The following is a 243,793-nucleotide window of genomic DNA, read 5'->3' on the forward strand; positions in this document are numbered from 1 at the left end:
AGTCCTGACAATACTGATGTGTTTTCACCCTGACACTGGTATACTGGTCACTTTTGGCCCAAACTGCTCACACTGATCATATCTGACTCTATAATTCTAAGCTTGTCAACATTAACAGGTTTGTACAGTATAAAATCATCATCTCTGCTTCCATCTAGTGGGGGCCTACGATGCAGCAGCAGCAGTGACACATGCACTTCATAACAGAGGGAGATCACCACGATACTCCAGTTTATTCACTCATTCATTCATCTTCTACCGCTTAGTCCAATTAAGGGTCGCGGGGGGCAGGAGCGTATCCCAGCAGCCATAGAGCGCAAGGCGGGGTACACCCAGGACAGGACGCTAGTCTGTCGCAGGGCCACAAACAGACACCCACACACACACACCTACGGACAATTTAAAGATTCCAATCCACCTAACCCGCATGTCTTTAGATGTGGGAGGAAACCGGAGCACCCGAAGGAAACCCACGCAAACACGGGGAGAAAATGCAAACTCCACACAGAAAGGCCATGGGAATTGAACCCACAACCTTCTCACTGTGAGACAACAGTGCTAACCACTAATCCACCGTGCTGCCTACTCCAGTTTAATCAGGTGAAAAGTGAAGATGGCAACAAGCCCAAACAGAATTATTTACTGGCCAAAAGAGGAAGTGAGCTACAATAAACTGATCTGAGAGCAGCCTTTTCGTTTTTAACGGCCTCTGTGGGCAGCTCTGATAAAGATCTTGGTCCCGGGGCTCACAGATCTAACTGTACGTGAGGCCTGAGGCAGGTGCCCATTTGTCTTAACTCCCAAAACAATAAATCTCACCTGTACTGCCCAGCAGACGGAGGCTGAACTCGGCTGAAATACGAGAACATCACCATTAACTTCAACACATCGACCGCTGGGCTCATTTTGCCAACAGCCCTCGAGGAAAGTTGGAATCAAAAGTTTTTGGTTCACAAATTCATGAAGATGTTTTGTACAAAGCAAAATAAATTGACAGTAGTAATATTTACATCCAAATATGTATATTTTGACAAATGCTGATTTTCCTGATGGGCATCTCTTCATTTCAAAATCTTTTCTGTTTTTTCCTGCTGAGATCAGACCGACTACACGCTCCCATTCATCACAAGTCAAGGAAAACCCAAGAAATTAAGCTTACTATGTGGGATTCAATTTTGAAAATTTAAATTATTTGAATCTAGACTGTGCAGCAGATAATGAAAAGTGGAGTTGCATGCTGTTTTGTTTTGTTTTGTTCTTTGATTGAAAGTGCAGGCTACTGGAAGTTAGCATGTGAGCTAGCCAGCATGTAATCTGTTTTATTAACTACACACACACAGAATTTTCAGGATTCAAAGTGTTGATTGTCACATACAGCAAATAGAGTCTGATGGCAGAGGAGAAGGAAGAGTTTTTAGTCTTGGTGTTCTGCATTTCACACTTCTGTACCTCCGGCCTGATGGTAGAAGTGTGAACACTCCGTGTTGTGGGTGGGTGGGGTCTTTAAGCATGGAGGCAGCTCTCCTGTGGACTCTGCGGTGGTAGATGTTCTGCAGAGAGGGCAGTGGAGTCCTGGTGATCCTCTCAGCAGTCTTAACCTCTCTCTGCAGGCGACTGCAGTCCGTAGCAGTAGTGCTGCTGCAGCACCACGCTGTGATGTAGTTGGTGAAGATGCTCTCAACAAGGCAGCTGTAGAAGTTTCTGAGGATCTTGGGTGACATGCCAAACTTCCTCAGCCTCCTCAGGAAATACAGCCATCAGTGTCCAGGTGAGGTCCTCACTGATGTGGACACCCAGGCATTTAAAGCTGCTCACCCTCTCCACTTCAAACTCCTGGATAAACAGTAGTTAATGAGGTCTCCTCTCCTTCCTCATGTCCACTATCATCTTCTTTGTCTGATCTGTGTTGAGGGTGAGGTTGTTGTCCTCACACCGTGACACTAGACCGGACACCTCCCTCCTGTACGCTGCTTCGTCACCTCCAGTGATGTGATCGATCACTGCAGTGTCATCAACAAACTTCAGGATGATGTTGTCCTTGTGGGAGGTGATGCAGTCATGGGTGAGCAGCATGTAGAGGATGGGGCTGAGGACACATCCCTGAGGGGTGCCAGTGTTGGTGATGATGGTGGCTGAAGCCCAATTACCAATCCTGACAGACTGGGGCCTGCCAGTCAAAAAGCCTTTGAGCCATTCACAGAGGGTGGAGTTCAGGCCAAGTGTCAGACGTTTGGGGGTGAGTTTGTGGAAGATGACCGTATTAAAGGCCGAGTTGTACTTAACAAAGAATACCCTGATGTAGGAGTCTTTGTTTTCCAGGTGAGAGAGGGAATAGTGGAGTGCAGCAGTATAACACAAATCAGTTGCACATAATTTCCAGCCAGAGGTAAAACAGGATTGGTACAAATGTGTTACATTCATTTAATTTAGCTTGTGAAAGAATTATTGAGCCCGAATGCAGAAAGCTAGGTAACTAGCCAGGCATTATTTGGTATTACAACACTATTCAGTTTATGAAGCCTTAAATCCACAGTTAGGTCTGTCAGATATAAAATACTGCCTTTTAATGATTTCTTGGGCTCAGCAGCTTTCAGCAGTGTATCTGTTGGTTGTGAAAGTCTAGAACATGTTGAGGGATTCACGTCTTTGGGTCTGTGGCCTTTAAGACAGAGATGCCTAGGAAGAGTTTACGAAGCAGAAACTACGTAGTATTAAAAGCCACGGGAACACCACATTTCACCTGACAATGGCAGATTTGGCTGCTTTGCAGAGGTGGGTGTGGACTGGGTATCAGGAACCAGAGTAGTTCCTTAATGTGGTGGGTGTGGCGTAGCTTGATACCAGTGTTTGTTCCCAGACTGTCATGCGTTTATTAGTAATTGGACAATGACGTCGACTTTATCACTTTGGCTCCATGAGCTAGCACAATGGATCTGAAAACAAAATAGGGTGCTGGCACATCAGACACACAATTTCATAGCCAATTAGTTCTTAAAATATTTTCATAGCCAATTAGTTCTTAAAATATACCCAATTCAGTAAAAACACCCACACTATCCAGAAATCCATTTTAAAAATCAAGTCTTATACAATATTGGAGGACATGAAGCATATTTAGCCTGAAATGTGCTCAGCTCATCACCCACGAGTGCTACTCCAGTTGACATTACTTCACTACATCAAACTATAACACCCAACATAATATGAAAGACAGCCATAAAATCACTGAACATTTTCATGAGTGACAGGACACAAGAAAGTTTATTGATAGTCTTTTCAAAAGCGTCTTTTTTATTATTATTATTATTTAAAGTAGCCTGTAGGGGTGTTGGTCAAGTGGTTAGTGCGCTTGGTTTCAGTGCAGAAGGTTTCTGGTTCAAATCTCACCCCTGCCATATTTCTCCATCTAATGTGGAGTTGCGTCAGGAAGGGCATCCGGCATAAAACTTGTGCCAATTAAACAAGCAGATCCACCTCGGATTTGCTGTGGGGACCCTGAGTGCAAAACAAGGGAGCAGCCGAAGGGACTAACTTACTTACTGTTATTTAAAGTAGCCCAACTTTTTAAAAATGTCCAGTTCATATTATCCCTGTGCCCCCATAACCCAGTGAAACTGGGCTAGTTCAAGTAAACAATGTTAGTAATAGGGGCTAAAACAATTTGGACAATATTAAATATCATAAATTGGACTGGCATTTTTTAACATTTTAACACCTCAAGTTTGGACCTGCAATGATTAATTGATGATTAGTCAATTATTTCCTGTTTTGGTAATCAATATATCATTTTGAGTCTTGTTTTAAAAGTATATAAATTCTTTGACTTCAGATGTGAATATCTTCTGGTTTTAATACTCCTCTCTGACAGTACAATAAATATCTGTGGGTTGTGGATTAAAAAATGACTTTTGAGGATACCATCTTGGACTTTCAGAAACACTGATTAATATTTTTCACCATTTTCTCACATTTTATGTAGTAAATAACTAATGGGTATCCAGAAAATAATAATAATATTACACACACACACACACACACACACACACACACACACACACACACACACACACACACACACACACACACACACACACACACACACACACACACACACACACACACACACACATATATATGTATGTATCCATGACTGCCTTTTTTTAGTTTGGCAATGCATATCCTTTATATTTTTGGGATATGCAAAGCAGAAAAAAAAATTCATGAAAAAAATATTGAAAAAAAAGTTGAACATTATGTGAAGAATTTATGGTTATGATTTACTGGTACAATAACCACAAACTAATCAACAAATCTGAATATAATCAACACACTAATTTAAAAAATGATTAATTGATTATTCAAAGAAAGTAGATAGATAAATTACAAAAATAAGTGTTAGTTTCAGCACCATTCAAGCAGGGCCAAGCACGTTTTCTGTACCACGTAAGGGAAGTAAATAACACTTACAATCCAGCCTCAGTATATCATGGCCTTCAGAAAAAATGTGTGGTGGCCATCCCAGGCTGGTAGCTATTGAGAGGTAGGGGTCGATGAAGGGTTACACAGGGGTCAACATTTAAAAATGCTCCAATCAATTTAGTTATGTTTATGCTTTGCTGTTTTTACAAACAGCAAAAATAGTGACAAAGGTCAATTTCAATTTGTACAGGGATAAAAGTTAAGAGTTACTCCAATTTTGATAAAAAGCGATAGCTCTGTAATAAGATTAATAAATGGAATAGTGGACCATGTTGAATGTTTGATCTTCAAAGTAATAACCAAACAACGTCAACATCCATGTGACACGTAACATATGTTACTCAGTAACAGGATAACTAAACATGTTAGATGGTGCAAACAATTCCTTTTTCAAACCTCATCAGTGCAACCAATAATTTGCATCACTGTTGACCCAAGTTGGAGCAACACTAACCTTTGATGGCTTTTATAAATTCAGATTGACTTTAGTCACCATGTTTGCTATTTTTGTACCCCATAACATTCAGTCATAGGTCGTCCAGACTATAGATTTTTGGAATCTTAATCATCAGACATATAATGTGGTATATTTTTCAATATGATTAGCACATTTTAAATGTTGACCCCTAATCTTCAGTGACCCCAACCGAGCAATCACTACCACTATGGGATGGCCACTGTAGATTTTTGTAGGCTGTGGTATACAAAGGCTGAATTATAAGTGTTGTTTAGGTCCCTTATGTGGTCCTGGAAACCTGCTTGACCCATGGACTAGTGAGTGTTAGTGTTCCTCGCTTTATGTCTGAAGATGAAAGCTATCAGCTAAAAAAAAAAAAAAAAAAATCGTAAATATATTTTTTATTTTTATTCATGGCCCCCAGTCTAACATGGAGGACACAGAGGTAACGCTGTGCACTGAAATCATCACATAATGTTTTTGAATGGAGTCCAATGATTATTTTCTTTAACAGACAAACAAACGTTAAGCTACTGTTAAATTTTATTTGACCTTGTCAAACCTTTTGAAGATATTTTTGTGTTTTGTATTTTTTTACTGCTCAAACTCTCGTCATTTCAGCAAAATGTTGCATTTCATTTGTATCTGGGCTAAAAGATGTTTCACACTTGTAAATGAACTGTTTAATAATAATACGAATTTTCATGAATGAGAGATAGTAATAATTTATAAATATAAATCAATTCCTAAGCATTTGGCCCTAATTATAATTAAACTAAAATAAGAAGCACTACCACAACAGAAGTCTTTAAACCTTTTTTAAATTATTTATTTATTTATTTTTAATTATCATTTATTCATTCAAATGATTCTTTTTTATTTTATTTACTTAATACGTTTATTCAAAGTATATCGTGAGTACATTTGTTGGGGATGCTGATGTGATTTTTTCTTTCTAAACAGGTTTTTATGTTTCTTAAAGTGGTGCCTGTGTCAAAAACCGTACAGCATATAGATCAGTTTCCTGGTGGTTTGCAGATTAGAGAAGTAGGCTTGTGACCAGAACATCCTCTGTTCACTTCCCAAATAAGGCAGGAAAATCTCTAAAGGGCCTGTGAGCAAAGTGCCTGTCCCCAAATGGCTCCCAGTGTGCAGTTACAGATGACACTGCGGTTGGTTTGTTTCATGTTGTGAGTAAAACACAACCATAAGTAATTCAGCGAATACTTTGAATACTTTGTCCTATTTTGCACTCAGAATACACATCAGTAAAGCCAAGTTGGACACGACCCAAATGCACTTAAACGACACACCATAAATCTTGAAGATAGGGCCCTTGATTGTACAGTACCTAAGATAATGTTGAAGTACTCTTGCAGACACATACCTGAAAAGTTCCAAGAAATCTGGATCCTCTGAAGTGCTGCTCAGCACAGACAGAAGAGCATTCCTTATTTAATCCTTATTTGTCACATAGAGCTCATCCCCAGCTCTGACAATATTTTGTGGTAAAATACATGAATTAAAAAACTTTTTAACATCTGTAAATTTAACTGACAAATAAAATATCAAGTATTGAAAAGTCTTGCGATTAACTTTTCTTTTCCCTTCAGTTTCACTATAGTTTGATGTGCCAGTGCACATCCATGTGTGCAAGTCAGTACTGGGAGCATGCACTGGTGCCACACATCACCACACCCACCACACTACGAATCTGTCCTGGGTCCTGGATGGCAACCATCCAAGCAAATTTCCACACCTCTGGAAAATTATCATCTATCTGCTGCAGCCAGGGGACAGTGGGCGTCCCCTTGGCCTTGTCCAGCTGCTGGACTCCTCAACACTAAGGCACTTACATGCCAGATCATACACAGAGAAATATGCCACCTGTCCAAAATATCATAGCTGGTGTTCCCTGACAACGTAAGTGGTACCTGCTCACCCAAGTCTAGCTACGAAACTGTTTGTTTAACACTAAGCCATCCGAGAGGTACACAAGGATTCTCCAGAGACCTCATGTAGAAGCAAACACATCCAGTCATCATTTGAGGTCACCAACTGGCAGCCAGGTTTCTCAGCCAGATAGTAAGACAGGAAGCACCAGGACCCTAAAGGAGTGGTTCTCAAACCGCTCCTCAAGTAACATCTAACCTATACATTTCCCATGTCTCCCTGTTTTGCCACAAGCTGATTAGCTCATTCAGCCTGTAAGTAATTGATTTTCTACATGGAAAATGTGTAGTTTTGGTGATACTTGAGGACCAGGTTGGGAACCAGTGTCCTCAAGACATGAACCTTCATTCTCATGCAGAGATATCGGCATCAACAAACAAATGTTCTTCACAGACGTTTCCTGATCTCAAAGGCAAAGCACCCAGAAATAAGAATGTCACTGCAGAGTTCAACACTTTTGCCACAAACAGATATAGTTCTGATGACCAGTCCAAGGACTCATTGAAAGTCTGGATCTTAATCTTGATCCAGGACAATCTCAAAACAAGGCTTGCCGATTCCTCACTCAACTTCTCAAGTGCTGCTATCAGGACATTCACTGATTCTGCAAAGATAACAGCATCATCTGCAAAGCCAAGGTCAGTACAACCTTTCCTCACTACCAAAGGTACCTAAACCCACCCTTTTTTCACAACCCCATCCAACACCCAGTTCCTGTAAGCACTGAGCAGTGCAGGAGCCAGAACACGTGCCTGACGCTGTGCATCGCAAGCGCTGCGATTGGTTACTTTTCAGGTTTCACTCCTTCCTCTCCTGTCCTATTCTAAAAGTTCATGCAGTGTGCATGGCAATTACATTTCGATCATGGATCAAATACAGGAATTTTTGGCAGAAAAGTCCACAAATAAGACCAACTTTACAATACAGAGTCAAAAAACTACAAAGATGCTCAAATGACTCACAGTTCATGCACGTAACATTGGTATGGAGGTTGATGATTGTATAAAGAAGTGGAGCTTGCTCAGGGACAAATTGGTCCAGGAAAAAAAAAAAAAGAGGGGGGGGGGATGACTAGGAACCATATACTGTATGTGTGTGTGTGTGTGTGTATATATATATATATATATATATATATATATATATATATATATATATATAAAAAGACAGTCCTGCCTTGTTCTCTGTGTTGCACCCCCTACTATTCTGGTGGTAAATTGCATTACAATACCCACAAATGTGACGGAGAACTTGGAAAGGGTCGCACCAACGTCGACGTCACCGTGTGGCCACGGAGCATAAATCAGGCCGAGCGCTTATTTAAGGCAGGCGTTTTGATCTGGCCATTAATTCAGGTAAGCCCCTATTCAAGGCCAGGTGTTTAATCCAGGAAATACGGTATAAGGATTTTGAGCTTGACTCACTTTTTAAACACACTGCTATTATTTTGAACACAACTGTAAATGGCAGGAAAAAAATCTCCGCTTCAGCAGGTTTTGGGTGATCTATGGTGCAACTGCTTTCTGCTTCCTCACAATAGCAATGCACCAGCACTTGCATCTGAACACTACCTCATTTTAAGACTAACACACCCACAGGGACACAGATGACTGTGAGTAGATGTGATATTTAACGGTACAATCAGACTGTGACAGACTGAGTAAACTGATTAGAACACATTTAAACAATTTGTCAGGTGGATAAAGTTGCCTAATCCGGTTGATCTCCGGTGGATTTGGGGCTCTGATGAAATGAGTGGACAACCGCTCAATGCTTATGTGCAGCGTTTCCAGATGTGAACACACAGTAGTGTTCAGAATAATAGTAGTGCTATGTGACTAAAAAGATTAATCCAGGTTTTGAGTATATTTCTTATTGTTACATGGGAAACAAGGTACCAGTAGATTCAGTAGATTCTCACAAATCCAACAAGACCAAGCATTCATGATATGCACACTCTTAAGGCTATGAAATTGGGCTATTAGTAAAAAAAAAGTAGAAAAGGGGGTGTTCACAATAATAGTAGTGTGGCATTCAGTCAGTGAGTTCGTCAATTTTGTGGAACAAACAGGTGTGAATCAGGTGTCCCCTATGAAGCCAGCACCTGTTGAACATGCCTTGCTCTTTGAAAGCCTGAGGAAAATGGGATGTTCAAGACATTGTTCAGAAGAACAGCACAGTTTGATTAAAAAGTTGATTGGAGAGGGGAAAAACTTATATGCAGGTGCAAAAAATTATAGGCTGTTCATCTGCAATGATCTCCAATGCTTTAAAATGGACAAAAAATCAGAGACGCGTGGAAGAAAACGGAAAACAACCATCAAAATGGATAGAAGAATAACCAGAATGGCAAAGGCTCACCCACTGATCAGCTCCAGGATGATCAAAGACAGTCTGGAGTTACTTGTAAGTGCTGTGACAGTTAGAAGACGCCTGTGTGAAGCTAATTTATTTGCAAGAATCCCCCACAAAGTCCCACTGTTAAATAAGAAGAGATTATAATTTGCCAAAGAACACATCAACTGGCCTAAAGAGAAATGGAGGAATATTTTGTGGACTGATGAGAGTAAAATTGTTCTTTTTGGGTCCAAGGGCCGCAGACAGTTTGTGAGACAACCCCCAAACTCTGAATTCAAGCCACAGTTCACAGTGAAGACAGTGAAGCATGGTGGTGCAAGCATCATGATATGGGCATGTTTCTCCTACTATGGTGTTGGGCCTATCACATACCAGGTATCATGGATCAGTTTGGATATGTCAAAATACTTGAAGAGGTCGTGTTGCCTTATGCTGAAGAGGACATGCTCTTGAAATGGGTGTTTCAACAAGACAATGACCCCAAGCACACTAGTAAACGAGCAAAATCTTGGTTCCAAACCAACAAAATTAATGCCTCGCAGATGTGAAGAAATCATGAAAAACTGTGGTTATACAACTAAATACTAGTTTAGTGATTCACAGGATTGCTAAAAAAGCATCAATTACTATTGCTATCAATTACAGTTGTAATTCTTGTTGATTGTTTGTAGGATAGCTGACTACTGGACAACTCTTGGATAAGTACTCACCTTCCTACATTCCTTTATTGTTGTTGACGAGAGGTGGAGGTGGAATCTCCACCCTCCGTGTTGCTGGGTGCAGCCGCACCCACACCTGACTGTTTCTGTTCCTTGCCAGCAGTACCGGATCCGACGAGCGGAGGCAGTGGCCACCTGGGAGTTCGGGACTTGGCGGCTCCAGTATTCCCGGGGTTCGGTGGCAGAGGAAATCGGGTTGGTTCCGGTTCGACTTGGACAGACGTCTCCTATCGTCGAGCCTGCCCACACGACACCATTGTAATTGGACTCAATTTCGATATTGTAATCGGCTGTGTTTGTTGTGCCTGTTTCACAACAGTAAAAACAGTGTTATTTGACTCCTCCATTGTCCGTTCATTTGCGCCCCCTGTTGTGGGTCCGTTTTCCAACACTTTCACAACAGGATATCTCGGCCAGCGTCATGGATCCCGAGGGGCGTCAACCTTCTGTTGAACGGCCAATGGAAGAACAGGGCGCGCAGGCGTCCTCGGGAGGGGTGATCGGTGAGTTGCAGCGGATCCTCACCGCTTTCACGACTCGTTTGGATTTAATGACCGAGCAGAACGTCCTCCTGAACCGCAGGGTGGAGGCTCTCACCGCACAAGTGGAAGCGCGCCCCCCGGGCGCCGCTGCTGTTCTCCCTCCCGTCGACCCTGTGCGTAACATTGATGTTCCACTGGTCGTTCAACGACCCCTCCCACCTTCCCCTGAAGCTTACATAAGCCCTCCAGAGCCGTACGGAGGCTGTGTGGAGACGTGCTCAGATTTTCTTATGCAGTGTTCGCTCGTCTTCGCACAGCGTCCAGTCATGTACGCGACCGATGCTAGCAAGGTAGCTTATGTAATAAACCTGCTTCGCGGCGAGGCACGCGCTTGGGCTACAGCGCTCTGGGAGCAGAATTCACGGCTCCTTCTGACATATGATGGGTTTGTGAGGGAGTTCAGAACCGTGTTCAATCACCCTAATAGAGGAGAAACCGCTTCAACTGTGCTACTGTCGATGAGACAGGGGCGTCGGAGCGCAGCTGCCTATGCAGTCGACTTCCGCATCGCGGCTGCGAGGTCCGGCTGGAATAGCGCTGCCCTCCGCACCGCCTTTGTAAACGGACTGTCATTTGTTCTTAAGGAGCACCTGGTGGCTAAGGACGAACCGCGGGATTTAGATGGGCTCATCGATCTTGTCATACGGTATTCAACCGGTTAGAAGAACGTCGGCGGGAACGAGACGAAGGGCGTGGCCGGGCACGCGCCGTCCCTCTCCCTTCTGGTTCCGACCGCGCTCCGCCTTCCCCACGCTCCACGGCCCCTGCGCTCCGTGGGGCCACAGCTCCCCCTGCTGACGAAGCTATGGACACGAGTAGGGCAACATTTAGGGCACCAGATGCACAGAGGAGGCGGGCCCACGGAGCTTGTTTTGTTTGTGGCTCGATAGAGCACCACGTAAGAGACTGCCCCGAGCGGTTAAACACCAACGCCCGCCCCTAGAGACTGGGCTAGGGGTGGGCCGAGACATTCACGTGGGACACACCCACATTGCTACACGACTCCCAGTTACGATCCTTTATGAGGAATCAACCCTGAAGGCCCCAGCACTGGTGGACACGGGCTCTGAGGGGAATCTGTTGGACAGCAGATGGGCCAGGGAGATAGGGCTCCCTCTGGTGGCGCTTACCTCGCCTGTGCAGGTTCGAGCACTAGATGGCTCCCTACTCCCTCCAATCACGCATAAGACACCACCTGTAACTCTGGTGGTGTCAGGAAATCACCGGGAGGTGATCGAGTTTTTTGTGACTCCGGCCACCTCCCGTGTGATTTTAGGATTTCCCTGGATGTTGAAGCACAATCCCCGGATTGATTGGCCGTCCGGGGTAGTGGTTCAGTGGAGCGAAACCTGCCATCGGGTGTGTCTAGGTTCCTCCCGGCTCCCAGGCTAGGGAGGAGGTCAGAGTCCCGCCCAATCTGGGGACGGTGCCGGTGGAGTACCACGACCTTGTCGACGTGTTCAGCAAGGATCTGGCTCTCACTCTTCCCCCCCACCGCCCGTATGATTGTGCCATTGATTTGGTTCCGGGCAGTGAGTTCCCGTCCAGTAGGCTGTACAACCTCTCACGGCCTGAGCGCGAATCAATGAAGACCTACATCCAGGACTCGTTAGCTGCCGGGTTGATCCGGAATTCCACCTCCCCGATGGGTGCAGGTTTCTTTTTTGTGGGCAAAAAAGACGGCGGACTTCGTCCATGCATTGATTATAGGGGACTGAACGAAATCACGGTTCGCAATCGATACCCGTTGCCCCTGTTGGATTCGGTGTTCACACCCCTGCATGGAGCCCGAATTTTCACCAAGCTCGATCTTAGAAATGCGTATCACCTGGTTCGGATCCGGAAGGGAGACGAGTGGAAGACGGCATTCAACACCCCGTTAGGTCACTTTGAGTACCTGGTCATGCCGTTCGGTCTCACAAACGCTCCCGCGACTTTCCAAGCGTTGGCTAACGATGTCTTGCGGGATTTCCTGCACCGGTTCGTCTTCGTATACCTAGACGATATACTCATCTTTTCTCCGGACCCTGAGACCCATGTCAAGCATGTACGTCAGGTCCTGCAGCGGTTGTTGGAGAACCGGCTGTTTGTGAAGGGCGAGAAGTGTGAGTTCCACCGCACGTCTTTGTCCTTCCTGGGGTTCATCATCTCCTCCAACTCCGTCGCTCCTGATCCGGCCAAGGTTGCGGCGGTGAGAGACTGGCCCCAACCCACAAGCCGTAGGAAGTTGCAACAGTTCCTAGGCTTTGCTAATTTCTACAGGAGGTTCATTAAGGGCTATAGTCAGGTAGTTAGCCCCCTGACAGCCCTGACCTCACCAAAAGTTCCCTTCACCTGGTCGGATCGTTGCGATGCCGCGTTCAAGGAGTTGAAACGGCGCTTCTCGTCTGCACCCGTTCTGGTGCAGCCTGATCCTAGTCGCCAGTTAGTGGTTGAAGTGGACGCCTCGGACTCAGGGATAGGAGCCGTGCTGTCCCAGAGCGGGAAGACCGATAAGGTCCTTCACCCGTGTGCCTATTTTTCCCGCAGGTTGACCCCAGCCGAACGGAACTATGACGTCGGCAATCGAGAGCTCCTTGCGGTGAAAGAGGCTCTTGAGGAGTGGAGACATCTGTTGGAGGGAACGTCCGTGCCATTCACGGTTTTCACTGACCACCGGAACCTGGAGTATATCAGGACCGCCAAGCGGCTGAATCCCAGGCAAGCCCGCTGGTCACTGTTCTTCGGCCGTTTTGACTTCCGGATCACCTACCGTCCCGGGACCAAAAATCAAAGATCGGATGCTTTGTCCCGGGTACATGAAGATGAAGTCAGAACGGAGTCGTCGGATCCCCCGGATCCCATCATCCCGGAGTCCACTATCGTGGCCGCCCTCACCTGGGACGTGGAGAAGACCGTCCGGGAGGCCCTGACACGAGACCCGGACAACGGAACCGGACCGAAGAACAAACTCTACGTCCCACCAGAAGCTAGGGCTGCAGTCCTGGACTTCTGTCACGGTTCTAAGCTCTCCTGTCATCCTGGGGTGCGAAGAACCGTGGCAGTCGTCCGGCAGCGCTTCTGGTGGGCGTCCCTGGAGGCCGACGTCCGGGGTTACATCCAGGCCTGTACCACCTGCGCCAGGGGCAAGGCTGACCACCGCAAGACCTCGGGTTTGCTACAGCCGCTGCCCGTGCCTCATCGCCCCTGGTCTCACATCGGCCTGGATTTTGTCACGGGTCTTCCGCCGTCCCAGGGAAACACCGTCATTCTCACGATAGTGGACCGATTCTCCAAGGCGGCCCACTTCGTGGCCCTCCCGAAGCTACCAACGGCCCAGGAGACAGCGGACCTCCTAGTCCACCACGTCGTCCGTCTGCATGGGATACCATCAGACATCGTCTCCGATCGCGGCCCCCAGTTCTCCTCGCACGTTTGGAGGAGCTTCTGCCGGGAACTGGGGGCCACGGTCAGTCTCTCGTCCGGGTATCACCCCCAGACCAACGGGCAAGCAGAACGGGCCAACCAAGAGATGGAGCAGACCCTACGTTGTGTGACAGCCGCGCACCCGACGGCCTGGAGTACCCACCTGGCCTGGATCGAGTACGCCCACAACAGTCAAGTATCATCAGCCACCGGCCTCTCCCCTTTTGAGGTGTGCTTGGGGTATCAGCCCCCGTTGTTTCCGGTGGTTGAGGGAGAGGTCGGTGTGCCCTCGGTCCAGGCCCACCTACGGAAGTGCCGTCGGGTGTGGCGTGCCACCCGTTCTGCTTTGTTGAAGGCCCGGACGAGAGCGAAGAACCATGCAGACCGGCGGCGGACCCCGGCTCCCACGTATCGTCCTGGGCAGGAAGTGTGGTTGTCCACCAAGGACATTCCCCTACAAGTGGACTCCCCAAAACTACAAGAACGATACATTGGTCCGTACAAGATTCTCAAGGTCATCAATCCCGCCACAGTGAGGCTTCAGCTTCCGGCCTCACTGCGGATTCATCCAGTGTTCCACGTCTCCAGGATCAAAAATCATCACACCTGACCCCTCTGCACTCCGGGTCCGGCACCACCTCCTGCCCGGATCATCGACGACGAGCCGGCTTGGACTGTGCGCCGGCTCCTCGACGTCCGACGGATGGGCCGGGGTTTTCAGTATCTGGTGGACTGGGAGGGGTACGGCCCCGAAGAACGCTCCTGGGTGAAGAGGAGCTTCATCCTGGGCCCGGCCCTCCTGGCCGACTTCTACCGGCACCACCCGGACAAGCCTGGTCGTGCGCCAGGAGGCGCCCGTTGAGGGGGGGGTCCTGTTGTGTGGGCCGCTGAAGAGGAGGTACTGCTGGCCCACCACCACCAGAGGGCGCCCTGCCTGGAGTGCGGGCTCCAGGCACCGGAGGGCGCTGCCGCCTCACAGAAGCAGCCAGGGTGACAGCTGTCACCCATCACCTGAGACAGCTGATTCCAATCAACAGGGAGGTATATCAGCAGGACGGCATCTCCACCTCATTGCCGAGATATCGCCCTATCAAAGAGGTAACAATCTCCGCCCAAACGTGCTATCAATTACAGTTGTAATTCTTGTTGATTGTTTGTAGGATAGCTGACTACTGGACAACTCTTGGATAAGTACTCACCTTCCTACATTCCTTTATTGTTGTTGACGAGAGGTGGAGGTGGAATCTCCACCCTCCGCGTTGCTGGGTGCAGCCGCACCCACACCTGACTGTTTCTGTTCCTTGCCAGCAGTACCGGATCCGACGAGCGGAGGCAGTGGCCACCTGGAAGTTCGGGACTTGGCGGCTCCAGTATTCCCGGGGTTCGGTGGCAGAAGAAATCGGGTTGGTTCCGGTTCGACTTGGACAGACGTCTCCTATCGTCGAGCCTGCCCACACGACACCGTTGTAATTGGACTCAATTTCGATATTGTAATCGGCTGTGTTTGTTGTGCCTGTTTCACAACAGTAAAAACAGTGTTATTTGACTCCTCCATTGTCCGTTCATTTGCGCCACCTGTTGTGGATCCGTGTTCCAACACTTTCACAACAGGATTTGTGAGAATCTACTGGTACCTTGTTTCCCATGTAACAATAAGAAATATACTCAAAATCTGGATTAATCTTTTTAGTCACACAGTACTACTATTATTCTGAACACTACTGTAAGATGAATTGATAACGCACAGATAAGAATGTCTACCGGACATCCACTGGCAAGCTAATGAACTAGTACAGTACAAAACGGTAAGCAAATGTGCAAACGCCAGGAAAGTTTTGAGCATTCAAAAAACTTTATGACGTACTTATCAGGTGACATCAGCTGACAAGGAGTGCATTCAACAAATAACAAACGGATTGGTACACAACAAAAACAGACAAAATTTGATTTCTGTTACTCAAACATTTCCTCGGTCTCAGTGTGATGGCTGCTGAACACGTGTACATCGTGTATGAAAATGACAACTTCAGGTGGAACCTAGCAATGATGCCTCTGCTGTGTGCTAGGTGGATGATAGGGCCCCTCTTCCAAGTGTCCTTCACCAGACATTTTGCTGAATGCTGTCTTCTTATAAACCCTCACGGTTTGAGACACTTGCACTGATCGCATTTAAAAAACTACACTTGTGGCACATATTTCAAATCTGAGGCAGTAACTCACGACAAAGTGATCTCTCATCACTTATCTTCAAAGATTAGCAAAAGGTCAGCATGAATAAAATACTGAATGACGCTCTGGATAAACTGCGAGGGTATCTGAGGAACGTTTGCGTGCAGACACAGATGGAAAAGCACAGGATGAGCTGTGGCATCAGACCAGAGGTCATTTGTCACACATATGCCACCCGTAATATGAACACACACCAGGCTGTTGTCGTGTGTTTGTGTGTTCTGCCAGGTCCGCCGAGCCCCACACCAAACAACTTCACTCAAACATGTTAATGTACCTGTGCTCTGCTCTAATTGGTCCCAGTGATGCTTGCCCCTGCTCCACCTGTGTTCATGGGAAGCCTCTAGCTAGTCCTGCAGTCGGGCCCCCGCCACTGTGCGCGAGCGTGCCGCGCTAATATTATGCAAACAAACACTGCTTTGTTGTTTGGCACTTCTTTCACCGAGCCGCCACTGTGAAAAGAAGCGGAGAATGTAAGGGGAGAAAGGAATAATGGGTGGGTGGGGGGTTAGTGCGTGAATTCATTAGAGTGATTACCTGAGGTGCGTTTCTTTACAGGGGGGTAATCTGCCAGCCTGCTTCATACCCTCCAAACTTCAGCCAGGCTGCTAATGAGCACTTGGAAAAGTTAGTCAAGGTGGAGAGGTGCTTTGAGGAAATGTGCACCCCAGACTAAAGTGTTATTATATATGCTTGAACAAAAAAACAAAGGATATCTGCCCATTTCATTGCAACGAGGGGTGAAGAAAACTGAATCCTATTTTGATTACAAATGCGCATGAACCTCATAAAAAAGAGGCAAGAATTCCCCTTTTTAGAAGACACTGCAGATTTTAGAGCTCAGAGTGTGGCAGTTTGTTACAATGAAAACCACTTTTTTAGCACCTTACACCATTTGAGTCAACATCCCAGATTAGTCATAAAGGACACCAGAAGGTTCAGGTAGTCTTTTCTCAGTCGCTTCTCTCTGTGGTGATGCTGAGGACTGCAGCTTCCCTCCTACGCCGTGGATTAGAGACCAGATCAACCCCTCTCTCACACTTTGTTTTTTTCTCCCCATGAGCTCGAGCCGTGGCTTTAGAGACACAGCTGCCATGAGCAAGGCTTAGGACAGTCCGCAGGGATCAAGAAAGTGTGAGTGTCAAAGAACAATAAAAGTGCAGACAGAGCTCAGAGAATGAAGGAGGGTGAGGAATCCAAAAAAGAAGCCAGAGGATATGTACGTACTATGTATATATAGATCCTGTAACTTTCCCCTTCCTCTCGCCCTGTGCCTCTGCTTTATCACACAGCATCAAAACACATCTTGGGTCCCCCGAGTGACTGGCCTTTTTATCTGCTTCCTAACTTCCCACGGCGGGCTGCATCCACCCATAATCTGCTGCCGTTTCATGTCTGGAGCACTGCAGAAGATAAGGGACTTGTTCAAGTAAAGATCAATAAGATTGTATACATAGCATATGTGCATCAGAAGGCTGTGGGTTTTTTTTTTTAACACAAAATGTGTCATCTGATCTAATGAAAGGAACACAATCCATGGAACTAGCGTAAAACATAGGAGCTCAACTTGCTTTAATACAACCCTGGCAAAAATTATGGAATCACCGGCCTCGGAGGATGTTCATTCAGTTGTTTAATTTTGTAAAAAAAAAAGCAGATCACAGACATGACACAAAACTAAAGTCATTTCAAATGGCAACTTTCTGGCTTTAAGAAACACTATAAGAAATCAAGATGGCTGTCATTACATCATCAACTCTACTGGTGGTTGGCTCTCACTGCGGTATTGTATCACTTCCTGTTCCGGAGCACAGCGGTGTTTTTCTGTATCTGTTAGCTGTTTAATCTGCGCAGTTAGATTGATCTAGTTATCTAGATTACGATTTGTTTCCCAGTGTAATCTTTATGTGCCTTAACTAAAGCACTCCTTCTGCTGAATCACCTCTAAATTATTTACACATTATTCACTTTGCGTGTTTTTAGGAATCTGCTAGCTTAGCGTAGCTACTAGCTCTTAGCCGATTTAGCATGGCGGCTTCTCCTGTCTCTCCCGCACTTTTCTACTCTGGGTGTGAAATGTTTAGTTATTCCTCGGCCTCCTTTAGCAGTAACGGTACTTGTAATAAGTGTAGCTTATTCGTAGCTTCGGAGGCCAGGCTGGGCGAATTGGAGACTCGGCTCCGCACCGTGGAAAATTCTACAGCTAGCCAGGCCCCTGTAGTCGGTGCGGACCAAGGTAGCTTAGCCGCCGTTAGTTCCCCCCTGGCAGATCCCGAGCAGCCGGGAAAGCAGGCTGACTTGGTGACTGTGAGGAGGAAGCGTAGCCCTAAACAGAAGCCCCGTGTACACCGCCAACCCGTTCACATCTCTAACCGTTTTTCCCCACTCGACGACACACCCGCCGAGGATCAAACTCTGGTTATTGGCGACTCTGTTTTGCGAAATGTGAAGTTAGCGACACCAGCAACCATAGTCAATTGTCTTCCGGGGGCCAGAGCAGGCGACATTGAAGGAAATTTGAAACTGCTGGCTAAGGCTAAGCGTAAATTTGGTAAGATTGTAATTCACGTCGGCAGTAATGACACCCGGTTACGCCAATCGGAGGTCACTAAAATTAATATTAAATCGGTGTGTAACTGCAAAAACAATGTCGGACTCTGTAGTTTTCACTGGGCCCCTCCCCAATCAGACCGGGAGTGACATGTTTAGCCGCATGTTCTCCTTGAATTGCTGGCTGTCTGAGTGGTGTCCAAAAAATGAGGTGGGCTTCATAGATAATTGGCAAAGCTTCTGGGAAAACCTGGTCTTGTTAGGAGAGACGGCATCCATCCCACTTTGGATGGAGCAGCTCTCATTTCTAGAAATCTGGCCAATTTTCTTAAATCCTCCAAACCGTGACTATCCAGGGTTGGGACCAGGAAGCAGAGTTGTAGTCTTACACACCTCTCTGCAGCTTCTCTCCCCCTGCCATCCCCTCATTACCCCATCCCCGTAGAGACGGTGCCTGCTCCCAGACCACCAATAACCAGCAAAAATCTATTTAAGCATAAAAATTCAAAAAGAAAAAATAATATAGCACCTTCAACTGCACCACAGACTAAAACAGTTAAATGTGGTCTATTAAACATTAGGTCTCTCTCTTCTAAGTCCCTGTTGGTAAATGATATAATAATTGATCAACATATTGATTTATTCTGCCTTACAGAAACCTGGTTACAGCAGGATGAATATGTTAGTTTAAATGAGTCAACACCCCCGAGTCACACTAACTGTCAGAATGCTCGTAGCACGGGCCGGGGCGGAGGATTAGCAGCAATCTTCCATTCCAGCTTATTAATTAATCAAAAACCCAGACAGAGCTTTAATTCATTTGAAAGCTTGACTCTTAGTCTTGTCCATCCAAATTGGAAGTCCCAAAAACCAGTTTTATTTGTTATTATCTATCGTCCACCTGGTCGTTACTGTGAGTTTCTCTGTGAATTTTCAGACCTTTTGTCTGACTTAGTGCTTAGCTCAGATAAGATAATTATAGTGGGCGATTTTAACATCCACACAGATGCTGAGAATGACAGCCTCAACACTGCATTTAATCTATTATTAGACTCTATTGGCTTTGCTCAAAAAGTAAATGAGTCCACCCACCACTTTAATCATATCTTAGATCTTGTTCTGACTTATGGTATGGAAATAGAAGACTTAACAGTATTCCCTGAAAACTCCCTTCTGTCTGATCATTTCTTAATAACATTTACATTTACTCTGATGGACTACCCAGCAGTGGGGAATAAGTTTCATTACACTAGAAGTCTTTCAGAAAGCACTGTAACTAGGTTTAAGGATATGATTCCTTCTTTATGTTCTCTAATGCCATATACCAACACAGTGCAGAGTAGCTACCTAAACTCTGTAAGTGAGATAGAGTATCTCGTCAATAGTTTTACATCCTCATTGAAGACAACTTTGGATGCTGTAGCTCCTCTAAAAAAGAGAGCTTTAAATCAGAAGTGCCTGACTCTGTGGTATAACTCACAAACTCGTAGCTTAAAGCAGATAACCCGTAAGTTGGAGAGGAAATGGCGTCTCACTAATTTAGAAGATCTTCACTTAGCCTGGAAAAAGAGTCTGTTGCTCTATAAAAAAGCCCTCCGTAAAGCTAGGACATCTTTCTACTCATCACTAATTGAAGAAAATAAGAACAACCCCAGGTTTCTTTTCAGCACTGTAGCCAGGCTGACAAAGAGTCAGAGCTCTATTGAGCTGAGTATTCCATTAACTTTAACTAGTAATGACTTCATGACTTACTTTGCTAACAAAATTTTAACTATTAGAGAAAAAATTACTCATAACCATCCCAAAGATGTATCGTTATCTTTGGCTGCTTTCAGTGATGCCGGTATTTGGTTAGACTCTTTCTCTCCGATTGTTCTGTCTGAGTTATTTTCATTAGTTACTTCATCCAAACCATCAACATGTTTATTAGACCCCATTCCTACCAGGCTGCTCAAGGAAGCCCTACCATTATTTAATGCTTCGATCTTAAATATGATCAATCTATCTTTGTTAGTTGGCTATGTACCACAGGCTTTTAAGGTGGCAGTAATTAAACCATTACTTAAAAAGCCATCACTTGACCCAGCTATCTTAGCTAATTATAGGCCAATCTCCAACCTTCCTTTTCTCTCAAAAATTCTTGAAAGGGTAGTTGTAAAACAGCTAACTGATCATCTGCAGAGGAATGGTCTATTTGAAGAGTTTCAGTCAGGTTTTAGAATTCATCATAGTACAGAAACAGCATTAGTGAAGGTTACAAATGATCTTCTTATGGCCTCGGACAGTGGACTCATCTCTGTGCTTGTTCTGTTAGACCTCAGTGCTGCTTTTGATACTGTTGACCATAAAATTTTATTACAGAGATTAGAGCATGCCATAGGTCTTAAAGGCACTGCGCTGCGGTGGTTTGAATCATATTTGTCTAATAGATTACAATTTGTTCATGTAAATGGGGAATCTTCTTCACAGACTAAAGTTAATTATGGAGTTCCACAAGGTTCTGTGCTAGGACCAATTTTATTCACTTTATACATGCTTCCCTTAGGCAGTATTATTAGACGGTATTGCTTAAATTTTCATTGTTACGCAGATGATACCCAGCTTTATCTATCCATGAAGCCAGAGGACACATACCAATTAGCTAAACTGCAGGATTGTCTTACAGACATAAAGACATGGATGACCTCTAATTTCCTGCTTTTAAACTCAGATAAAACTGAAGTTATTGTACTTGGCCCCACAAATCTTAGAAACATGCTGTCTAACCAGATCCTTACTGTGGATGGCATTACCCTGACCTCTAGTAATACTGTGAGAAATCTTGGAGTCATTTTTGATCAGGATATGTCATTCAAAGCGCATATTAAACAAATATGTAGGACTGCTTTTTTGCATTTACGCAATATCTCTAAAATCAGAAAGGTCTTGTCTCAGAGTGATGCTGAAAAACTAATTCATGCATTTATTTCCTCTAGGCTGGACTATTGTAATTCATTATTATCAGGTTGTCCTAAAAGTTCCCTAAAAAGCCTTCAGTTAATTCAAAATGCTGCAGCTAGAGTACTGACGGGGACTAGAAGGAGAGAGCATATCTCACCCATATTGGCCTCTCTTCATTGGCTTCCTGTTAATTCTAGAATAGAATTTAAAATTCTTCTTCTTACTTATAAGGTTTTGAATAATCAGGTCCCATTTTATCTTAGGAACCTCGTAGTACCATATCACCCCAATAGAGCGCTTCGCTCTCAGACTGCAGGCTTACTTGTAGTTCCTAGGGTTTGTAAGAGTAGAATGGGAGGCAGAGCCTTCAGCTTTCAGGCTCCTCTCCTGTGGAACCAGCTCCCAATTCAGATCAGGGAGACAGACACCCTCTCTACTTTTAAGATTAGGCTTAAAACTTTCCTTTTTGCTAAAGCTTATAGTTAGGGCTGGATCAGGTGACCCTGAACCATCCCTTAGTTATGCTGCTATAGACGTAGACTGCTGGGGGGTTCCCATGATGCACTGTTTCTTTCTCTTTTTGCTCTGTATGCACCACTCTGCATTTAATCATTAGTGATCGATCTCTGCTCCCCTCCACAGCATGTCTTTTTCCTGGTTCTCTCCCTCAGCCCCAACCAGTCCCAGCAGAAGACTGCCCCTCCCTGAGCCTGGTTCTGCTGGAGGTTTCTTCCTGTTAAAAGGGAGTTTTTCCTTCCCACTGTAGCCAAGTGCTTGCTCACAGGGGGTCGTTTTGACCGTTGGGGTTTTACATAATTATTGTATGGCCTTGCCTTACAATATAAAGCGCCTTGGGGCAACTGTTTGTTGTGATTTGGCGCTATATAAAAAAATTGATTGATCAATAAATGCACAAGTTTATGTTGATATTTTGGGCAATTGAAAGGATGTTTGGGGATGATGAAATCATTTTTCAAGATGATAATGCATCTTGCCATAGAGCAAAAACTGCAAAAACATTCCTTGCAAAAAGACACATAGGGTCAATGTCAATGAGCAGATCTGATTTGATGCAGGTGTTAATTTGGGGGATGAAAATTTACAGGGTGATTCCATAATTTTTTCCTCAGAATTGAGTGATTCCATATTTTTTTCCTCTGCTTGGTCTAAAAAAGTAACCATTACTGACTGCCACAATCTTTTTTTCTTGATTTCTTTTAGTGTTTCTTAAAGCCATAAAGTTGCCATTTGAAATGACTTTAGTTTTGTGTCATGTCTGTGATCTGCTTTTTTTCTACAAAATTAAACAACTGAATGAACATCCTCTGAGGCCGGTGATTCCATAATTATTGCCAGGGGTTGTAATTAGCGTGACTGTCTTTTGTCTTTAAAGCTACAGTCTGTAGGATTGAGGGACGAGTATTAGTGGAGGTGGAATGTAACCTTCATAACATCTGTTTATCTAACTGATATGTTTTAGAATGAGCCCTTCATATCGACATGGGAGTGAACCCCCCCATGGAGGCCGCCATGTTGATACAGAAGCCCAAATCAACACTTACTCCATTTTTGCCATTTTGTAGCACAGTCAGAAGACAGAAAGAAAAAAAAAAAAGGGAAATGTAAACAATTGTGATCAGTGACAGCATAATGCAATCTGCAACCACACCACTAGATGACACTAAATCCTACACAGTGTAGCTTTAAATATTGCTCCTTTACCCTGTATGCCCAAATTAGAGGAAATACACAAAGAAAACTACAAACACGATGCATTATACATGTCAAAAACACAGCTGGCTAATTGTCAGAAGTACCTTGTTATTTAAGATGGTGCCAAGTGTCTGTGCGTACAATATCAAAGCAGACTGGTTTACTGGCAGCAAATGACAGGGTGTGAAACTGTGTCAGAGAAGTAAGGGAACCTACCAGAGTCTGTTACGCAGCTGGCTGACGAGATCTGTAAAGACTAATTGTGCATCAGTCGGAGGCTGCAGAAATTCTCACTTTGTGCTTTGACTGTTCACTATACTGTGCGCTCCCACCCACCCACCCACCCACCCACACACCCACACACACACACACACACACACACACACACACACACACACACACACACACACACACACACACACACACACACACACACACACACGTGACCCAGACTCACACCAGACACAGAGAACTCTACAGCACAAAAAGAGACTTTTGGAAATATATGAGCAAGCAACTCATCAATGGACCCTGAGGTCAGCTCATGACCCCGAGCTCTGCCATGCACCCAGAACAAGAATCTCCAGCTGGAATTTAAAAACAAACAAAACAAAAACAAGAATGCACATTCGTGCACTGAGCGTCCCCCATCGATTATTTGGAAAAAGGCGTACAATTGGCTCAGTGCTTACGTGACATGATAAATTAGGAAATACTTACATGTCTACAACTGTTCTGATACTGTATTTGAAAATAAAAACAACCGTGTTGCCGATCTTACTGCGGTGCCACACTGAGATTTTGCTCAATAGCAGTTATGTTTTCAAAATTAAAAGCTGGAAGGTAGATCAAATATAGTTTTTTTTTTTTTGACTGATTGGTCTTAAAGATAAAGACACAAACAAGAATCATTTGATAGTGACCCCCCCCCCCCCCACCAAAAAAAAATCCCTCCTGACAAAACAAAACAAAACAAAAAACTACAGCTGCCAGGGTAAAATAAATTACAACAATCAATACTCTGTTCAGTAAAACAGGGTCTTTGTAAAATCTGACAACTCTGAAATTTGAACTCATTGGAGACACACTCATTTGGGATGTTCATTCAAAATTTGTTGAAAATCTTAATGTTCAAGTTGTCATGGCCAGAAAAAAGTGTGACAGAGGCATGCATGGTTGGACTGTCTTTCTATCTCCACCTTCTAGCCGTATGGCTGGTAGGGCATTATATCTATTTATGGATCAATAAATAGATAACGTCAGGGTGCAGCAATTAACCGATATGAATTAAAAATCAAAGTAACCGATATGGCTACATTGACACACGAACCCCAGGACTGATCTAAATGTACTATTAACCAGTTGATGGATCAATTTTAATGTTATAATTCAGCTGAATTACTCTAGTGTTCCTGCAGCTTCAGCATCTTCAAACTCTTGTCAAAGTTCAAAGGTCAGTGTGATGCTCTCATGATGACAGGAGTATTTAACTTTACGGGGTAAAATCAACACATCCGACAGAGGCACATGGAATAATTTAATTAAATTAATTAATTTTGAATTTATTTAATTTATATAGCGCCAAATCACAACAAATTGCCTCAAGGCGCTTCATACAAGTAAGGTCTAACCTTCTCAACTCCTAGAGTAAGCACACAGGTGACAGTGGTAAGGAAAAACTCCCTCTGATGATTTGAGGAAGAAACCTCAAGCAGACCAGACTCAAAGGGGTGATCCTCTGCTTGGGCCATACTACCAACACAATTAACAATACAAATATCCAAGAAATACATTTGAAATTTTCATTTAATTTGCAATTCATTAATGCACCCATATCTGTTCAGAATTTTAAGTATCTGCTATGGTACTTAGGCTATGCTTATAATGGTTGGCTTCTTCCTCTGGCCTTCGTCTTTGTTGTGTTTTGTGGTACTACTGTGTTTTCTGCCCCCAGTAGTGAACAAAAGGTGACCAGCTGCCACACCAATATGCACAGGAGCAAAAATTCCATGAAGAATCATGCTGGTTCTTCATGGAATTTATATTTGAAGGTAAGCAATGCTGCTTTTGGCTAATTTATCAAGGAAAATTAATATCTACATTAAACAAAGAATCGTATCACATTGCATCATGTCGCATACTTCTTGTATAAGCATCGTATCATCTTAAGGGAGTGAGAGAGAGTGAGAGAGAGAGAGAGAGGAAGATTTAAACATAAGTTACTGTGAGAAACTGCACAAGACAGATGCAAAAAGTGACACACACTTGTACTGGAATGAATAAAAAGAGAAGGAAGAAAAAGTTTGCATTTGGAATTACTGATCAAAGAAATTCCCACAGGAAGCCTCTCTTAATGAGAGCTGTACAAGAAAAGCAAGGAAGACAAGAAGAGAGTGACAGAAAAGAAATAGTATGGCGTGCCATTCCTACACAGTTGAAGATATGGGAGTGAGTAAGTGTGTGTGTGTGTGTGTCAGGGGATTGGTTGTTTGAAGGATGTTTTCAAGATCGTTTTAATGTCTTCACTGAGGGAGTGTCAGTGGCAAGGCCAGGTTAATTAACCCCAAGGGAGTACCAGCTGAGGGGGCCTGCATTTGAATATGTCACAGAAATAGTGCGAGTGTGTCAGCTGAGGCCGGATGGCGGAGCTGAGCCAGCAAACATGTTGACTATGCATTACATACTAAAAGGGTAGCGAGCAAGAGACAGACAGAGCAGGTACCGGAGTAAAATAAATAAAGGAAACGCGAGTGCGCGGGCCCCAGGATCATTTGCGTGGCACTGATGTTTTGCTCTTCTTTACCCACTGCGCCACCGGATTTCTCCGAGTTATTAATGTTTGTCATTAGCTGCATTACGCTGGAGGACAGTGACTGGAAAAAAGTGCAGAAAATTATATGGGACAAATATTGACAATAGTCTGCTCCTGGGTATTGGAGAAGAAGAAAAGATGCAAACTATGTTAATGAATGGTAATTAACCACCAGGGTTTGTCTCTCCTGGATCCCAGCTAAATTGGTCCCCGAGTTACAGCTAGAGACAGTGCTGGCCTAATCCTTTATTATAAAAAGATAAAGGAAAACGACATCATTAGCATATATTTGAGAAAGGAGGGGGATTAAAAAGTGAAATGATTTCTTTTTAATTCCTGAATGGAGGCGGCTTCACACCATTGTTAATTATACATTAAAAAACAAAAACTAGAAGGAAAATAAAAGCTAGAAGGGGTACAGAAAGGAGGAAAAAATGATTTGAAGGGTTGAGGGAAAGTGTGTGTAGTCTCTGGTGTAAGATGTCAACTCAAGGACAGAGGAGACCAGGATTATAATATTCAAACTGAATGAGAGAGGAATTAAAAAAAAAAAGGGGAGGATATGTAGGCATGTCAAGGATAGAATCACACCTTCAAACGCAGCACGGTTCTGTGCTGTGGGTGTCACATGTAGCCCTTCTTAATGATGTCAACAGCAGGGGTCACTTGTTACAGACAGGAACCATGCCAACCGTTGGCTGTCAATCATGAGAGAAGTGCAAGAACCCCGCTGTCCACCAGAGCATCCTTGCTATCAGGCCTTCCAAATGCTGCACTCAACAACATGCAAGAGCACTGAACAGAAACACCATGGAAGGAGTCATCAAAGCAAATAAAGTATACACCAAAACACAATTTCTGTTTTTAATTAACATTTTACAGGGAAAAAAAAAAGATCAGATTTGCCAACTAAAACAAATAATCAACAAAATTAAATCCATAAGTTGATACATTATTAAATTATGTTTTTCTGTTGGATATAAAACACAGTGATTACCTTGATGTGTACTCTGCCAAAAGGCAAGTATATTTGTATATTTTCTTGTCAAAATATGAAATCCACACTTAATGTAAGACAATAATTTAAGTTAAATTTCAGTAAAGTATAAAGACTTGTTTTTAAGATAAACACATCTTAAAAATCTTCAGTGAAAGTGTCTTGGAAACATCTTGATTTGAGAAGAAACATGCTTTTTTTGACTCACCATAAGAGTTTTAAACTGCTTTGTTGTAATCATAGACTGTGTATACAACCCCTGGCAAAAATTATGGAATCACCGGCCTCAGAGGATGTTCATTCAGTTGTTTAATTTTGTAGAAAAAAAGCAGATCACAGACATGACACAAAACTAAAGTCATTTCAAATGGCAACTTTCTGGCTTTAAGAAACACTATAAGAAATCAAGAAAAAAAGATTGTGGCAGTCAGTAACGGTTACTTTTTTAGACCAAGCAGAGGAAAAAAATATGGAATCACTCAATTCTGAGGAAAAAATTATGGAATCACCCTGTAAATTTTCATCCCCCAAATTAACACCTGCATCAAATCAGATCTGCTCATTGACATTGACCCTATGTGTCTATTTGCAAGGAATGTTTTTGCAGTTTTTGCTCTATGGCAAGATGCATTATCATCTTGAAATATGATTTCATCATCCCCAAACATCCTTTCAATAGATGGGATAAGAAAAGAATCCAAAACATCAACGTAAACTTGTGCATTTATTGATGATGTAATGACAGCCATCTCCCCAGTGCCTTTACCTGACATGCAGCCCCATATCATCAATGATTGTGGAAATTTACATGTTCTCTTCAGGCAGTCATCTTTATAAATCTCATTGGAACGGCACCAAACAAAAGTTCCAGCATCATCACCTTGCCCAATGCAGATTCGAGATTCATCACTGAATATGACTTTCATCCAGTCATCCACAGTCGACAATTGCTTTTCCTTAGCCCATTGTAACCTTGTTTTTTTCTGTTTAGGTGTTAATGATGCCTTTCGTTTAGCTTTTCTGTATGTAAATCCCATTTCCTTTAGCCGGTTTCTTACAGTTCGGTCACAGACGTTGACTCCAGTTTCCTCCAGTTTCCTCCCATTCGTTCCTCATTTGTTTTGTTGTACATTTTTCGATTTTTGAGACATATTGCTTTAAGTTTTCTGTCTTGACGCTTTGATGTCTTCCTTGGTCTACCAGTATGTTTGCCTTTAACAACCTTCCCATGTTGTTTGTATTTGGTCCAGAGTTTAGACACAGATGACTGTGAACAACCAACATCTTTTGCAACATTGCGTGATGATTTACTCTCTTTTAAGAGTTTGATAATCCTCTTTGTTTCAATTGACATCTCTCGTGTTGGAGCCATGATTCATGTCAGTCCACTTGGTGCAACAGCTCTCCAAGGTGTGATCACTCCTTTTTAGATGCAGACTAACGAGCAGATCTGATATGATGCAGGTGTTAGTTTTGGGGATGAAAATTTACAGGGTGATTCCATAATTTTTTCCTCAGAATTGAGTGATTCCATATTTTTTTCCTCTGCTTGGTCTAAAAAAGTAACCGTTACTGACTGCCACAATCTTTTTTTCTTGATTTCTTATAGTGTTTCTTAAAGCCAGAAAGTTGCCATTTGAAATGACTTTAGTTTTGTGTCATGTCTGTGATCTGCTTTTTTTCTACAAAATTAAACAACTGAATGAACATCCTCCGAGGCCGGTGATTCCATAATTTTTGCCAGGGGTTGTATATACTGGACAGGTGACATCACCCAGAGCCGATATGACATCCACAATTGGCTGCTTTAGGTGTCGGCATGTTGACAGCGCATACTCTGCCAATTTGGATAAGATGAAGATGTGGAGGTGGGTGACACTGTGCATGACAAATGAAGCCTGAACATACTCCATTTTCAAGTTAAAAACACACTAAACTAACAGGCTAACCTTGGTTAGGTATTTATGAAATCATTTTGGGGACTGCACAGTGCTTCTCATAACATCTACTTTGGTGTGGGCATTAAAAATGATGACCTGCTTAGTTTCTCAGCATCACTGATTAACTGGACTGAACAGATCATGCTACCGATAGCTGCTAAAAGTGCCAACGCCTTTAGCACTTTTAATTAAATTACCCGATAATTTCACTCAGTGGTGTTATTTTCCCCGGCTCTTTCTGTAATACTACCCCTCAAAAAGTACAAACTCAAACTATTCCGCACTTTTAAATTTATTTGAAGTCACAGTGAAAAATCAGGCCTGGGTTCTGGAGAATGTCTCTCACAGACGAGATCCGCTCTTTCAGAACCCCGAGCAATGGACACAAACAGTTTTTATAAAGTACAACCTAGACGTGACAAAGGCGGACCTTATTTCGCAAAATCCTTCCTTTATTGGTCCCCGTGGGCATTTGACGGAGGTCTCACCCCCTGCCCGTGACCTGCGCAATAACGGTACATGTATGATTTATAATGTAATCTGAATCTCTTTGTCCTAAGTGGTAAAACTGGTTAAATCCAGTTCGACATGCACATTCCAGCACAGGCAAATTCCAAAAGAGAAGAGAGAAAAAGAAAATAAAACTAAGGATACAATCCTAAGTAAAATAACTACTTTAATACCAGAACAAATAAAGAAAAAAAGAATTAAACACAACTATATGTAACAATGGAAATTGTGGCACACAGACCTCTCAGATTACCTGTTAGGTGATCTAATCACACAAGCCATATTATAACAGATATTTGCAATGAAATGCTCAAACTGACAGAAACAGTCCCCCCAAAACGTTTAGCACCTGCAGCCAGCGGCCTCTGAGCTGAGAGACCACTAGCTGTCACTCAAAGCAGCCACGCCCCTAATTATGCATAGCTTTATGGCTTAAAAGGTAAGAAGTTAGAAAAAAAAATCATCTCCTGTACAGTTGTCATGGAGGGAAGAACTCGCCATAGTCATCAAAACCTCTTTTTTGGTACCAGGTTGTATACATTTTTTTTCTCCTCTAAACCTCTTCACTTTTGGAGCCTGCCTCAGGCATCCAGTCAAAGAACTAAATTTTTTAGTTCCTGGTGTGCTTCATTTGGGACCATCAAATGTTACAGACTGGTTGTACCACTTCCAAATAATAATAAAGCAAAGGTCAAAAGATTTCTCAGCTTTAAGAAAGTGAATTTTGTCTTGTTCCAGTGGCAGATTTATTTTCTTCATTTATTTATTTTAGATAAAAAAGTGTTTTTAACTTTTAAAAAGAGAAAAAAAACAACAAACAAAAAACAAAACAAAACAGAATCCTAAAAACTACATGAAATTAAATTCTGCTTCAATAACTGCTAACTGAAAAGTTTACTGTGATAAAGCTAAAGTGATATTTTATTGCTCTAAAATAGGCCTAAAGAGCTGAAATTTTAACATGTTGTAGCTTTGTAGTGTACATCATTAGCAGTTCGCTGATTAACTGAACTGTGGCCAGTACTGAAAATCCATCCATCGATTTTCTACATATACCAGCCTACCCCAGCAGTCAAAGGGCATGAGGTGAGGCACACTCTGGACAGGATGCCAGTTTATTGGAGGGGCTTATGTAGACTGACAAACACATTCACTCACACCTACAGCCAATTTAAAGTTTCCAATTCACCTAACCTGCATGTATTTGGAAGTGGGAGGATGCTGGAGCACACAGGGACCACACGCAGACACAGAGAGGACATGCAAACTCCATACAGAAAGGCCGCAGGTGGGAAGCGAACCCACAACCTTCTTGCTATGAAGTAACGGTGCTAACCACTAAGCCACCGCGCTGCCCACCACTGCAAATAACACTGCAAATAATAAATCTTATGGTGAGTCTAAATAAATAAATAAACAAACTTGTTTAATTAGTTATGACTAAAAACAAGATGTTTCCAAGAGTCTTTTCCCGGTTTGACTCACGGGGGCAACAGCTCCAGCAGGGGACCCCAGACTTCTCTTTCCCGTGCCACATTGACCACCTGTGACTGAGGGATCCCGAGGCGTTCCCAGGGCAGTGTGGAGATATAATCTCTCCACCTAGTCCTGGGTCTTCCCCAGGGTCTCCTCCCAGATGGACGTGCCTGGAACACCTCCCTAGGGAGGCGCTCAGGAGACATTCTTACCAGATGCCCGAACCACCTGAGCTGGCTCCTTTCAACGTGAAGGAGCAGTGACTGTACTCCGAGCTCCCCACAGATGACCGAACTTCAGACTAAAAATCCATCATCTAAAAACTAGTCTTTATATCTTGCTGAAATTTTGCTTGTTCAGTGATTGTGTCTCATATTAAGTGGAGACGGGATAGTTTGACTGGAAAGTGGATAAGTATACTTGGTACAATTTTGTATTTTTGCAGTGTGCTGTAATGAATGAAACTGATTGGGCTTCAGTTATTCAAGAGGATGACTGTGAGCAGAAGAGTCGGGCCTGATAAATGGATCTCACTCCTTACAGGGAATATTCTGCTCTATGCTTCGCATTTGACTTTCTCAAAGTGTCGACTTGGCATTGCCAGGTCAAGTTGTTGTACCCTAAGGTCCTTGAGATGCCAAGTAAATTAAGGGAAAAGGCATAAATTAAAAAAAAGTCCAAGACTGGTGTAAGCAATTGCCTTATCACCCGAGTTCTGCCGTGCGAATGGAGAGAGTGGCTGCGCTGTAAATTAGCTCGGCACTAAAGGGCCCTGTCCAACATAGCACGCTGAGCGCTAACACAGATGTCCAGGGCTCATTTACAAAAGCTCGGCTGCTGTGTTGAGCCAGTGGCCTAGAGTGAGTAGACAGCGCTTCTCTCAAAAATATTGGTTCTGCTGCTCCGGCTCAGCTTGGCTCAGCCCAGCTCCCACTGAGTAAGGACCACGGAGAGAAAAGAAGGGAGGGAGAAAAAAGAAGAGGATGACAGTTTTCTCAGCCTCAGCCCAGGGAGTCAGGCGTTTTCGCTGACTGGTGTTGCGATCGTAGCCAGCTCTTCTGTCAGCACTTTCCTCTCCTTCATCTTCACACGCACAGCCTCCATTAGCTGGCTAGCAGAGGGGATCTGCAGGGGAGGGCAGGGAGAGGAAGAGGGTGCAGGGGTGGTGGTGGTGGAGCAAATGAGGAAAACACACAAATGCATCATTATTACAAAAAAAAGGTCATCTTTCTGACACCTGGCAACTTTTTAGAGAGCTTATGTGCTGTTTTGTGAGAATAAAAGACTCTCTGATGAGGGCCTGAGGACTCTGGAAAACGTCTGAAGAACCACCTGCATTCATTGATTTGACAAAGAAATTTACAGCACAGCCTACATAAAACACAATTCTAGGTTTTTCTTTCTTCCAGGCTTGTAACGTATGATTGCTAAGTACTGAGTACAGGTACCTGCTGACACTTCAAGTTCATGGTCATGTTCAAAACACTCGCCACACAATTACACTTGTCGTGCTGTTTCCCCTCACCCCTGTAACACACTGCAACTGTTATGGCCACGTCACGCTGGGTACGCGTATCATATGCAACAGTCACGCATGTGTGCAATTATATCATGCAGCATTTCAGATGCGTTTGTGGCAAGTCACTGCTCACTCTTTCCCAATCATTTGTCTTTGATAATGAATTTGATTTCACCCTCTTGATCTGCTATAATGTTTTAAGCCCCTTTCACGCGCACTCACTTTGGGATTTTCTTGTGTGTGTGTTTTTTTTTTTTTTGGGGGGGGGGGGGGCGCTCAGCAGTACAGCTGTGTACCTGACAGCACCTACCTGAAAGACACAGACACATTATACAATTATAGACTTTTGACGAGGTTTACCCATGATTATGTGAACCCCATCCTGACTACCCTTACCAAAAAATAGTACTGATAAGTATATAAAAAGTAAACTGGAAGTATACTTGAAACACACTTGCATGTACTACTTTTTGGTAAGGGTAGGTCCGCATAATCACGGGTACACCGAAATCAAAAGTCTATAACTGCTTTATTATATAGTAAGCAAGAAAACTGGGAGTTTGTCAAACATACTAAAACTGAAAAATCAATCTCAAGTTTCAACTCTTTATTATTACTGTCATACTGCACCAACTGACATCCCATCGATCGACTGGAGATGCCTGTTAAGTCCATGACGAAGAGTCATCAGGCTTGTTTTCTTATAAAGTTTGCCATTCGCCTGTCTAGCTTCCGTGTAAAATGGACCAAATACTCTGTCAAGCATCCGTTTGTCATAAATTTCAAAGTTGGGCGCATGTCTCTTTTGAGTGACGTACTTGCGAAACAGGTTGGCTGCTGACTGTGTATTTCTGCGGGTGTTCTTTGCATCTTTTTCGTGTAAAATTCGTTTTAAGTCTGCGTCACTAACAGACCCAAACCTGTCTTCTGCCATCTTGTCAACAAACTGACAGCCAAAGTAGGCGTTGTATCGCGTTATTTGATTGGTCCTTATTGATAGAAGGCGTCGCTCAATTAGCTAGCGCTACGCTGCACGCAAGGTGTACTCATTTCGCACGCGCAGTCTACTCGGCTCCACCAGCGGTCAACTCAGCATGTGGTACAGCCGGAAAGTGGCAAATGAGCCAATCAGAAGTTGGCAAAATCCCATATCATATAATAATTTAATATATAAACTTTAAAAAGTGCATGTAGACTCACCACCAACTCCATCCTTTTAGATAAATTTTGCAAACCAGCTGTTGAATCACAGAGTGCCATGTGGGTTAAAGAGCGGTCGGAAGCAGCAGAAAGTGACTTTTTATAACTGAACAACAGTCTTGTGACTTTTTCTGTTACTAAAATGGCTAGAAAATATTTATATTTTTTATGGCTGTGAGTTCATGGCTGTGTGTTTACCAATTTTCAGTTTATTTAGCTAATATGTGGAAAAAATGGGTGACAGGGTCTATTCTCTCAAGGGGACTGGCTCATGTGACACAACACGCTCTTCTGGGACACGTCATGCTGGCTGTCTGTAAGATTTAATCTGCTAACATGGACACTCAACAAAAATCACCACATAACGCAGCTGTAATACAAGTGCGACGTTTGCTGTGAGTTTTAGGCTTTACCTGTCACTAGGTTACCACGCACACACCATCTGGGTGACAGGCTGGAAAGCAACAGATCAGGGCTCTAGTGGTTAAGCATTGGGCTTTAGACCAGAGGATCCTCAGTTCAAACCCCAGCATGACCAGAAAATCACCAAGTTGCTCCCAGTGTGTATTGAGTGCCTTGCATGGCAGTACCTTGACATCGGTGTGTGAGTGTGTTTGTGTGAATGTGAGGCATAATTGTAAAGCACTTTGAGCGTCTGATGGAGATGGAAAAGCGCTATATAAATGCAGTCCATTTACCATTTATTTAGCATTCAGAAACTTCAAATTCATGACAAAATAGACACACTGGTGGTCAGGAATTAGCAGATAATGCACTATGCTAAATGCCACCGAACGACGTGCATACATAGACGTCACATGCCCATGCTGCAGTCACACACTGCGCACATGCTGGCAGTTGTGGTGTGTGTGTGTGGCAAATATAGCACGCAAATGCTTGCCACTAACATGCCACACATACGTCTTCCGTGTGAGAGCGACTTTACATTGTGAGGGAATGTTATGGCCCAGTCACACGACGATTCCTGAATGAAGGGAAAACGGAAAAAAAGTCACAAAAGGTGGACGAAAGAGCTTTATACCCCTGGCAAAAATTATGGAATCACCGGCCTCGGAGGATGTTCATTCAGTTGTTTAATTTTGTAGAAAAAAAGCAGATCACAGACATGACACAAAACTAAAGTAATTTCAAATGGCAACTTTCTGGCTTTAAGAAACACTATAAGAAATCAGGAAAAAAAAATTGTGGCAGTCAATAACGGTTACTTTTTTAGACCAAGCAGAGGGAAAAAAATATGGAATCACTCAATTCTGATGAAAAAATTATGGAATCATGAAAAACAAAAGAACGCTCCAACACATCACTAGTATTTTGTTGCACCACCTCTGGCTTTTATAACAGCTTGCAGTCTCTGAGGCATGGACTTAATGAGTAACAAACAGTACTCTTCATCAATCTGGCTCCAACTTTCTCTGATTGCTGTTGCCAGATCAGCTTTGCAGGTTGGAGCCTTGTCATGGACCATTTTCTTCAACTTCCACCAAAGATTTTCAATTGGATTAAGATCCGGACTGTTTGCAGGCCATGACATTGACCCTATGTGTCTTTTTGCAAGGAATGTTTTCACAGTTTTTGCTCTATAGCAAGATGCATTATCATCTTGAAAAATGATTTCATCATCCCCAAACATCCTTTCAATAGATGGGATAAGAAAAGTATCCAAAACATCAACGTAAACTTGTGCATTTATTGATGATGTAATGACAGCCATCTCCCCAGTGCCTTTACCTGACATGCAGCCCCATATCATCAATGACTGTGGAAATTTACATGTTCTCTTCAGGCAGTCATCTTTATAAATCTCATTGGAACGGCACCAAACAAAAGTTCCAGCATCATCACCTTGCCCAATGCAGATTCGAGATTCATCACTGAATGACTTTCATCCAGTCATCCACAATCCACGATTGCTTTTCCTTAGCCCATTGTAACCTTGTTTTTTTCTGTTTAGGTGTTAATGATGGCTTTCGTTTAGCTTCTCTGTATGTAAATCCCATTTCCTTTAGGCGGTTTCTTACAGTTTGGTCACAGACGTTGACTCCAGTTTCCTCCCATACGTTCCTCATTTGTTTTGTTGTGCATTTTCAATTTTTGAGACATATTGCTTTAAGTTTTCTATCTTGACGCTTTGATGTCTTCCTTGGTCTACCACTATGTTTGCCTTTAATAACTTTCCCATGTTGTTTGTATTTGGTCCAGAGTTTAGACACAGCTGACTGTGAACAACCAACATCTTTTGCAACATTGCGTGATGATTTACCCTCTTTTAAGAGTTTGATAATCCTCTCCTTTGTTTCAATTGACATCTCTCGTGTTGGAGCCATGATTCATGTCAGTCCACTTGGTGCAACAGCTCTCCAAGGTGTGATCACTCCTTTTTAGATGCAGAGTAACGAGCAGATCTGATTTGATACAGGTGTTAGTTTTGGGGATGAAAATTTACAGGGTGATTCCATAATTTATTCCTCAGAATTGAGTGAGTCCATATTTTTTTTCCCTCTGCTTGGTCTAAAAAAGTAACCGTTACTGACTGCCACAATTTTTTTTCTTGATTTCTTATAGTGTTTCTTAAAGCAAGATAGTTGCCATTTGAAATTACTTTAGTTTTGTGTCATGTCTGTGATCTGCTTTTTTTCTACAAAATAAAACAACTGAATGAACATCCTCCGAGGCCGGTGATTCCATAATTTTTGCCAGGGGTTGTCACCGAACAGCCTGCAAAGCAAGAGCGCAAAAGGGATGAAAGAGGAACTTAACAAAACCGAAGCTAATGCTGATCTCGACGCTTTAATATGAAACGCGCCTGGAAGCCACAGCTGGAGTAGTGTGGGTCTGCATCTCTGAGTTACAGGACTCTGCCCTGGGATGGAGCTCATAGCACCTGAGTCCTGGAGAAACTGCAAACAGAAGCTGTGGAGATCTGTGTGCACGTCGGTGGACACACCTGCTCTGGTTCCTCATGCAGAACAAAAGAGGGATCAACTCCTTTGTCATCAGAATCCACACTGTATGATGGCATGCTGTGTGCTCCATCATGCTCCAATAATAATAAAAAAAAAAAACCTCTGGTGTGCCGTGGTCACGGTTCTATCACTGTATTACGTTATTACTAAGCTATATATATATTGATTTATAGCAGAAAACTGTCAAAAGGGGGAAAAATACAAGTGTAAAGATGACTGAATATATTAGAGCAGTAAATTGATCAGTCAGTGTGAACGCGCATTGACTCCCCATGTGAGGTTATTTCCACCAGCTGCAGCTGATCCACAACATGAATTCTGGCTTCCAGAACAGCTCTTTATATAATCTTTTGAATTATCTACCTGTTGTCACATTTACATAAGGGCTGGATTGTCATTCCTACATTCATATTGTTATATTTAATAAAAAATAATAAGCGCACGCAGGAGCTGCTGTTGCCGCTGCGTTCAAGTACCGTCAGAAATTACACAACGTTTTTGTTGTTTCAAATTCAGCAGGTGCTTGTGGCAAAATAATTAATTGTATACACACAAAAGATTAATTGTGGCCTATATAAGCTGCCTGAGCCCAGTGAAGCTGACCCCCCACCCAGATAAAAAAAAAAAAAAAAAAAAATCCAAACAAGCAGGCTGGAGAAGGCAATCCACTCCACACTTAACATAAGACAACGTAAACATTTCATAATATGTAAGATTTTTCATTTTTGCAGATAAATGGTTACTTTCGAGATGTAGGCACTGATTGGCTGCCTGGGTGGTTGGCATCCAAAGGAATTATGCGATGTGGTGGATGCGGTGTTGCACAGCCCCAGCGCATGCTCCCAGTCCTGACAATTGCTTTGGAAAGTGACAAAAGTTAATAATTTGGACAGAGATGTAACATCGTGCTAGTTGAAGGGATTTACATAGATACACCTTGAGGTCTAGAAATTAATGAGCAATTCAATACTAGTCTACTGTACCATTAATTCTGAGAAAGGTAAAAGGATCAAAACAGACATATACTTTATTTTCTCCAATCACAAAGCCTGAGTAGAGAGACCTTGTGACTCGTTTCGAAGGGTCGACGAATTCATAGAGAGGTTAAAACAAAGTGTGACAGACGGCCAGTGTTGCCACAGTTACTTTGAAAAAGTAATCCAATTACTGATTACTGATTACTCCTTGAAAAAGTAACTTAGTTACTTTACTGATTACTCAATTGGAAAAGTAACTAAGTTACATTACTAGTTACTTTTTAGTTACTTTCCCCAGCTGCCGACAACAACCCTCTGCCACCTCAACATGACAATGATACTTGTTTTGCCAAAACTCGCTTTATAGTCATCCTTTCTTGGCTTCAATGAAAATAAATACTTGTTTTATAAAAAGTAAAATAAAGACCTCTTTCTTGACCTCATATTTAACTGTTGACAGCACTGTAACAGTAAAACTTGCAATTTCTAACCTACATTGTTTATAAATGTAACTATTAAATTCATTCTAACATTTTTCTAACAATTAGATTCTCTCTAAACATTTTACTTGTCGAAATTATTATTATTTTAAGTAGTATTAGTAATTGTAGTAAAAAAAGGCTTCAAAACTGGACCTTTAATCTAGGGGTGTTGTGAGGGGGGCACATCCCTGCCCCACGCCCCCATTCAATCTGGATTCGCCCCTGCTTTGGCGTTTGAGCACAAAGAATGGATAACATTTATTCAGAAAACATGACCAGATTTACAGGTAAGAAAGTTTTATTGCGTTTTCACATCATGTGGTCCCCAGAAAGAGAGTTTAGGTGCATTTGAGTGGAAAATAGTGTTAGTTGTTGACGCGTCGCGGAGGATCAGCTGTTTTTAGCAGCAGATACGGAGCGGCTCAGAGAAAAAAAAGCATAAAAATGTCTTTGTAAAGCTCAGTGCAGGTGTGCTGGTGAGGATAAGTCGTAGCTGTTGCAGAAAAACGCGGATGAAAAGCTCACAGCTCGCTTAAAGTGGGCAGTTCAGTCGAACCCGACCCCCTGCCCACAGACCAAGTTTAATGCTGCTGTCGACCCATAATGCAAAAATAATAGTAACGCACAGTGACTTGGAGAAGTAACTTTAATCTGATTACTGATTTAGAAAGATTAACGCGTTAGATTACTCGTTACTAAAAAAAGTGGTCAGATTAGAGTAACGCGTTACTGAGTAACGCGTTACCGGCATCACTGCAGACGGCAGGATGCTCCTCAGAGTTCTGGCTTATTTTGTTTTTTTGTTTTTCTCCAAATCAACATATGATTTTGTGGTCATTAGGGCAGCTGTTCAAAGGCAAGCATGCATAGCGTGCAACCAATAAATATTCACTTCAGCTATGTGCAGCTTTTTACAGTGCCTTTTTCAAGCCAGGGAAGCAAATTCATTCCCTGGACAATTTCTAATGTCACAGCATGAGATGAGAAGTGGACTGGCGATAATGAAAATGACTTAAATATCATTAAAGTTTAATCTTGTAAATCTCTTAAAAGAGAATATTAAAACACACAGTACTGAAGCACACAAGCATAAAATGCTATAATAAACTGCATGTACTGTGATGCTTCGGTGTAATTAACACACACAACACATGTTGTAATTAGGTTTGAAGCCAAGATCTTTTAAAAACAGAAAAACTCTGTTTCATGATTTGAAACCACCATTAAATTAATTTCCAAAAAGTCTAAAGCCCTATTTGGATGGGATTAGATTTAGTTGTAGTTAGTCTGTAATAGTTACAAAAATGCAAGATAAAGGTTCGATTTAACAGGAAGGTCCAGCACTTACCCACCCCAATGGTGACACTCAGACGTGTTTTTCAACACTGCTGATAAGCATGTGAGCCCCAACAACACTTCCTTCATCAATCACAACAACAAATAACTGGAATGAGTTATTTACTGTACATACAACTACATGTTGTATGTACTCAATCCAAGCTTGAATTTATAATAAGTCCCTTTGGCTGCTCCCTTGTTTTCACTTGGGGTCGCCACAGCAAATCCAAGGTGGATCTGCATGTTGAACTGGCACAGGTTTTACGCCGGATGCCCTTCCCGACGCAACTCCACATTACATGGAGAAATGTGGCAGGGGTGGGATTTGAACCCAGAACCTTCCGCACTGAAACCAAGCACATTAACCACTACCCCTGCTAATTATGTCCACCAAGGATGTAATAAAATCATCTGCATTTATTTATTTACTTATTTGTCTGTTTGTTAGCAGGATTACATCATGATTACTGCACAGATTTTGACAAACATTTCACCACAGATAGATATTAGGCCATGGAAGACTCCATTCAATTTTGGAGGTGATCCGGATCTGGATTCTGGATCAAGATTTCTCATTATAGGCTTTGAAGGGTTATGTCAAAACTACTTCATGGATTCTCAGCACATTTGCCCCACAGATAGATATTAGGGCATGGAAGACACCACTGAATTTTGCAGGTGTTCCAGTGTCGCAGACCGAACGATCCCCCCTAAAAATCGGTCTGCCCTGCCTTCACTGCACGTGTCATCAGCCATGGTTCACGGATTATCACCTTGTTTCTGCTTAAAACTGCACACTAGTAATCATCTATCTCAGCGACAGATATCTGAAGCTTTTGTACAATAATCATTTCCAGATAAATTCAACATTATTTCATCATAAAAGACTGAGGAAGCGATCAGAGTGCTGCACCTACAGGAGCTGCTAGCTGCTGCGTTCACCGAGTGTCCATCATTTCAAAGTGTCATAGATTATTGCCTCGTTTCTGCTTAAAACAGCCTTGTTTCTGTGTAACACTGACTTTAGAATGATTTAAGAGGTTTTATCTTGTCATCTGATAGTTAATAATCCCATTAATTCATTTGATCGCTTTGGGCGAAAAGTCTCTGTCTCAGATGAGCTGCTAAGCGCCAAAATGATGCATGTGCAGTGGAGGCAGGGTGGACCAATTTTTAGGGGGGGACTGTTCGGTTTCCAACACCTAGGATATCCCCCCCCTCCCGGGGGAATATACTGTTACACGGGATCCAGATTCTGGATCAAGATTTCACTTTATATAGGATTTGACGGATTACGTCAAAACTACTTCATGGATTTTCAACAAATTTTCAGCACACATTGATGTTAGGCCTTGGAAGACTTGGAAGAAAATTTTGGAGGTGATCTGGATCCAGTTTTGGTCTAAAACTGTTTTGGTCTATAGCTAGTCTTGGTTTTCATGGCAACTATATAGGGAGTGAATTTTTAATTTTTATAAAAAATTTGTAATAACTCATCAGTTTAAGATATTTTAAGCTACAAAGGTATAAATAAATAGGGGCATGGCAGGTAATGTATACTCATGAACTGAGTTCAAAGCCCCACTAGCAGAGACTGCTAGCTGTTGTGGACTGACTGTGTTTGCCCTCGCTGAACATTTTATTCCAAATATCACAAAAAATAAGGCTTACTGTGCAGTTAATTGTACTAACAGAACATCTAAGAGGTCTGTGCTACAGTATTTTCACTGAAATATTTGACCCATGAAATGTGTATGCTGGCACTGTTAGCAGATATCAGTAGCTTTGTGATGGTATCTCCACTGTTACTCCATGGTTACTGAGGCAATAAGCAGATCATGAATTTTAATGTCCTCACCCAAACCATCCATTCTGAAAACTACCACCCAATACACAAAAGTATGCATTAATAAAACACCGAACCAAACTTAGCCTGTTAGCTTTAGCTTCTTTGAGATTGGCCTGTTTTCAGGCTTTCTTCATCCTGCCCAAGGCACGCATGGACTTGTCCATGCTTAATAATTTTACTTAGGCGGAATAAGAATAGCCAAGATGGTGACACTACTTGAGCTTCAAAACTGCTCTTAAGAAAACCTGCATTTGACATCATGGAGAGTTGTGCAGTATATATATATATATATATATACAGTTCATGGTTCATCGACAGTCCATTGATTTCAATGTTGACTGGTTAGTGTGCCTACACTTTACATATACATGTGCAGCTAGTCCAGCTGTTGAGCGGAAAGGCCGTCTACCCTGACAAAGTGAGTCAGGGTGGTGTGTCTTCTGTCATGAGCAGGTTAGCAGTAATGTAGGCACTTGTTCTCAATTTTGGTGATTGACGCTGTGCCATACAGAGCTGGTCTCTGCTTGGTCTTCCCACATACCAGAGCAGATGTTGGTGTTCTTTATGTGCCATTTCAGCATGTTCTTATAGTGGATATTCTGAACACCCTTCTTTTGCCTGCTAGAGAAAGTTCTCCATAAAAGACTGCTTTGGGCAGTCTTTCATCTGGCATCTTTCTGATGTGACCTGACGATCTGAGTTGGGCAGATGTGATGAGTACTTCCAAGCTAACTGTCTTGGCTTGATTTAGCACCTCCACATCGGGTATTCTGTCTTGCCATCTGATGCGCATGATTGCTCATAAGTGACATAATTGGATTCTTGTCAGTTTTTTGATGTGACGTCTGTAGCCTTTGAAGATAGTTTAACCATGAACTGGTTAAACTATCTTCAAAGGCTGTTTCTGTACATCTGACACTTCATCCACAACATGAGAGGAGTGCAGAGATGTTTACATATTGGAAACTGTAAAGTTCATGCAAATGTGATAGCACAGGCATATGCAAGAGGAGATGAGTAGTGCCTGTTCAAGTGCCTCAATACTTGAGGAAAAACAAAACAAAATACAGAATCCTCCTTTTCCAACAGGATATGATGGGATATTTACACATCTGTATGCATTGGAATAGCATAAACTGACCCCATGTGAAATTAATCTTGTCCAAATAGGGAAAGATCAGGGCTACAGAGAACATCAGAAACAGTCACACTGTGACACCTCTCTCTCTCACCTTCATGAAAGGTAATAGGAGGCAGAAACAAAAATGGAAATGTGTTCACGCTCAATGGAGGGATGGGAGTTGGTTCCAACAGCAGTGGATGCATCAAACGCACAGCACTACTCCTCAGAGAGCCACTGCACTGAAATAACTGCTGAGACATCTCCCTCTGCCCCCATCCTCCTGGGAAAATTCTCTCTCTCTCTCTCTCTCTCTCTCTCTCTCTCTCTCTCTCTCTCTCTCTCTCTCTCTCTCTCTCTCTCTCTCACACACACACTTACTTTCTTAATCAGCTAATTGCACTTAGAGCCACTAACTATGCAAACAAATCCACTAAAATAGAGGCACAGCCACAACACGAGGCTCTATGGGACAACAAGTGGGAGACTAGATCATTAGAAGAGTCAATATGGGAGTATGGTTAAACAATGCAAACAAATAAACATGGTCTAAAAAGTACTCATTTCCAAACTTGTTTCATAACTGACATTTACTCATCCATTGGTAATAATAAGTTAATAAAAATGTACAATGCCAGTCATCAACATTTATAAAGTGTTGATTACATTACGACCATCAAATACATTTTGCGTACATGGCTTCAATTTTGGCGTGTAAGTGGCACGTTGCAACAAACTGTCCTGTGATGTGCATCGTAGAGGCACACACCACACGGAAAGGTCAAATTTGTTAAACATGGCGCGTTTATCTTTGCAGACACAGCCAATGGGCACAAGGTAGGACAGTGGTCGTGTTCGCAATGACGGAGCAGGAAAAGACAAAACCATGTTGGAATTCCCAAAACTGAGTAACAAAAAATGAGCTTGCATCAAAACTATGACATTGCTAATCTTAATCAATCAAAAAATAAAAGAAGTGTTGTAGTCCTACCAGCAGTGTTGGTGTGGCACAGGCATGTGCGGACCAATGTGGCGTGCACAGCACAAGATCTTGATATGCCAACAAACCTTAAGTGAGAACTTTGTCATGACATAGATGGTAGCAACAGTGTACGGTATAAACGCCATGAATTTGTCCATAGAAATAGATTTTGACAATGCCGGATGATCGGTAGAGCAGGCTTCAGTGTCATCACCCTGCCCCAGTGAATCATCGGGAAAAATAATGAGAGCTTACTCTGAATTGTTTTGCAATTTAAAAAAAAGGTCAGAAAGCAGTGTGCACGACAAAGAGAAGATTGTCAAAAAGACCAGTGGATTGCCACGGGAAGGGGTCATCCAGCAGTCCTCATGCCATCAGTGGCCGTGTTCCCGCGGCAATGTCCATTCCATATCCATTTTCGATCAACTCAAATCAAAACATGTCGAGTATGAGCAACGCAGAAGAATGTGGCCATTGCAAGCGCCAGATAAATCGTCAAGCAGAGATTTTATTACGTCCTTGGCGGACGTAATTATGCAGTGGTATATATTTTAGGCTGCACCGACCAGCCTTATTTTGTGGTCACATTGTTAATAAAAGATTCTGTTACTTGATGAAATACCTTTGCTTCTGATTTGTGATTCTCAGCTTCTGGCACAAATAAACACAAACACTCAGACATACTCACAAATGGAACAAGGAGGAGTGTCATTCCCTTTCATCTCCCAGCCACATTTGCTGGGACCTGTACCCTGCAGGATGATGTGAGGTAAGCTGAGATGCAGCTGCTCTGCTGCATCCCCTGGGTGGCTGCAGGCAGTGTTAGCAACTGGCACTAATGCTATGCTACAGTTGATTTTGCTTGGCCCCTGTCCCCTTTGGCAAAGCTAGCCAGCGCAACACAACTGCTGTTTTGCAAGAGGCCTTGTCCCCCTTGGCAACACTAAAATAACTACTGCAGCATTAAGCCATGATAACTCACATCCATTACTATTCAACAGGCCCTGCAGAGCAGACGTTTTGTTGAGGTACGATTTCATGAACATGTTTCAGGATTGAACTGACACACAAAGCCACCGACACAGACGAGTGTGTGCGTGTGCCAAGACAAGGACAGGGGCTGCAAGCAAAAAGTGTTTTTATGAGCCAATTAAATGACACTGCTATTCTATAGCCTCAGGCACACCTGAAGGCAAAGACCAGCTCAAAGTTTCAGCACTCCAGTGACCATTGTCTGATAGTGGCATTACACACACCACCTTTTTTTCCCTTAACAGATCGATCATTCAAGCTCTTTTGTCTTCTCCCTCAGAATGGGTTAGCACAATTATTTCCAAGGGCTCAATTGGTGAGTAGTTGTAGAGACTGTCAAGCCGCTGGATATCTAAATGAATAAGAATGAAGAAAGGGCCTAAATGAGATATAGAGGGTATAGTCCAAATTTCAAACGCACAATAAACTCAGACCTGAATGTTTTCTCACCAGTTTACTAGTGTAGCATCATGTGAATATTTGTCTGTACACTACCTGGACTTTCTTTTTCACATATGCAATGTGTAGACAAAATCCAAATATACTGTATGTAACAATGCAAAATATTCAAAAGTGTCAGTCGTGTTATTAACAGACTAAAGCCTGTTTAATACTGCCGGCTCTCTGGCACAAAGTGGCTGAGTGAGCTGCTGTGTGAACAAACCAGGTCACTGTCCAGAAGGTTCCCAACAGTAAGTGAGCAAGTTGATGCTTCTATCATGCCAATGGTGTGGACCCGGAAAAATAACAAATTTGAGGGTGCAGACGAAGGTCCATTTTTATGAACTGCCAACAAAAATGTCCAACTGGATAGGTGACTACATTTGGAAATGTCTGCAGAGATCTGCAAGAGCCATTAAAGAACTTTACATGTCTCAATTATTCGGTGAACAGGACATGTTTTATATACGAGGTCTATTAGAAAAGTATCCGACCTTATTATTTTTTTCAAAAACCATATGGATTTGAATCACGTATGATTGCGTCAGACAAGCTTGAACCTTCGTGCGCATGCGTGAGTTTTTTCACGCCTGTCGGTTGTGTCATTCGCCTGTGAGCAGGCTTTGAGTGAGGAGTGTTCCAGCCCCCTCAACGTTGTTTCATTGCCAGGAAATGGCGGAATGATTTGGGCTTTTTTTCCATCAGAATTTTTTCAGAAACTGTTAGAGACTGGCAGCTGGAAACCATTAGAAAAATTTATCTGGCTTTCGGTGAAAATGTTACGGGCTTGGTAGAGAATAAGGAGTGTTACTGTCGCTTTAAGGACGGCCCCCAGCGGCTGTGGGGCGCGCCGCGCTCTGAAGCCGCCATCGACAGGCTGAACGACCATTTCATTTCTAAACGGATGGCTGTCTGGATCCGTGACCATCGTGTGCCATTTCACATCACAAGAGCTGGACATCAACCATTTTCCAGCAGATTTCACTTTTAACAAGAGATTTTGTCATGGAAAGCCAAGCGGAGGCTTCGCGCATCACGATGGATTCGCTACTGGAGCGAGACAAAACCACCTCCGTTTTGGTCTCACAGGACGGCTTTGAGATGGCATTCAGACAGCTGTCGGTGTTTTTCCATCGAGTGATTATCCGAGAAATTGTGGATGTGCCTGGACATGCCAGAACATGTCCTGTGAGGCTTCATCATGGCGTTGCTGTGCGCCATGCGGCACCGCCGTGACGGGCGGAATTCCTCCGCAAGTCTGTCTCAATGTGCTGAAAAAGTGCTGATGTCCACGTCTTTTCACAATTCCTGTGCTAGTCAGACGACGTCACGGATAAAACACAGCGTCCAGTTTGGAAATGAACGGCACATTCCACTGTTACAGGAGTTTTTGTCATGGAAAGAGGAGCGGAGGCTTTGCGTGTCACGGCGGTGCCGCAATGCGCACAGCAACACCGTGATGAAGCCTCACAGGACATGTTCTGGCATGTCCAGGCACATCCACAATTTCTCGGATAATCACTCGATGGAAAAACCACCGACAGCTGTCTGAACGCCATCTCAAAGCCGTCCTGTGAGACCAAAATGGAGGTGGTTTTGTCTCGCTCCAGTAGCGAATCCATCGTGACGCGCGAAGCCTCTGCTCGGCTTTCCATGACAAAATCTCTTGTTAAAAGTTAAATCTGCTGGAAAATGGTTGATGTCCAGCTCTTGTGATAACCAGAGAAATGGCACACGATGGTCACGGATCCAGACAGCCATCCGTTTAGAAATGAAATGGTCGTTCAGCCTGTCGATGGCGGCTTCGGAGCACGGCGCGGCCCACAGCCGCTGGGGGCCGTCCTTAAAGCGACAGTAACACTCCTTATTCTCTACCAAGCCCGTAACATTTTCACCGAAAGCCAGATAAATTTTTCTAATGGTTTCCAGCTGCCAGTCTCTAACAGTTTCTGAAAAAATTCTGATGGAAAAAAAGCCCAAATCATTCCGCCATTTCCTGGCAATGAAACAACGACGAGGGGGCTGGACCACTCCTCACTCAAAGCCTGCTCACAGGCGAATGACGCAACCGACAGGCGTGAAAAAACTCACGCATGCGCACGAAGGTTCAAGCTTGTCTGATGCAATCACACGTGATTCAAATCCATATGGTTTTTGAAAAAAATAATAAGGTCGGATACTTTTCTAATAGACCTCGTATATGTACATATATATACAGTGAGGCAAATAAGTATTTGATCCACTGTCGATTTTGCCAGTTTTCACATCTACAAAGAATGGAGAGGTCTGTAACGTGTATTGTAGATACACGTCAACTGTGAGAGACAGACTCTAAAAAAAAATAAAAATTGGAGAATCACATTATATGATTTTTAAATAATCAATTTGCATGTTATTACATGAAATAAGTATTTGATATAACAGAAAAAAACTTAATATTTGGAACAGAAACCTTTGTTTGCAATTACAGAGTTCAGATGTTTCCTGTAGTTCTTGACCCAGTTTGCACACAGCAGCAGGGATTTTGGTCTACTCCTCCATACAGATCTTCTCCAGATCTTTCAGGTTTTGAGTTTCAGCTCCCTCCAAAGATTTTTCGTTGTGTGTTACTAATGCAATATCTGTGACTATGGTCCCAGCTCTCATCAGGTCACTGACCACTGTCCTCCCGTGTAGTTCTGAGCTTTCTCAGAATCATCCATACCCCACGAGGTGAGATCTTGCATGGAGCCCCAGACTGAGGAAGCTTGACAGTCATCTTGTGTTTCTTCCACTTTCTAATAAATAATCATAACAGTTGCTGCCTTCTCACCAAGCTGCTTGCCTGTTGTCCTGTCACCCACCCCAGTCTTGTGCAGGTCTACAATTTTGTCCCTGGCATCATTAGACAGCTCTTTGGTCTTGGCCATGGTTGACAGGTTGGAGTGTGATTGATTGAGTGTGTGGACAGGTGTCTTTTATACAGGTAACAAGTTCAAACAGGTGCAATTAATACAGGTAAAGAGTGCAGAATAAGAGGGCTTCTTAAAGACAAACTAACAGGTCTGTAAGAGCCAGAATTCTTGCTGGTTGGGAGGTGATCAAATGCTTATTTCATGCAATAAAATGCAAATTAATTATTTAAAAATCATACAATGTGATTTTTTTTTTAGATTCCGTCTCTCACAGTTGAAGTGTACCTACAATAAAAATTACAGACCTCTCCATCCTTTGTAGGTGGGAAAACAAATACTTTTTTGCCTCACTGTCTATAGAGGGTTTTCATGTGATGTATCGGTCACGTCATTTTGTGCTCCGCGGACATTCTGGATTACGACGCGGTGGTCGCTGTGATTACACTACGTACATTTGGCGAACAATTGCAGAAGCTTCAACGTCAATGTGAAGAAGCCTCACGGCACCGTGGCGCTGTGAGAGATCCGCCGCTAACAGAAATCCACTGCTCCCAGAATTTTATTTTATTTTATTCTGCAATAAAATTATATAACAATACATAAAAATACTGCAGAGGATAACACAAGAACGCTTCCAATACGGATGCTTATTTACATTGTGGTCCTCGAGCACCGAGCTGCTGATCCGCAAGCTGCCCTTCCAGCGCCTGGTGAGAGAAATCGCTCAGAACTTCAAGACGACCTCCGCTTTCAGAGCTCCACTGTGATGCTCTGCAGGAGGCCGGCGAGGCTGACCTGGTTGGCAGCTTCCTAGTTCACAATATCGCAGTGTGACACTGTCGGCCAGTTCGTTACATCACCACTAAATTCACTATCTGGTATAAGATACGGATCCACTGAACCGACTGCTACACATCTATCACGATAAATAGCTTTATCTCGAGGATTTAAAGCATAGTAATAACCGTACATTCTCTCCATTTTTCTATCACGCGCCAGCCTCCTTGTAATCCAGAATGGAGACAGCACCTGTCCTGCAGCAAATTGGTCACATGATTGAAAACCCTCTATATATGCAGTATATGTATATATCAGGGCTGGATCCAAAGTGAAAATCTGAGAGATGCATTTTTGCCCAATGATAAAATAAAAATCATATGCGTTTTATTCGTAATTTTATTTTATTTGTGTATCACATGGCCGTGGAACTTCCCTATAATTTACAAATAATCAAGTTTTTAGAATTTTGCAGAATTAATTTATTTGCTCCAGAAGAAAAGTAGATCTGCAAATTTACAGTGTAGGTTTTGGAATTTTATAGAATTTATTTTTAATATTTATTCATTCCAGAAGAAAAAAAAATAGATTTACAAATTTACAGTGTAGTTTTTGGAATTTTATAGAATTTATTTCTAATAGTATTTATTTGCTCCACAAGAAAAATATAACTACCAATTTACAGTGTATTTAAAATATGAAGAAAGTTCTGTGTGTCAACGATGATTTCATTTTTTTGATTATCGGAAAGTGTCCTATGCCATGTGACCGAATGGGTGCCTTCGTTCGGATACATTTAGTAAATAAATAAATTGTTTTCCGATCTGAAAGTTTGTGTGTGGCATAAATACACTTAAACCAGGCATACTTCCATCATGATTTATGGATAAATGAAATACTTTTACAATCAATGCATGTGGCATGTCCGATATTATCGGCATCAACAATCAACAACTGAGCGAGTGTTTTTTTTCTCCAAGTTTCGGCCATCGATCGACCAACGATTTTAGTCGGAAAACCACCGAAAATGTTATTTCAGTCATCATAGAATGCCTTTCAAACTACACTATTGTCTGAAAACTATTTATAAACCACTCACTGTTTTTTCTTGACATAAGCGCGCAATTTTCCTTGCACAACAACTTTTTTCCTGGATGCCATGATCATCGACTCGACTGGACTGATGCTATGTTTGTTTTGATCCACCTGCGCGGTGCATTGTGGGATCAAATCAAAAGCTGTGTTCACCGCGGGGACACGTTCGGCACTATTCGCGATTATTCAAGTTTTTTTTTTTTTTTTACCAATGACAAACGATGCGTAAAAAAAAATCTGGATCCGGGCCTGAATATATATATATATATATATATATATATATTGAAAACATTATTTTGATGGACCTTCTCCAAGTAATTTTATGCTCTCAGTATTATATTTTGTGTAGTTTTGCAGAGGAGAAAGACCTTTAAAATCTAGTCAATTTTATATGCGGCAGTACAATGGCTTCATGTTTAGCAATGTTGCCTCACAGCAAGAAGGTCATGGGATGGCTTCCCACCTGGTCCTCTCTGTGGGGAATTTGCATGTTCTCCCTGTGTTTGTGTGGGTTCATAAAAGGGCTGGTCTGTCAACTTTTACTTTTGGAACTTTAAAGCATATTTTAATGCAAATATTTATGTACATACATTTAAATACCACTTTCAACACTTTTCTGATATTAAAAGAATACAGTACTCTATCACAGTTACAACACACAGAATGTGTGCATTTGTGCTCAATTCTGATGTAACATGCACTGATATTGGATCACTGCTTGTGTGCACCAATCATAACTGATCAGAATGAACCTAACATCAATTTTTGGATAAATTTGTGTAGAAATGTTCATGATACCAACGGTTTTGAACTGTGGAGTTATTTTTCCCATACATGATTTTGATTTACACTATGCACGGAGAGGCGAAGGAGCACAGTCTAAAATGGAGCAAAAATGGAGGATGAGGAGGAAACCATCTATAGACACCAAAACTGTTTTTGTACCAGGCTGTAAGCATGTTTATTTCTGCTCTAAACCTGAAACATTTTAACATGGATTCCTACAGGAAAGTGTTGTGTTTTGGAGCCAGCCTCAAGCAGCCAGTCAAGGAACAGCAACTTTTTCTTCTTCTGACAGGGCTTCATCTGAAATCATCTACGCTTACCGCTTGGCTACAAGATTGAAAGGGCAATGTGCAGCAAAATTATTGTTCTGAGTGGCATTCTCAGGACGGTGAGAAATTCCTGCTACAAATCAGTGTCCCTGGCTAGTGGGCCATCTCCAATCTAGGCCACTAATCAAGGTGAGGATGAATTAGTTACAGTAGTTTAATCAAAAGGGGAAACAACAATTCCTTGATCTTTGATCTTCTCATTTTTGTTTGAAAATCAATTTTATCAAATGGGGAATAACAACAGCATGCTAAACATAAAAAAGCAGAAGCACAAAGGCACCATATTATAAAGTCTTGCATTTGATTATCTTTAATAATGAATATGTCGCATTTGCAAAGATGGGCTCAGGTGAGAAAATTACTAATGCACCGATAAGCCTATTCTCTCTTGCTCTCATAATTACCTACTCCTGCAGTGGAGTAGATCCCTCTCTTTTCTCCCCTTTAGGCCACCAGAGGCTTATATGAAAGGGAATTGGACACTTGGGGCCACAAATACTGTAATTAAGACCTCTTCTTTTCTTGATATGTTGTTTGGAAACATAATTTCAGTGTGCAACATGCATTTGTTATGGATCTGACCTAAATATACCCTAGATTAAACACAGGAAAGCATAAGGTCTTTGTTTCAGGTTCCTACTCATTAAGTGTGAAAATAAGGTGATTCACACTTGACGAGGGTTTAAATATAGAAAAGTGATATCCATACAAAACACACGCAACACTTCGAAAGAACTGAGCAACAAAGACCACAGCTGTGATTAACAGTGTGGCTCTTTATTTAAGGTGACATACTGGGAGGTGACTGCACCTGCAATGGTGGCTGTGCCTGCAGCAAACCATTACAACCATTTCCCTCACAGAACTGGTTGCATTTAATTAAAACACCCTACCAGCCAACAACAAAGACGTGACATTTCTATACAGGATTTCTGTATTTGTTCCCACTTTTCACATACAGTCCGTATGAAGCAGTGAGAGGTATAAAGCGATGTGAGACTGGTGATGAAAGATTTTTGGGATGATACAAGTCCTATCAGTACATGCAGTACAATCAGAAAATTTGCAGACATTCATGCTGGTTTTAGGGTCACAAATTGAGTCTTACCAGCGATGCGTCAGCGTTACGGATATTTGCGACCGTTATTCCCATTCTAATCCAATTTTAGCGTTTGCACGGTCTATTTTTCTGTAGGTAATTCAGTCGGCGAGGCTTACCGTTAGCAACAGCGTCTTCACCATTGCTCCAGCAGGGATCAGGGCGCGGAGTAATCCATTAAATGTGAAACGGTAATTCTGTATCAGAATCCACATCAATACTGTCGTATGGTAGCTTAAATTCACCCATTTCGGCATCGTTGTCGCTACGCCACATCTCTCGCTCTCAGCTGACCACTCCATTATCGACAACTGGAATACATCAAATGCGCAGCGGTTGAATATTTTGCCACTGTACACTCGATATTATAGTCTGAATTCTCACACAATTAATCAATCAGATTTGTGGAAAAAATGTAATTGGATTAGAATTAATCTTACATTAGTGTTTAAGTTACATTCAAAATTGTCTCCCTATGTTTACTGAACATACACAGTGGCACAATTTTCTGATTATCAACCATTATGTAGGTGTCAATATACCTTGAAAATGAATAGAAAATAAACCTTGAAAATGGAGGGGTTGTGTATAAAAATGGCTGTAACTTCTATATGGGTAATATGAAATTTATGTTAAACCTCTAGAATGAAATCAGTCTACAACACACCCGCGACCCGATCTTGGATAAGCGGTTGAAGATGAGTGAGTGAGTCTACAATACAACCACATCTGGATTACTTTACGTCAGCCTCATTGTGATTTTGAACAGCAACATAATTTTAAAAATTGTGTTACTGTCCAAATATGTATGGTCCCAATTGTATGAGTGAAGAGTTTTTGAACTCTGCTGGGTTGTTCTTTGTTTTTTTGGATCGTCATTTATTTATTTATGCTCATGTTTTGCTAATGCTACATATGTTTGCATGTAAAATGTTGCACCAGTTGTACTGACTGATTACAACCGGTTTTTAGTCAATAATATCTGGTGTAGGGATTAGAAACAGAAAATAAAATTCTGATTGGGCACAAGTCAAACCTGGGAGCATGCGACAGCCATCACACCACAGAAATGCACTGGGTCCTACAGAGCAACCATCTAGTATCTGCCTCATCTAGGTGAAATGTGGGCATGCCCTTGGGCCAGTCGCTGGGGTCCTCGACACTGAGGAACCTGTGTGCTGTATCACACACAGAAACATGATAATGGCTTGTTTGACACAATTATTTCGATAGCACCCAAGGATTGTCTGCAGAGACCTAGTACCAAAGACAACCTGTTCACTGCACATATAACAAAAAAACAAAAACTTGACAAAACTTGGGCTGTTGTGGCCTGAGTCCTGAAAAATGCCTTCCTGCCTTGAAAGCTGTACTCCTTTCAATGCAAACAACTATATGCTCTTGGGAATCCCCCTCCGTGTCCCCACCACTGTTCTGATGGCATATTTACAGTACAAAGGCTCAGCTCGAGTCCCCTCCACACACATACAGAGACAAAAAAGAGTGGCTGATTTAATTACCTCAATCATTAAATGAGGCTTAATTAGTCACTTTCCTTCAGAGAGATGAGTGGAACGCAGAGCTGTTTCTTGTCATTACAGCGGCATAATGAGCCACAGAACAACACTACTCCTCAGCCTGCCAGTGCAGACAACAACAGAAAAGTTTATCTGTACATTAGCACTGTGAGGCAGAAAGCCTTTCAGAGGCTTCATAATGTAGTGCCACATGGAAGTACCAAGGTGGCTAGACGTCTTGACCAGAAGTGACATGAAGAAAGTACTTCTTAAAACTTCAGCTAAACAATGTTGCCATTTAGTCAGGATAATGAGCATCAGCAAACTGTACCAAAGGTCAATCAGGGTTTGAAATCACAAACTATTTCACCCCTTCAGCCCATCCATGAATGCCTTTGATGTTTTCTAACAAGTATAGCCCAGATTGGTTGAGCCCGTTTCCATCGCCGCCGTCATCTGAGGCTCACCTGCTTGTTATAGTTTGGAAGCTGATAAGAAGTGATGCTTGTACGTCTCCCTGGGGTGTGATTGTGGGGTAAATATTAGCGGGCCCTCAGCGCCACCCCATACTAGTAAACCACACCACTGTCCTCTCATAAAGAAATCAACAGAGTCAATGACTTTTTAAATGTTATTATGTTGTCATGAGGCTTGAGATGCCTATGCGTGTGTACAAAATGAGTCTGAAAAATGATCTGGAGGGAGCGTGTGTGTTTGCGTGCACGTGTATACGCATGCGTTCACACAGTCCTCCTGTTCATTATTGGCTGGCAGCAGAAGCCAGTCTTTTCCCCGTCTTCATAAAGACTTGGCCCATTAAATTCTACCTCCAGTCAATAATTAGGACTCCACAAATAAACCAAAGGCAATTAAATCAATGCTTGCCCGTGCTGGTGCCTGGACCCCATGGCCCACATGGACACTCCATCTTCACTGCTGGCCTTATTCATGGTGGGTTGCGGAGGAGCCATACAGCACACCCCCTGGTCTGCTCATGATTATTAGATCGCACCATCCCTGGGTCTTGGCTGTGTAGCGCTGCTTAAGGTGGCGCTCTACTGAGAGGCATAGGGTTTGATTTCATTAACTCACCAGTGGAGGTGAGAGACAAGGAAATGAATGTAATGTTTCATTTGTTTTTGAGTGGACATGTGGGGCAGCAGTGAGGAGGCTTCAGAAATCTATGCCACTTCTCTGACAGGGAGAGAGCAGTAACTCAACACGTATGCAGTTACATTGTTTGCCAGTGTAGCGCGGATGCCTCTCTTGTTACACTGACATGTGGCGGGGCATGACAGTGATGTCAGGCAATGGCTCACATAGTGACACAGAGGCCCAGTGAGTGATGGGTCTGATATTGACAGGGCCACTGAGATAATAAAGTGCTGTCCCTCTGGCAGCTCCATTAGGCACTGGCAGTGACGAGCTGAGGCTGCTGCGAGCGTGCACGTGCGCACACACACGTATCTATGCACACCCAGACGCAGACATACAGCCCTATCCTCATCATCTTCTGATGACAGCCAGCCAGTTAAGGACATGGATCTCTCTCTTGTTCATCTTTCCTTTCACTGAGTCTATTTCCGTCTGAGTCTTTTTATCCACACAAGCAAGTGTGTGTGTGTGTGTGTGTGTGTGTGTGTGTGTGCAGCTCAAGGGTAAGATCATATCACTATTAGGGGAGTGTGTTTATTAGTGTCACAGGAAGGGTGACAGGCCGGGCCATTCCACTTCACAAATGTTCTGCTTGGTGAGCCTTTCATAAGCTATGACAGAACAGAGGAGTCATCGGGTAGAAGAGTTCTCCTTTCCCAAGAAAACACTTCCATTCAGCATCACTGAGCACGTGTGTGGCAAGTAAGTCATCTTTCTGGTAGTCAGTGAAAGAAGTGAGATAAGGTGGGGTGACCCTCATCTTTTTTTGTGGAGAACAGGTGGGACAGGAGTACGGTTGGTTGCAAAATGTTCATAGGCAACACTAAAGGCCCGAAGTGGCCAGTGGGGACCTCCCCCAGGGAAATTTTGAATTTCTAGATGCTCTGAGGTGCATTTTGGCACACTCTAGCTGTCAAATCCTCAACAGTGTCTGTTCCAGTCCATTTGGTGGCAGTAACTCCAATTTCAGGTTTGCTAACAACCATTAAAGTTAGAACAAGATGACAGCATTAACTTCCTGCTTATGTCGCAAAAACAGCTGCAGTAACATCATCTGTTTATCATGGAACATTAATAATGACATAAAAAGCTCGGACTAGTGGATATTAGTTGTAGTTGAACGAGTAACATTTGCTAACGTTGCTTCAAATTATATTCTCAGGGCTCCTCATTACTGAATGCAGCAGCTACCAGATTAGCTTAGCTGATGTAAACACAATGGCTCTGTGTTTTTAAACATGTCTGAAACTCCACGACTCAACACAAATGGCCTGATACCAGGTCGGGGAGATTTTTATCCAACAGATGCACACTGAATAGGACGGCCCGAACAGATATGTGATCAAATTGGCTGAGTTTCATGTCTGGCCATCTGTCACTTGTTCAAACAAGCCAAATAAAACTACAAAAACAGCCACAGCCTATCTGTTTTGCGGAAAACTGTAGAAACAAGGATGTCTGGGAATATCTGGAAAATTTTCATCTCAGGTTTTTAAAAATGTCCACCTAAATTACTGCCTCATGTGTACCTTTGTTGGACCATTGAGATGTCACACCAGCCTCATAAACATATAGGAAACAGAGAGGAGAAAACAAAAATAGAGAAGCCACCAAGCCTGGTGACACTTTGATATTACAGTACGCTTTTAAAAGCAGACAGAGAGAAGAGTGCAAGAGGAGAGAAGATTATAAATAAAAAACAGAGCAAGATGGACTTGAAAGGGGATAGAAAAAGTCTGGCGCAGTGAGGGGGATGACTGCGGTGGTCCCAGTGGTCCCCACAGGGACCTGGGGGTGAGTCTCAGCCTTGTCATACTCCGCTCTTCTCCTCTCCACTCCCCACACCAGCTACACTACCACCCCCCCACCCCCACCCCCATGCCTGTTCTGCCCACGGAAAACGTCGATAGCAGGCTGCCGGTGCCGAGGTCTCTGGTGAACACTAGCTCATTCTCCCGGCATCGACAGGCCCGCCAAATCAATATTTAGTTCCCCACTAACAAGCTGCCTCGGGGTCTGAGAGAGAGTGAGAGAGAGATATGCGGGACAGTGGTGGATGGCAGAGACTGACAGAGAACAGGGACTGAGAGCTGTCCAGCTAGAAGGGAAAAACATGGATTTAGAAGAGTGTTTTGTGTGTGTGTGTGTGTGTGTGTGTGTTTTAGTGTGGGAGGGGGAGGAGAAGGTGGAAAGGTCAGAAGAAGATCTGGGAACAAGAGAACAGTGTCTGGTCGTGTCGTGGTGCGGAGGCGACGCATGAGTGCCTGCAGCAGGCGCTGACGAGAACACAGACAAGAAACACACACACTCAATGCTCTCAATCATACACATATCACAGCAAGTGGATGTTGACAGCACTCAGTAAAAACTCCAGCAGAGAGCTCACAGATGAGTGGCCATGCACACAAAGACTTAAACACACAGTGAGTATGTAGTGGCTTTTCTTTGTTTCATCTCTTTTCTTGGTTTGTTTGTTTGTTTGTTTTTTTTTGGATTGGACCAAAATACACCAGGAAAAGAAATAAATGTAATATTTTACTGTATAAAAAAAAATGTATAGAACTTGTGGCATATGATGATTTTATTATTATTATTTTAGAAAACCATCACATGAATACTATAATATATATAGCAGAGGTGGGACGAAGTTACCCTCAAGTTTATCTGAAGTCATGAATCAGCAAATCCCAAGTCAAGTCTCAAGTCATAATGATCACCAATTGTTTGCAAGCTGACTTGAGACTTGACTTGGGACTTGCAGATTGATGACTTGAGAATGACTTGACAGTGACTTCTTCCCACCTCTGATATATAGTCTCTCCAATAATGTCTCCTATAATATAGGAGAGATCATCTACAGCTATAGCAGAGAGATTCTGAGTGAAGCACAGGGACCTCAGTACTCAGAAGGAACCTTTCGGTCCAGGAGGCAGCAGGAGACTGCGTGACTTGTGAAAGAGAGAAGGTCCCTGAGAAAACAGTGGAAGAAGGGTAAAGAAATGGAAAGGGAAGGAATTGAGGCGCTACAGGGTGACATCAAGCTGCGCCTTACAACACTGCGAAGAACAGAATGCCCGAGAAGGCCGGATAAGAAGAAAGAGCGAACAAGGACTGCCTTCTCCAGAGACCCCGACAAGTTTGCCAAAACCAGGACTCTTAAAGTACCTGTGAGGGAGCTAGAGGAGCACCTGAGAACGACCTACTCTGTCAACCAGAGGCATGTGCCAGCTACCATCCCTGATGACATGCCACCAATCCAACCACCTAAGCACCAGCTGGACACAAGACCCTCAACATGATGAGAAGTTGAGAATACAGTCAAGTGTGCAAGAACAGTATCAGCCCCTGAGCCCAACGATGTTCCATATAGGCTCTTCAAGAACACACCATGCATCTTGAAGGTCCTCTGGAAGCTAATAAAAGTGGCATGGGATACAGGTATCATACCTAAGGCATGGCAAAGAGCAAGAGGGATCCTGATTCCCAAAGAGAAGAACTCCTTAACCATCAACCAATTCCGTCATCAGCTTACTGAATGTGGAAGGGAAGGAAAGATTTTCTTCAGTGTTGTTGCCCAAAGACTCTCAGCATTCTTGCAAAAGAACAATTATGTTGGCACCTAAGTGCAGAAGGCAGGAATAAGTGGTTTCTCAGGATGCCTGGAACATATAAATGTCATCTGGTACCAGGTACAAACAGCCAAGAAGTCACAAATGCCATGAAGTATACATTCTTGGTCGCTGATCACAAATGTGATGATTTGGGGCAGAGGCGTCAGGTGTCCTCAGAAACTGCTGCAATCTGTTACCACGCGTTACGATTAATGGCATGTCATGCTGGAGAATTATCAGGAACCATTACGCACGGGCAAGAATAATGTTCTGCATTGTTGCGCGCTATTGCGCATAACAGCGCATCGTTAACTTCTGTCCCGTTGTGAATGAGACATATCGTCTCCACACACACACACACACCCATATTCATCTAACTGTCAGTTGCTGAACAATTCAGATCACTCCAGTTTGCTCCTCAAAATCTAGATTAACCTACAGCAGAAGAACTTTGTGACTGTATGCTTATTTGGGCTCTGTGCCATGGAGTGGCACAGAGAAGAGGAGACGGAGAGAGCCAGATGTGTGGCTCCACGTGGCTCTCATCTCGCTCGTTTTCCCAAACATCGGGCACATGCAGCAGGTGGAACATCTGCAGGAGCGCGCTGAGGAGCACTGGAACGAGAGTTTTAGCTGACTTGGTGTCACTGTCCTTCTTCAGCATATTGCAGCAATGAAACTGAATGCGGTGCAGCAGGGTTTAATTGTGTACACGTCAGAGAAGAACGCTGTCACGCTCTATTAATGATCACCACTAATCAAGACGGATCAACACGCTCAGTTGTGACCTCCACATGAGGCGAAATGAGGGTGGTGCCTGACATTCGTGGAAGATTTTTTGACAGCCAAAAACATGCTCCACGAATATCACGCACCAACATGCAACATTAAGAAACCTATTCAGATGCGTTAAGTCACGTTAAGAATGTGAGGAATGTGCCAAGAATGAGGCAAATATGACATTCGTAATGTGTCCTGCCTATCTGTAAACGCACCATTAGACCTTGCCAATACCTTTGGGTCAGTGCCTCATGAGGTGCTGTGGGCAGCCTTCAATTTCTTCCAAGTCCCTGAGTGCATCCCAAGACTAGTCAAAGGCTATTTCCAGGACTTCCAGTTCTGCATTACAACTCAGGATAATACAACTGCCTGGCAGCACTTGGTATAATGGTGGACTGCACCATCTCCCCACTGGCCTTCACCATGGCAATGGAGTTAATCATTCCAGCGTCTTGATAGTGGGTGGAGGGGAACACCTGAAGAGTGGGCTGCGGCTTCCTCCAATTAGGGCGTATATGAATGACATGATGGTCCCCTGACCCTTGCATGAATTTGATCCACGCACGTGCATGCAATCTGCCGTGCACAAGAGTAAACTCATCTCAAACGTGTTGTAAACCGTTCTTCAACTTCGTGCATGTGCGCAAAGAAAACTTTGAAATGTTCAAAATCTCCATCACACATTAATTACGTGAACTTCAAGTGAACATTGCCAGTGGTGGGCACACTTCCGATAATCCGATAACAGATAATTATCGAAGATAATGTTTTCAGTATCGGATTATCTTTTTAGATAACTTAAAAAACCATTATCGGACCAATTATCTTCCGATTAATTTTTGTCCAATAACTTTTAAACCGATAAACAAAATAAACAAAGCTGAACAGCGACAAGCATTTTTAAAATTAGTTCAGCACCCACCTGTTAAAAGTTTTGTAACAGACACATAGTTATAACCTTTGCAAACAGAAGAGAACTGCTTGTATAAAAAGCATCTCAATCCTCTGCAAACAAAGGACAAACAGCCCCAAAAAGAAAAAGAAAAAAAAAAAAAACATTTCCTTTAACACCATACCGATATGCTGGCAATATGACCTAAGTCATCCAGAGGCATACATTTTTAACTTATGGTTCAAATTTTAACCAAACTAATTTTGGAGAAGTTATTTAAAATTACTGTCATGTCTGAAGTTTCATAAAGTAAAAATATCAGATATATGTTTTAGATTTAAAGTAATGTGCATTTTGGGTAGGATGATGTAATCTTAGTACGTCACGACAGGACAAATGCATTTCAGACACTCTGTTCAGGCTCCACGGAGAACAGCATTAAACTCTAGTGCCTAAAACTCTCTTGAATATATTCTCTGCGTTTATAGATGTTGATTTTTTTAATTGCGTTTTTTAAATTCCACGCATTTTAAATGTGAGCAGACAGGGATTATCTAGAATTTGTTTTGAAAGCCTCTACTGCCATCTAGCATCTACTGGCCAGTAGTGTTCATGGCAGTGTCTGGGAACCAGTAGATGGCAGTGTTCTATTTAATTTGACCCCGGTTATGTCAGATGATTGTCAAATCAACTTTTTTGCTTTGCAAATGGCTTTTTTTTAACAAATGAAGTTTAAAAACAAAACAACTGCAAAATAATAATAATAATAATAATAATAATAATAACAACATTATTACAAGACAGCTCTGCAGTGTTTGCACAGGCACAGTGCGAACGGTTGGATGCTGCTTGTAGCTTTCAGCAGCAACCTCACGACGGCCGACCACAATAATATATCAAACAGGTTTGCTTCTCATTCGACCATACGATCGGTGATCAGGAGGTGGTCGTCAGATGTTGACCGCAGCTTGATACTCCATGAACACTATAAAATGCAGGACGCACGATTAACCTGAAACTTGGTCCAAAAAATTCCTGCATGAAAAATCATCTCGCCGACTGTAAAGCACGTTTTACTCTATACACTTTACACCAACGAGTGTCGTGCTCTTGCGACTACACAAGTATGCAGATGACACTGCCTTGGTGGGGTTTTTGAAAGCAGGGGAGCTGTCAATGACCAGCTTTGAAGAGGAAGTGGGATGCTTCATAAAATGGTGCTCTGACAATTTCCTTAATGTTAACGTAAGCAAAACAAAAGAAATGGTTATCGATTTTAGACGTAGTGCAGAAGAAGTATCAAACACTGTCATCAACAACACACTGATAGAGAGAGTTAACACCTATAAATATTTGGGGGTTGAAATTGATGATCAGTTGAGATTTGACAAATGTGTTGTTTTTAAGGTGAAGAAGCTTCAACAAAGAATGTTGTTCCTAAGAAAATTGCGTAGTTTTAGTGTTGACACCTACATTTTAGAGTTATTTTATGTCTATACTTCAGAGTGTCTTGTCCTTTGGTCTGGTCTGTGTCTTTGGTAGTATGCGTAAACAAGATCAGGATAGATTGCAGCGTATTATTAAAACAGCTAGTAGGATAATTGGGTGCAATCAAACATCAGCTGCTCAGCTGTTTCAAGATATCATACTACACAAGGCTGAAAGTATTCTTGCAGATATTACCCACCCTTTACATAACAGATTTCAGTTAAGTCAACGTGGTAAGGGGAGGCTACTACAAAGGAAAATAAGGACAACCAGGTTCAGCAAGTCATTTGTTCCCTCTGCAATTAGAATTGTTAATGAAAGACACAGTTCTCAGCAGGGGACTTGACACTGTAGTATTGTGTGTGTGTGTGTGTGTGTGGCAGCTTAGCTGTGTGGAGAGGAGCCAGAGAGGCATGGGGGAGGGGGTGTATTTATTTGTCTTTTATTTATTTATCTGTTTTTAAGTTTGTCTATCTTGTCTGAAGTTGTTTGTATTATACGCACCTTGACCATCTGAATTTCCCTTCTGGGATAATAAAGTTAACTGACAACATCAAATGAATGTTGCAAAGAGAGAATGTGGAGAGAATGTGCGCAAACATGCGCATATTCTCTCCACATGCAAAAAATTTTGCGATGATACTTCCAGGGCTCCGTAAAAATGCCTGTTTTTACAAATAAAAAAATGGAATATTTTACAAAAGCACATTTAAACACCAACACACGACAGATGTCACATTAACGTGTTGGTTTACATAATGAATGACTGAACCAATCAGTGTTTAGCAGAGGCACGTTTACCCAGAATCCTTTGCGATCTGTCTCTTTGTTACAAAACGTCAGAATTAGTGCATTATTCAACATTAAAAGATATATGTTATATTTTAACTTTGTACAAATGACAGAATTGACATTAATGGAGTTATTCTATCGGTATTAATGTTATTTATAAATCAACACCATAACTCAATATGACTTTATTTTTCAAGACCTCCGCATGACCACAGCTTTGTCATTGATAGAGAGCTGGCTTTACGGCTGCTCTCAGGGTGCCTCTGTGTTGGGAAGGCTGTAATAAACAAGAGCTTCCAGCAGGGGCCGACTGTTGAAAGAAAAGTGTGGTTTCATTGTTTGGGTCTCAGGGTGCTTCTGTGCTCGGAGCGCTGTAGAAAACAAGAGCTTCCAGCTGGGGCAGACTGTTGAAAGAAAAAAGCGTGGTCTTATTGTTTGGGTCTGTTGTTATTTTTAATATTATTAGACGCTATTAAATTTGTTTTGCTAGTAACTGTAAATGTGCCAGAGATAATATTGGAATTTATCTGTTATCGGTTATCTGTAACTTCTGATACATTTTTAATGTATTTAATGTGTTTTATCATATTAATTAATCAAAAACCTAGACAGAGCTTTAATTCATTTGAAAGCTTGTCTCTTAGTCTTTTCCATCCAAATTGGAAGTCCCAAAAACCAGTTTTATTTGTTATTATCTATCGTCCACCTGGTCGTTACTGTGAGTTTCTCTGTGAATTTTCAGACCTTCTGTCTGACTTAGTGCTTAGCTCAGATAAGATACTTATAGTGGGCGATTTTAACATCCACACAGATGCTGAGAATGACAGCCTCAACACTGCATTTAATCTATTATTAGACTCTATTGGCTTTGCTCAAAAAGTAAATGAGTCCACCCACCACTTTAATCATATCTTAGATCTTGTTTTGACTTATGGTATGGAAATAGAAGACTTAACAGTATTCCCTGAAAACTCCCTTCTGTCTGATCATTTTTTAATAACATTTACATTTACCCTGATGGACTACCCTGCAGTGGGGAATAAGTTTCATTACACTAGAAGTCTTTCAGAAAGCGCTGTAACTAGGTTTAAGGATATGATTCCTTCTTTATGTTCTCTAATGTCATATACCAACACAGAGCAGAGTAGCTACCTAAACTCTGTAAGGGAGTTAGAGTATCTCGTCAATAGTTTTACATCCTCATTGAAGACAACTTTGGATGCTGTAGCTCCTCTGAAAAAGAGAGCTTTAAATCAGAAGTGTCTGACTCCGTGGTATAACTCACAAACTCGTAGCTTAAAGCAGATAACCCGTAAGTTGGAGAGGAAATGGCGTCTCACTAATTTAGAAGATCTTCACTTAGCCTGGAAAAAGAGTTTGTTGCTCTATAAAAAAGCCCTCCGTAAAGCTAGGACATCTTTCTACTCATCACTAATTGAAGAAAATAAGAACAACCCCAGGTTTCTTTTCAGCACTGTAGCCAGGCTGACAAAGAGTCAGAGCTCTATTGAGCTGAGTATTCCATTAACTTTAACTAGTAATGACTTCATGACTTTCTTTGCTAACAAAATTTTGACTATTAGAGAAAAAATTACTCATAATCATCCCAAAGATGTATTGTTATCTTTGGCTGCTTTCAGTGATGCCGGTATTTGGTTAGACTCTTTCTCTCCGATTGTTCTGTCTGAGTTATTTTCATTAGTTACTTCATCCAAACCATCAACATGTTTATTAGATCCCATTCCTGCCAGGCTGCTCAAGGAAGTCCTACCATTATTTAATGCTTCAATCTTAAATATGATCAACTTATCTTTGTTAGTTGGCTATGTACCATAGGCTTTTAAGGTGGCAGTAATTAAACCATTACTTAAAAAGCCATCACTTGACCCAGCTATCTTAGCTAATTATAGGCCAATCTCCAACCTTCCTTTTCTCTCAAAGATTCTTGAGAGGGTAGTTGTAAAACAGCTAACTGATCACCTGCAGAGGAATGGTCTATTTGAAGAGGTTCAGTCAGGTTTTAGAATTCATCATAGTACAGAAACAGCATTAGTGAAGGTTACAAATGATCTTCTTATGACTTCGGACAGTGGACTTATCTCTGTGCTTGTTCTGTTGGACCTCAGTGCTGCTTTTGATACTGTTGACCATAAAATTTTATTACAGAGATTAGAGCATGTCATAGGTATTAAGGGCACTGCGCTGCGGTGGTTTGAATCATATTTGTCTAATAGATTACAGTTTGTTCATGTAAATGGGGAATCTTCTTCACGGACTAAAGTTAATTATGGAGTTCCACAAGGTTCTGTGCTAGGACCAATTTTATTCACTTTATACATGCTTCCCTTAGGCAGTATTATTAGACGGTATTGCTTAAATTTTCATTGTTACGCAGATGATACCCAGCTTTATCTATCCATGAAACCAGAGGACACACACCAATTAGCTAAACTGCAGGATTGTCTTACAGACATAAAGACATGGATGACCTCTAATTTCCTGCTTTTAAACTCAGATAAAACTGAAGTTATTGTACTTGGCCAAACAAATCTTAGAAGCATGGTCTCTAACCAGATCTTTACTCTGGATGGCATTTCCCTGACCTCTAGTAATACTGTGAGAAATCTTGGAGTCATTTTTGATCAGGATATGTCATTCAAAGCGCATATTAAACAAATATGTAGGACTGCCTTTTTGCATTTACGCAATATCTCTAAAATCAGAAAGGTCTTGTCTCAGAGTGATGCTGAAAAACTAATTCATGCATTTATTTCCTCTAGGCTGGACTATTGTAATTCATTATTATCAGGTTGTCCTAAAAGTTCCATAAAAAGCCTTCAGTTAATTCAAAATGCTGCAGCTAGAGTACTGACGGGGACTAGCAGGAGAGAGCATATCTCACCCGTGTTGGCCTCTCTTCATTGGCTTCCTGTTAATTCTAGAATAGAATGTAAAATTCTTCTTCTTACTTATAAGGTTTTGAATAATCAGGTCCCATCTTATCTTAGGGACCTCGTAGTACCATATTACCCCATTAGAGCGCTTCGCTCTCAGACTGCAGGCTTACTTGTAGTTCCTAGGGTTTGTAAGAGTAGAATGGGAGGCAGAGCCTTCAGCTTTCAGGCTCCTCTCCTGTGGAACCAGCTCCCAATTCAGATCAGGGAGACAGATACCCTCTCTACTTTTAAGATTAGGCTTAAAACTTTCCTTTTCGCTAAGGCTTATAGTTAGGGCTGGATCAGGTGACCCTGGACTATCCCTTGGTTATGCTGCTTTAGACGTAGACTGTGGGGGGGTTCCCATGATGCACTGTTTCTTTCTCTTTTTGCTCTGTATGCATCACTCCGCATTTAATCATTAGTGATCGATCTCTGCCCCCTTCCACAGCATGTCTTTTTCCTGGTTCTTTCCCTCAGCCCCAACCAGTCTCAGCAGAAGACTGCCCCTCCCTGAGCCTGGTTCTGCTGGAGGTTTCTTCCTGTTAAAAGGGAGTTTTTCCTTCCCACTGTAGCCAAGTGCTTGCTCACAGGGGGTCGTTTTGACCGTTGGGGTTTTTCATAATTATTGTATGGCCTTGCCTTACAATATAAAGCGCCTTGGGGCAACTGTTTGTTGTGATTTGGCGCTATATAAAAAAAAAGTTGATTGATTGATTGATTTTTGGGTGGTTTATTGTTTTATCTTTATCAAAGATAACTTTTCAGTTATTTGATTATGTGTCAAAGTTAATTTTTTGGTTATCTGTGCCCACCACTGAACATTGCGCAAACAAGTCAAAAACACTGTGTAGGAGTGCGAGTGATTGCGTGAGTGCACTGCATCAGAGCGCAGCTCGTCTGAACAATTATAACGTGATGTTAAATCTAGCAAACATACTTTTAAGAAGCTACTTATAAGCTACTTATAAGAAGGAATGAACATACGACTGTTTTACCAAGCTATTACAATATAAACATTACAAATACTCACCTTTTAGATGGTTCCAATGCTGACAAAAGCTGGAATAGTCCTCTGTGATTCCGGAAGCGATTAGAGGTGTGTTCAACAGCCAACTCAGAGAAAATGATTAATCCGCTACGATATAATTATTTTATATATGCAGCGTCCAGCACACAACCCGTGGCATCCAGTGGAACAAAGCACGGCATCCAGCTGGGAACACAGTGGGTGGGATCGTCACAACGATGTGCGTGCAAGTGCGCAGATCAAAGTTGTGCTAGTGTCAGGGGGCCTTAAAGCATCTACCAAGCGCCTGTTGGACTCCAGGGAAATATCAGGTGGACACCGATGGAGATTAAACCAAGCAAATGCAACTCGCAGCAACTGCATCGTCAAGGGCCAGTTCACCAATGAGAGGTTACACATCAATGACGAGCCAGTACCAACGATCCTGGAGAAGCCCATCAAAAGTGTTGGTCAGTGCTACAACTCAGATCTTAAAGACTCCATACAGGTGAAACAACTCAGGGAGGATACCATTAGTGGCCTCAAGCGGATCAACAGCACAGCTCTCCCAGGCAAGTTGAAGCTCTCGTGCTTTCAGTTCAGGCTGCTGCCCACCTCATGTGGCCAATCTGCATCTAAGAGGTCACCCTATCCCATGCCAATCAGCTGGAGCGAATAGTGAATGCGCAGGTAAGGAAATGGCTGGGACTACCCATGTGTCTCAGCAGCATAGGCCTGTACGGCAGCGGAGCCCTCTCCCTGCCAATCTCAAGCCCGGTGGAGGAATACAAATGCCCTAAAGCAAGGCTTGAAATGACCCTCACAGAATCTCAGGATCCTCTCTTCAGAGGTGCTGCTCCCACTTTAGCCACAGGGAGAAAGTTGAGGCCAGGTGCAGCAGTGGCACAGGTAAAGTCTGCTATAAGACATTGGGCTATACAGTCCTTGCCATTTTGCACTTTAACCAGCTGAACTATAACTTGGGAGCTCTTCTCTGACTACTGCAGAGCAGCTACTGCCTGGCCACATTTAGCATAAGTCTTAAGTGGGCAAACCAAGCTGGGGAGAGGATTTTTTATCTTTTTCCTGGAAATCACTGGACTCCCTATTATTTAAATGTAAAGAAAGTTAGTAATACTCTGCACAACAGAAAATGGAGGCTGACCTTCTGTTGGAGGATATGGTTGAGGTGATCCAGCCATTCCTGGTCTCTGAAACTGTTTGAACTGGCCTCTGTCACCTGCAAATGCAGCATTACAATACTCAGATCAAGACAGACAAACCAAAAGAACACAACAGCCAAAGTCTTCATAAAATGTATATAAACTTCATAAACCCATTATTTTCTTAACATAAAATGTATTCAGCAATTGGCATGTGAATGTTATGAGAATATCAATGATATGTTCTAGGAACAGTATGACTTTTAAAACAATGAATTCAGTTCCACAGTGAGGAGTTACAAACTGTTTTATATGAAATTTACAAATTGTTGCTGCACCACCAAATTGTGAAACTAACGTTTTGCAGGGGTAACTCAATGACGTGTAAGCCATAGAAAGTTTGTTGTAATTCTAAAATGCATTCAAAAATGGCATAAAAATTATGTAAGACCTGTAAGCCTACTCAAATAATAATATTTTAAGGTTGACTGAAAATTATCAAGTCTTGTGGCTCTTTTTATGTTTGCTGTCAACTCTTCCCATTTAAGACCAGTACCATAGCCAAATGCTGCTTCTCCATGTTTAATCTTTACCCCTCCCACCACAAAAAGGACTAAGTAGTGTCTAATGAACTAACAGTACTGCTCAGCTCATATCACCATAGCATATCAGATGAAAAATGGTGAGCCTACATCATTCAGTGACTTACAGACCATTTCCATTTGCCTTTTGGCAAGTGTGTCTGTTAAAGCTCAAACCTTCAGAATTAGCGCATTACTTTAAAAGATATGTGCAATATTTTCACGTTGTAAAAATGACTGTTACCGTTAATATCGATAAACGGTCTGGAATTAGTTGTTTATGAGTAAAACCATCAGTGAAAAGCACGTTGCTTTCCATGTCTCCTCCCCACTGTCTATCTTTTTTTGGGGGGGGAGCAATAGCAGCCAGCCTGCTCCACTCTCTACTAGTAGGGGAAGAATGAGCTCACAGCAGAAGCCCTGGCTTTAAGTTTGTGATCCCTTTTGATTTTACTCAGACGCCTCAGCGTTGATTAAACTCTAAACTGGCTTATCAGTAGCCAACAGTACTAAAAGGTAGCCGTTAGATGTAACTTCTGCTAATTTTTTTGCGGTTTATCGTTATAAAAGTTAACTTTTCAGTTAGTGGATTAACGGTTATCAAAGCTAACTTTTTGGTTAGCTGTGCCCACCACTGCTCTCTAGTGATGGCAAGTACTCGTCCAGGTTACAGTCATCTTTGAGACCTTGTGATATCCTTGAACTGGGTCGACTTACATCACGGTGTCATACCAGATCACTGGTTCACCTGCATTTTAAACAAAGACATTTTCCAGACAACCCACCCTCTAATTTCACCTCATGAACAAAAATTTTAAATAAAAATAAATAAAAATAGCAGAACTCAAATTATAAATGTTTGGCTCAGGGACAACCGGTTCTTAATACAAAAAAATTAAGGGGCCAGTCAGAATTTCAGGAAGCCATTAAGCTATGTTAATGGATTGAGGAACAAAATGCTATAGTCACATACATAAATCGACAAGAAAAGCATAAAGACAATTTCAATACGTTGGTTTAATTAACATTTTTAATGTATCTGTCTTTCACGGCCATCCAGCTGGAAAGGGCCTTTGCGTTTTTCTGTACTGAGTACAAAGTACATTGTAGTACTCAATTATGAACTTAAAAGCCTATTTTCACGAGGAGGCAGCAACAAATTTCATGAAAACTGGTATAAAACTTTATTCTTTCATGCAAAGTCTGAAAATGGAAAAGAAACCAGACATCAAATTCCAATTAATTAATTTTGTACTCAATCTGAGTCACACTTTAGTTCCTTTGAAGTTTAACTCCAGACACCCTGGTAAAGTATGTCCACAGAAAAGGAGGATGGGCCTATTGGGACCCACAGGCTGCAGTTAGTGACTCTGACTGAGGCGTAGCCTAATCATGGATTTAACAACCTGCTGCTATCTGACAAGCAACACACAAATCACATTAAGAATCACAAAGATTTGTACTTTTTTTAAAAGACACTGTAAATTTAGCAGCACAGATGTTTGGGAGTGCCGGATCACACAGCGTTTCAATGGGATCTTTGGTACGGACAGTGTTTCATGAACAATCATCTGCAGATGTGGACAGCAGCGGGAGTTTGTGTGACATATCACTAACTTTAGAGAGAAACTCCAAAACAGTTCTTCTTTTGCTCCCTGTGAATGATTGCCTGAAAAGGGGCTGCAGTCACGACAGAGCACCTTTTTGAAAAGCTGAACTTTAAGCACTCAGTGCAGCTGAGAAAAAAAAAGTGGAGCACTTTGCCAAGATGAAAAAATTCATGTATGACTGGCAATCAACTTTGGGACTATACATGCCAGTTTTCACATAAAGGTTGGGGTTACAAGTGTATGACAGGGTCAATAGTCTTCTCAGAAGCATTTGTTTATATTTTTTTTTTTAATTGCAAAACAGCTAGGGTCAGGCATGTGAATTACGGTCAGATTAAAAAAGGATTTTTTTTTCAAATAGGCATTAGTAGCCTTGTTGCTACTAATGAACAGGGTAGAGAGCAACTCCTTAGTGATATGCATCTCTGCACTGATGTACTACGGCTCCACTTCAAACCCCAAGTGTTGCGTGAAATGATATGATGAACATCAAGGTACAATGGAAGAACTGGTGGTGGGACATAGAGATCGGTACAATGTAGATCTGTATATGTTTTTGTCACTGAATAAAGGAAATTTTGCTTACTGTACACAGTATTTCCATTTGTGTTTGTAATGATTAATTCTCCACATGTGGATCAAATATCTTTAATTTGTGCCTCAAATGTTAGAATGTAAATCGTCGCCTCATATATCAATCCACACATTTCACAACAAACCTAAATGTCCCTAGCTCACATTATCAATAATAACTGCTGTATTCACATCCATATGTTTGTGCTTCATGTACACTAACTCTGTTTATTCTTTCCTATAACTCTATGTGTGTATATGTCTGAGCATGTTGGACGAATGTCATTTTTCATTTTCTTTCATTTATATAGCACCAAATCACAACAAAGCTGCCTCAAGGCGCTTCACACAAGTAAGGTCTAACCTTACCAATGTCAATCTTTTTCTTAAAATAACTATTTTATGTCTCTTTGTATCTCAATGTCAACCATCTCTTAACAAACATACACCTTATCTGTTAAAAATATGTAATGTATGAGTAAATACACCTCTTTGTACATCCCACCTTTATACAGCCTCATACGACCACCCATGAAAAATCTACTTAAGCTCCCAATTTTCTATAGGAATTCAAACTTCCTATGGGCATTAATTAGTATAGTGAGATTTCCTTTCACACACAAAAAGAAGACATTTGTTTTTAATCACACTCCATAAAATGACCATATAGAAGTCTGAGATCCGATTTTAGAGTATCATGGACAATCTTAATAGTTTGTTATTGAAAGTAACTCTTAAACATTATGCAGTCACGTAGATTTAAGTTGCATATATTTGCATGTTCTATTATTTATAAATAGAAATTTGTTGAATGTTTTGATATTTGAAAAGTTATTATTAAACCACACAAATTATTTTTGCAAACTGTAAGCAAATCTAGTTGCATTTAATGAACTTTTAAAAATGATTTTCTGATTGAGTGATCATAAGCAAACATCCTTTATGGTGTTAACGTATGGGGCAGTACACCTATGAAAAAAGCAAGTTCTTTTTTAACTGAAAATTAAGTTAGAAAAGTGAAATTTGACTGTTTCTTGTAAAAAAAAAAAAAAAAAAAGAAAAAAGAAAAAAAAAAGGAAATGGAAGAGTTGGAAAATAATTTAGTGGATTTTAATGTTTGCAGAGAACAGAGTAGGTTTGACCCCATAGTGGATGTCACCGTCTCCATCTCTGAAAATCTCATTGACTTGGTATTTTTGTATATATGTAACGCATGCTACACTTCAGTATTATGCCGTCTATGACAATGAACAATGTGAATACGGCAGCGCAGCACACCACAGCAGAACTATCACTCAGGAGATTAAAAAAAAAAAAAAAAAAATCCTTTTGAAAAGAGTGCGATCACTGCAAGGATGCTTCCAAGCTTCTTCCAAAATATAAACTCTGCCAGTTATCACTCATTTGAAAATTTAGAAAACAATGAAACTCAAAAGTACATTGACTTAAAAAGTTCTATTGTCCTCCTATTTTAAAAGCTTTATTCAAATAGAAGAAAATCACTGAGCACCGAGTCCATTTTCAGCACAGCATTGTCACAAAGCCACATAAATAATGAAAACAGCAATGGAATATTGCCTCACTGTAATTACTGCACCATGTCCTTCCCTTCAAAGAAAAATTCATTACACAAAATAATAAGGAAATACTCCTTTTGTGTCCTAGGTAGGGCTGCAACTAATGATTATTTATTTAACTGATTAATGTCATTAAAAAGTATTTGTTTTAATAAACAAATAAAACAAATTCCTCCATGTAAACAATATAAAGTGCAAAAAATTAAAAGGGCATTTAAAAAACTATTAAATTCTTGCAGACAGAACAGCACATAAAATAAAATTTAAACATATTTTATATGGCTACAAAGAATGGTTATTTTCATTGTTTATTAATCTGTTACTTTCTTGACTAACCAATTAGCCATTTTGTCCATAAAATTCAGAAAACCCCAGAAAATGGTGACAGATGCTGATTAGTGTTTCTGAAAGCCCAAGATGGCATTCGCAGATGTCTTGTTTTGTTCACAATCTAACGATAGCCACTTGACTGTCAGAGAAGAGCACAGGAATCAGTTAATAAATAAATAAATTTACATTTAAGAAGGAGAAATCAGAATTTGGACTCAAAATGATGATCAAAATAGTTGGAGACCAATTGCAGCTCCAGTCCTGAGTGATGGGAAAAATACCAGTTTTGAGATATATATATATATATATATATATATATATATATATATATATATATATATATATATATATATATATATATATATATATATATATATATATACGAGGTCTATTAGAAAAGTATCCGACCTTATTATTTTTTTCAAAAACCATATGGATTTGAATCACGTGTGATTACATCAGACATGCTTGAACCCTTGTGGGCATGTGAGAGTTTTTTCACGCCTGTCGGTTACGTCATTCACCTGTGGGCAGTCTTGGAGTGAGGAGTGGTCCACCCTCTCCTCGATTTTTTCATTGTTTAGGAATGGCTCAGAGACTGCTGCTTTGTTTGATAAAATTTTTTTCAAAAACTGTAAGGCACAACTGAGTGGACACCATTCGATAAATTCAGCTGGTTTTCGGTAAAAATTTTAACGGCTGATGAGAGATTTTGGTCTGGTAGTGTCGCTGTAAGGACGGCCCACGGCGCCTGACGGTGATCTGCGCTTCGAGGCGGCAGCGTCTCGCCATTTCAAGTTGAAAACTTCCACATTTTAGGCTCTGTTGACCCAGTAAGTCGTCAGAGAACAGAGAACTTTCAGAAGAAGTCGGCATGAGGAGTTTATTCGGACATTCCATTGTTAACGGACATTTTGTAATGAAAGAACGTGCGGGCAGAGTCGCATGTTGGGCCGGACCCGACCGCGGGGGGTCGGGACAGGAAAAACACCTACGTTGGAAACCTTAACGGACAAGTTGGAACATGCCCAAGCTGTTAAACAATTTCTCAGTTACTCACTTGTTGAAAGCCATCAAAAGCCGCCTGAATTTTACAAATGGTTTTCAACACGGAGGTGTTTTTCCTGTCGCGGCGCACACAGATTTGCCGAGTCGTCACGGAAACGACTCGGCGAATTTGCGCGCACGTCTTTCATTAAAAAATGTCCTTAAACAGTGAAATGTCTGCATAAAGTCCTCATGCCGGCCTCTTCTGAATCTTCTCTGTTCTCTCACGACGTCCTGGGTGAATTAAGCATTAAATTAGGATGTTTTCAGGTCGAAACAGGCCGACGACGGCGCCTGGAAGTGCTGCACGACGTCCCGGTCCATGGGAAGTCCTTACAGTGACAGAACCACCCCATAATCTCTCATCAGCCATTAAACTTTTCACCGAAAACCAGCTTAATTTCTCGAATAGTGTCCACTCGGATATTCCTCACAGGTCCAGAAAAAATGTTGATAAAGCAACGCGCGCCGTCTCGAGCAGCGTGTGAAACAAAGGAATTCAGCCGAGAGGGCGGGACCACATCTCACTCAAGGCCTGCCCACAGGGAAATGACGTCACCGACACGCGTGAAAAAACTCACGCATGTGCATGAGGGTTCAAGCATGATTGGTGTAATCGCATGTCATTCAAATCCATATAGTAAAAAAAATAAAATAAAAGGGTCGGTTTATTGTCTAATAGACCTCGTATATATATATATATATATATTTTTTTACAACTGTCCTTAATTTAGATTACTGATGTGCATATATGCCAGTTCTTTTTATATTTGATGCTCACCAGTTTGTTGTCATATTTAAGTAGTAGGATTACCCTGATTCAGTCAGGGTCAAACTGATTTTGATGAACCTTCAATCACAAGTTGACGGCACATACATGACACGCAGGCTACTCTCTCAGTCTTTTAATGTGTCCAACAGGAGTTTCAATTAGAGCACATCACAGCTGGCCCTTATTTATCTCTGACACCCACTCACACACAAGCCATCTCTCTCGAGATCATCCATCTACTTCACTCACATTTAGAAACACGTGCACACATCTAGCCAGTTAACCTCACTCTATGACATGTAATTTTCCAATTCTCTGGTGGGTTCTTAAAAGTCAGAGCAGGGCTTTGATCTACACATGCTCCACTAACGCAACAGAATAACAACTCATTTTCTACGCCACCAAGCACCTGCCATAAACCAGCATTTACAGGGAGGACAACTGAGTGATTTTACCAACAGATTTCAGCTCCCTTGAGATGGAGTTTTTGTCAAGTGAGGAGTTGTGCGCCTTGTCATCTCCTGGGTGGAGCTGGGCTGAACAAGGGATAAAATTGGTTTCAAGCGTGAGTAAGTGCCTGGTGCACCCTTGCTCATCATGTGATAGATGGGAGAATGTCCCTGGAGATGGGAGGTTGATTGTACCATGGGGTTATTAATTTGACACAGTTGGGTATGATCTATAGAAGAGGAAGGGCCTGCCAAGTTTGAAAAGAACGTGGAATGTAGACTCTGAGAAACACACAAAAGCTAAGAGAAATTTTCAGTTCCATGACTGCGTTTGTTAGAAATCTAAGTGTTGTGCGTGCGCTATATTCAATCTTGTGTCGAGCTGACAGGTTGTGCAGGTGTTGACGGGTTTCTGATTCAGTCTAAAGCAAGATCACAGCTTTAAACATGTAGCAACATCCTTTTCCATTTGTACATATGTAGTACAACTTCTCAACTTATTAGTGTCAGGCTAAGGAGTGTGATTCACCTTTACAAAAGATTTCACAATGTTTACTGTTGCTTACTCGCCCACGTATATGTGCCATCAATAAGAGAAGGTCACAGTGAAGTAGAGATTCCCACCAAGGCTAAATACTATTACATGCAGGTGCAGTGAACTACGAACAACAGGGTAATGTTTCTCCTCACTTTCCTCCCTTCTACACCAACGCCAAGCATTCCGTCTGCTCCCAGAGGATGGCTCAAAGTTGGCTCCTTTCCACACATTTAGTCTCAACTGACGAAGAAGATACACAAAGCAAAAAGTCGATATTGATAATGTCTCTCACATTTCTCTGGTGAAACCACTAAGTGAAAACCCCTGAAAACTTTTAGGCTGTTTAGAAATTTAACTGCTTAGAAAATCTATTGTAGGTATGTGAGTGCTTCAGGCACAATAAAGACATAATATAGATCCTCAAGTCAACATTTTGATGAAATTCTGACCCAGTGTCCCCTGGTCTTACCTGGTCAGTGTCCATTATGTCTGCGAGATCATTCTCTGACATATTGAGGATGGAGGCAGCTATGGATTTGGCTTTGATCATGGATTTAGCTGAGAGGCCACCCTTTGCTGCCACTGCTTTGGCCTGCCGTAACCTCCTCCTCTTCATCAACTGTTGCTTGACCTCTTGAATATCTAAAAGTATTTCACTAGCCAGGGCCTGAAGGAGATGGGGGAGGAGAAGAAGAAATGAAAAAAGAAGAGGATGATGAAATGGATGAGAGAAAAATAAGAGGGCGAGTTCTGGCTGATGAATGAATAAATGAAATTGATCAAGCATGCGTTGGAGAGCCCTAGTACATTATGGAGGAATATTGAGTTTGACACAGTCAGATTCTCATTGGTTTTGCCTCATGCTCCCTTGTAGGAATTTGGACCTGAGGATTTGTTGCCCTGTCAATTGAATTCAGAGGGAACACAGCTTTGATATCAAACGCACCCCAAGTTTTGCTAAAATCTCCACAGATAGAGAAGTAGTGAAACACAGCCATTCATTTATTTATTTGCTTTCTGAATGTCTCACAGTGCAACAGGGCAGCATAACACTGTTAATAATTAAGCTTTGAGGGGCTGTTTCAAATGGCGCCCAAGTGAATGGCAAGCGAGACCAAGATGATCTGGGATGGCACAGTTGTCTGGCACTAAATGGGAGTTTGCTCTAAATACAGAGAGACAATTAAATGTTAAAACTGCCACTGTACATGAGAAAGTCAATAAAGTAAACTCCCCTTTGCTTCATTTTGAGCTTATTGATCGAGGCAATAATCTTCTGTATCATTCCCTTGTAAGTTTGCTGAAAAGCTGACCTTGGAATAGATGGTCAGATGAGAGGAAGCTGGAGACAGGAGAACTAACAGCACACAAAAACAAAATTAAAAATAAGAACAACTTGTTCCTGTATAGTACTCAAAATAAGCAGGCAAAGGAAGTTGTGTGGTGAATCCAGAGACAAACATACAACAGACTCAAGTAGCTCAGCATAAAACTATGGTTCCTAAAGAGAGGCCCTGATTTGTATCTAGAAAGTGCTGACACCCTATAACCCAGGCAAATGATCACATGCCCACTGCAAAAGAATAAAGTGATTAATTCCCATTGTTGTTTGTTCACGGCAGAAATTAACCATAACATTCCTTTGACCTCCACATTAGAGATATTATGAGGAGTGCTTTCTTCCACCCATGAAATATAGCAAAGATTCTTCCCATCCTGTCTATGGCTGATGCTGAGACTCTGATTCATGCGTTTGTCTCTTCTAGATTGGACTACTGCAATGTTCTATTTTCTGGTTTACCGCAGTCCAGCATTAGGGGTCTCCAATTGGTTCAAAATGCTGCTGCCAGACTTGAGCAGAAAGTTTGACCACATTACACCCATTTTAGCATCTCTTCACTGGCTTCCTGTCCCTGTGAGATCAGATTTTAAGGTTCTGCTACTAGCCTATAAAACTGTTCACGGACTGGCACGTCCCTACTTAGCTGCCCTAATTAAACCATACGTACCAGCCCGGGCTTTGCATTCTCAGGGTGCAAGACTACTTTGTGTCCCTAGGGTGAATAAAAAGTCTGCAGATCACAGAGCTTTCTCTTATCATGCCCCTGTTCTGTGGAATGATCTCCCTGTGTCAATATAACAGTCAGATTCTGTAGAAACTTTCAAGTCTAGACTTAAGACGCACTTATTTTCCCTTTCATATGGCTAGCATACTGGCATAGTATGTTACTATGATTTTTCTCTTTTAATTCATTTTATTAGGAAACAGAGCATGCCGCGGGCTCAACTTTATCTAAATTCTGGGTTTTTTAGTGACACTTAGGGCTAGTGGCCAGTGATCACCTTAGTATTTCTTTTGTTTTTCTTGTTGTTTAATGCTGACAAATTATACTGTATTCACTGTCTTTCTGATGCCTGATTCTGTTTTTCTCTGTTTGAGGTGTGGCTCCATCCAGGGATGGGTGTGGTGTCTGTTTCTGTGGCCCTCCTGTCCTGTGCACCGGCAACATTTCCTGTATATGTGTTTTGTGAACTGTGTCGGTAGCATGGCCCAAGCAGAGGGCCACCCCTTTGACTCTGGTCTGCTTGAGGTTTCTTCCTCAAATCATCAGAGGGAGTTTTTCTCCTTGCCACTGTCACCTGTGTGCTTACTCTAGGGGTTGGCAAGGGTAGGCCTTACTTGTGTGAAGTGCCCTAAGGCAACTTTGTTGTGATTTGGCGCTTTATAAATGAAAATAAATTTAAATTGAAATAACAGTCCTGTTGCCATTATGCATACTTCGATTCAGAGTGCAAAAATGTAGAGCATATTTGCTGTGTGGAAAACCTTTAAAAATAATATAAACCTACTGTGTTTAATACTTACAAATCTAAATATTAAAGTGGAAGTGCCATTTTCAACATTTTAATCAGGCATTATTTACCTACATTACATGAATTCACACTCAGTAAAACAGAAGTTTTACAAGCCCACACAAAAGTGTAGCCCACTGCCCACAGTCACTTTAATTCACCCCTGACCATATCTCAACATGATGAAATGTTGACATACCACGCATACTTTATTAAGGAGCAACAGAGTTCACAAACGGTAGTTATGGAGTTTCAAAAGTGTGGTGGAGCATGATGATGAAGAATTACACCGTCTGTGGTTAACCATATGATGAGTACCAGATGCCCTATTGGATTGTCTCAGTCTTGAAATGGCCAGGGAATAATCATGTAACTTGCAGATTCATAAGATGTCAAAAATGCATTGGGATGCATCACTGCTTCATGCTGCTGTGAGCCCACCTGTGGAGCTCAGCCTTCTACTCTGGATCATTAGCCTCCTACTCATAAAGTTACTGAGAAGGCTATGATTGGCCAACCACTACATGTAAGAAAACAGGACTTTTTTTTTTTACTTGCTGCAGCACCAACATTAGTGCTCCCCAACAAAAGGCAGAGTTGGGCAATCTGTTATTTTGTAAATAAAAGTTAATTTTCAAATAAACGTAATCCCAGAGTCAGCCCAATATAACATAAATTCCATTGTCCTAGGGATAAATAACCATTTGATGGGTGGAATATCACTACCAGAGCAGACAACTAAGTGAAATAGGAGTTGGGTCAACAATTTTCACTCACCTACCACTTTATTAAGTACACCTTACTAGTACCACGATGGACCTCTTTTACCTTCAGAGCTGCCAAATGCATTGAGTTGCTGCCATGTGACTGGCTGATTAGCTATTTAACAAGCAACTGAACAGCTGTATCGAATAAAGTGGCCGGAGAGTGTATGTCGATTACAAACACGTCGACAGTTGATTCCCAGTCATACTACCTGCCTGTGTCCTTGTTCAAGATACTTCATCTAGCCAGCTGTGAATGGATACCAGCCCTGGCTGGTGAAGTAACTTGTGATGGTCTGGCATCCCATCTAGGGGGAGTTATAGACTCGCTTGCTTCATATGAAATTTCACAGATCCTCAACCAAATGACATGCCTGTAGTCATTTCCTCAAAAAAGGACAGTCTTGGTAATTTTTGTGACCTGAGGACAGTGTTTACCCTTGAGGAACACACCTGACAAAACAACAGTCCAAGAGCATATTCTTTTATTGACAGCCAAATTCACTGTCACTGCTCAAGAGTTATATTCATGTGATTTAAACCCTGAATGTTGAGTAGTCAAAAAACAGATTAAGTGTGAATTCAACATTTGTTCTCAGATCTGTCTGAGACAAACTGAAGGAAATACACATGCACACACATGTGGATTTTTACCTTGGCTTGTACCAGAATCCCTATAGCCAAAGGGCCAATTTAGAAAGCATGAGGATTATGGCATGGAGATGGGGATCAAATGAGCAGCTAAAGGAGCCTCTTTATTAACTATCTCAGAACCTCTATCCACACAGAAAGACAGAAATGGACTCTGAAAAACATAAAGAGCATTGTGGTATGAGAAAAAGCTTCAGTTTTGCGACTTTTGTTGCAAATATAACAGTGTAATTTGTTCTTGCAAGAACATATATATCTGCCAGGACCTGTTGATGTGATGCAACAGTATGTCCATTTGCCAAAATACAAACTATACTATGCTGTGGATATTTTCATGTAATACTGTATTTTCTCAAGTTGTTTTCTTCTTGAAATACCTTGATTCAAATAGTGGGTGGTATGATCTGGTGGTATTTTATATATATATATATATATATATATATATATATATATATATATATATATATATATATATATATATATATATAAAAAACATTCAAAGCTGAGCTTATTTAGGTTTTCACTGGTGTGCTGCAGCACATTGGTGTTGGCCTCTGCTGCAGAGGCAACACTAATGAGGCATCTTTTGCTTGTCACTGGGGGCAGCACCACACACAGTAGCAGAAAGAGCAACACAGCTGAAGCCCAGAAGAAGAGGCCACGTGTTTTTGGGTGCTGTTGGGGCCAAAGTCTTGAAATGGATGGTGTAATCCAAGATCCGGCCTTTCCCCCTGCTCAGGGTCAGGAGTTCTGGAGCATCACACTTTGACACCTTCCTCGTGGCAACAGAAAATGCCTCAGCTGTCTGACAGATGGTTCCACTCTGCCATCGCCAACTCACATGCTACTCCCATTATGATTTGTATTGTAACACTTGGGTCTAAATTCAACACATATCACAATACTAGAGAAATGTGATTCTACAAGTACTGAAATTTGATGTTGTACAAATAATAGCTAAATGCAATGGTAACAATATTTGCATGAGTTGAAAGATGGAACCATTCAACTTAGCCGGTGCTTCGTTGAATGATATGTTCCATCTTTTAACAAATCAAAGTATTCTTTCCTTTGCATGGATGGAAAACATTCATTTTGTGTTTAGTATGACACCTAAATAGGTGCACAGCATTTGTATTTCACTTAAAATTAGACAGGTGTTTCTTCTCGGAGCAGGAAGCAGAGAGTAGCAGAACACGCAAAGATATTTGTATCCGCCCAGCAGTTCACTCCATCCCGCAGGGCGAGTTCAGCAAGTGCTACTGAGGAGCTTAGCGGTGTGTGCTGAAGCACTCTTCTCCTTTTTTCAAACTGCAATAAGAACTTGTCCAATTCGCCTCCTGACAGCACTTCTACTGCCACTAAAGACGTCTCTGAGAACACTGTGACTGCTGGATCATGGACACATTTTTCTGAAAAACTAATGAGGTGTTGAATAGAGAGAAATGCATGGAACAAAAATGCAGGGTAAATAGAACCAAAATGCAAAGTACATAACGTCACTCATACAATGAGACAAATAATGAATGTCACGTGACATATAATCCTCCAATCAAATGATAAGGATCTATTTAGGGATCATATAATACAATATATTATGATTTGTTTGCTTTTATAAGACTAGAACACACATGAAATGTGAAATAATACACTTCTAAAAACTCATACACACCAATTAAAGGACACAAGGGGCTGGAGCCTATCGCAGCTTTCACAGGGCGTGAGGCAGGGTACACTCTGGACAGGACGCCAGTCTATCGCAGGGCCACATATAGACAAACAAATTCATGCATGCATGCACACCTACGGACAATTTAAAGTTTCCAATTCACCTAACCTGCATGTCTTTGGATGTGGGAGGAAAGCAGAGCATCTGGAGAAACCCACATAAATACAGGGAGAACATGAAAACTCCCCACAAAAAGGCTCCAGGTGGGAATCAAACCCATGACCTTCTTGCTGTGAGGCAACAGTCCTAACCACGAAGCCACCGTGCTGCCCTAAGTAAATATTAATCAGTCTTAATTTTGGTTTCCAGAGAAATCTCTTACCATCAACCATTATGTTTTCTTGTGGTTGCTGAATACTCAGAATAGGTCTCCAATATATTGCGCCCTCCACTGAATTACATTTTCAGCTTGTATCCACGAGCAATTGAATTTCAATGATAGTGGTTCTGCATTGCTGCCCAGTCAATGCTTTGACTTGAGCAATGAGTTCTCCCTGCTGGGCTCTGAGCTCCTATAATAGCAGGTACACATCAGTGAGATGCTGCTCTTGTTCCTGGAGTCTGCGTTCCTGGTTCTGTAAGCCAGAACAGATTCTATCGTTTACCACGAGGTCCATCATCATGGCCAGAATGTACTGCTACAATTTAAGTACAACTGGGGACTAGTCAGCAGAGAATGCACCAATGGGTAAGTGTAACATAGCTGTTTCATAGACGTTGACCAGGCTGAGGTCAGAGTACACAGAATAAGCATGGTGGGACAGTGTGTGCGAGGAAGAATCCACAAAGACAATTAAAAAATACAGAGAGTCTAAACACACGCACTTGTCACAGCAAACATAATCCAAAGCCATACTGGCTCTACTGTGAAAAAAAGAGCAACTGAAAAAACATGTTTATAGGCTACTTTGGGGAGATAGTGTAATGGCTAGGACTGTCATTGATATTGAATTTTTTTGTGTCATTATTGCAATATATTATGTCGATATATCACAATATTCACTATACAACTGTAATAATCTAGTAACATAATTTTTTGTTTATTGTTCTTTCCCATCATAACCCTTTCCTTGTTGATTTTTGCATGTTACATTGTACAATTATTATTATTATTATTATTCTCTCTGCTTCCCTATTGACTTACTGCTGGTGAACTAATGCCTCAGGTGCAGTTTTTTTTCTAGCCGACTGATTCTTCTCTATTTCTCTCTGTCCGAAGCACTGTTGAGACCTTCAATAGATCCTGGCCCTGCACCCCAAGTCACCAGACTGACTTCAGGATAACCTGCTTGTTGCAACAATGACTGGAAGCCGTACCTGTATGGGACCTACCTGTTCTGGAATCGGATGCACATATATTAAAGTCCCAAGATGGACTACTTTTTAATTTAAATTAAGGACTCTGTCTTTGTTGCTCTTCTGCTTTTGCTGTTTGTTTCTTCTGTTTGTTAAGAAATTATTGTAAAATCTGTAACAACCTTGTAACTGTTACAATGGCCTATGCCCTGGGTCACCCCTCTGAGTCTGATCTGCTTGAGGTTTCCTCATCATTATCAGCAGAGGGAGTTTTTCTGTACCACTGTCACCTGTGTGCTTGCTCAGGGGCGGTTGGTAATGTTAAATCTTACTTGTGGGAAGCATTATTACTGTCCAGTGTGGTTTTAATCATAAACACTTTCAATTGGTTATCACAGGTGCTGGTGCTATATCTTGATGTACGTTAATACTAGCCATTCAAAAAGAAGAAGACTGTCATTTCTTTAAGAAGACTAACTGTTAAATAAATTATGGCAGGATTTATCTAAACTTTTTTATCTTGTTAGAATCCATATTGGAGTAGTCACTAGATGCAGAGCCACTGTTTAGCAGCTCAACAGCAGTGCATACAGCCTGGGGCATGCACAGGGGTCAAACGGTTTGCTGGCATGCACACGCAAACAATCTCACATGCACATAGGTACAAAGACACCCCCCTCACCCTTTAAAAAACAACAACAACAAAAAACTCATGATCTCTCTCTCTCACTCACACACGCATGCACGCAAACCTGTAAGCATACAGACAAACCTCTGGTCCTGATCAATACATGACAAGGGTAAATCTCCTCTGGACATCATGCAGTCCAATCAAAGGGCTTGGTGTTCTTATAGGGGATCACAGGAGCCAGGGGGAGACAAACAAATGATGTGAGCCCTCAACAACAGCACAATGGCCACACCAGCCTGGGGTTATGAGAATGGAAATGTGATACAAGCATGTGCTGTACGCCGATGCAAATGTATATAACTTGCATTCACATGCAATGTGCCTCCCGATTTAAACTGCAAGTATTTGGACAGTGATAATCTTTGTAATGTTGCCTCTGTATACAATTACAATGGAGATGAATTTAAAGCTACAGTGTGTAGGATTTAGGAGTATTTATTAAGATAAATGGAATATAGCATTCACAACCATTGGTTCGTTCGTGTACAAAAAAAAGAAAAAAATCAACACTTATGAGTGTAATAGTAAGAATATTTCCATGAGATGAAAGACAGAATGCACGCTCATGAGTGGTACATTACATCTTATAGAAAAACATTCATTATTTGTTTTATATGACACTTAAACAGATCAGTGTCATTTGATATTCTACTTAAAATTAAACAGGTGGTTCTACTCACTGTATAATGGGGGCAGAGGGACCAAGCAGTTCACTCTGCCCTGCAGCTGACTCCGCTGACATACCACTGATTTCAGCAGGGAGACCCGCTGACCACTGAAGCGGTGCGTGTGGCACCCATGTCTGCTTTCTTCAATCTCAAAAAAGAACTTGTCGAGTTCTTTATCTGACAGTGGTTCAACAACTGCTAAATATGTCCCGGCAAACACTATGGCTGCTGGATTTAGCATCCTTGTATCATGAAAGCATTTTTAATGGAAAGCTAGTGGAGGTATGTAATAGAGCAAAATGCATGATAAGTAGTCTAAAAATGCATGCCAAAGACATCATTCAAATAATGGGACAAATAATGAATATTACATGGCATACAATCAATTAATAAAACGACAAGTATCTAGGTGTGCAACAATAAATATGAGGGTTGGCTGAAAAGTTCTGCCTCCTGTGTAATTACTTCAGTATCAAACAACATAGTCACATGAAATGTGAAGCTGCTTAAAGCTTGGACCGTTCGCGATCAGGCAGCATCATTAGTTTTCCACAAAGTCACATTCCTTTTTCATTCACTTACATCAGCGCTGGCCAAGTGTTTGCACCCTGTCAAGTGAAGGAATCAGATTGCAATCCGACTAGTACAGTGAGCGTGGTAAGATCTCGTAAAATCTGAGCAGCTGCAATGCATCCTGTGTTTGTCAACTCTTATGTGGATGAGTACTGTCGTGGTGAAAAATTGTCTTTTCAAGGATGAACCTGTTTCAAGTGCGTGTCCATATATTGGTCTGAGTTGACAGTGTTGCCATGTTCCAAAAATTCTCTAAAGACTATACCACTGCACCTGCAATTTATGCTTTACATCTGTGATTGTTGTGGGATGCCTGCTATGGGCCTGCTCATGCAGACACAGCGTGGCTGGATTTTCCCTTCTAAACTCCTTGCTCACCTCCTGAGTGTACTGATATCCACACAGGTGTCATTATAAACAACACTCATTCGTCAAGTAACGTTCATGGGTGTACAGCCCTCTGCTGTGAGGAAACTAATAACAACATGTTGTTTGAAATGTGACCATGTATGTCGACATTTTTTACCAACTACTGTGTGCATGTGTTACACTGAAGGTGATTCTATGCATGCCTGAAATGACATGCAAAAGCCATTTCATGTAGCGATAAACAATAAGTAAATGATTATTCTTGTACCGGTTTCACGTTGATAGCTTGTTTTTGCAATAATGATGTTGGAGACAAAACCTTTCAGCTCACCCTTATAGATGTGTTTTCATGAGCTTAGATTGAGCCCTTTACATCTACACTGAACAAAAATATAAATGCAGCACTTTTGTTTTTGCTGCCATTTTTCATGAGCTGAACTTAAAGATCTAAAACATTTTCTATATTCACAAAAGACCTATTTCTCTCAAATATTGTTCACAAATCTGTCTAAATCTGTTCATGAGCAATTTCCTTTGCCGAGATAATCCATCCCACCTCAAAGGTGTGGCATATCAAGATGCTGATTTGACAGCATAATTACTGCACAGGTGTGTCTTAGGATGGCCACAATAGCATTATTCTGAAATGTGCAGAACATTTGGGGGGGGGGGGGGGGGGGGGGGTCAGACAAACCAGTCAGTATCTGGTGTGACCACCATTTGCTTCATGCAGTGCAACAAATCTCCTTCACATAGAGTTAATCAGCAGCCAGATGCCATCGAAAGTAAGCATTTACCCACTCAAGTTGATTATGATGACAAACTGCAGTCAGGTTGAGACCCCGATGAGGATGACGAGCATGCAGATTGAGCTTCCTTGAGATGGTTTCTGACCGCTTGTGCAGAAATTCTTTGGTTATGCAAACTGATTTTTCTGCAGCTGTCCGGGTGGCTGGTCTCACATGATCTTGGAGGTGAACATGCTGGATGTGGAGGTCCTGCACTGGTGTGATTACATGTGGTCTGTGGTTGTGAGGCCAGTTGGATGTACTGCCAAATTCTCGAAAATGCCTTTGGAGAGGGCTTATGGTAGAGAAATGAACATTCAATTCACAAGAAATAGCTCTGGTAGACATTCCTGTAGTCAAAATGCCAATTACATGCTCCCTCAAAACGTACGTCATCTGTGCAATAGTCATGCTGTCTAATCAGCATCTTGATATGCCACATCTGTGAGGCGGGATGGATTATCTCAGCATAGGAATAGTGCTCACTAACACAGATTTAGATAGATTTGTGAACAATATGTGAGAGAAACAGGTCTTTTTTTTGTATATATATAGTTTCTGTGTTGAGCGGACGGTAACACTGCAACGTCAAAAGTGAACCTGAACTACACTACCCACAATGGTCCCTGCGTCAACCGGCCAAACACATCTTGCGCTTAATGATGACATCATCAGTAAGTGACAGGCAGCCAGTCTGCCACAAATAGACAACAGACGGACTAAAATGTTTGATTTTAGGGTTTACAAAGTTTTGGACCGTTAAACTTTGCTCATTTTACCAGCAAAAAAATGTTATTGGACTGAAAGTTATCGGAACTAAATTTATCGAAAAGAACTGGTCTTCTGATGCTTTTAAAAGTTATCTGAAAAGCTAATCCACTAACAAAAACATTAGCTTCGATAATTATGGGTTAGCAGATTATCTGAACTGTGCCCACCACTGATTAATAGGTACATTAAAGTTTATGCGGATGCTTCTACAACTCCGTAACTCCATGGCCATGCAATCACGTCAATTTGAGTGTGAAGTTCTTCGACAAGTTGGTGGCTGTTGCGAACAAGGCAGGGACTTTCTTGTTGTCTGCATCACCACTGCTGCTGGTCAATCATCAGTCACAATCATGGACCTCCAAACCAACGTTTCTTGCAATTTCCCTCCATGAAATGCTAGTCATTTGAGCGTCTTTGTAGTTTTCAACTCTGTGTTGTAAAAGTCGTGATATTTGTGGACTCCTAACCAAATGTTCCTCTCTTTGATTCATGATCGAAATGTAATCACCATGCACACTCCAAAAACTTTTTAATTTGACAGGAAGTGAAGCAGCGAAACTGGAAAAGTGATCAATCACAGTCCATGTGGTCTCCATCATTTTAACATGTATTTTCAATTTTTGGGAGGTGCATGTCAGGCTACGGAGAGGGACTCGGAGAGCGTTCGCAGTGACACAGAGGGGTCTGCGTTGCTATGGAGCTGCTGAGATGGAGTAGCATAAATCAGCCTTAAAGGCTACAACAATCTGACATTTCACCCCAATGAATGATGTTATCCAAATTTGATCTTGCCTGGGCAATTTGTGAACACACCAAGTGTTTACCAAGTTTGGTGGACTTCATTTCAACTAAATTTACTCGTACACTGCCAAATCACGACATGAGTCAACCAAGGCACTTCACAAGAGTAGAAATCACCACAATGATGATTACCTTTACCAAAACAAACCCTTTAAGAGAAATTCTGGAGTTGACAGTCATTCACATAGGAAAACTGAAGTGGTATAGAGAAGGATTTTCTTAAAAAGAAGACCTGAAAGTTCAGCTACAATTTGCCAGAAGGTACATCTGAGATGCAAGCCTAGAGTTGATGTTTTGGTGAAAGAAAATCCTTTTCTGCACCACTTCATCATGAAGCTGTATAACTGGGAATACATAATGCAAAACATGCACTATGCACAATCTCAGCTACAGAAGCCTATAACTTCTTCTGGGTTGTCTGAGTGGCTTTTCTCACTCTTCTCCTTCTTGCACAGTCGCTCAGTTTTTGAGAACTGTCTACTCCACACAGATTTACCATAGAGTAACATATTGTTTGTATTTCTTCATAATTGAAGTAAATGAAGTCCAAAACATACTCAGTGAATTGAAAATCTTCATGTACGAGGTCTGTTAGAAAAGTATCCGACCTTTTTATTTTTTTCAAAAACCATATGGATTTGAATCACGTGTGATTGCATCAGCCAAGCTTGAACCTTCGTGCGCATGCGTGAGTTTTTTTCACACCTGTCGGTTGTGTCATTCGCCTGTGAGCAGGCTTTGTGTGAGCAGTGGACCACCCCCTCGTCGGATTTTTATTGCGAATAAAAGTCTGAACGATTTGGAGCTTTGCTGCATCAATTTTTTCCAGAAACTGTGAGAGACCTCTAGGTGGACACCATTCAGAAAATTCAAATGGCTTTGAGGGACGATTTTATGGGGATTACACAGAATAAGGAGTGCTCCAGCCGGTTTAAAGACCGCCCACAGCTGCTGAGAGCACGCCGCGCTCTGAGCGCCGATCGACAGGTTGAAACAACCAGATCATTTCCAACGTGAAGGCTTTGTTGATCCGGGACGTCGTCTGACTTACACAAAAATGGCAGGAGACGTGGACATCAGTACTTTTTCGGCACATTCCACTGTTATAGGAGTTTTTTTCATGGAAAGAAAAGCGGAGGATTGCGCCACCGTGCAGTTCATGGCGCGGCACAAAACCACCTCCGTGTTGGTCTCACAGGATGGCTTTGAGATGGATTTCAGACGGTTGTCGGTGGGTTTTCAGTCATGTGACTAACCGAGAAATTGTGGATGAGCCTGGACATGCCAGAACATGTCCTGTGAGGCTTCATCACGGCGTTGCTTTGCGCCATGTGGCTCCACCGCGACGCGCGGAATTCCTCCACACATCTGTCTCAATGTGCCGAAAAAGTGCTGATGTCCACGTCTTCCGCAATTCCTGTGCTAGTCAGAGGACGTCCTGGATAAAACACAGCGTCCAGTTTGGAAATGAACGGCAACATTCCACTGTTACAGGAGTTTTTGTCATGGAAAGAGGAGCGGAGGAATTCCATGTGTCGCGGCGGCGCCACATGGCGCAAAGCAACGCCGTGATGAAGCCTCACAGGACATGTTCTGACATGTCCAGACTCATCCACAATTTCTCGGTTAGTCACACGACTGAAAAACCACAGACAGCCGTCTGAAAGCCATCTCAAAGCCATCCTGTGAGACCAACACGGAGGTTGTTTTGTGCCACGCCATGAATGGCACGGTGGCACATCCGTCCGCTTTTCTTTCCATGAAAAAAACTCCTGTAACAGTGGAATGTGCCGAAAAAGTACTGATGTCCACGTCTCCTGCCATTTTTGTGTAAGTCAGACGACGTCCCGGATCAACAAAGCCTTCACGTTGGAAATGATCTGGTTGTTTCAGCCTGTCAATCGGCGCTCGGAGCGCGGCGCACTCTCAGCAGCTGTGGGCGGTCTTTAAACCAGCTGGAGCACTCCTTAATCTGTGTAATCCCCATAAAATCGTCCCTCAAAGCCATTTGAATTTTCCGAATGGTTACCACCTGGAGGTCTCTCACAGTTTCTGGAAAAAATTGATGCAGCAAAGCTCCAAATCCTTCAGACATTTATTCGCAATAAAAATCCGACGAGAGGGGTGGATCACTGCTCACACAAAGCCTGCTCACAGGTGAATGACGCAACCGACAGGCGTGAAAAAACTCACGCATGCGCACGAAGGTTCAAGCTTGGCTGATGCAATCACACGTGATTCAAATCTATATGGTTTTTGAAAAAAATGAAAAAGTCGGATACTTTTCTGACAGACCTCATAGCCATCCCTTGACTTGCCTGAAGAAAACTGGCAATAATAAAGGACTATTAACCGAGCGCAAGGTCTGTACGGGAAAATATCAGACAGAGGTCTTGACAGTACGGATCTCGTTGCACTAGGTCTTGTACAAAAAAGACAGAGGTCTGATATTCCTGTACAGACTAAGCAAGCAAGGTTAATCATTCATTTTTTTATATGGCTGTTCGGAGCTGTATTTTCATCTTATTGGTTTTCATTTTGCATGTCTACTTCAAGCTCGTTTGCTGCTAATTCGTCCAATTCAAACTTGTCAATGTAATAAAAATTCCCTTGGAGAATGGTCCTCTTTGTCGCTCATAATTTCTTTGTTCGCTTTTTGTTTGTTTCATTTCGCGCCATGAAAATTGTAAACAAAGTCGCAAATCTGATATGTGATCTGGACCGATTCTCATGGTAACGTCTGATATGGGAAAATATCAGAATGGAAAATCAGCCAATCAGAGCGCGCACACTGCCGTAGCCATAGAATTAAACTGATTATTTCCAGGTGTTATACCAAAGAGGCCCATTACTTATGCAACCCTTCATCTTGGCTTTTATACGAGGTCTATTAGAAAAGTATCCGACCTTATTATTTTTTTCAAAAACCATATGGATTTGAATCACGTGTGATTACATCAGACATGCTTGAACCCTCGTGGGCATGCGAGAGTTTTTTCACGCCTGTCGGTTACGTCATTCGCCTGTGGGCAGTCTTTGAGTGAGGAGTGGCCGACCCTCTCGTCGTTTTTTTCATTGTTTAGGAATGGCTCAGAGACTGCTGCTTTGTTTGATCAAAATTTTTTTTAAACTGTAAGGCACAACTGAGTGGACACCATTCGATAAATTCAGCTGGTTTTCGGTAAAACTTTTAATGGCTGATGACAGATTTTGGTCTGGTAGTGTCACCGTAAGGACGACCCACGGTGCCTGACGGCGATCTGCGCGTCGAGGCGGCAGCGTCTCGCCGTTTCAAGTTGAAAACTTCCACATTTCAGGCTCTGTTGACCCAGTAAGTCGTCAGAGAACAAAGAACTTTCAGAAGAAGTCGGCATGAGGAGTTTATTCGGACATTCCATTGTTAACGAACATTTTGTAATGAAAGAACGTGCAGGCAGAGTCGCATGTCGGGCCGGACCCGACCGCGGGGGGTCGCGACAGGAAAAACACCTCCGTTGGAAACCTTAACGGGCAAGTTGGAACATGCCCAAGCTGTTAAACAATTTCTCAGTTACTCACTTGTTGAAAGCCATCAAAAGCCGCCTGAATTTTACAAATGGTTTTCAACACGGAGGTGTTTTTCCTGTCGCGGCGCACACAGATTCGTCGAGTCGTCACGGAAATGACTCGGCGAATTTGCACGCATGTCTTTCATTAAAAAATGTCCTTAAACAGTGGAATGTCCGCATAAAGTCCTCAGTCCTTCTCTGTTCTCTCACGACGTCCTGGGTGAATTAAGCCTTAAATTAGGATGTTTTCAGGTCGAAACAGGCCGACGACAGCGCCTGGAAGCACTGCATGACGTCCCGCTCCGTGGGAAGTCCTTACACCGACAGAAACACCCCATAATCTCTCATCAGCCGTTAAACTTTTCACCGAAAACCAGCTTAATTTCTCGAATAGTGTCCACTCGGATATTCCTCCAAAATTTTGATAAAGCAACGCGCACCGCCTCGAGCAGCGTGTGAAACAGGAATTCAGCCGAGAGGGCGGGACCACATCTCACTCAAGGCCTGCCCACAGGGAAATGACGCCACCGACACGCGTGAAAAAACTCGCATGCGCACGAGGGTTCAAGCATGATTGGTCTAATTGCATGTCATTCAAATCCATATAGTTAAAAAAAATAAAAGGGTCGGTTTATTATCTAAGAGACCTCGTATTTTTAATTAATTTATATCAAGTTGTCGAGTTTTGCTTTGAGCTCGAGTATAAGGAAAATAATATTAGAAAATTTTATACTGAGAAACCTGATTTACTTTTTGTATCTGAAATGGTATATTCAGATATTATTTTGTAGGGCACCATGTATGTGTTGTGTCGTGTGTGTTTATATATATGTGTGTGTGTGTGTGTGTGTGTGTGTGTGTGTGCACGTCAAAATTGGAGCAAAAAAACTTAATGACCTCAAACTGACCTTTGGCAAACTTAATCTCACCTGGAAAATTCCAAAACCTACCTCTGTGTGTGTGGTTTGGTAGTGACTGGAGTGAAAAAACCATCAACAAACAAATAAACAAAAACTCAAGCACATTTTGGCCTTTGACTTGAACTCTGTCAAAAGAAATACTTTAAGGACAATTCTAGGGTTGACTGTTATCCACATATCTAGTTTGGTGGAAATCTGTCAAAAGACTTAGGAGGAATACAGGAACAAGCAGAATACCAAAGATTTTGATGTTTAACCCCAATCAATTGACCTTTTCCAAACCAAACTCCTTAAGGGCAGTTCTGGGATCAACCTACATGCACCCAGTAAGTTTAGTGGGAATTGGCCAAAACACCTTGGACAAGTAGTGGAATAAACAAGAAAACAATTCAGAAAAAAAATAGTGTGATTGCAGTAACAGTAATGTTTAATATCTCTATTTTATATCTTCAAAATTTGCTGTAATCTGTTGCTTGATTATATGAGGGAATGCAAATACAATGCTGCCATTATCCATCTCTGCCAAACCATTCGCATCTTTGACAGGAAAGCATCAGGTTGCAGAGTTGATTGTTATCCGTCTTTCCCAGACAAATATACTGTAGATGAACATGCAAGTGCAGGCCCCAGGTGATGAATGAGGTATGCACAAAGAAACAGTGCTCATACCAAGTGTGTAAATTTTATTGTATAACACATGTGCTGTATGCACACATGATAACGCGACAGTTTCATCTATCCATCATTTCCATTTCCCCAGTTCTAGGTTGTAGTGGCAGCACAGTAAAGTAACTCAGGTGTCTTTCTTCCTATATGCCGCTTGATCGGTTTGAACAGTGTTTCTCCACCTTTTTCAGACCACTTCACCAATTAAAACATGAAAACAAACAAACAAACAAAAAAAACTGCTCTGACCACCTAACTCCACAAATATTTCAAAACAACAATAATTTACATATGTTTTGAGTTAATAATGAAAACAATACATACATGCTACTATCTATTAGACTTTTGAGTCCATTTTAAACCATTTGAGAAACGCTTAGAATATGACATGAATTTAAAATGTGATATTTTACAATATACTCATGGACCACTGCAGTCTTCTAGGACATGCTAAGGCAGTCCAATGTTAGGGATGGAAGTCCTCCAGCATCCTTTTGGCTTGAGCATGTACTTCCAATTGGACATGCTCAAAGTACCTACTGCAGAAAAGCCACCAGTACGCATCCTAATAAGATGCCGAATTTGCTTTGATCTGCTTATTTAATTGTCTGAACTCTTTACTCTGTTGCTTTGTCACTATCCAGAGATTGTGAAAACAAAGTAGGGCTAGAAAAGCAATCAACTGTTAAGATGAGTCAGTTCTATCCTCAATACCCCAGTCTGCTACAAGAATTCCTACACCACTGACACGCTGTGAAATCCTCTCCTGAATTAATGCTTAATGATGGTAAGACAGAGATTTTAACTTTTAACTTTTAATACAGTACCTTAAAGAAAGATTGAAGCTGCTCCACCTGGTAAAATGCTTGTTCCAACTGTCTGTGAAGTGTGTCCAGGGCTTGGGAGCTCTGACGGGACAAATCCTCCATTTGATTGTTGGCTGTCTGTTCCAATGCAGCCAAATCATGCTCAGCGGTGCCCACGCAAGCCTGCAGGGCATGTATACGCTGCTCCTGTAAAGACAAACGGCAGGCAAAACTGCTCAACTAGAAACAAGTACTACACAGCATTGAAAACAAAAACAAAAAACACACACACACACACACACACACACACACACACACACACACACACACACACACACACACACACACACACACACACACACACACACACACATACACACACACACACACACACACACACACACACACACACACACACACACACACACACACACACAGAATATTCCTCAAACTGTAAGTTTAGCACTCAGCTGAAGCAAAAATGGCTGACAGTATCTCTGCCATCCAGTAAAGGAAGGAAGTCTGATGTTTCACCTCAACTAATCTGCATGTAGACAAGCAGAAAAAACTTTTAGGCCAAATAAAAATAATAGTAATAACAATAAACTTTTCTTTGAGCCTTACTACCCAACAAAAATTACCTACATTCCCCCAAATTGGTTTTGTTAAATTTACCATTTTTCAATGGTCGTATCAAAACATATTTATAGTACTGCATTATATTTTCACTGTACTGTATTGCAATATTGTAGGGCTGTACATCTTTTCCTAATAAAATGGTAGGAAACATATCAAGATATATGAGGTATAACAAGACTGAGGAATGATATTTATTACAGAATGATTATATTTGATGCAATTTTCCCTTTGGTGCGATATGAAGAAATCACATACCATCCTTTGTTTAATGTAGCCATTAAACAGAGAAATCAGAAAAAAGCCCAAAATAGCATTGCTTACCTTCAGATACAGTATATATAAGTTTTATTTATACCTGCATACTCCAGTTAAGAGTCACAGGGGGCTGGAGCCTATCCCAGCAGTCATAGGGCGTGAGGTGGGGTACACCCTGAACAGGACACCATCAAAGACCATATTTCGACAGACAAACACATTCACACACGAATTACACACAACTACGAACAATTTAAAGTTTCCAATTCACCTAACATGCATCTCTTTGGATGTGGGAGGAAGCACGATCTCCCAGACGGAATCCACACAAACACGGGAAGAACATGCAAACTCCACACAGAAAGACCACAGGTAGGAAGCGATCTCATGACCTTCTTGCTGTGAGGTAACGGTGCTAACCACTAAACCACCGTGCTGCCAAAAAATTGGGCTCAATTGTGCTGCACAAAAGTGTCTCTCTCCTTAACTACTGCTGCTACTACTAAAATGCTCAACAGCCTGTGTCACTCCCTGTAAGGCAAAGTATATGTGTGCCAAAATTCCAAATAAACGTGCACAAAAATTCCAAGGAAATACATAAATTACTGATCAAGAATTAAGTAATGTTAGAAAAGAGAAAAACGAAAAAACAAAAAAACAAAAAAGATTTCAAAATAAAAACATAAGATATATGTCCTTTGCTTTCTTGAACTGAAAAAAAAAGAAAAAAACTTTGAGATAGATTGTACATACTGAGTCAGGAAAAACTAACAAAAACAAACAAAGGTAATCATTTCCTCCAAAGCTTTGAAATGTTCAGACTTTGACAACTCCCTAGTATCAAAACAGAAGAAAAAAAAAGCTGACACCACTCACACTTGTTGTCAAAAAGTGTCCTGAACATGAACTGATTTTTATATTGTATTGACACTAACTGTTTCCTACCTTTTTCTCCAGATCCTCCTTCAGTTTTGTACAGGACTCTACATACTGGTTTTTCTCTGTGGTTGCCACACTCAGTCGTCTCTTTAGAGATTCAATGAAGGACTTCCTGTTGGTGGCCTCTTCTGATAAAGCCTTCACCTTTAGAGAAGTAAAGCAAAGTGGAAGTAAGAGGTGGGGACAGTTCTTCATACTTCATTCAAACCGAGGACATAGTAATTAGTGCCCGCAACATTGTTTTGTTATCCATGATGCATATGAATCGGGACCTTGCAGCGAACCATGAACCAATGTTTATTAGCATCCTTCTCGCACTTCAGGCGCACTGACGTGACACTGCCATGCGCAACACCTGGAGCACTGCCAAGCGGTCCTTTTCCTGTTTTGCACATCCTCAGGGGTAACCATAGGGCTGTGCAATGGCATTCACTGGACAAGGGATGCCAAGGCAGGTGTTTGCTATAAAGTTTGCTCATTTGCAATGAAATATTAGTGCTGGTTTGCCCTTTTTCAGATAGATTTTTAGGAGGTGCAATACAAACAATTTTGCCTCCTTCAATTTTCAACTAAACCTGCTCCCGTACAGTCTCAGAGCCATATTTTGACAGCAGACGCAAAAACTAATTGTGTAGAGGTGCAAGCACATTGGCCCCCTGAGTGCACTTTGCTATTTAAGCAACAGGAATTACAAACACAAAGCCAGGCAGTAGGCACAAAAAGGCTGGAATTACCTTGTACATTAGGCATTGGTGTACAGTATTATATTCTGGAACATGATATCCAGCAAACAGAGTGGCACCTGTCCATCCCTTTAAACTAGAGTGTGTCAAGCACATAGTGCTGTGGTATCAAGGAACCAGATACAAGTGAAAGGATTTCTGGTGTACTAACTTCAAAGTGCACAGTGGCCATAAAAACACCCCGAGGTGATTTTGTTTAATGGTTGTTTTCAATTCCCTTTTATCGTGTATTTTACACAATCTCATTCGTCTCAGAGTGAGTGAGTGAGTGAGTGAGTTGAGAGAGTGAGCGAGTATCTTTGCCCACAGTGGCCATAATCTGCCATCATATTATGCGTCTCTCACACAATGACAGATCAAGGAAACATATGAGGTACTGATATGAATTTTGGATATCTGTTTTTGTTCTCCAAAAGTCATTTTCACATTTGCTAATTGTGTTCCTTGTCAGCTGATATCCGCCAAGTCCGTCGGAAAGTTTAGTGCATGCTCAAAAGTTTGAGCAGACATCAGGTGAAGAGCTTTCCTAGTGGTTGCATATTTGTTTACCATTTTGTCCTGTATTTGTTTTTTACTTTTAAAATATTCATGAATTCATGTCCTGTGATTGTCCAATGCTTCAGAATGGGCCTCTGATTGCCAAAGCTCCAGGATAGGGTGTGACCTCTGCACGAGTAAGGAGAGGACAGATCCTGACGCAGCAACATGCAGCAGGTGGATCCTGCTCAAATTTGGCACCCCCAGCATGCATATATGTACTGAAACCAGGACAATTGTCATAATACATCAGATTCCACAATTCTGACACTGGACAAAATATTTAAATACGCAACTACTCCATTTTCTCTGTCCATCACCGTGTGATAGCACCTTTAATGCAGATGACTGATGATGACACGTGCAGGCAAGCATAGTGCATAAGCGTTGTTAAGTTAATCATGTAAGGTGCAATTGACAGACAGCACTGAACTTTAGGCTTGGCTTTTGGTGGTTAGAGACATATGGTTCCTTCTGACAGATGATCAACTTGCCAGCTCTGTGTCTAACTACACCACATTTTTAGACCCACATCAGCGCAAATGCTATTGTGATTTTAGAGGATGCGAGTGCACGGTGCAAAAAAAATGACAATTGTGTTAGGTGGAATCAAGGAATGACACTTGAACTGAGTTTGGTACTGCTTTGCATCTGGTGCAGGATAAGGCCCTCAGTGTGTTTCAGACAGCATTTAGTGTGCTAACTTTTTGACTTTTGTTGTATGTCATTGGACAGTTGTCTTGTTCAAAGTGGCATACTGGGAAGGCTGATTAGGTAATTAGCACCTTATCCTAAAGTCATTACCATCACACTTAAAACCAACATGGAACAAGAGGACTGAATAAACTGATTAGTAACAGATTGGGGTCATCTGCATTATTCCCAACACTGTTTTTTTTTTGCCACATCACGCCCCAACACTGTCCCCCTTGGCGAGGAATAATACAGTCAGAGGACAGATTAAAATAATTTGACCAGTGGAAAATATCACTTAACCAGTTGGTCTCCGGTGGATTTGGGGCTCTGATGGTTGGATGGATGATGTCACATCTCCACTGGCAACACAAAGAGCCACATTCAGCAGATTTTCCTAGTTTCAAGAGATATATGCAGCTGCAGGGAGCCACATTTGAGCCTGATTCGCCAAGGTCTGAACGCAAATGTGGCTAGAATCCGGCTCGCTCAGGGATCATAACATCATACTTTCTGACTATGTTCGTGCATTGACAGCGTCTTTTCCACTGTGCTGGCATTCAGTGCAACTGCAGCAGTAAGGACAGCAAACAACCTTCTTTCTTTGCGGTGCCTTCTTGCCAAGAGAATCCGCTGGGTGCGCTCTGTCGTATAAATAAAAATGCACACAGCTGAGATGTCTTTCTTCTGTCTGTCTGCCAACATGCATATTGCTCTGTTGGGAACTGTCCTATCTCCCCTTGTGCAGAATTCACACCCCACACAGGAGCTTTGGCCAATCAGAAGCCCAGTATGAAGCATCAGACAAGCATACGATATGAACACATGTTGATTGTTAAAGTAAAAAAACAAGCACAGGATAAAATGCTAAAGAAATGTGCAACTGCTGAGAAAGCCCTCTACCTGATGTCTGCTCATATTTTTTGAGCATGCACAAAACTTTTCAACAAACTGAAGACATCTGCTGACAATATATGCATTTAGCAAAGGGGAAAAGGACTTTTGCAGGACAAAAATGAGCACAAACGGATATCCAAAATTCATATCAGTTCCTCATACATTTCCTTGATCGATTATGACGTGACAGGCGCTGAGGTGGCACAATGGGAAAGTTGATAAGGTAATTAGTACCTTGTCACAAACATATAAATTGATGTATAAATTGCAGGAGGTTTTTTTACTAGCTTGGGTGGTTCTGCAACTTATATTCCTGTGCAACTTATATATTGACACATTACACATTCAATAATAATAATAATAATAACAACTATTATTATTGATGTGTGATTCAATGTGTGTACTTTCTTCTCCAGCTCCTCTACCTGACCACGATAACTTTTTTCCATCTCCTGAAGAAATTTCAACCTTGTCTTCAGATCCTCCACCAGCTGCTTCTTCATGGTCACATCTCGCTCCACATGCTTTATCCTAGAAACACACATGCATGCAAACAGACCTGTCATAATACTGTAATTACCATGTCATTCAATGTATGATATATAAACATGACTATTGCCCATTTTGTTTACATAGGTGTTTGTTCACAAGAATGTCACCAACATTTTAGCTCCGTGATGCCGGAATAAGCTCGATATCTGTGATCAAGTTCACAAATGAATGCCCCCCCCACCGCTATTATATAGCAGATATACACATTATATATCTGTCTGAGTAAATCTTTTACCAAAACTGAATTAACAAGCTGGTCAACCTCTGTACATGTAAAATGACAAGTGTGACATATGCAATTCAATTTAATTTAGTTACACAGCATCAAATCATTCCTGAACCATGATTTAGGAGGTGATCACATAACCCCCGCCTTCCTCTATTTGTTGTTAGAGGGAACAACCACACATATGCACACCTACCCAATGTGCCTACGCAGTACATCAGGCATGACAGCTCATTAGGACAGCTAAATACACTGACATGCTGGGAACGTATGTGGTGGGGTTGGGGGCAGACATGCATATATAATTCTAAACAGTCTAGATTAGAACAAGTGTTCTGGTGGGGAATACCTGCGATACACCTGACTGGGGAGTCCATTTTGATAAACGGAATTTTGAATCAGCAGTGGCACTACTTAAAAGACTGTAATCAAGTATTTAAATGTTTATTATTTGCAGTTCAACACTGTCGCAAAAAAAAAAAAAGAAAAGAAAAAAAAAATCGCAGCAGCAGGGGGACTTGGCTTGACAGAGACTGATTAGGAAATGGAATAGGCATCATAAAACACTGTTTGTTTGTGTGCTGTATTATGCCAATAATGTTTCCCACAAGAGAGGTGAGGTCCCCGTTGTAAGCGGTTCATGTGTTAACTGTGGCAAACACGCACCATGTGTCACTTCCTATTCCGTTATACTACAGAGTGATATTATGGTGTGGCTTTGCTTTAATAAATGGGCTGTGTGTCTTAGCATACTGTTTTCCTAAAGGGCAAAGATGAGGTATTCTCCATTGCTGTCTATACCATAAGGATTAGCAACAAATAAAACAAAGATCATAAGCATGCTGTTAAGTAACAGTTTGAGCTTTTTTATGTAGTTGATCTTGCAACTTCCAAACCACATCTTTGCTGGGGTGTTTTAAATAAATAGATGACGCCATGACAGAACAAATGCTTCTGTATAAGTAAATGTCCCCATCTCCCCAGGTGGATAAACAGCGAACGGCAGACCAGCTAAATAAATGTAAGCTTGTTCTACTGGAGTGACATTAAATTAAATGAGAGCAGATTCTAGCCTGGGGACTTTGGGGGTAGTATCGCTGGCTGGTTACCCCATGGACTTGGCCATTAATGAGAAAACCCATATTGAACCTTTCAGATGACTGTCTGTTGTTGATTTAAAGACAAAGAGCAGCAATAAGAGCCAAAGCAACTCCCTCTGCCCCAATGCTAATGGCAATTAGATCGACAACATTTATTTTAGATGTTCCTCTTCTACGGCAGCCCAAAAAGAATAGTGGATAAAAAAGAATGAAGAATACACGTATGGTGCTTTGGCTCAACTGTGTGATTTCTATTTATGAGTGTTAGTGAAAAGAGAGAATGAGGGCTTCAAACTCTATTTCGATCAACTGCACGTTTGTTCTCTTTGTTCTGTGCTTGTTGGTAATGTTGTTCATCACACATGCGTGTATTGTAATAACAGTCAGTGGTCTAAAGTGTGTGTGAAAGGCGAGAAAAGTTCACATTTCTGTGTTGTTAAGAATGAAGTGCGGAGCGGGTTGACGTTTCATGTGGCTGATAGACAACAGGGCTAAAGATGAAAGAAGCAGCTTCATAAATAAGGCAGGGCCATAGCGCCGGATATTGACTGAGGACATGCCGGTATACTTTGAAATTCATTTCTTTTTTCCCCTCTTCTCTTCTTTAAGGCGAAGCAGCCCTGCTCCCAGTGTGTGTGCTGAGATGTATATTTCAGAGACGTCTAGACATGCCTTTCATTTTGAGAAGGGGTCCCTCCATGGAGGCAAATGGAGCTGTAGTCTACAAGAGATGGTGAGTTACGTGTTTGAGGGTGTGACATGAGCGCGAGTGGTGGCTCAGGCTGTCGTGGAATCTCAGCAGAGGGATGCTCCATCTGTCTGGCTGTGATCTGCCGTGCTCCGGCCACACACAAACATACCCACTTGTGACTGTACACATGCCAAGGATGCATTATTGAGAATGGCAGGCAGAGGACACAGCCTACTAGACATAGAATGAGATAGAGGAGAGCCAAGTTGTTCTTTGCACCTTTCCCTCAGTTCTAAGATGAGCTCCCAACTCTGAATGATAAAATATGCCTTTCAAAACACTATTCAATCTTGACAGCTTCTCTCAGTAAACTGTTTACAGCCATATGTCCTAAGTACAATACTGAGTGCTACAGCATGTGAACCATGTTGCTCATTAGTACTTATGGCCCACAGGCCACAGTGATGCTGTGTGGGTTTTAGTGTCACGGGCCAGATCGGGCCCTCCTGTGGTACACAAACAATCAATACACTGCTTTGATCAGCGTTACACATCAGCGACGCGGCACATAATGCATGCACACATGTACACACAGACAGAACGCTCCCACCACCTCGGCTTGATTTTATTCGGTGGCTCACGCAAGTACAATCTTGTGTATTAACACTTTAAAGGGGTAGTTCAACATCTTTCAACTTGGGCTTTATTTACAGAAGTAGTGGGGCTCATATTTTCACTCAGGAGAAAAATTAATTTAGTCTGCACAGCATTTATTTAGAATGCGAATATCATCACGAGCTAACCAGCTGTATAATGTAATTATAATTACATACAGTACCATACTGTTTGTATTTATTACTGATGGGATTAAATCAACCTGGATAGCTGTGCTATTGAGAATGAGATCCTCACACTGAGAAATGACACTGAGCTGAAATCCAGAGCAACACCTGGCATGAATGTCCAATTCTGGAATCTAATGCAGAAAGAGAAGTACCCCAACCTCAGACAAATTGCACAGAATTTGACTGCACTTTTTGGATCAACATATTTGCGTGAGTCTGCCTTTAGACACATGAAAATTAATCAAGTCAAAATACAGATCCACAATGACTGATGACCACCTTGTGGCCTGCTTATGGCTGGCGCTCAGCTCCTACTGTCCAGACTATGAGAGACTAGCTGCCTCCTCTCAGTGCTATAAGGCCCACAAAAGTAGGGAACAACTTTTACAACTTGAATTAGGCATTATATTATTTGGGATCTTCGTTGTTGTGTTGTTATGGGCCAGTTCTAGGCCTACATAGTGCAAATTATTCTTTGCACTATGCACATTCACTTCAATAATGTATTATTATTGTTAAAATTTTATCTTTGTGCCAAAAAAATTGTCTTATTATACTGGTACACAATAAACTGTGGCTACACTGTGGCTTTCGATGTGGCTTGGTGGATCTCGATACACTGTAAACTTTAAAAATAGATCTTATTTTAAAAAAGGTTGGGCACCCCTGGGCTAGAGCAATCTGACATTTGATCCCAATGACCCTGACTTTAAACCAAATGGTCAATCTCTTTGGAGTCCGCCAAAGTGTTTGCCACATTGTGTCCAAACTGGCATGAAAATCAAATTCCTTGACCTTTTGTTTAGTTTTTTGAAACAGTATTTTCAGATTAACCCTTCATTTGCATATCTATTTTGTTGGGCAATTTCAACACCCACCCCCAATGTGTGCCACCTTTGAGTCAAATCAGTGTGAAAACATTTGACCTCAATGACCTGGATCCCAATAATTGACTATTATCAAATTTGACTTTGCCTGGGCAATTCCACAACCCGCCTGTGTTTGCCATGTCTGGTGCAAATCCAAGTCTAAAACTTCAATTGTTTGACTTCAATGACCTTCACCCCAATGACTGGCCTATGGCAAACATGATGTTGCCTGGACAATCCCAGAACTTACTGAAATCTTGGTCCAGAATCTGGATCTGGATCATCTCCAAAATTTAAAGGAGTCTTCCATGGCGTAATATCTATCTGTGGTGCAAATTTGGTGAGAATCCATGATGCAGTTTTGACATAATCCTTCAAAGCCTATATAAAGTGAAATCCCAAGCCAAAAGCTGGATCCGGATCCAGATCATCTCCAAAAATTCAGAGGAGTGTTTCATGCCCTAATATGTATCTGTGGTGAAAATTTTGTCAAAATCCGAGCAGTAGTATTGATGTAATCCTACTAACAGTAATCCTTCAAAGCCTACATAAAGTGAAACTTGATCCAGAATCTGGATCCAGATGACCTCCAAAATTTAATGTAATCGTCCATGGCCTATCTATCTGTGGTGAAAATTTTGTCAAAATCTGTGAGGTAGTTTTGACGTAATCCTACTAAGAGACAGACAGACAAATAAATAAATACAGATGATTATATTACGTCCTCGGCGAATGTATTAAAAAAATAATAATAATCATCTGAATTTTGACCTGTGACCCTAATGACATTTACCTATCGCAAGTCAAACTCTTTAAGGGCAACTTTGGGGTTGACAGTCAGTCACATAAGTTGCTGGAAATCAGTCAAAGATCCTGGGAGGAGTAGACCAACAAAAAGACAGGCAGACATGACCTTACCTCAGTGACTCCTATTCCCTTGAATTGACCTTTGGCAAATTTGACCTCACCTTGGCAATCCCAAAACCTACCCTCTATATGTGTGAAATCTGGTATACCTTGGAGTGAAAATCAAAAACAAACTAAACATAATTTTGGACTTTGACCCAAATGACCTTGAGCTTTGCTAAAAGAAAGAGTTTAAGGGCAATTGTATGGCAATTCTTTGATCCTCATACAAATTTGGTTGAAATCAGCCAAAGGACCTAGGAAGAGTAAGGGAACAAACAAACAGATAAACATAAATTGTGATCTTTGTCCATAATCACCTTGACCTTTGCCAGAAGAAACCCCTTAAGGGCAATTCTCAAGTCAACCTACATGCACACAGCAAGTTTGGTGGAAACTGGCCACAGCAGTTCAGAGGAGTTGTGCAACAAAAAGACAAACACACACACACAGACACAAACAAACATTTCTCAAATCGTAGTATAATATTTATGATGATACTGCAAAGGGACATGTACTCGCTTCTACTATAGAGTGGGAGAACAAGCATCATTTTACAAAATGATTCAGGCAGATGCAACACATGCAGAAATAAAAAGCAGCAGACGGAGTGCTGCCACATGGTGGAATCAAACACTACAGATGAGAGCTGCATGAGGAGACGGGCGGGGAGAGAGAGCATGACGCAGGAAGAGAAAAAGGAAATTAGGAGCTAGAACAGTAGCAGAGGAACAAAGAGGGTCAGAATAACAGATGAGTTGGGGGGGGTGAGACACTAACTTGTCCTGCAGCTGCTGGAGGATGTCGTCCTTCTCCCGGAGCTGGCCTCGTAGGGTTTTGTTTGCCGTCACCTGCCTTGTGACCTCAGCACTTGCAGTCTGATGGGATGAGAAACAGTGTGTATGTGTGTGTGTTTTATAATGTGTTTGATGGTGTAAAGCAGGAAAAGAAGCAGCTTTCATGACACAGCTGATGACAGGTCAGGCACAGAGTGCTTCCTCATTATGGATACAGCAGGAGGCAAAGATGCTAAAAGAGGTTAAGAGAAAAACAGCATTTTAAAAAGTGGATACAGGGAATTATTTGGAAAAATAGTAATTGTGGTATTTCATCTCTGTCTCAGTGAATAGAAAAATCTGGAAAAAAAAAAAAACACAGTTCCTATTACGCATGTTTACCAGAACAATAAAACAAATTTTGACAATGGATTTTTTATTAGATCTTTATCTTTTAAATGCATTTCACATTAACAGCAACTGCTCAGTGTCCCACATTTGTGGACGTTTAATGCCACTAATGATGCCTAAACTTAATCTGAACAGGATACAGGTGAGGTTTTTATGAGCTGTATCACTTTGAGTCTTTAGTCTACTTTTAGATCATTATTACTAGAGACATATGGCTCATTGTCATAACACTGATGGATATTCAAACATGCATATTTGCTTCAGAATAAAGGGCCTGAAGTCTCTTGTGGAAGCTGTGCCCGTGCTGTAGCGTTTTTGACAACGTGCTCTCGCAGCACATCCCTTAGTTCTCCCTTTTGCTGTCACCTGACATGACTTCATTTGTTGTGTGCAATGACAGCACCAATCTGTTCAGTGACACTGACGAGCTGGCTGCAAAGAGCATGATGATACCATGGTACTGCTTACACCTCATTCCCTACGATGCAAGGGTTCTGTTCCGCAAAAAGATCAAATGATATTAAATGCTAATTTGTGTTAAAATCATGCGCAACGTCAGGTAATGCTATGTGGAAACTGAACGGATCCAGAGACTCAGAGTTTATGGGCTGTTCATATAGAAGGTGACTGAAAAATACTGATGTCTGATAAAATGCCGAGAACAGACATATTTTCATTAAATCATAATTGAGTGTTTGCTAAAAAAAAAGAACCTAATTTGAGCGTCACAGCTTTACAGAGAAATACAACAGAGCATAAATGTTCACATTCTTGCTGCATTTTGAACCCCCCCACATGTATACGCATACAACAGTGATGGAACAATTAGAATTTCAGCCAAACTGCATTAATAATAATAATTATCCAAATATCGTCTACAGTCTGTTTCAAATAACTAGTTAAGTATTTTATTTTTATAGCTACAATGTTCAATTTACAGACAATGTAATGTACAGTAAATTGGGCACCATGGTGGCTTAGTGGTTAGCATGGTTGCCTCACAGCAAGAAGGTTGTGGGATCGCTTCCCACCTAGGGCCTTCCTGTGTTGAGTTTGCATGTTCTCCCCGTGTGGGTTCCCTCCAGATGCTCTGGCTTCCTCCCACATTCAGACATGGAGGTTCCGTGAACTGGAAACTTTAAACTGACCGTAGGTGTGCATACAGGTGTGAATGTGTTTGTCTGTCTATATATGGCCCTGCGACAGATTGGGGTCCTGTACACGGTGTACCCTGCTTTACGTCCAGTGACTGCTGGGATAGGCTCCAGCTTTAAGACTTTAGCTAAAGAAAAACAAATCAATCCCTGAGATGTCCATGTAGTTCACTGTGTTAATGGTGTGTTATCATGTTGTTGTTACAAAGTTGTTGTTTTTTTAAAGATAATTTAGAGTTTCACTAGTTTACTATATATGATGCTATTCATTTTTTTTGTCAAAATTAGTTGTCCACTAATGGACTAATGGTACTCGACTCGTCGATGAATGATTTCAATTCATTGTTCTAACCGTGGGCAGCACAGTGGCTTCTTGGTCAGTACTGTTGCTTCACAGCAAGAAGGTCCTGGGTTCGCTTCCCACCTGGTCTTTTCTGTGTGGAGTTTGCATGGGTTACTTCTGGGTACTTTGACTTCCTCCCACTTCCAAACACATGCAGGTGAATTCGTGACTATAAAGGAATGTGTTAGTCTGTCTATATGGTCCAACGCTGTGACAGGCTCCGCCTCCTGTACAATGACTGTTGGGATAGGCTCCCAGGTGATCCTTGACTGGAATAAGCCAGTACAAAAACAAATAAAAAAAAAATATCAGTTAATGAATGAATGTCCCACCCCAAGAAAATTGAATTAATCACAGAGAACTCATACTTTACTTTTACTTTTGATGACGAGATCCAACACCAAGTCAAGTGGGCAGGAACTACCTTCGGCTGGCTTCATACCCACATTTTCAACAACAGAGACCTTCACCATGAATCAAAAATCCTCATCTACAAAGCTGTTGTCATGCCAACCCTGTTGTATAGATCTGAGACCTGGACAACCTACAGCTGCCACTTGAAGACTCTCGAGTGATTCCACCAATGCTGCCTGAGGTGTATTCTCCGCATCAGGTGGTAAGACTACCGTACCAAAATCAGCATCCTGGCTGAAGCCAAATAAGAGAGCATTGAGGGTGTCATCATGAAGAGCCAGCTTTGTGTGGGTCACGTCGTTAGCATGGATGACAGCCGACTTATCAGGCAGATGTTCTAGCTGAGCATAGGAAAATGGTCCAGAGGAGAGCAAAAGAAACGCTACCTCCTAAACCTCCCAGACCCCCTGATACACAACCTCAAGAACTGATCCATCAACTGGAAGACTTCGGAAGAACAAGCGAGGGACCGAGCCAGCTGGCAAGCACTGATCCACACAAGAATTTAAGACTTCAAAAACATGCAGACGAACAACACAGAGGAGAAGAGGAAAGAGAGAGAACAAGATCCTGACTGGCAGAAGGTTCCCACAGCAACCATATGCAGTATCTGTCAAAAACAGCACGTGACAAGACTGGGCCTGTTCGGTCATCTCCACGTCCACCATCCTGTCAAGGAATCAATCAAAGACAACCTTCCTCACAACCAAGGGATTGCTACCAGCACAATGACTTTACTTTAATGTGTTGGTGTCATGTTTTGAAATTCTAGTTCAAGTGTGTTGTCATTTCGGCTGCTCCCGTTTTGTTCAGGGTCGCCACAGCGGATACAGCCAGATCCACACTGGGATTTCGCACAAGTTTTATGCCGGATGCCCTTCCTGACGCAACTCCAGTTTTACCTGGAGAAACACACACAGAGCCGCAGGTGTTCCAAGAGGTCTCCCATCCAAGTACTAACTAGATACCGCACTGCTTAGCTCCAGAGATCTGACAGGATCAGGCTGACACAGAGCAGACCGGCTCCGTAGTTCTAGTTTAAGTAAATTTCAAATTCTGTTGGTCATACTGGATGTTATTAATTTATTGTCAAAATTAAATAGACTCGAGGTTCCAGACTTGTTGTCTAATGGTCATCCCAACCCTAATATTTTAATTCATGCAGTTCGTCAAAATTGTCAGTTTTGCCAAATATTGAATTTTTCCCAGTCTTTATTCATTCCTTATACCCCTGTCACACTAGGGGCCGAATGAGGCAGAATGAAAATTCGACCCACATTCGGGAGGTGTCGAGGTTCATTCGCGACCGTCGGACAGCATTCAACGTGCAGTCCAAACAGTCGGGCAGAGTCCTGCGGGTGCCCGAAATGTTTTGCTCATGTTAAAAACATTTGGGGGTTTGGGGGTGCAGTTGAAGTGGAAAAATATTGAACAGCAGTCAAAGTGCTGTCTGACCACAGTCTGAGTGCATTCTAAACAATTGGATGGTGTGAAAACGGCATTCGTGACATTCTGATTGCGTTCGGGGGGAAGTTCGGCGTGTTTGCACCACGTCAAACCCTGGCCAAATGTCCCGAATGTGCCTGAATGCACCACGAGTGCAACTCGAGCGCTGCTGAAATATATTCTGCCGAACCGCAATAGTATGGCTTGTAAGTGCATTCTTATTCTTACTGCATTCTGACAGCTGTCCAGGTACTCTCACAGTGTACCACCTACATTTGTACTGCATTTGGAGGCTCATGAATTTTGGTTTTTTTTTACATTCCGCCTGATTCGGCTTGGCTCGTGCTCATTTGTACTAAGTGCGATGGGGCCCTTAAGATGTATACAATAAGACGAATCATGAAATAAAATCATTAGCTCTGGTGTCTGATCCCCACTTAACAACACTAACCTTTAGTTTTGTTTGAAGTCGTCTGACTTCAGCTTCTAGAACCTGGGTTGCAGGGTTATCTGGAGTGGACATGGATCCACCCTGACAGGAACATTCTGCACATATCAGTGCTGTTGATGAAGTCTGCTGAGGAATCGTGACTTGCCTCCACTGTTCTCGCTCCACCTCCAGTATCTTTTTCTGCCATTTCACATCGCTCAGGTCAGAGGTTAGCTTCTGCAGATTGACCGACAGATAGAATTGCTGGGCCAGGGTATTGGTGGTAACACAGTCACTTTGTTTTATTTGTGATAGTGAGTGTTAAAAAGTACTGGGAAACACCTGTAAGTTACACTGCTGTGTGTATCCACATTAAAAAAAAAATCACTATGATGGTATCCTTAGACATAATTATCTATTTTATGTTCAATTCATAAACCTGTAATTAATGCAGTGACACAATAAACCTAATACCCCTGAAATACTGCATGTCATACCCCAAACACTGTGATGAACAAAACACACTTTTATGCTAATTAGGAGACAGATGCTGCTGCTGCTGAGCCAATAAGGCCTAATTCTTACTGTGATTGGCATGCATAATAAAGCCATTCTGCAGAACCAGGGAGCACTCTGGGACACAGGGAGTTCAGCATTCGGTGAGTGGTTGGGCTTAGTGAGATAAATGATAATAGAAGTAGCTGATTATGTAAAATGTTCAGCGTATCAATGATTCTAAAAATTAACATCTGAGGTGCTTTAAAGCATGTGCATGAGGCTTAAAAAAAAAAGATGTTGCATGCTTAATAAGAACAAGCAGGGCCAAAACCCGTCTGTGTAGTCAGTTCAATACTGCCACAATTAACTGATCTGGTTTTGGTATCATATCAAACATCATGCATGGTTAATGGCACAAATAGACACGGATACGTCGAGATATGCACGGTACACATGGGGCAAATGCTGAAACACACACAGTCACACCAGCCAACCCACTTGAAACCACAGATTCCCACGGGTCTGCTCTCTACTCTGCATACATGGAGGTTATTGATATCTGGTTGCTGGCTGACACCTTTTAATAGAATCCCTCTTGTTTTAGGTTTCCTCTGCTCTGTAGAAGACATGCATGCCAAACCCCCAAAGACGGAGACAGAGAGAGTGAGAGGAAGAGAGATGGGGCGTTTGAGTGGAAACTGGGACTGTGGCTGCACAGGCAATGGTGCACGAATTAAGAGTGGCATTGATGACACTTCCTGTAAGACAGGCTTTGATTTCACAGCCCATTTTCAGTGCTGGTGAGAGATGACACTGACATGGACTGATACAGAGGGAGTCCATTAAGCTGAGAGAAAGGACACCTCTCACTCTCTCCCTCCACGTTGTTCCAAGTGATACCCAGTTAGTAGCAGGATGAATGCAAAGGGGGTCTGCTCAAATCTCTGCATGCTCCAGCACAAATAAGAAGTATTGACACAAACATACTTACCACACGCAATGTAGACAACACAAAGCAACCTCGTTAACAATGTGTGTCATCATACAAGTGAGGAATCATCAAAAGGAATGACAACAACAACTGCACACATGAGCAAAATGCAACAGTCAAGTTTTATGTACGCGTATCTTTCTGGACTGGATATTTGGTAGGTTTGCTGGTGCTCTGGGTCCTCAGTTGGGGGTACTTGATTAAAAGGTGTCTGGGTGGCATGGGCCACCTCCTGTGGAGCTGGAGATGACATGAGCCTAGTGCCACCTCAAACCACAGGGATGTGATCATGCCTGGGAGTGGCCGAGATCATGCCTTGGTGAGTAGTCCCAGATTGTGCATTGGCCCACTCTCTTCATATGGTTGTAGGTCCTGTCTAATGTTTGGACTGGTAGCAGCGTCCTATATTACATGATCACTATGCAGCTTCGCTTGTGCGTCCGTACGTTGGGTCCACCCTGTCCTGGTGTTGCTGGTCTGTGGTCATCTCAGACCTCCTGGCAGTGCATGGCACTGGTCCTGTTACTGTGCATGCGTTCTGTTGCAGGGGCATGTGTTCCCTGTACCATGTGGTGCTTGTCACGGCTGTGGGCACCCACAGTTTGGGGGCTTGGTGCCACCCTTGAAAAGTGTCAGCTACCTATTTTGTAAACACTACTCAGTCTAAAGCCCGAGGATCCCCACGGACAACACACTAGCAATTGTATAAGATTCAGCTGTTACTCACACGATACATAAAGGAGAGAGATGAGATGCCAACAGGTGTGAGTTTTTCTCAGTTAAAGCTGTATAAAGTGCATTGTTACTTTTGTGAGAAACTGATATTACATTACAAATGGAGCTCTGAGAAATCCCTCATTTCACATGCAGCCACTTCTATCAACAAACTGTAACCTCTGCCTCAGTAACAGTAGAGATAAGGTGACCAAGCCATCACTACCTCTTAATTAGTGTTAACAGTGGACTGTTGTCATGAGGGAGGGGAATCAGCCAAAGGCCAAAGTCATTTTTTGTACCAGGGTGTAAAGGTTGAAATTTTAACATGGGCCTCTGTGGGGAGTGACTTGCTTCGGGTTGCATCTCACTGGGCTGTGACTGTTTGCAACAAACTACGAACGGCATTCACGAGGGAGTGTCTCAAAATATTTGCGGAGGTTCTCAATTTCCTTGTGCGAGTCATAGGGCCTTGCTCTCGTGTCGCAGGGATTTTGAACAATTTAAGAAAATTTGCGTGACAAATTTTCTCTCAAAATAATCACAGTCATCTTAGGCATCTTGAACCTGTCTAGAACCCTTCTCAAATCAGAAAGCGCGGGCCTTTTTTTTTTTTATGATCAAAGAGGAACTGTGCTTCTGGAAACGTTGCAATCATGGCTGATTGAGCCCAGCAGCCGCAGCAAAGAGGTGCAGGATCCGCTCTGGGAGCATCTGGAAATAGCAAGGTGCACAACCCTGAGTTGTACCGCGTTGCGGGAAGTGGCTATTCCAGCACGTTGAGGAGCGCTTTGAGAGGATGCTGGAGCCTGTACAGTGGAGGATCACATACTGGTCATTCCCGAGGAGATCTCTATGCATGCCTCCTTCAACACTGGAGGAGAGGACAGTGGTTCTTGTGGGGACAAAATTAATGAAAACGCAGCTGCCTTTCCTTCAGTGTCACTCTTCTGGACAACATTCTGCAAGTCGGTGAGGCTGCTGCCACCAGAGAAAAAATCTTTTTTTTTTCTTCTGAAAAGTCTGCTCCATGGAGCGATGCTAGGCTTTTTTTTAAATTGTTATTTACAATTTTTAAAAAGCCTACAACTTTGCCTTCTGTGGCTACAGTCTGGGGTATTTCCACAGTCTCTTTTCACATAATAGCGCACTTTTTGTTTTTGCCCACAGTCATCCTGAGCACTCTGTTTGCAACTGTGTCATCAATTCAGTATGATTCCAAGTGAAAATTGGCGCTAATTCACATATTTTCTCACAAATTTGTATCACCTACTTCTCACCAACAGTCGCAGCCCATTGAGATAAATGGACTGCATTTATATAGCGCTTTTACATGTGCACAAGGCGCTTAAAGTGCTTTACACATCGATGCCTCACATTCACCCCAATGTGAGGCTGCTGCCATGCAAGGCACCCACTACCCACCGGGAGATACTACCCATCTAGAGCCAGCCTCATGTGGCCATTAAAGGAACTGCAGAATTTTTGCACTTCCACATTGGCTTCATTTTTTTAGAAAAAGAAGATGCTGCTTGTGCCGCACGGATGATTCACTCACTGTGGGACAGATAGAGCAGACAGCAGCAGCACAGTAAAACCCATCACCTGTCTTCAGAGCATATACTGTAGTCTTTTACATCAGATGTTTTAGGTTTTTTCTTTTTAAGGGCTGCATATGATCATAAACAGCATTTACCCGAAGGCTTTAAAATCTTACTGTACAAATTTGTGAATATAATGTGTAAGTGGGAGAATATTAACTAACGCAAATTAAAGTACGGACAAAAAAGAAGAAATAAAACTTAATAAAGGTAAGAAGCAAGTAAATACAAAAAAAAAAAAAAGGTAAGGACAGAATGACCTAGAGATCAGGAGACAGAGCAACACAAACAAGTTTCTGTGAAACTGCCATCCTACTCACATGATGGCCCCTGTGGAGGCCGCCCTAAGCCAATTACGCAGAGTTTTAGTCGGAGAGTTGGTCAGGACTGGCTGGAACATGTCCAAAGTGCAACACCTCTTGCCCTTTGCAGAGAGGGCAATGAGGCTTGGCTTTGGCCAGTCAGTCGGCCACAACTTTCTCCAGTGGAGTCGCATTAATACTGCAGAAGGAAGAGGAAACAAACAGGAAGACAACAATTCCCTGTCTGTCCCCTCATTCAGACTGTGGTGTGTGTGTGTGTGTGTGTGCATATATACACGTGCCTTTACGTCAGTCACTTTGAGCCTGAGAAAACTGACGCCTCTGTAGGAGCACAAGAGCCACTTCTTTTGCAACTTTAGCATGAGGGCTACACTCTGATCTGAGTACATATTCAATATGCTCAGTCTGTACTATAAACATACTTACACACCTAATCTTGCACCTGGTAGGCCTTTGCAAGCTGATGCTATGTCTGAATTCAACAACAGATATGTCCTACCAGTGGGCTTAATGACTGTGCCTGGGCACTAGTGTGTATTTGTGTGTGTGTGGTGGAGCAGCATGGAGCAGAGGCCCTGACAGGAAAGATAGTTTATGTGCCAAACTGCTTAGTGTTTTATTTACACTCTATACCACATATATGAGTTTCCTACCTGGAGGCAGGTGATAAATAACTAAACGTGTGTGGCAGTGGAGTCTAAAAAACAGTCGCTGTGTGTGTGTCTGTGCATGCATTTGGAGACAAACACCTGCTCGTGACACAAACCATTGGGGCAAACCGGCTTAGTGAAACATTCAGCACAGAGAGATGACAGCAGGGAGAGATTCGCCTCGTCTGGTGGTGCTGACCTCCACAGGTGGAGGCGGGCCTATTAAGCAGGAGAGGGACACAGGAGCTGCCCATGCTACACCCTCAGCCCCTGGCACTGACACAAAACCACTTGCCCATGCTTACAACTATCATCCCGCTTTCGTCATGTGTTGATTCGAGTTACCTGTGTGAGCTGCTTGCTGCAGTGGAGTTTCTCAGTGAGGGTGTGGAGCTGCGTCGTGAGCTCCTCGTTGGCCCTCCGCAGCTCTCTGGTTGAATGTACGGCATCGTTCCTGGCGCTTCGCAGGATGTCAACGTGGCGCTGTAGGGACTCCACGCGCTGCTGCAGAGTGGAGGAGGAGCGGCGCTGGGTCTTCACAAGCATCCTCTTCCTCCTCCGCCTCCTTTTCACTCCTCTCTTCCCTTGGTCCCTGGGCTCATGCTGTTTATCATCTAACAGGAGGAAGTACACGCAGGTGTCTCAGAGTTGACAACTACACACAAAAACTCCAAGTCCCTATTTAGAAGCTGCTGTTGAGAGTCAGCAGGTGTCTTTGTGCAAGTAAAAACTGAGAAACTAAGTGATTAAAATTATCCTTTTACAACAATTCAAGGTAGTAAAGTTTTGAAAGATGCTTGTTAACTTCCCACATACTTGTTTGTGATCGACAGCACACGCTTACATTGAGTTTTCCCTGCTGCAGTTAATAGTGGATTAGATTTTAGTAGTTTTTCATAGCTAAAAAAGGAATACTTTTTGTTACCTTGGATGAGAATATCGAGTTGCTTTCTGTTAGATTCCGCTGCCGGCGCTTCCGTGTTTGAAATCAGTGTAGACGTGTAGAACTAAAAGAGTAACGGGGGGGGAATCAAACAAACTGATGAAAAGTAGCTGTTTAATATAACACAAGCAGTTGACATGTTGTGCTTCCTGAACACAACTCATGATGACACCATGATCACAGGGCATGCTCAGTTTAACGCGACAAGACAAATCACCCAGCGCTTTAATAATTCACCTGAGCGCGCTCATCCGACTTTAACTTGAATGCTTCTGAGCGCGGATATTTCTTCTGACAGACGCTAGCGAATGCCGCCTTTGTTCAATCTGCCTGAAAAGCCTGATTCATTCACATGACGTCCGTGTCTGCGTATAGTCAATTGTGATCATGCGTGTGCATGTGTGACACCTCCCAACTGCGCGATCGTTTGCAGCAACATCAAAGAAGGCCCCCCTCCCAGCCCCACTCCCCCCCTTGCAGTGCTCCTTCCTCTCCCTGTTCCTTTGTATGGAGGTCAGGTAGGATTTGATCAGAGCCAGGTTTGATCACACAGAGCACACGGGGGAGAGAGCAGCCTTTTGCTTTGTGACACAGGAGACAAAGCACATAGCGGAGGTTAGGCCCATCATAGCAATAAGCCCAGGAGGAGCTGATCAGTGCATTTAGCAAATCTGGAGTGAAGAAGTTGAGGGGGATCTAAGTTTACAGGTCCTGAAATCTCCCTGGGTACATGCACAGGAACAACTCTTTCTTTCATTCCACCTTATATCTGGATCCCCTCCTGCCAAAAAGAAAGCCACACAATATCTTCTAAGTCCCCTCTCTCAATTTCTTTCCTGGAAGGACAGTGAGCGTCATGTTCTACTCAACAATGGTTTAGTGTGGACAAGCAGAACCTTCCAAGCCAACTGATTTCATGGTCTGAAGAGGAAAAACACAAGGAGCATCAAAGGGAACAGCTAGAAAAACTTTTATAACTGTAGAAACAATTAAAGTCTAAAGCATTTTTCCATATTGAAGATGCTCAAAGCACTCTTCCCCCCACACACACACACATGTTATCGTGCTGCCATGCAAGCACTCAACTGCACACCTGCACACCAGGAGCAACTTGCGGATAAAGGACCTCACCCAAGGGACCGTGGCAATTTTCATGTCTGACAGGAAATCGAAGAAAGAATCATAAGCTTTAACCTCATGACACCATTCCCCATATTCAGATGTTGCCACCTACCCACACATATGTTTTTCTAAATAAGCTCTGTGGTGTTTCCAACACAGGAAACAATTAAAGGATGAAGGCAAACCAACCTTTCTGCATCTATGTTGAGGCTTCCGTGCGGGCACACTGTTGAGACTGTCTGAGTACTCTTCATCGCTGGTGCTGTAGAGAAAGGTGAGGAGTTATTACTGGTCAGAAGTTGAACCAACAACCCTGGCTGTGAAAGTACCACCCTTGGACAAAAATCCAATTTACCTTTTATGGCTGATTTAGTTGACATCAAGCAAAAATATGTGCATTTTGCCCCCCCAAACTTCCAACAGAAAATCAATGTCCCATCCAATTTCTGAGCTGCAAGTGTAAATGTGAGTGTAAATTAAGTGAAAAGCTGCAGGGTCTGGTGCTGATAGTGAATGCATCAACATGTATGAGAGCGGCTGTGGCCTTCATTAGCCCTCTGTGTGTGACAGACGTGTGTGAGAGGCACGGCTGAGCGGAGCCAAGCAAAGTTGCAGCTGATGGACACACGGTAAGAGCTTCCTGAGACACACACACGCACACACACACAGGTTTATTGACAGTGACCTTTGACGTGAAGGTGGAAGCCAGTGACATTTACGCTGGCGGGTTTATTAAGGTGGGGCGTTGCAGAAGAGGTAAAGACCAGAGAGAGAGAAGATCTAACTGGAACGTGACAGGACTGGGGACTAGTTAGTCTTAAACGTGGGTTAAACCCAGCCTGGAAGAGGCAAAGGGACTGACAGAGGATCAACAGCTTTAAGGAAAGGGTTACACACACTGCATTTCATGAAACCTGTTAATGCATTACATACAATTGAGGAACTGAGAAATTTTTTTTTTCCTCAAATATGAACTCCAAATATATTATAAAGGCTGTGCAAGTCTAAATTCTGCAGAGTGCACACTCAAACGGAGAAGGAATGTCCTGTGATATAGTGAACTATGTCTGTTGTGACCACAGGAATGTTCTGCAGAATGTGCAGAAATGGATACAACAAATGAACCGAAATGGAATGTCTCAGGTGTTTTCCAACAAGACCATCAAAGCTACCGGGACATGAACTCACCAATGTTCACGGGAGGAGGCGTTTAATCACTTAGGGCACTCTACATATTGTGCAAGGAGTTGAAAAAAGCAAGCTGTGATGGCACTGAGGGTACACAAGGAGGCACTTGTTGTATTTGGCCATCTACTTTAATCAGTTGTATGAAGCCAGCTATATGCTACACAGACACAAAAATGTGACGAGACAGCACTGTATCACAGTAATACAGTGCCACATCAATGTAATGCTGGAGCATATTGCAGAAGAACCGCAGTACAACATACACTTTAAGCCTTGTTCCATGCACTGAAAGATGAGCATGAGCTGTGCAGCTTGGCCCATCTGTGGTCGATGCAGGGTTCTGATAAACATGTACAGGGGCGTCACACTGCTCTCTGCATGCAAGGGTCATTCTCAAGAGGATTCATTCCCAGCTACTTGTTGCTCAGTGACCAGAGCACTTTCACTTCATGCCAAAGATCTTTGCAGAATCAGTAGATGCCCTGATTGCAACACTTGTTAATTAATATTGGCAGGACTTCCTGGACTACTCAAAGTGTGCATATTTGCAGTAAAAGTGTCAAGCTTGCTGAAATATTCACTTATCTTGGTAGTGACAGTCATGTCCCTGGGACCTTTGGCCTTGAGATAGAGCTGCCTGAGAAGACTATGTAGAGTCATAAGATCACTGGACTAAGGTGTTTGGCAATGTCAATACCTTTGTAGGAGAATGAAGGTCCAGGTTTTATTCGGTCGCATCCAGTCGTCCTGTATAATTGTGAGACCTGGATGCTCATCAATGACCTAAGGTCATAAATGGATGTCTTTGCTGCCAGGACATCATAAAGTTCTTAATATTGCTGGAATGCCTTCATGTCAAATGGACTGTTGCTTAGGGGATTCAGAGAAGGTTTGCAATTTGCACGGTGACACACCATGCAACACACTACATTACGGCCATGCAGCATGTTCCTCAGAGCACGATCTAGCATGCAGGTGTCTCAGTGATGAAAACCTCAGCAAATGGAAGAGACCAAGGGGACACAAACATATCACCCTGCTGAGAGAGAGAGAGAGAGAGAGAGAGAGAGAGAGAGAGAGAGAGAGAGAGAGAGAGAGAGAGAGAGAGAGAGAGATGGGTACTGTTGGGAAGTGGGGATTGACTGATGATCTTCCTGGGTGGTTGCCAACCAGAACACAGGAAAATTCAGTAGTATTGTGCATGTGGCAACGCGTGACATCACAATATGCTCCCAGATCCGATCTGTCCTCTTCCACTGCCGATCAAAGTTGTCCAAGGAATGTATTGTGATGATAATACTGTCAAAATTACTGTGGTAATATTTCAAATGTTTATCATTATCTTTGTGTGGTTTAACCACATAAACACAACTCTGAGCATTTGCAGGTCAAATATGGATACAGTGACCTGACAGCACTGAAGAAAAATGAAATCCATAAAGTTTTAAGCTGTCATACTACATTTTTCTGTGAGGAGGATAATTCGGTGCTGGACTCTCTGTACCTTCTGCCCTCATTCTATGCAAAGTGCTGATCTATTCAAAATGGTCACTTGCCTCCAGCATCTGAAAACTTGACAAGGGGAGCCAGGGGCACGTGGGAAGCAGAACAGGGAATAAAGAAAAAAAAAAAAATGAAGGACTTTATCAGTAGCCATAACAAGTTTGACATCATTATTTTCAACTATTTAAATAAAAAGTTTCTGACAGAAATGTTATCTTGCTTGGAGTACCAACTCGACATATTAAGACCCTTACGAGATAAGCAAAGCATAAGGATTTACAGGAACAAATCAGTTGACAGGTGCCTTAAATAACATCAATTTAGACCTCTTCTGCACAAATCCACTTAGATCCACCTCTCAGGTAAAGCATATATTAGACGGCTGCTTATTAGCCACATGGAGAGTCATTAGGAAAGCAGGGCACAGCTACACCCCGTCCCTGCTAAACAGCCCCATGTGGCTAGAACTGGGGGGGGGGGGGGGGGGGGGGGGGATTACAGTCTGATGAATTAGTTTGGAAAGTGATGGTGAGATAGCAGGGCTAAGGAAAGGAGAGGAGATGAAGAGACACATACAGAGAGTGATGGGAAATAAATATCAGTGAGAGTCTGAAATCAAATAATTCCACCCATCACTCAATAAATGTTGGCTCAGTGGCTTTTCTGCATAAGACATACATGAAATAATTACTGTCAATGGTTCTTAATTTAGAAGGTGTTAAACAGCTTGTAGACATCTGGTACTGAGCCGAGTAGGGCCATTCAATATTTATCTAACTAAATTAAGAAGAGGAGAGTGGATGGTTTGTAAGATGGAAAGAAAGCATGTGTGCACATTTGTGTGTGCATTGGGAGGGAGATGTGGGATGCTTGGTGGAAATAAGAGCGGTACATACACATTTATCAGTAGACATGCCACAAGATAACCAACATGATGAGACATAGGGTGGGGTTGGCATTCGTACAAGTGTGGCAGTGTGTGAATGGATGGTGGAAGTGGGGTTGGGACTTGCAGAGGGATCCTTAGCGCTGTCAAGGGGGGGTTAGTGAATATGCAAAGGACCAGCAAATTAAATCAAACTGCCAAACTGTCAATTTCAGGGTAGCATGACTAGTGCATGAAAATGGCATCACTGGAAGGAATCAAGGCTTTGGCGGCCCCCTTTTCCCTGGGCTTTTCTGGCATCAGTTCAACTTTGTGTGGAGAGGTGGCTAATTTTGCATGCAAATTTCAGTCAATAAGCTCCAAGCAAGGCGTCCCAGGATATTTCAAAGGCTCTGACAGTCGTTCCCCCCTCCTTTCTCCTTCTCGCTATCATTCCTGCTTGCATTCTTCTTTTGGTTACAGAATATCAACGAGACAGACGATGAAATTCAATCAACCATTTGCTTATGTTTTGCATATGCACATTGTCCCCTCGATGCTGCGTTGCCCTCCACAATTCAGCCAACACACCCTCTCCCCTTCAACCTCCTAAAATAATGAGGCACAAGACAGTGAGAACTGGAGTGGCTGTGTGCATGTGTGCATCATTACCTAGCTGTGCTCATGTCTTCCCACTCGTGCTTTCTGGTATTGGGGCTGCAACCCTGCCAGCTGACAGCTTGATTGGGCCTGACAGTTTGGTGGCTACTCTGGTGTCGTGGACTTCTAAGCCTCCTTGCTTTGAATTTGACCTTACCGCTGATGATGCTACCTTCCCTGCCACCCCGCACTGGCCCTCGTGCATGGTTCCTGTAAAAGTCTCTGGCTGCTCTTAGAATACCCAGCGCTCGTCTCAGCTTCAGAACCTGATGATGCAGCTTCGTGGCCTCTCTTTTGGAGGCAGCCAGATGAGCTTCAAGGCTTATAATCTTGTTGCGATGCATCTCTCCTTGAACCACAGCCTGAGCTTCAACCTGGTCAAGTTTTTCACGGACAGTTTCCTGGGTTTTCTGTTGTTCCATGGCAACTTCAAGTCTGTAGCATTTGTTGACCAGGTCACCATTGGCCTCAAGTAGCTGCTCTTTCTCTTTCATCAGTCTTGTGGTCTCCTCCAGGGACCCCATTCTCCGTTCGAGCCGCTTAATCTAAGGGAGACGGAGATACAGGGTGTTAGTGGCATAACACAATCCTGCTTTTCCCCCCTCACATTTTTTGATTTAATTATATATAATCATGATTTACCTGAGTTGTGGGGTGCACAAGGTGCTTTCTGGCACCAGTAACATTTTCTCAAGGGTGAAGTGCCTCTGTATATATGCTGTGTGACTGGATGAACCAATGGGGTGCGATGCACTAAGATGACCGCAGTACCAGATTTGTAGATTCACTGTCTGCGCATGCACAAAAATGGGCAGTTTATTCTGTACTGAGTTTAGTGCTTCTATGTGCGGAAAGGACTGAGAGCTGGTTTCCATTTATGAAGAAAAATAACCCGCCTGAAAACCTGACTTTGGTCTGCATACAGAAAGGGTAAACTTGAGACAGAACAAACTTCCTGTTTTTGCAGACAATTTATTCACATTAAACCTGATTTTGGTCCGTGTACCTAAAGGAAAACTCTGTACAGCACAATCAACCCGTTTTTTTTGTGCAAGTGCAGATAGAAAATTTGCATGTCTGGTATGGGGGTAAACTCAGTCCATGACAGGGGGATGCAATCTCGCCAGTTTAGTTAGGCTACGGACATTTGACCAACACACACTGCTCTGATAACCCATAACTAGACATCAACCAGATGCACTTAGTCTATCTGTTAGATCTATGGTGGAGACTGTTTAAGAGAACAATGAATGCCTGCTGGGTTTGCCTGCAGGCAGTCTTTCCGTTTTATTTGGCTCTCCCTCTGCCTGCTGGTGAAGCACGGTACGTTTCAAGCTAAATTACACAACTATATCCCATCTTTATGATCCATGGCCATTAAGATTGAAGGTGGAAACATACATGCAATAGAAACAAGTACTTTAACATTTTAATTTAAATGCATGTGCACAAATAATTTGTTCAATTTAATTTTTTTATTATAATTTTAAAAAATGCCCAATAAAGAGCTCTAATTACAAAGCTGTGTAGTACTATAAGTTGAAATTTTGTGTGACCAAAGCTGTCCCATTTTCCTGTTTTTGAAGACATTGTCATTTGTAGGGGAAAACACAAATTTTTCAATAATGAAAATTTCTCTCACAATGTCCTTCAGACTTGATACTAGTTTTTAAAGCAATTTTTTAACAAGTACAAATCTTGTTTGGCAAAATAACATCAGCACATTTTTTTTTTTACAAAGATGAGAATACACTAAATACTAACGAAAATCAACTTCTACCTGTCACTTGAATTTTGAAAAAAAAAGCTTACAGACCAACTGCTGAGCAACAGAATTACTGCCAAGAAAAAAAATGCTTTTAAATTATCCCCGATAGAGCAAAAATCAAAATTTCTTAGGCACAATGCTGCAGTTATGGCTCTGTCAGGTTTCTTTCATTGACAATGACAAAGACCACTTAATGATACCAGAGTGCTATACCTTTTTCAATGACTGTTCCATTCGCTCACTTGAAATGGATGACTTTTTTGGAGTGTTGCTTTTGACCTGGTGCTCCTCCATCACTCTGTGAAGCAATTCTGTATGAGGGAACAAAGCTCATTATTGTGACTTGTGTCAAACACAGGCTTCTCAATCAATAGAATAATAATAAAAAGAGTACATTAACTCAATTAGCATGAGCAAGGTCTAATTTCTGAGCAAAGGTCCAGTTTCCATTCTCTTCACTGTCAATCAAATCCAAAGGAAAGCAGAATCACTAACAGTACTTTCGTAGTGACATAAAATTTCCATTGTTATAAGTCACCTTTTGTTTCTCAAACCTATATATAGTGTATATATATAAAACTTATAACTGATTATCAGAGAGAAATTTTATTTAGTAGTCCAGGAGGAAATAATAAAGCATTGTTCAAAAGCAACCACCGCTACATGAAATGTGCAACCTCTCTATGGGGACATAAAACAAACAAAAAAAGTGCTTGAATCCCTTGTGAACACACAGCCCCAGGCTACCCCACTTTGTAGTCCACAGTTTCCCCATTGGAGGACTAATCCCTGAAGACTAAAATGCTGCTTTTGAGAACTTCAATAGTGGCCTTGGAAAAGATATGATTTAGGCTTTATAACAACAGCAGCCATGCAGGAATGTAGCTTGGGGATTTTATGCACACACATACACAAACATGTACAGTAGCTAGACGGAAGCTACTCCTTAGTAAAAGGCACATGGCAGCTGCCTGGAGTTTGCCAAAAGGCACCTGGAGGACTCTCAGATCACAAGAAACAAAATTCTCTGGTCTGATGAGACAAAGATTGAACTCTTTGATGTGAATGCCAGGCGTAATGTTTGGAAGAAACCAGGCACCATCCCTAAAGTGAAGCATGGTGGTGGCAACATCATGCTGTGTGGATATTTTTCAGCGGCAGGAACTGGGAGACCAGTCAGGACTGAGGGAAAGATGCAGAGTCATCCTGGATGAAAACCTACTCCAGAGCATTCTTGACCTCAGACTGGGGCGACGGTTCATCTTTCAGCAGGGTAGAGAAGCTTGAATCTTCGACTGGACTGGGTTGCTTGATGTGAGGACGTTTCGCTTCAAATCGCAGAAGCTTCCTCAGCTAAAATTCTTGCTCTAGTAGTCTGACTTCTGTCTTGACTCTTGTAGAGAAGACCAAACAGAAGCCACAAAAGCTGGAGTTTTAAACATAACCAGACACCTCCTACCGAGAGGCAGACTGCTATTGGCTAGTGACTAAACAATTGCTTTAATTAGCACCTACAACCCCTGGCAAAAATTATGGAATCACCGGCCTCGGAGGATGTTCATTCAGTTGTTTAATTTTGTAGAAAAAAGCAGATCACAGACATGACACAAAACTAAAGTCATTTCAAATGGCAACTTTCTGGCTTTAAGAAACACTATAAGAAATCAGGAAAAAAAATTGTGGCAGTCAGTAACGGTTACTTTTTTAGACCAAGCATCCATCCATCCATCCATTTTCTTCCGCTTTATCCGGAGTCGGGTCGCGGGGGCAGCAGCTCAAGCAAAGCCGCCCAGACCTCCCGATCCACACACACCTCCCCCAGCTCCTCCGGGGGAACCCCAAGGCGTTTCCAAGCCAGCCGAGAGATGTAGTCCCTCCAGCGTGTCCTGGGTCTTCCCCGGGGCCTCCTCCCAGTGGGACGTGCCCGGAACACCTCTCCAGCGAGGCGTCCAGGGGGCATCCGGAAAAGATGCCCGAGCCACCTCAACTGACTCCTTTCGACGTGGAGGAGGAGCGGCTCGACTCCGAGCTCCTCCCGAGTGACCGAGCTCCTCGCCCTATCTCTAAGGGAGTGCCCAGCCACCCTGCGGAGGAAACTCATCTCGGCCGCTTGTACTCGCGATCTCGTTCTTTCGGTCATGAGCCAAATCTCATGACCATAGGTGAGGATCGGAACGTAGATCGATCGGTAAATCGAGAGCTTTGCCCCCCTACTCAGCTCTCTCTTCACCACGACGGCCCGATAGAGCGACCGCATCACTGCAGTTACTGCACCGATCCGTCTATCGATCTCACGCTCCATCCGTCCCTCACTCGTGAACAAGATACTTAAACTCCTCCACTTGAGGCAAGGACACTCCACCGACCTGAAGAGGGCAAAGCACCTTTTTCTGGTTGAGAACCATGGCCTCGGATTTGGAGGTGCTGATCTTCATCCCGGACGCTTCACACTCGGCTGCAAACTGCCCGAGTGCACGCTGAAGGTCCTGATTTGACGAAGCCAACAGAACCACATCGTCCGCAAACAGCAGAGACGAGATTCTGTGGTTCCCAAACCAGAACCAAGCAGAGGGAAAAAAATATGGAATCACTCAATTCTGAGGAAAAAATTATGGAATCATGAAAAACAAAAGAACGCTCCAACACATCACTAGTATTTTGTTGCACCACCTCTGGCTTTTATAACAGCTTGCAGTCTCTGAGGCATGGACTTAATGAGTGACAAACAGTACTCCTCATCAATCTGGCTCCAACTTTCTCTGATTGCTGTTGCCAGATCAGCTTTGCAGGTTGGAGCCTTGTCATGGACCATTTTCTTCAACTTCCACCAAAGATTTTCAATTGGATTAAGATCCGGACTATTTGCAGGCCATGACATTGACCCTATGTGTTTTTTTGCAAGGAATGTTTTTGCAGTTTTTGTTCTATGGCAAGATGCATTATCATCTTGAAAAATGATTTCATCATCCCCAAACATCCTTTCAATTGATGGGATAAGAAAAGTGTCCAAAATATCAACGTAAACTTGTGCATTTATTGATGATGTAATGACAGCCATCTCCCCAGTGCCTTTACCTGACATGCAGCCGAATATCATCAATGACTGTGGAAATTTACATGTTCTCTTCAGGCAGTCATCTTTATAAATCTCATTGGAACGGCACCAAACAAAAGTTCCAGCATCATTACCTTGCCCAATGCAGATTCGAGATTCATCACTGAATATGACTTTCATCCAGTCATCCACAGTCCACGATTGCTTTTCCTTAGCCCACTGTAACCTTGTTTTTTCTGTTTAGGTGTTAATGATGGCTTTCGTTTAGCTTTTCTGTATGTAAATCCCATTTCCTTTAGGCGGTTTCTTACAGTTCGGTCACAGACGTTGACTCCAGTTTCCTCCCATTCGTTCCTCTTTGTTTTGTTGTGCATTTTCGATTTTTGAGACATATTGCTTTAAGTTTTCTGTCTTGATGTTTTGATGTCTTCCTTGGTCTACCAGTATGTTTGCCTTTAACAACCTTCCCATGTTGTTTGTATTTGGTCCAGAGCTTAGACACTGCAAACTGCAAACTGCCCGAGTGCACGCTGAAGGTCCTGATTTGACGAAGCCAACAGAACCACATCGTCCGCAAACAGCAGAGACGAGATTCTGTGGTTCCCAAACCAGAACCAAGCAGAGGGAAAAAAATATGGAATCACTCAATTCTGAGGAAAAAATTATGGAATCATGAAAAACAAAGAACGCTCCAACACATCACTAGTATTTTGTTGCACCACCTCTGGCTTTTATAACAGCTTGCAGTCTCTGAGGCATGGACTTAATGAGTGACAAACAGTACTCCTCATCAATCTGGCTCCAACTTTCTCTGATTGCTGTTGCCAGATCAGCTTTGCAGGTTGGAGCCTTGTCATGGACCATTTTCTTCAACTTCCACCAAAGATTTTCAATTGGATTAAGATCCGGACTATTTGCAGGCCATGACATTGACCCTATGTGTTTTTTTGCAAGGAATGTTTTTGCAGTTTTTGTTCTATGGCAAGATGCATTATCATCTTGAAAAATGATTTCATCATCCCCAAACATCCTTTCAATTGATGGGATAAGAAAAGTGTCCAAAATATCAACGTAAACTTGTGCATTTATTGATGATGTAATGACAGCCATCTCCCCAGTGCCTTTACCTGACATGCAGCCGAATATCATCAATGACTGTGGAAATTTACATGTTCTCTTCAGGCAGTCATCTTTATAAATCTCATTGGAACGGCACCAAACAAAAGTTCCAGCATCATTACCTTGCCCAATGCAGATTCGAGATTCATCACTGAATATGACTTTCATCCAGTCATCCACAGTCCACGATTGCTTTTCCTTAGCCCACTGTAACCTTGTTTTTTTCTGTTTAGGTGTTAATGATGGCTTTCGTTAGCTTTTCTGTATGTAAATCCATTTCCTTTAGGCGGTTTCTTACAGTTCGGTCACAGACGTTGACTCCAGTTTCCTCCCATTCGTTCCTCTTTGTTTGGTTGTGCATTTTCGATTTTTGAGACATATTGCTTTAAGTTTTCTGTCTTGATGTTTTGATGTCTTCCTTGGTCTACCAGTATGTTTGCCTTTAACAACCTTCCCATGTTGTTTGTATTTGGTCCAGAGCTTAGACACAGCTGACTGTGAACAACCAACAACTTTTGCAACATTGCGTGATGATTTACCCTCTTTTAAGAGTTTGATAATCCTCTCCTTTGTTTCAATTGACATCTCTCATGTTGGAGCCATGATTCATGTCAGTCCACTTGATGCAACAGCTCTCCAAGGTGTGATCACTCCTTTTTAGATGCAGACTAATGAGCAGATCTGATTTGATGCAGGTGTTAGTTTTGGGGATGAAAATTTACAGGGTGATTCCATAATTTATTCCTCAGAATTGAGTGAGTCCATATATTTTTCCCTCTGCTTGGTCTAGAAAAGTAACCGTTACTGACTGCCACAAAATTTTTTCCTGATTTCTTATAGTGTTTCTTACAGCCAGAAAGTTGCCATTTGAAATGACTTTACTTTTGTGTCATGTCTGTGATCTGCTTTTTTTCTACAAAATTAAACAATTGAATGAACATCCTCCGAGGCCGGTGATTCCATAATTTTTGCCAGGGGTTGTATTGTACTCTAGTTAGCACCCTCCTAATGACAGGGTAGCTGTCCCTCCTAACGATGGGACTGACGTCTCTCCTAACGGCTCTCCTGATGACGTGAATGACTCATTACCATGAACAAAAGACTGAAACTGCTTGACCTGAGTAGCTCATTATAAACAGGGGACAAAGCGTGTCTCAGACCCCCTCCCCTGTTAAGGCTGGGTTTCAACTGTTTCATATACAATGCCTCCTTCACCCCTCTCTCAAACCATTTCTTCTCTCTGGCTAAGATTTTAACTTACTTGTCCTCAAACATGTGGTTAGTGTCTTTAAGGTGGAGATGAACTGGAGACTGAGGTCAACTGGCGCCCTCTCTGCAGTGCTGGTATAGCCTTTTGTGTAACGGCTGCTTAGTCTCACCTATGTAGTGTTCGTTACAGTTTTCCTGACATCTGATAGAATACACTACATTGCTTTGTTTGTAACTAGGGATCCTGTCCTTAGGGTGAACTAATTTCTGTCTCAAGGTGTTAACAGGTTTAAAGTAAACTGGGATTTTGTGTTGTCTGAAGATCCTCTGTAGTTTTTCCCCTACTCCTGCTAAATAAGGGAGAGACACTCCTCTTCTTCTTGTCTCCATCTCCTGTCTGTCTGGTCTCTTTGTTCTCTGGGACTTCTGCACTTTATCCAGGGACCATCGCGGGTACGCACATATTGTGAGGGCTTTCCGGACATGTTGTTGTTCTTTAGCCCATCCCTCTGTAGTTGTGGGCATCTGTAGGGCTCTGTGTTGAAGAGTCCCGATCACCCCGAGCTTGTATTCAAGGGGGTGGTTTGAGCCAAAGAGCATCAAAACAGCGAGCGTAGTCTCTGCACCTGTTGCCAGACTTGCCCGCAGCTCTGCACAGCAGACAGAGGGGTGGTGTGAGTGGCCCACTGCCGAGCCCGCAGACTCAGTAAGTGCATTGGAGGCAATAAGAGCAATCGCGGTGATGCCGACCGGTGCCGCGACCAGCCCGCATGATAAGGACGCAGAACACAATGCGCTGTTTAAAAAAAAAAAAAAAAGAAGACGCATGCAAAATTGCACTAAAAAAACCACGAAACTGCGAGGCCATGAAAGGTGAACTGCGTTATAGTGAGTGACCACTGTATTACAAAGGCACAGCTGCACAGCTGAAGAAGACGGTACTAGTACTGGAATGGCTTGTCTTCAATCCTGATCTGTCCCCAATAGAAAATGTGCGGTAAATTTTGAAAAAATAAATAAATAAATAAATAAAATGCAACAATGATGACCCTATACTATTCCACACCTTAAAAATGGGACAAAATAACACACGAAAGGCTTCGTTATTTGGTGTCTTCAATGCCAAAACATCTTTTAAGTGTCATGGGAAGGGATGGCAACATTACAAAGTGGGAAATACTTTAGCGCGCAAACTCTTTTGGAATGTGCTGCTGACCTGAAATGCAGGAATGGATGTATATTAACAAATGAAATGAAGTTGACCACACAAAAACATGAAATATCTTGGGTTCATACTGTAAGTACATGTAAGAATCATTGTAGTATGTCTTTGTCATTTTCAATCCCATTCCAACTCTTTCTGATATTGAGCAAAGGGTGTGGATACTTATGTACACGTGATTTCTCAGTTTTTAGGTTGTATATTCACCCAGATACAAACCACATAAATAAAGGCTAAACAAGTCTGCCTTCGATTCTTTTCTTTTTTTTTTGTTTGCTGAACATTACTATAAACAGCCAAAACAATCTGATGCTGTAAACATAAAATATTTAGGGTTGTAAGTTTTCAGGTCAGTTGATCTTTTGGACAGCAAGCTGGGAAAAGTGACAATATAAGGAGAGAGTAAAAAGAGCACTCCTTCTGACACTTTGCCCAGGGAACTTTATTGCTTTGAATTAGCCTTCTCTTTTGTCTTCCCAGCATGTCACATTCAATCAAACAGAGCACCAAATAAGACAGGAGGGCTGCTGTGCTCACTGGGTATATAACCAGGTTTGGAGACAATTATCAGCTCCAGTGCTAGTGGTTTGGGAGTTGGCACCCCGGCACTACCTTGACAGGAAGCTGTGGTGGCTCCGTAATCACCCGCTGACGGAGGAGGTCCTAGCATTGCGGCATACATTAATGTCCCTCTTATGTCTCCTCAAGGGCTGCCGCGTAAAGGCCCTGTTCCTTTCATCTGTTGCCTTTCGTTAGTGTAGTTCACACATGGAAACACTTCTTATTTTCTTTAAATGTAAGTGTTGAAGTTATCACTAATTGTTTTTATTGATATGATGGATTTGCCTACAAAGTAATTTCAACCAAATTTTATACTCAACAAAAAGGTAAATGCAACAATTGTTTTCTTTCCAGTATAATGAGGAAAGAGATCTAAGATTTCTTCCACAGAGGTTAAAAAAGGCTTATTTCACTCAAATTTTGTTCACAAATTTGTTCAAATCCATGTTAGTGAGCACTTCTCCTTTTCTAAGTTAATCCATCCACCTGACTGCAGTAGTTTCTGTTGAAAATCCACATTTAAAGTGTCACAACTTTGATAAACTTATTAATATATTAAGCATTACTGTTTTTTATTGCTGCAATTTATCCAGGTTATTAATACTCAAAATGTTGAACATTTTATTCTAACCTTTAATAAATGTAACAATGCTGAGGACAACAGCATACAGTTTGAAAGGCAAATGAGATGAAAGTAATTTCTGCAGTATCGTTATCCATTTGTTGTTGTGAACACAAAAATGTTCGGTCTAGTGGATAACTACAGCAGTTACTGTAACGTTTGTCAATGTTGCTCCAAGTGATATTCTGACAATGTCTTAATGCAGAAAGGAGCATCTACAAGAACACTTAGCATGACCTAAAACACAATGACTCTCAGTTTTTAAACATAACAAAATTCCACATCAGAACATGAACAGCCTGGTATCGAGCCTAGGAGGCTTTCACTGTGCAGTCACACACAGGACAGCACAGCTCTGATCAGATTTCTGAAGAAATTGGTTGAATTTCTTGACGCCTGCTGTTTGGTCAATCAGCCATTTTCAAACAGAAAGAATCAATCACAGTTAATTTGAAATTTTGCAGTATACTGAACATTTTCTCACTGAAAAACAATTTATACACAAAAGACTGGCTTCTATTTCCTGGAAAATTATATTGTTTCGAATATATATATATATATATATATATATATATATATATATATATATATATATATATAGAGAGAGAAATCTGGCAATGTATGGATAACTTTTATCACTGCATCATGGACTCTTCTGAAATTAGGGTAATAGGATGATGAGATATGTTAAATTTTTATCTTATTTGTACCTTACGGTACAATAAACTCTAATTAGAAAGCCACAGCATATGAGAATCCCATGCCCTCTATTCTAATTACCCCTTCCCCCAGTATAGTATAACCAGTACAGCTCAACAGCAACTTACATTAGTGCCTCTAAAATGACCTTAAAATAAATCTTTCAAATAAATTTATTATATATTTAATGATTATTTTTGAGACAAGATGCTAAACCAGATATGTCATTTCAAAGGAGTGTACTACTGACTAAAGTGTCAACAGCACAAGATCCATTACTTTAATTAGAGGCATCCATTAAATCACATACTTGCATCTCAGATACCATTATTGGTTGCTGAGAAAATTAAGTGATGGCAGGCTGATTTGTTATTGAACTGGTTAATTAAAGTCACTGGATGAAGTGGTCATTGTCTGACAAAAGGCTGCAGATCAGATTAAAAGCACTGCGCTTATAACACCAGGAATGCCACATGGAGGCAGGATGAACAGCAGTTGATCTCCCAATCAATGATCTGGGGGTTGATCAAGTCTTAATTGAGTTGTCCTATTAATTCCTCTGGGAATTGTTATTAATTCTCTTCACAAACTCATGTGTTCCTGAGGTAAAAGCATTGGATAAATCTACTGTTATGTTCAACATGCATTGTTTTCACTGTTATACATGATGCATTCAGTGACTATATACTTTTCTGGAATTGTAGTAGCATTAGAGAAGGCAACACAATCATATTGCCAATAACAGTGCAAAATCAAATAAAGACAAACTATTATCAGACCAACAGAAAGAAAGACTAATAATGGCACAGTATTCACTTGGGTAGTGCATTCTTACCTTGGTGTTCATTACTAAGACACAGGCGAAGTTCCTTTACCGTGGCCCTGTCCATAGCAGCCTGGACACGCAGCATGTCTGACTCCTCTTCAAGGTTGGCTCTGCAATCACAAACAATATGCTTTCTTTTATACAACTCTTTAAAAAAACAAACAAACAAATAAATCCATCATTTCTTCTTTTGCTTTCAGCTTTCCACAGTTGCACAAGACTGGCACAGCAGACCGAGTAGAGATCCGCATTAGGGTTTGGCGCAGGCTTTACACTAGATGCCCCTTTGAGACAGCAACTCCAGTTCTACATGGAGAAACGTGTAGAGCCCTTGGTGTTCCCAAGTAGTCTCCCAGCCATGTACTAATCAGAACTGACTGCTTAAGTTCTGAGGTCTTATGTGATCAAATGTGCACAGAGTGGAATGGCTGCACAATAAATCCATTCTTGAAATGTCAAAGCAATAATGAAAATGTGAAACACAAACATTGCATAATTTGCTTTAAAATCATATACACTACCAGTCAAACATTTGGACACACTAAACTTTGACTAGTAGTGTATATATATATATATATATATATATATATATATATAAAAATACTCAGTGTTGAAACTGTACTTCCCATTTTAACTTCAAGCTTGTTTGGCATCTTTCCATTCTTACCAGGCAAGATGCCATGCTGAAGAAATCAAGTAATTAAAAACCTTTTTTTGCTCATCTGGAAATCAATGTGACAAACAACATGAAACAGTAAGGCAGAAATATACAGTGTGTGTATATGCAACAGCAGGCCTCCTAACAGACACACAGACTGAAAAGCGTGCCCAATTACCTCCATGCAATTAGCTTGATTCTTGCTAAAGGCTAATTACATGGAGCCATGCTTGAGACTTTACACTTTCAAGTTATTATTAGGACCCCAACAGAAGCCTACTGAGGGTACGTACAAGCCCGCTGAGACAACCACACCTGAAACACACACCTAATTTCCCTCCCCTCTGTTCCACAGAGTCAGAGATAAACACCAGAAAGAAGCTTCGGCTGCTGTAGTGGCGTTCTTCTCTTGCTTAACCTTATTATAACACCAGGTCCTTTTTCTGAATGATATGCTGAAAACAGAAATCCAGTATGGTTCAACATCAATGTTTTATTATTACTATAATTTTATTTTGGTCACTATTCCTTTGTCATAACATTTCCCCCCCCCCCCCCATCCAATTTTGTTATTACCTATTTAAAATAAAATCTTGATAAAATATGTCCAAACAGGGAGTTTGTTTACAACCCGTGTAATTGTTTGACCACCCTTGTTTCTCGCTGCTTTGGACTTTGTGGTTATGATGCTGAGGAGCTGACATATAGACAGGATGGCCAAAACTATGAAAATATGTAGGACTTTGGTTAAAAAAAATTCTTCAAAGGATGCGAAACTGCATCTGCAATGCCCACTGAAGCATTTGAGGATTAACACAACACCTACTAATTAACTTGAAGGAGAAGTTTGACATGTTTCAATGGAGACTCGTCACATTATTCATTCAGAACACAATTGCGGTTTAGTCGGTTATTTAAAGTTATTGGACGGGTTAGATGGGGTAGTAAGAAACACCCAGAATAAACCCCTTCTTGGCATCACTGAACAGGTGAAAACATCATTAGGTGTCCAGCTGCATAGACAGTTTATCTCACTAAATGCAACTACTATGCAACTCGTAAACCTCTAAGATGACCAATTATGCAGTTAGCTACTTAGCTTCTGCCCAATGAGGCATTGCAGGTTGATTGCCAACGAGGAGCAGGGTTTTAACAGCTGGGAGTCAAGTTGTAATCAGTGGAGAGCAGCACCAGCCAGCAGCGAAGACACAAAGGTAAGCGGCGAACTGTAGAATCTGTCCTCTTACAAAGAATGCTGACATTTAGTGGGAACGTGCTCACTTATGTCCACAGAGAAACTGTCCTTGCAACTGGACACTTCTCATGATGTTTTCACCTGTTCAATAGTGACAAGAGACTGTTTATTCAGAGTGTTTCTTACTGCCTCATCTAATTACATTAATTTGCCGTTAGCCCACGTCATTTTGACATATTACCCAGTAGATACATTTTATATACACATTGCAATAAAATTCCTTGGGTGAAGTTTGGCATGGTGTTGGCCTCATGGCTGACCACTGCTTAAATAATTACGCAAATGCCTCACATTGGGTGGGTGAGGAACCAGACAGATATGTGTCGCTCCTCTATAGATCTTGCGCCATAAATTAACTCAAGTCGATGAGGCTTTGAGACAGCCTTATGTGTCCAGGGTGTTAATGGGACAAATGAGCTGAAACATGCAGTATGTGCAAAAACCCTGTTCAATCTCATGTTTCTCTTTTACGCCTTTTCAGATGCAGAGGGTATTGAAGGCAAACTAAATTCATATGCAAAACAATCAATTCTGGAGAAAGAAAAGTTCACCTTCTTGCAAGAAGCAGAGATTAGATTGCAGAAGGAATTCACTGGACAGCAGTGCATCATCATAACATGAAGATACAGTGTAACTCCTCAGCTGTGACTGAATAGTTTTTCTTCTCAAGAGTTTTATGCTGATCACACTGAAATGTTCTAATGCAGTTAGTGGCATCTTGGTGCTGTTCAGTAAAATATACGGACATGTCGTGAATTGACAAGGCTGTCGAGGAAGGTCTGCATTCCTGTTCTTCTTACTGGATGGCTAACAAAAACCTGCAATGACATACAACATTTATCTTCTCAGAATGGAATTTTGTCAGCACAAGCTGTTTAGAAGGGTCCATCACAACAGAAGAGCTTGTTCAGAATGAAAATTTAAAAAGTACAATGAAAACAAATATACTTTCAGCTTAAGACAGATGGAGGAGAACATAACTTAATCATCTTTGCTGCTGAAGCATGTTGTGCAGGGGTCTTTAGCAAGAACCAACTGAAATGAACCTGCAACAGGTCAGAATGTGAAGGATTGCAAATAACTAGTCTGAAATAGGCATAGTTTGTTATAACATGATTCAAACGGGCACTGACAGTAATACCAGCATCATCGTGGAATGGCACAGACAAAAAGAAGACATCAAATCTATGCTATTTTGATAGCAGGCACATGGGAGGCATGGGCCTAGATCTGATCAGTTATCTTGTGTGAAAATCTTTTTCTGTGCCAATCCACCTTTAACCTACACTATGCACATTTCTTCAATCATGGCTACAGAAGACCAGAAGACTATATCCTTCAAAGTAGGGAGGTGTGATATACAGTATATTAGGGGTGTCACGGTTCACACCGCCGTTTAGACATCACAACTGGTTAAGAGTTTAGTTTTTGAAAATTCTTTATACAGTAGCTTTAATCTGTGAGTAACGGAGAGCTGTCGCCAGCCACTTCAGCACTGTGACACAAAGTATAAATGCAAACTTTTCATTAAATGTTTGTGAATTGATTACACCTCTTGTCATTTGTTCTGGGATGAATTTACTGTGCAGCACATTAAGGCCCGGTCCCACTGGCGTTTAGAGAGATTTGCGTATGAACTGCGCACAACATTGGTTTATATTCGCTAAACATCCGCAATATCCGTGAAACATGCTTGTATGAGTCGGCCGACATCCGCACACATCCGCAATTAACCACAGAGGCACGTTTTTTCATTTCCAGGTTTTTTGAGCTGCACAAAATTTTGGTTGCAGATGACATCCGCCTTACATACTCAATACATAATCTATGCGCTGTATATCCGCTGTTATCCGCTGATATCCGCAACTGACGGGGTATTGCAGCTTGGCAGCGGACTGGGACAGTGTGTAAAAGGGATATATAACGTGCCTATCACGTCCACATCACGAACTAAAATAAGTTGTAGCGAATGCATACAGACTTGCTGCGAATAAAGCGTTTGTATTACGCCTGCTTTGCATCTGATTTACGGACAATTTGTGAATGCATAACAAACACTTCATGTAAACCCAAAGTACTGTATGAATGTGGCAGAAATCGACATACTTGCCAGTCATTGCCAGTCCAGCTGTGGAGACGTACAGATGTAGCTATGGATCCACAAAGACATAGTGTGATAGTTGCTGCCATCCAATAAAATACCAATAAACTTGTTAAAGTCCAGCAATTGCTCCACAGGCTGTGGTGTTGGTGTGAACAGTGATGCCAAAAGGCCTGAGTGCGCTTCTTTTATGACCTCAATGCAGATGCCGCGCAATACAACTGCTGTTCCCGCAACACGTGCGCAATGCATTCTCAATACATCCGTAATAATTCCGTGATAATCGCAATGCATCCGATCCTTTTTCCTCAAAACATGCGTTTTACATCCGTGATTGTCCATCATATATTCGCTATACATTATTAATATATCCATAATTCATATTGAGACATTTGTCATTTTGGCCAATTTTGTTGCAGACAACAAACGCCCAACATTTGTATACTCAGTTCATGCGCAAGTAATCCTCTCCCCAGTGGGACCGGGCCTTTAAGTGACTGTTTTTTGTTTGTTTGTTTTCCTATGTCATGCAATCTGTTGCACCAGACCACCTTCAGTATTTTGACCATTTTAAGTTTGTTTGATTTTTGTGCAAATGATGGCATCTCATAAAGGAGGAGGCTGGCCCCGCACAAAGGAGGAAATCAGAGAGATACAGTCTGTGGGCATGAGCAGTGCTACTTAGTGAAATGTTGGTGACTTATGGAAACAAATATATACGTGTGTATAATCATACGGTGCAGAGTTGTACCATGTATTCTGCCTTCTGTTCTGTGGACCGAATTTGTGTATACCTATATATAGAGTCTACAATAATATTGCGATTATTGATTTATAAATGTGCAATCTGACATATTCATGCTTTGAAGCTCCTGGTTAGAGCAGAGCAATAATAGTAGATTGGGCAGTTTTGAATTATATTTTGTGAGCTGAAGATGGTTTCTGAACAGCCTTTGAACTGGAAATCATGAGCTGTATCTGGCAACATTGTAGAGTAGAGATTCACAGTCACATGATCTTTCATGACTAGCATCTCTGCAACAGAGATTAGCTCTTAGCTTGACTGAGGTTATTAAAAAAACACACACTCAAAGAAAAAGGAAACATACAGACCCCTGCATGATCCACAGCAATTGAGACTTCTGTTGTTTGGTGTGGGCCACTCACACAAATGGAGGTGGTTTGAATTTTAAAAGATGGACGTTACACTGATAATAGCTCGACAGCAAACCTATTTCATCACCAGTGAACAAAACACACTAAGAAATATGAAGAATATGAAAAGCTTTGAGACTCAGCTGACCAAAAAAAACCCTGAATCAGCTAAGGTGCCTGCACAATACACTCAACAAACTATATTTGATCCAAGTATTATTTTCACTTGAGATTAATAATTTCTATTTTTTTCTACTTTAATGCTTAAATTTTAAGGAAATAAATAGGAGCCATTTTTCTGAAACATTGTGCCCATTAATGTCATTAGTAAGCAACAATTAATGTCTATACGTACTAAGACTTTTTGAAACACATTTTTGAAAGATAAAGTCTAATTATTGTTATTATCAAAGTCATAAGACATACTGAGACAAGTCCAAGACATATTCAGTGACTTGGAAATGTTCATGTATCCATCCTCTGATTTCTCTAATGAAAACAGGCTATGGAAGTGATTATTTAATTTAGTTTCTCCAATTACCTATGGGCTGTGAAATTGGTGGTGCTGTGTTTACAAAAGGCCTCAATATTTAAATTGGTGATGCAAAATTTTTGTTAAATCCTTTACATTAAGAAGTCCATCACACTCAGAGAAAGACCAGGAAGACCACACTGCATCTTGAAAATTTTGATTAACGCATCAGGGTTTATTTGCACATGCTCAAAATGGAAAAATCTGGTATTTTTAGGTCCATATTTGATTCGGTTTATGCAGCGGTGGTGGCCAAGCTGTTAAGTGCACTTGTTTTCAGTGCAGAAAGCTACTGGTTAAACCCCACCTTGTGCCAAATCAGAATTAAATATAAAAGATAGTGAAATTTAACGGTAAATTATTCAGAGTATATGTACAACTAATATAAACATAAGGTAAAATGAAATAAAATAAAATGTGGAGCAAGTAAAATGTAAAACGAGAATTATATACAACTGTGGAATCATACTGCATGGGAAAATGCACATGGTTACAGATATTGCACAAGAAACTTCAAAGGTGTGGGTTAGAGTGATTTGTTATTGTTCAGTGCAGTGATTGCTCTGGGGAGAAAGCTGTCCCTGAGTCTGTTTGTCCTAGTTTTGATTGACATATACCGTCGGCCGGAGGGAAGTATGCCAAACAGGTGGTTGCTGGGGTGGGATGTGTTTTTACTGAGGTAGCGAGAGCTGGCAATGTCTTCCAGGATGGGCAGAGAGCAACCAGTGATCCCCTGGGCCGTTTTGATCACCCTCTGCAGCGCTCTCCTATCTGCTGCTGAGCACCCCCTGTACCACGCTGTGATGCAGTACGTCAGGATGCTCTCGATGGTGGCTCTGTAGAACAACACCAGCAGCTTCTCCTCCAGATTGTTTCTCCTGAGCACCCCCAGGAAGTGCGTCCCTGCTGGGCTTTCTTCACCACCACTGTGGTGTTGGCAGTCCAGGAGAGGCTGTCAGAGAGCTGCACTCCCAGGAACCTGATGGAGCTGACCCTTTCCACACAGTCCCCTTGGATGTAGAGCGGCGCTGGGTCAGCCCTGTTTTTCCTGAAGTCCAGGATTGTTTCTTTTGTTTTTGTGGTGTTCAGCAGCAGGTTGTTAGCTGAACACCATGCTGTCAGTCGATTTACCTCGTCTCTGTAGTCGGTCTCATCCCCCTGAGATGAGCCCAATCACGGTGGCGTCATCTGCAAACTTTATTATGGTGTTTGTGGGATGGGTCAGAGAGCAGTCGTGCGTGTAAAGGGTGAATAGGAGGGGGCTCGGTACACAGCCTTGAGGGGAACCGGTGCTGAGTGTGATGGTGGAGGAAAGGTGGGGGGCGGTTTATGAGGAAGTCCTTGATCCACTGGCAGGTGGGGGTGGAGATGCCCAGATGTGTCAGTTTCTGGACCAGGATCTCCGGGATGATGTGGTTGAAGGCTGAGCTGAAGTCCAGGAAGAGCATCCTCACACAGCTCCCCTGGTGCTCCAGGTGACTCAGAGCGGTGTGGAGAGCTATGGTCATAGCATCCTCTGTGGAGCGGTTTGCCCTGTAGGCAAACTGGTGGGGGTCCAGAGTCGGCGACAGACAGGCTCTGATGTGCTGAGAGACCAGTCTTTCAAAGCACTTCATGACCACAGGTGTAAGTGCAACAGGCCTGTAGTCATTTATGCTCTCCACTGCTGACTTCTTTGGGACTGGAATGATGGTGGAGGATTTGAGGCAGAGTGGAATGATGGCCTGCATCAGAGACAGGTTGAAGATGCAGGTGAAAACTCCAGCCGGTTGGTCAGCACACGCTTTGAGTATCTTTCCAGGTACACCATCGGGGCCGGCCAATTTGGATCCACTGTGGAGACCCAGAATGAAAAAACAAGGGAGCAGCCGAAGGGTCTTACTATTTGTTCCAGATTATGTCCCCGTTATCTTGTCCCAGCATCTAACATATTCTCACTATGTTCACATATGTACCATGTCCAATTCATTCTTAAAATGTTCTCACTGTGAACAGACACATCATGCTATGCATGTATCACATTCTCACTGCAAGTTTTCTTGTTTGCACATGTAGGTTCAACAACAAACAAGTCAGAAAAACAGATCTCCTGGCAAATGCGCCCATCTCTAAATACACGCTCCATGCATGCGTGCGGCCACATGCTTTGATGCAAACCTCAATTTGGATAAGGAGGCGAAATGGTGGAGATTTACTTCTTTCTTTAACTTCTGCATTTCAGCACCATGGACAGTGACCACCACATTTCATTCTCAAAGCAGTCCAGAATGCTGCTGGGAGAGCCTGTCCATGCCACACTTGGACTACATTAATGAAGTCCCTACTAAGTATGTCACTTATAAATCAATGTAGTTAATCCTATATCTTTATTAAGTTCTTTACTACATCCTGATTTGACCACGTCCTCACTACATATTTTTTGAACAGTATGACCACATTCTCCACAGTCATGGAAACCACACCATGGTTTCCACCGTGTTCATACTATGTTGCACAAGTTCTTACTGTGCCCACAGAATTATTTGCAGACGTAGTTTAAACATGACTAAATGTGATGGGGGTTTCAAGCAAGCAATCTACACTACAAGCACATTTTTATTTGGACTCCACTGTGGTGGTGGTGAGAGTCAAAATTATAAAAACAGTTGCTGGATTTCCATTACAGACCTGCACAAATGTTTTGTGATATTTTCAGAATGCCAACAAAGCAGAATAGTGAAATGACAGTGTTTCCGTGAACTGATGGAATGTGACTGCTGGGTTATGTGTTGTCACGAGAACAGTCATTCTAGCCCTCTTGCAAGAACTATTTATTCCAATAGTAATGACAACAGAACAGTAAGTCCTGCTAAATCTTGCCATTTCGTTTTCCATAACATTTAATAAGCTCGCCATCTCTTACTCCATCCACAAATACAGTGTCATTTATTACAGATTGTCATGTGAAGTGCTCTGTACATCATGTGACCTCAGTGAGGAAGACCTGTGCCTGAATCGTTCACTAAATAAATCAAATAAAAATCAGAATGGAGTGCTGTCCTTTTTATTTTCCGCAAACTGCAATGAAAAACATGAATTTACTCCATTTTGGAATAAGGATGTAACATAACAAAATGTGGAAAAAGTGAAGCGCTGTGAATACTTTCCAGATGCACTGTATATTTAAAGAAAGAAAGGGGCTCCTTCTTAAGGCACCTTGATGCACAAATTTGATCCCCACACTGCTGCGCAATTCGTTGTGCCAATGCCTCCTGCTTTGTCCCGCTTGACGCCACGCTATATAAAATAATCATTTCGTAGCCGGTGATGCACTTGCTCTCAGAACTTCACTGATGAAACCATTCTCTTATTGCTGTCTCATGAGAGTCGTGTGGTGGAGAACGCATTTGGAATCTTGTCTCAAAGGTAATTATTTATAATATATATTGTAATGGATTGGTAAAACAGTTTAATTTTTATTCCTTCTGAGATAGATAATATATCTGTAAAATTATGTTTATTATAGATGTAACATCTCATAATAATCATTCAGATGCACTGCGTGCAATGACATGCTTTAACACGCTGTGTTTTCCAATAGGTTGCGCAATGTTCAGAACTAGTTCACGAAATTAATGCATGCTTTGAACTTTCAAAATTTTCTTTGTGCACTGGCACACAGCCGTGCACAGTTCACACACAGTTTCCAACAGTTTACGATGAGTTCATTCATTGGCACACAATATTGCATGCCAGTGCAAGTGTCAAGGTGCCTTTATGCTGACAACACGAATGACCCCCTTTGTGAAGAACGGTGTTTCCAAAGGAATTGAACTATGTTAAGTCACTGTCTATTTAATTAGACATTTAAAAAGTTATTTAGATTTCCTGACGTAAATATGCACACGTTTATGCCTTGTAACCACATTCCTCTAATGACATTTTGACCTATTCAGTGACAACAAAAAAGCTGTTTAGGTTGAGGTTCTATTTTGCCCTTAGGCTTACGTTATAAAGCTGTGTAGTCCCTGAAAGTGTTATCATTATAAATCAGTACTGGACCAATTATCATCGTTTTCATCGAGAGTGGAAACTTCAAATCAAATCAAATCAATTTTATTTATATAGCGCCAAATCACAACAAACAGTTGCCCCAAGGCGCTGGAAACTTGAACCCAAAACATCTTTAAATAGGGCCCAGAATGAAAAATTGAGGTGTCCTCCTTTAGGAGAGGTCAGTACATGGGCTGGAATCAGACAACAATAAGAAAACAGCATGGGCTCAATGTTTTTGTGTAAACAAAGTATACTGCTGTGGGACAATGGGTCAGATTAAATATGAGGAAGAAAAAAGCATTCATAGAAGAAACTGCACTTGCACAATCAAATGTTTTTGAATACGTATATGAGTAGAATAGCTGGAGTACACCCACTAAGCATTGTTTATGAATAGATATGATAATATTTGATGGTGCACTGGTGCTTGTATCATAATTACAAAGTGTTAGGCTTTTACACATTAATTAATATACCAAATAATTAATGAAGGAAAAACAGTTGTCTGATTTTCAGTCATGTATAAAAAATTCTGTTTGTGTGTCCCTCTTCAAGATAAGCATTTTTTTTTTTGGGGGGGGGGGGTCCTCTCACTGCTTCTAATACCTTTTAGCACATCAAGATCAAATGAAAAGCAGTGAAATATGAGGAAAATCAGTGCAAAGTTTATTAAATGTAATTGGAGTCAACGTTGTGTATTGGGGAGGATTACGTCCATAATGGACACTCTTTGGAGGAGCTTTCACTGCTGGTACATTGCAAATGATCTCAAAGGCTTTTTCCACAGTAATCGTCAACTAATTTATGCTATGATGCCTTCTGAATATAGCATTTTAAGTGTGGGGGCATGTGTTTATTTTGTTTATGGAGCATAAAAAAATCCCAGCCTCTTTCTTAGCAAGAATTAGCGTGCACTCACACACATGCACAAACACAGGTGCATAATGAGGCAGTTAAAATGATCTTAGAGTGACTTTTAGAGCCCACTTCTCCATCACTGCTCGTCAGCCATCTGTGACAGCAGTGTGTCACCAACCTTGCTAGTGCAAAAGTACTGTTTTTTCAGGTGTGCTCAACCAGTCACCAGACTTCATTAATCAGGTGTGGGGCGGGGCAGGTACGTTAAGTCTCTTTGGCTGCTCCCTTGTGTTCACTTGGGGTTGCCACAGCAGATCAAAGGAGGATCTGCATGTTGGATTGGCACGTTTTATGCCGGATGCTCTTCCTGACACAACTTCACATTACATGGAGAAATGTTGCAGGGGTGGGGTTTGAACCGGGAACCTTCCACACTGACACCAAGTGCCCTAACCACTTGGCCACCACCCCTGCAGATGGTCTCCAGGAACAGGATTGATGGCTATATAACAACTGGGCTACACATTAACACTGTATTCTCATGAAGGCAATTTACTTAATTTCTTAAAGCTGAATGATTTTATTTTTTATTTTGCTGTTTTCATTATTTTATGGCAGTATGATCTAAATGAACATGATACATCTTTTACATTTTAAATCAAAGTGGTTTAATCTTATCTGATAATTACTTAAATAACTAAGATTATATCATCCACATTCAGACCAGACCAAAGGAATGTAAAACAGGAAAACAGATCAAATCTCGGCTCATGTTTCCCATAGACATTCTGGCAAACTGCAGCAAAAATTTCACATGTTCTCAAGAAAATCCTTCTCTACACCACTTTATCATGAAGCTGTATAACTGGTAATACAACAGAAAATGTTGCACTATATAGTTTCTCCAACTACAACCACAGCAGCCTACAACTCCTTCAGAGCTGTCTGGGTGTCTTGGTGTCTTCCCTCACTAGTCCCCTTCCAGCATGATCACTCAATTTTTAAGAACTGCCCACCTGACACAGATTTACCATAAAGTACCATAACCATTAAGAAATACTAAAGGTGTGGTCACTGTTTGTATTTCTTAAGAATTGACATAAATGAAGTCCAAGACATATTTAGTGACTTTGAAATATTCATGTACCCATTCCCTGACTTGTCTCAAACACACTGACTGTAAAAGTGATGATGAAATCCTGATATTTAGAATAAATTGCCCCCATTCAAACTGTTTTTGGAATGTGTTTCAAACTTTAAAATAGGAATGGATATATTAACAAATGCAATGAAGTTGACACATAAAACATGAAATACTGTATCTTGGGTTCTTGCTGTCTGCAATGAACAGTGATGCCGGCAACCCGTTACTTTGTAAAGCACTACTCTAATTTGACCACTTTTTTCAGTAACGAATAATCTAATACGTTAATCGTTCTAAATCTGTAATTAGATTAAAGTTACTTCTGAGTCAATGTGAATTACTATTATTTTTGCATTGTCAGTCGATCGCAGCATTAAACTTGGCCCGTGGGCTGTGGGTCAGGGTTTGACTGAACTGCCCACTTCACCCACTTTCAGCGAGCTGCGGGCTTTTTATCCGCAGTTTTCTGTAGCAGCTGAGTTTTACAAAGACATTTTTACGCTTTTTTTTTCGTTATTTAAAACTCTGAGCCGCTCTGTGTGTCCTCGCAAACAGCTGACCCATGTTGTGTTAACAACTAACACTTTTCTCCACCCAAATGCACCCAAACTCTCTTTCTAAAGATGACACGATATAAAAAAAAATTGCTAAAACTTTCTTACCTGTCAATCTGATCGTGTTTTCTGCATAAATAAACGTTATCCATTTTTCCTGCTCAAACTCCAAAGCAGGGGCAAATCCAGACGGGAAGTGGGCGTGGAGCGGGGCAGGGACACGGCCCCCCACAACACCCCTTGATTAAAGGTCCACTTTTTAAACCTTTTTTTTTTTACTATTACGACTAATACTACTTTGTATAATAATAACAATTTCAACAACTAAAATGTTTAGAGAGAATTTAAATGCTCGAAAAATGTTAGAAATAATTTAATAGTTACATTTAGAAACGATGTAGGTTAGAAATTTAAAGCTTTACTGTTACAGTGCTGTCAACAGTTAAATATGAGGTCAAGAAAGATGTCTTTATTTTATTTATTTTTCATAAAACAAGTATTGATGTTCACTGAAGTCAAGAAAAGATGACTATAAAGTCAGTATTGGCAGAACGGGCTATCATTTTCATGTTGAGATGGCAGGGGGGTGTTGGCAGCTGCTGAAATACAGTAACTAGTAATCTAACTTAGTTACTTTTAAAATTGAGCAATCAGTAAAGTAACTAAAGTTACTTTTTCAAGGAGTAATCAGTAATTGGATTACTTTTTCAAAGTAACTGGAACAACATTGGCAATGAAATAGAAGTCTAAGTCAGTGTAAGGAGAACTTTTTTCTCATTTTCCATATCGTCCCAACAATTTTTGATTTGTTGTACATAATTTCTGTTAGACCGTCCTACAAGCACAACAGATGAGTTATTTTGTGTTGATGATAAATACTGCAAGCTAGTTGTCAGCACTCAAGCAGGCTGCTTTAATCTTACAAGAATGAAGAAGAGTTGTGAACAAAAATCTGCTTTGATATTTTTGGTGCTTAACATTGATTTTACATTACATATTTGCTGTCACTATATGCACCTGTCCCAAAAAAAATCTGTGTTTATTGCAAGTTAAGTTGAATTTAATGTTTTATTGTTATGACCTGTGCTGTATTCAATTTTCTTGTCTTCAGTTGCTCCCTCACTTTGCAATGTTTTCATTGGTCCTGATTTCCTTTTTGTTAGGGACATAATTATGACATTATTTCACATGAGCACAATCCCTGTGGATAAATCCACTATAATCTAACGGAAATACCCCAAAATAAAAATACTTAATATTTATTTAATTAAAAATCTCCCAAATAAAAATAGCTCACTATTTCAGTTGGTTTCTTTAGCCATTGCATTTATGAAATATAAATTAAGAAAAATATATACTTATGATCACAGCCAACAAATCTGTACATAATCTGTTGAATAATTAGTCTTTCCTGAGAGCAATTATTGGGAAAACACTAAGAAACATGTTCCAAGGTCTGTCTAAACTATATACTACATTTAAGCCACTTCATATCTGGTAAATGCTGTTATTGTGTCGCTGCACTGTTTCCTTATTTTAGCTGAACATTACTGTCTATGTTGTATAATTGGCTTGGCGCTAGCTTGGCTATAGGTGCGATGTAAAGGCACTGACGTAACACCAAACGTCAGTGGTGGGGACAGCTAACCAAAAAGTTTGCTTCGATAACAGCTAATCAGCCAACTGAAAATGATCTTTTATAAAGCTAAACTGATAAACCACCCAAAAATTTATGGGAAGCTACAGCTAATCGATAACTTTCAGTATTGTCTCTGGTACACTTGCAACTACTAACAAGCTGATTTTGAGTTTTAACACCAAAATCGCGTCTGGTAGTATCAAAGGCGACCACAGACCCAAACAATGAGTCAGCACTTCTGTCTTTGCGCGCCCTGCCCACTGCTGAAAATAATATGTTTACTGCATATTTTGCAGCAGTGAAGCAATTGAGAGGAGCTAAGCTCAACTCTACACACACACACACACACACACACACACACACACACACACACACACACACACACACACACACACACACACACACACACACACACACACACACACACACACACACACACAACCATGCCATTATTCCTTAACAGGATATAGCAGTGCCACTGTGAGGCAGAGGTCTTGGAAAATAAAGCAGTTTTGAATTATGGTTTTGATTTAAAATCAAATTAATCTGGATAGAATAACTTCATTAATGTCAATTCTGTTATTTGTACAAAGTTAAAATATAACACATCTTTTCATTTTAAATAATGCACTAATTCTGAAATTTTGTAACAAACACTGACAGATGCCAAAGAGATTATGGGTAATTGAGCCTCCGCTAACACTAATTGGTTGACTCATTCATTCTATGTAAAAAGCAACACTTTAATGTGACGTGACTTGTGTGTTGGTATTTACATATAAATGTGCTTTTGTAACATATGCTATTTTATTCATATGTAAAAAAACAAACAAACAAACAAAGCCATTTGCAAAAGCCAAAAGTCAAGTTGTGATTAGACAACCGTTGATATAACCGGAGACAAAATGCATAGAACACTGCCATCTACTTGCGCCCAGATGCTCAGACCCTTACCCATAATCCTTTCCATACCAGTTTTTTTTTGTTTTTTTTTTTTTTGGGGGGGGGGGGGGGGGGGGGGTGTTGCACCTCAGAAAGTTGATGCGGTTTAAACAACAGAATCCACAACAACAATTGTAAATGAACATTATACAACCAAAATGTACATTTTATTTATTTAGCTACAGCAGGAGGCTGCAACAACTCTCAGGAATGCAAAGGATTATGGGATATTTCAATACTTAGGGCCAATAGTGCCATGAACACTACTGGCCAGTAGATGGCAGTAGAGACCGTGAAAACTTGCCAAAACTAATATTCCAAAAAAATCCGTGTCTGCTATGTTTAATCTGTGTGGAATTTAATAAACGCAAACTGAGTTTCAGACATCTTATATATATATATATATATATATATATATATATATATATATATATATATATATTACTCTGGAACAAAGGTTGTAAAGGACAATAAGCACAATATTAAAGAGCAAACAGGAAGCGATTGCAACTCATAGTGATCCCAACTGAAAATAATGGAGAAGCAACCTGAGCTTCTTCTGGCATTTTTAAATAAAACAAACACAATAACAACGTCTATAAACCCAGAGAATATATATAGAATATATTCACGAGAGTTTTAGGCACAATATACAAAGAGTTTAATGTTGTTGTCGTCCGTGTGGAGCCTAATCAGAAATTACTGGACCAAAATTTATCGGAAGATAATTGGTCCGATGATGGTTTTCAAAGTTATCTGAAAAGCTAATCCGATAATGAAAACATTAGCTTTGGTAATTAGCGGCTAGTGGATTAGCGGAACTGTGCCTGCCACTGCCAAACGCTAGCATGAGCTGAGCACTTCCATTGTGAGCAATGGGATTTTATAATGTGTTTAAAGAAATACATATATATGCTAACATAAATACAAACACGTTATCATTAGCCTATTAGTGATCTGAGGTGGATATGCACGTTGAATTGGCACAGGTTTTACGCCCGATGCCCTTCCTGATGCAACTCCACATTAAATGGAGAAATGTGGCAGGGGTGGGATTTGAACTGGGATGCTAATATCATGCTAATGGGCTAAAATTATCATGAAATCAAGCTGGCATAACAGCCTAATGTTAGTATGAGCTAAGTGCCTCAACTGTTAGCAATGGGACTGATAATGTACTTTAAAAAAGTACTACATATTTTTACTGCACAATTTCAAGTAATTTTAAATGTTGTCTGAGAAAAAAAATGATAATCTAACTATTTGTGGTTTGAGTTTTTTATCGGACAGGCTAACATAACAGTCACAGATATGGGCTTTAGAAAACTGTGATATAGATTACATGCATGCCTATAAGTATACTAAAATCAACTCCAAACACCTGCCTGGGCTGTTTTGAACTGGTCGCAGGAAGCGCATTAATAATAGGGCATGACAAACCACTCAGATAATAGTTGATAAAACTGGATTCATAATTTTGAACTACGTATAATGAGAAACTTCAATTTTAAGCAATTTGTTGTCTCCTCCACCCAATATTTCATTAAGGTGCGCCACAGGGAGCTTGTAAACCATTTAAGAGTGCAAACACACTTGTTTCACCTTATTACTCATCCTTTTATTCAAGTGTGGGAATTACTGGAGGGCAGGAGGCTGTTTTCTAACACAGAGGACCCACTGTGTAGGGGTTATCCCAGCAATATTCATTTCATAAAACGGTCATTTGGGCCTCAAAATAGCATTTTACAAGTGATGTTTGTGAATGAGGTGATGGGGAGCATCTGTGCTCAATTTCATGACAATGAGGAAGATGATTCGAGAGAAATTGACAGGTCACACTTAAAACATTAAACAAACATCTGCCTTTATAGGAACAAAAATTCTTCCACTGCCAGAAGTTAATTAGCCATTAGTAAGTCACTGCTAACAGTTATAACCTTCACAAGCACAATTATAATAACACGGTCAATGGAACGGCAAGTCGCAATTGCCGGCCGTAAGAATTCCATGGCAGTTAAGCTGTTGTGAAACACTGGTTGTTGATGCAATATGATAGACTGAGTTACCTTATCTGGTAGTTTATCAACACAAATTTGAATGGCAGGAAGCCATTTTTAAAGATGACCCCATTTATAGTCTTAACTCGCTTCTTCTCACAGCAGGAATGATGTGGACTCGACAGGAGCATTATTAACAACAGCTATGAATATGCCCATATGCCTGCCCTGAAATTACGTTATACCACAAGTTAAAAAAGCAGAGCACCTATTTTGTACCAGTCACTCTCCGAAAGAGGGGCCCATAAAGATGTCCAGCAGCTACCTATCCCACAGTTTCCCTTTCAGGTCACCTCTAAGGACAACGCATGTTCTCTGTAACCTGCTTGCCCTCCACTCCCAGATAACACAGTGCTTTGGTCTGCTCAGCTCAAGTCGCGGCCGGACAGGCACGCAGGCGGACGGACATCCCTTAACAGGCAGCATTGGCGGCACTAGAGCTGCTAGCCTGTAATTAGCTCAGACAGCTCTGGCTTGGAGAGAGGCAGACAGGCTATATCATAATGAGCTCAGTTGGGATTAGGAGGACAGGGCAGGGGGGTGAGCAGAGGGGAAGCAATGGGGGAGGGGGGGGGGGGCATGTGCAAGTACCAGAATTCTGGCCTGAGTCTACTGCAGCATTAGAGCCAGAGGGACGCAACTGGGAAGAAAACTAGGAAGATGGGAAGAGGAGGGCATAGCGGCATAGGACAGAGCAGGGTAGAGGTGAGAAGAGGTCAAGGCCATGGGAGGGAAGAAGAGTGGCTTTAGGCCAAACCGTATATAACATCACAGAGCATCATTGTTAGTTGAACAGTTTACAAGGGATTCTCTAGAACAAGCCAGACAATGGCAATGCTACAGCCAGAGATAGGGTAAGATACATAAAGCAAGGAAAGGAGAAAGATAAGAAATGCAACCAAAGACTGAAGAGGAAGACGCACAGAGAATGAAGAACATAAAATAGATCAATGAAATCCAACTCTATCAGAAAAGAGGGCCTTTGATTACAAGATATTAAGCTCTAAGCAACCATGTGTGATCAAGTCAAAACTATAACTACTGCACAACTCAGGGCTAAAAGCATTTTGATGAAGTTTAGACTAATCAAATTGTGTTGTCAACAAAACTGTAGTTTGGCCAAAAACTTTCCATTAAAGTTGTGATTTCTTCACAGAGGCAGTCAGTGATTTGGATCACGTGTTCAATACTGGCACTTTCGTGTGTGAATTTCTGAGCAGCACAGACTTTAATGATCTTGCTTTGACCCCTGCTGGCAGGTAATGATGCACAGTTAGGTGGATACTGTGAAGTTTTGAAGGACACAATCAAGTTGTAACGCACACACACAAACATCAAGCAAGAGTGCGAGTGTTAGATACCGCTGTCACACTCAGCCATGTTTCAACAACGTCTGCAAAAAAACTGAAGACCGAGCCAGAACATGCACAACGTATTAGGAACTCAGTAGAACAGCAAAGGGTGTGGTGTGTTCTCCAGGGACATGGAGGACATATTAAAACTTTGGACATGTCCAAAATATGCGTGGTGAGGATGTGGGTGAATCAGGATGAAGTAAGTATTAAATAAGGATGTATTAACAATTACATTGATTTACTGATTTAATTGGGACTTCAATGACACAGCACAAAGGTTGCTTTATGAATTAAATACAACCCCAATTCCAATGAAGTTGGGACGTTGTGTAAAATGTAAATAAAAACAGAATACAATGATTTGCAAATCCTCTTCAATGTATATTCAATTGAATACACCACAAAGACAAGATATTTAATGTTCAAACTGATAAATTTTATTGTTTTTGTGCAAATATTTGCTCATTTTGAAATGAATGCCTGCAACACGTTTCAAAAAAGCTGGGACAGTGGTATGTTTACCACTGTGTTATATCACCTTTCCTTCTAACAACACTCAATAAGTGTTTGGGAACTGAGAACACTAATTGTTGAAGCTTTGTAGGTGGAATTCTTTCCCATTCTTGCTTTATGTACGACTGCAGTTGTTCAACAGTTCGGGGTCTCCATTGTCGTATTTTGCACTTCATAATGTGCCACACATTTTTAATGGGTGACAGGTCTGGACTGCAGGCAGGCCAGTCTGGTACCCGCACCCTTTTACTACGAAGCCACACTGTTGTAACACGTGCAGAATGTGGCTTGGCATTGTCTTGCTGAAATAAGCACGGATGTCCCTGAAAAAGACGCTGCTTGGATGGCAGGATGTGTTGCGCCAAAACCTGGATGTACCTTTCAGCATTGATGGTGCCATCACAGATGTGTAAGTAGCCCATGCCATGGACACTAACACACCCTCATACCATCACAAATGGTGGCTTTCGAACTTTGCACTGGTAACAATCTGGATAGTCTTTTTCCTCTCTTGGCCAGAGGATACGACGTCCATGATTTCCAAAAACAATCTGAAGCATGGACTCATCAGACCACATCGCACTTTTCCACTTTGCGTCTGTCCATTTCAAATGAGCTCAGGCCCAGAGAAGGCGGTGGTGTTTCTGGATGTTGTTGATGTATGGCTTTCGCTTTGCATGGTAGAGTTTGAACTTGCATTTGTAGATGCAGCGACGAATTGTGTGAAAGTCCTCCAGATTCTCTGAATCTTCTGATTATATTATGGACTGTAGATGATGGAATCTCTAAATTCCTTGCAACTGAACACCGAGAAACATTGTTCTTAAGCTGTTGGACTATTTTTTCACACAGTTGTTCACAAAGTGGTGATCCTCGCCACATCTATGCTTGTGAATGGCTGAGCCTTTTGGGGATGCTCCTTTTATACCCAATCATGACACTCACAATTAGTGTCCTCAGTTCCCAAACGCTTATTGAGTGTTGTTAGAAGGAAAGGTGATATAACACGTTGGTAAACATAACACTGTCCCAGCTTTTTTGAAATGTGTTGCAGGCATCCATTTCAAAATGAGCAAATATCTGCACAAAAACAATACATTTTATCAGTTTGAACATTAAATATCTTGTCTTTGTGGTGTATTCAATTGAATATTGGTTGAAGAGGATTTGCAAATCATTGTATTCTGTTTTATTTACATTTTACACAGCGTTCCATCTTCACTGGAATTGGGATTGTATGCTAAACAAATGCTTTCTGTGGTACTGAACGCAACCCCCCCCCCCCCCCCCCCAACCACCACCACCACCACCACCACAACCCAAAAACAAAAAAGCATTTTCCCACAAATATTCCTACAAATCCAGGTTACTTCAAAGCATGTGTGAATGCATGCATGTACCTACCCACCTGGAGCATATCTAAGTGTGTGTTGGCAAGACAGTGTGGCTTATGAATGTGTGATGTCATTGTCTGCAGTAAGAACACTGTAAGAATGAACTGCTCATGCAACGCGTGCGACCATGGGCACGGTAAGACATTATGGGAAATGTGTTCTACACTGTGACACTGTCAGAATGAAGTATGAAATTGAAAACCGCTGGTTTTCCATTTTGACCACACACCGCTGTGTTCATCAAAATTTTCAAGATGCAGTGCCATATTCATCATCTTCTTAAGAGTGTGACGGCCCCTTAAAGAAAAATGGTGTTCAAATGTATTGTGTGCTCTAAAATGTCCAGTGTTGTGCACATGTCCACATGTGGAGCAGAAAAGTTTGAGATCTATTTACTTTTGCATTGAGAGTTTCCTGGTTAGTTGTTTCATGTAGGTTAGCTCATTCCACACAGCATCACTGTTCTCTTGTGTCAGCTGCCGTGGCTTGGCAAATGGCATCCTTCTATCAGGCCTGACAAAAACAAAAACAAAAAACAGACAGATAACAATAGGTAAGTGCATAACTCAGCCACATCAGGTGTACAACCAGAGCATTCTTAGTACTGGTCCCAAGCCTGGGTAAATGATGAAGGTAGAAAAAGGAAAGGGCACAGTCACATTCTGCGCACAAAATCAGTGTGTAGCTGGTCAGCATTGGATGGTCATTTGTAGGATGACACTTGTAGGTGAGAGTGTGAACCCTGAACCAAGGATCTGATGGTGGAAGCTGAAAAGGCAGTCAGGCCAGATAAAATACATGGTGAGGCATGGAAGTGTTCAGGAGAGATGGATGTGAGGTATGGTAGAGTGGGTGGACAAAGGTGGCAGGAGTGATTTGTGACAGAAGTGTATCTACAAACGTGAAGGGGAAACTGATGCACATAATGATGTACAGCGTAGAGGCAGTGGCCCAAACAAAAAAACAGGCAGTGGAGCTGGAGGTGGCAGAGCTTTTTTATTAAAATTTTCTTTTGGGGGGGTGTCATGAAAACTGACAGGATTAGGAAAAAACATATCAGAGGGACAGCACAGGCAGAATGGTTTGGGGACAAAGTTGGAGAGGCCAGACTGAGATGGTTTAGACATGTGCTCAGGAGGGAATCAGGATATATAGGGAGAAAGATGCTGATGATGGAGTTACCACACAGGAGAAGAGGGAGGCCAAAAAGGAGGTTTGTGGATGTGATGAGGGAGGACATGCAGGTAGTTTGCATAAAGAGGAAGACATGGAAGTTAGGGTGACACAGAGACAGATGATGTGCTGTGGCAACTGCTAATGAAAACGGCCAATGTATGAGCATAAATACTGGACAAAACAACCTTTATTGTGGTGCAAGCTGCCCATATAGAGACTGCGTATGCAAGTATACTAACAAGGGAAAATTATAAGTAGTTAGTGTATGTTATTGTGCTGCTCCTAACAAATTCACATGGGGGTAACGAGTCCCTTAGTCTCACTCAGTTTTTGGTATTCAACCATCTTTAGCAGTATTCAAATAAGCAGCCTTGACTTTGACATTTCAGTGTCAAATCATGGTCACACATATGAATGTTTGTTAAAGCCCAGGGCACTGCCTGTGTGGCAGGCCAGTGGAGCATTCCCTCAGCCCCATGCAAATGTGAATGATGGCAAAAACACACTCACAAACGAGGTCATTCAAATGTCTACACCTCACTTATGAATACTTAATGACAATTTGTGCTCAGTTGTTTTCTCCTTCATTGAACTTCCCCTTCAACTCACAGTGCCTCCTGCCCCAATTCCATCCATGCACCTACAAGAAACTACAACTCATCAATCACTGTAAAAAAAATAAAAAATACAATGTTAGATTCTAATTAGCCTTTCATTTGCAATCAGAAATAATTTTTAGTGATAAAACCACAGACTGTAAGAGAAGCACATCATTTTAGTTTTGCCACACCCATATCTACAGTATGTCATTTTCACGTGTTCAATCAGTGAGTAACAGTAGACCTGCCAATGTTGAAGGATATCCTGGAGTACCATAAAATGCCAGGAGGTGAGTCAGTCTCAGTCTCTCTCCCCTCTCTCTCTCTCTCTCTGGTTCTTGTTATATACACATTATTATTATTACCATCATTTTACTATATTATTATTACTATTATTATTATTATTACCATCATTTTACTTCTGTCATTTGATTTTTAAATATACCACAATGGAAATAAGTGTTTTCACTTTCTTGTGTCATCCATGTATTTTCAACGTATTTACAATTATATTATGTACTTACATTGACCTTACTAAATAAAATCACGCATGCACACACGCTTTTAATATATAGATGATTTACTGCTCCCTGCTGGATTGGCATGTGAGTCCAGAATACAAATATCAATGTCCATTGTGTAGTGTTGTTAGCAAATATATAGCTTCTCTAAAACTATTAATCCTATCAATGTTCACTTTTGGTGACATTCATCCTTGACCCAAAACACATAAACTTTCCAAAAGGCTAATGTCAGATCTCCACAGTTTGTTCATGATCAAAATTGCACACACACACACACACACACACACACACACACACACACACACACACACACACACACACACACACACACACACACACACACACACACACACACACACACACACACACACACACACACACACACACACAAACAAACCGCTTTTTGACTTTCCTGCAATCTGCTGTAAGCAGGTGCTTTTAATTTGACAAACAGAGATGGTGATGGAGTCCCTGAGTTCTTGGAGTCCCTGAATGGAGTCCTGTATCGGGCTTCAGTGGGGGACTCCATTGTTCTGCTGGAGGACAACGCACACATGGGCAATGACAGAGACACTTGGAGAGGTGTGATTGAGAGGAACGGCCTCCCTGATGTAAACCTGAGCGGTTGTTTGTTGGACTTCTCTGCTAGTCATGGACTATCCATAAAGAACACCATGTTCAAACATAAGGTTGCTCTTAAGTGTACGTGGTACCAGAGCTCCCTAGGCCGAAGGTTGATGATCAATTTTGAGATCGTATCATCTGATCTGAGGCAGCATGTTCCGGACACTCGGGTGAAGAGAGGGGCAGAGCTGTGACTGATCACGATCTGGTGGTGAGTTGGATCAGAGGGTGGGGGAGGACTTCTGACAGACCTGGTAAGCCCAAAAGAATAGTGCGGGTGAACTGGGAATGTCTGGATTAGCCCACTGTCCAACAGATCTTCAAATCTGGCAGAGGTTTTCTGGCAACCCTGTGAAGGTTGGGGGTATTGAACCAGAATGGGCAATGTTCAAAGATTCCATTGCTGAAGCCACAGCGGGGAGCTGTGGTCTGAAGGTCTTAGGTGCCTCAAGGGGAGGCACCGGAGGTCAGAGAAGCTGTCCAACTGAAAAAGGAATCCTTCCAGGATATGTTATCTTGGAGGACTCTGGAGGCAGTTACAAGGTACCGACAGGCCCAAAGGACGGCAGCCTCTGCTGTGAGGGCGGCAAAGCAGTGGGTGTGGGAATAGTTAGGAGTAACCACGGGGAAGGACTTTCGGTCGGCACCAAAGTGCTTCTGGCGGACCGTGAGGCACCTCACGAAAGGAAAACGGGGAACCATTCAAGCTGTCTACAGTAAGGATGGGACTCTGTTGACCTCAACTGAGAAGGTAATCGGACGCTGGAAGGAACACTTTCAGGAACACTTTCAGGAACTCCTGTATAAGACTGGAGCCCTCTATACTAGGGGCAGAGCTGGAAGCTGATGGGGTTCATCATCAATTTCCCTGGTGGAAGTCACAGAGGTAGTCAAACAACTCTGCAGTGGCAGAGCCTCAGGGGTTGATGAGATCCATCCAGAAATGCTGAAGTGGAGGTTGGAGGGACTGTCTTGGATGAGATGTCTTTTCAACATTACGCTGAGGTCTGGGACAGTGCCAAAGGAGTGACAAACTGGGGTGGTGGTCCCCATATTTGAAAAAAAAAAAAGGGGACCAGACAGTGTGTGACAATTACAGGGGCATCACACTACACCCTGGTAAAGTCTACTCAAGGGTGCTGGAAAGGATGGTTCAGCCAATAGTCGAACCTCAGACTGAAGAGGAACAATGTGGGTTCCGTTGTGACCATGAAACAACTGACCAGCTCTTCACTCTCACAAGGAACCTTGATGGGTGCCTGGGAGTATGCCCATCTAGTCTACATGTGTTTTGTGGACTTGGAGAAAGCGTGTGACCAAGTACCCAGGGAGATACTGTGGGAGGTGCTACGGGAGTATGTAGTGAGGGGGTCCCTTCTCAGGGCCATCTAATCTCTATACTCACAAAGTGAGAGCTGTGTTCGGGTTCTCGGCACTAAGTCGGACTTATTTCTGGTGGGGGTTGGCCTCCACCAGGGCTGCACCTTGTCACCAATCCTGTTTGTGATATTCATGGACAGTATATCGAGGCGTAGTCAGGGGGAGGAGGCTCAGGGTCTCATTACTGCTTTTTGCAGATGGTCCTGCTCGCTTCATCAGCCTGTAGCCTCCAGCACTAACTACACTGGTTTGCAGTTTGAAAAGGGTTTAAAATATGTGAAAAAATAGAAAGTTCTTTTAAAATATGTTTAAAATGTTTACAAAGGCTGTAAAATGTGTAAAGGCATAGGCAGTTCCTTAAAAATGGTAAATGGACTGCATTTATATAGCGCTTTTTCATCTGCATCAGACGCACAAAGTGCTGTATAATAATGACATAGAAACACTACAGTATGTTTAAAATGTGTTTAACATGTGTAAAAGAATAAAAAGAAACAAACAAAGATGTTGAAATTGTGTGTATATGTGTCGGGGGGGGGGGGTGGTGGTGCAGCTATTCATTTGTTCTCTGAAGGGGGCTCACTCTCCCACACTTTGAAAAACCCCTAGTTTAAACCAAACTGTAAAGTGCAAAGTTCCAGAGAGAATAAGGCATGTCTAAATGCATCCTAAGAATACTGCTGTAAAAGAAAGCATATCAGCTGTAACCTACAGCAAATTTTCTGTTATATTTTTTGTGGGTATGTATTCCCCATGACTGACGGATGAGGCTTTATTAAGTCACGGTAAAGCTTTATACATTTTAATTTATTTGCACCGGGCCTAAAAGCTGTTGAACATGCAGCCATGAGAGAGCTATCTTCTTCAGGCATCAGTGCTCTCCCTTATGGTATCCGAGTTTCCATTATTAAGCATGAGGAAACAGAGAGAACTTTTCCACGCCGCTGCGGCTAATTGCTCTGATTCAGGGGGAATCTGTTTATGGGCGCAACTTTGATCAGAGTACGGATGCTTTAATAACATTTAATTTTATTTGCTCACCCCCGTCATCCCCTGTCTGATTAAAACAGTTTTTCCCTCTTCTAATATAAATAAGTTGTTTTTTCCCCCTTCTCTTTCATGGCATTTTGGGAAAATATGGTGGTAATAGTGAGTGGCAGGACGGTTTCATTGGGACTGGCCAAATGCGTACAACATGCAAGCTGATAAACCTTTCATCTATTTAGTGATTCACTCGTAGATTTATCTTGAGCAATACTGATGATTACACAGTACTGAGGTCACACAGCACTTGATCATACTCCAACCAGTTAACACCTTGTACTGCTGACGCTGGCTAAGGACTGACAACAGAATGAGTGTGTGCTCTGTAGAATACCTGAATTAGAGAGTTTCAAGTTATGATACTCACTGTTTACATAACCACAGATTTTAATCCACTTGGTGCATATTGCAAATATGAATCAGATAAACTGGGAAGCAGAGTGAGCAGGTCCTCTATCCACAACAGTTCAGCAGCATATTCAGGGCACACATACAGCAGGTCTATTCATGCAGCGATCATATTTAATCTAAAGTTTACAACGTGATGTTAATCAGAGGATTCATCAGTTTCAAGCACTCACAATAGATATTTAAGAGTCTGTTTTGTTTAACATTTTAACGACATTAAATGTGTGTAAAATATTTGTGCAGTGTACATACAGTTGTATTGCACACCCCTGATCATTTTCATGATTTTCCTTTATCAATCATTGATTGTCTGGATCAGAAATTTCAGTTAAATATATCATATAGCAGATGAACACACTGATATTTGTGAAGTGAAATGGTGTCTAGCATTTATAGAAAGTGTGCAATAATTATTTAAACAAAATTAGGGAGATGCATAAATTTGGGCACCCTTGTCATTTTATTGATTTGAATACATTTCACACTAATTATTGGAACACAAAATTGGTTTGGTAAGCTCAGAGATTTCAGCTGTCAGTTTCCACTGCAATGAACATAGTGAGGGAATGGAAGACCACAGACACAGTACTAGTTAAAGCCCCAAGTGGTAGGCCAAGAAATATCTCAGATAAGCTGAAGCGAAGGATGGTGAGAACAGTCATTGTCAACCCACAGACCTGCTCCAAAGACGTACAACATGAGCTTGCAGCAGATAGCGTCTCTGTGCATCGTTCAACTATACAGCGCACTTTTCACAAGAAGATGCTGTATGATGCTGTAATGCAGAGGAAGCCTTTTCTGCGTACACGCCACAAACAGTCGCTTGAGGTATGCTAAAGCCCATTTGGACAAGCCAGCTTCATTTTGGAATAAGGTCCTGTGGACTGATGAAACTAAAATTGAGTTATTTGGACATAACAAGGGGTGGTATGCATGGCTGAAAAAGAACACAGCATTCCAAGAAAAACACTTGCTACCTACAGTAAAACCTGGAGGTGGTTCAATCATACTGTGGGGCTGTGTGGCCAGTGCAGGTACTGGGAATCTTGTTAAAGTTGAGGGTCACATGGATTCCAGTCAATATCAGCAGATTCTTGAGAACAATGTTCATGAGTCAGTGACAAAGTTGAAGTTGCGCCGGGGCTGGATCTTTCAGTAAGACAACAACCCTAAACACTGCTCAAAATCCACTAAGGCATTCATGCAGAGGAACAAGTATGTTCTGGAAAGGCCATCTCAGTCCCCAAACCTGAATATTGTTGAAAATCTGTGGTGTGATTTTAAGCGTGCTGTCCATGCTCGGAAACCAACAAGCTTGAGCGCATCGGGACGGAGCCGCATGGCGTAAAGCAACGCCGTGATGAAGCCTCACAGGACATGTTGTGGCATGTCCAGCTCATGCACAATTTCTCGGATAGTCACACGACTGAAAAGCCACCGAAAGCCGTCTGAAAGCCATCTGAAAGCCGTCCTGTGAGACCAACACGGAGGTGCTTTTGTCCCGCGCCATGAGCGGCTCCGTGGCGCATCCCTCCGCTTCTCTTTCCATGAAAAAAACTCCTGTAACAGTGAAATGTGCCAAAAAAGTGGTGATGTCCACGTCTTCTGCCATTTTTGTGGAAGTTAGACGACGTCCCGGATCAACAAACCCTTCACATTGGAAATGATCTGGTTGTTTCAGCTGGGTTTCAGCCTGTTGATCAGTGCTCGGAGTGCGCTGCGCTCTCAGACGCTGTGGGCGGTCCTTAAACCGACTGGAGCACTCCTTAATCTGTGTAATCCCCATAAAATCGTCCCTGAAAGCCATCTAAATTTTCCGAATGGTGTCCACCTGGAGGTCTCTCACAGTTTCTGGAAAAATTTGATGCAGCAAAGCTCCAAATCGTTCAGACATTTTATTCGCAATAAAAATCCGACGAGAGGGGTGGACCACTGCTCACACAAAGCCTGCTCACAGGCGAATGACGCAACCGACAGGCGTGAAAAAACTCACGCATGCGCACGAAGGTTCAAGCTTTGCTGATGCAATCACACGTGATTCAAATCCATATGGTTTTTGCAAAAAATAAAAAGGTCGGATACTTTTCTAACAGACCTTGTATACTCCAGAAGATATGGTAAGATGTCAAAATTTTATTTTGACATCTTACGAAATTTTTTGATTCATATTTACCCCTATTAATCAACATTCAAGACTTTAGAATGACAACACAAATCCAAGATCACACATTTTTTTGAGTTATAAAACATCCAAAATTATACTATAACATCAACATAAGTATCACATACTTCGTACTTAAAAAATTTTTCCTGTCGATCATTGCTGTGATGTTTGTTCAGCTTGTTTGGAATTCACCTCTGACATACAGTGGGTAGAATAAGTATTGAACACGTCACCATTTTTCGCAGTACATATATTTCTAAAGGTCCTACTGACATCAAATTTTCACCAAATGTCGGTAACAACTCAAGTAATCCACACATGCAAAGAAACCAAGAAATAAAAACAGAAATTACGTTATGTGTAATAAAATGGAATGACACGGGGAAAAGTACTGAACACTTTTACTGAAAATGTAATCGATACTTTGTATGAAAACCTTTGTTGGCAATGACAGCTTCAAGATGCCTCCTGTATAGAGAAACTAGTCGCATGCATTCCTCAGGTGTGACTTTGGTCCATGCTTCTACACAAACAAACAAACAGTCTTCAAATCTTGAAGGTTCCGTGGATGTTTTTTATGAAATTTAGTTCTTTCCATATATTTGTTCTCTTGGATTGCGAAGATCTTGAGAGAGCTCTTTGCTTTTACCCATCATGAGATATTTCATGTGTGACACCTTGGTAAGGACCTTTTTAGGCCATCAGTTGTGACTGAACCGACTGATATCAACTTGCACTAACAAAGGGCAGGATCACTGATAGATTTCAGCTGGTGCCTTGGCTATCCATGCCTTTTTGCGCCTCCCTTTCTTCAGGTGTTCAATAAGTTTGTCCTGTCATTTCACATTATTACACATAACTTAATTTCTGTAGTCATTTGACTTGTTAGGGAACAAGTCAACAGATTTCCCAGTGCAAATAGGAATATTTAAGTCATTTCCTCTAGTCTCTCCTTCAGGCTGCCACTACCCCAGTGAACTGTAGAACGTTTTAGGAATAACGTTTAATGCCAAATTAATACCAGGATCACCAACATTGTTGTTCCCAACATTGTTGACGCAACATTGAGTAACTAGTTGATGGCACACAGAGTTGTAACTGTAAAAGGCAAAGCTCATTTTTATCATTTCTATCTGATACAGATGCTCAAAGCATGAAATGCAATATGAAGATGGACAAATTAAATCAAACTGATATCTGATTTTTTTTTAAAGTCATGAATGACATGCAGATCAAGCTTTCACATTAAGGGAAAAATGACCCTGTGTGCCAACAAAACTAATCACAAATAAAATCTTGCAAAATGCTCTGAGTTGATTTAAGTTTCCACTGGACAGCAGGAGCACACAATGCCAGTCAAAAGTGTGAACACACTTTCCCATTCAAATGAATGGCAAAGTATGTGTTTAGGTGTATAATTAGGATTTTTATTGTGAAAGCTCAGAACAGAACATTTCCTTGCATTGTGCTAACTTTGAAAGAACTTCTCTCTGCTAACCTATATTGTGTGGACAAGGACTATCCTGAAAATGTAGGAGGACGAGAAAACAAACACCAAAATGGTTACTAACACAAAATTAAGAAGTATGCTTAGTGATTTTCCTGTCTGACAAGGAATCAAAGACAGGATCTTCTGGTCAAAAGCTAGGCACCTCTCGAAGACATGCTTGCTATTTTAGATTAGCACGGTTGCTTTGATGTTTTTATTTAAAATAACCAGCATGAGCTTTTTTTTTTCTTTCATACAAAACACAGGTATGTATGTCTACACACAGTGTGATTTCTCTCGGCAGAATTTCTCTTTGATAACTTGCCTAAACTGTAAAACGGCACAAGTGATGCTTACTCAAAACGCTCTCTTTCTCTCTCTCTCTCTGCATCACTGTCTTTGTTCCCACTGATTTAGACACACGCTGTTGAGCCGCGCTGAGCTGACATGAGCCGAGTCGAGCCCGGCGCTGAACACAGTCTCTCACCAACTCCACTTTCACACGGGCTCACATTGCACTGCTGTTTTCTTTAATTAACCCAGAGAGAAAACATCTGACAGGGTCTGCACTTGGCTCTTGCACCGCCACCAAACATATGCAACTATACTTAGATTCGTAAATTACCTAAATCACGCTGCTGGAGAGAAAACACAGACTGAACACGTGTGAGAAGAATGAGGTAGAAAATAGAGACAAAACTCTCAGTTTAATCACATTTTCTCTATTGTGCAAAAAATCCTGTTTTTTTTTTTGTTTGTTTTTTTGTTTTGTAAATTTAATAGGAAATGGCCCTCTTCCTGACTCCTTACATTTTCTCAAACACCTTGCACCCGTTAGGAAAAGACACCTTAGCCTTTGGCTCTCACATCCTGATGAACATTGAGGGAGAAAAGACAGAGAAGTGCAACACACACACAGGGCACATAACGGCTTAAAGTGACTCGGCTTAAAACCTCTGAAACTTTCAAAGAGATGGTGAACTATTTCTTCTGCTGTTTTTCTCATCTGGCACTCAGGTTTTGTTGGACAACATGTGGAGAGCAATAAAACGGTGACAGTATTTGTGAGTGGTTTCAAAGGATTGTTTTATTTCATATAAGCCAAAGAGCGCTGCATGCGTTCACCACAGTTTGGTAATGTCCAATATTTGAAGGACATTTAATGTACCTACATTTTTTTTTTTTAAATGCTGCAAACTATATATAAACTAACAAGAAAATGGGTGACCAGTTTTGATGATTTAATTTTAAAAAAACTGCATAATTGCTTTTAGGTGGTCAATCACAATTTAGGGTAACACTTTACTTGAAGGTATCGTCATAATAGTGACATGACCCTGTCATAGCTGTTACATGACACAGTCATGAATGTGTCATAAACATTATGAAAATGTCTTAAATATTCATGACTGCTGTCATTAAGTGTCATTCGGTTCTTGTAATGACAAGTTGACATACAACCAAAAACCAAAAAGGCCAAGGACAACTTCTGGTTATGTCGCTTTGATTAATATTAAGTTGTCATATTCAAGACAACCCAAAAAATATCAACTTGTCATTACAAAAACCGAATGACACTTAATGACAGCAGTCATAAACATTTATGACATTGACATATTGTTTATGACACGTTCATGACTGTGTCATGTAACACTTATGACAGTGTTATGTCAATAGTTATTATGGCGATACCTTCAAGTAAAGTGTTACACAATTTAGTCAGGTTTTTACCACCTGACTGATCACCGGCAAGTACTATTGTGCCATGTTGGATCGGCAGCAAAAACACACAATTATAATGAACTAAATCAATCAGTCAACCAGTGAAGTTCTCCAATAACTGTAGGATCTGTAGGTTTCACTGTTTCAAGTGTCTTTGTTTCTGTCCTCAGTTTCTCCAACCACATCCACAGAAGCCTGTGAGGCCTTTTAGTTGACATGGATGTGTTGCTTTCTTCAGAAACTAGTCATCTTGCACAGTCGCTGAATTTTTAAGAACTGCCTACTCCACACGAATTATCATACAGCACCATACTGTCTGTATTTCTTAAGGATTGAAGTATTCAGGAAGTATTCAGTGATTTTAAAATGTTCATGTATTCATCCTCTTGTCTCAAGAAAGCCGTTTGTAAAACTGACCATTTATATTAACAAAAATCCACATATTTAGTTAGTGCAGTTCCTTAGGGTTTATGAAAATGGAGAGACTGTGTGTAAAAATGGGTAAAACTGTCTACACTACACAGACTTTTTGATTGGTTCATTGTAACTCCACTATGGTCTTTTACAGATGCGGTATCACAAACACTGTCACTGTCCAAATACTTATGGAGCTGTTTTTCATTTTCAAAGTGTGAGATGTAACTGTGTTGTTTTAAAAAATAAAAATAAAACTGGACTCACAAGCCATTGGATTCCTCCATCTCTTTCAGCTGGTCTCTGATAGCCTTGTAGTGAGTCTGGATCAGACACAGGCGATCACGCCGTCTATCATGGACCCTCCTTAGCTCATCATTCTCCTCCATCTGTAAGCCAAAGTAACATAATGTGACAAAGACTGTGCAAGTCAAACTAAAGAGAACAGAAGAAGGGAGTTGGCTTCTATTCACACCGACCCAGCCTTGCAGGATGGCTGACAAAGGCCAACTGTTGAAACACCTTTGAGGCTCACATCTGTTTCTGTCCTCCTTTCTCAGATTTAATGATAGGACTTTCATATAATTAGGGAGCGTGGCTACAGACTAGCTAGCAGGTATAAAGATACATTTACAAGATAAAGAGCATTTCACTAATGAATAGTCTTTTAAGGGACATGTCACAAATGTTTTAACTTGCTGTTCAACAACACAACATCAAAGCAGTCATGATTGTGAGTTTATTCGTGCACATGCGGTCATGATTAGTGGTCGCTGATATTATTATTGCTATTTTTTTCCCTGTCTGCATATATAGTAATGGTAAATGCCACACTGGCAGAACCATTTCTGAACATTAATACCCATATATGCAATTTATTCTTGCAAGAGAGAAGGTATGTAGTGCATGAGTGAATGTGGTGTGTGTGTGACCCCCATCTGCCCTTCCCGAACAGCCTACAACATCCTACTTAAAGCCAACCGACAACTTCTATCAGGAAGGGCCAACCACCAAAACAACACAAAGACAGACAAGAACTATAGACAAGTAGTGAAGACAATAACTGTGACGTGAGACACAGAGGAGACGAGGCCCCAACCATACAACATACCATGACAAACAACCACACATGAACAAACAGTGACAGCAACAGTCTGTTGTCTAATTAGTGAGCATCCATACCCTAATCTAGAACACTGTAGTGTTAATCCCCTTAAGAGCACCCAAAAACCGAATTGTGGTGACGGCCACAAACATGCAACCATCCACACACAGAGACCCAGATCACAGCTAAATATCCAATCACTACTGTGGCTGGTGGGTTGGGCCAAGACAAGAGTACAGAACCTTACCATATGACATGGACCACTCTGGCACGTCAGAAGCCATGCGGCCGGCCGCAACCACCGACGGACATGGGTCCAGGACGCAGGGCCCCCGGGGAACCAGGAGAAAAGGGGCAGGAGAAGGGCACAGGGGCCAGGAAAGACAGCCCCCAGAGCCATCGGGCAGCACAGCAAACCAACAGGGGAGCGGCCCGACAGCACCGGAACGCACCCCCAACACCACCCCTCCCCAAGGAGGCACGGGGAGCAGCCCCATACCCAAGGGAAGCGCACAGGGCGCCGGCATAGACCCACCAATAGGGAAAGCCCAGGAACCACACCACAGCCCCAGAGAGCGGGAGCAAGTGGCGGCAAGGATGGGGGCAAAGGAGCCACCGCAACGGAATCCAAAGCACAAGGTAGGGACCACCGAGCCATACTAGGGCAGGGCCCAGCCCCCAGACAAGAGGCGAGGCCCAACTCTGGGGCCAGGAAGAGCACAAGGCCCCCCGACAGCTAGGCCCCCCAGCGCAGCCAGCAGGGATACCCAAACCCCCACCCCCCACCCTGGATCCCACCCCAAACACCAAAGCCCATGACCAGGAGACCGCTCGAGTGAGAGCGGGCCCATCCCCCCAGCAGCCGCCAACCCCCCAGTGCCAATACCCACGCCCCACCGCCACTATCCACCCCCACAGCAGGCCACGGGACCACGGGCCCCACAGGCCCAGAGCAGGGCCACAGGACCAAGGCAGAGCCGGTGAGGCAGACCCCCCACCCCAGAGCCCCAGACATCCACAGCCACCCGGGGCCAACCCCACATGCCACACTCATCCTACCTGCCAACCCCACCATAGATGTTACAATTAATCTCCCTTGATGGCTACAACCCCCTAAGTGTGCAAAGATAGTGTTGCATTAAAAGCAGGGCAAGAGACGGCAGGTGGCAGACTGCCATGGGTGGCCATGGCACACTGCTGTGCCACAGCCTGCCCTGCAAACCCACCACCGCCTAGTGACCCCAACTCTAAATTGGTGAAGGTGTTTACTAAACGTGTAGAAGTAAGGTGTATGCATTAAAATTGCTAGGCAGGAGTGGAGGATGGAGATCGCAGTGGAAGGCTGCAGCGCATTATTATTGCTAATTAAACCTCTTGCTTCGTGAGTCAGCAGCAGGTGTATTTCTGGAAAACGTTTCACTCTGCATTTTTCGGCGGCCGACGACACTTTTAGTAAACGCAGAAACAGCACAATGGTGAACAGACAGCATGAAACGAATGATGCAACATCAGATCATGAAACTACAGATCATTAATATGACAGTGATGACTCAGCATTTAGTCAGATCATTCCACTGATCTGACTGAAGCAAGCAGATTCTTGGAAAAAATCTGGAATATGTTATTTTCAGGAGCTTCAGGACTTGCTTCTAGTTTGCGATTCTGCATGAGTGATGCTCGCCACCTGGCTCAGTGGTCTCTCTGGACCTCTTTGATGGCACGGATCTGGACGTTATTCTCCATGTGGCGATCTTGCACCACCTGTGTGTGACCGTGCCAGTTGGGACCTCTTTGATGGCGTGGACCTGGACATTATTCTCCGGCTGGCGATTGTGTGCCATCCATGCCTGTCTAGGTCAGTTGGGACCTCTTTGATGGCGTGGAACTGGACATTATTCTCTGGCTGGCAACTGCGCATGACTCATGCATGACAACTTTTTTGATGGTGCAGACTTTATATACTTAATCTCAGAAATCATTCTACAAGTGGGTGAGTGCCCTGTTCAGTTTTTTACTTTTGAATTTTGTTCTCCTCAGTGGAGCTGCTAGGCTTTAGGTATTTTTATTTTAACTTTGAGAGAGTATCAGATTTGGGCCAGCACCTTATCCACTCAGCTACTTGGTCTACGTGTGTGCAAAATATATAATTATTTGCCATGTTTGACGAAGTCATGTGCACCTGAAAAGTGCCAAGTTGTTAAGTGTGTAAAGTGAGCAGAGATGGGAAATTACACCCTGTGTGACAGATGTCAATATTTTATGTGAATAACAAACACGGAATTTAATTTTGTTCTTCTCAGTGGAGCTACAAGGCTTTGTTATTTTTATTTTAACTTTCAGAGAGTATCAGATTTGGGCCAGCACCTTATCCACTCAGCTACTTGGTCTAATGAGTCCGAATAGATTTTATTTGTTTCAGAGAGAAACATGCACGAGCCAACACCATGAGTTGAGTTTATATACGTTGTTGTTGTCCATCTGGCTGCTCCCATCTCGTTTGGGGTCACCACAGTGGATAGAGCCAGATCCGCATTGGTACTTGGCATAAATTTTACGCCGGAGGCCCTTCCTGACGCAACTCCAGTTTTACCTGGAGAAACACACACAGCCGCTGGTGTTCCAAAGAGGTTTCCCATCCAAGTACTATCCAGATGCCGCACTGCTCAGCTTCTGAGATCTGACGGGATCAGGCATACACAGACCAGAGCAGCTGCTGAGTTTATATGCGGCATGTGCACATATTAATCAGGCCGCAGAAATGAACTGTATACCATGAGCACACAAATAAACTTTTTGGACCATCATTTTTTTTGTCTTCTCTGCAAGTAATGTAAAGCTCCATGGATACCATGTGCAGCTTGGAAGTCAGGTCCTTTAAAGGTGTGCAGTTTTACTTTAAAAGAAAACTCTTTTGGGTGCTCTTATTTGGTGTGTCAACAACATAAACATGCATCTCCATCTCACAAAGTTTTTACAGAAGTCCATTGGACTTTGGCCACAGATGAGTGTTTCATATTTTGCACTGTGCACCGCTGCATGTGTCTCTCTGTTTATAATAATCTTGATGAAATACCACACAATACACATTACGATATGACACAGGAAATAAAGCACTGGCTGCACTGCATAAGTTTTGAATATGACGGAACTCCTGTCTTTGGTCTCATCTCATCAAGACGCACGTTTGAAATGTAGTTGTTCCGCACACCATGTAATAGGACTTACATTCCTGGACAATTGTTGCAAAATGCACATTGTGTCCCGTCATCGGGTTGTGAGTGGACGGCTTTACACACTCGAGTTACCTCCCAAACTGATGACCAGCATGTGTTTTGGTGGTGGAGACTGTGGGGCTGCATTTGTTCCTGATGTTGTTGACAGCTATTAAAACAATTCGAGATTGGGAACTAGCTTTAAAGAAGGAGTAAGAGAAGACAGCACACAGATTTTTATTTTTATTTATTTTTGTTGTCAGGGGCTCCTCTCTTTCCAAGCACACTGACCTTAACAGGGAAGGTGATAAAGAAAACACTTTCAACAGGCTGGAAATACAGAGATGGAAAGAGTGCAAAGAATGAAAAGAATCTGATAGAAATAGAAGGAAAAGAAAGAGAAGAGAGAAACTGGAGAATAAAGAAAGAGGGAAAGGAGTGCAGGACAGGTTTCTGGTTGAGTGGCCAGGGCTGGGGAGAGTTGTCGAGCGCTTTCTGAAGGGAAGGAGCTTGTTTACTGCTGATATGACACGGCTGCCCTGCAGAGAGGGAAATACAAGCCCTCAGCCCTGTTATTATTAACAAGGACAAAGAGAACAGAGAGAGCACACCAACATGCACTGGACACAAACGGCCGTGCGTGTGCACACACCAACAAACGCACGTTCACACTGACAATGTGACAAGTATGGATTTTCCTTGGTGCGGATTATTCACAAAGGACATCTGCAAGACATCCTCAGCCCCTTCAAACAGCCCCCAAACACTCAAAAACAAGGATCTAATGAAAAGGGCCAGACCAGGGCAGTGTTAACTGCTGGAACCAGAGGATGGTGGAGGATACAGAAGAGCCTGAGACTGACTGATGTGAGGGGGGGCCTGGATGGTGCAAGTGGCAAAGCATTAGCCACATCATAGTTTCCCAGACTCCTTATAGAGCTTCCCCTGGGCAGCCAGTGTGTGGTCAACAGGCCACAGACCCTTGCCCACCGATCAATAGGCTCCCTTATTCACCCAGCAAACACATCTGGGAATGTTCTCAAGCTGAAAAATAATTACACAACAGCTACTGTTTACTAGAAAATCTACAGGAAGAAGAAGAGGAAGAAAAAAAACCAAGACGCCATTATTGTAAGTATTGTTTGTTTGCTCGCTGCTCTAAGCTACTAAGGTCAACATGTCAATGGTACAGGCGGGTGTACCCAATTTGAAAGGCATTCTGTTGGAAACATTTGATGAAATCAACAGCAGACTGGATAAAGTAATGTGCTGTACGATGCTGGAGGTGAGGTCTCAGCTGCGGCTGATGGAGAGCACACTGTGCAGAGACAGAAACAAGCAAAGGACATAATTACTAAATCATGCCTCTGCACTAATGCCCTCATTGAAGATGGTCACAAGAACAGTGAGTTGGCAATCACTGTTTTGTCTTGTGCATACCTTTGCTAAATGCCCCTCAACCGGCAGACACATAAATGGTCCCATTAACTAAGACAGTCATGCGTGTAGTCTGAATCTGTGCTAAGCATTACCGTCGGACTGGTTGTCTGTCGGTGATGTAATTCACACAGTTCATATCTGACAAGAAAATGATGTCTAATGTGTTCCTGGACTTGTGTTCAAAGGAAGATGACCTGTGCATAATCACTCACTCACAGGTCAGCTTGAAACACGGAAAGGATAAAGAAAGACACGTGAAAAGTTGAGAGAGAGAGAGAGAGAGACAGAGACAGAGACAGAGAGAGAAGAAAGTCATGAAAAATTATTTTGGTACAAAATTTGCAACTGGAATGTGGGATTGAAGAAGAGTGAGAGAAAACTCAGAGTATAGATGAAGGTAGAAGGAGCAATAAAGTTATGCTTAATAATTTGGTTAGATTTAATTGTTTAGTTGTGTGTACGTCTATGACGTTAGAGAAGGTTATTGAAGTAGCAGGCGTACAAATGCACCCTTTTGACACTACTTTGTCACTGGAAAAGTCCTCCTCAGTAATGACTATACTATTTTTGAGTAGTCCACTCTGTACTGGAGACCAATGATTGGGAGTATAAATTATAGCAGAAGCTTAAAGTCCCATTTCCACCAAAGGTACTTGTGGACTATTTTAGGGGGCACCGCGCAGACCAGCTTTAAAAGGTGATTTTCTGGAGTGAAATAAGACCCTGCTCCAGTGAACATATTTTTGAGTGGGCCTGAAAAATCATTGGGCAGTGCTTGATGCAGAATGTTCGAATACGCAGGAGAAGATGGCAGTAAGTGCCTTTTCCAAAAGTGAGCAGAAGAAATGAAACAGAATGGACAGCAGAGGTGACAGATGAGCCAAAGATGAGGCACAAGCGTTGTTTTCTGTCTTCTTAAGGCAAGGTTCATCGAGGGCTTGTGTCCTTGAGGAGGAATGAGAAAATCTACATGACATGTCAGAGAGCACCTCACTGAATTATGCACACTGTGAAACACTGCAAAGAGAATTAAAGAGTTGAAGCAGGACTTTAAGCATCTGAAGAAACACAATGCGGGGACAAAAGACTCACTAGCATTACATGTTTTTATTATATGTAGCTGTATGTGCTTCATGGCAATAGAGACACAACAGCTGAGAAGGCCAACTATGGGACCATTCCTGTAAATGTTCACATCTGGAAAGTAAGCAGAGTTCCTACGATGGAAATGGGGATTAAGAAAGAAAAGGCAAAGACAACAACGCGGACTGTAACAAACAGAAATAAGAAAAATGCTAACACAACAACATGTTAACAGACAAAAACGGATCATACGAGGTCTGTCCATAAAGTAACGGTCCTTTTTATTTTTTTCAAAAACTATATGGATTTGATTCATACGTTTTTATGTCAGCCAAGCTTGAACCTTCGTGCACATGCATGAGTTTTTCCACGCCTGTCGGTTGCGTCATTCGCCTGTGAGCACGCCTTGTGGGAGGAGTGGTCCAGCTCCCTCGTCGGATTTTCATTGTCAGGAAATGGCGGAATGATTTGGGTTTTCTTTCCATCAGAATTTTTTCAGAAACTGTTAGAGACATGCAGCTGGAAACCATTCGAAAAATTTATCTGGCTTTCGGTGAAAATTTTACGGGCTTCACAGAGAATAAGGAGTGTTACTACAGCTTTAAGGACGGCCCACAACGGCGCTCGGCGCGCCGCACTCCGAGCTGCGACGACGAGGCAGAAACCACCAGATCATTTCTAAACGGATGGCTCTGTGGAGCCGGGACCGTCGTGTGCAATTTCTCTGGTTATCACAAGAGCTGGACATCAGCCATTTTCCGGCAGGCTGCACTTTTAACAAGAGATTTTGTCATGGAAAGCCGCACGGAGGCTTCGCGCATCACGACCGATTCGCTGATGGAGCGAGACAAAGGAACACCTCCGTTTCGGAGTGCCAGACAACACGTTGGGACATGCCCAGCTCTCCACAATTTCTCTTATACTCCCTCAACTGGTAAGCACCGAAAGCCGAGACATATAGTTTTTGAAAAAAATTAAAAGGACCGTTACTTTATGGACAGACCTCGTATTACGCCATGGAATTTTGTCTGCGTTTTCTTTTACCTTCAATTTCAGCAGCTCCCCAAGGTCCTGAATTTGTTGTTGTGCTCCTCTTCTGACTTCAGATACTTTCTCCACATTGTTGGCTGGGGACAGAGACCTGGACCTCTGCACAGGTGCACCCTGGGAGGCAAGCCAAGAGGTGCTGTTGTGAGAACTTGAGAGCACTTCAATTACACCATCAGGCACAAACCAATGCAACAATTAACATCTGTAGCAACACTGAATGAATGCAAATAACAGAATTATCCATGTTCATTTCACTCCCTTCTCACCTTGATTAAAATACACACATTGTCTTCCTCAGTACACACATATGCGTGCACAAACAAACATGCTACCAGAGGAATAAGGCAAGCTGGAGCAGCAGTCCATGGAAACTGAAGGGAAGAGGTTCGGATTTGTGTGTGTATGTGTGCATTTGGAAGCGGGAGTTGCAAGCTGAAAGCAGCAAAGGTTTCTCCCTGCGACTGGCTAATGAGTATGTTCATTTCCATTTACATTGTTTCTTTGACAATAATGATGTCCCATTAGGGGAGACTAAAGGGGCTATAGATTCCAGAATGTGCTGGGCTTCATTACAAGAGGTGGGCAGGGAGGCCGCTCTAATTGCTCTACTAGGGGCCTCCAGGTTACACTTGATAGGACAACTGGAAGGGCTGCCGATTAGAAGGGGATGCAGTTTCCTAGCCAGCCTCTTCTGTAGAAATAAATAAAGAAGTGCCGAAGTGCTGGGGCCGTACGGTAGAAAAGCAGTGGGAACAATATGCTACTGGAATATGAATATGAGTGGAAAGGAGGGCCCCCTGCGGCGCCAGGAAAGGCTGACCAGATGGCAGGCTAAAATATGCAATGCAACTTAACAAACAACAGTCCTTGGGCTGAAGTAGACAAGGAGTACAGGAGGAGGAGGAGGTGATGGTGGTGGAGTGAGGTCTGACTCGGCATGTCGTATGCAGAGATATCAATCTCTTCCAAGTCATATTGCCCATTATAACTACATGTTGACGTCACTATTGTTCGAATGTTTTTGCATGTGGTCAGAATTTCAAAACACACATGTATTTGAATGTGCCCTATGGCAACAGCTGACCCTTGACTTGGGCTGCCCAGTTATAGTATCATGTGTGCCAAGCATACGTTCCAAGGCAGCTTTAATTACTCTACTCCACTAATTAGCAGATTGATCTGCATATCGCTGATGACAGGTAGGCCAACTGGCTTACTTCATATGTACACTGGGAAACTGACCGGTCAAAGAGGAACCCAAACACACAAAAAAGGCTTATTTAAGGTGCCCTGACACTTGCACAACTTTAATCCGTGCAACTGCACGTACATCGTCACGGCAATCCCACCCGCTGTGTTCCCAGCTGGATGCTGCACTTTGTTCCACTGGATGCTATGCATTGTGCTGGACGCTGCGTATATAAAATTATTATTTCATAGTGGATTAATCATTTTTGTTTCGAAAATGACTGATTGAGTGTTGAAAACGCTTCTAATCACTTCCGGAATCACAGAGGGCTGTTCGAGCTGCAGCTGTTCGAGCTGCAGCTTTTCTCGCGCACGCACTGAAAGAGGTGGAGAAAACATTTGGAGCCATCTAAAAAGGTAATTATTTGTCATGTTTATATTGTAATGGCTCAGCAAAACAGTTGCATGTTCTTTCCTTCTTGTGTGCAGCTGTAAAAGTATGTTTATGATAGATTTAACATCTCATTATAATCGTTCAGACGAGCTGCGCTCTGATGTGGTGCCCTGACGCAATCACTGACACTCACACGCAATGTCTTTGAATTGTTTGCGAAATGTTCACTTGAAGTTCACATCATTAATCATCGTTTTGACCGTTGGGGTTTTTCCGTAATTATTGTATGGTTTTGCCTTACAATATAAAGCGCCTTGGGGCAACTGTTTGTTGTGATTTGGCGCTATATAAATAAAATTGATTTTGATTTGATTAATGCGTGATGGAGATTTTGAACATTTCAAAAATTTCTTTGTGCATGTGCACGAAGCCATGCAGTTTACACAGGTTTATAATGAGTTTGAGACTAGTTTACTCTCGTGCACAGCAGAGTGCGTGGATCAAAGTGGTGCAAGTGTCAGGGGCCTTTAGATTAACAGCACAGATAGCCATCTACAAAATACAACTTTGCAAATATTTATTATGACTGTTTAATAGATTTTCAGGTGAAAAATGAAAATGATTCAGAGAACAATACGTATATATTTATGGAGTTTGTCCTGTGTATATTTTCCATCTTCATCCCTTTGTACTGCTCATTTGTATTCAAGAGCAAGAAACAACACACTATATTACATATTTAGTCATAATAAGACAAGAAAGTGGGTCATTCATTAAGAGAAGGGTAAGTGGGTTTGTTCTCCAACTGCTCCAAAGGCTCAAGGTATCTTTGAGCCAGACACTGAAACCCATATTGATCCACCTTGGGGTATATGGTCCTCAAACAGCAGTGGGGAAAACTATAGAGAAGAACAAGATGTTCTTTCTGGTTGTGTTGGAAGTCAGTCTTCCACAGGTTGAGGAAATCTGTAAATGTATGTTTTGTTTTGTTTTTTGTGAGGGAGGCTCCATGTTGTGACTGTTAAAGCCACACAAAATAGGCCTGAAAGACAAAGTGGAAAGCACAGAGAAAAGAAAAATGTGCCAGTTGTCTCCCTCGACTTGAAAGACAGTTTAAGTTTATGACCAAAAGTGCTCATTACAACCTGTAGTGGCCCTGTAAACATATGTGTTTAATGTTGATTGAGGGCGGAAGTTATACAGCAAAAGTGAAAAGAGTAGAAGGGCAAGCTCATATCGAAGCAGTCTTACACAAGTAAAACTCTTATTTACAGAGGGGCTATGTCACTGTCTCTGGAGCAGAATTTCACTGACAACCTCCATCCTCTGCTTGCACCTCTAACGCTCTCCATATATCCCAGATCAAGGGGTTACCATCACCGCTGGGTGCCTCTTTAGTATGTGCATAACTCCCCCACATTATACACAGGTGCATCTCAAAAAAAATGAATAGCATGGAAAAAGTTCAATATTTTTTGTCAGGTATTTCAGAGAGCGAAAATTTTACATACTCTAGTTTCAATACATACATATAAATTTTTAATAATTCCAACATACAGCTAAAAAAAACAAAACAAAACAAAAACAAAACACAAAAAAAATCTCAAAATATTTGAATATTTCAGCAGATCAGTTTTTAAAAATGATTAATAAGACCGCCATCACACTTAGCATGGCTGAGCACGAGCCAAGCTGAATCAGGTGGAATGTAAAAAAAAAAAAAAACAACAACAACAACACATGCCACATCTGGGAGGGAATAAGAGTGGCGGAGGACAGCTCCCTGAATACCCAGACTGCACTCCGATCTGTCCCGACTGATTAGTGTATATGCCGTGCGCATGAGACTTGAACGCAGTACAAATCAATCAATCAATCAATCAATTTTTTTATATAGCGCCAAATCACAACAAACAGTTGCCCCAAGGCGCTTTATATTGTAAGGCAAGGCCATACAATAATTATGTAAAACCCCAACGGTCAAAACGACCCCCTGTGAGCAAGCACTTGGCTACAGTGGGAAGGAAAAACTCCCTTTTAACAGGAAGAAACCTCCAGCAGAACCAGGCTCAGGGAGGGGCAGTCTTCTGCTGGGACTGGTTGGGGCTGAGGGAGAGAACCAGGAAAAAGACATGCTGTGGAGGGGAGCAGAGATCGATCACTAATGATTAAATGCAGAGTGGTGCATACAGAGCAAAAAGAGAAAGAAACAGTGCATCATGGGAACCCCCCAGCAGTCTACGTCTATAGCAGCATAACTAAGGGATGGTTCAGGGTCACCTGATCCAGCCCTAACTATAAGCTTTAGCAAAAAGGAAAGTTTTAAGCCTAATCTTAAAAGTAGAGAGGGTGTCTGTCTCCCTGATCTGAATTGGGAGCTGGTTCCACAGGAGAGGAGCCTGAAAGCTGAAGGCTCTGCCTCCCATTCTACTCTTACAAACCCTAGGAACTACAAGTAAGCCTGCAGTCTGAGAGCGAAGCGCTCTATTGGGGTGATATGGTACTACGAGGTCCCTAAGATAAGATGGGACCTGATTATTCAAAACCTTATAAGTAAGAAGAAGAATTTTAAATTCTATTCTAGAATTAACAGGAAGCCAATGAAGAGAGGCCAATATGGGTGAGATATGCTTTCTCCTTCTAGTCCCCGTCAGTACTCTAGCTGCAGCATTTTGAATTAACTGAAGGCTTTTTAGGGAACTTTTAGGACAACCTGATAATAATGAATTACAATAGTCCAGCCTAGAGGAAATAAATGCATGAATTAGTTTTTCAGCATCACTCTGAGACAAGACCTTTCTGATTTTAGAGATATTGCGTAAATGCAAAAAAGCAGTCCTACATATTTGTTTAATATGCGCTTTGAATGACATATCCTGATCAAAAATGACTCCAAGATTTCTCACAGAATTACTAGAGGTCAGGGTAATGCCATCCACAGTAAGGATCTGGTTAGACACCATGTTTCTAAGATTTGTGGGGCCAAGTACAATAACTTCAGTTTTAGCTGAGTTTAAAAGCAGGAAATTAGAGGTCATCCATGTCTTTATGTCTGTAAGACAATCCTGCAGTTTAGCTAATTGGTGTGTGTCCTCTGGCTTCATGGATAGATAAAGCTGGGTATCATCTGCGTAACAATGAAAATTTAAACAATAACGTCTAATAATACTGCCTAAGGGAAGCATGTATAAAGTGAATAAAATTGGTCCTAGCACAAAACCTTGTGGAACTCCATAATTAACTTTAGTCTGTGAAGAAGATTCCCCATTTACATGAACAAATTGTAATCTATTAGACAAATATGATTTAAACCACCGCAGCGCAGTGCCTTTAATACCTATGGCATGCTCTAATCTCTGTAATAAAATTTTATGGTCAACAGTATCAAAAGCAGCACTGAGGTCTAACAGAACAAGCACAGAGATGAGTCCACTGTCCGAGGCCATAAGAAGATCATTTGTAACCTTCACTAATGCTGTTTCTGTACTATGATGAATTCTAAAACCTGACTGAAACTCTTCAAATAGACCATTCCTCTGCAGATGATCAGTTAGCTGTTTTACAACTACCCTTTCAAGAATTTTTGAGAGAAAAGGAAGGTTGGAGATTGGCCTATAATTAGCTAAGATAGCCGGGTCAAGTGATGGCTTTTTAAGTAATGGTTTAATTACTGCCACCTTAAAAGCCTGTGGTACATAGCCAACTAACAAAGATAGATTGATCATATTTAAGATCGAAGCATTAAATAATGGTAGGGCTTCCTTGAGCAGCCTGGTAGGAATGGGGTCTAATAAACATGTTGATGGTTTGGATGAAGTAACTAATGAAAATAACTCAGACAGAACAATCGGAGAGAAAGAGTCTAACCAAATACCGGCATCACTGAAAGCAGCCAAAGATAACGATATGTCTTTGGGATGGTTATGAGTAATTTTTTCTCTAATAGTTAAAATTTTGTTAGCAAAGAAAGTCATGAAGTCATTACTAGTTAAAGTTAATGGAATACTCAGCTCAATAGAGCTCTGACTCTTTGTCAGCCTGGCTACAGTGCTGAAAAGAAACCTGGGGTTGTTCTTATTTTCTTTAATTAGTGATGAGTAGAAAGATGTCCTAGCTTTACGGAGGGCTTTTTTATAGAGCAACAGACTCTTTTTCCAGGCTAAGTGAAGATCTTCTAAATTAGTGAGACGCCATTTCCTCTCCAACTTACGGGTTATCTGCTTTAAGCTACGAGTTTGCGAGTTATACCACGGAGTCAGGCACTTCTGATTTAAAGCTCTCCTTTTTAGAGGAGCTACAGCATCCAAAGTTGTCTTCAATGAGGATGTAAAACTATTGACGAGATACTCTATCTCACTTACAGAGTTTAGGTAGCTACTCTGCACTGTGTTGGTATATGGCATTAGAGAACATAAAGAAGGAATCATATCCTTAAACCTAGTTACAGCGCTTTCTGAAAGACTTCTAGTGTAATGAAACTTATTCCCCACTGCTGGGTAGTCCATCAGAGTAAATGTAAATGTTATTAAGAAATGATCAGACAGAAGGGAGTTTTCAGGGAATACTGTTAAGTCTTCTATTTCCATACCATAAGTCAGAACAAGATCTAAGATATGATTAAAGTGGTGGGTGGACTCATTTACTTTTTGAGCAAAGCCAATAGAGTCTAATAATAGATTAAATGCAGTGTTGAGGCTGTCATTCTCAGCATCTGTGTGGATGTTAAAATCGCCCACTATAATTATCTTATCTGAGCTAAGCACTAAGTCAGACAAAAGGTCTGAAAATTCACAGAGAAACTCACAGTAACGACCAGGTGGACGATAGATAATAACAAATAAAACTGTTTTTTGGGACTTCCAATTTGGATGGACAAGACTAAGAGTCAAGCTTTCAAATGAATTAAAGCTCTGTCTGGGTTTTTGATTAATTAATAAGCTGGAATGGAAGATTGCTGTTAATCCTCCGCCCCGGCCCGTGCTACGAGCATTCTGACAGTTAGTGTGACTCGGGGGTGTTGACTCATTTAAACTAACATATTCATCCTGCTGTAACCAGGTTTCTGTAAGGCAGAATAAATCAATATGTTGATCAATTATTATATCATTTACCAACAGGGACTTAGAAGAGAGAGACCTAATGTTTAATAGACCACATTTAACTGTTTTAGTCTGTGGTGCAGTTGAAGGTGCTATATTATTTTTTCTTTTTGAATTTTTATGCTTAAATAGATTTTTGCTGGTTATTGGTGGTCTGGGAGCAGGCACTGTCTCTACGGGGATGGGGTAATGAGGGGATGGCAGGGGGAGAGAAGCTGCAGAGAGGTGTGTAAGACTACAACTCTGCTTCCTGGTCCCAACCCTGGATAGTCACGGTTTGGAGGATTTAAGAAAATTGGCCAGATTTCTAGAAATGAGAGCTGCTCCATCCAAAGTGGGATGGATGCCGTCTCTCCTAACAAGACCAGGTTTTCCCCAGAAGCTTTGCCAATTATCTATGAAGCCCACCTCATTTTTTGGACACCACTCAGACAGCCAGCAATTCAAGGAGAACATGCGGCTAAACATGTCACTCCCGGTCTGATTGGGGAGGGGCCCAGAGAAAACTACAGAGTCCGACATTGTTTTTGCAAAGTTACACACCGATTTAATGTTAATTTTAGTGACCTCCGATTGGCGTAACCGGGTGTCATTACTGCCGACGTGAATTACAATCTTACCAAATTTACGCTTAGCCTTAGCCAGCAGTTTCAAATTTCCTTCAATGTCGCCTGCTCTGGCCCCCGGAAGACAATTGACTATGGTTGCTGGTGTCGCTAACTTCACATTTCGCAAAACAGAGTCGCCAATAACCAGAGTTTGATCCTCGGCAGGTGTGTCGCCGAGTGGGGAAAAACGGTTAGAGATGTGAACGGGTTGGCGGTGTACACGGGGCTTCTGTTTAGGGCTACGCTTCCTCCTCACAGTCACCCAGTCGGCCTGCTTTCCCGGCTGCTCGGGATCTGCCAGGGGGGAACTAACGGCGGCTAAGCTACCTTGGTCCGCACCGACTACAGGGGCCTGGCTAGCTGTAGAATTTTCCACGGTGCGGAGCCGAGTCTCCAATTCGCCCAGCCTGGCCTCCAAAGCTACGAATAAGCTACACTTATTACAAGTACCATTACTGCTAAAGGAGGCCGAGGAATAACTAAACATTTCACACCCAGAGCAGAAAAGTGCGGGAGAGACAGGAGAAGCCGCCATGCTAAATCGGCTAAGAGCTAGTAGCTACGCTAAGCTAGCGGATTCCTAAAAACACGCAAAGTGAATAATGTGTAAATAATTTAGAGGTGATTCAGCAGAAGGAGTGCTTTAGTTAAGGCACGTAAAGATTACACTGGGAAACAAATCGTAATCTAGATAACTAGATCAATCTAACTGCGCAGATTAAACAGCTAACAGATACAGAAAAACACCGCTGTGCTCCGGAACAGGAAGTGATACAATACCGCAGTGAGAGCCAACCACATGTTGGTGGAACACATTAGGATTACCTAGACGCCATCTAGTGAGAATATGACGAATCCACTTACACTGCTGTACGAGTGAGGTCCGATTGCAGGTGGAGGAAATATAGTCCAGCAGCACTTGAGGTGCACTCGTGGTGCGTTCAGGCACAGTTGGGACATTCGGCCAGAATCTGAAATGGTAGATCATTTCGAACGGCTCCTCAAACGCGATCAGAATGCCTCGAATTCCATTTCCATACAGTACGAATAATTAGATTGCAGTCAAATTGTGGTCAGACTGCAGTCCGACCACCATTCGATATCGAATGCTGTTCAACGTCCTCGAATGCACCTCAACACTTCTGGAATATGGGCCGAACTTTGATTTGGATGGGATTCGGCCTCTAGTATGACAGAGGTGTAATACAGAAATGTCTAACTTCTAAAAAGTATGTTCATTTATGTACTCAGTACTTGGTTGCGGCTCCTTTTGAATGAACTCCAGCATCAGTGCAGCGTGGCAATCAGCCTGTGGCACTGCTGAAGTGTTCCGGAAGTCCAGGTTGCTTTGATAACAGCCTTCAGGTCATCGGGATTGTTGCATCTGGTGTCCCTAATATTCCTCTTGACAATAACCCTTAGAGAGTCTATGAGGGATTGTCTATGGGGACAATCAATTACAGTAACACCATAGATTCTGTGTCTCCACTCACCCAGACTCTGGGACTTTGATTTCCAAATAAAATGCTAAATTTACTTTGATCTGAAAAGAGGAACTTAGGCTACTGAGCAACGGTTAAGTTCTTTTTCTCCTTAACACAGGTAAAATAATTCTGACATCGTCTCTGGCTCAGGAGTAGCTTGACACTAGGACTACAACACATGTAGCCCATTTACTGGACATATCTGTGTGTTGGCTCTTGATAAACTGACTCCAGCCTCAGTCCACTCCTTCTGAACCACCTCCAAGTATTGGAATCAGCTTTGCGTCACAGTCTTCTCAAGGCTGCGGTCATCCCTGTTGCTTGCGCATCTTTTCCAAATGCATTTTTCCCTTCTGGTCAATTTTACATGACTATGCTTTGATCCAGAATTCTGTGAACAGCCACAGCTTTCAGCAAAGACCTGGACAACTGTCATGTCAACAGTATTCCTCGTAATTGTGGTTGTGTGTACTGAAGCAGATTTCAAAGATTCATGGTATTCATACTACATAAATAGTGACTTGAAACAAAACATTCTAATATTTTGAGATATGCATTTTCTGCTTTTTGGAGCAAAAGGCTGTAATTATCAAAATTAAAATTAAAAAATGACTGAAAATGTTAGTTTCTATGTATTGAAACAAGACATGTAAAATTCTCCCTCCCTGAAATACCTGACAAAAAATATTGAACATTTTCACGATATTCTAATTTTTGAGATACACCTGTACATATCCGTAGCTCTCAAAGCATGTTGTGTTGCTTCTCAAGTCAATAACAGTTTAATCCATGTGATGGCAGGTACACGACAAGACAAGACAAGACAAGATAAGATAAACTTTACTGATCTCACAGAGGAGAAATTCACATGTTACGTCAGCTCTTAAAAAAACACACAAGGTGGGTGCAAGTAGAGGAAAATGTTCATCAAACAGCGTGTGCAAGAATAAGCAATAATACTTGTGACAGTACAAGACATAAGAAATGAGGTAGAAATAGATGTATGTATTATATATATATATATATATATATATATATATATATATATATATATACACACACACATACATATATACACACACATACGAGGTCTGTGAGAAAAGTATCTGACCTTTTTATTTTTTTCAAAAACCATATGGATTTGAATCACGTGTGATTGCATCAGACAAGCTTGAACCTTCGTGCGCATGCGTGAGTTTTTTCACGACTGTCGGTTGCGTCATTCGCCTGTGAGCAGGCTTTGTGTGAGCAGTGGTCCACCCCTCTCGTCGGATTTTTATTGCGAATAAATGTCTGAACGATTTGGAGCATTGCTGCTCCTCTTTCCATGACAAAAACTCCTGTAACTGTAATGTGCCTTTCATTTCTAAACTGGACGCTGTCTTGATCCGGTATGTCGTCTGACTAGCACAAGAATAGTGAAAAGACGTGGACATCAGCACATTAAGACAGACGTGAGGAGGAATTCCGCGCGCCGTTGCGGACGGATTGCAGCGTCGGCTCGCAGCCGCCGCGACGCTCCGCCACAGGAAAAACACCTCTGTTGGAAGCCTTAAGGACAAGTTGGAACATGTCCAGCTGTTAAACAATTTCTCATATACTCACTCCACTGAAAGCCATCAATAGCCGCCTGGATTTTACAAATGGTTATCAACACGGAGGTGTTTTTCCTGTGCCACCGCACAGCACCGGCTGCGTCCCGACGCGCGGACCCGTCCGCACGTCTTTCATTAAAAAAGTCTCCACAGTGGAATATCCGGATAAAATGCTGAAACCGACTTCTTCTGAAACTTCTCTGTTCTCTCACGACATCCTGGATCAATAGAGCCTGAAATGTGGAGGTTTTCAGCTTGAAACAGGCTGACGACGGCGCCTGGGACCGCTGCACGACGTCTCGCTCCGTGGGAAGTCCTTAAAGCGACAGTGTCACCTCAAAATCTCTCATCAGCCGTTAAAATTTTCACCGAAAACCAGCTTAATTTTTCGAACCGTGTCCACTTTGATGTGCCATACAGGTTTAGAAAAAAATTTTGATCAAACAAAGCGCCAGTCTCTCAGCAACTTCTCAGACAAAGGAATTCCGACGAGGGGCTGGACGACTCCTCCCACAAGGAGTGCTCACAGGCGAATGATGTCACCGACAGGCGTGGAAAAACTCACGCATGCGCACGAGGGTTCAAGCATGTCTGACGTAAAAACATATGAATGAAATCCATATAGTTTTTGAAAAAAATAAAAAAGACCTATACTTTATTGACAGAACTCGTGTATATATATATATATATATATATATATATATATATATACATACATACACACACACACACACACACACACACACATATATATACACTCAACAAAAATATAAACGCAACACTTTTGGTTTTGCTCCCATTTTGTATGAGATGAACTCAAAGATCTAAAACTTTTTCCACATACACAATATCACCATTTCCCTCAAATATTGTTCACAAACCAGTCTAAATCTGTGATAGTGAGCACTTCTACTTTGCTGAGATAATCCATCCCACCTCACAGGTGTGCCATACCAAGATGCTGATTAGACACCATGATTAGTGCACAGGTGTGCCTTAGACTGTCCACAATAAAAGGCCACTCTGAAAGGTGCAGTTTTGTTTTATTGGGGGGGGATACCAGTCAGTATCTGGTGTGACCACCATTTGCCTCATGCAGTGCAACACATCTCCTTCGCATAGAGTTGATCAGGTTGTCAACTGTGGCCTGTGGAATGTTGGTCCACTCCTCTTCAATGGCTGTGCGAAGTTGCTGGATATTGGCAGGAACTGGTACACGCTGTCGTATACGCCGGTCCAGAGCATCCCAAACATGCTCAATGGGTGACATGTCCGGTGAGTATGCTGGCCATGCAAGAACTGGGACATTTTCAGCTTCCAAGAATTGTGTACAGATCCTTGCAACATGGGGCCGTGCATTATCCTGCTGCAACATGAGGTGATGTTCTTGGATGTATGGCACAACAATGGGCCTCAGGATCTCATCACGGTATCTCTGTGCATTCAAAATGCCATCAATAAAATGCACCTGTGTTCTTTGTCCATAACAGACGCCTGCCCATACCATAACCCCACCGCCACCATGGGCCACTCGATCCACAACACTGACATCAGAAAACCGCTCACACACACGACGCCACACACGCTGTCTGCCATCTGCCCTGAACAGTGTGAACCGGGATTCATCCGTGAAGAGAACACCTCTCCAACGTGCCAAATGCCAGCAAATGTGAGCATTTGCCCACTCAAGTCGGTTACGACGACGAACTGGAGTCAGGTCGAGACCCCGATGAGGACGACGAGCATGCAGATGAGCTTCCCAGAGATGGTTTCTGACAGTTTGTGCAGAAATTCTTTGGTTATGCAAACCGATTTTTCTGCAGCTGTCCGAGTGGCTGGTCTCAGACGATCTTGGAGGTGAACATGCTGGATGTGGAGGTCCTGGGCTGGTGTGGTTACACGTGGTCTGCGGTTGTGAGGCTGGTTGGATGTACTGCCAAATTCTCTGAAACGCCTTTGGAGACGGCTTATGGTAGAGAAATGAACATTCAATACACGAGCAACAGCTCTGGTTGACATTCCTGCTGTCAGCATGCCAATTGCACGCTCCCTCAAATCTTGCGACATCTGTGGCATTGTGCTGTGTGATAAAACTGCACCTTTCAGAGTGGCCTTTTATTGTGGGCAGTCTAAGGCACACCTGTGCACTAATCATTGTGTCTAATCAGCATTTTGATATGGCACACCTGTGAGGTGGGACGGATTATCTCAGCAAAGGAGAAGTGCTCACTATCACAGATTTAGACTGGTTTGTGAACAATATTTGAGGGAAATGGTGATATTGTGTATGTGGAAAAAGTTTTAGATCTTTGAGGTCATCTCATACAAAATGGGAGCAAAACCAAAAGTGTAAAGTGTTAAAAATATAAACGCAACACTTTTGGTTTTGCTCCCATTTTGTATGAGATGAACTCAAAGATCTAAAACTTTTTCCACATACACAATATCACCATTTCCCTCAAATATTGTTCACAAACCAATCTAAATCTGTGATAGTGAGCACTTCTCCTTTGCTGAGATAATCCGTCCCACCTCACAGGTGTGCCATATCAAAATGCTGATTAGACACCATGATTAGTGCACAGGTGTGCCTTAGACTGTCCACAATAAAAGGCCACTCTGAAAGGTGCAGTTTTGTCACACAGCACAATGCCACAGATGTCGCAAGATTTGAGGGAGCGTGCAATTGGCATGCTGACAGCAGGAATGTCAACCAGAGCTGTTGCTTGTGTATTGAATGTTCATTTCTCTACCATAAGCCGTCTCCAAAGGCGTTTCAGAGAATTTGGCAGTACATCCAACCAGCCTCACAACCGCAGACCACGTGTAACCACACCAGCCCAGGACCTCCACATCCAGCATGTTCACCTCCAAGATTGTCTGAGACCAGCCACTCGGACAGCTGCTGAAACAATCGGTTTGCATAACCAAAGAATTTCTGCACAAACTGTCAGAAACCGTCTCAGGGAAGCTCATCTGCATGCTCGTCATCCTCATCGGGGTCTCGACCTGACTCCAGTTCGTCGTTGTAACCGACTTGAGTGGGCAAATGCTCACATTCGCTGGTGTTTGGCACGTTGGAGAGGTGTTCTCTTCACGGATGAATCCCGGTTCACAATGTCCAGGGCAGATGGCAGACAGCGTGTGTGGTGTTGTGTGGGTGAACGGTTTTCTGATGTCAATGTTGTGGATCGAGTGGCCCATGGTGGCGGTGGGGTTATGGTATGGGCAGGCGTCTGTTATGGACAAAGAACACAGGTGCATTTTATTGATGGCATTTTGAATGCACAGAGATACCGTGACGATATCCTGAGGCCCATTGTTGTGCCATACATCCAAGACCATCACCTCATGTTGCAGCAGGATAATGCACGGCCCCATGTTGCAAGGACCTGTACACAATTCTTGGAAGCTGAAAATGTCCCAGTTCTTGCATGGCCGGCATACTCACCGGACATGTCACCTATTGAGCATGTTTGGGATGCTCTGGACCAGCGTATACGACAGCGTGTACCAGTTCCTGCCAATATCCAGCAACTTCGCACAGCCATTGAAGAGGAGTGGACCAACATTCCACAGGCCACAATTGACAACCTGATCAACTCTATGCGAAGGAGATGTGTTGCACTGCATGAGGCAAATGGTGGTCACACCAGATACTGACTGGTATCCCCCCCCAATAAAACAAAACTGCACCTTTCAGAGTGGCCTTTTATTATGGACAGTCTAAGGCACACCTGTGCACTAATCATGGTGTCTAATCAGCATCTTGATGTGGTACACCTGTGAGGTGGGATGGATTATCTCAGCAAAGGAGAAGTGCTCACTATCACAGATTTAGACTGGTTTGTGAACAATATTTGAGGGAAATGGTGATATTGTGTATGTGGAAAAAGTTTTAGATCTTTGAGTTCATCTCATACAAAATGGGAGCAAAACCAAAAGTGTTGCGTTTATATTTTTGTTGAGTATATATACACACACACGAGGTCTATTAGTAAAGTATCCGACCTTATTATTTTTTTTCAAAAACCATATGGATTTGAATCACGTGTGATTGCGTCAGACAAGCTTGAACCCTCGTGCGCATGCGTAAGTTTTTCCACGCCTGTCAGTTGCGTCATTCGCCTGTGAGCAGGCTTTGAGTGAGGAGTGGTCCAGCCTCCTCGTCGGATTTTCAGTGCCAGGAAATGGCGGAATGATTTGGGCTTTTTCTCCATCAGAATTTTTTCAGAAACTGTTAGAGACTGGCAGCTGGAAACCATTAGAAAAATTTATCTGGCTTTTGGTGAAAATGTTACGGGCTTGGCAGAGAATAAGGAGTGTTACTGTCGCTTTAAGGACGGCCCCCAGCGGCTGTGGGGCGCGCCGTACTCCGAAGCCGCCATCGACAGGCTGAACGACCATTTCATTTCTAAACAGATGGCTGTCTGGATCCGTGACCATCGTGTGCCATTTCTCTGGTTATCACAAGAGCTGGACATCAAGCATTTTTTGGCAGATTTCACTTTTAACAAGAGATTTTGTCATGGAAAGCCGAGAGGAGGCTTCGCGCGTCACGATGGATTCGCTACTGGAGCGAGACAAAACCACCTCCGTTTTGGTCTCACAGGACGGCTTTGAGATGGCGTTCAGACAGCTGTCGGTGGTTTTTCCATCGAGTAATTATCCGAGAAATTGTGGTTGTGCCTGGACATGCCAGAACATGTCCCGTGAGGCTTCATCACGGCGTTGCTGTGCGCCATGCGGCACCACCGCGACGCACGAAGCCTCCGCTCCTCTTTCCATGACAAAAACTCCTGTAACAGTGGAATGTGCCGGTCATTTCCAAACTGGATGCTGTGTTTTATCCGGGACGTCGTCTGACTAGCACAGGAATTGTGAAAAGTCGTGGACATCAGCACTTTTTCGGCACATTGAGACAGACGTGCAGAGGAATTCCGCGCGACATGATTGAGATTGAAAGGGAGATAGGAGCATCTTCTTTGCAATATGTGAAATGGAGTTTAGGTGTGGTAAGGTGACATTAGTGCAGGGATTTGTAAATGAGTTGTTATTGCACATGATTTATGGACATATTAATATTGCACGTGATTTGTGGACGTATTATTGCATGTGGTTATTTCACAGTGTTATTGTACAATCTGACAGCAGCAGGGAGGACCGACCTGCGGTATCATTCTTTCTTGCACTGAGGGTGCCTCAGTCTGTCACTGAACGAGCTGGTCAGCTCCACTACAGCCCGGTGCAGAGGGTGAGAGGAGTTGTTCATGATGGATTTGAACTTGGTTAACACCCTTCTCTCAGCCACCTCCTCCAGAGAGTCCAAAGGACAGCCCAGGACAGAGCTGGACTTCCTGACCAGCTTGTTCAGTCTCTGTCTTCAGTCAAGACACACTGACAGACATAGTGTGCATCTGCAGGTGTGCAATACAGCACAAATATACACATCTCTCTCTCTCTCTCTCTCTCTCTCTCTCTCTCTCTCTCACTCTCTCTCTCACACACACACACACACACTGGACAAACACATGGTCACATCACCCATAAGCTTTCTGAAGAGCAGTATTGAAGCTCAAGTGGGGCAGCTCGGGATGTAGCCATCTTGGCAGTGGTTAATTCTGCTTAAAGCCCAACAAACGAATAAGTGGATAAAGAGGTGAAACAAAGGCTGGCGTGACAAATACTTCCATGTTGGAGTTCCCAAACAAATGATTTATGTATATTTTTCAGATATACGAGGGCTGTCCGTAAAGTATAGGTCCTTTTTATTTTTTTCAAAAACTATATGGATTTCAATCATATGTTTTTACGTCAGACATGCTTGAACCCTCGTGCGCATGCGTGAGTTTTTCCATGCCTGTCGGTGACGTCATTCGCCTGTGAGCACTCCTTGTGGGAGGAGTCGTCCAGCCCCTCGTCGGAATTCCTTTGTCTGAGAAGTTGCTGAGAGACTGGCGCTTTGTTTGATCAAAATTTTTTCTAAACCTGTGAGACACATCGAAGTGGACATGGTTCGAAAAATTAAGCTGGTTTTCAGTGAAAATTTTAACAGCTGATGAGAGATTTTGAGGTGATTCTGTCGCTTTAAGGACTTTTCACGGTGCGAGACATCGCGCAGCGCTCTCAGGCAGCGTCATCAGCCTGTTTCAAGCTTAAAACCTCCACATTTCAGGCTCTATTGATCCAGGACGTCGTGAGAGAACAGAGACATTTCAGAAGAAGTCGGTTTCAGCATTTTATCCGGATATTCCACTGTTAAAGGAGATTTTTTTTAATGAAAGACGTGCGGACGGGTCCGTGCGTCGGGACGCAGCCGACGCGGCGTGGCGGCACAGGAAAAACACCTCCGTGTTGATAACCATTTGTTAAAATCCAGTTGGCTTTTGATGGCTTTCAGTGGAGTGAGTATATGAGAAATTGTTTATCAGCTGGAGATGTTCCAACTTGTCCTTAAGGCTTCCAGCAGAGGTGTTTTTCCTGTGACGGAGTGTCGCGGCGGCTGCGAGCCGACGCTGCAATCCGCCCGCACGTCTTTCATTAAAAAAATCTCCTTTAACAGTGGAATATCCAGATAAAATGCTGAAACCGACTTCTTCTGAAACTTCTCTGTTCTCTCACGACGTCCTGGATCAATAGAACCTGAAATGTGGAGGTTTTAAGCTTGAAACAGGCTGATGACGCTGCCTGAGAGCGCTGCACGACGTCTCGCACCGTGGGAAGTCCTTAAAGCGACAGAATCACCTCAAAATCTCTCATCAGCTGTTAAAATTTTCACTGAAAACCAGCTTAATTTTTCGAACCATGTCCACTTCGATGTGTCTCACAGGTTTAGAAAAAATTTTGATCAAACAAAGCGCCAGTCTCTCAGCAACTTCTCAGACAAAGGAATTCCGACGAGGGGCTGGACGACTCCTCCCACAAGGAGTGCTCACAGGCGAATGACGTCACCGACAGGCGTGGAAAAACTCACGCATGCGCATGAGGGTTCAAGCATGTCTGATGTAAAAACATATGAATGAAATCCATATAGTTTTTGAAAAAAATAAAAAGGACCTATACTTTACGGACAGACTTCATATATCAGATTGGGAGGTGGGTTCCATAACAGGTGGCAAGGGGCAGGTATAAGTGTTGCTTTTTATATTCTTTAACTGCCATTTTTCCAATATGACATGCACATTGACTCATATACCCTTATAAATCTGGAGTTGCATCAGAAAGGGCTTCAGTCGCAAAATGCATAACAAAAATCAGAGATCAATACTGGTGCCACATCGAATTGGATGAGATCAAGACCAATGACCTGTTGTCATGATCATGTCACGTCATGATCTAATATCGAAGGGAGCAGACAGGAGGGGAAAAAACAAACAAACAAAAAACAAGACAGGTTTAATGAAATCTACCCCAACCTGACATTCCACTGTCTGTGTCACTGACATTCTTACTCCATACAGTTGAAATTGTTGTTTGTGACATTGACAGCACCCTGAACAACTAATAGGCCCCGATTTACCAAGAACCCATATAACAAGTACTAAATTGCATGGGCAACCCAAACAGGGGTTTTTCTAAACCAGCCCAACATACAGTTACGTGAATACAGTTATGTATTTACGGAAGAATCAAATGCCGAGGGGAAGGCTGTATGCTAGGACTAATGCTTAATAAAAAAAAAAGAAATCGACATTTTGGCTGCATGATCCCTTGCCAAATGGCGATTTTTTTTTTAAGCATTATTCCTAGCATACAGCCTTCCCCTCAACAATCGATTCTTCCGTAAATACATAACACTGATGCTAGGAAATAGCCTCTCGTAATAACCCAGCACTTTTTTTTTCCAAAATACTAAAAATGTCACAAAAAAATGACAGTAAAAATGTGTAAACACGTCTTATTTCACGTAGCTTCCACGCTCTGTTGTTGTTGTTCTCATCGGCCTTGCTATTTCACAACGTCATTTTGATTGTGAAACACAGTCTCGCGTGTTACAGAGTTCTGTGATGTTCTGTCTCTGTGATAACTTGCTCATTTGAGTTACTTTCCCTTATTTACTGAGTCACTATACTGGTCCTTCAAGAAGCCTCAAAATCCTCCATTTTGACCTCAGATTTTCAAAAGCACCACACTGTTACATTCCCTTAATTGAAAGAGTAGTGACATGACGAGCCAATAAATAAATAAATAAATAAATCAGCCACGTGACTCATAGACACAATAAGGGCTTCAAGATGTACAGATTCCCTCGAGATCCGAACAGAAGAAAAATTTGGGAAAATAAAATCAGCCACGTGGGATGGAAGCCAACTTCATCGTCAAAGCTTTGAGAGGTAAATTTATTGTTCAGACCCATGTACAATAAAACTCACCTAAACCGTCATCGTATAAACCAGATATTCGCAGTCATTGGACAAAAAAGTCCCAATGTTTTTGTATTGTTTTCCATGTAATAAACACCATTAGATAACAAATTCTGTATAACAGATTTTTTGCTCACATCAGATAAAATGTTCCGTTCGATCACAATGTATTTCCATTAAAACCCCTCGCATGTGGGACCGGAGTCATTGCCACGATTAAAAGCCTGGCAGTTTATTTTTTCACACCATGCTCAGACTCAGATCTGCAGCCTGACGTGCACCCGTTAAATCAGACACAGCTGTGATTTGATACTTTTCTGCTTTCACTCCTTCGCCTGCCATCATATTTTAATAGTTTTTGCAGTGCGCACGCTGATTACATTTCAGGATCACATAGGTTTGGCAGAAAAGTCCGCAACTTTACAGCACGAAGTCGGAAAAAGATTAAATTGTACAGCTTAGCTTTGATTTGGAGGTGATGACTGTCAAAAGAAAAGTTTGTTGAAGGTCAAATTAATCCATAATAAAGCATAATACAGTGGAGTTACAGAGCTACAGAAGCAAAAATCAGGCTTGATAATTAAATAAATCATCATAAATTGTAAATTCATGTAAATTTGATAGCTTAACTATTTTTATATTTATTTTGATAGTACCTGTACCTGGATGTGTTGCAGTATGTGATTAAATGATTTTAAAAAATGCTTTCATGGGAGATTAAAATCAGTTTTAATCAGAAACTTTGCATGATACAAGTTTTGTTCCTGGGGTTTTTTTCCCCTCACACGTTTTTTTTTTTTTCCCCATACCCCAACAACACAGCTCCCTTTTTGAAAACTTCAGAGGTTTTCATATTAAAGCAACCGGTCTGGCTACACAAAAAAGCAAAGTGCTCTGGTGAGAAGAAAAATGATATTAACTAATTTTGTGAATGTACTCACCGGTTGTAAGGAAGGCGAAAATGGCGAGGTTATGCGACTTTTATGGCTAACAAAAGCTCTGAATCTGTGTGCATTTTTCAGATGCTGTATGGCTAATTTTATTTTTATCAGCTATGTAAATCAGGACTTGTAAAGAGTTGCAAGTAGTGATTCATAATCTGGTATATAATTTTTTAAAAGATACTACTGATTGGAGTGCGATATGCCCTTTAAGGTTTCCAATCCACCTAACCTGCATATCTTTGGATTTGGCAGGAAGCCAGATCACTCAGAGAACCTACACAAACACAAGGAGAACATGCAAACTCCACACAGAAAGGTACCAAGTGGGAAGCGATCCCATGGCCTTCTCACTGTGCTAACCACCAAGCCACGGTGCTGCCAAATCACCCTAACATGTGGAAAAAATACATTATCAATGTATTAAACAGTTTCTGAACTAAGATCTTCATATATGCAGATGTTTGTACGAGCTCTGACAGAATGTTTGATATACTAACATATGCTGCAAGAAAGCACATATTTATGTCATAGATAAATGATAGGCATCTGAATAAAGGAAATTGGCCTAGAATAACCATGCAGTGTTTTACTATTGAATATTCTTCTTCTTTAATATTCAAAGAGAGAGTATGCAAACAAATGGATCCCATATCGCCAGTTTTTAAACACAGCAGTGGCTTCAATTCTTTCGAGTATGACTCTGGACTAATTTTCGACTACATTTTTTCCACTTTGTTTCTTTGAACTGTACTGCCTTTTGTTGGATCGAAGTCTTTATAAGGTTTTCTCATTATTTTTCTGTTGGCCTTTATACAGACTGTGTAGACATCTGGTAGTCACCTGATTGTTTTGTTCTGTTTCAAAAAAAATAATAAAAACTTAAATCTTCACACCCATCACTTGCAAGTTAAAAGCACATAAGAATGGCAAACTCTACAATGAACTGTAGGCTATTATTGTTGTCGTGAGATTAAATTTTTTTTAGCTAATGACCCTAAAGCAGGGGTGGGCAACTTGCTCCAGAAAGGGCCAAGAGGGCGCAGGTTTTCTTTGCAGCCACTGATTCCACCAGGTGATTTCACTGATTAATATCACTTTGAGCAGATGGAATCAGTTAATCAGTGAAATCACCTGGTGGAGTCAGTGGCTGCAAAGAAAACCTGCACCCTCTTGGCCCTTTCTGGGACAAGTTGCCCACCCCTGCCCTAAAGGCAGGTATTCCAAACGTCAATGTGGAGCCCTGACAAAGCAAAAAAGTATCTTACAAAAATGATAATTAACTTCTGTGAAGATAAACTCTTGGAAAAACAATAACTGAGTCAATCACTTAATATCCATCTTAATTTTCTTTAACATTGACAAGATTTGCATTCTACAGTGTGCTTGCTTGACAGTATCACTGATGGGGATATAAGTTATAATTCTGCCTACTGCTGGTCGTTCCAATCGGTGGAGATGATAATGGTTGGCCATTTTTCTTCTACAAAAGTGCACATTCTAATTTATCTTTTGCTCACTTTTTTACAAATAAATTTAAGGGAAAATGAGAAATATGTTTGTGATTTAGGCCCAACATTACTTCAGGCCTGCGTTACACTGAGTGCTGTCATTAACGTGTGTCATGCCAAATTTGGGAATGGAATATGAAGAAGATCAAAAGCTCTTACTGTGTATAATGTGTTACTGAAGCGGAAAATTAGCCACTACTTGAACCCAAGGCATGCGTGAAACCTGCAACACACGCCATCGTGGTCACACTGCGAGGGTCGTCTGTGTGTGTGTTGGAGCGTTAAGGACAAAGGCTGCCAGAGCCTGGTCTGATGAGTCACGAGTCTCCACAGCACATTTCCTCCATATCCCCTCTCTATAGCTTTGATCTAATCTAAGTAGCAAAGGATGATTGTGGGCATGTTGCTGTAAGTGCTCACCCATTACCTGTTGCTAACAGAATAGAGTATGGATGCTAACATAACCTGCTGTCTTTGAATAGACCCGATGTAGCTATTTCTACAGTCTTGTGCAGGGGCCTGGTCAGAGTTGCGTCCAGGCCTCTTAGCCAAAGCATACACCTGCTCAGACATCACAGTCTGTAAATAAATGAGAGGTACTAGTAAATTGAGTGTAGCACACAAATGTATATAAAGTTACAATGGCTCACTGGACAACTATTTTTTGCAAAGTACATACAAGAAAACCAGGTATATAGTGGTAAAAGTAATAAAGCTTCCCAGTGTTGGTAAAACACAGTGGTACTCAACTGGAACAACAAAATGAGAAGGTGGAAAAACATGAAATGAAACTATACAGCTTTAACCAAATATGCTATAAGACAGCTCTAAAGTGAAAACATGTCAGAAGAGTTGAAACATAGAAAATGAAAAGCAGTCCAAAAAAAAGGTAGAATACTCAGAGACCAGATATTTCCAAGAATTAAGTAATAACTAGAGAAATCACTATAGTCTATGTGAACCTCTACAAAATAAAAAATACTTAAAATATATATTTTAGTAAATTTATTAAACTAAATTAATGAAGTATAGAAAAAATCTCCAAAATAACAATAGCTAACTATTTTAGGCGTAGTACAGTGGCTTAGCGGTTAGCAGTGTTGCCTAACAGCAAGAAGGTCGTGGGATCCTACTTTGTACTGTCTGTTTAGAGTTTGCATGAAAATTCAGTAAGGTATATCTTATATATCAATCAATCAATTTTTTTTTTATATAGCGCCAAATCACAACAAACAGTTGCCCCAAGGCGCTTTATATTGTAAGGCAAGGCCATACAATAATTATGTAAAACCCCAACGGTCAAAACGACCCCCTGTGATATATATTATATTTGTTTGTTTACTCATAGTATTGATGATTGAGCTGACTATGAATATAAGTTGACTGCCGCAGTTCCCATGGATAAATCCACTCGAATCTTGCCAACCACCCCCCCCCCCCACCAACAAAAACTTTAAATATGAATTTTTGTAAATTTATTAAATAAAATTCATGAAGTTCATGCATAACATACTTAAGACTTACAATATAGCTTAGAAAAACTTTTCTGCACCATCTTCAGGTAATTTTACATGTTGCCTGAAAAAAATGATGATCTAACTATGCGCAGTTTGAGCTTTTTGCCAGACTATAATAGACGCACAGAATTTGGCCTTACAGAATCATGGTACAAAATATACTTCATTATGCTCACAACCAGTAAATTTGGCAATAGCCTGTCGAATCATTAGTCTTTCCTTCACTCAATTATTCGGAAGAACCCGAGAAACATATTCCAAGGTCCTTCTAAATGATATTTAAAGCAGTTGCAGCTCATAATTGGTAAATGCTGTAATTGTGTAGCAGCACTGTTTTCTTATTTGATCTTAAAGTTACAGTCTTTATATGATGATATGGTGTATAAGTGGCATGCCAATAACAGCATGAGCTGAGTGCATGAGCAAAGGAGCTGATAATGTGCTTAATAAATACATAACACACACACACACACACACGTTAACATAAATACATATAAGTGAACATAAGTCTGTTAACAATGCTAATGGGCAAGCGTTAGCATGAAAAATTGCTAGCAACACATAATGAAATGCTAACGATGCACAAATGGATTTATAATGTACTTTAAAAAACAGATATACATTTTCTTCGAAAAATTTTACTGTACGTCCACAGATAATTTTACATGTTACCTGAAAAAAATGACAATATAAATATGTGCGGCTTTTGCATTTCTTGCTAGATAGACAAACTAACACATAACAGACACAACAGATTTGGGCCTTAGGGAGTTATGGTATAGATGACCAAAAGCATTATTACTTCCACTATTTGACAGAAAAGGAAAATCTCAATTATTTTTGAGTTACTGCAAACAGTAAACTTATAGTCCTGTGAAAATAATTGGCACCCCTGAATTTCAAGTATACAAGTCAGAATATATTCAGAAATAAATGCAAATGATTTAATTTTGTGTAATCATAAGGCATTTAGTAAAATGTTCGAGCTTACTGAACTAAAGGAAAATAAAGAAAACCTTGCATATTGAAACAATCCAAACAAAATATATCCTTGACACAATTATTAGAACTCGGAGTGAGCAATATGGACAAAACCACTGTGCATTTGGAACTGCTTTGACATTGCTGGTATTATGTCACGGTACTTGTCATTTAAGGATAACTACCATAAAATAATAGTATTTTATATATATATATATATATATACTGTAATTTCAGAAATAAAACTTGGAACAAATAACAAATACACAAGGCTGGTACAGCATTTATCAGAATTGGAACGTTATGAATTACATCACCTACAAGCCCATTATGAAGAGATAGGATGCAATAAAAATTACATTGTATAACTAGCAGGATGCATTAAAAAGATGTTTTTACTGAATAGGACGTGACCCCCTTGATGTGTGTCAAAAAGGTAAAGCACAAAACTTGACTAATTTGTTGAAATAAGTTGGAAAAAGCTTTTTTGTAGTATATGTCAACTGTATGCACAAGTCCTAGCATTACAACATGAGTGTCTCTAACACTAGCAAATCAGTCATATACGTCATGAGAAAACCAACAGAACACTCGTGACAGTGAAGCATCATGGGCTCTCGTTATAAAGGGGATGATGCCTGAGCCTTTTATGTTGACATTCTTGACAAATATCCCAAGAGTTTTCCACCTTACAACATCTACTCGCACCTTTCTTTCCTTAATGCTTAATTTATTCTTTATAAAGCGTGAAAATCTTCACCTGCTGCCATCAAAATCTCTTGTCAACACAACCTGACCAACTGAAGTCCTTCAAAAGTATGTTTGAATGTAATGTCAGGCACGGGAGAGAGCTGCACAGGATGCCATCACCTTTTTTTTGTCAACAAGTCCTGATTGCGTTATCAGAAACCTGGCATCTGGGCGTGACCTTGTTAACTGCCAGGGTAATCAACTTTAACCAAAGGGGAGGAGAGGGGATGATAAATTATTAGCGAGGAAGATTTTGTTCATGTTTTATTAAATTGGCCTGTCAAAGGGGGTTGGTCAAATTATCTGGGGCCTCGTTTATTGGAGGCCGGCCATATTGGCGCATCTGTTACAATTATTTATAATTTCCAGGCAGTCAAGAGGACGGACGGGGTTGTTTCGGCATGAGCCACATAAAGCAATTTAGGAATTAACCAATGCAGGAGTGTGAGATTTTTTTCTTCCTCTCTCACAATTTTCCTCCATCTCTGTGATCTTCATGTTGAGTTTTAGCAGGCAGAAAAGACAGAGCAGTAAGACCTGACAATGTAATGTAGCAAAGATGTAAAAGTACCCCCCCCCCCCCAAAAAAAAAAGAAAAATCTGGTGCGCATTTGAGTCTGAAAGAGAATAAGAGTCCATGCAGGTGCAGTGAGAAAGAGACAAACATGAGATAGAGGGCGGCTGAGGGAAGGAGACAAAAAAAAAAAAAAAAAAAAAAGGAAAAAGCTGGTCTCTGTAATTACCGAACACGATTAGGTTCTTGGGGGAACTCGTCTGGCACTCGTGGCCCTTGCTGGTGAGGATGCGGCAAGCAGGACCATATGGAGGGAGGCTTGTGAGTGTGCTCCCTGAAGCTCGTGACCCGTCTGCTGCCGAGCCCTTGAGCTGAATGTGAAATGAGACTTGCCAGGCCTAATGTTCTACACATGCACCATTTATGCCACAAAACAAATCTGATCACTGTTAATTATGGAGCAGCTATAATCAGGAGGGGCTCCTGCCACACATGCACGCATAACTACATGCCTACATGCATACGCGCACAATTACATCTGCACGCATCCGTGGAGCGACAGGAAACGTGAAAGTGATTGGCTAGTCTTTGGAACTGAGGGCTAGAATGTGCATGCCCCCCTGCCGGGCAAGATGCACTTTGTATTCAAGATGGTGACACTTGAAAGAAGGTGCGGGCATATATGTATGAGCATGTGTGGTTACTGGTTGCGCAGCAGAGAGGGACTTTATACGAGAAATGAGTAGGATGTAGGGTGCATGTACACAGCCCTGAGTCCTCCCACACAGCTTGTTTGACCCGAGTGTATGTGCGTGAATGTGTGCATGTGTCTGCAGCAGCACATGGCTGTGCTTTATTAATGAGGCGAGCTGTGCTACACAGAGGTTCTCATCTAATGAGAACAGTTGAGCTGGTAAAACACACCGCTGGAGTCCATGTCATTAGTATGTCTCTGGCCCTGGACACAACCAAGCCCCAAACACGCTCATACACAAACTCATCCTGACAACACTATCCACAAATAGCAGCATACATACAATAAAGGGTGCAAATAAACACAATTTAATTGAGAATTAGTTTTCAAAGATCAATGTGTGACTATATTTATGACCTTTACACACTTAAGTGTTAACACATGAAGGTTTGACGGATGCATGTGAAGAATGCAAGGGCAGCTGGAAAGTATTCACAGCGCGTCACTTTTTCCACATTTTATGTTACAGCCTTATTACAAAATGTATGTAATTCATTTTTTTCCCTCGAAACTGTACACTCAATACCCCATAAGGTCCCATAAAAAAAAAAACAAAAAAAACAAAACACATCCTTGACATCAGAAAAAGGTGATGAGGGAGGGCGGACTGTTTTTCTTTTTCATCATATTCAAGAAGAGTTGATGCTGCAATTGCTGCCAAAGCTGATTCAACAAAGTATTGAGCAACTGGTGTGAATACTTATGTACGTGATTTCTTAGTTTTTTTTTTGTTTTTTGTTTTTTTTTATAAATTTGCAAAAAAAAAAAAAACAACTCTTTTCATGTTGTCTTTATGGAGTGCTGTGAGCAGAATTTTGATGGAAGACATGAGTTTACTCCATTTTGGAATACGGCTGTAACATAACAAAAGGTGAAAAAGTGAAGCGCTGTGAATATTTTCTGGACGTACCGTACATGTAAATCAGGGCTCCAGGCTAACTTTTTTTCAGTAGGAGTACTGTAGCTCCTTACTGAAAATTTTACGAGCACAAGTAGAAAACCTTAACTCGTAAAGCAACGTAATATGCACATTGTAGTCCACATTAGCTGATAAATGCTTTGGTCATAAATTAACTCCCTCAGCTATTTCTGTCTGAAATAGTTTTTTGTGTGATTGCAAATAAAATATTTTAATATTACATTTAACACAGTGCAATGACTTAGTATTTAGCACTGAAGCCTCACAGCAAGAAGGTCATGGGATCACTTCCCACCTGGTCCTTTCTGTGTCGAGTTTGCATGTTCTCCCCGTATTTGCGTGGGTTCCCTCTGGGTGCTCCGGCTTACTCCCACTTACAAAGACATGCAGGTTAGGTGAACTGGAAACTTTAAATTCACCATGGGTGTGAGTGAGTGTGTGAATGTGTTTGTCTGCCAAAATGTGGCCCTGTGGTAGACTGAAACTGTCCTTGGATGTAGCTTGCTCCTGGCTCCATGTGCCCCTTAATTGGAAAAAGCGGGTATAGAAAATTAATGAATGAATTCTCCTTCTATTTTTGATGCTCAACTGCCGTTATTATTGAAGTGAGACTTTAGCTGACCCACCAAACCAACAAAAACCTATTATTATTATTGTAGGACCATAATGTAACTAAATCCTTTGGCTTTCTTGTGTTATCCTCTCCATTTTAGTTCATTTGCCAGTACTGTTTTAAATAAATGACGATTTTATGATTTAAATGCCAAATCAATCAATCAAAATTTATGTTTGACATCTTAAGAAAACTTAATCATTTAATAGAGATTAATCCTTAAGGAGTTTTCATAAAACAATGACTTTGATAAAAGTGAGATGTTTTTCAGCACTATAAATGGCTTCATTTTACTTCTCATTACAGAGGATAATTCAAACAAAAATCATCTGATCCAAATTCATGATTTAAATAGAAGGATTAGTGTTTTATAGAGGTGGTATTCATTTCATATGTGGTCCTAGGGTGGACTGGCAGTCCATCAGGAATGTACCCTCCGACTTGTCCAATGGGATAGGCTCTAGCCTTCAGTGACCCTTAATTAGAAGAAGTGACCTTAATTAAAAGAAGCAGGTATATAAAATGAATGAAAGGTATTAATTTCAAAGCTAAAAAAAAAAACCCTTAAAAACTAAAAGGTTATACAATTCTGAGTCACTTTTTTTTTTTAACTTAACTGAACCCTCACTGATAACAAGAGTAAAACCTGTGACAAAAGAGAAAAAAAAGTGTAACAGCTGACCCCAGTCTCCCCTATTCACTCTGCAGAGGCGCACACTGGGCTAGCATAACAGAGAACACAGTTGCAGATGAGGAATGGGCGACTTTATGTCCGTTCTTCACTGTACTGATCCATATCACAATTTTGGGCAGAAATTTCTGGCTGATGCCAGACAGAACATGTTTTTCCTGACCGACCCTGCTCTCTCTATTCACACAGAGCAGCAGACAGTGTGATGGACCTATAAACAAGAAACAATCTGTACTGGTGACTCTATACGCCATGCATCGTGCACAAGTATATAAAATCCATTTGCTTTTCATATTTGTCTTTTTTACTAGAGGGGCAGAATCTACATTGAACCCAGAGTTAACTAATCGTTTGGAGGCACGCACGCACGCACGCACACACACACACACACACACACACACACACACAAGTGGTTGTAAAAAGTACTTGCTTTCTCGCTCAAAAAAAAAAGGTTGCAAAATGTGACAATGTGTACAGTCTGGAGCTCTACAGAGTGGCTAGAAATCCTTTGAAATTCCCTCCTCTTATTCTGTCACTGAAAATTTGAGTTATAGCCATCACATATTTTCAACAGACAAAAAAGGACCTTTGGGCTCTGATGAGATCTAGACTCTTTATGAGATCACTAACTTCACCTTATGGGCTGTGATGCCTGAGTGGTTGCCATCCAGGACCCAAAGCGAAGCTGTGGTGTGGTGGATTGCGCACTGGTGCGTGCTCCAAGACTTGACCTGACCTCCTGCGATGCATGATTCAGCTTAGCTCGGTGGCTTAGTGGTTAGTACAGTTGCCTCACAGTGAGAAGGATTCCCACATGTGGCCTTTCTGTATGGAGTTTGCATGTTCTCCCCGTGTTTGTGTGGGTTCTCTCCGGGTGCTCCGGCTTCCTCCCACATCCAAAGACACACAGGTTTGCTGAATTGGAAAGTTTAAATTGACCATAGGTGTGCATGCAGGTGTGAATGCGTTTGTTTGTCTATATGTGGCCCTGTGACAGACTGGCATCCTGTCTATGGTATACTTTGCCTCACACCCTATAAATGCTGGGATATGCTCCAGCCACCCGCAACCTGATACTGGATAAGCGGTTGAACATGAGTGAGTGAGTGAGTGTGTGTGTGTGTGTGTGTGTGTGTGTGTGTGTGTGTGTGTGTGTGTGTGTGTGTGTGTGTGTGTGTGTGTATATAAGAATATAAGTGAGAGTGAATACGCAGGCTGAATTTTTTGCTTTCCAGCATTGATGAGAGAACACTAATGTTCTGAATGGCTGCCCACACAATTACCAACTTACCACTCATTTACTGTGGCGATCGTTCCAGAAGGCCTGAGGTCGGCTATTTATTCTAATGTTGGTCTTTAATCACTGCACATCACTAAATTACTATGAAACACAATGATGCAAATAGCTGTAAATTATTACATACACCCAATGCTGTTTTTGGTTACCAAGGACGGATACTCCTCTACATTGAGATGAGCATCGAATATGGCAACATAAACTTTTCTAACCTGGCAGTCTCGCCAGACTGCTTTATTGCTCTGCACTGGGTCATGCAGGTGCCTGATATTCAGCCAGGCCTTACAGCGACTAGACAATGGGATGAATCCATTTTCTCCTTGACATAGCAGAGGCAGCTCACTGTGTTTAGTACACAGCAAAAGCTTCAAATTACAGTGAGGATAATGGTGTTTGTGGTTTACAATAAAGAGCAACATTAACTGTCATTACAGTCAGGTCCACAAGTGTTTGGACATTGACAGTTTTGGTAATGTGTCTCTACACCACCATAATGGAGCTGAAATGAAACCATCAAGATGTGCTTGTAGTGGAGCTGGTCACCTGTAATTAGAGGGCATTAACAAAAATATTGTATTAAACATTTAAGAATTATGGCCATTTGCATCCGTAGTGCCTTGATTTTCAGAGCCCATAGGTAACTGGACAAACTAAACACAAGAATTAGTTTTCACCTACATAAGTCACTTTTACAGCCAGGTTTCTTACAAGTTAGGGGGTTGGTTATACATGAACATTTCCAAATGACTTAAGATTTATTGGGCTTCACTGACATCAATCATTATGAAAACAAACAGTATGGTACTCTACGATAAACCTCATTGTGACTGATTGTGAAAGAAGGAAACTCATGAAGGCAGCCACCAGAACGCCCCTGAGGGAGTTATAGGCTTTTGTGGCCATGATTGGAGAAACTGTACGTAGTGCAATTCTTTCTGTTGCATCACCAGTTGTGCATATTCACAGAAAGGAACAGAGGGTTTTAAAAAAAATAAGTGAAATTTATGCAACACAATGTAGCACAAAAAAAAAATGCTCAATAGCCTATGTCAGTCCCTGTAGGTCAAAGCAAACAGGTGCCAAGGTTGGCTCAATTCTGGAGTGACGTTTGGACAAGAAAGTCTCTTAGCATATTAATAAAAATAAATAAATGAATAAAACTGTTACTTTGTTCATTAGTGGACTGCAAACCAGCTTTAGAGGTGCATACCACCACCTACTCTATGAGGAATAATGACATTAATTATTCTAAGTCTATACAATACAGGATGTGAAACAATAAAATGAAAAATAAAATAATCAAAATGTACAATAAACAGTATGCACAGTATGTGAGTGCTGTAGTTAATTTTTAGCCTAAAACAGCAGTGATGCAGTGATTCCAAAAGTCTGCTTACATTTTTTGTTTTTAAAAAGAAAAACACTGACAGTTTTGTAACTAATCTTCACCCGGCGAAGACGGGTACCTTGGCTCGTGAAAATAGTTCTAATGTTTGTGAGATTACTTATGGGCTCTAAAAAACAGAGACACCATGAAGACAAATGGCCAACATCCCTAAATGGTTAACTTGATATGTGTGGTATACCCCTTGAATTCAAAGTCACAGTCAGCACTACAAATGCATCTTAAGTGTTTAATTTCAACTCCACTGTGGTGGTATACAGAGGCAAAATTACAAAAAGTGTAACTGTTCAACGACTTATGGACCTGACTGTATGCTGTCACCACAGCATGTGACAAGAACCAGGACGCAATCTGCAGGAAAACTTGGTCCCACCAACTACGTAAATAATCTTTGTGTATAAAAGTTAACTTGGCATAAAACAAGCATGAACAGACAGTCAACCTTGGTGCACAGCATGCAAGTACAACACACAATGGGTGTTACTCCTCTCACTCACCCTCCTACTTTATCCATGCTCTCCCAAAAACCATGGTAGGAGGGGTGTTCAAAGCCATCGCTCTGGTCCGTATTCAAATCAGCATTGCGTCTCCCCACTGCGCTCCCGTTGCGATCAGCACTTTGATCACCTCCGACGGTAACTTCCACCGAAACATTTAAAATTAAAATCAAATCAGCCTTAACAACCTGAGCATTAGAATTTAACAGGTGTTCGGGAGGAAGTTGTTAAAGAATTTGTGATTATGTGCTCAAATACACGCACACGTCGAGTCAAACAGGCACCTGCACAGACATACGCTTATAGACACAACCTGTCAGTGAAATTACAGAACGGGAAAACAGAACGCCCTGCTGACTTACACGTTGGGAAACCTGATCTGTTTGCTTTCATGTCAGCAGGTGAGAATGTAAAAAAAAACAAAAAAAACAGCTATGTGCGTTCAGTAAATAAAAGTTAGCATAGGTTATATTTACAGTTTTTTTGCAATTGCATTTCAGCCCTAAAATGTACATCTAATTCTTCTGTTCTTACCTGGGTGGAATTACAGTGAGGTATCATTTTGAAGAAACTATCATATGTGTTGGCAATTGCATACATACATTCATGGATGTACGCATGAAACACCACACACACACACACACACACACATGCACGCAAACACACATGCCTGAACTCAGTTTCTGCATCTCCTCTAAATGTATTATTAATTACTGGGGGAACACTGCAGCACTGTATCTAATTACTGACTAAATGATCCATTTATGCAGTATTTCACCGCTGGTTAAATTAACAGGGTTAAGTGAAACAGGGCAATTGTAAGTGAGTTAACATTTGAGCCTCTACGTTTTAACTTCCACAATCTGGGAGGCTGCACTGTGTGAAAATACCAGCCCGTCAAATTAAACAGACTTCAGAGGCACAAACATTACTGAAGAGCTTCATCTGCAGTAAACATCTCTTGCATTGGTATCAGACAGACTGATCCCAAGAAATAATATGAAACATTTTTAGGAAGCCTCCATTGTTTTTCGTTACCTAATTTCTGTCATGGTATGGTCCAAAAATACATCCCAAAATGCCATTAGGTGCTATTAAAGGTTACTTAAACTGTGGCTCCAATATTAACTTTAAACTGGGCCCTCTATCGCTTTGGGGGGACAGTTCAAAGGGGCCGAGCAACTTTCAAACCACCGCTGAATGGCAAAATTAGATCTGTAAGTCCACCGTCATCTTATCATCTTCCACACCATTACTAGCATCCAATTAAATCACTTCTTCCTACCTCTTATCTCCCTTTGCTGTCTGACTGTGGCGTACTCAAAGAAATTCCAGGTGCTTGAGAAGGAGGATGGGAAAAGATCAGATAGCCGGCATGAAAGGCTAAGAAAGATGATAGATCAAGAGTGAATTTTAGTAATATCAAGAGAATGATTTCACAGTTAAAAGACCACCATTCCAGGCCATGGTGGATCAGTTACTGAGCTTTCTAATCCACCTACACAGACTTTTCCACAGCCAATCAGTTAGATACCGGATCCAGAAGGGTGAGTGACAAAAGGTTAATGTTACAAGTGTAGGTATGTAATGTGAGTTAACAGACTATAAGCACACACTTGGTGGTGAATATTCACACAAATGCTTGTCATAGTTCAACAACTTCTACAGTAAAGCAGGAAAACCACTTACCAATTCACAGCCTGAAGACGTAGTTCATTAATAAAATGTAAAGCAAGCAGCTGGACAGTGACTGGTGGGGTAACGAATCATAGTTGATCCATAATAATTTGCCATGCATATTTACATAGCAGTGTAAAATATCAATTTATTGGCATGAAGGACGATTGTTAAGTCATATCTGCACAAATATTGATCCAGAATTAGTGACATTAAAGCAGATTTAAGCACAAACAAGTACTTGTGTGTTCATGTGAATGGAGTATGTTAAAAGTAGACAGTGTCCGATTCCTTGTGCTCTGCTGGTGCAGGGACTGGCCATAGCCCAGAGCACTCACAAGAGTCAAACAAGCTGGACTTTGGGGGTCAAATGCACTTAGGCACAATCTAGAGTGCCCAGCATGAATACACACTAAACCTCTGCTTTAACAAATGGGGCCGTTACCTGCTTACCCTTCCATCAATCTCTGTGTGATTAATTAATCTTCTTAATTTGATATTGCACTCATCAACATGAATCCAACACAGGTATATCACATCATCACTACTGAAACAATATATTCTGCAGCCCTACAGCTAATTGTTTCATGACTGGATAACTGGATTGGTTTCTGCTTTAAAAAACAAAGTGGCTCTACTTCCTCGATGAATTGTTCCAGCCCTGCTATGTAGAGTGTGAGTTGGTGACGTGTGGAAACAGTAAGGGCGTTAACTTACTTTAAAGTTGGTTTGTCTGTGTGATGAGGAGGTAAGGGTTGTTTGCGGAGCCTGTTGTCTCTGGAGTTGTAGCTGTTCCTGCTGTTGTTGTTGTTGCAGCTGGGCCTGGAGATTAAAAATGTACTGATCTTTCTGCGCCAGCTGGCTGCCGAGCGCCTGGTGACTCTGACGGAGCTTGGCTTCACTGGACACAAGGGCCTGGTAGCACTGACTCAACTCATTGTACAGCTGTGGAACACAAATGACAAAATCTAATAAAGAAGCAGCGAGCAAGAAAAAAAGGCCACCACCAAAAAGGATGTCAAACGGAGAAAGAAAAGACACAAAATAACGTAGAAAACTATGTGGCATGGAGAGTCACAGAAGGTTAAATTTAGCGATACTGCCTTATATTCGTAGTGACAGGACAGACATCTGGTAAGGTACTCAAAACAGGGAAAAGGCAAAAAAAAAAATAAAGGAATAAATAAGAGGACAAGAACAGGAATTGAAAGTGGGAAAGAAAATGTTCCTGCCTGGACATGCTGTATGATTAATTGGACATGCTGTATGATTAATAACAAGGCCCCACCCGCCCACACTGTGGAGTGTTGTAGTGGTCTGGGAGACTGGTACCATCATCAGAGTGCAGGGTGGTAGGCTGAGAACTCATTCACAGTAATAGGATATGGTGAGAAAGGCTCTTCCATTCTGGAACTGGTAAAATAATTGTATGTTACAGCTAACTTGGAAATAAATCACTGCAGTTCGAGAGGCCTAGGTGGTGTGCACCAAAGTGGTTACGATAATGATGAGTTTGAGGTTTGGCTTGAGTGTATACCCTCTGATAGGAGGTGGTGTCAGCGGTATGTGCCTCTTCTTGGTTCCTCAGGACTCTCTGTGTGTCTAGGTTGAGTCCTTCCAGCTGCTTGATCAAATGGCTCTGCTCCGCTGCATGTTCAGTGCTCTGTCTGTACAAGGTCTGCACTTCAGCCAACTCACAACTGCACACATATACATACAGCACATTACACAAATTCATACTGTACCTGCAGCACTACATGTTTCAGTTTTAATTCCCTACACTGGTAACAGCAGAGGGCTTGGACAGCAAAAATGTAGCAGTGTGGGTGGGTAAGTTATTACAATGCTTGTGTAAGGAATAAATCCAATAAATAAATAAATGTTATTTTTTTGTAGGTCACCAAATTCATGGATTTATGGCAAATTTCTAACAGTTGTGGTTAAACTAACATGCAGTTTGTTTGCCACCTGCTGAACACTGGGCATGTCATGCGTTTGTCGTGCACTCCTGCCCACCGGTGCCTACTTTTACATCAATGTCAGCTTAAAATTTAAGATACCAAATGCAGGGAGAATCACTGATGCCCATTACGTGTACAGATATGGGATGAAATATACAACACAATGGGAAAAATAAAACCAGAAATAAAACAGTGGACAGAATGTCTGGCTGGGGATGACACCAAAACTTTTTGATGGTATTAGAAATTAGTGATGGTAAATGCAAAACATTGTTTCCGAACCTTTCAAAACATTTGCAGCATTTGTTTTTCCTGAAATTTGAGCGTATGGGGGTTTGCTGGGGTGGGGGATAGTGACGATGGTGTCCTGTGGGGCTGACAGGAGCCCCCTCTCGGCTGTATGGGTTGCATTCCAGGTGACTGGAGACTGTGCATGCCTGGCAATGGCAGGCCCCCTCCTGAGGTTTGGAGACTATGTGGCTCTGATGCATAGATTCATAATTATTATTCATGTTGTGTTTTTTATCTTTCACAATGCACATAGATGTGAGGCTTTCCAAAACACACAGTCCTGTAATTCAAGTCTTCCCAAAAAGCCTAGTAACCCATATAAAACTCTGCATATTTCAAAGATGGCTGCCACCCTACCGCCTCTATTCAGCACAGTCTTGTCTTTCATCTGTGTTCTCACATCTTCATCACTACACTTGCTGGCGTTGTCATTGTTGTCGTAAACAATGCATCTGTCTGCATTTGGAACTGCCAGGTTATTACTGTCAGTGTCACTGCTTTATGGATCACCTGTTTAATTAATGAGAAAACAAGGAGGCAGCAAAGTCCTGCTGCAAGTTAAATAAATAAAATTTACAGCAAAAGCTACCTTCCCCTGTGATAGACTGTTGGGTGTACCCTGCCTCTCGCCCTATGAAGGCTGGGATAGGTGCCAGGCCCCCGTGTCCATGAACTGAATTAAGCAGGTATAGAAAATTAATAAAAGAAAAGCTGTCATGCAGTTACCATTGTAGTAATTTACAATTCAGAAGTATAGACTTTTAAGACAAATGTATGAGTTGTGAAAAGACCATTATAGTCAGTGCTTCATAATTATACTGTGATACAACTTTTAGGCCTTATCGCCCAGCCACAGAAAGGAATAAAAAATAATAATCTGCTACCGTCAGCGCAGGGTAATTATGTGCAGTAGCATGGATGTCACTTGTTTAGAGTCATGAGGATAAAGTCTCCGGTGAAATTAAAAGGAATCATATTTCAAATATACAGTATCTGCGGAAGTCAGAGTCCTTCAGTTTCAACAGTTTATACTTTCATTACATTTTTATATTTTATGTCATTTTCTACATTTTCTCAATCAATAGTGGTTAAATGTCCAACAACACAGTACCAGGAAAAAAAACATGGTTATGTTTGACAGATTTTCCTGAAAGTGGCAATCCAACGTGTAACAATATCTTTAATGTGCTTGTTTTATCACCAAGAAGTGTTTGTGTGACTGACATATCAGAGTGCCTCCGGCATTAAAACAGAAAGGTAGTTTAAAAAAAAAAGGTTGAGATTAGCGGTAAGGCGCCTACGGTTCTCACAGTTTTTATCATATCGACTAAAGCTTAGCCAAAGCCTGTGCCGGTTCCCTTCTCTCGTTTTTAAAGCACATCCACTATGCAGGGCTTATCAAGTGGCTTTACCTGAGCCAGAGTGGAAGAAATCTGTGTCACCCCAAAGCCTCGAAGTATAAAGAACAATATAATAACTGCTCCAATCACTAACCCATCTGAGATGGGGCGTACAAGCAGAAAAGACACAAGCTTCTAATGAGATCACCCAAACATATGAACTGCAAGTTAAAGTGTCACAGTGTCCCTGAGCTAAATACTGAACCTCAAAGCTGCTCAATCTTGGGACACAGTGCCCCACACATTGATGCCACATGAACATGAGCAACACACAGAACACAACAGAAGAGACTAAATATCTAACAATGCTTCATTTGTTAACAGCTCACCAGACTTGGTTGAGTTGAGCCTCTTTTGTAGATAGCACCTTCTCTTTATTAGAAACCTGGGTTACCAGATCAGTATTGTAGTTCTGCAAGCGAGATACCTCCTGCCAGGCACGGTTCAGTTCCTCTTCCAACTCCTAGTCAAGCAGAAAAAAATTCAAGTTTACAGCATAAGTGTTTATTTTAAAACGAATACAAATAATAATAAGTAAACATATATTTAGATATCCACTCTTTCTCCTGAAGAATCCTGTAGGCCTGACTGGCTGCCAGGGCCAAGAGAATCCCACCAGACCAGATTATTGTTTTTAAAATAATACCAAATATTAATTAATTTGTATGTCAATCATTTTGGTGCATCCACAGTATTTTGACTATGCCTTTTCCTCATGCACAATCTTCTGTGGACTAACTTTTTTGGAAGCGATTTGACACAGTTAATCAAGTTATTATTTATATTACTTTAATCTGAACAAATGGCATCTGCCAGTAGTGTGGTGCAATGTTAAAGATCCTGCTGTCTGTATTAAATAAAGTCAGCAATACCAGTCAACAGAAGTCCAAATCAAACATCTGCTTGACAGATTCAAAGAAAAATTAGATATTATCCTCCACCTCCTCGAATACTCGTATATTTTATATTTCGGACGTCTTTTTTCATGAAATGCTCTTTCACCATTTCAAGGATGTGTTGGTGCCATTAAAACACCTCAACAGTTTCTGTTCCATACCAAGCAGCTGGATGTCTGAAGGCAACATGCCTATATCAGGGTTGCGAATTTGTTTTGAAATGCTTCACAAGGGGGTCTGGAATCAAAGCAGAATCACACCACGTAGTGCACTTTGACTTCTGCCCTTCTTCCCTTCTGACTGGGAAAAGGTGAAGACCCACTTCCTCCATGCAGACAGGCACTCCTCGCTGAAGATCAAGTGAGTTAATTTTCATGAAGGCTAGTCAGAATTGGCCTGTGAAAATTTTGAGAATTTTCTATAAAATCCAATATCATGGAGAATCTGGTATTCTAGAAATGAACGCCATGACATCCATGGAACTTTGCTTGATCCAAGGAATCCAACAGTACCTGATTTTTGAAAGTCAAGCATTAAGTTTAAAAGTTCCATGTGTAAATGCACATTTAAATTTATTTTTTAAAACAGATCGCTGGAGGTGCAGAGAAGACAACTTTATTAAAAAAAAAAAACATGTCCCCAGTAGGTGTACCAAATTTCACAACTTTTTACCCTGTGGTGGTGAGTTGAAATGCAATGTGATGGATGTATACATACAGTGGTGGACAAATTCTAAATTTATACATCTCCCATTCTTGTGTATCGGACTGTGTTGGATATAACTGACTTAATACTTTGAGTTCTATCTCAATGAACTTAAACACATGATCTGAAGTACATACCACAAGCAAATCAAATTGTGGGCATGACCAGTTCCACCTTGCAATTTACACTGGATGTAATCTGAGCACAAAGTAAAGGGCAGGGTTTAAAGACTTATATTTAGACTACAATTTAATCATGGTATGTTATGACATAGCATGAGCTACATCACAATGTCATCTGCTATTAACTTTAAGAGTTGTGCTCACATGAATCTGGTGCATTGCTATTTATATGGCAGACTTAGTAAGACACTAGTGGGAGGTGTTCGGGCGAGGGAACAAATCTGCTAAAACCTATAGCAAATCATGCATGAGCGAAGCAGCCACTACGGCTCCCTGAGGTGAAGCAGTTGAGGGCCTCGTTCCTGCAACATCTCCACTATCTCCATCCACTTGATCTTGTCTACCTTCATGCAGGTGCTGGTGGTCTACAGTGCAGTCATTTCCTGCTGCCTGACTATAGCAGTCCACCAGCATTACACCTGACCACACTTCATTTTAGGGTTTTTTTTTTTAATTGAGAAACAGGATACAAACAGGATATGAACAGAGTGTCTTTGACTGTAATAAAATGTGCACAGACTACTCCATTCCATGTGTAATTACTAAGCAGCACCAACAAATTTAAAACTTTGTCTGACTACATTTGGCTAGTGTATCAATATGTTCCTGAATGATTTGCCTAAAATAATACTAGAGGGATGCAAAAGAATTGCTGCTTTGTTTATGTGAGTAGAATGTTTCAACAGCAAATACTTATGTCAGTCTCTAATTCTATTTCTCAGTATCAAACGTATCAGAGAGATGTTTAGATCAGACTCATAATGATGGCACCCTCAACCAATGTGCCAATTCTACAAATATAGAATACAGGACAAAAAAAGGGCTCAATGGCATTAATAGAATACGCTCAAAAAGTCAACCACAACAATTATTGACCACTAACTGACCATTGGTCTTTTTTCTACAAGTTTCTTTATAGTCACATGCTGAGGAGGAAAGGAAATGAGAGATCAGAGCTCAAGGTTTACAAGAGAAAAAGAAAAGTTAGATGAGTGAGTTCCTCCAAAACAATTTTTGTCTGTCGATGTGTTTCTACATGGACTTGTCATCTGTGTTCTTACCATGACTCTGGCCAGGGCAGTATCCCTCTGGTCTTGTTGGTTGTTGACCTGTCTCTGTCTCTCCTCTAGGTCAGCTCGCAGGGCAGCACAGCATGACGCTAATCCCTCTTTCTCCTCCTCTAAGACCCGCACCACCTGCTGCTCTTCCTCATCTTGCCTCCAACACTTTGTCTTCATTTCCTGGATGCAAGGTTGTTTGTGTGTGAAGAAAAAAGTGTCAGAGTCACAGGGGCAAAGTGAACAATGGTGACAGAAGAGAAGAAATAGACAAGAGGACAAAATGGAAGATGGAGAGTAAAGGAGGAAATAAGAGAAGCAACCCAGGGTGTTTGAAGCTGAAATAAATATGTAAACAGTGAACCGGCTTTCCTGCAGGAGCACTCTGCATGGACCACTGATGATCCAAGGTTACCTGTGCAGTATGACACAGTCAGCTTAACCAGATGTTCAGAGGTGTGGGCTGAGCTGGGATGCATGCAGCAGGGCTCATGCAGGTACCGTACATGGGCTCTCTTTTTGGCTTTAATGACAAGGCTCCTAATGAGTATGGTGCTCACTGCAAGACCCATTAGACTCAACCTAGGTCTCCTTTGATGCTGTCCCCCACGAATTATCCCCGTGAGACCTCACCAAGGCTATGCAAGGACCATTTCTTTATCAATTAATCATACCCGAGTCCCATCTAAGCATAATTAGGGAGAAGACACACCATATCATACACACCTCACAATCCCCTACTGAAGCTCATCATTAAGTATTTATCTGCAAGTTAACCTGCCTTCCTCTCCTTGTCTCTCAAACACACTCGCTCTCTAGTTAATATGTATTTTATGTTGGTAGCACTAAGAAAGAGGGTGAAAAAGTCAGTGAAAAATAGGGATTTTGCATCTTTGCCTTAGAAAATGATACATATCTAAATGCATGGGCTACAACAGGCTTTAAGAACAGTACTTTAATTCAATTACACTGTCAACACAATTTTTCTTGCATGGAGTTTTTCAATGGATTTTGGGTAATTTGGGAGCGCTGAATCTGAATCTGGTGTTAGTTTTTGCCAATCACATCACATTTATGAGATATGAAAACATATTTCTTGTATCAAGCATTGAAGCAAAAGCTGCAGTCTCGCACACCTCTTCGGTGTCATAAACAATATTATTGCTCTTGTTCACATTTTGTGAACCTTGTTTAAAAATTTTACTTTTGAAGCTGCTTCTGTGCATGATTAGTGGCGTCAAACTCATGAGTGAATGAGCAACTTTTGTGTAATCCATCAATACGGGACATGCAGATTGCAAAAAAAAACCTGTGATGTGATAGAAATCTGAGCTCAGATTTGGATTCAGCATCCCAAAATTACCCTAAATCAGTTTTCAAAGTCCATGCAAGAAAAGTTTGTTGTTGTTGATGACCAGTGTTATGGGACAATTCAATGCAATTCTCTGTTTTGTGTAAACATTTATTTTTCATGACATATTATAATAAAACAAAGGTGGCACTGCATACCTTCAAATACAGCACATATTTGATGACAAACTAGGCACCTTCTATAGGTTTTTACTACATGCTAGAGTAGTTTAGCGCTGCCTCTGCTCATCTTTTGTTCAACACTGGGGGCAGCACCACATACAGTAGCAGAAAGTGGAACATAGAAGAAGCAGCCAACAGTTGAGAGCATAACTTTGCCATTCTGGACCAGAATGTCAGTTTTAAGAAATGGTGAAAAAAGGCCATAAAATTCAAATGGGGTGTACATACCCCATTTGAATTTATACTACTATACTACTACTACTCCTACTACTACTACTACTACCACCACTATCGGCCATGTTGATTTTGGTTTTAAGTTCTTAAGTTTCCATTCCTGTGACCAGTCTTGTGAGAGCTTTGTCCCGACTTTGTAACTTTTTAAGAATGACACTTAACTGATTTCTAAAGTTCTAAAGTTAAACTACAGATCCAACAACTAGTTCATAGTACATTTAGATCAATTCAGAGATCAATGCACTGATGTAGCTGTATCTGTTACTTTAAAATAGATTTTCAATTCATATAGATTGTTACACCCCTAGAAGAAAGCAAAAGCAAAACAAGTGAACACGGAAAAGAGAAAAAAGAAAATTTAACTTAAATGTTGTGTTTGGCCAACCTTAAATTCCTCATTGAATTTGAACAGTTGTTCTCTCAGAGCTGTCAGCTCCTGCTTTATTACGATACTCTCCTCATCTACGGTCATCTTCCTCTTTGCCAAGTTGTTGATCTCCTGCTGCTGCGTCACCACTTTCTGTGGTAAAGAGTAAGATATAAAATAAATAAAATTAGCAATAAGTGCTCTGAGAACACATACCTCCACCAACACCAAAGTACAGATTTTAAACAGGTTTGAGAAAGAGAACTCAGAGCAAGATGAAAAATACTGGAATCTCTTCATGCTGTACTTCCCTTGAAATAATGAGTACACTGATCCGAAAACTAGCTTAGTCACTTATAATAGGTCTGCGTAAGTTAACAAATTTTGCGAGAAACCCTATATTTTTCTCTACATACAACCCCTGGCAAAAATTATGGAATCACCGGCCTCGGAGGATGTTCATTCAGTTGTTTAATTTTGTAGAAAAAAAGCAGATCACAGACATGACACAAAACTAAAGTCATTTCAAATGGCAACTTTCTGGCTTTAAGAAACACTATAAGAAATCAAGAAAAAAAATTGTGGCAGTCAGTAACGGTTACTTTTTTAGACCAAGCAGAGGGAAAAAATATGGAATCACTCAATTCTGAGGAATAAATTATGGAATCACCCTGTAAATTTTCATCCCCAAAACTAACACCTGCATCAAATCAAATAAGCTTGTTAGTCTGCATCTAAAAAGGAGTGGACTGACATGAATCATGGCTCCAACACGAGAGATGTCAATTGAAACAAAGGAGAGGATTATCAAACTCTTAAAAGAGGGTAAATCATCATGCAATGTTGCAAAAGATGTTGGTTGTTCACAGTCAGCTGTGTCTAAACTCTGGACCAAATACAAACAACATGGGAAGGTTGTTAAAGGCAAGACATCAAAGCGTCAAGACAGAAAACTTAAAGCAATATGTCTCAAAAATCGAAAATGCACAACAAAACAAATGAGGAACGAATGGGAGGAAACTGGAGTCAACGTCTGTGACCGAACTGTAAGAAACCGCCTAAAGGAAATGGGATTTACATACAGAAAAGCTAAATGTAAGCCATCATTAACACCTAAACAGAAAAAAACAAGGTTACAATGGGCTAAGGAAAAGCAATCGTGGACTGTGGATGACTGGATGAAAGTCATATTCAGTGATGAATCTCGAATCTGCATTGGGCAAGGTCATGATGCTGGAACTTTTGTTTGGTGCCGTTCCAATGAGATTTATAAAGATGACTGCCTGAAGAGAACATGTAAATTTCCACAGTCATTGATGATATGGGGCTGCATGTCAGGTAAAGGCACTGGGGAGATGGCTGTCATTACATCAGCAATAAATGCACAAGTTTACGTTGATATTTTGGACACTTTTCTTATCCCATCAATTGAAAGGATGTTTGGGAACAGGGCCGCTGCTAAGGTTTTGGAGGCCCTAAGCATAACTGGTCAGGGAGGCCCCCCACCCCCATCCAAGCGAACCCCCCCCCCCCCCCCCCACATACACACACACACACACAAAAGTTCTACTCAAACCGTTACTATTTATTAAAGCGTTTAAGTTTACCGTTTAAAGCTATATCAAATCAGCAAAGCCAACGCAACCTAGCTTAAGCAGCACCACTGAACATTAAGTAATCAAAACAATTTAAACCTTTAACACGTACTTACCAGCAAGGGATGCACGGGCATCATCTTTTTGTTTCTTTTTCCTCCGTTTTTCAGCTCCAGACTCCTGTCGCTTCATTGTTTAATTGTGGCATAGTGGCAACTTGTCGTCTCGTGTCAGAATCGAATGTGGGCTAGCAGTGCTACTTCAGTTAGGCGCAAGGTTGCCAGATTGGGTGTTTTCCCATCCAATTGGTTTGTTTAGGGTAAAAATATGGCACTGGACGAGTTTTTTTATAGAATTGCCACACACATTTTAAAAATCAGTTCAAATTGCGCAGGATTTAGTGCCTCCATGCATTTTTGAGCATTTATTGGACTGGAAATCATCACATCTGGCAACCCTGGTTAGGCGATACAGCAAACAGAGAAAGACGCAAACAGGGCTGTACCATTTCAGGGAATCGGGGCGGGGGTGGATGGGGGCTTTATATTAGGCATACACAATGTTTAAAGACAAAAACGATGGGCCTATTCATAAATAATTCATATTGATTTTGAAATGTAATAATCAGTGTTGCCACAGTTACTATGATAAAGTAATCTGATTACTGATTACAACTTGAAAAAGTAAGTTAGTTACTTTACTGATTACTCAATTGTAAAAGTAACTAAGTTAGATTACTAGTTACTTTTTTAGTTACTTTCCCCAGCTGCCCACAACAACCCTCTGCCACCTCAACATGACAATACCTGTTTTGCCAAAACTCACTTTACAGTCACTCTTTCTTGACTTCAATGAAAATAAATACTTGTTTTATAAAAAGTAAAATAATCTTTCTTGACCTCATATTTAACTGCTGACAGCACTGTAACAGTAAAACTTGCCATTTCTAACCTACACTGTTTATAAATGTAACTATTCAATTCTAACATTTTTCTAACATTTAAGTTCTCTATAAACATTTTACTTGTCAAAATTATTATTATTATAAGTAGTATTAGTAGTTGTAGTTAAAAAACGGCTTCAAAACTGGTCCTTTAATCTAGGGGTGTTGTGGGGGAGGGGGTCACATCCCTGCCCCACGCCCCCATTCCATCTGGATTCGCCCCTGCTTTGGCGTTTGAGCACAAAGAATGGATAACATTTATTTATGCAGAAAACATGACCAGATTTACAGGTAAGAAAGTTTTATTGTGTTTTCACATCATGTGGTCCTCAGAAAGAGAGTTTAGGTGCATTTGAGTGGAAAATAGTGTTAGTTAGAGTTGACACGTTAGTTGACACGTCGCGGAGGATCAGCTGTTTTTAACGAGACGATACGGAGCGGCTCAGCTCAGAATTCTAAATAAAGGAGAAAAATAAAGCATAAAAATGACTTTGTAAAGCTCAGTGCAGGTGTGCTGTTTTCACCGCGCTTTAAGAGGTGAGGACGAGTCGTAGCTGATGAAAAGCTCACAGCTCGTTTAAAGTGGGCAGATCAGTCGAGCCCCGACCCCCTGCCTACGAACCAAGTTTAATGCTGCTGTCGACCCACAATGCAAAAATAATAGTAATGCACAGTGACTTGGAGAAGTAACTTTAATCTGATTACTCATTTGGAAAGATTAACGCGTTAGATTACTCATTACAAAAAAAAGTGGTTAGATTAGAGTAACGCATTAATGGCATCACTGGTAATAATGTAATAATTTCAACACATTTTTCAGTCAATTGGAGGCCCTGCAAACTAGTGCAACATGGTTGGTGCCCCACGCAGGCTGCGTAGTCTGCTTATGCCGAATGGCGGCACTGTTTGGGGATGATGAAATCATTTTTCAAGATGATAATGCATCTTGCCATAGAGCAAAAACTGTGAAAACATTCCTTGCAAAAAGACACATAGGGTCAATGTCATGGCCTGCAAATAGTCTGGATCTTAATCCAATTGAAAATCTTTGGTGGAAGTTGAAGAAAATGGTCCATGACAAGGCTCCAACCTGCAAAGCTGATTTGGCAACAGCAATCAGAGAAAGTTGGAGCCAGATTGATGAAGAGTACTGTTTGTCACTCATTAAGTCCATGCCTCAGAGACTGCAAGCTGTTATAAAAGCCAAAGGTGGTGCAACAAAATACTAGTGATGTGTTGGAGTGTTCTTTTGTTTTTCATGATTCCGTAATTTTTTCCCCAGAATTGAGTGATTCCATATTTTTTTCCCTCTGCTTGGTCTAAAAAAGTAGCCATTACTGACTGCCACAATTTTTTTTTCCTGATTTATTATAGTGTTTCTTAAAGCCAGAAAGTTGCCATTTGAAATGACTTTAGTTTGGTGTCATGTCTGTGATCTGCTTTTTTCTACAAAATTAAACAACTGAATGAACATCCTCCGAGGCCAGTGATTCCATAATTTTTGCCAGGGGTTGTATTCTGATCTGCTCTGTGTAAACCTGGTTCCATCAGATCTCAGAAGCTAAGCAGTGCGGTACCTGGTTGGTACTTGGATGGGAGACCTCTTTGGATCACTAGCGGCTATGTGTGTTTCTCCAGGTCACGCTGGAGTTGCGTCAGAATCAAAGACAGTCACAAACCCAACACAACCAAGGAGTCAGCGCTCCTGTCTTTGTGCGCCCTACCCACTGCTGTAAGGAAGAGTCATTTACACTCAATATACAGTGGTCCAGATGTGAGGCAGAAGTCATGAGAAGCAAATAAGCTTGACTTATGGTTTTGATTTATATACCAAATTTATCCGGATAGTTTATCCAGATTAATGTATAATTAATAACTCTGTCATTATTACAAAGTGAAAATATAACACATATCTTTTAATTTTAAAATAATGTACTAATTCTGAAGGTTTAAACATTAGCACACACAGATGCCAAAAGCCATTATGGGAAAAATGAGCCTCCGCTCATCACTGATTAGTTGATTCATTATATGCAAAAACCAACACACAGGTTACTGTAACGTGTGTTGGTTTTTACAAATAAATGTGTATTTGTAAAACGTCATTTTTTTCATTTGTAAAAAAAGAAATTTGCAAAACTGAAAATTCTGTTGAGCTGAATCACACTTAAACAGAATTTTCAGTTTTGCAAATGCTTTTTTTTTTTTTTTTTTTTTTTTTTTTTTTTACAAATGAAAAAACGACGTGAGAGAGAAACCACGAAAAAAGAAATCTAAACGTTAACTGGACATGGCTGATTTCCCACAGCTAATTTTTATCTTCCCAATCCTAAAAACAAGAAAATTGGGCCCAATTAATCACAAGAGCAGTCTAAAGGTATGTGTTGTACACTATTATACATCAGTTTACTCCCAATTACAAGCAACATTGAACACAGCACCATGACACGGGAGCTGCTGGTTATGTTCACAACAGTACTGTGTGGAGTCTATGAACTAATGTCTGAGGTCTTAACAACAAATTTACGAGAAAGCCAAAAATGTATCTATTAACGTCATAAAAAACTGTCTTCTGCTGAAATGTGCAGCATGCCTTTTATGGGATTATATTTCTAGAGAAGATTTCAAGAGGCCAGCAAACAGTGAATCAATGAACACACACACACACACACACACACACACACACACACACACACACACACACACACACACACACACACACACACACACACACACACACACACACACACACACACACACACAGAGAGAGAGAGAGAGAGAGAGAGAGAGAGAGAGAGAGAGAGAGAGAGAGAGAAAGAGAGAACTGCTGACTGCTCTAGTCAATGAAACCTCTATGCTCCAAAACAGAAAATCTGAAATGTATTTTAATTTTAACCTGGCACAAAAGTGGCTGCACAGCCAAATCTACTTTCAAGCAGAAACAATTTGGTTTTAGTAATGAAATAAAAAACAAAGTAATTTGATTAAATTAAAATAAAAGACCCACAAACCCCTATCTGCATAGATTACATTCAATTAATCACTTTTGTGGATCATGATGTGCCACAATGTTTCAGCATTTAAAAAAAAATTCACGGTTGTCGTGACCAATCTACAACGCTACCATCACCACAGATTACACACTACAATGTGTATCCTATCAACTGGGTGTCGTGAACCTAAAAACCTAAATTGTGTCGGCACTGTTTCCTCTTTAGGGTGTAACATAAAACTTTAATTTTGCAACATATCTCCATAATTTGCTTCATCAGACTAAAACTAACTAAATAAATTAAATAGAATATAATTTTTTTTCAGCCACACACCAAACAAATATTAAACAGATAATAAAACCAGTGGGAAAAATTTTCACACTTCATCATGAATTCACTCACACTCTCATTCTTGAGTTAAAAATAAATAAATAAATACACCAGCGGAAATAGAGGAATGAGTTTTCTTTGAAAGCCCTTGTTGTTGTTTTTTTGGCAGCCTTTGTGGTCTTACTAGGGAGAGGCCGGCCTCTTAATACTGTATCAGCAGGGGTCTGGCATTGGCGACTAACTCACAGCCTTGCGTGGGTACACCCTGCTCTCAAATAACATATGCTCTGGGAAGCAATTAATTGCCATGTTGGGGAAGTCGTTCAGATATATATCAAGATAGCGGATTTAGCTTTCCTCACTACTCTGATTTGATGTGCCCAAAAAAAAAGAGAGGCTTTAATAGAGATTTATACTGGAGAATAAAAAATAAATTCAAACGCTGATAATGAGGTAGGCAAGAACAATTTGAACCCCAGTAGAGCTCAACTGATAGAAGAAAAAAGGGAAGGGAGGTTCTGTCACGTCAAAAGGCCTAAGACAAAAAGATTAGCATTTCAAAATTCCCAGTGCAGTTCAAAAATGAAAGCTAATTATATAACAAAAATGGAAAGGAATACTTGGGAAATGAGAGGAAACCAAACAAGAAATACTAGGTTTAAAAAAAAAAAATATATATATATATATACATACGTATATAAATTGGTCAAATGTGACAATGAACATAGAGGGCCTTTCAAATTGACTGACAAAACGCAGTTTCTATCAAAATACCGGCATTATAACGTAGATTTATTTTTGTAACATGCTGCAAAATAACAGCCCATTTTAACGAAGAGAACATATTTACCTGGGGGGAATTCCACAGTGAATATTGTATTTTCCTGGGAAGCATGGTGGCTTAGTGGATAGCACTGTTGCATCAAAGCAAGAAGGTCATGGGATGAGTTCCTACCTGTAGCCTTTCTGTGTGAAGTCTGCATGTTCTTCCCATGTTTTCATAGTTTTGCTCGGGCTTCTCCAGCTTCCTCCCAAAGGCATCCAGTTTAGGTGGATTGGAAACTTTAAATTGTCCGTATATGTGTGTGCCGGTGTGAATGTGTTTGTCTATATGTGGCCCTGCGACAGACTGCGTCCTGCCCAAGGTGCACCCTGCCTTATACCCTCCAACCAGCCCCCCGCCCCGTGACATTTAATTGGAGTAATAGTAGAGGACCCTCCTATTGAGTTCGTGACCAATTTTCCGGGAGCAATTTTTTAATGCAGATTCTTGGAGACTGGCCCAAAATAAGAGATTTTAGCTGGGGTATCTTTCTCAAAAGTGTGGGCTAACTCCACCAGGGGCCATTATTCAAAATGGCTGCCAAAAATCTATGATGTACCTTAATTTCACTTTTCACTGGCCTAGAATATTCATCTTGGTGTCTAAATGTATGTTTTGGAGATCCAGGAATTCATTTCTGCCCTAAAAAGTAATTTATATGGAACACCAGAGGCAAAAATCCAAGATGGTTGTCATAATGGCTACCGTAAACAGGAAAACGGGTATTATGCTCCTATTTGATACTAATAGGGCATGTAATACCTCAACTACAGGGTTTTTCAGAGTGTTTAGTCCAATTTTGTATGTTACAAAGCTCTAAAGTGTCTGTATATTGAGATATTCAAGATGGCGGCCAAAATGGCTAACACATATGGCCAGATGGCTACAGTTAATCCATCCCCCCTCCCCATGAGTGATAAAATCACATGTTTTGTGACAAGTTTGGCATATATCAATGAACATGAAGTGGATAGTCATATTTAAAAGTAAAAGTCTCATTTCATTTCAACCACTATTGTCTTTCACATACAGTAATGTGTAACACCAAGTTCACAGCACATAAAATGTAACAATCTAGATAGAAATGTAACAACTTTATAATAACAAACAAGATTTATACACTCTCATTATCAATATGTCAGGTTCAGAGTCCTCCAAGAGTCAGGTAAAATCATCATTACAAAACAGTCAAACATCCTCTGTGTCACTGTAATCATCGTCTCCATCACTTTCATCAGACGTGTCATCTTCAACCACGTCCTGCAAGGATCCCAGAAGGTCTTTGGGTAGGCACGGCTTTGTGTATCTAAGGGGGACACATTTACCATTGTCAAGTTTCCAACCGCTGTTTAGTGGTGATGGGATCAGCTCTTTCATGTGAAAGTGAAGAAAGAGATGAGACTGGTAGTTAAAACGCTGCACTTTCAGGTTGTGGGAGTCTCTGTCAGGAGGGATTCTTGATGTTGATTTCTTTTTGAGACTCTTCCACTTCAAAGCTCTCGCCTGCCCTAGTGTCTTGCTGGATTTGTCACCGTAGATGTACCGTATGGTGAATAAGGCCATCTTGTCCAGGACGTCTTGTGAAGCAGGAAGTGACTTTCCCACAGACTGCAGCATTTCCCTAGCTTTGTTGAACAAACCTTTGCTGAACACAAATAGCTTTCCATGACCATAGAAGGCCGAAGTCGTATCACAGCCACTCAGAACATAGAGCTGTATGATGATATCAGAAATTTCCTCTTCACACAGCAGGCGGGCATCAAGTATTATGTCTTTCAGTTTTACACCCAAAACACCGTCAATCTTGTGAGCTGCATGAGCAGCCAACACAACAACATCTGTGTCTTCAGAATCCAGAACTACTGGTGTGTGTCATCCTTCCTGAGCTGGGAGGATATATACAATATGGCTGTATCTGCTTCGATGTGGTTACACTCAAATCTATTTACCCCCCATCCCAGTGGTGAGATTTTCACATTGGAGACCAACAGAGTAGATCAGTTTCTTGTTTGTCAGACTGGGTGATATACTTCTGAACTGGTTCTTCAAAAATGTCTGCAAACGTCGTTTGGTTTTGGGACTTGCAAACAGGTCCCCAAGTGATTTAGTTGATGGGAACCTTTCCTCTGGTTTGATTAACATGTTTCGGGTCCCTTCGCTGCCATGTTTGCCTGCTCGTGCAATCCTCTCATTGTCCTTGATGGTGTACAGCAAGTTGTACGGATCATTCACCAGGACAAGCGTTGTGGCAGATTTGTGGCGTCTCAGTATCAAGGAGAGCATGTCGGAAGCATACTCTGCCCAAGTGTAGACTGACCCATCACACTTGTTGCGTTTCTCAGCTGATGGGAGAGACAACTGCCATATGAAGCCAATGTCGATGATGGCAATGTATTTGTTGGGGAAAGTGTAGTGACACGGACCCACAACAGGGGGCGCAAATGAACGGACAATAGATGAGCCAAAAGGTAACAGTTTAACAGTCCAGGTGGGCCTGGACCGAGGGCACACCGACCTCTCCCTCCACCACGGGAAACAATGGGGGCTGATACCCCAAACACACCTCAAATGGGGAGAGGCCGGTGGCAGAGGACACCTGGCTGTTATGCGCATACTCGATCCAGGCCAGATGTTCACTCCAGGCCGTCGGGTGTGCGGACGTCACACAGCGCAGGGCTTGCTCCAATTCCTGATTGGCCCGTTCTGCCTGTCCATTGGTCTGCGGGTGATACCCGGACGAGAGGCTCACAGTGGCCCCCAGTTCCCGGCAGAAGCTCCTCCAGACGTGTGAGGAGAACTGGGGACCACGATCAGAGACGATGTCAGTAGGTATCCCATGCAGACGGACGACGTGGTGGACCAGGAGGTCTGCAGTCTCCTGGGCCGTGGGGAGCTTCGGGAGGGCCACGAAGTGGGCCGCCTTGGAGAACCGGTCCATTATCGTGAAGATGGTCATCATGCCCTGGGACGGCGGGAGGCCCGTGACAAAATCCAGACCGATGTGGGACCAGGGGCGATGAGGCACAGGAAGTGGCTGAAGAAGTCCCTGTGCCTTCTGATGGTCTGCCTTGCCCCTGGCACAGGTGGTGCAGGCCTGGATATATTCCCGGACGTCGGCCTCCAGGGACGCCCACCAGAAGCGCTGCCGGACCACTGCCACGGTCCTTCACACCCCCGGATGACAGGAGAGCTTAGACCTGTGACAGAAATCCAAGACAGCAGCTCTTGCCTCTGGTGGGACATAGAGCTTGTTCTTCGGCCCTGTTCCGGGGTCCGGGCTCCGTGCCAGGGCCTCCCGGACGGTCTTCTCCACGTCCCAGGTGAGGGTGGCCATGATAGTGGACTCCGGAATGATGGGCTCCGGTGGATCCGACAGCTCAGTCTTGACTTCGTCTTCATGCACCCGGGACAATGCATCCGATCTCTGGTTCTTGGTCCCGGGGCGGTAGGTGATTCGGAAGTCAAAACGCCCGAAGAACAGTGACCAGCGGGCTTGCCTGGGGTTCAGCCGCTTGGCGGTCCTGATATACTCCAGGTTCCGATGGTCAGTGAAAACCGTGAAAGGCACAGACGCTCCCTCCAACAGGTGTCTCCACTCCTCAAGAGCCTCTTTCACCACAAGGAGTTCTCGATTGCCGATGTCATAGTTCCGTTCAGCTGGGGTCAACCTGCGAGAAAAGTAGGCACACGGGTGAAGAACCTTATCGGTCTCTCCGCTCTGGGATAGCACGGCTCCTATCCCTGAGTCAGAGGCGTCCACTTCAACCACAAACTGGCGGCTAGGGTCGGGCTGCACCAGAACAGGTGCAGACGAGAACCGGCGTTTCAACTCCTTGAACGCGGCTTCGCACCGATCCGACCAGGTGAAGGGGACTTTTGGAGAGGTCAGGGCTGTCAGGGGGCTAACTACCTGACTGTAGCCGCAAAGCCGAGGAACTGTTGCAGCTTCCTACGGCTTGTTGGTTGGGGCCAATCTCTCACCGCCGCAAACTTGGCCGGATCAGGGGCGACGGAGTTGGAGGAGATGATGAACCCCAGGAAGGACAAAGAGGTGCGGTGAAACTCACACTTCTCGCCCTTCACAAACAGCCGGTTCTCCAACAACCGCTGCAGGACCTGACGTACATGCTGGACATGAGTCTCAGGGTCCGGGGAAAAGATGAGTATGTCATCCAGATATACGAAGACGAATCGGTGCAGGAAGTCCCGCAAGACGTCGTTTACCAATGCTTGGAACGTCGCGGGGACATTAGTGAGGCCGAACGGCATGAACAGGTACTCAAAATGACCTAATGGGGTGTTGAATGCCGTCTTCCATTCGTCTCCCTTCCGGATCCGAACCAGGTGGTACGCATTCCTAAGGTCCAGTTTGGTGAAAATTTGGGCTCCATGCAGGGGCGTGAACACTGAATCCAACAGGGGTAAAGGGTATCGATTACGAACCGTTATGTCGTTCAGCCCCCTGTAATCAATGCATGGACGGAGTCCGCCATCTTTCTTGCCCACAAAAAAGAAACCTGCACCCATTGGGGAGGTGGAATTCCGGATCAACCCGGCAGCTAATGAGTCCCGGATGTAGGTCTCCATTGATTCGCGCTCAGAACGTGAGAGATTGTACAGCCTGCTGGACGGGAACTCAACGCCCGGGACCAAATCAATGGCACAATCGTACGGACGGTGCGGGGGAAGGGTGAGCGCCAGATCCTTGCTGAAGACGTCAGCAAGATCGTGGTACTCAGCCGGCACCGCCGTCAGATTGGAAGGGACTTTAACCTCCTCATTAGCATTTACACCGGGAGGAACCGAGGATCCTAAACAATTCCGGTGGCAGGTTTCGCTCCACTGAGCCACAACCCCAGACGGCCAATCAATCCGGGGATTGTGTTTAATCATCCATGGGAAGCTCAAGATCACGCGGGAGGTAGAAGGAGTTACAAAAAACTCAATCTCCTCCTGGTGATTCCCAGACACTACCAGGGTTACAGGTAGTGTCTTGTGTGTGATAAAAGGGAGAAGAGTGCCATCTAGTGCTCGCACCCTCCCTGGCGAAGAAAGCGCCACCAGAGGGAGCCCTACCTCCCTTGCCCATCTGCTATCCAGCAGATTCCCTTCTGACCCCGTGTCCACCAGTGCTGGGGCTTGAAGGGTTAAATCCCCGCTCAGGATTGTAAATGGGAGTCGTGTTGAAAGATGTGTATGACCCACGTGAATGTTTTGACCCCCCCTCAGCCCAGTCTCTAAGGGCGGGCGTTTGTGTTTTGACCGTTTGAGGCAGTCTCTCTGCTGATGCTCACTCGAGCCGCAGACAAAGCACTCCCCGCGGACCAGCCTCCTCTGTCTGAATGTGGCCCTGCTCGTGTCCCTAGCATCGTCAGCAGGGGGAGCTGTAGCCACATGGAGTGCTGTGGCTGTGGAGCGTGGGGAAGACGGCTCCCTTTCGGACCCGGGAGGAAGAGGGACGGCTTGTGCCTGACCACGCCCTTCGCCCCGCTCCCGTCGGCGTTCTTCTAACCGATTGTCCAATCGTATAACCAAATCGATAAGCTCAGCCAAATCCCGCGGTTCCTCCTTAGCCACCAGGTGTTCCTTCAGGACCGACGACAGTCCGTTTATGAAGGCGGCGCGGAGCGCCATCATATTCCAGCCGGATCTCGCAGCCGTGATGCGGAAGTCGACTGCATATTCGGCTGCGCTCCGGCGCCCCTGTCTCATTGACAGCAGCACGGTAGACGCGGTTTCGCCTCTGTTAGGGTGATCAAAAACAGTTCTGAGCTCCCTCACAAACCCAGTATAAGAGGCAAGGAGCCATGAACTTTGTTCCCAAAGCGCTGTAGCCCAAGCGCGTGCCTCACCTCGAAGCAAATTAATCACGTAAGCCACCTTGCTGGCGTCAGACGCGTACATCACGGGACGCTGTGCAAAGACGAGCGAACACTGCATAAGAAAGTCAGCGCACGTCTCCACACAACCTCCGTACGGCTCTGGGGGGCTTATGATGGTGGGGGGGGGGGGGGTCGTTGAATGACCAGTGGAATGTCTGTATTCGGCACCGGGTCGGCAGGAGGAGGAGCTGCAGCAGCGCGCGCTTCCACCTGCGCGGTGAGAGCCTCCATCCTGCGATTAAGGATGATGTTTTGCTCGGTCATCAGGTCCATCCGAGCGGTAAAGGCGGTGAGGATGTGCTGCAACTCACCGATCACGCCTCCAGCCGACGCCTGTGCACCCTGCTCTTCCATTGGCTGTCCAACAGATGGTTGACGCCCTTCGGGATCCATGACGTTGGCCGAGATATCCTGTTGGGGAAAGTGTAGTGACACCGACCCACAACAGGGGTGCAAATGAACGGACAATAGATGAGCCAAAAGGTAACAATTTAATGTTGTGAATGTGCACAACGATTATACAGACAATCACAGAATCTGATAGCAGTCAATACACCAAGGTGACGTGTGGGCAGGCTCGAGGATAGAAGACGTCCGTCCTGAGAAAAGCCGGGACCACACGATTTCCACCGCCACAGAACCTGGTGAATACTGGAGCCGCCAAGTCCCGAATTCCCAGGTGATCACCGTCCCCGACTGTCGGATCTGGTACTGCTGGCGAGGAGCACAAACAGTGAGATGTGGGTGTGTGCACATCCAGTAACAAAAACAGTCAGAAGGTGGAAAGTCACCTCCACCTCTAATCACACACTCGTGCAGCTCCTGTTAAACCACTTATCTGGTTTGGGTGTGAAGCAAAGCCGTCGCTGCTCACACCAAACGCCAATCCAGCAGATAAGGAACACCACAGGAAAACGGCTGCAAAAGAGTTCAGACTATTATTCAGTTTTAAGTCAGCAGAGAAATTACCTTCACTGGTAGATGATATCTCGGCAACGAGGTGGAGATGACGTCCAGTCTTTATGGAGTGAGATGATGTAGTGTAGATGGGTGACAGCTGTCAAGAGATAATGAGTGACAGCTGTCACCCCCGGCTGTGTCCGTGGCGGCAGCGCCCTCTCGTGCCTGAAGCCCGCACTTCAGGCAGGGCACCCTCTGGTGGTGGGCCAGCAGTACCTCCTCTTCTGGTGGCCCACACAACAGGACCCCCCCCTCAACGGGCGCCTCCTGGCGCCCGACCAGGCTTGTCTGGGTGACGGCGGTAGAAATCGGCCAGGAGGGCCGGATCCAGGATGAAGCTCCTCTTCACCCAGGAACGTTCTTCGGGTCCATACCCCTCCCAGTCCACCAAATACTGGAACCCCCGGCCCATCCGACGGACGTCCAGGAGCCGGCGCACCGTCCAAGCCGGCTCCCCGTTGATGATCCGGGCAGGAGGCGGCGCCGGTCCGGGAGCACAGAGGGGTGAGGTGTGGTGAGGTTTGATCCTTGACACATGAAAGACCGGGTGGATCCGCAGTGAGCTTCACTGCGGCAGGACTGAGGATTTTGAGGATTTTGCCCTCTGGTGGTGGACCAGCAGTACCTCCTCTTCTGGTGGCCCACACAACAGTATTCAGACGGAGCTGGCAGAGTTTCCAGGTGCAAGGATTCAATTTGCTTTGACTACTGAGTTTTCCTCAATGTTCCATTTATGTTGAACATTGAGAGACATTCATCAGTGACCCTGTATTCCATGATGTCTGCCAACACAAATTTTTCATTGTGTTTCTCTGCCATTTCAATGACAGACGCCATTGCTCTATTTTCCATGGCTTCAGACTTTGTTGATTGTGTGGGTTTTGCTTCTTTGGATGTCGGTGGATGGCTGAAGTTGCTGTGAACATTCCTCTTGACACTTGCATGGAAGGATTTGTTTGAGAACATTCGCACTTTGCAGAAGGTTGAGAACTGATTTTCTCCATCACTCAGAGCAGAATCAAAGTCTTTGACAAGGCTGTCTGAAGCATACATTCCTGACATTAAGGTTCGCAGCCTGGTGTCTTCCAAATTGAATGGATCACATTGGAATTCCTCAATGCAAGCTTGCAAGTTCTGCACAGCTCATTCATCCTCCTGCTGTCTGGTCTTGGCATTCTCGCTGTGTGCTTGTTCAGATTCACTAGACATGCCAATATCATGCAATGAAGATCTCACTTTGTTAACAATATTAACAGTGCGGGTGTGACTGAGCAGCATCTTCTCATTTTTAAAGATCTTTAGCCAGCCAGCCTTCAGCTTAGAGCCTCCGTTCATGGTCATTTCAATCCACAGGTCTAGAGGCAGGCATGAGTAGGGCTTGCCTGTCATGGATTGAGCATACAGGCCAGTTGTCATGTAGTGAGCTTTGTCTTCTGGAAGACTTTCCATCTCCATCCTTCATAGTGAAAATAACAGTAGCCATATGGCCATGTGGTAGCCATTTTGGCCGCCATATTGAATATCTCAATATACAGACAAGTTACAGCTTTATAACATACAAAATTGGACTAAACACCCTGAAAAACCCAGTAGTTGAGGTATTACATGCCCTATTAGTATCAAATAGGAGCATAATACCCGTTTTCCTATTTACGGTAGCCATTATGACAGCCATCTTGGATTTTTGCCTCTGGTGTTCCATATAAATTACTTTTTAAGGCAGAAATGAATTCTTGGACCTCCAAAACATACATTTAGACACCAAGATGAATATTCTAGGCCAGTCAAAGGTGAAAATAAGGTACATCATAGATTTTTGGCAGCCATTTTGAATAATGCCCCCTGGTGGAGTTAGCCCACACTTTTGAGAAAGATACCCCAGCTAAAATCTTTTATTTTGGGCCAGTCTCCAAGAATCTGCATTAAAAAAATTGCTCCTGGAAAATTGGTCATGAACTTAATAGGAGGGTCCTCTACTATAAGCGGCTGAAGTTGAGAGAGTGAGTGATATTGTCTTTTTCTTCTAATGGTGCCATCCAGACTAACTACAGGAGGAAGTGTGTGTTTGCATGCATGAGCTTTTGAGATCAGCTGTGACCTGACCCACTCACTTGATGCGATTTCCTGGGGTATGCACGCCAACATCGACAAGATGTCTTGTAAACCACTTAAGAGGCGCTAGCTGGTTTAAAAAACAGCATTTTTAGAAGTGTTTACTTCTCGCTATCTTTTACAAAATATATGAGAAACAGATTTATACAGAAATAAGCCATTTCAAAGTGTTTTCCGTCATTTTGGTTTATTTTGTTTGAGAGTGCAGCCAGCTGATGTCGCGCTGGCAATCACCGTGTTCTTCCCAGCATCCCTCGTGCAAATCGGGAGAAGGCCCCATGTGATCTGACTTCCCCACCAAATGTAGGTCATGCTGTGTGATTGCTTGAATTTCTGCCCTTCAGGGGGAGAAATTCAAAATTGTTTCTAGACAGAAGAAATATTTTGTAATCATACTGACAATATCATTTTATGAATCCCTCATTATAATAGTGCAAAAGAAAATTATTTTTATGACAAATCTTAAAAATTCAGAGGCTGTACAGATTTAAAAAATATTAATAAAGCTAATAGCTGTTGTGGTAATGATAAAGCTTAAGACAAGAAAGGACATAAGTAACCATCGCTGGCCAACTGTGTTCACTGCAACACAAAACCCAATACCAGAAATGTTCTCAAACAGCCTGACTTTCACTTTCCAACATTTAAACACAAGGATGACAAGCTTCTTAATCACATTAAAACAAAGAAGAATCATAGAATACAAACATTTCAATAACTGAGGATCTAAAACATAGAACACAAACCATTTGGGATGTGTCCATGCATTTGGAGGCATATTATGAAATCATCAAATCAAAATGTTGCCTGTCAAACAGAAATGCAAAGCAGACAACACTGTAGACACAAGTGAAAGGTGTTTCAAACGATTCTGCTTAGGAAAGGGATGTGCACGGACAAGGTGACAGGGAATCATGTGGCAGTGACAGCTGAATTAAAATGGGCTGTTGTCGAATAACAAGTCATGTGTTTTGTTTGTAACTTTTTGGTTGATCCTGCAACATAAATTTCAAACAACTTCTATGTAAGCCCATTAGCTTCTGTTCACGAACGTGCTGTTTGCATTATGAATTAATAATGCACCAATTAAGTTCATTTTGTTTTTTGTGTCATGAAGCAGTAGCACAACATTTCAAAAACACGTGATTCATAGACCTGTGCAACTTAAATGTTTTTTGCTCTTTATGATGTATTTTTGAACAGATGCGACTAATACTCCAGTGCAACATGTAGTCCTTAAAATAATATATTTTTCCCCCATATCACCTGGCCCTATGACAGACTCTCAAATGTGGTTAACTTTGAAAGTGAAGATTTTACCCATAGTAGAGTTGATGAAAACAAAGAACTGTCACACCATCCCTTGCAACGTAGCAATTTGCCCCAAGCAAGGAAGAGGCAACCTTTCATAATTTATGCGAGTTTACAAGGAAGAAGCATAGTGTGACCTTAGTGGCCACTAGGTCCATGAAACTCACAACAATGTCAAATGAATAAGTGCATTTTATAAATTATTACAAGAGATGTAGCACATTTTCCAGATGCAACTGACATGCTTTTAATCAATATTATGTTAGGCATCAAAGTTATAATCTGCTAGACCAAAATAAAATGTACTATACCTGTTCCAGGTCCTGTATCAATGAATCTTTGGACTGAAGGATCTCTAATACTTTCCTGTCCTTCAGCTCAGCTTTGTGCTTCTCACTAGGAAAAAAAGAAGGGGGCGCACAATAAGTGTCAAAATTATTGTAAAAGTGATTTATTTGTGGAAATAGATGATTTGTAGCATATTATCACAAACCAGCACATACAAAATTATTCCTCTTGCCTTTGATGTTTTGATAGAAAAAAAATAGGAAATGCAACAAAATATGATGGATTTTTAAAGCAGAGCATACCTCAGTGGGCTCATCCACCAACCAAAGGGTTTCATTTGTTCAAGAGTAAAGCATGTAAAGAGGAACATAAGAGTTGTACATGAATGATTAAGTTGTTTCAGTAAAACGGAAATTGGGCTGCACTCTCAGCTCAGGTTCAGGTCGGGTTTGGGAGCATGCACTGGTGCTCTACACTGCTGGAATCATTCTCATCAAACAGATTTAGGTACCAACTAGCAACCACCCAGAGAGGTCAATGGTTATCTCATATCGGTCATAGATAGATGGTGTTTGGGCATCCCCTTGGCCACGTGGTCCTCAGTAATGAGACCTGTGTGCTGATCGTTAACCTAAGAATCTACGACTGAACCGAAATGTCAACTAATGGATAATGTATCAACAAAAACATAATGATAATACAGCGCTATCAATTTTTATAATGCACTTCCTTCCTTCCAGAAAAAAAAAGCAAGTTTAATTGCTTCTTTCTTCTTAAATGCATGACTTGCTGCTTTAAATCAGGAGTTGCCAACTCAACTCCTGGAGAGTACCTGCCCTGCATGTGTTACAACTCTGTCTGCTCCACCCACTCCAAGTGAGATCGAGATCATGGACTAATAAGCAGTGGCTACAGCAGGTACACAAGCAAAACATGCAGGACAGGTCATCTCCAAGAGCAGGGTTGGTGACCCCTATATTAAATATTACTATTATGCAGTCCTAGGTCAACCTTTAGGACAAAACTAATAAATATATATATATATATATATATATATATATATATATATATATATATATATATATATATATATATACAGTGAAGCAAATAAGTATTTGATCCACTGTTGATTTTACAAGTTTTCCCACCTACAAAGAATGGAGAGGTCTGTAATTTTTAGTATTATATGATATGGGATTTTGCCAACTTCTGATTGGCCCATTCACCACTTTCTGAGCTGTACCACATGCCGAGTTGACCGCTGGTGGAGCCAAGTAGACCGTGCGTGTGAAACGAGTACACCTCGCATGCAGCTTAGCGCTAGCTAATCGAGCGACGCCTTCTTTCGATAACGACCAATCAGATAACGCGATACAACACCTACTTTGGCTGTCAGTTTGTTGACAAGATACAAATACACAGTCAGCAGCGAACCTGTTTCGCAAGTACGTCACTGAAAAGGGACATGCGCCCAACTTTGAAACTTATGACAGACGGATGCTTGATGGAGTACTCGGTCGATTTTACGCAGAAGCTAGACAGGCGAATGGTGAACTTTATAAGAAAACAAGCCTGATGACTCTTCGTCACGGACTTAACAGGCATCTCCAGTCGATCAATGGGATGTCAGTTGGTGCAGTATGACAGTAATAATAAAGAGTTGAAACTTGAGATTGATTTTTCAGTTTTTGTGTGTTTGACAAACTCCCAATTTTCTTTTTTACCATATAATAAAGCAGTTATAGACTTTTGATTTCGGTGTTCCCGTGATTATGCAGACCTGGTCAGGATGAACCCCATCCTGACCAGGTCTGCATAATCACGGGTACACCGAAATCAAAAGTCTATAATTGTATATCGTAGGTACACTTCAATTGTGAGAGACAGAATCTTAAAAAAAAAAAAAAAAAAAATCAGAACATCACATTGTATGATTTTTAAATAATTAATTTGCATGAAGCAGCCAGTCAAGGAACTGCATTTCTGGGAAGGCTTCATCTAATGCCTTTATACTGCTTTGTATCAACATGAGGACCTTGTGACATATGTGACAGAAGTCCAAAAACAAGCACTTCAGGGCAAGTTTTCCTGATATCAGGGTAGTTTCTACATCTGCTGCCATGTTCGTAATTGTGAGATCCTAAAGATGTTTAACCCGAAAAGCCAATCTTATTTAAATACCAATAGCTGAATAAAAACTGAAGATAAAAACTGCTTTGGCACAATATGGACCCTTTAAAATCAAGTCAGAATCAGATTATGTTTTTTTTTTATCTGTTCAGTACAGTTTTTGGGCAAAGCTTTACCATCTGAATCTGTGAAATAATTGTAAAGAATTAGTCTCAATTACTCACTATGAAAAAGAATGACTGTAAAACTATGCTGCTGCACCAGAGTCTGAGTTTTCCTTTGTGGCCCACTAGCAACTCATCATAATGAACATTTAGGGAAACAAAACAAGAAAGAACAGCAACTAGGGACCTCTTTGTTTCAAATCCTATAGACCATCAGAGGCCACCCATTCCCTCGACTCATCAATTTCTCCTTCTACATTTATTTTTCAGGCCCTTTTCTCTCTCATATCTTTGCCTTTTCTGATCAGCCCTGTCCCATGGAACACACTCAAATAAGTATCTGGTTTCCCTGGAGGAACTGGAACGAAGCCCAGACTAGTTACATCTCCTTGTCCACTGGGATGTGTTCACCATATCCTGAGCAACCAACCAATCAGTCTACGACATCAACACAGGATAAAACAGAGCGAGAATGGTAGTTCCCAGCGGGCCACAGTGCTTGACTGTAGTCAACAAAATTACCATGTCAATATCCTTCTGCGCATCAGGTGATATGATACGAATACCCTCTCTGGGTACATGTTCACCCATGAGTCTCAGTAGACCAACATACTTTGATGGGTTTCCTATGGGTTCATAAAAGGTACTGAAAAGGGTGTGGGGAAGCAGTGAAAGGAAGATGTAGGAAGAAAGTCTTCACACACTGCAGCACTGAGTTTTACCACCTTTAAGGGTCTGAGACCTTAAAAAAAATACATGATATGCACCCATGGCAAGCAAAACACAACCCTTTAGTATGCCAAACTAGGGCTGGGTGACATAGTCTATAATTTACATCACGGTACAATTTGAAGCACAAACAGTAATGGTCACGGTATGTTTGTTTTTCTAAAAAGAAGACCAAAAAAAAAAACTTCTGAAAGAGAAAAAGCACTGCTATACCAATATTTCACATAAATACACAAGCATTTCACAACATTTATGATGCAAAATTGTAATAAATGATGAATAAAAAATGTTTCCTCAACAAACATGCATAAAAAACCCTCATGATATGAAACTGCAAAATAAATCACTGATCTTCATTTACAATGCTGCAGGAAAAGGATTCCATAGTGCAAAAAAGGCTCTTCCAAGATATTTGTAGGAACCATTCTTTCTAATTTTCCTTATTTTTTTTCCCCTTAAAAATGAAGGCGCCAAAATTCTTTCCTTTGAAGGACAGCAAATTGATCTGGACAGATGACAATGGATCAACAGTAGTTTATCCTCGTGTAGTCACAAAAAGACAACCTGTTGAATTGTTGCCTCCATGTTTGTTGTTATTTTTTTAAACAGCATAATCACAATGAAACAATCACAAGATCATGTTTCACTTCTCCGCCACTGTTTTGTTGGAGCTGAATACGTTCGCTGTTTCTACTACAGTTCACCCTCCCTCTCTGTCTGTCTGTCTTTCTCACTCAACAGGTCTCACTGTTCTTGTAAAGAGCAAGCAGAAAAAAGTATGAAAGAAAAAAATTTGCAAAAGTCCTGCAATGTAGCTCTCAGCTAAGTCCAAAACTGAGCTCTCAGCTGAGTCCAAAACCCTCTGCGCAGGTTTCACTTTTTTCTGCCGGTCACACATTTGCCAGATAATTCGTTTTTACAGTGACAACAAAGACTGCTGTAATGGTTAGCATGGTATAAACAAATCCACACCGTAGAGCAACTTTAGACCGGATAGAACTACATACAGTATACCGGCCACCTCTGTATCAAACAGGCAAAAAAGACTAAAAACATCGATATTCTTCAATAAGCTTTAATTTACCGTCTATTTCATTTTTTTCTAAAATTTTTCAGGTGCTTAGTATAAAGCAAGAGTTTGCAATGCAGCAGGATTTGCTAGAAAAACAATTTAAAGTTGTTTCCTTTGTTGTAATGAAACGCAGAATGTATTCAACTGTGCATCATTCCTAAAAAACCTGAACCTGTGTTTGTTCAAGAAAGTTCCCATGCCACTGTATCCAGTGCAGCTTAGCCACCCTGCAAAAAAGGTCAGGATCAATCTCACAATTTATCCGATAAAGACAAGTATTTGGCAGGTGTGTTTCAACTGTCCAGAACGGGAGCAACAGAGGAAAAGTGTTTTCATTAAAAGGGTTTCCATGGCTGAACTGCTCGAGCGGGGATAAGAAGGCTTAAATCAGCATCTGCAACAGATTCCAGCCTAACCCCAGTAGAATGGCCACGGTGCCTTAAACACCCCTTGAACGACTTTCACACACGGTTCCCCTCACTTGTGAGATAAAGGAATTTTCAGGTGTTGAGCTTCTTAAGTATCAATTTGAAAGATGAATCTACTCACCGCTCAACTACCAAACTGACAGCCTGGGTCAAGTCTGGATTTGCCACTTGCAGGCGTTTCCATAGGGACCACACAAACTCCTTGTCTGCCTGTGTGAAGAGAGAATTCGGCAATGTCAGCAGTTGTTCTTAATTGAGTGCGAATAGCTCTTGATAAGTTTGTCTTGCAATGTAGTGAGGCTTACAAGAAAAGCAGCAGCAACATATCCCAGCGTTTGTAAAAAAAAAAAAATGACATGCACAATGACATTTGCATACGAAAGAGGGGTAGTCAATCAATAATTTAAACATCTTGTACAAAATTGTTTTTGATCTGCCATGCCCTCTCTCATCATGAGGCTCTATTAACAGGAACCTCCAGCACTGACGTGTGACCTTCGACTCAAGGGGAGCAAATATTGAAACTTGTCATTATACACTATTTATGACTGGGGAAGCTGCGACGCAAATTAAAACACAGCAGTTGAGCTTGAATTTTCTTGATTAATCACTTCCTCTCCTGATATGTTTTTCACTACAGCTCCAAAGTAACTAGCCCCAAAGAAACTCAAAACTGATGACAGAGAGTGTCGTCTCAAGTAGAGAGAAACAGCCAGCTCCTGACACATTTCCAATTCAAATTGTCTTGCTGGTTTTTCAAACATTTTTAAGCTACATTACATTTAATGAGGGACATCTAAAAACTACATTTTCTGACATTAAAAGACAGAATTATACCAAATCGACTTTATATCAAATTATCTGATAAATTATGTTCACATCATCATAAGATAAAAGTCATCCCTCCCACTGGAGTCTACGGGTCTCCAATTAGTATCCGAATTTTAACCCCCCTTTCAAAGCGTCTAATCAATTATTTAATAAAATGGCAGCAGCAGACCTTGACAAGACCATCAGCTGAAAATATAAAGTGGAAGAACTGTAGATCTGTCTCTGCATCAGTCTGCACATACAGACAGATACTAAGGGATAAAGATCTCACAAAAACAGCCCAAAGCAGCTCTCAATGAAATTAAGAAGTATGACTTAAAAATAGGTGGCCCTCCCTCTGCACGGCCCTTTGGCTGTCATTAGTCTTTCTACAGACAAATGATCCATCAGACTCAGGACCCTCATCAAGAACTCTCCTCTGCCGTACATGTAGTTAAAGATGCACTGAATGTGTGTTTGATGATGGCTGAATTATTCTTTTTGAATGTAGACGTTGAAATGCCATTGGTTAAACACACCAAAGAGAGTCAAAGAAATTCAGGCACACATTAATAAAATTAGCATGGTGTAGTGTGAGCATTTTGGGGGCTCACAGTTGAGCTTCTTTGTAGTTAATGGCCATCCTGAACTACATCATGTCAACGACTTAAGACTTCAATGGAAATGAAATGCCACTATTTAAAATTTGTACACTGCAATTGGACTCCATTGGACAGACAGAAGCACTGAAGTTGTACTGTAAGACCACCAAGGATGGCTCCCATGTCAGTTTAACATATTGCAGTAGCTGAATTCTGCTGGGCTTGTGCTTCTTTTAAACTGTGTGTTTTTATGTCTGAAGGACTCAGTGAGTCAGTGGCAACACTGACATACTAATACTACTACTAGTATACAGAACTAACATACACTAATTTGCAATCAGGTAGCCCAGTGGGATAGGAGGTGGGCTATCAATATGTAGACCTGGGTTTGATTCCCAGTCCTGCTACCCATAAATGGTGTGGGTAACCATTTACAGTTAAATGGATACTACCAGCCTTGGTTGGGTAAATAACCTGTAGTGGACGTATAATTCACCCAGGGGGAGTCACAGACTCATACAACTGAATCCAGAGATATGCACCGATACCACTGGGCCTCAGAGTCCATATAGTACATATTACTATGGTGCAGGAGATGTACTGTAGAAATTGGTTCCACCATGTGTCCATTCACTCGTCCACGGCCTTCATCGCACAATTACTAGACTCCTATTGTTACATAGCTTCATCTCACAACCCTCTTATAGGAGTTCAGAGAGCACTGACTTTGACCTCATTTTTTCTGGATCAAATCAAGGAGCATTCAAATGCCAGTGAGTGTCTGAATAACTGTGTCTGGTCTACCATACCACTTTGGAAGGAGATACTGGCCCTTGAGAGATTTCTTGGTTTTAGTGCTTTGAGGTGCATGATAAAAGAAGCAAATAAAGAAACTGATCATTGCATTGCATTGAACATTGCAAATGTAGGAAACATATTCATGTTCTTGTCACATACAGTGTATGACACAATATTTCCACTGGAAATAAGGCACTGTACTATAAATCAAATCAATTTATTTATATAGCGCCAAATCACAACAAACAGTTGCCCCAAGACACTTTATATTGTAAGGCAAAGCCATACAAAAATTACGGAAAAACCCCAACGGTCAAAACGACCCCCTGTGAGCAAGCACTTGGCGACAGTGGGAAGGAAAAACTCCCTTTTAACAGGAAGAAACCTCCAGCAGAACCAAGCTCAGGGAGGGGCAGTCCTCTGCTAGGACTGGTTGGGGCTGAGGGGAGAGAATCAGGAAAAAGACATGCTGTGGAAGAGACCAGAGATCAATCACTAATGATTAAATGCAGAGTGGTGCATACAGAGCAAAAAGAGAAAGAAACACTCAGTGCATCATGGGAACCCCCCAGCAGTCTAAGTCTATAGCAGCATAACTAAGGGATGGTTCAGGGTCACCTGATCCAGCCCTAATTATAAGCTTTAGCAAAAAGGAAAGTTTTAAGCCTAATCTTAAAAGTAGAGAGGGTGTCTGTCTCCCTGATCTGAATTGGGAGCTGGTACCAGAGGAGAGGAGCCTGAAAGCTGAAGGCTCTGCCTCCAATTCTAATCTTACAAACCCTAGGAACTACAAGTAATCCAGCAGTCTGAGAGCGAAGCGCTCTATTGGGTTGATATGATACTATGAGGTCCCTAAGATAAGATGGGACCTGATTATTCAAAACCTTATAAGTAAGAAGAAGAATTTTAAATTCTATTCTAGAATTAACAGGAAGCCAATGAAGAGAGGTTAATATGGGTGAGATATGCTCTCTCCATCTAGTCCCTGTCAGTACTCTAGCTGCAGCATTTTGAATTAACCGAAGGCTTTTCAGGGAACTTTTAGGACAACCTGATAATAATGTATTACAATAGTCCAGCCTAGAGGAAATAAATGCATTAATTAGTTTTTCAGCATCACTCTGAGACAAGACCTTTCTAATTTTAGAGATATTGCGCAAATGCAAAAAAGCAGTCCTACATATTTGTTTAATATGGGCATTGAATGACATATCCTGATCAAAAACGACTCCAAGATTTCTCACAGTATTACTAGAGGTCAGGGAAATGCCATCCAGAGTAAGGATCTGGTTAGACACCATGTTTCTAAGATTTGTGGGGCCAAGTACAATAACTTCAGTTTTAGCTGAGTTTAAAAGCAGGAAATTAGAGGTCATCCATGTCTTTATGTCTGTAAGACAATCCTGCAGTTTAGCTAATTGGTGTGTGTCCTCTGGCTTCATGGATAGATAAAGCTGGGTATCATCTACGTAACAATGAAAATTTAAGCAATGCTGTCTAATAATACTGCCTAAGGGAAGCATGTATAAAGTGAATAAAATTGGTCCTAGCACAGAACCTTGTGGAACTCCATAATTAACCTTAGTCTGTGAAGAAGATTCCCCATTTACATGAACAAATTGTAATCTGTTAGATAAATATGATTCAAACCACCGCAGCGCAGTGCCTTTAATACCTATGGCATGCTCTAATCTCTGTAATAAAATTTTATGGTCAACAGTATCAAAAGCAGCACTGAGGTCTAACAGAACAAGCACAGAGATGAGTCCACTGTCTGGGGCCATAAGAGCAACAGACTCTGTAAGTAAATAAAACTAAACAAATAAAACTTCAATTACCAGTGAATTAAAAGGCCCCGGATAACATTTTTTTTTTGGATACATAAATGGGTTGACAGTATGTTTGTACTCTGCCCATTAAAATTATAGAATAACAGTGACAAACTGTGACTTAACTCTAAAGAGACATTTTCAGAGTTTGGTCCAAAGAACTGATAAGGTACACCACACATGCAGTTGTACCCAAAGCCCAACATGCAACAAATTATTTTTGTCTGAAAACAGCAAATTTACACTGCATATTGCACATCACTTGTTGTACATGTTGTTTTTCTACCTGTATGAAAGGTATAGAAGACATGCAAAATGAGAAATGCTGGATTCATTCATGTCATTAGGCACCACCTGGTGGTGAGTATGCAAGGACACTTTTTCCACTCACTAACCCTGAAAGAGGACATGAAAGCTTCTCAGATATGCTTGTGAGTATGTAGTGTGTGTGTCTGAACAGATTTGAAAGAACAAAAAATGTAAAATCTCTTTTTTAATCTACAACAGAGGAATTCAGAATCACTGCAAACTACTGGCACTGCTACATTTTCATAAAAGGATGACCATGTAATTTCACATTTTTGCATAAAAGCGGGGGTAACAACCAAACACTTCACCATTACTCAATATCACTAAATTAACTCACCTTAAATTATAAGCACATCCATGCACACTGCGTCTAAATTTCAGCTTTCAGTTACAAACGTTATGGCTGTACTGTACCGTGTTTTGACAGACACGCGCATGTGTGTGCTTGCTGTCCTCACGTGGAAATACATAAAAACATATATCGTTTTTGCGACAAGCTGGAGAGCACGCACAGCACGCACACTGACAGGCTGTCCCAGGTGATACGGACAGTCAGTTCATGTGGACACACAGCAGGTGATCTGAATGTCACATCTGTCTGACAGGACATGCATGTCGGGCTGGACACACGCGCGGGCTGGGCCCGGCCCGACACATGTGTCCCATGAGTGGCGTGCCGCAGGTCTATATGACCAGGCAACAGTGCAACAAAAATGCTACTTTCAGTCATGTATCAGAAGAAATATGCCATAATAAATGCCGTTTGGTCAGCTATCACAGCATTTTTTTCTCTCTCTTTTTTTTTTTAAATGCATTTATCTCTTTGTTGATTTTAGCCATTTCACACTCCTGTTATAAAACAGTGATTGTAGTGCAGTGGTAAAGTTTCAGTCTGGTAATCAGAGCATTTGTAAATTGCAGGTTGAAATCCCGTGGGTGGCATGTATTTTTCTTTTTTTTTTTCCCCCCCCCCACAGCAGCTGTGCGATGTTACACGTGCTCCAGCTGCTGGCACTGTGTTCCTACTGCGATGCTTTCGTGCACGATCACGCACGACACCGTCATGTGCATGAAGCCATCGCAGCGGGATCGTTCATGCCTGCCCGTCGGCTCGATGTTTTCGTGTTTCGCTCATACAAGCTGTTCTGCCGTGTTTCACTCTGATTTATACTTATTCGTACTATGTGTGAAGAGGCCCTTAATCAGAGCTGTAATAACATATCACCTAAATTCAGTGATGAGTCATAACCATACTGCACAGCATACAATATCTTTATTTTGAGCAATGGAAAATTGTCCCTGTAAAATAAAAGTGATAATATATGAAAATGAGAAGCAGTACTGAATTAAGTTCTGTAGTTATGCTATTTTGTGGAGGGCAGCGCAGAGGCACAAGCATACTTGCCTCACAAAGAGAAGGTCACTGGCTCAAGGCCACCAGCGTCCTATTCTCCTTGTACGCCTGGAGTTGCATCAGGAAGGGCACCTGGTGCAAATCTTGTGCCAATTCACTATGAACTGAATAGTAATAAATAAATAAATAAATAAAATTTAAAAATAAAACAAGATCAGCCAAGAGGGAGAGTGTTATATTATTTGGTGGAAATAACTACCCTATTATTATTCATGTTTTATGCACCATTCCTGATGATCTATGAATAGACATTCTTTGACTGACCTTTGTGTCATCACTTCACCCTCTAAAAATGACTGTTTTAGAGAAACTGATGTTGAAATATTCAAGTACACTTCCAAATTTAAATAACATCGACACTCTTGATTTCTGTCTGACTGTTCTGAGCCAACATATTTAAATAACTGAAATGTGGGCTAAACTGTTGTGTTAAGTGTTGTAATAGACAAATGTAATCACCATCATCTGCAAGGGTCGGCTACAATGTTCTGACTCCAACACAATTATTTTGATAACAAGCAAGAAACAGACATGAATTGCATATCTGCTTAAAGCTTGTAATGTTACCTGTCAGGCAGCGTCATTAGGTTTCTACGTAATCAACGTCCCTTTCCACACACTTACACTAATGTCGGAAAAGTGTTTGCACCTAGTCAGTGAAGAAACCTGGTGCCTTCTCTTGGCACTAGCGATGCACAACTGCTTACGCCTCTGCATTAGTAGCATAACGTGTCCCTTCATGTGTTCGTTCAGCTTCAGGAAAAGGAAAAACCCAGATGGCGTGAGCTCTGACCTGTTCAGCAAGTGTGGTAAGATCGCATAAAATCTGAGCCGCTGCAATGCATCCTGGAGGTGACAGTGTTGCCGTCTTCCAAAAATTCTGTTAGGACTCTGCCATTGCGTCCACATTTGATGCTGTGTATCTGTGGCTGTTACGGGATGCCCACTATGGCCCTGGTCTTGCAGACTCCTTGTGGCTGGATTTTCACTCTTAAACTCCTTGTCCACCTCCTGACTGTACTGACATCCACACAGGCATCACCACAGACAACACTCATTAGTTGATGATTGTCCATGGGTGCACAACCCTGCGCTGTATGGAACTCATTAACAGCACATTGTTTCAAAAACATATCCTTGTACGTCACAATTTTTCCTGACTACTGTGCATGTGTTACATCGAAGGCAATTCTGTGAATAGTTGAAATTGCAGGCAAAAAACATTTGGTGTAGCAATAGTCCCTATGTAAAGGATTATTGTTGTACCTGTTTCACTTTGATATCTTGCTTGTTCCGCTTGGAGACAGAACTTTACAGACAACCCACCCATTTGGACACAACACAATCACAGGTGTGGGGAGGTCTCTCTGTCTCCACAAGCCTACAAGTCTGAGGTTCATAATCACAAAAGTTTCTAAACTTAAACTTTGAAATTCCAGCTATTAACCTGAAACCACTACTGGCATAACAAGTACCAATTACAACAAACACAAGAGGCCTTCCCGAAGGTCCAGCCGATATAAGGTTCATCTATCTAGCGCCTGCTGAACTGGTGCTGTAGTGCAGAGGGACAGGTATTCAGGCACTCACTGACCCAGTTTGACCCACAAAAAGTATCTCAAAGTCAGGGCCCTCCAAACCCCCACAAGAGTATTGTGAGATGAATTTATATCCAAAAAATATCTTCCTTGGAATGATGTGGCTTGCCGTGTCATAAAAGCTTTTTTTTTTTTTTTTTTGTAAATGTAGTAAACCCAATTTGAGGTTTGAGATCAACAATGGCACCCTTTGAAGTAGCATGAGAATATTTAGCATGAGCCACTATTCCAAAAATTTAGGGTACGATAGAGTACGAGGTCCCTGGACAGCGCTATTTGGCAATGCTAAACATCTTTACAGGAGAATGAAGGTATAAATGTAGGGTCTGGGTGATTCCTGTCTTACTGTTCAGTAGTTGTGAGACTTGTATGTAGGGGTGGAATGATACACTAGCTCCATCATACGATACACCCATTGCAATTCGCTACATATCACAATAAAATTAATTTCATTGCTGTTCAAACAAATTATATAGACAGTAATGTGTGATGAATGTTTAACTTACAGAAATAAAATAATCTAAAGTATAAATTGTAAAACTTGATGTTATCTGTTTCCTATTCGCATATTTTATAAATCAATGATTATTCTGCAAGACATCATTATTTCTTCTACACAGTGCTTCACTTGTCATGGTATCATGATGCTCATTTAAAAAACAAACAAACAACACAATGCAATTTGCTACAGGCTCGAAGATATGAATATCATGACATATGATGCATCGTCCCACTCCACCGAAACTTGACCTAAGGCAAATACTGGATGTTGGATACACAGTGTCTTCAGAGGATCATTGGGTACCACTGGAATAACTTTGTGTGAAATGAATGGTTACTGACCAGGACTTAGATGAGAGGTACTACTTGAATCATGACGCAACATGAACTACAAAGCATAAGCCATCCGGTGGGTTTCTCTGGGCATATGCCAGATGACACAGTGCTAAGGCCTCCAGCAATTGCAAAAAGAGCAAGGAAATGCCCACGTTTCACCTGACTGCATTAGATACATGGTTGCTGTCAGCGGACTGACAGAAGCAAGTTAGAGACAAAACCAAACCAGTTGATTTCAATAGACAATCAACACAGCCCAAGCGTGTTTTCAGCAGGCGGCCAGTCGTGGAAGTAGTACGAATTCTCACCTTCGGATTCACCACTTCACCAGAACTGACTTGTACCTGTGCCCTTCTATCAAGTGCACATCTGTGGTGTGCATCACATTTCTCTGAGCATCCCCAGTCACCTTTGATGGTCATATAATTCTCTGAAAAAACACATCAAATGTCCCACTTATTTTCACAAGTGTGAAAATACGTTCCTGGAGCCTCCTCTGGGTATACATACAGTAATAGTAACACATTCACACACCTGGCACTGCAGTAACTCATCTGATAAACTCTTCACTTGCTTCTCCAAAACCAACATGCGGGTCTCGTCGTTAGCTGACATCGTGGAGCTGGGAAGAAAGAGATAAGATAAGACTTTATTGATCTCACAGTGGAGAAATTCACTTGTTATGTCAGCTCTTAGAAAACACACAAGATGAGTGTGAGTAGAGGGAAATGTGCATCAAACACCATGTGCAGAGATAAGCAATAATAATAATACTTGTAACAATACAATAAAATAAGCCAATGAGGTAGAAATAGAATATATATATATATATATATATATATATATATATATATATTGTTATATATATATAAACAAACATGATTGGAATTAAAAAAAAATAGGACCATCTTATTTACATTGTGTGAAGTGGAATTTAGATGCGATAAGGTGACACTAGTGCTGGGATTTGTAAACAAGTTGTTATTGCACATGATTTGTGGACATATTAATATTGCACGTGATTTGTGGACATATGGTTATTTCACAGTGTTATTGTACAATCTGAGCACAACACAACAAATGGTATTCGATTAAGAATGCTGACAAAAGATGGCAATAAAAAGCTAGCATAATTAACAAGTTCACAAAATGGTTTTATCGTTGTGAAAGACGAACGTCAATACAAGAGCTCAAGACGTAAATAAAACAGATGTACTATAAACTTTTCCGTGGACGGAAGAATGCTCTTACCTTTTTAGAAAATCAACTATAAACATGAAAACATAACACAGGACAGTGCGATGAGAGCTAACGTGGCTAACTTTAGCTCACAGACGCAGTCTGAGACTTTCAAGTGTTGACATCTTCCCACGTGAAGCACACAAAACGTTTGTTAAAGAACTTACTGCTCACTACCTGTAAAACTTTTCTCAAACAACTTCACCAGCGTCCATAGATACCGCGACGTTTTCCTCTTTTCAAACAAACCCGCTGTTTTACGTTTCTCGTCGTCATGGGCCTCACGTCATTTCACGACAGTTTCCATTCATGTACGGCACTACGAGGAGGACATTGTGGGTGATGTAGTTTTCTCAAAAATAAATGCATTTGAAAAGAATAAATTTTATGTATATATATATATATATATATATATATATATATATATATATATATATATATATATATATATATATATATATATATCCTTTGAAGGATTATGTAAAAAATAATAATAAAAAAAAAAACTTCACGGATTTTCACCAAATTTGATATATATATATATATATTTATTTATTTATTTATTTCTTTTTTACACAATCCTTCAAAGTGAAATCTAGATCCAGAATCCAGATTCGGATCCAGATCACCTCCAAAATTTAATGGAGTCTTCCATGACCTAATATGTATCTATGGTGGAATTTTTTTTTTAAATCCGAGCAGTAGTTTTGATGTAATCCTGCTAACAGACAAACCAACAAATAAACGCTGATGATTTTATTACGTTCTTGGCGGACGTAATAAGAACACAATATTTATGTCATCAGTCATAGTAGTTTATTGAGAAAATATGGATGGTCTTCAAGGAAAACACAAGAATAAAATAACCTCTGCTATTGTTCAGTTGATTATAAAAAAAAAAATAAATAAATAAAAATTCCACTGCATTTGCCAAAATTGACCCTTAAGGTCAACACTGGTGTTGTTTACTCAGGTCTTAAGGTTTTAATTTTGTTTTGTGTTGCATGCTGTTTCATTTTAATAATAATTTCATTTGTGTAGCAATTTTCAAGTAACAGTTACAAAAGGCTTTACAGCAACACAGTGCATTACAAAGTACACTTAAACACTGCATATAAAAACACATTACAAATTAAAGAGATTACACATGTAATTTTGTTGCTGTTTGTTGTCAGCAGGAAGTGTTAAAAAGATATGAATGAATTTCAATTACATTTAATGGACATGTAGACTTTCGTTGAAGGACGGTAGCCTTAATTAATGCCGATGCAGATCCAGATCAAAGGGTGGATTTTGCCTTTGATTAATGACCTTTGACTCTGATTCCTTCGATCCTGATCCTACCATTGATTTGTGATATCTGATCCTGATTACTTTGATGCCACAAACATGACTGCTGATTAGTTGAGCTATCAGCATCAACAGTTTGGATCCTCCTCTTTATAACAATTAATTTCATCCTGATTACAGGACTGGATCAAGACTGACACAGTTTAGGTATCAAAGAACACCAATTTGTAACAAAGATGACTGATGGTAAATGATTAGCAATTAGGATCAAAGATAAGGATCACAGATAAGTGATGAGAATCAAAACACAGTAATCCATATCACAGCTTCTTGTTCTTGTTTGTCTTTCAGCTGCTCCCAGTTGTTCAGGGTCACCACAGCAGATTCAATACAAAATGCATTGGAATTTGCCACAGATCTTTGAAATAAAAGTGATCAATGGTCAAATCCAAAGGGAGAGCAAATAAAATACAGTGAAACTGTATACATTAAATTGTGTCTGTAAATTATACATTGAAGTGATAAAACACAGTACTTAAAGCCATAGTGTGCAGGC

General features: G+C 41.8%; 1 protein-coding gene across 3 annotated transcripts; it reads right to left on the reverse strand.

Annotated features, from left to right (window-relative positions):
* Positions 1 to 31,762: 31,762 nt before the first annotated feature.
* cntln (centlein, centrosomal protein) lies at positions 31,763 to 242,164 on the reverse strand. Of its 3 annotated transcripts, none has more exons than XM_034188397.1 (26): positions 241,960 to 242,164; positions 241,243 to 241,330; positions 232,633 to 232,721; positions 228,012 to 228,096; positions 210,770 to 210,904; positions 208,621 to 208,800; positions 206,106 to 206,239; positions 203,662 to 203,824; positions 202,842 to 203,069; positions 169,321 to 169,440; positions 161,704 to 161,825; positions 150,289 to 150,405; positions 129,710 to 129,810; positions 120,601 to 120,698; positions 118,632 to 119,164; positions 114,593 to 114,665; positions 113,264 to 113,345; positions 112,684 to 112,952; positions 107,583 to 107,798; positions 103,368 to 103,465; positions 97,824 to 97,929; positions 94,535 to 94,672; positions 92,717 to 92,902; positions 75,271 to 75,468; positions 67,327 to 67,401; positions 31,763 to 32,202 (listed from the first exon to the last, which is right to left on the reverse strand). In XM_034188397.1, the coding sequence occupies exons 1-26, from the start codon at positions 241,983 to 241,985 to the stop codon at positions 32,092 to 32,094; spliced, it is 3,771 nt and encodes a 1,256-aa protein (XP_034044288.1). In that variant the 5' UTR covers positions 241,986 to 242,164; the 3' UTR covers positions 31,763 to 32,091. The 3 variants fall into 3 exon arrangements, with proteins under 3 accessions (XP_034044288.1, XP_034044287.1, XP_034044289.1); XM_034188396.1 differs by having other exon boundaries at positions 97,803 to 97,929; XM_034188398.1 differs by lacking the exon at positions 232,633 to 232,721 and having other exon boundaries at positions 97,803 to 97,929.
* Positions 242,165 to 243,793: the final 1,629 nt, after the last annotated feature.

The sequence above is a fragment of the Thalassophryne amazonica genome, chromosome 15 (genome assembly GCF_902500255.1).
Source record: "Thalassophryne amazonica chromosome 15, fThaAma1.1, whole genome shotgun sequence".
Classification (NCBI taxonomy): domain Eukaryota; kingdom Metazoa; phylum Chordata; class Actinopteri; order Batrachoidiformes; family Batrachoididae; genus Thalassophryne; species Thalassophryne amazonica.

Excerpts from the sequence above, each read along its gene's own strand:
- cntln (XM_034188396.1), bottom strand. The coding sequence starts at position 241,985 with ATGTTTATAGTTGATTTTCTAAAAAG. Across the intron at positions 103,466-107,582 it reads GACTTCAAACAAAACTAAAG|ACTGCAAGTGCTGAGGTCAC; the intron begins GTTAGTGTTGTT and ends TCATCCCATCAG. Across the intron at positions 92,903-94,534 it reads AGGAGGATCTGGAGAAAAAG|GAGCAGCGTATACATGCCCT; the intron begins GTAGGAAACAGT and ends TTGTCTTTACAG.